The sequence below is a fragment of the Oreochromis aureus genome, linkage group 9 (assembly GCF_013358895.1).
Source record: "Oreochromis aureus strain Israel breed Guangdong linkage group 9, ZZ_aureus, whole genome shotgun sequence".
Classification (NCBI taxonomy): Eukaryota; Metazoa; Chordata; class Actinopteri; order Cichliformes; family Cichlidae; genus Oreochromis; species Oreochromis aureus.
Genome location: NC_052950.1, coordinates 36,266,638 through 36,553,384, shown reverse-complemented (window position 1 = coordinate 36,553,384; position 286,747 = coordinate 36,266,638). Strand labels below are relative to the sequence as shown.

Below are 286,747 nucleotides of genomic sequence, written 5' to 3'. Positions count from 1 at the left end.
CTCCAGGAGTACACGGACACTGTACTCTCCTACATCAGGAACTGTGTTGATAATGTCACCATCAACAAAAGGGTCAGGGTGTTTCCAAACCAAAACCCTGGATGAACAGCGGCGCAATCCCTCCTAAAAAGCCGCAACACTGCCTTCAAGTCAGGGGACAGGGCTGCGTATAGGGGCGGCCAGGGCAGACCTGAGCAGAGGGATCAGGAAAGCTAAGGCTGCCTATAGGAGGAGGATTGAAGATCACTTTGCTGACAACGACCCCAGAAAAAATGTGGCAGGGGATCAATCACATTACCAACTACAGAAGCAATAACCAGGCGACAGCTAGGACTGATGCCTCGCTGGCTGAGGATCTAAATCGTTTCTTCGCCCGCTTTGAGACGACCAGACCCTCAGCTGTCACACCACTTCCACCCGCCTCCAGCACCGGCACACTAACACTTAGGGAACATCAAGTGAGGTGTGTTCTAAGGTCAGTGAATCCCAGGAAGGCGGCAGGTCCTGATGGAATACATGGAAAGGTTCTCAGAGCATGTGCTGACGAACTGACCGGAGTCTTCACTAAAATCTTCAACCTTTCCTTGTCATTAAACACCGTCCCGCCCTGCCTCAAAACCTCCATCATCATCCCCATCGCCAAGAAGACAGCTGTGGACAGCCCAAATGATTACAGGCCTGTTGCACTTACGCCTGTAGTGATGAAGTGCTTTGAGAGACTGATCTGTCAGCACATCAGGGCCAGTCTGCCTCCCACTTTGGACCCCCACCAATTTGCCTACAGGACTAATCGATCCACCGAGGACGCTATCACCATAGCGCTCCACACTGCGCTGAGTCACCTGGAGCACAGAGGAAGCTATGTAAGAATGCTCTTTCTGGACTTCAGCTCAGCATTCAATCATATCATCCCGGAGATCCTGGTCCAGAAACTGTCTCACCTGGGACTCTCCACCCCATCTGCCTCTGGATCAAGGACTTCCTGACAAACAGACCTCAGTCTGTCAGACTCGGCCCCCACCTGTCCAGCACCATCACACTCAGCACCGGGTCTCCACAAGGATGTGTTCTGAGTCCCCTCCTGTTTACGCTCTACACATCCGACTGCTCCCCTACCCATCTCTCAAACACCATCATAAAGTTTGCGGATGACACCACTGTGGTTGGACTCATCTCAAGGGGGGGGATGAGTCAGACTACAGAGATGAGGTCAACAGACTGACTGAGTGGTGTTCAGTTAACAACCTCAACTGAACACCACAAAAACTAAAGAACTCATCTTGGACTTTAGGAAGGGAAGAGCAGACCCGGCCCCACTTTACATTCACGGGAGCTGTGTGGAGAGGGTGCACTCCATGAGGTTTCTGGGCGTGCAGATCTCTGATGATCTCTCCTGGACTGCAAATACCACGGCGGTGGTAAAAAGGCCCAGCAGCGTCTCCACTTTCTGAGAGTGCTCAGGAGGAACAACCTGGAGGAGAGGCTGCTGGTGACATTCTACAGAGCCACCATAGAGAGCATCCTAACGTACGGCATAACAACATGGTATGCAGGGTGCTCAGCTGCAGACAGGAAAGCACTGCAGAGGGTCATCAACACAGCCCAGAAGATCACTGGCTGCTCTCTGCCCAGCCTGGAGGTCATTGCAAACTCTCGGTACCTCAGCAGAGCTGGCAATATCATCAAGGACCATTCTCACCCCAGCAATCAACTGTTTGAACTATTACCGTCAGGCCGACGATACAGGTCACATAAAACCAGGACAAACAGATTCAGGGATAGCTTCTTTCCCAGAGCTATCACCGTAGTAAATAAGCACAAAAACAATTGAACCTGCTTAGCCATACCATACTGTCACTGTCATTATATTATGCTGCTATTCATACTGTCATACTGTCATTATATTAATGCTGCTATCCTGTAAATATCATACTTACTTTTGTTTGAGTACTTATGTTTGTTTTATTGTACCTTTTATATCTTACTATTTTTTATTATATTTATTATTGCATTTTGCACCAAGGGAGTGGCACTCCAATTTCGTTGTACCCTGTACAATGACAATAAAGGCTATTCTATTCTTCTATTCTATATGTAAGCGTGTAAAACCTGCAGATAGTCAGATTAACAGTATTTCGTCTCTATCTGCCATTCTGCAATTTATGTCATGTAAACAATAACGTGACGTGAAAAAAGGCACATCCCTTTGACATTGCGTGACGAACTCTGTGTTCCTCGTCCACACGTAAACGCAAAAAAGGAGTTTTAAAAAAATCTCAGTTTTCGGCGATTCGAAACGCCGTTTACGTGTGGACGAAACAGCTGCGCTTTCAAAAATACCCGTGTAGGTGCGGACGTAGCGTAAAAGAGTTAGTAGTTTATTTCATTGCTACCTGTAATTTATTGCCGTTTACTTGTATTTGCTTAATTGTTTAATAAATGTTTGAGGTGTGAAATAAACTGGAATGGAGCAAAATATGGGTGTGTGGTTGGAGGATGTGCATGTGTGTGTGCGTGCGCACGTGCACGCGCGGGGGTGAGGGGGCGCGAACATTTTTCTTGTAAAACAAGGGGGGCCCAGCAAAAAAAGTTTGGCAACCACTGTGTTACACCGTTGGGCGATTTTTATGTACGACCACAAGCGTCACACACATTGACTGTAGAAAACATGGACGACGCGACTCCGCCTCCTACCACTGTGCAAAAATGAAGCCAAAATATCCCGCTTGTGGAGGCTGCCATCTTGCAAATTTGGAGCCAGAGTCTGCGCAGTAGTGATTTGAGGTGGAGCGACTGTGTAACGCTCGGCCCACACACCCGCTGGACGTGACCGCAAACACGCCCCCCTACACTTTTTACGTAGCCCGGCTGCTCGAGTTTTTTTGCTGGTTTACTGCGACTGACAACTCGTTTAATTAAGGTAAATACAACCATGTCACTGTTATAAAAAAAGATGCACAGCTTATCATCTTATAGTTCTAAAATCACTTTGTTGTTAATTCGTTTGCTAGATTAGCCGCTAGCATACGCACTGTGTTGGAGGCTTGTTGCTAGCTAGTTAGCGATGCTACACACCTGCTACTCTAATAGTCTGTGTTATTGAAGGATTCAGCACTTCTTATGTTTGTTTTTATCCATTTTTAGACAGCAATGAGATCATCTGCACACTCTACAGAAGCCCAGAGTTACTGTTAATATCAAAAATATAATGCTGTCCTTTGAGATTTTAACATAAGACTGTGAGTGTAATGGATCTAAAACTGTTTAAATCTTCAGAGCCCTCTACAGCCTGGTAACATGGAGACTTTAAAAACATCAGCAGAACGTTTCAGTAGTGTAGTCTGATTTGTTCTTTTCATTTAATAATAGAGTCCATATTAAATCAACAGCTACATTCACCCTGGAGAGAAACTAGTGAGGGAGACCACCAGGACCAAGCTGGGTTTCTGGGTCCAGAGGTCTGGAGAAACTTCTTCCCTTTCTTCATCACAGCTGTCCTGTGCCAGAAGTTCTGTTGACCCACTGAGAGAGGCTTCATTTAAGAAACACCAGGAAGACTGAAGCTCATCGCATTGATCAAGCAGGACTCATGATCTTCACCAGCAGCTCCCTCACAGGGAAATCTTCAGCACTCCTCTGTAGGCCCGCCCCAGGAGATGGATACACCCAGCATTTCATGAACACTGTGATGGAGACCTTTGGTTTGTGTAATGTTATAAATACTCGGATACTCCCCAGAGACTCCAGACTTTTACATAAAGATAATATATTCAGTCCTGTAGAAAGTTATATATTTAAAAATATATGATCCTCTCTGGTTACTCTGGGATGAATAACTCTGAATCACTTTATGGTAAATAACACTATCTACAAAAAACTGTGAAAGAATTCCAGATGACAAGTTTGTAGTTCAACATACAAGTGACGACCTTTGACCTTCATCAGGTTTTATTTAATTGTGCCAGAGAAAATCTCATATGCTCTTCATGCAGCTGAGTACATCAAGTGTTTAAAACGGAAGCTGTGCAGGTCTGAGATCAGCAGCTTTGTGAAACACCAAACTGAGGTCCTGTTAATGCTGATATATAGTGACACAGTTACATGAGTGATTAATCCTTTTGTTTTTTTGTCTTTAACTTTATCAATAAAGCTGCAGCTTTCACTACAGCACATGTGGTACTTTAACCTTTGTACTGTTTCCATCAGTTCATTTTGCAGTTAACATGTTGGATGATCTGTCTGCTGTCACTGGGTGGTGCTGAGGTCTGAATCTGAGGGCAGCTCCTGTAATCACAAAGAGAACAGAACCATCACAAACTCAGATATAAATTTTATCCCTCAAAATTGAAATAAAGCTGATTCTTCTGTCCTCACACACTCAGGATCTGAAGTTCTTCTCTTACATTTTTTCAGTATTACAGTACACTACAGTACTTTAATCCATAGTTACCGATTAATGAGGAGTTACTGAAGTACAAGCTTTTAAAAAGATGTTACTGTCTTTACAGATGTGGCAAGAGACTGAAAACATGCTGTTGTTTGCATATATTTGATATTCAGCTCTGCACAGGAGCTGAAGCAGCGTGCAGCCTGTTGCTTTTACAGTATAATACTTGTAATAAAAGTACAGTAACAGTAATTAGTGACTGATTAGCCCGGAATGTTTCTCTTAATTTCTTTAGTAAATTCATTCACCTGCACAGATTAGCTAAACGAACCCTGACAGCCGAGTGCTCATTTTAACTAGCTAGGTCTCAGGACCTAAGGACCGTAGTTACGGATTAGCTTACAAACACGTTTAACTTACCGAAAAAGTGCAGCCGGGCCTCGGGTCCTTCTGTCGGGTAGTCCAGTTTACTGAAGAACACCTCAGGCTGTCAGGTTAAAACACTCGGTCGTGTTTTCGTAGCGTAAACGCTGGCCCTCCTCTCAGAGCCTACGCTCTATCTGCTATTCCCGAACAGAGATACGCAAGTTTCTCCGTGACTGCAGCTGCCAGTCAAAGCTGCTATGATGACGTTTCACCCCAATTTAACATCACCGCGGTAGGAATTAGAATCAAACTTATGGGAAAGGAGACCCCTTGGACATCAATCAGCATGATGAGAACTATTGATAACAAAAGAAAGAATCTTTGGAAAAAAATTATCTAAGGAGAATAAATTTATTTTAGTCTGACCCCAGTCTCATCCGCTAACATGGAGGAGGCGGGGTTTATGACCTATACTGCAGCCAGACACCAGGGGGCGATAGAGACGTTTTGGCTTCATTTTTGGGGAGCTGTGGCGTCGTCCATGTTTTCTACAGTCAATGGTCACACACATGGAAATAGGGGCGATCGTGGCTCAAGAGTTGGGAGTTCGCCTTGTAATTGGAAGGTTGCCGGCTCGAGCCCCGGTTTGGAGAGTCTCGGTCGTTGTGTCCTTGGGCAAGACACTTCACCCGTTGCCTACTGGTGGTGGTCAGAGGGCCCGGTGGCGCCAGTGTCCGGCGGCCTCGTCTCTGTCAGTGCACCCCAGGGTGGCTGTGGCTACAATGTAGCTTGTGTTAAAATCTCCCAGTACTTTTAATCTTTGGGCTGAAGGAAGGACAATACTCGGTGTATAAATGCTCAATCAACAATACTTTATTTCCATATAATTCAACACTTAAGAGCATAAGAACCATCATGATGGGGAGACCTGCATGCAGAGGGTCACAGCAAGTCTCAAAATGGTGACGGGTTACTCAGCCTTTTATAGCCCCTAGTGGCCCCCACCTAGTCATAAAAAGCCTAAACATTCACATGTTTTCTCTCTTACGGCGCCTAAGTTATGACCTCGGCTCCCTGTCTTTCTGCTCTCTGTAAAGGTGGGGGTATGGAATGTGGTCGTCTCTTCTATTATCGGCACAAGGTCTCCTGCACACAACATTCTCTTCATGATTCAGCAGTATGAAATGTCAAGAAACAGTGTAACACATTCAACAGTGTCGAATAATACAGGTCAATCAAATAGATCTAATGATTTTCACACTCTTTTAAGTCAGAAGTATAATGCAAACTAAACTACATACTGATCACACACTCTATATTAAGGGGTATAATATGATCTACAGCAGTATCATAATTCAACTACTTTAATTACATATATAAGGTAACATATGATAACAGAATAATCTCACAATTCCCCCTTTTGATCTCTTAAAAAAGAGATCACTTATAACATACACTCCAGCGTTACAAGGTCCAGTTCTTCTTGGTCCTGAGGCCCTCTGTCCCCCTTTATGGGTGGACCATATGTAGAATGACCTCTGTGTTTACGCAGTTCAACTGCAAGAGAAACTGTGATTACAACAACAAAGTACAGATGACACTCCCATCACTCCCAGTTCTCCCACAGCTTTATTTTGGTGCTCCCGTTTTCCACCCCCATTTTGATGCCACCTTATACCTTTCAAATGTACTCAGACTAGAACCTCTGTCTAAGGAGCTTTTAACCTTTATTTTCACTGCAGCTACCAGTATCTTCCAGTTGGGTGATTCTCATCTTCTTTCTTCGACCTCCGGGGTTAGACCACCCTTTAGTCGTTGTACAGATCAGGGGATTATTCTGCCCCGATTTCAAACAAAGATCTGTGTATTTTGGGGTCACAGCCGTGTCCCCCTTTTTACCAAGATCCTCTCGAACCTCGTTGGTCTGGTGTTCCTAGATCTTCGCCAACCCCTTCATGGTTATTGCTGTGTTTATGGGATCCATCTTCTCAAGGAGCCCAAACGCCATGACACTTGACCCCAGTTGCTGTCTCGGCAGTCCCTGTGTCTGTCTCTGCTGTGAAGGGTCCTCATATCTCCGTGTCCCCGTCTGGTGTCTGTTCCTTTCTCTGCAAAGCAGAAAACCAAAACACCTCTCTCCCTAGCCTTGATAATCTAATGTTGTTATCCATTGTTCTTCCGGTGATGCAAATTTGGTTTAAAATATCATGTTCAGGACTCTCTGACCAAGGAACTTATTCTAATCATAATCTATGTGTGTGTAAAAGAAATCAAAAATTAATGAACCATAAGTCTAACATCTTATAAGCTTAAGTTTTACCATACCTAAATTATCAAACACACAAATAAGGTCATAAAATGTTCATAAAACCATTGTTTGCTTTTCAGACTCAACTCCCCCCTTTTTGACACACTCCCATGTGTCAATCCATCGGAGCTGGAAAATTAAAAGAGAAGGTTAGTGACATCATATCTCAGAACTCGAAATTAGCAACCAAAGGGTTAAATCTGCAGTTCCACACTCTCATGTGAAGCTACCGTCTCCTCCTCCGGTCTCTCTTATCCTCCTGCTCCTGCAAAAACAAAACAAAAGACAGCGAAGCATCCACCCTTCTCTTGCCGGCTGGGTGAATTGTTTGTCAGCATTTACTAATCCTAAAGTTCGTGCAGTCTTTGTCTCAAGTATCAAGTCATTCCATCACAGTCCAGTCACATGCATTCATTCACACACATTCATACCAGATGTTGCTGATAATGGAGTCTCACGCGCGACCTATTCGAGTATCCATCACCAGCAAGATGACGTCATCATTTTAAAAAGAAAACAATTCTTTTTTTTTTGGACTGGATTGACTCGCTGCAATCCTTTTAGACTCAGGACTTCTCACGTGATCAGTGTCCCCTATAAGTGAATTTCTCTCAAGCCAATTACAATCATGGAGAAGCACACTTTGCAACTGTTTACAGTAATAATATTTTATAGCGCTTTAAATTTCAATCTTTCAGGCCTGGTTTAAAGAGCTGATTGTTAAATCATGAACTCACAAAATATCACCACCGGTGGATCACACCTCTCAGATTTTCTTATCTCAGTGCACTGTAACAAAAACGAAAACAGATGTAACCAACAAAATACTAAAAAACAACACAAACTAGGGCCCGTTGCAGACATGTCCAAGCATAAAACTATCCCTCTCTCGCTTAGAGAAAGAACACAAGCCAAAGCTCACTGATAAAATCAAGCTAGCGCTAAGCAAAACCCAAAAATCAACCTAGAAATTCACAGGAACGTTTTGCTTCCTGCCGGGACAATATTGTGTGGGAATGAGAACCTCAGGTGCCGTAACACCTTTTATTCCTCCTTGAATTAAATTTCAATCACAGAAAATGCCGTACTCCCACCTAAAACTTACACTATTAATTCATCATTTTCACTCTGTGCCACTGCTCCTCACCAGGCTGTGTGAAGCACAGCAAAGAATTCAGTCAAGGCCTTGAGCCATAAACAGATATCACGCACAGACATTGTTTTCATAACCAAACTGTTTTAGACCTTATTCCTTAAATCTACATAAATGCCCTCTGGGTGACATAAAACACATTCTAAATAATCAACGATAATCAATGGCTCCTCATAAAATTATGTATTGGGATATTTGTGTGCAGCATTTTGCATATCAGCATAAGCATTTGTTAGCAAAGCATTCTTCATTGCATCAGCGTGTGTGTGTATGCATCACTCTTTATTGCACAAGCGTGTGCATGTGTATGTGTGGATCACTTCTCAGTGAATTGAATCAGCATTTTGATGCGTGTGTGTGTGTGTGTCATTTTTCACTCAATCAACGAGTGCACATCTGTTCATGTGTGTGTTTCTTTTCATCAGTGTATGTAGATGTGTGTGTTTGTGTGTGTTTGTGCTCATCACTTTCCTGTTCTGGTGTCTTGGGTAAACCACGGCCTGAAGCGTGCCCTGGGGTCCTGCCCTCCCCCTTTTCAGTCTGTTTGCGACCATTGCTGCTACTGCTGCTCGAAGTTCTGTCCATCCTGGTTCTGACCCCAATCGGGGCAGTCCTTTCTCCAATGTCCATGCTCACTGCAGGTGAAACCTGCATCTTCCTCTGTGTTTTTGTCCATTCTGAGGTGCCTTTTGACCTCAGTTACTCCTCCTGTCTCTGTCGCGCCCTTTTCGCTGCTGTGTTGGTCCATCACTGTCCTGCACAGTGTGAATGCAGAGTTATCAAGGTCAGCATTCCTTTGCTCGGCCTCACTTTTCATTCGGGCTTGGCGGGCGTCTCGTCACAGCTCTGTCAGCTGACGCAGTCTGAGAATTTTCCCCCGTGTAGTGAAACGGGCCTTAGGTTTAGTGCTCTCCGTCTCTGCTGCATGAGATCGCATTCCTGCAGCACTGTTGACATTTTCAGGTTGTTGTTGTGGGTCCAGCTGTTGCAGCATTTGGTCAGGGTCACGTAGAGGGGAGAGCAGGAGTCCAGGTCAGCCTCGGCTTTCAGGGCCGGCAAAGCAGCCTGTAATTAAACATAAAGAGAAAAAACAAAAACAAAACAAACTAAAAACAAACAGAAGTGTACGAACAGGAAAATGATGTTGTGTTGGCTGTGTTACAAAGAGAGGGGAGAAACACCAGGCCAGGCCCTGTGTCAGCCTTCTCTCCCCCTTTTGGTTTTTTTTTTTTTTTCTTTTCCCCATACTATAATCAACTGATAACCCACCAAGTTGACAGGACAACATGCACATGTTCAAATTTTTAAACTCACAAAAGAGAAATTTTCTTTCCGTCAGCAATCACTTGTGTTGTTGAATCAGCAGAAAACATCTCACAGTTTGACTCTTAACCACTAAATTTGTTGTTTCCTCACTGGTTGGTCATACCAGTCTCTTTAATTTCTTTTTCTTTGAAGCTAAATTGTTGTCCTGCAACCCAGAGGGTTTATTTGTTAGTAATGGATAAACTTCATCATTTAACAACAGATGTATGTTAATTTTTTTGCTGCTTTAACCTTGCTGGAAAGTCTTCACATGTTCATGAGTGTAAGCTGTTTTTTCATTGCATGTGTGTGCATTTGTAAGCAGGTTAATTTTAACGTTTTTTCAAACTGGGCGTTACCTTAAAAGGAGCCTTTCTCTCACATTTCTCTGCTCGTGTGTGTTTTTGTTTCACCTTTTGGTGTAATGCTCCGGACGCCTTCCCAACCTCCACAAGTCCGTTGGCCCCAAAATTCAACCCAGTTTCATGTGCTCTTAAAACCTTCATTTCTCCTCTAATTCTCTCCTCGCTGCTGTCTGTTTCACAGCTGCTGATTCTTGCTGGGTGTGGTTCCCATTACTATAATTTTGCTTCGGCTGCTGTGCTTGTGGGGGCAGTTGGTCCAGGTCCGTAGCTTCCTGTATTAACACACTAAGAGATTTATTTAATATCATTTTCATCACTGTTAAACAGATAAGCAGGCAACACGCCCACCTTGACAGCGCAAACTGCACGTCAGTCTCCCAACACATTCCTCTCTCCGCTTCTCAATAATTCTCCACTACACACCTCTTAGTCTCTCTCTCTCTTTTTTTTTTATTTTTTTATTTTTTTTTAATTTTTTATTACACCACAGAGTAATACACCCAATTATGCCCGTCTATCTCTATGTGGCTCCAAATTCCCTCTTTATTTAATTTCACACTCGTCAGGGGACAGGCACACAACAATTTCAACCACTGAAACGAGGAATTCAACCTTTTTTCTTTGACTACTCTAGAGCTCAACCTTTGATCGCAAAATGTGTCTTGGTCTAGTCCAGAATAAATGTGAACCCGTGATTACACGGCCGTTCCAGTGTTATTCTGTTATCGCTTTGAGGGCCCTCAGCTCTCAGGTGATAAGCCTGGACCTCCAGACGCCGCTGGTCCGTCACGCCGGCGTCCAACGTGCGGTGGGGGGAGCCAACCCCAGGGCAAAATTAATTTCCACAGGTACACTAGGTATCAACCTTTGATCCTAAAATGTGTCTTTACACTAGTGTCCTCCTAATCACACATCAACCGCCACTGTCACTGTGTTCACGCTTCACACACAGAAACACACCCAGAGCGCGCCTCACACACAGAGCAGCACCCAGAGCGCGCTTCACACACACACACGCCCAGAGCGCCTCACCAGCAGTGAGACCCACAGAGAGCGCTTTTCACCAGCGAAAATTTACACAGAAACCTCTAAGCTCAACTGTTAGAACTCTTCCGAAGCACAACCGCACCATATACCAGGTACCCCTTTCACTGCGCTTATGACCGCCACCACGGGGCAAAATCGCATCGTAAAAGTGATGCTCGTCCCCGAGGCTCAAAACCGACACCATAAACCAGCGTCTACTTTACCTTTAATCGGGGTGAAGTAAATATTTTACTTATAATTTTATGGCGCAACCCTCGAGGCTTAACCGACACCATAAACCACCGTCTAACCTCTATTCAATGTGCTGAAACCAGCAACCCCTCACTACTGCACTTACGACCGCATCACCAGAACACGGCCGCATCATAAACCAAAACCTACGAACGTGTTTCCAGACACGCGTTGCTGGCGCTTAACCGACACCGTAAGCCAGTATCTGCTTAACCTTAATTTTATACCAATTTTATGACCGCATCAACGAGGGCTTATATCCGACACCATAAACCAACTTCAAAACCTCTATTCAATGTACTGGACTTATGGCCGCGTCTCCAAAGATTCTAATGTATTATTGCTACAGAAGCCAGTCTTAGGCAAAGTTAAATGTGGAAGGTAAAGTGGGCTGCAACTAGCTCAACGTAGTATATTATTAGTTTCTTGGTAGAAGCAGTTTATCTAACACACTGGAATTCAGCCTCAACTTTTGTTGTTAGTATCTCGTGCCAAAAACCAGACACCGACAAATTTAATGTGAAAATACGTGTAACTCAGCGAACAGATTAATTTGGAAAGCCCAATATGCACATTTGGTATTTATAATACAACAGGCTGTGCTTACCTTTCTGTTTAGGCCGGCCCTCTGTTCGCCTCGCCCCACGATCTCACCACAGGCCAAATCTGCCCCTCCTCAGCACGCCAAAGATCCGGGTCACCAGGCACCAAGTTGTTAAAATCTCCCAGTACTTTTAATCTTTGGGCTGAAGGAAGGACAATACTCGGTGTATAAATGCTCAATCAACAATACTTTATTTCCATATAATTCAACACTTAAGAGCATAAGAACCATCATGATGGGGAGACCTGCCTGCAGAGGGTCACAGCAAGTCTCAAAATGGTGACGGGTTACTCAGCCTTTTATAGCCCCTAATGGCCCCCACCTAGTTGTAAAAGCCTAAACATTCACATGTTTTCTCTCTTACGGCGCCTAAGTTATGACCTCGGCTCCCTGTCTTTCTGCTCTCTGTAAAGGTGGGGGTATGGAATGTGGTCTTTTCTCTTCTATTCTAGACCCAAGGTCTCCTGCACCCAACATTCTCTTCATGATTCAGCAGTATGAAATGTCAAGAAACAGTGTAACACATTCAACAGTGTCGAATAATACAGGTCAATCAAATAGATCTAATGATTTTCACACTCTTTTAAGTCAGAAGTATAATGCAAACTAAAACTACATACTGATCACACACTCTATATTAAGGGGTATAATATGATCTACAGCAGTATCATAATTCAACTACTTTAATTACATATATAAGGTAACATATGATAACAGAATAATCTCACACTTGCCATCACCTGTGTGTGAATGGGTGGATGACTGGATGTGTAAAGCGCTTTGGGGTCCTTAGGGACTAGTAAAGCGCTATATAAATGCAGGCCATTTACCATTTATCATAAAGAATTCTGTCCTGAAATAATGATTTGTGCAATAAAATACACATTTGTAAATTGATTTGCAAAGTAAAGCTTGAAAATAGAACCAGCATTGAACATGGTTGAACAACAGTTCACTTCTATGTCTGTGAAGGTTCTCAGTCATCCAGGTCATCGTAGACTAAAGAGCTTGGAAAGAAAAGCGTCTGTCCTTCTTATCCTCCCTCGCTGGTGTCTGATCTTCTTTTCTGTGCATCTTTGCTGACTTTATAAATGCCCAATTAGGATAACCACATGTTTTAAGTGCTTCCTTTACGTGTGTGTGTTCCTTCTTTTTCCCTTCAGGCTTAGAGGGAACATGTTCTGCCCAGTGGTGTAGGGTCCTGATTACTCCAAGTTTGTGTTCCAGAGGGTGATGGGAGTCAAAGAGGGGGTACTGGTCCGTGTGTGTGGGCTTCCGGTAAACTTCAATGTTGAGGTTGCCATTCTCTTCAATGTGCACGGTGCAGTCCAGGAAAGGCAAACAGTTATCCTTTGTGTCTTCCCTGGTGAACTTGATGTTTTTATCCACGGCGTTAATGTGCGCAGTGAAGGATTCCACTTCTTGTCTTTTGATTTTGACCCAGGTGTCGTCTACATATCTGTGGAAAGAAAGGCTCTTGGCTCTTTTAAAGGGAGAGTACCCATCACCCTCTGGAACATAAACTTGGAGTAATCAGGACCCTACACCACTGGGCAGAACATGTTCCCTCTAAGCCTGAAGGGAAAAAGAAGGAACACACACACGTAAAGGAAGCACTTAAAACATGTGGTTATCCTAATTGGGCATTTATAAAGTCAGCAAAGATGCACAGAAAAGAAGATCAGACACCAGCGAGGGAGGATAAGAAGGACAGACGCAACAACATTGTCATCCCCTATGTAGCCGGTGTATCAGAGAAACTCAGGAGAGTTTTCTCCAAACACGACATCCCAGTGTACTTCAGACCCAGCAACACACTCAGACAGAAACTGGTTCACCCGAAAGACAAAACTCCAAAACACAGACTGAACAATGTGGTGTATGCTGTACAGTGCAGCGAGGAATGCCCAGACCTCTACATCGGGGAAACCAAACAGCCACTTCACAAGCGCATGGCACAACATAGAAGAGCCACCTCCACAGGACAAGACTCAGCAGTCCATCTGCATCTAAAGGACAAAGGTCACTCTTTTGAGGATGCCAACGTTCACTTTTTGGACAGAGAGGACAGATGGTTTGAAAGAGGAGTGAAAGAAGCCATTTACATCCACTGTGAGCGACCATCTTTGAACAGAGGCGGTGGTTTACGACACCAACTGTCTGCCATCTATAATCCAGTTTTGAGATCCCTTCCCAGACGCCTTAATGCCCACTCACATCCTGGGCCATCTGACCTCAGGAAATCACATGATAGGGTGGAGCCAGGTTTCACAATGAGCTCACCTGAAACCCTGGCTGATTGTGACCCACACCCGCTTTCACACCTTGGCTCATGTGATTAGGTAGAGGATCATCAGGGGGTCCTTTGTCCCCCTTTAGGGGGAAAATTCCCACTAGGTTTAAATCTGGGACTCTCCACCACTGATCCTTAGAACTGAAGAAGCTTCTCGGATGAGAGGTGAAACGTCTTCAAGCAACTCAAGAAGTCCAGACGCTTTTCTTTCCAAGCTCCTTAGTCTAGTTCACTTCTATCATACTCACTGCAGTGTATATCCCCCCTGATGCTAAAGAACTTTTTGCAGCCATTAGCAAACATCAGAGTAAACATCCCGAGGCTGCTTTTGTTGTTGCTGGCGACTCCAACCACACTAATTTAAAGACAGTCCTCCTCAGATTCCACCAAAATGTCTCCTGCCACACCAGACGGAGCAAGACTTTAGGCCCGGTGTAGGCAACCTTTCTGATGACGAGTGCCATCTAACATTTCCTCAGAAGTCAGTGTGCCATATGATTGCATTAGCAATAAATTTAATAACGCTCTATATTAACAGTTACACACTATATAAAACCACTTTATAGAATTATATTTGTTCGCAGATGTTGGCAGCTATCAGCGAATAGTTATCAGCTATTTTGAAACAAAATAAGAAGAACTCCATAACAGGAAATGAACTCTACAACAGAAAATGCAAATGCTATTTATGGTCTCCTCACAACAATGATAAGAAAAATAAACTGGGCCAATATGGTATGTTTGTTAAAACAGAGATAAACATGTTAATGTGATCTCTGGTCTCCCACTCAGAGACACAGGTCTCCAAGTGTCCAGCATTCAGACAGCTACCTGAGGACACTCATGTGAGAGAAAATCTGCTCACACAGATATGTAGAGCCAAATACTGTCAATAAGGCCTCTGCAATGTTCTGAAGACAGTTAAACTTGTCAGGTAGTGATGTCCAGCAGGTGAAAATGCAAGCTCCATGAACATGCACAGCTGTGGATTCCAGCTGCTTCGATGTCGCATTAACTGGCATTAACTCAGCCAGTTAATGCGAGACAAATCTAGCTGCTCATTAAAGCTTTCTGGTTTGATCAGAAAAGAAAACACTGGTCCATACACTGAAAGTCCCAAAAACGCATTGTGAATTCTGTCTTGAGTCTACGGATGTATCCGTGTATCTCCGTGGTGCTGATGCTGTGCTGAGTGGACAGATTCTGAAGCATTTGAAGTGTCGAAATGTGGAAAGCTAACAATGTCACTCTCACCAGTAGGCTAAGTTATTTTTAGCCAATTACAAGTTGAATCTGGTAGTTGGGGTTGTTAGCTAAGATACCATCATTAAGAAGCGGCAAAACTAATGTGTCTATGCGAGCTAATTTGCGATGTGCACCGCTGACGCGGCCATTTATTTTTTAATGCACCTTCTCAGATTAATTCACTGCGTGTCGTGCCCAGGGCTGGACTGGGACAAAAAAATCGGCCCGGGTATTTTGACTAGAGACCGGCCCCCCAGGTATTAAAGCCATAAAGCCTTTGAATGAAAACAAACACTGTTGTGACAGTGATGTACGCTGTCTTGTTGGTATATGTATGATTTCTATACATTTTACATCAGATAAAAACTTTGGTTGTAAGCTTCAGATAATTATTTAATAACAGCTAGACATTTTAAATGAGAATAAGATTGTGCCCCCCTTTCCCTGTTAATGCCCTACCTGGCCCCCTGGCAAAACTTTGCTAGACCCGCCCTTGGACAGTTACCAGCTGTCAGCTACTTAGAAAAGGATCCTGGTGTTATTTGTCTCTCAGAAACCGTTCATAACTTCCTTTCAACTCATTCATGTCACCTAAAATAATAATAATAATAATGGATTGCATTTATATAGCGCTTTTCGGGACCCCTCAAAGCGCTTTACAATACCACTATTCATTCACTCTCACATTCATACACTGGTGAAGGCAAGCTACAGTTGTAGCCACAGCTGCCCTGGGGCAGACTGACAGAGGTAAACCTGTTTCTCCATCACCTGTTCAGCTCAGATGATTCATCTCCTGGTTTCATCTTCATGTTTCCCTCTCACCAGATAACCAATAGTGATGTGTCGTTCAGGAACGAACTCGTTCTCGTTTGGCTCTCAGCGAAGGCGGTCGCACTTTTCTCCTCTCCTGCCCTTATCTTCCCTGCTTAGCTTCTTGTGTCCTTGTCTTGTCTGTGTTTTATTGCTTTCCCTGGAACACTCTCTCACAGTCTGTGTCTAAAACCTAAAAGAGAATTATGGATTTGATCAACTGGTCTCTGAACGCTATTGACACCATCTTCTCAACGAGAAGTCTGGGCTCGGGAGAGCCCGAGTGCCCTGGAGGGACTTTCCCTACCGGATACACGATGGACGGGTGGCAGAACTGGAGGGTCATGTGCCTGGCGGGACTGTCGATCGAGGACGCTGAAGATATCTACCTATTCGGAACCATGATAACAGGGTTCTTGCTGATCGGAGCTGGCTTGGCCCTGGCTTATCGGAAAATTGAGAGAGCGGGCCGGCTGTCCAAATCCCCACAAGGCTGCCGCTGGGATTGAAACGATTGGACGAGGTGCGAGTTCTCAGAAAGGGCTCACTGAAAGCAGCAGCATGGTTAAGAGCTTGGAGGCGCTTACGACTGCAGTGAATGCTCAAACTAACACCTCTGAGCGTATGTTGGATTACATCAGGAACGAATCCACCCGAAACAACAACTCAGGGAGGAAGCTGGACTACATCTCGAATCAGTTGGCTGCGGTCGTGAGGTCTCAGGATCTGCTTTGTGAGCAACAGAGTGACAAGATCTCGGGATCGATGGCTAATAACATCTTGGAGAAACTCAAGGCTATAAAAAAGGAGATTGAGAGACCAGTGTCGGAGTGCTAAAAACAGCCTGAAATTCTTATGAGTTGTTTGCAAAGAAAAATCACCATCATTATACGGCTACCCCCTTCGGCGCCAGCTGCGGGCTCAAGGCTGGAGCCGATCAAAAACAATCCCTGATAACGACTATGTTGTGACTGTTCCTTCCCATCCCAAGCAAGGCCACCTGGGTTGGCTGGTAGACTGTTTACTTAGCCTGGCAGGGCGAAGGACACTGTCTCCGCTGAACTATGGACACGCACACACATACACTTACACTGATAAGCAAACACTGATCCCTCTCCCTTCCAAACGCCTTCGATGCTTGTTTCCTGCGGGGAACACGGCGGGCCTATGTGCCGCGCTGGAATGATAGCGCTGTGCAGGGGCGGCTGCTGTGTTCGCTTGGATTACTCCTCACCCCCACCCATCCCGTGGCTTGTCATGTCCTTCATAATGTTGTGCTGTGGACATTCATGTGCTTTTTGTGCAGAGGAGTTTTTTGTTTCCTGTTCTCATGCTGTCCTACCATGGAAGCACAGCATGAGTAGGGGTCTCTTTTTTTCCTCTTGTACTTTCCCATTGTAATGTACATTTCAATGTTTTTCTCTAATGCTACCAATCTCCGACCTGTATCCCCATGTAATGTCTGTGTTTTATGTGTAAGGTCGGGGGGGTCCCATTTCACTGCAGGGCAACCTGCATGTGGCGAATAAAGCTTTGATTGATTGATTGATTGATTGAAATGGCTCTTAGAGCCGAATCTTTGACGTGAACGATGCGAGCCGGCTTCTTATCGCGAGCCGTGGGGTTTTTTTTTTCTTTCTCTCACCCTCTCTCTCGCACTTTTTTCCCGCTTCACTCCGCACGCGAGCCTTGTGCTTTGCGCTGGGAAGAGGGGGGAGGGGCAGTAGTTACACTCGCAGTAGCACAGGAACAGAGCGGGAGGGAGAGAGAGAGAAAGAGAGCCAGGGACAACAACGTCACATTAGAAAGGTATAGTGATCATCCACAACTATTTTCAGTTGCAGATGATAAAGGATTCAGAAAGTTTATTCATGCAGGCCCATATGACAGAGAATGTGCATCTTCTCTTTGTTTTCATATTTTAATTTATATTTAATTGTGTTGTGGTTTGCAGTGTTTTGTGTTGTTTCACTTTAAATTTGTTTAAAATAAAAAAGCTGAAAATTTAAATAGTTAAAAGCTGAAATGTGAATAGTTGGTTTTTGTATTATATGATTTATTTATTACATTTTATGTGGACAAACTACAAAACACGTACGAACTCCAAAATACATAAAAACTCCAAAACACATAAAAACTCAGAAGCACGTACAAACTCCAAAACACGTACAAAACACAACAGAAGTGCTCCAGGATGCTAGGGGCAGTGTTGAGCTTTTGTTACCTAGTGGCTACACAAGCCGGGAAGTACCAACAACTGGATTTGATGTGTGGTAGTAACAGGTAAATGAACATATGCAATATATATATATATATATGAGTGCTTGTGTATAAATACACAAACAACACACATATGCTTTCAATTGTGTAATTTGTGATCTAGGTAGCTGTTTTGGAAGTTCAGTTAACGCTAGAAATGTGTTTTGGAGTTTGTACGTGTCTCTAGGGGCCACCGCATATATTTATATATAAACATATATAAATAAAACCACTTTTTTTTTACATTAGTAATTCCTTTTGTGCATAATTTTATATTATTGTTAATAATAAATTAATTAAAGCAACAAAACAACCTGAAGAGCCGGTTGGGAGCCGAAAGAGCCGGTTCTCTAAAAAGAGACGGAAATCCCATCACTAATAACCAAACCGACATCATGACCAGCAGCTTTTACAGCTGTGGCTCCAGCAAATATCAGCTGATACTAGAAATTAATATTAAATAAATTCTAACAACAGCTGATCAAGCTTAAACGTGCTGCTGTTGTTTAGCGCGACATCCGCTGGTTTCTTCTTTCTGGCGCAAAGTTGGCGCTAAACAAACAAGAGAGAAAAGTCGATCAGCTGATCATTGATCAGTTTCGTGACTGAAGTAGCAAAAGGTGAGGGAGGGGGAGAGAATGAGAGAAGAAGAGGCAGCTGTGCAGCAAAGACACAGAATAACTCCAGCTTTGTGCCTTTTTTCCATTCTAGCTGAAGTACAGGACAGCTCAATACGAAACGCGTAATATTTTCTCTGAATGCGGGATATTTTTGTTTTTTGCGGGACGGTTGGCAACTCTACTAACTAACCTTATGAATAAAATAAAGTTCACTATCAGTAACATGAAAGCACCCACTCAGCTGTATAGAAACTCCATCATGCTAGCTAGTACGAGTTATTGTAGCTGACTGTAAAAAGTCAGCACAACAAAAATAAACTCCACCTAAACTTGGTTTATATCTGACCCAGATAGACTGCAGGTTATAACTTCTTACCTCAAGTTCAGTTCACCTGACACTCGGACCGACAGCTGTCTCGGGTCTCTCCTCTTCCCTCCCCTTTCTCTCATCCACCTGCTGGCCTCCACCACTTGCTAATGTTACTGAATCTGTGGAAGCTCCGCCAAAGCCACCACCATACAACTGAGTTATTTTACACACCGGCTAGCATCTGGCCAATCCACCACCTTTCATTGTTTGTACCGTTGCCAAAAAAAAAAAAAAAAAAAAAAAAAAATCCTCGGCCCATCGAGCAAATGCCAGTCCAGCTATGGTCGGTTAACCCTTCGCGTGCCAGCTGTGGCTTGCCGACCCCTGCTTTAGACCATGTTTATTCCAACCTGGCTGTAGCCTACAAAGCAACACCCCTCCCTCACATTGGACAATCGGACCATCTCTCCCTGTTTCGATGCATTCTCAATCATCCAGGAAAGTAAATCTCCAAAAGTTGATTCTGATCATTTGCATAATGACTGGTTTCAGTCATTATGCAAATGGGGTTTTTTTTTTTGTTGTTTTTTTGTTTGTTTTTTTGCCTGTCCCGTTTGGTTCTTTTGCCATCAGAATTATTGTCTAAAGGCGATGAAAGATGCCCAACGGATTTACTTTACCAAATGGACCATCCCAGCCTTGCCGTAATGGTCCATTTGATTCACCTTTTATTGTTTATTTTATTTTCACTTGCTGAATACGGGACAGACTTGACTGGGGGAAGGAAAGGGGACAAAGAAAGAGGGAAAGAAAAACAGCTGAGAAGAGGGACGGGGAAAAAGGGCAAAAAACAAAAACCAACAGAATAAGCAGACAAATATACATATATCGATCACCTGGATCACCTGTTGAGAAAGAAAAAAGAAAACAAGCAGAAGAAAACGAGAGTAATAGAATAAACAACATCACAATGATATATGGGAATATGACAGTAAATACTAAATATTAAACATTATTGCGCAGCACGTAAGATTGACAGCGCACAGTGTGCTTTGAGGTAGCCAAAAAGGGTGTAGTTTGTGTGTGTGATCACCCATGTGTACACCTGTGAGCATGAGCGTGCTTGTATTTAAAAGGTTCCTTCATGTAATGATCTGCTAGAGGGTGTGGGGGGCCACTGCCCCGTCCTCCAGGGCATGAAGCAGGTATGGAGGAGATCAAAACTCCAGACATCCAGAGGCCCTCAGAAGACAAGAGACCAAGGAAGACCAACAGAGGGGCAGCCGCGCCACTATCCCAGAAAGAGCTGAGGAGAGTCCCAGATGAGGGGTTACTCAGCAGCCGCGGAGCAGAAGCCAGGGGGGGTTGCAGTGACGTGCCCGTGAGCTCCGCCGGCAGCCAGCTGTGCCTGAGTGACCGAGCCCCGGGCCGAGAGGCCGAGGGCACCCCACCCCCGAAGTGGCCTGAGCGAGCCCCAGGCTCCAGGCCCCGATAAGCAGCCATCAAGGAGTGAGCCGGTGTGTACCTGGAGGCCCATCCCCGGACACAAAGAACAACCAACGCACCGATGTCTGAGGGCGTCTGCCACCGGCAGGGGAAGTGGTGGGGGGAGATAGGCCTCCAAACCTTGGAGGGCCTGAGATGTCCCCAGAGAGGTGGCGTCTGATACCCAACCTGACATACAGACACAGACATATAGGAACACACACAGATACAAACATCCATTCCCACCCTCATGCTCTCATATGCAATTACTCAACACTCACCCAACGTGGAGACAGACATAAAGAGACGCTGTACACACAATCACACTCCCCAAGCGTACTCTAAGAACCAGGTCTAGGTACCCTTGCCCCTGGAGGGGGAAACTGCACCCAGACCCAGGTGGTGTTACCCTTTTCCCTGCTGTGGGGAGAAGCAGACCGCCCCGACTCCGCAGCAGCAGGGAGGCCCCACATTCCAGACCCCAGTCGGACGGCCAACTCCTCCTCCTAGCCCCCCCACTCCAGCAGGCCGCAGAGAACGGGGGTGTGAAAAGACTCCAAACCTCCCTCCACCCGCTCATATGTAGTGTTGATGTATGTGTGTTCTAAGGTGCATTTAAAACCCAGGAGGGCATGGAGCTACCTGCCAGAGAGCAGCAGGTAAGCGCATAGCCCCTCCTGCTAGCCCTCAATGTCTACGTGTATTAAAAATTGAGAGGTGGGCAACGATGCCAGGGGTGAGGTGTACACCCTGATGGTAATTTGGATTCCGTTTAGCGTGCCCACCCCCAAGATCCTATATGTATGTGTAATGAGAGTGTGAGTAATGTGAATGTCTAAGTTGTGGGATAAAATTGAGGCAGAGGCAGCCAGAAAGGGACAGGGGGAGGGGGTGCCTCCTCTGCACCCTGGTGACACACCCCTACCCCAAGTGACCCCTCCCTGGGGCCAGCTCCCCTGCTGACCCCAGTAGGCACCCCCATACTCTGCAATCGGCCAGGGAAAGGGGGCCCAGGCCCATCGGGACCGGGGCCCATTGCAGCAGCGCCACCCGGCCCCACAGAGCCCGGGACAGTCCATCCGACCCCACCACAGACAAAACTGCACCCACCCCATCATCCACTCATCTTCCAGACTACACAAGACAATAGACGCCCAGGCTGAGATCTTCCTCCACCTCTCCTGTATCTCCCCCTCCTGCAGAGAGAGTTCCTGAAGAGAGGAAAGCTCCTGCAACATGTGACAACCTCCCCCACCAGTTGAAGAGCCCCCGAGGTGGCTCGATGCACTGGCAGCACCCTGCGCCAGGGGCTGGGCCCCCATACACCCACCCGCCCACAACCCCGGCAACACACCAACCAGGACCCAAGCCCCCGAGGCCCGGCCAGGGCCCCAGCCCAGAGACGGAGCGCCCCCAGAACCTCACGCCCGTCCCGGACCCACCCAGGGGCAGCCAGGCTACCAGGTCAGTCAGCACAGACCCTCCCCTAGCCCCGCTGCACGCAGCCACGAGGAAACCGTCACCTAAGAGCCAGCAGAGCCCCTGATTGGCCATGACCGCTACCCCGGGTTGAGCGCTCCAAGGAAGATGCTCCTGGGGAACCCCCCGACGCCCTTTATTATTATGCAAATGTACTGTTTATAAGATTGGGGAAACCTGCAGTCGGCTGAGACTGAAGAAGTCACTTGGATGAGTGACGAAAAGTTTCTCCCACAAAACGCTACGTCCAGATGAACAGAATCAACTTATGGAGATCTCTCCCTGTTCCTCACACCTCGGTACTCACCACTCATCCAACGTGTGAAACCTGCTGTGAAGACAATTAAAGTGTGGCCAGAGGGGACAGACGCAGTGCTCCAGGACAGATTCAAAAACACAGACTGGAATACGTTCACACACACAGACCTGGACCAGTACGCCTCGTCTGTACTGGATTACATCTCTAAAACTACAGACAGTGTCACCACCCAGAAATGGATCACCATGTACCCCAAACAGAAGCCTTGGATGAAACGGGATGTTCGTCTCCTCCTGAAGGCCCGCAACATCGTTTTCAGGTCAGAAGATGTACACGCCTACAATACAGCCAGAGCTAAGCTAAAGAGGGGTATCAAAAAAGCCAAGCACCATTACAAAAAGAAAGTGGAAGAACACTTCTCCAACTCCAACCCCCAATGCATGTGGCAAGGACTCCAGACCATTACAGACTACAGGTCCATCAAACCCTCCCCTGCATCCTCTGATGTCTCCTTCCTCAACCAGCTCAACAACTTTTATGCTCATTTTGAGCGAGGGAATCCAACAACTGCAACCAAAGCAGATGTGACTCCGGACCACCAACCACTGACTTTCTCCCCCATCGATGTAGGAGCGGTGCTGAGCAGGATTAATGTCAACAAGGCTGCAGCTCCTGATGGCATCCCCAGGTGTGTTCTCAGAGCGTATTCTGGGGAGCTTGCAGGAGTGCTGACAGACATATTCAACCTGTCCTGGGCCCATGCTGTGGTAACTGCCTGTATCAAATCCACCTCCATCGTCCCGATACCCAAAAACTTCAACCCAACGTCAGAATGCTGTTTATAGACTTCAATTCAGCATTCGATACAATCCTCCCCTCACAACTCATCAAGAAACTGACAGACCTAGGCATCAGTTCCCTCATGTGTAAATGGTTACTGGACTTCCTGACCAACCGGCCCAAGCATGTCCGGCTGGATAACCACTGCTCATCTACCATCACAATAGACACCGGTGTACCACAAGGCTGTATGATGAGCCCTTTCCTCTACTCCCTCTTCACCCATGACTGCAGACCTGCCGATGGATCCAACACCATCATTAAGTTTGCAGATGACACCACGGTGATTGGCCTCATCAATGACAACGATGAGACCGCCTACAGGGAGGAGGTGGATCGTCTGGCTGAGTGGTGCGACACAAACAATCTGCTGTTCAACACCGAGAAGACCAAGGAGCTCATTGTGGACTACAGGGGGAATGCTGACCTACATCCATCCATCTACATTAAAGGGATGGCTGTGGAGCGTGTGAGCAGCTTCAAGTTCCTGGGTGTCCACATCTCCGAGGATCTCATCTGAATGACCAAATGCTCCAAGCTGGTCAAGAAGGCTGACCAGCGCCTCTTCTTCCTGAGGACTCTGAGGAAGAACCACCTGTCCTAAGACATCCTGGTGAACTTCTATCGCTACACCATTGAGGGCATCCTGTCCAACTATATAACAGTCTGGTATGGGAAGTGCCCTGCCTCGCACCAGAAGGCATTGCAGAGGGTCGTGAAAACTGCCCAGCGTATTGCTGGAGCACCACTTCCTGCCATACTCTTTTGGCTCTCGGCGAAGGCGGTCGCACTTTTCTCCTCTCCTCTCCCTTATCTTCCCTGCTTAGCCTCTTATGTCCTTGTCTTGTCTCGTGTTTTTTTTTTTATTACTTTTTCCTTGTGTAGCCAGATGGGCTACTTTTTCTCTCTCTCTCGCTCGCTCTACTGCCCTCGCTCTCTCCTGTGCTCGCTCTCTTGGCTGCGCAACTAGGTTAATTGGGAACCCGCCTGCATATTGATTGCAGGGTGGCGTCAGCCTGTATAAAGTTAAGCCGGTGTTTTCCTGGATCATTCCTCCTGTGCGTTTGGCACAAAGCAGCAGTAAATGCTGGCACACTGTGACGGATTGATCAGCAAGCGAGTAGATCATATGAAAGCTACAGGTAGGCTCTCGCTTAATCTCCGATTCCCTCCGAGTACCAGAATTTGTATTAATATAGTTTTGCGGCCCTGTTGTTGCTTGTACCCACGCCTCTGTGATCGGGCTGGAGCGATCCTCTGCCCGAGTGTCGTGCTGGGAACCTTAAACTGCCTCAGTTGCCGATCTCAGCCTGTGGGGAGCCAGACCAGCTTGTGATCGAGGCCTGGACAATTACCACCAGCACGAGCTGTAGTTGACTCGTGGGGCGTAAGCCTTCCAGTGTGGTGTGTGTGTGTGCGTGTGCGTGCGTGTGACTTCTTTTATTAAAGTTGGTTATAGTTTTTTATGATCTGTAGCAAGCCTGACGCTCAGTGTCCTTTTATTCTTTTAACGTATTTCTCTGTGTTTTATTTCAGTGAACAGAGGACGTGCCAGTGGCCCTGGGACCTCAGGTGGTGGTTCGTTTTCACACTTTCTTTTGTACAGCACCGGGTGGGCTGTAGTGATTTTCTTTTTGTGTGATTTTCTTTTGGGTCCACGGCTGCTGGTAAGTCCAAGTTCCACAATTGTTTTATTTTCACTTTAGGACACTGTCAACAATGACGCTACATTTTGCTTTTCTAATATTTTATTTATTTTAACAATGTAATATTGTATTACATTGTTGCTTTTTAAATGCCATTTTTACATTGTTAAGCACTTTGTGCAGCATCGGCTGTTTGAAATGTGCTATATAAATAAATTTGACCTTGACCTTGACCATAAATAAAACTGTATTAATATCGGAGCCAACCTGCCTCAGTGTGCATCCTTGAATCTTTGCGGCCTCTTTTTATTCCTCTCATTTATTTTTCTAAAATATATATTTCCTGGGGACGAAATTCCCTTAGGTGGCGTTGTCATTTTATTACTCTTTCTTTTATAACCCCGCTGACCACTTGGTCACACTTGGAACACTCTCTCACAGTCTGTTCTCTAAAATCTAAAAGAGAATTATGGATTTGATCAACTGGTCCCTGAATGCTATTGACACCCTTTTCTCAACGAGAAGTCTGGGCTCGGGTGAGCCTGAGTGTCCTGGAGGTACTTTCCCTGCCGGATACACGATGGACGGGTGGCAGAATTGGAGGATCGTGTGCCTGGCGGGACTGTCGATCGAAGACGCTGAAGATATCTACCTATTCGGCACATATTTACTTTAATTTCAATTCAGGTTAGAATTTTTTTTGTGTGCGCAACGCTGATTTTCTCTGCGCAGAGACCGTGCCAACAGTGCGCAATTGCGCACGTGCGCAGCTTAGAGGGAACATTGTCCACCATGACAATCTGCAAATTTTATTAAAAGTTTAATAAACTATCATCTTGTCTTTATTTTTAGTTAGCACATACTTTAAACACTTAAAGCTGTAAGCTAATGATAGTTATATAAGAGCAGATGCATGCTGGTGCAATAAGCTGTACGTTTTACATTCAGTGGATGCATGATCTGATTAGTCAACTAATCGCAAAAATAATCGGTGACTAGTCGACTAATCGTTTGTGGCAGCCCTACTCTCCACTGCTGTGTAATCAATTATTGTAAATATAAATGTTATCAGGAAATGATCAAACAGCAGAGGGTTTTCAGGAAACACTGTTAAATGTTCAGTTTCTTTGCCATATGTTAAAACAAGATCTAGAGTGTGATTAAAGTGGTGGGTGGGTTCTTTTACATTTTGAGAGAAGCCAATTGAGTCTAATAACAGATTAAATGCGATGTTGAGGCTGTCATTTTAGCATCTACATGGATGTTAAAATCACCCACAATAATTATTTTATCTGAGCTGAGCACTAAATCAGATAAAAGTCTGAGAAATCAGAGAGAAACTCTGTGTAAGGCCCAGGTGGACGATAGATGATAACAAGTAAGACTGGTTTCTGAGTTTTACAGCTGGGGTGGACGAGGCTAAGCATCAGGCTTTCAAATGAATTAAAAGTCTGTCTTGGTCTTTCGTTAATTAATAGACTGGTGTGAAAAATTGCTGCCACACCGTCCCCTCGGCCTGTGCTTCGGGATTTCTGGTAGTTAGAATGACTCGGGGGTGTTGATTCATTTAAACTAACATAATCATCCTGCTGCAACCAGGTTTCTGTAAGGCAGAGTAAATCGATTTGTTGATCAATTATTAAGTCATGTACTAACAGAGACTTGGAGGAGAGAGACCTAATATTTAATAATCCACATTTCACTGTTTTACTCTTTGGTTCAGATGTGGATACTGTATTGTTCTTTCTTTGTGATTTTTTATGTTTAAGTTGTTTGTTGCTGGTTTTTAGTTTGTTTTTTTGTCTGTTTGGGAGCTGACACAGTCTCAATGGAAATGGGGTTTTGGGGGGGTAGCAGGAGGAGAGAAGCTGCAGAGAGGCGTGTAAGACTGCAACTCTGCTTCCTGGTCCCAACTAGGGTGGGGCTAGGTTTCCTACTGAGCTCACCCAAAACCTTGGCTGATTGTGACCTCTCAGTCAGTCACCTGTTTGTGTTTATGAAAAACAAGGTACTAATACACTGTGATTGCTCCACATTGTTAGTTTACTCTGCCTGTCTGTGGGTTTTTGACCAACTTGGAGTGAACAAAAGCAGAAAAACGCATGCATACATGCATAAAATGGATACTGCCACATAACATGTACAGTGACAGTGAGAAGTAAAATTTATTGTCTTACCACTTATCATATTCTTTAAACTAAAAAAAAACCACTACAATGAGAGCTTTTGTGTTTTCATGTATGTCTTATATGCAAATATATTTCAAGTGTTTTTCAGTTCTTTGTTTCAAATCTGTATGCCAACAAATCATTTGTACTAAATGACTTTTTTTTTAATGAGTGATAGTTCGGACGTTATGTTCCTCACAGAATCCTGGCAGAGGGAGAAGAAATTGGGCCTGTCTCAATATGCGTACTTGTGTTCTCGTGTACTCGTGATCAGTGTTGGTCAAGTTACTTGAAAAAAGTAATAAGTAACTAATTACTGATTACTTCCCCAAAAAAATAATCCCGTAACTTTACTGATTACTTATTTTCAAAAGTAATTAATTACTTAGTTACTTTTTAAAAACACGATTTACAACCTGAATAGGTGATAAAGCGATAGATCTTCAAATTCAAATTCAAATTTTTATTTGTCACATACACAGTCATACACAGTACGATATGCAGTGAAATGCTTACACAACTGCTCGTGACCTAAAGAAAAAAAGAAAAGGCTATGAATAAGATAGGAAATAAATATGAAAATTAAAAAGGGTAAATTTAACTAGGAAAGAATAAAATAAAATATATATGAATTAGAGTTGAAAATAAAGTAACTGTACAACAAAATACACAATACACACAGTATGGAAATATATAAGAATGTATGAAGAAATATAAATATATATACAATAACAGCAGCTGTACAGTATTAAATGGAAATGAAGAAATATAATGTCCAGTGTTGTGCAAACCACATTGTAGGTGTCTTGTGCAGTGCAAATATGCTTAAAGTGATTAAGTGTAAACAAAGTCCAGACTGTCCAGTGTGTGTGTAAGAATAATATGTGTGGGTCTGTTCTATGTGGTGGTGTGATTGTGATTGAGAGACCGTATCGCCTGCGGGAAGAAGCTCCTCCTCAGTCTCTCTATGTTGGTCTTCAGGGAGCGGAATCGCTTTCCTGACCTCAACAGAGAGAACAGTCCGTTGTTGGGATGGCTGAGGTCCTTCACGATCTTCCTGGCCTTGGTCCAGCACCGCCTGCTGTAGATTGAGTGCAAGTCAGGGAGCTCGGAGCGGATGGTGCGCTCAGCTGATCGCACAACCCTCTATAGAGCTTTTCTTTCACTTCTTCTTTCACACAATTCTACTTTTTCTGGATAATCCATCATACAAAATGTAATCAAATGGAAAAGTCTCTTTTTAAAACTTGTTTTATTAGTTTTAATCTTTTAACTTTATGCATCAAGCAAAAATTTAATTATATGCAACATTCTCTGACTGGAAGAAATTTGTTTAACATTTAAACCTATTTTCTGCACATTCCAGCACATAAAATAAAATAATTTTTTTGTGTTTACACTCACTCTTTCAAATAGATGCAAGTAAAACACAGCAGAAAATAAATAAAGTCAAAGAATCAGCGGTCCTGTTGCTCTATTTTCACCTGTAAAGCAGGACTGGGGTAGGCGGAGGTTTACCCTGGTGCAGGTGTGCCGCAGCGGTCAGTTGAAGACTCCGCGAGTTTCTCTGTGAATTTCCCATTACAGTCGTAGCGCACTCGGTGCTTGCTTGGAAGTTTAGGAGGGTTTTTTTCGCTGTAAAAAGAAGTTTTCTTCCCACGCACAACGGACACTAATGTTTTTGTCACTTTTTATGGAATCAAACTTAAAGTAAGGTCAGTACTTCCACGCTTTAAACGCTGCATGCTCATACTCTCTCCCGCACTCGATATATTATCCATTGTTGATCTGCACACAGCTGTTGTCATGAACGTCGCACTCGCTTACGTCACTGTCATGAGACATTCTTGCAAAAAAAACTCACGGTTTTAGTAACGCAGTAAAGCAGCGTTCCTACGGGAAAGTAACGGTAATCTAATTACCGTTTTTGCAATAGTAATCCCTTACTTTACTCGTTACTTGAAAAAAGTAATTGGATTACAGTAACGTGTTACTGCCCATCTCTGCTCGTGATATGTCATCAGTTGGAGACCAAGTATTGTTCCAATTCAAAGTACGCTGTCACTACCCGATCCATACCACGCATGCACAAATCTTACGTCATTTCTTCTCTTTGCCAATATTTTGAGTGACACAGTTAGCGCCCAGTTAGCTCCTAGCATTTCTCAACAGCTCTGCCTCCTTTTCGACTGCCCGGGACATTTAAACAACGGATAATCCGTATACAAACAAATTCATGCTTTTCTCCTCAACAGAGAGCGTCCCCCAATTGAACAACAACGCCGTAAAATAAGAAGAATGGCGCCTAATTACAGACTTTATAATACAGATCTAGTAATATGTCACATGAAGATTCATCACCCAGATTAAGTGTTTACTGACAGTTGACACAGTGATAGCGGAAATCATCATCACTATTCCAATAATCCTCTCCACACAGACAAGCATAAACACACTCGACTACCACTAAATCAAATTTAACACGCCTAGTTCAGTTTACAATAGGGTTCATTCGCTCGGTCAGCAGGTGGCAGTATCCTCGTACACTGGTGAGTAAACTGCCATTAAAAGAAACAGAAGAAGAAGAAAACATCTGCACATGCGCGGTACGAATTGGGTAGACCCAATTTGTATGGTCTGACTTTGCACATGTGCAGTAAGGATCGGGGAGTCCTGATCTGTGGCTATCTTTTTTTTTTCTTTTTTTTCTACATTAAATTGAAATGTTTCATTATTGCAAACATTTTAAGAGATACTTATTATTTGTTAACATCTTAACAGATACTCTGACCCGTAACTATCATAAAATGAGCGGAAGTATGGGCCTTTCGCACATGCGTGGCACCGATCGGGTTTCTGATTGGGTAGTGACAGTGACATGTGCATCAAGCAGAGAATGCAAAAAAGTCCTGGATGTGCTCCGCCTGTTTTATCGAGCATGCATTGGTGGTGACTTGTGTGGACTTGGTACAGCTAAATATCCCAGAATGCATTTCGTCCAAAATTTAAACACGGCAACGGCGGAGGAGCGTGGCAAATTTTTTTTTAAATATTAGTCTTTCTGGGTCACAAAATAAACTTTTAAGTTATTTTCAGGAGAGAATGTAGTTGTGTAAACTTCCAATATCTGCTTGATTTATCAAGATATCACATATTTCCAAAAGTGCTTAAACATTTCCGGAGATGCCTGTTACCAACCAGCTTGATAGCAGACTGCGAGGTCAAGGATCACTAGAGCCCGGCGAGAACAGACTCCCACACATCATTTTCAACCCCCCTCGGCCTTTTGCTACTCAGGTTAAACATGATATACAAGTCTCTTAGATTTTTAAATCTTAATGTTTGGTCTATTTCAGAGTTTTATTTGAGTAAATCGGTTTGGCTGTGATTAAAGTTAAGCTTCATAACATATTAATCACAGTTAAATTAAGAGGGGACGGCAGTAAAAACTCCGAACCTGTGACATCATCAAGTACGCTGTTGTTCCAATTGTACAAATCGCGAGTCCGTACTCCCATGCGTTCTTGGTTAGTCCGGATTTGCCGAGAACGCGAGTACGGACTCACGTACTTGAGAACTGAGAAAGGCCCATTAATCCACCTTAATGAGTTCTGCCCGGTCGGCTGTTATTTCGTCGGGACTCTTCGTTCGGTGGGACAGTTTCTCCTGCAGAGCAATGGACTCTGAGACTTTGCACTCCTTTGAGTCACTACTTCAGATTGGTTCATCAAATATATTTTACTGTGTTTTAATTTACTGCCCTCCCAGCCCTGGTGGTGTTTTCATTCAGATTTTTCCAGACTTTTCATCTTCCTTCATTAAACTGGATAAACTCTTAATGATCAGGGATTTCAACCAGCATGTGGATGATCTTAGCTGTAGCCTGCAACTAATCCAGAGCAAGGGTGCAAGCTGCTGAAAGGCTGAACAGTGGTTTTATAAGAGATGTAGACACAAGGAAAACAGGGTGAGTTAACAATCAAAAGCATAGACACTCACAAGGAACATGAGAACTGATTCCATTACAGGTAGTTAATGGGCTGGGGAAGGACAGACAGCCACAGAGGGCTTAAATGCAGCCCTGTTAATTAGTGCCGATGGGAGAAAAATCGAGAAGGGCTCTGCCATAGGCCGGATCCAGGAGATACACCACAGGCAGATGAAAACACAGCCACTCACCCACATGTTTAGTAAATCTCTCAACCTAAAAGTCTTGCCAAGTCCCATTACACACAGTGCACATATATTTGTACTTCAGAACTCCTTCACGTGTCATTTCACTTTTCATCTGCGCAACATAGATCAAGTTAGCTTCACCTTCTCCAATCACAGAGATTATCAGAGAAAAGGTGATGGAGCTCTATAAAGAATAGTGAAAATATAACATGAAAATGGCACACTAATGCTTCATGAAATCACTTATTTATTCTGGTGATTTGATTATCAAAGTTACATAGAGTGGAAAAATGGGCCAAATTCTATTTATTAATATATGTGCAACACTGCTCGGTGCTGCTGTGCATTTCTAACCAGCTCTGAAACTTTAAACTGCACATACTTATCATCCATCCATTTTCTTCCGCTTATCCGGGGCCAGGTCGCAGGGGCAGCAGCCCAAGCAGTGAAGCTCAGACCTCCCTCTCCCCAGCCACCTCCTCCAGCTTATCCAGGGGAACACCAAGGCAATCCCAGGCCAGCCGAGAGATATAATCTCTCCAGCGTGTCCTGGGTCTGCCCCGGGGCCTCCTCCAGGTGGGACAAGCCTGGAAAACCTCGCCCAGGGCACTCCACCCCTTTCCGGCTGAGGCTCATGGCCTCAAATTCGGAAGTGCTGATTCTCTCTGCGAATCGCTACCTTATCGTGGTGGAGGGGGTTGTGTCTCCCAGGGATCCCAGGAGCTATGTTGTCTGGGGGCTTTTGCCCCCTGGTAGGGTCTCCCATTGCAAATTGGTCCTGGGTGAGGGACCAGACAAAGAGCAATTCAGAAGACCATATGAAAAGACCATCGAGGGAACAGTTCACCCTGCCTGGGATATGGTTACCGGGGACACGCCTTGGAGTCAGGCCCGGGGAGGGTGCCCGAGGGCGAGCGTGTGCTGGCCAGGCCTTAGTCCATGGGGCCCGGCCGGGTACAGCCCGAAAAAGGGACAGGGGCCCATCTTCCTGCAGGCCCACCACCCACAGGAGGCACCGTAGGGGTCGGGTGCAATGTGAGTCAGGGGGTGGCCAGGAGCGGAGGCCCTGGCAGACCGATCCCCGGCTACCAAGACTGACACTTATCAGCTGACTTTAAAAGATATTTCTGTAACTTTATAATACAAGTACTACAACTAAACACTACTGTTTTCTGAGGGGGAATTATGTAAAAAGGAATAGCATTTCAGAGCAATAAAATGCATTAAAATTAAAACACAAAAACTTGATGTACACATCTATACTTGCAGCTTATTAAATTTAAGATTCAGGATTATTTACTGCAGGTCCAGAAATCAGAGCTACCTCATGAGATCCAAGTGTGACATCAGCTGACACTCTTTACAGGAGATTCCATCTGAACTCTGTGGAGCCTGATCTCAAGGTTTTTAAGTCTGACCCTGAAACCAGAAGAGGAACTTTCTGTCTCTGCAGAGTCATTGTGATTCAGTAATAGGAATGATTTCATGATCACGCTTACTCTGATTGCACAGAGCAGATAATGAATAATGAGAATGGGATCGTTTGTGTTTGGAGTATGAACTGATATTCTTGAAGCTCTTGTCACACTGGTCACAGCTGAAGTTCCCTTCAATGTGTGTACGTTCATGAAGGTTACGACTGCTCGATTGTGAGAACCTTTTGTTACAGTGTCTACACTTGTATGGTTTCTCTCCTGTGTGGACTCGTTTATGTCTTTTAAGCTGACCTGCAGAGGTGGAGAAGTATGCACACTGGTTACAGGCGTGCTTTTTAACCCCACTGTGGAAGATTTCATGTTGTTTAAAATCAGATTGAGTGGGGAAGCCTCTTCCACATTCTTTACAGTAGATCATTTTGTCTTCAGTGTGTTTACGCTGATGCATTTTTAGGTTTCGCTGCTGATTGAAAGTTTTTCCACAAAGGTCACAACGAAACGCTTTCCCACCTCCACAGTGATGACAGGGTTGAGAACTGGATCCATCTGTGTCGCTCTGCTTCTAAACAAAGACACAAAGACAGTGTAAGTCAGAGGAACAGCAAGAAGCACTGCTACCCTGGCTGCAAACAGACTCTCACCATACTTTGAGGACAAGTAAATAAAACTTGGAGACTATTAAAAGTCAGCTGATTCTGAGGGGGTCAGGTGGGATACACTGATTGGTTTTAGTTAGATGACCCTCCTGTTGTTCAGTTAGTGAATACAAGTAAAATTGACTGGTTCATATAGAGCACTTTTCTACTCTGAGCACTCAAAGCACCTTATACAACATACCTTACTCACACATTCACACGAATTAGTAGGAAAGGAAATTTCAGGAGATTTTTAAATATATTTCTTTTTTTGCCGTGTATGAAACTTGGAAGTGAGAGTTAAGTGAGCTGGGACTGAGACTCCACTGAGGGTGAGACTAGGGGTGGGCGATATAAATGATATACGATAGAAACGATATAAATTTGGCCAACGATAGAGATTTTGACTATACCGCTCTATCGCGATAGCGCATGTTAATGATGTCATCAAGCTGCACCTGTTTTGGTCGAAAGCATCGCAGCGGCTACAACCCTTATCATCTGCAAATTATGCTGGGCGACAGTCATAGCAAAGAGATGAAGCACTTTTGAAATATGGGGAAAGCCAAAAACTGCTATGCGATTGCATTTGTCCCTAACCACCAGAATCCCTCACGTTAACTGTTATGGAGTGGAAAAAATAGTTGGCGTTCATCCTCCAGCTTCACTGTGCTAATGTTATGCTAACATAGCTGTGTCGCTAGCAATCACGTAGCACAACATTATATACCAGGTAGTCCAACTTCAGTAACCCTACAAACGTCACTGCTGTTTAGTTTTCTGTCTTTATTTATGTTGGAAGTGATAGCAGAGCTGTACTTTTAATTAGTTTCAAAAATCACTGTCAGAACATGGTATGTCATGTTTAGGTGGAAACTAGCGAGCTAACTTCCTGCTAACTTCTAACTGCGTTAAATTTAATAAATTCTGTTTTCATGGATGCATGGATGTTAAACTTAATTGTTACACCTGGTAAAGCAGCAACGCTGATGATTCTATTATAGATGAAAGAATTTAGACTGTTTTTAACTCCCAGTGTTCATTTGACTTAGGGACCTGAAGCGGACGGAGTTTTGCACACAGATTACTCCGCGAAGCTCCTGACTACGGCAGCCGTAATGCTCTGACAATCCATTAAAACATTTTTTAACAGATTTCTGCACGCCAAAATTGGTTCGAGGTCAATAAGCACAACCAGAATTCATACATAAGGCACACTCGATTTTTGAAAAAAATTAAAGGATTTTAAGTGTGCCTTATAGTGTAAAAAATACGTTATACAGAAGAAAAGAATATATCGCGATATATATCGTTACTGCACGTGCTTCAAATTATATCGCGATATGGATTTTAGGCCATATCGCCCAACCCTAGGTGAGACCACACCTAAAACCAGATGTCCATGTGCAAAAAGGAGGAAATATACTGTGGAAATACCACAAATCTCAGAAATAAATTTTTAAAAGTGCCATATTGTAACTATGTTAAGATCTGTTCTTTATTTGGAAATGAATATATTTATTTTACAGGGTTCCTCTACTTCCAGTAGATGCCATTGAGTCCAGTAGAATTACTAACATGCTAACACAATTTAATGAGCCAAACAGTGACACTGAAATTAGAAGATAAAAATATAAATACATACCACACAGTAACTGCACTTGTAGAGTTTCTTTCTGGTGTGGATCTCTTGGTGTATTTTCAGGTAACGTGGAGATTTAAAAGTCTTCTCACACAGGTCACATTTATAAGGTCTCTCCTCAGTGTGGGTAAACATGTGGCTTTGTAACTGTGCATCTGTTGTAAACGGTTTCCAACACTGATCACAGCAGTAAACATCATGTCCAGTGTGAATGCGGAGGTGGATATTTAGGTCCCCTTGGCGACTGAAAGTTTTTCCACAAATGTCACAGCTGTACGCCTTAATTCCAGAGTGGGTAACTAGATGAAGCCGTAAGTGGCTACTGTGAGTAAAAGCTTTACCACACTGATCGCAGCTGTACGCTTTAACTCCACTGTGGATGAGTTGGTGTGTTTTTAAGTGTCGAGCCTGGGTAAAAGATTTTCCACACAGATCACAGCTGTACGCTTTAACTCCACTGTGGATGAGTTGGTGTGTTTTTAAGCTTTGAGTCTGGGTAAAAGATTTTCCACACAGGTCACAGCTGTACGGTTTAACTTCACTGTGGATGAGCTGGTGTCGTTTTAAGCTTCCAGCCTGGGTAAAAAACTCTCCACACAAGTCACAGTTGTACGGTCTAATTCCACTGTGGATGAGTTGGTGTCTTTTCAAGTGTCCAGCCTGGTTAAAAGATTTTCCACACAACTCACAGCTGTATGCTTTGACTCCACTGTGGGTGAGCTGGTGTCGTTTCAAGTGTCCAGCCTGGGTAAAAGATTTTCCACACGACTCACAGCTGTAAGCTTTAACTCCACTGTGGATGAGTTGGTGTGTTTTTAAGCTTCCAGCCCGGGTAAAATCCTCTCCACACTCATCACAGCTGTATTTTTTCTCTCCCTTTCTTCTGTGAGGTTTGTCGGCCTCCTGAGAGCGCTGACTTCTCGCTCCATGTTGGTCCTGCAGTGACAGAGACACAAACAGAGGCAGTGAGTGAAATGCAGTCGTGGAACAAACTGAAACTCCATTAGTGGAATCAAAGATGTCAACAAACACATTGTAGGTGTGTTACCACCACCTTCTGGTGATATTATCACATTACAATGATGAGCTACAATGAGAGTTGTAACGTCCACACAGGTTCAATAACAGTGATATTTTTGCTCACCTTTTGGGTTGAAGTCATTGTTTCCTCTGTAGTGGCTGAGCTGAGTCTAAATGGCTCGTCTCCTCCTGATGATCAGCTGGAACACAAAATATATTTATATGAATTTCATCTTTGACCAAAAGAAGCTGAGATGGAAAGCTCAAATCCACTCAAACTAAATGTCTTCAGTCAGTGTGTCAGCCTCCAGTTAACAATGACGGTGAAAAACTGCACTACTGAACCTCCACTGACTGAGTAACTGTAGTTTGGTGCTTCATTTGAACCTCACAGATTTAATTTAAAGAAAAGGAAGAAAAAACACTACAAAACAAAAGGTGAGCTGATAGTAAGAGGGTCATCATCTCAGACTGCATCAGGATTCTCAGACCATGTCATGGTTCACTTGATCCCTGCAAACAGGCACAAACTGAAACTCTCTAAAGCTTTTGTGAAGACACTGAAGCAGTGGACTGATGAGGCTGTGGAGAATCTGCAGGTGTGTCTGGACTGCACTGACTGGGAGGTTTTCAGGATTGTTACCAACAGTTTGGATTATTATAGAGATGCTGTGACGTCCTGTGACATCAGCGTCTGTGAGGACAGCTGCACAGCATCACACACCAGGGTGAGTTAGAATACTGACCAGCTCCGGTTGACAACTAGGCTAAAGGGGAGACAGTTTCTTTTTTTCACTTTGGCTCTCAGAGGAGACGGACGTATCTTTCACGCTCTCCTCCCCGTTATCTTCCCTGCTCGCTTGCTTCTATGTCCTTGTCTGGTCTTGTCTGAGTCAAACCCTGAGAGAGCGTTTCATTCTCACTCTTGTTCTCTAAAACCTAAAGAAGAACTATGAATTTGATTAACTGGTCCCTTAACGCAATTGACACTCTGTTCTCAACGAGAAGCCTGGGTTCGGGAGAGCCTGAGTGTCCTGAAGGGACATTCCCTGCTGGATACACGATGGACGGGTGGCAGAAGTGGCATGTTGTGTGCCTAGCGGGACTGTCTATCGAGGATATTGAAGACATCTACCTATTTGGAACCATGATAACAGGGTTCTTGCTGATCAGAGCTGGCATGGCCCTGGCTTATCGGAAATTGAAGAAAGCGGTGACTGCTGTTCAAACCCGCACAAGGCTAGCCGCTATGATCGAAAGTGTGGGAAGAGCTGTGAGTGCTTGGGCTGTTCTTACTGAACAAAATATGGGAAAGATCTTGGAGGAGCTCACGGCTCTTAAACAGGAGATACACCTGGAGACCAGTGATGGACATTAAGAACAACTGTAAAATTGATGCAGTCTGTTGGTCCGAAAACAACATAACCATGATTTCTCATGCAGCTACCCCCCACCCCGAAGGCACCAGCTGGACGCTTGAAGGCCGAGGCTAACAACGCTTGGAGGCTGATGCCAAGGAGAACAACAACAATTCTTCCCTCAGATATGATAACGAGAATGAGCTGACTCTCTTGCCTGATTCTTCATTGCCACCTGAGTAGGCTGCGGACTGTTGATCTTCGCCTAATAGGCGGAAGGCCACTTTCTCAGGCTGAACACAGGACACACATCCTGAAATGCACGCACACATGTACACTGATACTGAACAGTTCCTGCTGTGGATTCTACCAACAATGACCTGTTACTCCCCCACCCAACTTTCAACACCTTCACCTTCAACCCCCGTGATTATAAAACATGGCCTGGACATGATCACCACTTCATTAAGTTGCTTGAAGACGTTTCACCTCTTGTGTGAGAAGCTTCTTCGGTTCTAGGTTCAAATGGTGGAGAGTCCTAGATTTTACGGTGTGTTCACACCGAACGCGATAGACGCGACCAAAACGCGCCAGACCCCCCTAGCTTGACGCGTGCAAATTCGCACCTCGACGCATGTCCAACGTGAATTATTGAAGGGGAAATGTGGGAGAAAGTTGTGCCAGACGGTATGTTTGCAAGATGGCAGCTGTCGAGCTAGCGTTTGAAGAGAGAGTCTCCCTTCTCTATTTACTGTGGAGAGCAGAGCAGCGGCGTTAAGGACGTCCTCACCGTACCTGAGCTCATCAGGTCCTCCAGAGGCGTGAGCAGTTTGGGGAGTTTCACCATTTGCTCCAGGAGCTGCGCCTGGATGATGGCCGCTTTCAGCGGTACCACCGTCTTTCCCTCACCCAGTTTTGAGGACCTGCTGTCCCGCATCAGTCCAAGCATCGCCCGTCTAGACACCAACTACAGGCGCTCAATCCCACCTGCAGATCGCCTGTCCATCTGCCTGCGGTTAGTAGAAGTGTTTAATACGGTAGTCCTTTATTGAAACCTGTGCTAATATATGCTAAACTATCCGTTTATACACTGCTAACATGGATTTCCTATTGGTGTTTACTGATAGCAAACTGTGGTATGGAGATGACTGTTATAATATTTCTAGTGATACTCGACTGTTCTCATCAAGTCCTGATTTAGTTCGATTTATGCTGTTATCAGTGTTAGCAATGATAGCATGGCTGTGGTGTCATATCAATGTATGCTCTCTGTGTTTGGTGATATCAAACTGTGGTATGAGGACCACTGTGGGTTAATCTTTGTAGTGATACTCACTCCTTTTTTTTTTTCTTTTTTTTTTAAATTTAGACCTGGTTTAATTCTGGTATAGTTGAATATTTGTATATAATCCCTGCAGCTGTCAGACTCTATAACAGGGGTCACCAGCCTTTTCAAAACTGAGAGCTAGATAACATTGTGAACAGTTTGGTTCATCTTTAGTTATATGATAATAACAATTCTATCTTGATATGTCTTATCACAGGTTAATTTTTCAAAACAGGCCTGGGTCGTGTAGCAGCCAACAACTCCTCCAGCGAGGCTGTCCTGGTGAGGGAGAAGTTCATGGCCAACTTCTCGGCAGAGGGAGCAGCGTCTTGGCAGCCAAAAGAATAGCCTGTTTGAAGACCCAGTGACTTCCCCACAACAGCTCTGAGCCACCCACAAACCTTTAAAGAGCGTTTCTGCCTTTTAAAAAAATTCTTAATAAATGGAGCTCTACTCCAAAATAAACTAACCTCTCTTTATTCTCTTAAATAATTGGTCTTCACTATGTTGCTATATATTAGTATATTTTTTCATTAGTATAATATAAAATAAATTCTACATGTGTCAAGTTGTGTGCCAATATTTGCTGTGTAGTAGAACTGAGACATTAGTCATTACAAAAATTTATTTCAAATAATATTAAAATTCTCAAACAGAAAAACATTAAACATAAATATAAACAAAATAACTATTTACAGAGAGACTGGAATAAAAAGGACCCAGCTTTAAGTGGAAGAGCCTCAGGGAGAAGGAGGAGAAAAATAAGAACATTGTTTCTGCCCTGGAGAGCTGCTGCCTCATCAGAAAACTACTGATTGCTCGGGTCCAATGTCTCCCAATTGAACAGAGCTGTGCTGTTTTCAAAAACTAATTTATAAATTTGAAATTTCACTAATACTCTCATCTGAGGCGGCATGCGCCCCAGAGCAGGAACAAGGCTGAGGAGGAAATGTTCTGTTGGAGACTGGTGTGGCCTCTTCAGGGACTCCAGGATGGCCAGCTCCACCACCGATGGACCGTCCTGGGACCCGTCCCTCGTCCGCCTGGGAGCTGTCCTCTTCTGTGGGCCTGTAAAACACAGCACAAAACAACACAAAGAAATGAGAAGGCTGCTACTAGATTTTGGTCTTCCTGCCCCTCTGTTGGTCTTCCTTGGTCTCTTGTGTTCTGGGGGCCTCTGGATGTCTGGAGTTTTGATCTCCTCCATACCTGCTTCATGCCCTGGAGGACGGGGCAGTGGCCCCCACACCCTCTAGCAGATCATTACATGAAGAACGCTTGTTTTTAAAAGGTTCCATGCTCACAGGTGCACACACGGGTGATCACACACACAAACTACACCCTTTTTGGCTCCTACCTCAAAGCACACTGTGCGCTGTCGATCTCACGTGCTGCACAATAATGTTTAATATTTAGTATTTACTGTCATATTCCCATATATCATTGTGATGTTGTTTATTACTCTCGTTTTCTTCTGCTTGCTTTCTTTTTTCTTTCTCAACAGGTGATCCAGGTGATCGATATATGTATTTTTTGTCTGCTTATTCTGTTGGTTTTTGGTTTTTGCCCTTTTTTCCCGTCCCTCTTCTCAGCTGTTTTTCTTTCCCTCTTTCTTTCTCCCCTTTCTTTCCACCAGTCAAGTCTGTCCCGTATTCAGCAAGTGAAAATAAAATAAACAATAAAAGGTGAATCAAATGGACCATTACGGCAAGGCTGGGATGGTCCATTTGGTAAAGTAAATCCGTTGGGCATCTTTCTTCGCCTTTAGACAATAATTCTGATGGCAAAAGAACCAAACGGGACAGGTTAAAAAAAAAAAAAAAAAAAAAAAAAAGATTTTCATTTTCAACATTGAAAAAAAAAAAAAAAAAAACAGGATACAATCAGATTGGTTGTAGATATTTAGTAAAGGTGATCACAAGGGAATTCAAGCGAGTAAAAAGCTATCAGTGCTTGCTGTATATACCTGTGGGTGCAGCAGGAGGAGCAGAGGGACTGGAGAGCCAGGAGAAGCAACAGGGGATGCTCTGCTGCAGAATCAGTTGGCTCTGTCAAGACAATATTAAATGTTAACAGGTTGAAAACAATAGTCATAGAGAAAGTATATACAATGGTCTCTCATTTATTGCAGCAGGGGTTGTCAGAATAACTAGCCCCTCGCCACGCACTTTATACACTTTTTTCCCCACACACATGAAGATTAGTCACAGTTCTCACAAGTTGATTCTCAAAGTGCAAACCTTCGCAGATTTCAAAACGTAACAGTATTATTATGCCGCATTTTTTCTTGGTCTGCGCGCCACTTTTGTACGCCTTTTTCCCTCGCGGTGCAGGTGTCTATTTCCGAATGAGGGTCATAGTTATGGGTGTTTTTGTGCTGTTTTTTCTATTGGACGTGATGGTTATCAAAACCAAATATGATCAATTTGGCAAGCGCAGGAGACACAACACGGAGGAGATTTGTCAGTCAGGCTGCAGAATGCAATGCGCATTGTTGAAAGCTGTACTGTGCAATAAAAAAATCTGCGAAAAAGCGAGGCATTGACGGATGAACAGCAGGACCACTGTGTCCTGTTTATTAATAAACAAAAAAATATATTCCTATATGACAACATGCATAAGAGCAGAAAGGTATTTGTACATCAGTGGGAAAATAGCGGAACAGGAGGCGGGCTTGCTAGCTTTTGTGCGGCTTCCCCGGGTCAGTCAAAAAATTCAAAAGAGAAATGAATGAACTCACCAGGTTGCCCGATCTCTTCACATATCTTCCTCCAAGCTCGGTCCTTTTATTCCTGTCTCGGTAGGGCTGTGCGATATGACCAAAATCTCATATCCCGATATAAGACATCTATCGTCACGATAACGATATAAATCACAAAAATTTTTACATTTTCTGTAAATTCTGTGAATCTCGGGCAGCTCGACTTGCGTGAAGTGTTTCCAGCGGGGTGTCATGTACCTGGAGTCGAGTGTTTTAACGATGTATGAAATTATACATTTTTAGACAGAAGTTGTAACGGCCGCCGTTTTCTTTGTAAGTATTAATTACACAGCGTGCTGCGGGGAAAAGTCTGTTCTAACGTTTGAGTCTAAGGCTTATTATTTAGCACCTGACGGCTCTTTTTTGCTTCTCAGGCGTAAACACTCTGCATCTTTCACGTGATTCAGTTTCTTTTGAAAACTCTCAACAGGATCTTGAGCTTTATTGTGAAAGGTTTATGTGGAAAATAAACAAGTGGACACACAATGGTTTTACTGTCGTTGTTGCTAACAACAACGCATAAAAACAGGCGCTTGTCCGACCGTAGAGTGGTTATTTTAAATATAAGAGAAAGAGAGAAATATAAGAAATTAATATAGCCACTACAGTGACCATCAAAATGGTGAAAAATATTGCCGTAAACAGTTTATTTTGCGACACCACGAAACAAACGATAGCGTAAAATGAAACTATAGACGTTTTTATATCGTCATCCGATATATATCGTTATATCGAACAGCCCTATGTCTCGGTACAGAAAGCAGCTGGTGTCGTACAGCTCCGGGTGGTTTGCTACAGCGTTGATTGGCCTTTCCTCCATATTGAATGAAGAATGAAGGGATTTGGCTGGACCTGCCCCTTTGAGAGCCACGTCACCAGACTCCTGATTGGTTGTCACGGCGCGAATTGACGCTGGAGTTCAGATTTTTCCAACTCGAGCGGCAGACGCGATACGCGCGACTGCACAAAATGCAACACAAAAACTGACGCGCGTATTTTTATTTGCGCATCAAAGTAGCGCGACTGGCGCGTTTTCATGACGCAAATCTGCTTCTGAATTTTCACGAGATCACGCTTCTCCATTGATTTTACACCTGATGCTCTGGTCGTGTCTATCGCGCTTATTGTGAACACACCGTAAGCCCTGTGGGAGTATCCCCCCGAGAGGGACAATGGACCCCCTAATGATCCTCTACCTAATCTCATGAGCCAAGGTGTGAAAACGGGTGTAAGTTACAATCAGCCAAGGTTTCAGGTGAGCTCATTGGCCCCACCCTATCATGTGATTTCCTGAGGTCAGATGGCCCAGGATGTGAGTGGGTGTTAAGGCATCTGGGAAGGGATCTAAGAACTGGACGATAGATGGCAGACAGTTGGTGTCGTTGACCCTAGAACCTAGAACTGAAGCAGATTCTCGGATGAGAGGTGAAACGTCTTCAAGTAATTTAAAGAAGTCCAGACGCTTTTCTTTCCAAGCTCTTTAGACTACAATGACCTGGATGACTGAGAACCACCACAATATTTTTATTCTCTGTACTTTCAAATATGAACACTGTTTACTTTCATCTCGGTTTCATTAGTTTTTGTTAACATCTTCCTGTGCATCACTTTACAGCAGCCAGACTCATTAAAATGAGCAGTAGCGGTTTTAGATACGGGCGACACGGGCGGTTGCCCGGGGCGGCATCGTGGTGGGGGGCGGCATCACGGGCAAAAAAAATGCTCGTACTCATGCTGCCCCGACATCAGCCAGCGCATAGTGGGAATGGCATAGGCACCGATCGGTTTTCTATCGCCCATTTGCTGGGAGTAAGGCGCCTCCGTTTTGCGGTGCGCCTGCTGCTTGCGGCACAGAGAGGAGAGGGCGGGGCGGCGGGGGATTCTCTGACCGGCTGGAGCAGCATCTAATAACCAACTCACAAAATAAAACAAACCAACAAACATGAAAACAGCAGACATTATGATACAGTTATAATTTGCACCGATGTCTTTTCGAAATTCTGTATGCAAAAAGTGAGCGCGAGAGCTCTCGGTGCGCCTGCTCACTGCTGAAGTCAAAGTAAACAAACGGGCGATCGTGGCTCAAGACTTGGGTGTTCGTCTTGTAATCAGAAGGTTGCCGGTTCGAGCCCCGGCTCGGACAGTCTCGGTCGTTGTGTCCTTGAGCAAGACACTTCACCTACCGCCTACTGGTGTTGGCCAGAGGGGCTGATGGCGCGATATGGCAGCCTCGTCTCTGTCAGTCTGCCCCAGGGCAGCTGTGGCTACAACTGTAGCTTGCCTTCACCGGTGTATGAATGTGAGAGTGAATGAATAGTGGTATTGTAAAGCGCTTTGAGGGGTCCCGAAAAGTGCTATATAAATGCAATCCATTATTATTATAAACTTTATTGTCATCTCCACTACATACAGTCCAGTATATAGAGAGACGAGACGACGAGGCTCCAGTTACAGCAGTGCAAGTAAACGAACAATAAATATAAGAAGAGTAAGAAAATAAATATACACTTTAGGACTCGGGGTAAAGGGATCAATAACAATTTATAATTTACAGTTTGATGATTTAAAGTCTCACACACAACCCGTTGAAAGGGGAGGGGGCCGGCTGCTTCCAAATAGAGCACATTTCATTTATAATGTTGTAAATCCAAACCCATTATGTATTCATGATTTGAATCCTGGGTTGTGTGAAATCTCAGAAATACACCCTAGACAAAGTTAATCTGTGAACTAAGGTGTAGGTCTGTTAGGTTATGTTGTGGTGATCCTCGGGTTGAGGGATGGGTGTTCATACTGGAGTGCAAAATAAAAACCAATGGAAGATGGACAAGAAAAGTTCAAAGCCATCAGGTGCTCAGTTTAGAAAAAAGAGAAAAGAAGAGGAGAAGAAACGAGCAAAAGATACAGGTAAACAGATGTGTCATTGGATAATGGCAGGTCATCCTGAAACAATCAGAATCAGAATACTTTATTAATCCCTAAGGAAATAATGTGGGTTACAGTTGCTCCAAGAAGAAATGGTAAAAATAGTAACAGTAACAGACTAAACTCCAAACAATACATTATGTTACAGATTTTAATATTAATTAGTCATTGTCAACTGTCGATTTGTCCTGTTCTCATTGTATGACGAATTATGATGGCTGTTTGGTAGCCGTTTGCATACTATGCATACTCTCTCTCTCTCTTCATATGTGTGTGTGTACAACAGTTTTATGTTAATGTACAGTCCTTAATATGTTTTGTCTGTGTGTGTGTGTGTGTGGGGGGGGGAGGGAGCCCCAGGGCCCAGGGCGCCAAACAGGCTAGGGCCGCCACTGAAAATGAGACTTTGTAGGAGTTCACTTCCTCTCATGTGTTCATCCACAGCAGCTGGATCAGTGACCCTGATACTGCAGCAGATCGCTCTGATTTCCTGTTATCACTTCAAATAGAAATGAGGCTGTAGAGGTTTGGTGCATGCAGAAAAACAGCTGCAGGGACAATGAAAAGACTTTTCTGCTCCAACTTTCTGACAGCAAACGCTCAACTTCTCCCAGCATGCTGAGCTAATGATTAGTTGGTGTTTTTCTCCAAACACTCTCTCACTCTTCTCTCAACGTGTTGACAATAAACTGTGAACAGACACCGAGGAGAGCAGCAGAAGACCTCATTCAGGAGCTAAACTCAACATGAACTGAACTCACAGTAAAGTTAGCTCGGTGCTTACCTTTAGATGAGCCCACAAACCGAGAGAAACTCCGTGATGAAGCTGGAACTCTTTCCAAACACAGCAAACAGATCAGGGAGCAGAGACCCACGTGGTTCACGCTGATCTCAGCTACGATCCAGGACACAAGGGTGGGCAGATCGATGCACGTATCGATCAGGACGTTGGTAGTGGTATATGATCGATACTTTAATTTGTTTCTCTCCTCTAAGTTCACGACTTTACTCCCGTTTCATGAAAAAGGAGCTCTCTCTGCTCGACTCCTCTCCTGCACACACACTTTGCTCCGCCCCTTCTTCCTGCTCTGCTGTGATTCGTTGCTGTACGGTCACGTGACTCAGCAGCGCAGCGTAACCACGTGGGGTGTTTCCTAACTTGTTTTTCTTTGCCTCGATGAAAACGTCATCGTGGGAAGGAGAATTAAGAACTCAGGAAAAGAGAAGAGCGGTGCTGAGAATTGGAACAGCCTGACGCTCGTCTCTCTGTAACAATGTTACACCCGGGTGGGATTCTTAAGGAGGACTGCAAGAATCACACACATAGAAATAAAGGATTCTCGCTTAAATAATGATTTGTGCAATAAAATATGAATTTCTAAATTATTCCACAAAGAAAAGCTTGAAATTAGAACCAGCATTGAGCCCTGTACATTAATACACAGTGTTAGAGCAATGGCTGCAACCTACAGCCTTTAAACTTATGATTAAAATGCTGACAGTAAACTCATCCGTCCAGATTTCACCAACTTATTTTCTGATACTTTGAGTTAAAAGAACTGAGATAGGATTATTAAAATAAAAGCTGTCAGTTCTCTCATTCCTCATTGTACTTCCCTAATTTATTTTAAATACAAGATTTCTGATATCTCTTAACCCTTAGAGCAGGGGTGGGCAATCTCAGTCCACGAGGGCCGGTGTGCCTGCAGGTTTTAGATCTCACCTTGGGTCAACACACCTGAATCACATGATTAGTTCGTTACCAGGCCTCTGGAGAACTTCAGGACATGTTGAGGAGCTAATTTAGCCATTTAAATCAGCTGTGTTGGTTCGAGGACACATCTAAAACCTGCAGGGACACCGGCCCTCGGGGACTGAGATTGCCCACCCCTGAACTAGACTGAGGGAAATTCCTCCAGCAGCAATTCAGCCAAAGCCGCAGCTTCTTTTCCAGACCACTTCACTCTTCCCTGTAGCAGATGTCTGTGCAAATACTATGAAAATCCCAGTGTTACACAGTTATGAGGACTTCCAAGAAGCCATGGATTATGGCATCCAGAACTCTCCTGGGTTTGGGCTTCCCTAAGGTCCAAGTCCTTTTGCTTTTAAGCCACATTTATGGCTTTAGCAAACATTTGAAGTTTGTGATTTTAAAATCTGAAAGTATTGTTTCTAAATTTCATACTGCAGTTTACATGTGTAGAGAATTTCTGGAAATCACATAATGTTTAATGCATCACAGCAAGTTCAATCAGGATTTGGTATTTCAAAAGCATAATATCATAGTAGGACAATTGAACAAGTTACAAATATTTCACTGTGTTAAGAAATTGCCAAAATAACAAAATAAAACATTTCTTAAGTATTCTAATGTACAGAGACACACTAGTTTAATAACACAGGGGGAAAATCTGATAAATTCAGTTAAAAGGCTTTATTTAATCAAACACTTCTGTGCTTGATTACATTTTTTGGAGGATATGCAAGTTGTTCTTGGAGTTAAAAAAAAAAAGAAAAACCCACATAAATACAGGTCTTGCAGAATGCTTTTGTAAACCTTTGTTTGTAAAACAGATCTCCAAATGAATCAACGTGTTTGTTACAGTACCTAATTAAAAGAAACAAGTTATTTTTTGACAGCTTGGTCTTTTGATTTCTTAAGGTAGAAAACGTACCCACTGTAAAGTTGACGGTAGTGAAACTATTTATATACAAACTATGGTACTTTTTTTTTTTTTTTACCTAAATGCTCATTAAAGTTGGTTTGTGACAATTAGTGTCCGTGGTAATTGTAGCCACATCTAGCAGATGATTTTACATTGACTTCTAAAGTCCAGTCATATTTTTGAGTGTTATATAATTTTCAACTGCAGTAGTCCAGTTGACTGGTCAAGGGAGCTCACTCTGTCTTTACACGTTTGTGAAATGAACCTGGAGATTGTCGTCCCCACATAGACTGTACTGAGCAGGTAGAATGTCATCAAACTGCTGCAGGATTTCTTGAGGCACTTGGAATCCACCATACCTTAGGTCAGTCAGAAAAATGAACAAATTCAGTCACTTCTCCAGTACTATCCTTTAAGGTTACAGCAAAAGCGCAAAGTCAATCTTATAATTAAAACTCAGTTCTTGAACTTGTGATTTTAAAGAATCTTATTTATGCATATATCTGCATTTGTCATTTTTAGTCAAGATGTGATCCAAAGTTAAAATATGATTGTGTAACTTTTCTTTTTGAAAAAATATAAAAATAAAACGTATGTGCATGAAGTCAGAGAACAGAACTAATGGCAAAACACAAGTGGCAGCTTTAATTTCTATTCAGCAAAAAGGTGAAAACAACAAAACACACTATTCAATTGCTAAAGTGTGTGTAATACCTGCTGTGAGTAACAGCTAGGGCAAATTGTTAAACCCTAAATCAGCGGTCCCCAACCTTTTTTGCGCCACGGACCGGTTTATGCCCGACAATATTTTCACGGACCGGCCTTTAAGGTGTCGCGGATAAATACAACAAAATAAAACTAGTACCGGTACCGAAAAAAAGAAGATTTATTCATAACACACGTGAAAAGACCCAGGAAAACCGAGTTAACGATAAAAACGATAACAAAATAACGCTGAAAACCGATAAAAACCCTGAAAACCATACATTTCACACCTGAGCCTCGGTCCGAGGCCCGGGGGTTGGGGGCCTCGATCTGCCCTAAATGACATACTGCTTACTTAACTCAAGTGGTTAGGTCAAGAAAGAAAAGAGTGCACATAAGGGATGGACTGTTCCTGAACTATTTTATAAATGAACAAAAGGTGGAGTAACAGCAAGAGGGACAGGTATCCTGCACATAAAATACACTATACTGAGGAAGAAACAATTTAGTAAAACTGAAATAAAATACATGGACTAAATTAGAGATGGACCGATCTGATATTACGTATCCGTATCAAGGTTATTATCGTTAACGAAAACTAACGAAATAACGAAAACTAGAAGTGAAAAAACATTTTCGTTAACGGAAATAAAAATGAAAACAAAAAAAGGAAAACTAACTAAAACTGTAATGAGTGTTCACAAAACTAACTAAAATTAACTGAATTTATAGCAAAAATGTGTTTAGTTTTCGTTGATGTGTGTGTGTCATACAATAGTCAAGGGTAAAAAAGTTTAGTTTCCAGGTTTTTTTCTTGCTGTGTCTCATTATGCCAGCAGGTGGCAGTACGTTAGTCGAGTCGTCTGTGCTGCTGCTCCGTCCACGCGCAGAATCATGTCAGGAAAAGTCTGGAGAAAGCGCCAGAGTCCAATTTGGGATTACTTTGAATATGACTGTGTTTTGGATAAAGCAAGTGTCTTGTAGTGGAAAGAGACAAATTATGAGGGACATTTCTAAAGGGAAAAAAATCCCACAAACCTTAAAGTGCACTTGAAAAGCTCACACAAGAAGGCTAAGCTAGCTTACCTGGAGAAGGTAAGGGAGCACACTCCACCCTCATCCCCAGAAACAGAAGCTAACCACAGGCAAGGCAGCGTGATGCATCCCGAGACAACAGGACTGGGATATCTACATAACTGTGTGAGTCAGTTGCCTTAACACCCGGTGCTGCAAGAGTTAATAGTCTCATTGGGGCCAAGATATACATTTTATAGTTGCCTGGTATCAATGGTTGTTCATCTGCCTTTATTTATTTATTTAAAGAACCCATAGGTGGGAATGTGAGTTGTCTGTCTCTGCGACAGACAGGCGACCTGTGCAGGGTGCAGGGTATGGTAGCTGGAATAGCAACATACCCAAGGATAAGCAGAAGAGAATGACTGATATGATGAAACTGGGATTTTGTTACACTTTATTGCAAACACAACTAAAACTATAACTGAAACTAATCAAAACTAAACTGAAACTAAGGATTTTCAAAAAAAATAAAAACTAAACTAAACTAGCAAACAATTGGTAAAAACTAATTAAAACTAATATAAAATTGAAAATCTGAAGTCAAAACGAAATAAAAATAAAAACTAATGAAAATTGCAAAACTATTAAAACCCTGATCCGTATCGGTCCGATACTGATGTAAATTACTGGATCGGATATCGGAGAGAAATAAAAAATGTAATCCGATCCATTAAATATCAAAAAAGCACCTCACAAAACTTGCGACACGGCGTAACTGTGCTCATAACCGTAGCACGTCGGAGCAGTGTGTAGCCTCGCTACCAAACCGGCATTTCATCTCCGAGGAAGTTATCCCAGAGAGAAGTAAAGCAAGTGTGTAAGTTCATCTCTAAATGTTTGTAAAGCATTCCCACGTTAAGCTTAACAACCGATATATGGAGCGACTGCCTCTCTCTCTCCTGCTGCTACTTCAATCGGCTTTTCTGTCACGAGTCCGTCTCTCTTCTTTGTTTTTGGCCCACTTTGCACCAGAAAGAGGAAACCAGCGGCTGAACAACAGCAGCACGTTTAACATTGATAAGCTGTTGTTAGAATTTATTTAATATTACTTTCTACACCAGGATCCTTTTCTACGTAGCTGACGGCTGGTAACTGTGCAGGGGCGGATCTAGCAAAGTTTAGCCAGGGGGGCCGATAGGGCATGAACAGGGAAAAGGGGGCACAAAGACATACTTTTCTTTCTTATTCTCATTTAAAATGTCTAGCTTTTAATAAATAATTATCTGAATCTTACACCCAAAGTTTTAATCTGATGTAAAATGTATAGAAGTCCATTACTGTATATAGTAACTGCTAAGTCTAATATACCCTAGTAAGCTATAGTACTTTTTCCTTTGAGAAAGTACAATCTGTGCAGTCTGCAATTCTGTAGAAGAAAGATGTTGAATCTATTTAGTTATTCTTGAAAAATAATTTATTTCTGTGCATTTTTTTTTCATACTGCATCAAATTTTTTTTTGCTCGGAGTTTGCAACCCTATTAGTTAGGTTGCTTAATATTTCTGCTAAATACTCTTTAAAATACCAGAATAGGAAGGATGGAGAAGCTTTAAGTTTATTAGATTGATCAGTGTTGCTGAACTATGAAATATTTTGGGTGCAGTGTATTCTTTTTTCTTCTTTTTTTACATACAGGTATAACCGAATAGCTTTAGTGTTGTATGAACTTATACAAAATGCAGCAAAATACTTAAAAAAAAACTGTTCAATTGATTAAAAAACACACTATATCGGATTCATATCGGTATCGGCAGATATTCAAATTTATGATATCGGTATCGGACATAAAAAAGTGGTATCGTGCCATCTCTAGACTAAATACATACCTATGAGGCAGTTGATACATGGCTTATGGTTTACCAGATGGACAACAAGCTGGTTCCACAGAAGAGGGGCCTGAAAACTGAAGGCTCTGCCTCCCATTCTACTTTTAAATACTCTACGAAAAACAAGTAGGCCTGCAGAGCGAGAGCGAAGTGCTCTAATAGGGTGATATGGTACTACAAGGTCATTAAGATGTCTAGATGAGGTTGTATGTGATTTTAGAACCATTTGACCTCTGTAATTGTTAACAAAGGCTTCTGTACCAAATATTAAATTTTTTTGACTCAAGTGATCAAATACTTATTTGACACAGTAATTCACAAATAAATTGTTCAAAAATCATACAATGTGATTTCCGGATTTTCCTTTTAAGATTCTGTCTCTCACAGTGGAAATGCACCTGAAAATTGTAGACCCCTCTATGATTTCTAAGTAAGAGAACTTGCAAAATCACAGGGTGGTCAAATACTTACCTCACTGTAGCTTTACTGTCTCGGTCAACTTTGCTAGCGAGAGACAGAGAGAGGCATTGAAAGGCTGCTCCAGCAGAACTTTATTGTTTCAGAGGAATACATGAACACAGTGTACAGTCGAGTCTTAATAGCTTACTTACAACTGGGCTCGTCAGGCACTCTTTTTGGCTGCAGTGGTTATTATTATATTTACATGCTTCCAGCTCCCGTTTCTGGTCAGTAGCACCTCGTACTTTCCTTTTTCTCCCTCCCTCGCACTAACACACACACACACACACAGCGGGAGGGGCAGTCCCATACATTCTCCTTGCAGCAAGGGCTACACCGCCCATGAAGCTACAGTCTTAAAGGGCTATGCCTGTAACACTCTGCTCATATTGCCTTCATATTAAATCATTTTCGAATAATAATTTTTAAAAATATTTCTTCACATCCATATGCAGGGCCACAAGTACAGGTGACGTGGGCTGCAAATGGCCCGCGGGCTGCGAGTTTGAGACCCCTGAGGTAGAGGATCATTAGGGGGACCATTGTCCCTCTCGGGGGGACACTCCCACAGGCTTAAATCTGGGACTCTCCACCATTTGACCCGAGAACTGAAGAAGATTCTCGGGATGAGAGGTGAAACGTCTTCAAGCAACTTAAAGAAATCCAGATGCTTTTCTTTCCAAGCTCCTTAGACTATGACGACCTGGATGACTGAGAACCTTCACAGACGTAAGAAGACAATACACTCCACTATACATAATAGAAAACAAAAAATAATTTATTCATCTGAATGCTGGAAGGAAAAAAAGACAGTGGGGGTTAAAGGTTCTCTTTAGCATCTTTATCACGGTCAGTGTTACAGCCTTTTTGCTGACAGAGACATCGCTCATGGCCATCACACTAAACCAAAGAAGAAACAATTAAACAGCATTTAAGAAAACCCCAGAGCACTGGGCCATGACTGGTGTCACTGTCCTGGAGATGATGAACAACAACAGTCATCTGCAAACTTTAACCTCTAATAGTTTTTTGCTGCTTTACCCCAATTTTCTAAAAATGCGTTGTCCTCTGCAGGCCACCACTGTAAATATTAATGTGTTCTTCGGGTGATCAAATAAAGCTCCACCTTGTGGAATAAATTAGTATTACATAGAAATATTGCCCAGCCCCAGTTCAGCTTTAAACTGAATTTCAAAAAGTAAAATAGAAATATAGACCTCAAAACAATGAAAATACATAAGTATAAAAACGCTGAACTTCATAGATAGCTGCTCTATCAGCTGGATATAAAAAAACATTTCTATAACTTTATAATACAGGTACTACTACTTAACACTACTGTTTCCTGATGGGGGTGGGGGTGTATTTAAATGTAACAGGGATAACATTTTAGAGCAATAAAATTCATCAAAATTAAAGCAAAGGAACTGGATGTACATATCTATACTTGCAGCTTCCTAAATGTAACATTCAGGATTATTCACTGCAGTTGAAGAAATCAGAGCTACCTCCTCAGATCCAAGTGTGACATCAGCTGACACTCTTTACAGGAGAGTCCAGCTGAACTCTGTGGAGCCTGATCTCAAGGTTTTTAAGTCTGACCCCGAAACCAGAACAGGATCTTTCTGTCTCTGCAGATTCGTTGTGATCAACTGATTTCAGTCGTACATGATCACGCTGATGTTTGCACAGAGCAGATAGTGAAGTGAATGTTTTTGCACATTGGTAACAGTGAAACTGTTTATTAGTAATGTGGGATCGTTTGTGCTCGGAGTATGAACTGAGATTCTTGAAGCTCTTGTCACACTGGTCACAGCTGAAGTTCCCTTCAATGTGTGTACGTTCATGATTGTTACGACTGCTCGATTGTGAGAATCTTTTGTTACAGTGTCTGCACTTGTATGGTTTCTCTCCTGTGTGGACTCGTTTATGTCTTTTAAGCTGACCTGCAGAGGTGGAGAAGTATGCACACTGGTTACAGGCGTGCTTTTTAACCCCACTGTGGAAGATTTCATGTTGTTTAAAATCAGATTGAGTGGGGAAGCCTCTTCCACATTCTTTACAGTAGATCATTTTGTCTTCAGTGTGTTTACGCTGATGCATTTTTAGGTTTCGTTGCTGATTGAAAGTTTTTCCACAAAGGTCGCAACGAAACGCTTTCCCACCTCCACAGTGATGACAGGGTTGAGAACTGGATCCATCTGTGTCGCTCTGCTTCTAAACAAAGACACAAAGACAGTGTAAGTCAGGGAATTCCTTAAAAATTTGAATCCTGAATAGGGCTGGGCCATATCATACCATTCATGTTCATGTTAGGCAATGATGAGAAATATCGTGATAGAAAATGGTTAAAACGCGCATGCGCAGTGCCTTTGTTTTCATACGCACATGGAGGAAAAAGCATGGTGGCGACAGAATTAGAAGGGCGAAAGCGGATCATTGAATGAAACAAACTAGAACTGTTTTTTAAAAATGGTGCAACTTCATTTCGTCCGTCAGGTACACGCCAAAGTACATTTTTTGGTAGAGCATGCAAGCGGGTTGTCATTATTACCGTTATTACCAAACCGATTTTATGTGGTACACGGCGCTCAAAAATCTGTCAAAAAAAGTGTTAGTATGACTTTGGTAAGCTACGAAGCTGCACTGCTTGATGGATTGTTGGAGCATTACAGCTACCGTGGTCAGGAGCCTCGCGGAGTAATGTTTACTGTGCTTCAACATAATATTACTGCATTGTGTGTGTATAAGCTCTTTTTAAGTTTTGTGGATTTTATACATGGTTATGCTGAGGATATGTCGGCCAATTTCCACTGGAAATGCCTTTTGGTTAAACTGTCAGCAAGGAATTTGCATTTGCACTGTTAAATTTTTACATAACGTTAATGCACATAAAAAAACAGCTGCTTGTTTAAGTAAAAATAATTGATGGGTGGGCCGGGTGGGGGGGGGGGGGTTGCGCTAATAAAGTTGTGGAGTTGTAAAGTATTTTGTCTCGCGTCAATTATATTGTCAGTTATATCGTTATCGCAAATTTTCAAATATATATCGTGATAAATATTTTTGGCCATATTGTCCTTCCCTAATCCTGAACATCGTCTGAAATAAAGAGTTACAATAAATGTCTTTGATGTAGAGGAACTGCAACAAGCACTGGTACCCTGGCTGCAGACAGACTCTCACCATACTTTGATGACATTTAAATAAAACTTACAAACTTTTAAAAGTCACTTGATTCTGAGGGGGTCAGGTGTGATACACTGACTGGTTTTAGTTAGATGACCCTCCTGTTGTTCAGTTAGTGAATACAAGTAAAATGGAATGGTTCTTATAGAGCACTTTTCTACTCTACCTGAGCACTCAAAGTGCTTTATACAACATGCCTCATTCACACATTCACAAGCGGTAGCCATGTGAGAGCTTTGTGACCAGGGACTGAGACTTCACTAAGGGTGAGGCCAAACTAAATTAAGAGGAATATTTTTCAGATTTTTAAATATATATGTATTTTGCAGTGTATGAAATTTTCAAGTGGTTAACAAGAGGGAGCTATGCTAGAGTTAAGTGACCTGGCACCGAGACTCAATCAATGTCTTTGTTGTAGAGCAGGGGTATGAAACCTTTCTGATGAGGAGTGCTATCTAAAATCTAAAACTCAAAGGTCAATGTGCCATATCAACCATTGCATTAACAATGAATTTAAGAATGCTGCATATCAACAGTTACACGCTATATAGAACAACTTTATACAACTGTATTTGCTGACAGATGTTGGTAAAGTGCAGATCAGCTATTTTCAAAAAACACTCCTTATCCATAACAAGAACACCATAACAGCAAAGGAACTATACAACAGAAGATATCTGAGCTTGCGAGAAAAGCCTCCTTAATAAATTCTCTGTCTGTCAATGGGTTTCCATATTTAACAATACAGTGTGCAATACAAAAACTTGCTTCAGTTCCATGATTTTTAGCAGCTGTAAAAACGTGCAAGAGTACTTCCTTGCTTCTCATATTTTGACACAGCACGTGTAATTGATTCAACTTTCTCTGCCTGGCAACCAACACTCTCGAGGCAAAGGGCACATACAGCATGATCTTTCTGTTGCACAAAACCCCAGTCTTCTGTCCAAATTTGCATAAAAGACTGGGAATGATCTTTTTTCGCTCACTTCAAGGCCATATTATACAGGACTGGCTAGCTAGCAACATCCCTCTCACTGGTGTAATTTTTAGTCAATTGGAAAAACTGAAGTGAAACCAGTAGGTGGCCTTGTTTGCTTAGATACTGTCATTAAGAAGTGGCACAACTAATGTCTCTGTGTGAGCGAATTTACGATGTGCATTGGTGGTAGATATCTAGACCAGTAGATATTTATTTTTTAAATACACCTTCTCAGATTAATTCACTGCATGTTGTGCCATCACTCAACTCTTCGCGTGCTAGCTGTGGCATGAGTGTCCAGGGTTGGCAACAAGCACTGGCTGCAAAAAGACTCTCACCATACTTTGAGGACATGTAAATCAAACTTACAGACTATTAAAAGTAAGTTGATGACTTTTTGATGGGCGGAGCAATATAATCATGCACAGACTGATTTGCATGTTTAGAACATGTTAGAACACGTCCAAACATGGACAAACTAATAGACCCTGTGCACGAAAAAATGCTAACTTGCTGTTTTAAGACCGGATGTAGGGTTGTACATTTCCGGTAGCTTTATTTTGCGGTCAATCGCTACTGTGAGGATGGACTCCAAAATCATGTCCAAAACACAAAAACAGAACGATCGCGTTAAGTTACTGTTAAGTCAAATTGTTTAATGTTGTCATTGTGTTTCTGAAATTTGTAAAGTCTTAGTTCAAAATGTAGGATCAAAGACATTCCTTTGTCTCTGACCACCTCTCCAGCCACTCTGGCACTGGGGGAGGTTTTATTAGATACATCCTATCTGAGAGATCTGTTTCTTGCGTTGTAAGCTTCCTGCTTTTATGATCCTTTTGGTGAGCAGGAGGTCTCACTCTCACTCACACACACACACACACACACACACACACACACACACACACACACACACACACACACACACACACACACAGTGCCTTATCTTTTAAAACCATTGGGGTGTTTTACAGTGGGAGGTGCTTGTGTTGTGTTGTGTATTGTAACAGTTTTCAATAAATAGCTACGAGAAGAGCTGCTCTTTGAAGGATTTGGGCTAGAGACAGGTGAGGAGCATTAAGCCCCACAGCCTGGTTCTGACCAAAGTTTCCCTCGTTAGCGAGTAAAAGATCGGTTGAAGATGTTCTGTCTTGTTTTTCGTTCTTCATGAGGAATAAGTCTCTAAAACTAGCGGAGCCTGTGGAAGCACAGACTCAACAATGTTTTTATGTTTTTCTGAACACAGGCTACTGCCTTGCTCTCTATATGTTATGAGTTTGAGTAAATGGATCGCTGCTGCATTTGGGAGCACAATGATGAGGGTGCTGTTAGAACAGCTCTATTATTTATTTCTAGCTACTGCTTCTATTAGCTTCAACCCACATTATTAGCAAACTTTCTCGTGGGAAAATAAATACATAAAATACCTTTGTAAAAAGGATTGAATGAATATATCAATCAACCAATGTGACTACCCAGCCCCATTAGGTACATGGGGCTGTTTTTGTGTTTTATGTTTTATGTTTTTACAAGTTTTTATGTCCTGTTGAGCTTTCAAAATTACAATTAATTTAAACAATGAATCAGAATAAGTGCAACTGTAAATCCTCAAATATGGATACAAAGTTGCAGTAATCATTGTTTTTAGTTTGATGACTTATCATGCTCTTTACTGACCTTTTCAAAATTCCAGTACATGCCATTGAGTCCAGTAGAATTACTAGCATGCTAACACAATTTAATAATCAAAATTGTTCCAGACAGTCAGGCTAAAATGACAAGATAAAAATATAAATACATACCTCACAGTAACTGCACTTGTAGAGTTTCTTTCTGGTGTGGATCTGTTGGTGTATTTTCAGGTAACGTGGAGATTTAAAAGTCTTATCACAAAGGTCACATTTATAAGGTCTCTCCTCAGTGTGGGTAAACATGTGGTGTTGTAACTGTGCATCTGTTGTAAACAGTTTGCCACACTGATCACAGCAGTAAACATCATGTCCAGTGTGAATCCGTTGGTGTCTATTTCGGCTCCATAGCTCGCTGAAAGTTTTTCCACAAATGTCACAGCTGTATGGTTTCACTCCAGAGTGGGTAACTTGATGACGCTGTAAGTATCTACTACGAGCAAAAGCTCTGCCACACTGATCACAGGTGTGCGCTTTAACTCCACTGTGGATAAGTTGGTGTTTTTTTAAGCTCCCACTCAGGGTAAAAGATTTTCCACACAAGTCACAGGTGTACGCTTTAACTCCACTGTGGATAACTTGGTGTGTTTTTAAGTTGAAGGCAGTGTTAAAAGACTTTCCACACAAGTCACAGTTGTATGGTTTAACTCCACTGTGGATGAGTTGGTGTTTTTTTAAGTTAACAGCAGTGTTAAAAGACTTTTCACACAAGTCGCAGTTGTATGGTTTAACTCCACTGTGGATGAGCTGGTGTGTCTTTAAGCTTCCACTCAGGGTAAAAGATTTTCCACACAAGTCACAGCTGTACGCTTTAACTAAACTGTGGCTGAGTTGGTGTCTTTGTAAGCTTCCAGCCTGGGTAAAAGACTTTCCACATAAGTCACAGGTGTACGGTTTAACTCCACTGTGGACAAGTTGGTGTGTTTTTAAGTTACCAGCCTGGGTAAAAGACTTTCCACACAAGTCACAGTTGTATGCTTTAACTCCACTGTGGATGAGCTGGTGTGTTTTCAAGCTTCCACTCACAGTAAACGATTTTCCACACAAGTCACAGGTGTACGCTTTAACTCCACTGTGGCTGAGTCGGTGTCTTTGTAAGCATCCAGCCTGGGTAAAAGATTTTCCACACAAGTCACAGGTGTATGCTTTAACTCCACTGTGGATGAGCTGGTGTGTTTTTAAGTTAAAAGCCTGGGTAAAAGATTTTTCACACAAGTCACACTTGTACGCTTTAACTCCACTGTGGATGACTTTGTGTTTTTTTAAGTCTCCAGCCAAGGTAAAAGATTTTCCACACTCATCACAGGTGTAGGGTTTAACTCCACTGTGGATGAGTTGGTGAGTTTTTAGGTTACCAGCCTGGGCAAAAGATGTACCACACAAGTCGCAGCTGTACGCTTTAACTCCACTGTGGATGACTTTGTGTTTTTTTAAGTTTCCAGCCTGGGTAAAAGGTTTTCCACACAAGTCACAGGTGTAGGGTTTAACTCCACTGTGGATAACTTTGTGTTTTTTTAAGTCTCCAGCCCGGGTAAACGCCTTCCCACACTCATCACAGCTGTATTTTTTCTCTCCCTTTCTTCTGTGAGGTTTGTCGGCCTCCTGAGAGCGCTGACTTCTCGCTCCATGTTGGTCCTGCAGTGACAGAGATACAAACAGAGGCAGTGAGTGAAATGCAGTCGTGGAACAAACTGAAACTCCATTAGTGGAATCAAAGATGTCAACAAACCCATTGTGGGTGTGTTACCACCACCTTCTGGTGATATTATCACATTACAATGATGAGCTACAATGAGAGTTGTAACGTGCACACAGGTTCAATAACAGTGATATTTTTGCTCACCTTTTGGGTTGAAGTCATTGTTTCCTCTGTAGTGGCTGAGCTGAGTCTAAATGGCTCGTCTCCTGCTGATGATCAGCTGGAACACAAAATATATTTATATGTATTTCATCTTTGACCAAAAGAAGCTGAGATGGAAAGCTCAAATCCACTCAAACTAAATGTCTTCAGTCAGTGTGTCAGCCTCCAGTTAACAACAGTGGTGAGAAACTGCACTACTGAACCTCCACTGACTGAGTAACTGTAGTTTGGTGCTTCATTTGAACCTCACAGATTTTATTTTAAAAAAGGAAGAAAAAAGCACTACAAAACAAAAGGTGAGCTGATAGTAAGAGGGTCATCATCTCACACTGCATCAGGATTCTCAGACCATGTCATGGTTCACTTGATCCCTGCAAACAGGCACAAACTGAAACTCTCTAAAGCTTTTGTGAAGACACTGAAGCAGTGGACTGATGAGGCTGTGGAGAATCTGCAGGTGTGTCTGGACTACACCGACTGGGAGGTTTTCAGGATTGTTACCAACAGTTTGGATTATTATAGAGATGCTGTGACGTCCTGTGACATGCCTGACTGCCGTAGCCTTAATGCTCCTTCATAGCTTACCAAAGTCGTACTAACACATTTTGAGAGATTGCTGAGTGCTGTGTACCACATAAAATTGGTTTGCAGTCAGTAAGCACAACCAGAATTCATACATAAGGCACACAGGATTATAAGCGCATTGTCAATTTTTGAGAAAATGAAAGGATATGTAGGCTTATAGTCCATAAAATACGGTATACATGTTTTGTAAGGTGGTTTGTTTTCGGGGCAGGAGAATGGGAGACTTCACGGTCTGGGATACTGTTAGGTTTAAATTGTTTATTGTCATTTATGCTTAGAAATATTTATTCATATATGCTTAGAGTTTTATAACCAATTGCATAGTGATAGAGGTTTGATCCTTAGTAGTCTGCAAAGACTCTGTGTGCCTCCCAGAGCACTCTGGCATACACACACATCTTAAGGTCATGAGAGAGGTTGTACCTTCTCTTACTGATTTATGGTATAGGAGGACACCTACTCTGTATCTGGTTAAGTATAAGAGGCCTTTGTTTAGGTGGACCGCTGCGCTCCTAGCACCAGGTTTGGGGAGTCCTCACAGGGTCACATCTTGAGGGTCTTCATCTTCAGAGTCACGACACAAACAAAAGCGTGATTTGAAACGACAGACGTTTTTATATTGTTAGGCCTAAACCAGCCCTAGAAATACGAGTTTCAGAGTGGCGACAGAGACAGTGTCAAAGTTCAGCTTTAGTGCAGGCAGAAAAACAGCTGCAGGGACAATGAAAAGACTTTTCTGCTCCAACTTTCTGCGAGCAAACGCTCAACTTCTCCCAGCGTGCTGAGCTAATGATTAGTTCAGTGGTTCCCAAACTTTTTTTGCTGGGGCCCCCTCTGTCTTACAAAAAATGTTCGCGCCCCCCCCCCTCCTGCGCGTGCACACGCGCATGCACAAGCACATCCTCCAACCACACACACCCATATTTTTGCTCCATTGCCGTTTATTTCACACCTCCAACATTTATTAAACAATTAAGCAAATACAAATAATCTGCAATAAATTACAAGTAGTAAGAAAATAAACTACTAACTCTTTTGTGCTACGTCCACACCTACACGGGTATTTTTGAAAGTGCAGCTGTTTCGTTCACAGGTAAACGCCGTTTTGAATCACCGAAAACGGAGATTTTTTGAGACTCCTTTTTGCGTTTACGTGTGGACGAGGAACATAGAGCTCATCACGCAACGTCAAAGGTATGTGCTTTTTTTCACGTCACGCTGTGGTAGATAGAGACAAAATATCTATATTATCGATAACGATACTGTTACTGTTAATCTGATTATCTGCAGGTTTTACACGCTTACATACACACACGCAGTTACTGTCCCTTCATTTACAAAGGCAGAGGCGTCACGGTGTAATTATTTTTACATGTAGTTGTTTTTCCTGTGTAATATTCAACATTGCTGTCAATACATTTTTCCAAAAAATGCCTCTGTGCAAAATGGGTTCAAAAACATAAACAGCTGTGTGATACTGTTTGTCCGTGATTTGAACCGAGGGAACAAATCGTGCCAGGATCAGACTGATATTATTTGTATCCCGCTGTAACTTTACTGTATAAAGAGCTAACATGTCCAAAATGTCAGGAGTAGTCATTACAAGAAGTGTTTGTGAACTAAAAATCAAGAATGTGGGATAATGTTTGTCCCTGATTTGAAGAGCCCAGCGCTGCTCCCGACGCAGGGAAAACCAATTATGCAGGGGAGACCTACCTCGGCACTTGTGCAGGTGAAGCCAAAGGGAAGATATGCTTCACCATATTTTCTAGTCTTTGGCTTAGAATGAAGTTGGTTTGGAAACATATTCAGCGATGCTTCATCTCCTGTTTTGCGTTTCTGTGGGCGCCCCGTGCTACACTGTAAAATGTAATATTGTGTTTAATTAAAAATATTAAATAGGCTGAACTCAATTTTTATCAATTTGTTATTAGACCTCGATTTAAATAAGTTACCAGTACTTTTTATGCAAAAACGCTGATAACTTAGAAAAAACTAAGTAAGCTGGAAGTTTTGCTTCTCAGTGCGGAAGGATGAAAGATGTGGTTGAAAATGCCACGTGACTACCGTCCTCCTCCCTCTCGGATCAGTCCGCATGTTCATGGCGCCAGCATTTGTTATGGAATATATTGAGCAAACCTGGAGATATTATTGTTGTCATTGCTGTGGATCTTTACTGACTTGGTGAGTAAATGTTTACTCTTATTCAAACTGATTTTGTGGCTTCTCTTAGTTTAGCATCAGGTTTCTAATCTTGCTAGCTAGTTAGTGTTAGCCTAGCGTTGCTGCTGCCGCTGGGCTCATCTTACTTAAAAATTAACACCACAGCCTTAAAAACCTTATATAAAACTATGTCTGTGAAATTTTCTGTTGATTGTTTGAAATAAAAAAGTGAGATAAGAGCCCAGACAAAATTCTTCGGGAGGTGCAGCCGTTAGGGGTGGGGTGGGGTGTGGGGGGTATTTTCAATCCATAGCCATAACTAACTAACTAACTACAGTTAAGCCCATAATTATTCATACCCCTGGCAAATTTTGACTTAAAGTTACTTTTATTCAACTAGCAAGTTATTTTTTGACTGGAAATGACACAGGCGTCTCACAAAAGACAATAAGATGATGTACAAGAGGCATCATTGTGGAAAAAAAATATTTCTCAGCTTTTATTTACATTTGAGCAAAAAGTATCATGTCCAGAATTATTCATGCCCTTCACAAACTGTCACAGTCTCTGGGAAAATCCAAAGTTCCATACCATTCCAAATAGTCAAAGCTGTTCTAAAGCATCCTAATTACCCTGATTAATTGGAAATAGCTGTTGATCAACTCAACAGGTGAAAAACAGCAGCTCTCTGCAGGTGGTCTGTGGACATTCATGGCTAAGACAAAGGAACTCAGTGAGGACCTGCAGCTGTGCATTGTGGCTGCTCACAAGTGAGGAATGGGCTACAAGGCCATATCCAAATGTTTTCAAGTTCCAGTGGCTACAGTGCAAAGTATTATTAAAAAATACAAGATGTTCCGCACTGTGGAAAATCTCAGAGGACGTTGTCGGAAGCCAAAAGTGAAACCTGTGCTGGCCAGGAGAATAGTGAGAGAGGTGAAAAAGAATCCAAGGATCACCACCAAGGCCATTCTGGTGAATCTGGGCTCTGCTGGTGGCAATGTCTCAAGGCAGACAGTCCAACGGACACTGTTGGGTTCCACGGATGCAGACCAAGGAAAACGCCACTTCTGCAGGCACTTCTAAGGCATGCAAAAGCTCATTTGGCCTTTGCAAATGCTCATCTGGACAAAGAAGAAGGTTTCTGGTCTTCAGTGTTATGGTCAGATGAAACAAAAATTGAATTATTTGGTCACAATGATGTTGCCTTCATTTGGCATAAAAATGGAGAAGCCTTCAACCCAAAGAACACCATCCCCACTGTCAAACATGGTGGTGGGAACCTAATACTTTGGGGGTGTTTTTTAGCAAATGGACCAGGGAACCTAATCACAGTAAACAGCACCATGAAAAAACAGCAATACATGAAGATTCTCAACAACAACATCAGGCAGTCTGCAGAAAAACTTGGCCTTGGGAACCAGTGGACATTTCAGCACGACAATGACCCAAAACATACAGCAAACGTGGTGAAGAAATGGTTAGCAGACAACAACATTAACGTTTTGCAGTGGCCTAGCCAGAGTCCTGACTTGAATCCAATTGAGAATCTGTGGAGGGAGCTAAAGATCAGGGTGATGGCAAGAAGACCCTCCAACCTGAAAGATTTGGAGCTCATTGCTAAAGATGAATGGGCAAAAATGCCTGTGGAGACATGCAAAAAGCTGGTCTGCAATTATAGGAAGCGTTTGATTGCTGTAATAGCCAATAAAGGCTTTTCTATTGATTATTGAGAAGGGTATGAATAATTCTGGACATGATACTTTTTGCTAAAATATAAATAAAACCTGAGAAATATTTTTTTCCACAATGATGCTTCTTGTACATCGTCTTATTATCTTTGGGGAGACACCTGTGTCATTTCTGCTCAAAAAAGAACTTGCTTGTTGAATAAAAGTAACTTTAAGTCAAAATTTGGCAGGGGTATGAAAAATTATGGGCTTAACTGTATATACACATCACGTTTAACCTGAGTAGCCAAAGAGTGCAGGGGGTTGAAAACAAAATACCAGGGGTTGGCTGTGCTCGTGGACTCTATCAAGCCTTGACCTCCCAGTCAGCTATCGCTGGTGGATAACAGAGCTCTCCGAAACCGTGGAAGCACTTCTGCAAATATGTGATATTTTGATAAATTAAGTAGATATTTAAGTAGATATTTGAGCATTACACAGCTACATTCTCGCCTGAAAATATCTTAAAAGGTTATTTTGTGATCCAGAATGGGTAATCTGGGGAAAAGGAGGATTGCATTTGTCAGGCGAGAATGTAGCTGTGTAAAGTTCAAATATCTGCTCGATTTATCAAGACATCACATATTTGCAAAAATGCTCCGACGTTTTCAGAGACGTCCATTTTTTCATGCTTTGTGGCAGTTTTAGAACATCTGTGGCATCTACTAATGTCAAATCTAGCCTTTATTTAACAACATAAGCAAACTCTATGCTACAATGATTGCACAGCCATTAAGGATCAAATCAGTTTCTGAAAAATTTTCTGTTTTTTCTCCCTCTGCTGGCTTCTTACTGTCTTTGAGGCTCGGGACCAGCACTCCTGCTGTTGGACAGAAAGACATCAGTAAGTATTTTGGTTTTCCAATATATTAGCAACTGTCAGTGACATTTATATTAATCAGGCTGAACTTTAATCATACTTTAGATCAGCCTGTTTTACTTATTGTTTTATTTGTGCTTTGGTTTGGGGAAGTTGTTTCTTTACTGATCTTTTCCTGTCTTCTGTTATTAGACTTGAGATATGACTGCACTAATGCTGTTGCTGGTGACCACAGTTAATTCTACAAGACATGCTGTGTAAGTAAACAAACAACAACAGTTTGGTCTGCATTTCTTGAAAGATCACATCCCCCAAAGTTAGTTTAGAGGGTCTACACTGTATATAGTGAAGTCTGCAAGTTTCTAACAGCAAAATTTGTTTTGTGCCCAAAATCATTTTGCACATCATTAGAATGAAAGTTATTGGCCATGTTTGCATAGCCCTTCTTAAAATGATGCTTTCATGACATTATTGTGTGTTGGGTGGTGGTCAGGGCTATGCAGACTGACAACTGGGACATTGAATGTCACCTCTCCGGTGGGGAGGGAGCCTGAGATCGTCTAAATTGGAGTCTGTTTTATACCAAATGCAGAAAAAAATGTTTTAAGAAAGCAATTAAGTTCATGTTCCAAAAAATATGATTGTTTGCTTGCAGGACACCAGGAGAGATGAGTCCTCCGTCACAGATGGTGTGGTCAGTGAAGATGGTCGCCTGCAGGTTCAAGCTCATTGCATCGCCAACCCACATCCACTGCCACTGTACTTAAGGGAAGTTAAAGACTTTCTTCTGCACCTACATTTGGATCACCTCGATCCATGACAGTCATTCAGGCAGTAATGCCTGGACTGGAAACAAGCATCCTTAAAATAATACAACATTCCAGCTCATGTGTTGGAATGCAAAACAAATGTGTCGTTTAAATTAGAGACTGCACTTGTGACAGAACAACAAATATTTTATTTTGATTATATAAGTAATGTAAGTACAAAACAAACTTGTGGTAGGCCTAAACTTATTTTCAGAATAATTACATCTGAGACTTTGTTTCATTGTAAGATTATAACAGTGATGGCAATATAATTGTTTGTTGTTCAGCAGATCAGTGTCCAGTATGTTGGCTGTTATACTTTGTTGTGTTTGAAAATAAAAGTTGGGCTGATTTTAACATCATTACAAAAAGTGTTGTTAATTATTTTTAGTCCTAATCAGGTTACCACAAATTGTTTTTTCATTTAGTTGAACTTGAAATGTTTGTCAGTAGGTAAACAATTAGTATTGTACAGTCAGAAATATCAAGTTATTCTTAATACTGCAGACTTGCAATGTATAAGTTGTCCTAACAGTCATCTTAAGTAAACTTTACTTAGTTTTTTTGAGGCAACGAGTTTCCTCAATTTTTTTGAGTTCTGGGAACTAACAAGGCTGTACAGTGTACTCAAAATGAGTAAGTTGCCCTAACTTGGTCATCTTATGTAAACCTGATCCAATTTTTTTGAGTTCTGGGAACAAATGAGCTTGTACAGAGTACTAAAAATAAATAAGTTGTCCTAACTTAGTCATTTTTAGCTAAGCTTTACTCAATTTTTTTGAGTTCTGGGAACTAATTAGATTTTACAGTGTAGCAGTCTCCAAGCGTTCTGTCCCCCCCCTCCCCCTTGCAATGGCTCTGCGCCCCCCCTAGGGGGCGGGCCCCACACTTTGGGAAGGTCTGGATTAGTTGGTGTTTTTCTCCAAACACTCTCTCGCTCTTCTCTCAACGTGTTGACAATAAACTGTGAACAGACACCGAGGAGAGCAGCAGAAGACCTCATTCAGGAGCTAAACTCAACATGAACTGAACTCACAGTAAAGTTAGCTCGGTGCTTACCTTTAGATGAGCCCACAAACCGAGAGAAACTCCGTGATGAAGCTGGAACAGGAAACAGATCAGGGTTCACGCTGATCTCAGCTACGATCCAGGAGACAAGGGTGGGCAGGTCGATGCAGATATCGATCCAGACGTTGGTAGTGGTTTATCATCGATACTTCAGTTTGTTTCTCTCCTCTAAGTTCACTACTTTACTCCCGTTTCATGAAAAAACAGCTCTCTCTGCTCGACTCCTCTCCTGCACACACACTTTGCTCCGCTCCTTCTTCCTGCTCTGCTGTGATTCGTTGCTGTGTGGTCACGTGATTCAGCTGCACAGCGTAACCACGTGAGGTGTTTCCTAACTTGTTTTCCTTGGCCTCGATGAAAACTATGGGCTCAAAATGTGGTCATAAATATTTTGTACTTGTAAATCAGGATTTGTATGTGTAAAAAGAATTTGTGTGTGTGTGTGTGTGTGTGTAAAAAAGATTTGTGTGTGGACTTAGCCAAAAAAAAAAACACCTGCAAGTACGAATTTTGACCCTATTTTTCTTCCTTTCATCTGATTGGTCAATGTCATGTCAATCACAAATGTAACAATCCAATCAGAGAATAGATGGGTTTGGCTGTCGGAGGGGTGCTTTTTTGAACTGCAGGTCCTTGAAGGGAATAAATGCCCTTTTACATGCCAACCCACTGTTTTCCTTCATCACCTCGAAGGAAAACAGTCTGTGGTCGTCCGAGTTTGGTGATTTTTGCATAATTAGATGAAGGAACTGACCTCCCAGCCCATTGTTCCTTCAGTGGGCTGGTTTCAGTCATTATGCAAATGTACTGTTTATAAGATTGGGGAAACCTGCAGTCAGCCGAGACTGAAGAAGTCACTTGGACGTTTCTCCCACAAAACGCTACGTCCAGATGAACAGAATCAAATTTTTGGAGTGTCCAACAGTGGAGTCACCATAAAAAAAGATTGCTAAAAAAAAAAAAACATAAAAGGTTTTTGGACAAAGTTTGTGTTCTCCATTCTTTGGGGGGTTAACAGGGAGCTATTTAAGGATAGCTCCACACAAACTACTCTCAAATGGTCATTTGAGAGTAGTTTGTGTGGAGGATGATGCATGGCTGTAGCTGTCTGTAGGAATTCACTTTACTTGATTGAGTTTGCACTGGACCTTGCCCCAGGTGGGATGTTCATAATTTAATACACTGATCAAGACGAGGTAGTGCTAAAGATTTATTTTATGTGTCGTTTAAAGTTCATATTGGTCCCCGAAATGACACCAAGGTTCCTCACAATGGGACCTGAATATCATGTAATACCATCCAGAGTGTGACTCTGTGGTGTTAAATTGCATTTGTACTGGTAGCTGTGGCAAGAAGTGTCCACCTCTCTAAAAGGACAAGTAATCACTTATTAAATACTGTTCATATCTGTAATAATAACTACTGAAGCAAATATCAGCTGTGTCTGCACTGAGTTTCTGATCCTACTGATGTACCCTCAAACTGTTTACTACTACTACTACTACTACAGTACAGGAAGTGCAGAATTATTAGGCAAATGAGTATTTTGTCCACATCATCCTCTTCATGCATGTTGTCTTACTCCAAGCTGTACAGGCTCGAAAGCCTACTACCAATTAAGCATATTAGGTGATGTGCATCTCTGTAATGAGAAGGGGTGTGGTCTAATGACATCAACACCCTATATCAGGTGTGCATAATTATTAGGCAACTTCCTTTCCTTTGGCAAAATGGGTCAAAAGAAGGACTTGACAGGCTCAGAAAAGTCAAAAATAGTGAGATATCTTGCAGAGGGATGCAGCAGTCTTAAAATTGCAAAGCTTCTGAAGCGTGATCATCGAACAATCAAGCGTTTCATTCAAAATAGTCAACAGGGTCGCAAGAAGCGTGTGGAAAAACCAAGGCGCAAAATAACTGCCCATGAACTGAGAAAAGTCAAGCGTGCAGCTGCCAAGATGCCACTTGCCACCAGTTTGGCCATATTTCAGAGCTGCAACATCACTGGAGTGCCCAAAAGCACAAGGTGTGCAATACTCAGAGACATGGCCAAGGTAAGAAAGGCTGAAAGACGACCACCACTGAACAAGACACACAAGCTGAAACGTCAAGACTGGGCCAAGAAATATCTCAAGACTGATTTTTCTAAGGTTTTATGGACTGATGAAATGAGAGTGAGTTGGATGGAGTCAAGCTCAACTCCCAGTCCTACTGCCAGTTTCTGGAAGACACCTTCTTCAAGCAGTGGTACAGGAAGAAGTCTGCATCCTTCAAGAAAAACATGATTTTCATGCAGGACAATGCTCCATCACACGCGTCCAAGCACTCCACAGCGTGGCTGGCAAGAAAGGGTATAAAAGAAGAAAAACTAATGACATGGCCTCCTTGTTCACCTGATCTGAACCCCATTGAGAACCTGTGGTCCATCATCAAATGTGAGATTTACAAGGAGGGAAAACAGTACACCTCTCTGAACAGTGTCTGGGAGGCTGTGGTTGCTGCTGCACGCAAATGTTGATGGTGAACAGATCAAAACACTGACAGAATCCATGGATGGCAGGCTTTTGAGTGTCCTTGCAAAGAAAGGTGGCTATATTGGTCGCTGATTTGTTTTTGTTTTGTTTTTGAATGTCAGAAATGTATATTTGTGAATGTGGAGATGTTATATTGGTTTCACTGGTAAAAATAAATAATTGAAATGGGTATATATTTGTTTTTTGTTAAGGTGCCTAATAATTATGCACAGTAATAGTCACCTGCACACACAGATATCCCCCTAAAATAGCTAAAACTAAACACAAACTAAAAACTACTTCCAAAAACATTCAGCTTTGATATTAATGTGTTTTTTGGGTTCATTGAGAACATGGTTGTTGTTCAATAATAAAATTATTCCTCAAAAATACAACTTGCCTAATAATTCTGCACTCCCTGTAGTTTTGTTCTGTGCTGCAGTCTCTGAGTTTGATGGAACCAGATCTCCACCTTCTGCAGGATCTGGCGAGAGTCATCCTAAAGCCTGTAGCAGATGGTCAGAGCAGAACAAGGACTAATAGTCCATAGCTGGAGTACAACCCAGTGGAGTTGGAGTCTGCTGAGCCACAACAGCAACTTGAACAGCTACTGGTATAAAAAGAAACAGATCTCTGTCAGGCTCCTACACCGAAGGCTCAATGTGACAGACTCTCGGCTTTGTTTCTCTGTTAAAATGCTTTTTAAAATTCCTGCTCGAATCAGTGTTGTTAAAGCTGCAGTCAAAGCAAGATGGAAATAATCAAGAAGGAAAGTTAAAATCCACCCAAACTAAATGTCTTAAGTGTGTCAGCCTCCAGTTAACATGTAGATATAGAATCATGTTTTCACAGGAGAACCCAAAGTGCTCATTAGCAACTTATCTTCATTTTGTCTGGCTGCTCATTCAACACAGTGCACAATAACATTATGAAGTATTACTGTTTGCACTGACTGGTCACAGGAGTCTGACAGGAATGCAGTTTAACACAGTTCACCCTCTGATGAGGGGGACCTCACTCAGACACAAGTGGACCCTCGCACAGCTTGAACCTACAACACTAGTGATAAACTGCACTTCTACAGTAACTGCATTTTGGTGCTCCATTTTAACATCATAAGATTTTATGTACAAACTGAAAGAAGCATCTCTGGTCTCCAGTCTCTGATGAGCATCAGTGACAGATACAGACTCTCATCAGGGGGAACCTTATTGCTGGCAGTGAGTGACCTCAGGATTCACAAAAACAGAGCAGTAAAGACTTGAAGGCTCCTTCATCCTTCCGATTGGAAAGTGAGCTTATTTACCAGTTATGTTTGTGTGTTTAAGACCATTGCAGATCATCAAGGTTACACCAAGGAGAATTCAAACTGCATTACACAACATCACCATACATTTCTCATCCTCTGTGTGACCGCAGTCACTGCTGCATGTCTCCTGCAGTACTCCTTCAAATAGAAATGAGGCTGTAGAGGTTTGGTGCATGCAGAAAAACAGCTGCAGGGCCAATGAAAAGACTTTTCTGCTCCAACTTTTTGCGAGCGAACACTCAACATCTTCCAACAAGCTCCAAATCAAGAAATAAAACATTCAAATTTTCCTAAACTGATCAAAATCAGTCATCACTAAAGGACACTTTACAGAGAGCAATTTATCAAACTGAATGGGCAAAGCTGTTGAACTTATATTAAGAGATTTTTGTTTTGTTTTGTTTTGTTTCACAGAGCCCACAGTTTTAGAGTAAAGCGTTAATATGAATCACACAAACATGTGAATTGCTTTGGAAAAATGCTGGAAAAAAACATGTTTAACATTGCATCTGATGTGGCTGCAAGCTATGCTGTTAAGAGTGTTCATTTTTTCTGAATGAGAGGGTGAGGTGTTATCAGAGGAAGTGGTCATAGGCGCTGGTGGATGGCTCAAAGCTGAAACCTTGGCCATGTCCTTGCAATCTTTACTCGTCAACCTGTTTGACTAAAGCCCCACATATTCCTGCTCGTAAGGAGGCACATTTTATTGTTCCATTATCATGCTGATTTGTCTCACTTAGTTAAAGGAGTGAAAAGAAAAAACTAGGACGCGTCCAAGGAGCAGAGCTGGAGATGAAGCTGCGCACACAGCTGGCTGATGTATGAGCACATAGATTTAGCGACAATTAACCCCTCCACCCTGCACGTTCCCATGAACCTTCACGGTTGCACACTCCGATACTTTAGGGCGCACCTGTGCTGCTCACCTATGGATGAGCGCGGGCCTTGGTAAAGCTGGAACTTCTTCTTTCTTCTTTTTCTTTTAATGGCAGTTGGCAGACAACTGAAGGGTGCATTACCGCCACCAACTGTTATGGAGTGTGGACTGAAACATTCATGTCTGTTTCTTTTAACAGGGATTCAGGGGTTAGTGAAGATTTGTGGGATGAAGCAGGACCCAGAAAAAAAATCAAAGGAATCAAGGCAAGGAATCAAAAATCAAGGAAATGGTAAATGGATTGGTAGTTATATAACAACTTTCTACTCAAACAACAACAGCTGCAACTCTCGTTCATTCAGTCCCACACACACTCATACAGCACTTGTATTTATGGTCAATTGTTTTCTAACATTCCCACTCACACGGATGGATCTATCAGGGGCAACTCTGGGTTCAGTGTCTTGCCAAAGGATCCTTCAGCACGAAGACAGGAGTCTGGGATCAATCCACCGACCTTCCAATTTTTAAACAACGCACTCTACCACCTGAGACCACAAGTGTAAAGTAAACAGACCATGTGACAAAGGGAGACTGCACAGATGGCTCGATAGGACTGAGTGAAGACACTTTGGAAACTAGACGAGACCTGGGAATGCAAAACTACAATGAGCTGCTGTCATGTGATTATGTGAAAAGCTATTTGTGTTCTTGAGCAACTGAACAGGTGTACCTAATGAAATGACCTGTGAGTGTATATTAGGTTGCAATATATAATTAGAACATTGTGACTAAATGCCTTGATGTTCTCGTCAGCTGGTAGTAGTTATCTGTAGTTTACGAGAGCTGAGAAGGAAACCAGAGGAGGAAGCAGAAAGATGCCAAAATATAGAGAAAATGCTCAGTGAGGATTAAAGCTGAGCTTCAGCTGTTTATTCAAGATCACTATATCAGTTTTCTCTTTCAGCTTTCAGCTGCTGCTGATGGGAGAACAGCTAAAAGATGCAGCTGAAGGTAAATGAACAATAATTCAACAAACTTCAGTTAAGCTGCAGCACTAATAGTAATAAAGACGTTACTGAGAAATAAAAACGCACAGGCCTGTGTTTCTATAGCGGAGCTTCTGAGACCTTATCACTGCTCTCTTATCCACAAACCAGGGTCTCCTCTGACCCTCACTCTGGTTTTAAAACCAGAGGCGATCATGTTTTTGAAGTCCTCAGGTCAGCTGACTGTTTTAAGTGACAACTGAAAACTCGGTTTTGCAGGTTAGCTTTCCCCTGACTTTTCCCCTTTTATTTTGGACCATGGAAGTGTGCATGTTGGAATGAATGTCTGACCACATGGTTGCTCAAACATGTATACATAACCTTAATGTGTAGCTTTGATTCAACCTGTGAAGCTGTACTATATAAATACATTTATTATTAATAATAATGTTATTCATTTTATTAATGGATAAAGAGGTTTTACTTTAATTAAAAAAGCATTCACATCCTTTAAAAATGAATTTCTGGGCTCGTTTTGAACTTGAAGTCCAAATAAACTGAACAATCTTTATATGGGAACCATTTTACCTCACTTTAGCCTTGCAGGTAGTTTCCTCTAAAGAAGCAACTCAGCTGCACATGAATGTGATAAAGAGAGCGCACAGAGACGAAAGATCTTCACGGGCCACACTAATGTAATGTAATTGGAGCTCTGCAGCCATTAGAGAAGACAGAAATTAAACCAAACTGCATTTCCGTGTTTTACAAAGGCTTCGGATCCAGAATAGGGTAAATGCCACCACATCTCATAACATCTGCCAGATGTGGCCGAGTAATGAAGCAGTGAACAGTTTCACTGTGTGCCTTCATCACACGTGAGCGCTCGTTGTTTACCAGGGCTATTTATTAATGTTACCTCAGAAAACCTTCCACTGTACCCAGATCTTTCTGCTTGTAGGTCTCACTTCTTCCTCTTGATGGCGCCACACACCCATGCTTTACATGCGGTTATGCCAAAGGCATGCTGTGTTTGACCCTTTTCATGTTTCAGCTCAACAAACAAATGTTTGTCCAAGTTTATGAGAAAAATCAGGATTTGAATCCTGACTTTAACTCTGGAGTAAAAACCTGTAGCAGGTTCAACTCTGGTTTTGTTGCCTGATCTCAGTTTTTGATTTGGTTCATTCAAGCATATTTACACTCTCAGGGAAGGCTGGGTGTATCAGTATGGCTCTAATGTGTGTAATGGTACTTATCTAGACTTTTTCTAGTTTTACTGAAAGCACCTCGACTCCAAATCATGTTTTCATACAGCACTTGTTTTTTTTTAAACATGTGGAGCATGTTATCTGCCTCTCACCTGTGATCAGCATGCATGTTTTTCCTGTTCTGTGGGAATACCCAGAGGGAACGCACACACTACAGACCCAGCCCTTTGAGGGCAGGGCTCATACCAGGAACCTTTTGGCTGATAGGTGACCATGGTAACCACTGAAACCTGCCACCCATGTGAACCTCAGTAAAGCCAAATCCAGTCCATGAAAAATAAACACGACCACCATGAAACTTCAGAGCGTTGCCAGACAACGCAGTTTTGTGTGTATGGGAGTGTGCAGGAAATACCTGCCTTGATTGACATCACTGACTGAGGCGTGTCCTGGGAACATCAGCCCACTTACTTAATTACTAATAATTACTATTATTACTATAGTTATTGTTTTTATTTTGTTCTCAATAATCGGTTGTTGATTTGTGACCATAAGCAGGCACGCTGCAGTGTTCCTGAGTCTGAGAGCAAGCTGGGGCAGATCTGTAAGTGTAAGAGGAAAGCTTAGTCCCATTAAGTCCAACATAACGAGTTTAATATTTAAATATTCTTCAATAAAGAAAATGCTTTCTTGCAAAGTTACAAACATATTGTATCTTTTGAAAAGTATCTCACAAATCAGCAGCTGTCTCTGAGAAACAAACATCACAATGTGTAAAAGCTACCATTTTCAAAATAAAAGCTTTAAAACTGGTTGTTGTTTTTTCAGTTGACCTTTCTTAATATTATGCTCTTCTCTGTTTTCCATTTAACTGGACTGCCAGGATGATCCTGCCCCAACTTGTCTCACCAGCGTAGTTCAGGTACTGAATCTAGAACCGGTTCCACACATTTTCCCACAAAAACCGCTGGCATAGCACCATAAAACTTGCTATTCCCAAAGTTTGAATCACAACTCTCAGTGGCTATATGAGGGGGGAATGCAAAAAACTCACTAATACAAAACCTGCCTAGTAAAAAACTCCAGCTTCTGTAAACTTTGGTTCTCAAAATTGTCACATTGTCACAGATGCAGTGGTGGAAATGAGGAAAAACTGGGTTCAAACAGTCGTCTTACGATTTTTAGAAGAGACCTATTGCAGGGTTTGGGAGGGAAATTAACATTTACTGTTGAAAAATCACACGTATCAGAAAAATGAGACGCAAACCAACCACAACGAGACACAGACATCGTAAAAGAAAGACGAAAAATGACTACAGACAAAATGAAGAGCAGTATGGGAAGCAACCAAAAAGAGACAGAAAACAATTATAAAAGGTGCAAAATATCAGATGAGACACCAAAAAGAAAAAAAAAACTGTGCAAAAAGAAGTGCCACGATGACTCAGACAAAGCAGCCACAACGAGACACAAACTGTCTGCAAAGAACAACCACAGAAAGATCAGTCACAAGTTCCAATACTGAAGAAATCTGAACAGGTGGCAAAGAAGAAATGACTGCTCTAAAAATACACAAAAGACAAACTAAACACAAAAATATGGTTTGCTAAATATGAGCAAAGATGCCAGACACAAAACAACAACAGAAATACTGCAACACAACCACAAAGCAAGGCGAAAAGGCAACATGACGATAGCAAGACTGCCACAAACTAAACATAAAGTAACAACGTCCACGAAGACACAAACTGACTGCAGAGAACAGTTGCAAGAAGATGCCAAATGAGAGGCAATAAACATACAACAAGACCAAAAAGAAATGTGGAAAGATCATGAGACAAAAAAACCCCTGAAAAACTGAAAATGAAACACAAAGCAACCGCAAAGAGAAAAAAGATCACAATCACAAAAAGCTCTAAAGAGTCAACCATGAAGAAACTGAAAGGACACTAACAAACAGTTATGTGGGTGACTAAAGGTGGCTCACAATGGCAACGAGCTTCAAAAAGGAAAATGACTTGAAAGACACAACTGCAAAAACACACAGAAGCAGAGACAACAAAGAAATTCCAACAGCCAATTGCCAAAAGTCCAACAAAAAGATTCAAATTGAACACAATCAAAAAGAAATGTTAAAGGACAACGAAGTCCACCAATCCAAGGACAACAAGCAGATGACAAAGCCACAGCAAAAAAGTGGAAAATGGTAAAGAAAAGATACTCAAAATGTCCAATAAATAACTAAAACTGGGAATAAAAAACCCTAAACACAAAGTTGAAGGTGCTGTGCAGAACAAAACTGCAACAAAGAGACACAAAAACACATAAAATTAAAGGAAGAAAACATGAAGAGAACCAAAATGACTCCAGAGTGATGTCGAACAACACAAAGAGACTCTTCTTTACAGGAGGGGAAAGTGGCCCTTTACACATCCCCCCTTTTTGCTACCAATCCAAAACTCAAGCACTGCTCTCATGGACAGTTTAAAATGTGCTTAGTCCAGAATATTTATCTGTGGGTAACAGAATCAGTGCTTTAGACTACAGACAGGAAAAAGGGAGGAAATGCAACAAGAAGACAAAAGAGAAGTTACACTAACAGAAAATGTTTGAGCAATAAACTTGCACATGATGAAGATTTTTATCATGCATAGGAACATAAATTTGGTGCAAACCATTAAAGGACACAGCACGAACAATCAGAAAACCTTGCAGTAGAGTGTTTCACTGCTTGCACAGCAGCTGGTTAGCTGGAACAACAGCTCACTCATCGTTCGGAGGGCGTGTCCTGCACAACTCTCTACCTGACAATCTGTCAGCGGCTGCAGAGCGTAGTGACGGCAGGGCATGTGAAATCACGGCTGAGCTTTTCAGGCATGCGTTTAAGCATTTGACCTGGAGACAGGTTCGGGGGTGGGGGGTCACTGCAGCCTGGGGTTCGAGTGGGTGGAGCTACACAGGCTGAAACATGAAAGATTCCCTGGAACCCGACAGGTCAGAGAACACCAGGAGTGAAAACGCAAGGAGAAGATTTGTGTGGCTGTTGGGAAAAGTCTCCGAGCCAGGCTTCAATATCCGGCAAAGTAAATACAACAACATCCTCAAAAAGTAATTACTGTAAAATTGTGGGTTTTAAAATAGTGTAAAATCTTCCAAAATGAACTAAAACTATCAACAGAATGTGAAGAAGCAGCGTTGGTGTTAAAGTGGAGTAAACCAGGGCGGGGCTGGTATAATACCAATATGTACCAAAAGATGGAGCAGTGGAATCTTTATTTAATCAGTTAAGTCATTAAACAAATGTTTTTATTTGCAACTGTGGCAAAGGTGACACCTCTGAAGGAAGTTGGGGTAAACAGAAACATCATAACACACCTGGGGGTAAAACACTGTCACTAAATTCTGAGAAAAGTAGTTACAAAAATCTCCTTTAAAGTGACCTTCAGCTGGCGGCTGAACGAGGTACCACCAGCAGCCAAGACGGTGCTGGTGGAGTCGGTTCAGACATTTGGGTGAATGATTCAGACGCTGAATGATACCGAGGACACGGTTAGAGAGTCAGCTGTGAGGAAACATGAGAGACAAGAGCTGGGGTTAGCCAGCACTGAGTGAGGAGACAGTCAGTGACGGATGATTCTCTCCAAAATGAAGCAACAAAAATTCATAAATTCTAAAATCTTAAATCCAACTGAGCATTGGGCCAAAGCCAAATTATAGGGAGGAAACTCTGCAGCGAGGTGTCTGTGCAATGACCAGCTAGCTTAGCAGCTGATTTTAGCACTCCAGTCTCTGGTGTGGAGATTTCTGGTGTCATCACTAACACTATTCAGGATCTGTGTGGGAACACAGGCACAGAATAAGATTCAGGACCCTTAGCATCCACATATTCAGTTCCAGATGCACAGTAATCATATAATGTTATAGATTGTGTGTTTTGTGTGTGGTGTGTACTGAATGAGACTCTCTGTGAAGTAAATTGTTCCACTGGGGCCAGTAAAGTTTACTCTGCTCTTTTTGTAGCCCCGGGTGATGGGGGCAGCCACAAAACGGGAATGGAGGCTTCAAAATGGTTGATTATGAGCACCAGGGTGGCTCCATATGCATCTTTTATATACAGTCTGTGGGAGTTATAGACGAGGCAGACAATTCTGCCACTTGAGGTAGCAAAAAGTAAAAAGAAGGCAGACAGTTACCACACAAACATGAAGCATTTCCCTTTGTTTCTTCTACTGTTTTTGATAAATACACCCAGAACTGTTCCTTACTATTTCTTTCTGTATTCATTCCTTCAGTCTTTGTTTTTATGCTGAAAAATAAATAAAAAGTTTTGAAGTTTTAACAATTTTTAATAAAAGTTTTTAAAAATGTTTTTAAAAATACAGATCAAGCAACACAACACAAAGCGTGATTTATGGAGTTTGTTGCACGTGTTGTGCATTTTTCTACAAAATTTTTTATTCAAAAAACAAATACTTTTCAGATGGAATACTTTTCACCCAGATGGTTAGAGAGTCTTCAGGCATCCAGGAAATACCTTGAGAAGCTTCTGTTTGACATCTTCTGAACAATCTGAGGCTTTTCTCTGCTGCTGGTCGGGAGGCACAAACTGGGACCAGCCTAAGCAGAGAGGCCGCTAATGTCCCCACTTAAGTGTCCTTTTGATGTGACATTAGGGCAGAAATGGGTCTTGGAAAAGTCCCATGTGGGCAGTATGTCTGTGAAGGTTCTCAGTCATCCAGGTCATCGTAGTCTAAGGAGCTTGGAAAGAAAAGCGTCTGGACTTCTTTGAGTTGCTTGAAGACGTTTCACCTCTCATCCGAGAAGCTTCTTCAGTGGGCTCTATGAAAGCCGCTCTGGCAGCGGACACACAAAAGGGCTGGGCCCCTCCTGTGTGTGCTGACATTTAACGCTTGAGGGTTTTTCTTGTGTCTGAGCTGATTAGCGCTAAAATAATACAGGATAATAATACAGCTGTGTCAATGTGTCGTTTTTTCACCTTCGCACTGATCCCCGGATCCCCACAAGTTTGAAGACATTTTTGAGACTCAAAATGTGGTTTTAGTGATAGAGTTACAATTGGGTTATGGTTACAGTAGGTTTAGAGTCAATTAGATGTCCCCACAACAAATGAATATCCGACGTGTGTGTGTGTGTGTGTGTGTGTCATTGTGGGCGTCTCTGTGAGTAGCGCAGCCTTCTCTCGTCAGGCCACTCCCGGGAAGCGCACTGCTGCTCCGCCTCGCACACGGACGCACGGACGCTGTCCTCGCGCGCCTCGGCTGCTGTGCGCTCTCCTCTGTCCGCGCGCGTCTTCTCCTCTTTCTACTGTCCGGATCTAGGGGGGGCGGGGGTGTCGAGGTGGATGCATGTAGCAGAGGATTCACGGCGCAGAGCGAGCAGCATGTAGCAGCACCTGGAGCTCCGCGATCATCGCCCGCCTCCCTCCTCCTCCGGCTCCTCTGCCCTGCCGGAGCGCTCGTTGCTCCTCTCGGGCTGAAGCATCGCCTGCACCGGGATCTTTCCGAGGATTTTTTTTTCTGTAGGGGTGGGTGGGGGGTTTGTTTACTGCACGGGAGTGTGAGCGTGTTCCTCCCCGCCGCTCTGCACCTCTCGGTCGATGGTCGTTGGGGAAGCTTCCATCTTGAGTCCCGTGTCTACCGAGAGAACCATGGCGAGCGACTCCCCGGCACGGAGTCTGGACGAGATAGACCTGTCTGCACTACGGGTAAATTTGTCCCTGCGTGTGTGTGAGTGTATGAGCTGTCTCTGCCTGTGCGCGTGCGTGTGAGTTTGCCGAACACCTGTCCCCCCCCCTTTTCTCCTTCTTCTCCTCTCCATCCTCTCCGGTGATGGATGCGTCTCCCTGCGCCTTCCTCTCCTTTCTTGCTTCTGCCGTGCCTGCGCGTGCACATGAGTTACACTGTGCTGTATGCGTGGGGGGGCTGTGATGCTCGTGATTGAGGAAATCACGTCGGATATCAGAGTGTGGGCTCAGGCAGCCTCTTGTTGTTGTTTGTTCCTTTTTCATTTATTCTAAACAATTGGGACGCGATGTAACGATGCTCCGAGCTGTGCGCGTGCACCAACCCTGTACGCACACACACGTGCGCGTGCGCCAGGCAGCAAGTAGAGGCTGCTGTGTCTGTGGTATGTGGGGCAGATGTTAAGCTGCCTGCTCATTGACACTTTCACAGCACACACAGATACAGAGGCTTGTGGTGCACGCGCTCACTTTCCTCACTCGTGCACGCGCGTTCTGCTCTAGCTCTCTCACACTAACACACAAACTCACACACACACACACTCACACACACCGTGAATAATAGCGACGATAACCGCAACAGGAGCGAGTTCCGCCATTTCGTGATGTTGTGGCGACAGCAGCAGCAGCAGCAGCGTGCACTGACTGTGTGCAAGGGGTTATGTCCGTGCACGTGCGCGCGCCCCCGCCAGGATGTGAGATGTGCAGAAGGAGACAGTGCAGGAATGTGAGAGTGTGTGTCTGTGAGAGAGGAAAACTAATGATAGAATCACATTTGTATAAACTTTCTTATTTTTTAATTCAGTGTGTCTGTCTGTGTGTGTGTGTGTGTGTGTGTGTGTGTGTGAGGCACAGCTCCCCTTTCTTTCTTTGCCGCTTATGCAACACAGATGTACCTGCAGAGTAACGATCAAGTCTGGACATGATCGACCGGGTGGGACTGCAAGCCTGTGTGTGTCTTTGTATCTCTAAAAGGCACACACACAGACACACACAGACACACACATCGCTGGGATAAATAAAGGCAGGAGTCGCTGTGTGTTTTCTTGTAAAAATCCTTTGCAGCCTCCATGAGTAGCTGAAATTAGGTCACCCAGGATGCAGCAGATAGAGCTGTGGGGGGGGGGGGACGTTTGCGTGACGCAAAGCCTGTCGCAAGCACACTCACACTAGCACACTTCCTGTTTCTGCAGAGTCCCAAATGATCTCGTGTGATCCCCTCCTCGTATAGTCAAACCTGCTTCCTCCTCCTCCTCCTCCTCCTCCTCCTGGATGCTCAGGCTGGGGTTAAGCTCTTCTGATAGCTCCGGTCAGATGTTGTATTAATAGCTGTTTGAGGCTCACATGGGGACATGACCTTGGCGTCTGTCACATTCCATCATTTTACAGTTGCCTGCCTGAAATGGGGCTGAGTCAGGAGGGTGAGGTGGAGGGTGGCTTTGTAGATTTGTCGGCTGGCAGAAACAGGACAGGTGAGACGGTCGGGACATTTGAATGAAAGGGGATCGTCGTGTCAACCGAAAGGAGACCGGTCAAAATCATAGCTGTGCATCGGCTCCAGGCAGCATCGTGGTGTTCATAAAACAGTGCAGTCGTGGATGTTTCAGAGACCACAGCCCCTGAGATCAGGCAGCAAAGGTCCCAAAAATCATCCTGCAGATGGAAGGAGACACAAAACACACAGCGCTGCTTTTTATCTTCATCATCTCTGTGGGTCTCTGTGGTTGTTTTGTGTTTCGTTGTGATCATTTTGAGTCTCCTCATGGTTATTTTAAATTTCTTGGTGGTTCTTTTTATTCTTTTTGGTATTCTTGAGAAGCTTTGTGGTCGTTTTGTGTCTCTTTTTGTTTGTTTTTGTCTGTTTATGGTCCTTTTGAGTCTCTTCCTGCTTGTTTTGTGTTTCTTTGTTGTACTGAGTGTGTTTGACATTTTGCAGCTGAAGCCCACAGGCTTCCTGACCCCTTGAGTCTTGAGCCCAGTTGACTCATTTAGTAATCCACTCATTCTTTATAAGACAGTCAATGCCATCTCATCTGGTGTCTCAGCAGTATCCGCTTAGCCGCTCAGCTGTTGAGAAGTCCCAAAGTTCAGTGGTTAGGCCCAAAAGTAGACGTGGAACATTGACGCTGTTTAATCCAGTAGTTTGGAAATAACCTGAGATCCCTAGAAATGATCATCAAAATGACTCGATTTATGCAGAAAAGCCTGTAGCTTGAGGCTGAACCGGTTTGTCTTTGTTAGAGGTTTGTTTACAGCTCAGCGTGAGCGTCTATATGTTCCAAAGATGTTTTTCTCAGCCAGTGACTGAGCAGAGTGCTGATGTCTTACAAAGGAATGAGAACAATGACAGCGTTATTCACGTTGTTCTTTTGGGTTTCGACTGTGGTTTTGCTGCACTGTTGAATTTGCAGAAGTGGAGATGATACCTGTGGCAGACAATGGTCTCGGCCCTGCTGCATCGTTTTGCGTTCACAGAGCTGCACCGGCACTCAGCTCGTGTATGCAGTACTCCAGTATAACAGGCTACAGTTTAAAGAAGGGGTTAGCGAAGGAAAACCTCGAATCCTGAGAGGATTAATTAGAGGTAAAAGGAATATTTCTGATGCACAGCTCGTGAGTTTCCTCAAATATGTGCAGGAGGTGTAGCGATGACTCTGTTGTGGAAAATGCTGGTCCCCAGCTGCAGGCTGCTTTTGGATGCAAACTTGTGTTTTACATGTCAGTGTGAAATCTCATTAGCCGCCCCTCAGGTTAAATGCAGACCTTTGTTTCTGTAGCTTTTCCCTTCATTTGCCATCCAAATTTCTTCTTCACGTCAGGTGTTTCTCATACATGTGTGGTCTCACGGTTGGTAAAAGCCGTGCACAGGTGTGTGTGTGTGGATGCACGCTAGGCTCGTTCCTCCAGGATTAGATGTACTTCTGTTTGACCTTGACTGAAAAGGAACACTGCTTTTTAAGCTAATCCCCTTCAGGAGGCTCTGCTGTAACAGTCCCAACGCTCTCCTGTGGCCTACTGTACACCAACACACACAGACACACATGCACGCACACGCAGGTGTGCTAATACCAAACACACACCACTCAGGTATGCTTAAAGATCCACATGTGTGTTTTGGGAGGTTTGCTGAATTTTAATAAACCTGAAGATAAGATTATCTCGTGTGTGTGTGTGTGTGTGTGTGTGTGTGTGTGTGTGTGTGTGTGTGTGTGTGTGTTTATATGTGGGTGGGATTTTACCTGTGTTGGTTGTACCTGTGTGTGTACCATGTGTTAGTAATTGTACATAACATTGCATTATAATAAGAAATAAACAAATTTTTTTACATTTCAAGGGAAGATTTAAAACCAAATATACGTTTTTCTCTGGCCTGGGCTGATTTGACCCGTCTGCACTGATTTGGTGTGAGGTGCCAGTTTTGGAGACGCTCACTTTCTCCTGACTGCAGTGGAAACGGCACCCTGTGGCACCCAAAGAATGTCTTTTTTCAAAATGTCCGCAGGAACTATTTTTTTTTCAGAACTCCACCTGACAGTCGGATCACTGTGCAGAAGGAAGTGGTGAGAGGTTTGTCTTGCCATTGGCTGAACTGTAGTGTTAGTTAGCTGTGTGCTTCTTTATACTGCAGTTCAATAGAAAGGAAATATTTTTGAGTGAACAGCTCAGCTGGGGGTGCTCCCCTTAATGTTTCCATCCCGTCACGATGCTCTTTCAAACTATTAAACTTCTAGAAGCAAGTCCTTCCACTTGGCTGCCATCTTGGTCAGGTATTTTGAAGTTCTTTATCAACGTACGTTTCCCATTAATGTTAAATTTAACCATCAGTGTGGTGTACCGAATGAATTGATTAAGGTGTTCAGTGGCAATGTTAGGTTTCCAGTATTCAGGAAGCAGTAAAAAGTGACTAAGTTAACTGACATTAACAGGAATAGATCTGAATAATGGGTGTTTTTTCCACACGGTCCACCGAAACTATAATCTAACTTTTCCATGGCAAGATGAGAGATCACAAAGTCAGATTCTGGTGAATAAGAGGCATATCTGGCTCTGCTGACTGAATCGAGTCTGTAAGAGTAATGCAGAGGTTATCCACTGAAGGACTAATAACAGTGTGGTGACAGTGGGAGGCTTTTTATAGGGTAATACCACAGGTATGCGTTGTTCAGTCAACCTTTTAATGAGTGCATGCATGAAGGTCAAATTCCACTTTGGATTGCTTCATCCTTCTTCTGTCCTGTTCAGCTGTGAATCACAGTTAAGTTCTCCTGAATAACGTTGTGTTTTTGTTCCTTCTCTTCCCTCTTTAACCTCTACCTCCCACTCTCCTGTCTCTCTTTCACACCCAGGACCCAGCCGGTATCTTTGAGCTGGTCGAACTGGTTGGGAATGGCACCTATGGGCAGGTCTACAAGGTAAGGCAGTGTGCAAAAACAGGCTATCTTTTCCTTGATGTGAAGTCCCCTGTATTGTGTGGAATTAAATCCATGACAAGAGGCAGTGGCAATGGCAGAGCCATTTTTATTCTTCATCAGTCACAGCTCTAAAAAAACCCTTAGTCTCACCTTGTATGGGCCCTTTGTGTTGCCCCTCAAGTCATCTCTAAAACTGAAAAGACTTTTTAGCTCCTTTCTTTTTAAGCAACCCCCGGGGTAAAAGCAGGTTTTCTTCTGATTGGCCAGCTTCTGGAAACCTCCAGAGGGGCAGCACCCAGTGATTTCTGATCTGCTACCCTGCTCATGTTGATTACTCTTAAAAAGGAACTTAAATCTTGAAGGTTTAGATTTGTTTACCCTTAAATCTGAAATTAAATCATCATGTATGCAATAAGGAAACAGATAATTGTTCGCTTTTAATGTAAATACCAATAGCAAGAATCATTTTCCTGATATTAACGATTCTGTGGCTGTTTTGTATTCACAAGTTGACGAGGGCGGAAGGAGGGGTCAGTAAAAATTTGACTTTAAAAGCAGGAAGCTGCTGTTTCCTACCAGTTTGTTTCCTCGTAATGGTCAACCACAAACCTCAGAGTGTTTCACAGAATATAATAAAATGTTTTCATTTGTCAGTGATTTGTTCTGCTGAACGTGGTGTTAGATTAATTACATTGTGTCACGTAACTCTGAGAACCACTGAAGGCAAAAAGCTGCCCTACTTTTTTACCGTTATTGTTGCTCGACTTGTTTGTAAATGTTGTCTTTTTTATTGTGATGTGAGCTTTGAGAGACTCCTCCGTTGTCTCTGAAACAAGCTCTCACAAATGTCATCCCATCTCATTTTTGACTAAAACTGAAGTTACTACTGACTTTCTCTTAAGACGCCCACGCTGGCTGTAAAAGCAGAGAGGCTGTGTGTGTGTGTGCGTGTTTATATGTGTGTGTTGTCTCACTTTGAAAGCAATTAACACACTCAGACATGTCTGCTGATGCACACAGAGCTCCAACAAACTCGTTCCGTCTGCTGGATGTTCTGTATTGATCGTTTCAACGAGGTGACGCCTCCTGTGTGGAAATGATTGATAGAACGAAATTAACCTGTGCTCGTTCTCAAGGCATCCTGGGTAAATTAAGACCTTGTGTAAAGCAGGAGACACCCTGCTTGTTTCAGCAGTGGGAAAGAACAGAGGTTACACTAAAAAAAAAATCCGAGCAAACTTTAATAATGGTTCAAAGATGAAGTTTTATGTTCTTATTACCCTTCATATATTTTAACTGTTGTTGCAGTAACACTCTGGAGAAACCACACAACTTGAACACCAATAGCAGCGAGGAGTGCGATGCATGCCATCCTACTGTTATAACAGCGTCTATTGCACATGTTGCACAGCTATAGCATTCCTATTTGAAAACTATATTGCACTTATAAAAGGTAATGAAGATCAGTCCAAATGTATGCAGGCAGACCGGTCCACAGTGGGGATGGGTGAGGTCTTTTAAAACGTCACAGGCCATGGTTGGGAGCAGTGTTGGTCAAGTTTTAAAAAGTAATTAGTTACTGCTTACTGATTACTTCTCCAAAAAAGTAATCCTGTTCCTTTACTGAGTACTTATTTTCAAAAGTAATTAGTACTTAGTTACAAAAGCAACATGAATACATAATAAAGCAGTAGACCTTTTAGCCTAATTCTATTTTTTCTGCATAATCCATCATATAAAACTGAATCAAATGGAAAGCCTCTTTCTAAAAATGGTTTTATTAGTTTTAATCTTTTAATTTTATGCCCATTGCATTAAGCAAAAATTAATTATATGCAACAGTCTTTCACTTGAAGAAATTGTTTAACATTTAAACCTATTTTCTGCATTTTCCAGCATATAAAATTAATGTTTTGTGTTTACACTCACTCTTTGCAATAGATGCAAGTAAAACACAGCAAAAAATAAATAAAATCAAAGATTTAACGGCACTGAGTCCTGTCACTCTGAAATCTGTTTTCACCTGTTTAGCACGAGTGGGGCGGGTGGAGGTTTGCCCGGTGCCACAGCCGTCAGTTGGGGGGATCTGGGGGTTTCTTTGTGAATGTCACATTACCGTGGCGGCGTGCTCAGATATGAAGTTTAATTTTTCACTGTAGAAGGAAGTTCCCACGCAGAGTGTACAGCGGATGCTAATGTTTTTGTCACTTTTTACAGAGTCAAACTCAAAGTAAGGGCAGTACGCTGCAACGGTCGTACCATTGTGATCTGCACACGTCTGTTACCACGAACGTTGCACCTACTTACGTCATTGTCATGAGACACTCTCACAAACAAACTCACGACGATTTAGTAACGCAATAACGCAGCGTGCTTACAGGAAAGTAGCAGTAATCTAATTACTTTTTTGCAACAGTAATCCCTTACATCAATGGTCCCCAACCTTTTTTGTGCCACGGACCTGTTTATGTCTAACAATGTTTTCACGGACCGGCCCAGGGAAACCAAGTTAATGATAAAAACGATAAAAAAATAATGATAAAAACCCTGAAAACCATTAATTTCACACCCGAGCCTCAATTTTCGCGGCCCGGTACCAAACGACTCTGGGGGTTGGGGACCACTGCCTTACATTACTCGTTACTCGAAAAAAGTAATAGGATTGACAGATGGGATGAGGTGTTTGTGATGTTATGAACGTCAACATTTAACATTTAACATTGAGATGAAGCTCTTGGGTTTTTTGCAGTTCCTCTGAGCATTGCACAGTCTGACCTTTGGGTGAATTTCCTGGAAGGACTGGCAGCTGTCATGAATGTTTTCCACTTGGGAATTATCTTTCTCTCTGCAGAATGATGGACTTCAAATTTTTGGGAGGCTTTGCTTCTCTAAGATCATTGCTGATGTCTTCAACACACACCTGAATTCTTCACAGCAGCAAACTGTCAGAACGTTTGCTTTTATAGAGGTGCTCACATAGGGCTGTTCGCTATAACGATATATATCGGATGACGATATAAAAACGTCTATCGTTTCCTATCATGCTATCGTTTGTTTTGTGGTGTCGCAAAATAAACTGTTTGCAACAATATTTTTTCGTCATTTTGACGGTCACTGTAGTGGCTATATTAATTTCTTAAAGTTCTCTCTTTCTCTTATATTTAAAATATCAACACTACGAACGGACAAGCAACTGTTTTTACACGTTGTCGTTAGCAACAACGACAGTAATCCCAGCATGTGGCCCCGCTGTTCGCTTCTTTATTTTCCACATAAACCTTTCACAATAAAGCCGAAGATCCTGTTGAGATTTTTCAAAATAAACGGAAATGATGACAAACAGGGGACCAGTCCAAACAAATCGAGGACCTTATTCCTAAACGAGGGGCTCCCTCTGTAGCATGGACATGGTTTGGTTATGAAAAAGTCTGACACGGACCAGAAAACTGTACTATGCAAATTATACAGGAAACCGGTCCCCACCACAGACTCAAACACGGCGAACCTCTTTTACCACCTATGCAAGAGTCACATGAAACAGTATGGAGAGAGTGGAGGGTGAGAAGCAAAAAAGAGCCGTCAGGTGCTCAAAATAAACCTTAGACTCAAATGTTAGAACAAGCTTTTCCCAGCAGCACGTTGTGTAATAATTGTCGGGACGATAAATGTCTCATATCGGGATATGAGATTTTGGTCATATCGCACAGCCTTACACTCACACATGCTGATGATCGGTTAATAAGATGCGTTTGATCAGCTATACCGGACTGCTTCTTTCTATTGAAGTAGTGACGGTGTACTTACTTACTTACTTACTTACTTATATGATAGTATTGCATGGTAGTGCACTTTCTTTTTCACATGACTGTTGCTAAACGACTGCAGTCCTGACGTGTCACTTTGTCACTTTGCAAAGTAAGATTTTATTTTTATACCGGAAGCAAATTGCTCAGTAGACTCTCTGGGCTATGCTAGAAATTAATTCAGATTAATTAATGTGACGCGTCTCCATTTCCACTATAATTAGCACTAAATTATTCTCTAAACTTCATAAGAAATTGCAATTATGTGACTGATGCTTTGAAGGAAATTACAGTGAGGCATCAAATGTTAGATATGAGTGAAAACATTTGAAAGGGGAAGTCGAGCGCTGTAATGAAAACACTTAGTTTCTGTCCAGTTTTGTGACATTTATTGAACTAAAGCAGAATCCTTTTTTTCATTCATCCTCCCTGCCAACATTTTCAAGCAGCTTTCAAATCTTTTTTCCACCCTCGGGGCTGCTGACGCCTCCCCTCCCGGCTCCCGGTTTTTAGCAATCTTTCACAGTTACAGGCCGTGAGCGAGCAATGAAGGAGAAATATCTGAATGATGCTGAAAGGCTGCTCGTGGAGGGCGTTGAAGCATGAAAGATACACTTTAAGTTTACATTTCACTACGGACGTTTCGCTGACACCACCGAGACTGTTCAGCAGATTTGGTGCGTTTTTGACCTTTTGATCGCGCTTGTTTGGAGTTTTCAAAGCTCACACTGGAGGGTTTGACCACTGAGGAGGCCGCTTTGGTTTTTACTGGATTTGATTAATCAGTGAATGAGCTCTCACAGAGTGGAGTTTATTCAATCTGTTGTATCGATTAAAGCACAGAGAGGCTCCTCCAGCCTTCAAGCTTTCGCTCTCTCAGAATATCTCCCTCTCATTTTGTCTCACTGTGCAGGCCTCATTGATAATAGAGTCTTTATTCACTCAGCAGGTTAAATAAGGAATCTCACGCAGCCACATAGCTAAGATGCAGGAAACTTGCATGCTTTTCATGCACAGATATGCAACAATGACACACGTTTCTACAGAGGTGCAAAAGTAAAAGACTGGCTCTGGTGCTGGATCCGGTTTATAATATCTCCAGCAAAGCCTTCACACTCATTCATCTCTGTTCTCATCTCCATTAGATTCCTGACAGCTGGAAAGCTTTATTCGGAATCAGCTGCAGAGACGCGGCATAAATGGAAGTGTTTGATTTTAGCTCAGAAAGTGAAGTCGCTGTTCTATAAAAGGAGGTCTGAAGACAGGAGCTGCCTGTCGGAGGTGCTGATGTCACCGGCTTTTGTTTGCCATGTATTTTGGTTTCTTCCTCTGAATGCAGCATTCAGAAACACTTTATACTGCAGTCTGCAATTTACAGGAGATTTAATTGTATGAGGAAAGAACCAATAAAAACACTGGCTGGCTCCTGCTGTGACTTAAATGAAGGCACAGCAGAAGAAAACAAGACTGTAGGGAACAAATGGGCATTTTGGAGGAAATAGAAGATAAATGAAAGCATATGCATACAAGAATAATTGTAACAGGTTAGCCTACGGCGTGGCTTCCTGTGGGTGTTATTGCTACAGTGTCATATTAATGTTGCTCTAGGACTATCAGTTCAACTTTTTTTGACAAGTCGCAGCAATAAATAAAATAAAATATTGGCCAAACATCGTAGAGTTTCTGCAGATGCTGTTTAGATGCGTGCAAACCAAATGCAAACCTAGATCTCTACAGACGCACATTCGTGCTCAAAAACTGCCTCTGTCGCAGGTGAGACCCTTGACTAGCCTGATTGGCAACAGAACTGCTCCCCCTAGAGGTGGCGAGTTTTACTGGACAAAAACAGGATACAGCTTTACTTAACTGTTAATTTATACATTGAATGAGAATAACAGTAAATGGGGGAAATAAGGTTAAATGTTGCTTGAGGTTAGCTTCTAATTCAAATATCATATATTTATTTTTTCTATTCTGGTATTTATTTACATTCAGTTTTGTAAGTTTCAGTTTTCTTTAAGGTGTAACCGTCTTCAAAATGTGGAGCACACAAAGCACTTGTTAAAATAACGGTGACTCTATATATTTTATATATGTCTGTAATCCCTTCTGTAGTGTAGAGGATTAAAGTCCACATAAAGGTTAGATTATGTTGCCTTAAAAAGGATCAAACACGAGATTTTCACTCGAGAGACGGTAGTTTATGTTATATATGAAGTTATTTGTTCATGTTCCATGTACATGTAAGTTTGCAGTAAAAACAATAGGATTAAATGATTAGGTACAAAAATATGATTTATTTGTTCATGTTTCTGCTAGCATAAACTGCTGGCAGAAAGCCTCGAAGGCAAACTTTTTCTGTGTGTGTTGTTTTTCGACGTGTTGCAAAACTATGACATCACATTAGTCAGTTCATGTGATGGCCTGGGGAAACATACCAGCCTGCGTGGTTACCTTCCTCTTTTGTTGTTTCTTCTCTTTCTGCAAAGCAAAACTTGTTCAATGTTGCTCTGGTTTGCTGATGAGTGCCTGCATGCTCGTTGAGTAAATTGGAGTTTCTGCATCTGACACTTCTTTGTAACTTCCTGAAACGGATTCGGAAACTCTTGTGCCCACTTCGCACAGCAGTTGGCCTCATGTGGAGCTGAGAAAGTAGCCACTCTGAACAAATGCAACACTGTCAGTGTCTTCCAGGAGTCTCTGTCTAAAAATGTGCTCTGGTGAGTCACATCTCTGTGTGACAGCAGGATTATCAGCCCGACCTTGAGTCTGGCCGCTCTCTGCAGCTGGACACACTTTGGCCTTCAGACACCTTTTACACAGCGGTTTATTTCGAGCTTATCCAGACGTTAACTGTCTAAGCTGCAAAGCGGCATTTTAGCATGAAAACTGCTGCATGTGTGTTTCAGCAGTCTTCAGTTTGCAACAGAGTTCCAGGTTTTCTGCATTTAGCTGGAAAGAAGAGCTCGTTCTTTGAAGACAGTTCCTGGGAATACTGGCATCTCACTTCCTGGCATCAAACCCCAGAGATTAGTGCAGACACTGGTACATGATTCATGCAGTGAAATAACAGTGTGCAGTACATCACAGGCTGCATTGTACGTGTAAGTGTTACTAATCGTTCCTTTTTTAGAAATGATCAGCAGAGATTAATCAGAAAATGACCTTTGTTATGGTAGATAAGTCATTTCTGTAGGAAACCAGAAGGTGAGTCATGACAGAAAAGCTGATATGTGTTGCCATAAATAATTGGCTTGGATTTGAAAGCAGACCTACAAGAAAAGAATCATAAACGGACAATCTTAGTTTCAGCCGTGTCTCCAGGTTTACAAGCACACATATGTTTGAATTTCTGGGATAGTTCATCTGGAAAAGTGGAAGCAAAAATCAACTTTCCAAAGGATAAATTAAATCCCAGGGTAGCCTCAATCATGCCCTGTTTATCATCTATTTTGCCCTAAATGGAGCTGTAATTTACAAAATAAAGATTGTTGTGTTGTGTTAAATAAAACTTTTTTGGTGATTAAGCCCATAAAGTTTTTAGGTCAGTTTTTGTTGACGTCGTAAAGTGAGAAGTCAGGTCACTTTCTTATAGACGTCCATACAGAAAGATATTCCAATTCTAGTAATATAATGGACATGGATGTAATCTGTAGACTCTCAGCTTTCATTTGAGGGTATCCACATCCACACTGGATGAGGAGTTTAGGAGTTTCAGCCCCTTAACATGTGCCACATGACAAGGTTCAAGCCACTCGTAAGCCTCAACAATAGAAAGGCTAGATTGAACTAAAACATCCAAAAATCCAGCACAAAATGGAAAAAACATTCTTTGGACTGATGAAGGATCAACCTCTACCAGAATGAAGAAAAAGGTATGGAGAAGGCGTGGAACAGCTCATGATCCATAGCATACACATCAGCTGTAAAACACGGCAGAGGCAGTGTGGTGGCTTCGGCGTGCATGTGGCACTGCCAGTGGCACTGGGACACTAGTGTTTACTGACATTTAAAAAAAGAACTTTTGTTAGGAGCCAACAAGAAGAAATAGCCTAAACTGCACGTGTTGCAAAAATGTTGACTAAAATCACGACTCTGACACTTTTCTCCTCCACAGGAGATCTTATTGTGGGGTGCTAGCTCTTCAGGTCTACCGCTATCACTCGTCTTATAGCCACAGTCGTCCTGAGAACCCAAGCTAGTAGCATTAGCATCCAGAGCTGTAACGCTGGCACAGCTGTCAACAATATATGGTGAACTGATCTGTTAGGTTAAACCTTTCTCCCACAGATTGTTTTGCTTCCTCCTGGTTGACTGATCTGATCCGTAGCGTACATCCTGCTAATTTGAAAGGCAACAAGGTAAAATATCAACTGATCCACCCGGGCATCTGTTAGAGAGAATGTAGGCATTACCCTCACTTAAGTTTTGGGGTCTGCAATTATTTTTTTATATAGTCTGATAGCAAAGCTCAGATATGTTTCTGTACTAACCTCTCATTCTTTATTTTTAACACACAAGAGACTATAAGTGCCTAAGGTGAGGAGAGGGAGCTCCCACTGGCACAGAGAAGAAACCGGAGCTGAGATGTGCAAGCAGGGAGCCCGTGGAAAATTAATGTAGTGTTTCAGGGCTGGAAATAGGACGGTAATGACAGCAGTGCAGTTTGTGTGATGAATGTCAACCCGAGTCTGCACTTGACATCCTCTTTGGGTAGGAATGAGCACGGCTAGTCGACCAGACGTTTGAACGTTGCTGCCTTCGTTAGCAGAAATACTCATTTAATTCATATTTCAGCCATGTTTGTAGTCAGCTATGGGCTAACACTGGCTTATTTTGCCACTTATGCAGGATGTGGCTCTGAAGGGTTGTATGGGACAGCTTTGCTCCAGGTGTCACAGCACACCTGGCAAATTTAAGGTGCAGCAGCGGCTCAGTTGTGACAACCAGACTCAGCCTCAGTCAGGGCCAGATGTGGCCCAGGTGTGGGCCAAACATTCATTTGGGTGTCAGATTTAAGTTTAGGCCTTAGAGCTCTACAGACTCTTTGACATTAAAAAAATGGCAATCAAGAGTCACTATTGCTTTAAAGTGTGACACCAAGAAGTGCTGACATCCATACCTGTCGAGTTAGGAATGACATCATTTTCACTTTCGTTGCCACTGACGCGCCGTGGCACCGACACAACAGCAGATCTGAGTTTCTCTGAAACTGAATTGTCTCTGACAGCATGGCAGTATTTCATGCCTTGGGAATGACGATAAGCTAGTCTAGCTGCTGCCAGTATGGAGTTTGAAAACAAAATAACAGCCTGATGTTTGGTGTATTTTGGCCTCCAGTGTTTGCTTTTAAGCTCCTTTAAAACAGAGAATAATGCTTCTTTGAAACTGTGGTTTTCATATTTTCGGTTGTCCTTTCGCAGTCACTCCTAAAATGCCAAACGTGGTGAATTTGTGTATTTCTGCGACAGTAGGACGCAGACAAAAGCCCACGCTGGTTGCACAAGCGTGCCGTTTCCAGAGGACGTGTTGTTACATTAGAGAGCAGAGAGAGAAACGCTTATTTGTGTCTGTCAGTCTGTTTCTGTCGTAATGTGTCGGGGCTTGTGTTCAGGTTAGGAATGCGAGGCTTGTCTGAACGCGGGACCCGAGGTGTGTTTTTACGCCTGAGGCAGCCTCAAAAGGATATTCTGCCCTTTTCTACCTCCAGTCATCCTCCTCCTCTGCCTCCTCCTCACCCGCCACCTCCCTCTGTTCTCCCTCTGCTGCTATCTTTATCTCTCTCTCTCTCTCCCTGTATATGTGTGGATTCAGGTGCTGTTTGAATGCAGCTTCCTCATGCCGCCCGGCCTCTGCCATAATCCCGCTCGCACGCACACACACACGAACACACGCTGGGAGCTCTGTGTCACCTTTGGGAGATTTGGCTGGCCGGCCGTCAGCGTCGGAGGAAGAGAGATAGCAAAACAAAGAGGCTCTCTGAGATGCTATCTCTTCCTCTCATCTCCCCGCCGTTATCTGCCTCGCCTTTTATTGCCCCATCGTGCTGGATCGCTGCCATTTGTCCTGCAGTCACAGCAGCACTTCACACACTTAACCCGAGGTCCAGGCAGCAGGTTTACTGACTTTTTGAATTATAACTTAGCTTCACCTGCACAAAGCTGCTGCCTATTAGTGACTTCGCCCTGTACCCAAGAAGACCTTTAAGAAAAAGAGTGAGACAGGCTGCTACTTTGTCAGACTGTAAAGGTGCTGTTATGTTTAGAATAATTAGTCAGAAAGTTATTGATTGATTTGTATGAGAACTTGATCCAAGGTGGGGCTTGGTTCAGCCTGGGAATGAGTAACTTCTGGAGATCTGGATCTGGATCCAGGAATTTTTGAAAAGATTCTTTTCCATTGTGAAACAGGCCAAGTCATACGTTTCAGCTTTATCTTGATCTTAATGTTCGCATGAAGGAGCAACGCTGTGGTGCAGCGGTTAGCACTGCTACATCACAGCAAGAAGATCCTGTGATCAAATCCACCATCTTTCTGTGTGGGGTCTGCATGTTCTGCCTCCCACGCTCTACAGACATGCAGTTATCGAGGTAGCTGGGAGAGGCTCCAGCCCCCCGTGAACCTGTGTTAGATTAGTGGACGAGATTGGATGGATTCTCCTAAGAAAATATCATAAATTCATGGCTGGTGTGGAGCGTTTCCATGTGCAGTATTTAAATCACAGCCCTGGACAGTTCAGGCTTCAATGAACAAAGCTTATATACAGAAAGAAAGATGATTAAAATCATGAAATATCTCTGATCACCATCATTAGGCACTTCGTGTTTTATTTTATTATATTAGTGCATATTGTTTTATACTTCCTGCCTTCTTTGTGCCACACCTGTCAGTTAATCGCCTGCCTCAGTGTATCATGTACCTCCTGCCTCACTTACACTCGAGCTTTCCAACATTCCTCATATTTTGATCATTTTCTCGTGCTTGGCCTTTCCCTCTTTATTTATTCATTTCTTTTTTTGCCCTTGGATGTTTGTTGCTTGCTGATCATTATTGCAGCAGTTCTCCAGGTTTCTAAAGCATTTTCAAAACTTTTCTTTGAGCATTGGCGGTTTTTCAGTCCACTTTACACTGACCTATGAGTGTGACCTCATTAAAGCATAAAACAGGAACTAACTGAAGCAATAAATCAGTGTTGTGTCTACACAGCTTAGTAAAGAACCTTGTATCACATTGATTGTTCACATTTCTTAGCTGAAACTATGAAAAATGCCAAAGATAAATGACAGACATATAATAGTATTTTTGCACCATCAAGGTGATTCCCAAAGAGCTATTAGTTAAAAACATACCACATCTAAGCATGATGTACAGTGTGTCCTTAAAAATGTGAGAAAACTGGACAAGTGGAGAACAGAGGATGAAGTAGAAGGCCTGAAAATGATCTGCAGTGAATAAACAGTCGCTGGAAGTTATTAAGAAATAGTAAAAAAAAAAAAAAAATCTAGCAAAGATCTGAGACAGAACCTGAGAGATGCATCTGGACATTCAGTGTATGCATCTACTGTTCACTGAGGCCTCATCAGGAGAGAGGTCCAACAGTTACAGTCCACAGCCATCTGTAAACCACAGTGGGGGTCTGTCATGGTCTCAGGCTGGATTTCACCCAATGGTGTAGGAGATCTTCTCCAAAAAAAGTGCGATTAGATACAATACCATCTGGAAACAATGACCCCAAAGAGACAATGCACTGAAAACATACATGACTAGAAAAGCACACTATCAGTCTCCACAGAGCCCATCCTCAACATTCCTGAAGCAGTGATGTTGACAGAGAACAGAACAAAAGACAAACATCCAGAGAAGAACTTTAGTGTCTGAGAATTATTCCTGATGACAACTTAAAGAAATGACAAAAAGCCTCTGTCGAAGGGTGAAGGCGGTCATACCAAATGACTTTCCATGTTTCCATGAATTACTGCATCTTTTTCCCATTCTCCTGCAGAATATAAAGGAATGAGTGGTGGCTCAAGACTTTTGCACAGTACTCTATGTTATTATGCAGCAGTTTTGGTGGTCTAGCCCACTTGCGATCAAATTATTTGTTTGCGGCCCCTGAGCTAAAATGACTTTGACACCCCTGCTGTAAAAGATGTTTCGGTGTAATTAATCAGTTTTATTCTCGCCGTGTAAATAAACAGACAGCAGGAAAGGTGCGTGTGATTTGTGTTTATTCGTCAGGTTTTTCCCGACTGTTAGGCCAGCTCAGAGTTTAGAGCTGTGCACATTTTCTCATGCAGAGGTACGAGAACACGACACGTTGTTTGTTATTGAGACCCATCAGAGTGAGCATGAATCAAGCTTTACAACGACATTAATGGACAGGTTTGCTTTGTGGGTTCCACTTCTACCTGTCTGTCATACAACTGACTGGGAGACAGTGGAGACTAAACCAGTTATCATATTTTAAAGGGAGGCTGGTGTACACTTGAGCTTTTAATGGCAGCCGGTGGGTGAAGGTTGGAGTCGGTTCACAGCACATCTACTAAAATGGCATCTGACTACAAAGGTTCCGATTGGATCGTTAACGACAGATCCAAGGTCAGCTTTCGGTAAAATGTGACTGGCATTGTTAGCACGCTGTGAACCATCAGGCTGGTTTTTAGATCAGTTTAAAGCAAAAACTGTGACATTTTCCTAAAATTATTGATGATTCAAAAGGCTGAATTATCGAACACTTGGCACAGGTGAAAGAAAGCGAGGGAGTCGGCGCGATGAAACAGGAAACAAAAGATGTGAGACGCACAAGAGAGACGGAGAGAGAACAAGAGACTTTCCGTACTCCGAGGTGATTTCAGCCTGTCAGATATATTCAGTGTCTGATGCAACGCTGAGTAACCGAGACGCCGTCTGCGTGAGTGTGTGTGTGTGAGCTTGTCTGTTTCAGCGTGTGTGTCTGAATCTGAGGGACTCACATGTGCAAGTGACCCAGTGTGTGAAATATCATGGCCTCCTAACACACACACATGTACACACACACACACACACACACACACAAACTGCCATCGCTTTGCCTCCTCCAACCCCACATTCATTCATTGCCCTCACTGCCAGGCCTGTTGCTAGGTTACCATTAGGAAATGGTGTGTGTGTGTGTGTGTGTGTGTGTGTGTGTGTGTGTGTGTGTGTGTGTGTGTGTGTGTGTGTGTGTGTGTGTGGTGAGGTGGATGAATTTCCACTTTCTCGCTTTAACAGCTGCTGTGATACCGGCTTCGCTTTGAAGGAGGAGGAGGAGACGTTAGACTCAGTGTTGGATTTTAGTTCAGCTTCACTGTAAATTATTTAAACTCTAAGTCGTCACAGTGCTGAAAAAATGGGAGCTAACAGGCTGCGGCGATGTGCCCTGCAGTGAGCGCCAGGCCTTTGCCTTTGGAAAGACAAACCAGAGATTGAAGCCCTAAGTTGAACAGTTTTCTGAAGACTTTGCACAGCTTTATATTTTAAATGCAGAGTTAAACCCATGGTTATCAATGATGCTCACAGACATCATATCTGCAGCGTCTGGGAGTATAAAGTATCAGTGAGTCCTCGGCAAGGGGCGCTGACCATGAATGAATTATTTTATTAATGGGACAGTTGTTTGCACTTATTAGGTACAGCTAGACTTGACATGATAGCATCCATAATGTAAATCTGTCGTTCCGAAGGTGCTCTGCTGGATTAAGATCTGGTGACTGTGGAGGTCATGTGAGTACAGTGAACTCACTGAGGTGATTTAAACTGTGTGACATGTTGTGTTATGTTGCACAACATGAAGTTGGGGACACTGGTTATGAAGAGATGGACATGGTCAGCAGCAATACTCAGATAGGTTGGTGTTTAAATGACGCTCAGCTGTTACTACACCATTACACCACCCGCAGCCTGAACTGTTGATCCATGGATCCATGCTCTGTGTTGTTTTTCCCAAATTCTGACCCTACCATCGGAATGTTGCAGGAGAAGTCAACACTCATCAGACCAGACAACGTTTTACAATCTTCTGCTGTCCAGGTTTGGTGAACCTGTGAATTGTAGCCTCAGTTTCCTCTTCTTAGCTAACAGGAAGGACACTTGTTGTGGTCTGCTGCTGTGGAACATCAGTTTCAAGGTTCAACATGTTGTGTTGTGCACTTCTGCATACCTTGTTTGTTACAAGGAGCTATTTGAGGTACTGTTATCGTTCCAGCAGTCTATCAGCTATTCTCATCTAATCTATAACATCAATAAGGAAGTTTGTTCCCAGAGAGCTGCTGCTCGATGCTCAGTGTAACGTAAAGTATCGATTCTTACTTCTGATTGGCTCTTTGTAGTTTTCATCTGCCTGACAAGCTGCACGTGGCTGAACTCTAGACCAGTCCAAACTTAAAGGTGAATTAATGAGCATAAAATGAATAAATAGTACAGCATGAATATGTAAAAGCATCCCACTTGAATTCAAAAGCAGAGGAGCTCTCAGGTGTTTGCAAAGCACAGTTTCCTGCGACATGTGAAGTGTACTTTCTGGTGATTCATCTTTCACTTCTGTGACAATTAAATGGTTGCACACGTCTGTGAAGTGTAACAGCGACAATAAACAAGCAAGCGCACCGCTTGCTTGTTTATTGTCGCTGGAGGAAGCTGCAGACAGCCACATCTCTCGTGGGCACATTATCTCTTGTGATCAGAACAGTGTGCTGTCAGACAGGATCACGTAGTAGCACATGTGGCAAAAAGTGTGTGAAAGGAAAAAATGCAATCCACTCCAACCATCATAGTTAGTGTGAAGTCATCGGCTTGACAAACAAAAGAGGGATGCTGTACACTCATGTGGCAGCAGCGTTATCCTTTTAGACTCTAATGATTGTAAATATTTACTAAATAAATATCATATTGTATTTAAAAAAAACTTGAAACTAGCAACTGGGACTGTGAATAGATCAGGAAAGTGTTTACTAAGAGCGTGGAGTTCTCTACAGTCAGACTTTTGTTTTGCCCTCTGCTGGCCATTAGAAGAAATACAGGTGTGCGGCACTTCCGGTGCTTTTCTACTCTAATTAATACATTTTTACTAGAAGCTTCATTCAGCCAATCACATGCATGCATTCATTTTTTTCCGTACCCAACATTTACACACACATCCACATAACAGTGAATGCACTGGGAGCAGCTCAGGGTTCAGTATCTTACCTGAGGACACTTCGACATGCCGATTGGCGTAGCGGGTTAGTAGGAGTCCCAGCCGCCCCATAAAAATGAGGCATAATATGATACTTCATATGGGAATGAGACATCAACATCCCCAAGTCTCAAGCAGCCACAAACACAGCTTGTCAGAAATCGAATGCCGGTTCTCTGTCAGCTGTATATTTTCCTCTCCAATCTCAGTGGGGCTCCTCACAGTCCAGTTAGCATGCATACGGGATCACAGTTTGGGTTTAAATGCACACTTTTTTACATTAAAGACATGTTAAAAATCAAACGTCCTCCATCTACATCTACCGGCTTCTATTTTAGTCATTGAGGAAGGCTGTTAAACTCTATTCGACTGCCCTGCATGTTAAAAATTGATGCTGAAGAAGTTCACATTGGGTTACAATCTAAAGCTGCACTTTATCATCATTCTTCTTTGAAGTTTTATGGTAAAGGTATTTTTTTCCAACTGAATATACTGAGCCTAAGGGCTGTTGCTGTTTTTTCGAACAGTATTTGGAACTTGGATCCATAAAAATCTTCTGAGAATACGTCAACCTTTACTGAGACCATATTTGCAAAAGAAAGTCTGATTGTATATTGTACACTTTCGTTTGTCCACAAATTCTGGACAGATGGACAGTACAAAAACATAAATAGGTCCCCAGAAACCAGCTATGCAGAGGGCTAAGACCTGCTCGTCTGGATTCCCATCAGAAATCCCTCCAAAACAAGGAATTAGAGGAAGTAAACTGGGTTTTCTCTGTTCTAAAGAGATTAATGGACGGGAATGTTGAGTAAATGTGTCCTAGATCCAAATCGGTGACTCATGTCTTTGATCTCCTCTTCATCTCTGTTCTTCAGGGTCGCCATGTCAAAACTGGCCAGCTCGCTGCCATCAAGGTCATGGATGTCACAGGCGTGAGTGACACACACTGTCTTTAATCCGGCCTTTCTGTTATACTGGTACCATGTGTGTTATTGGCATTGTGCTGCATCTGTCTCTGTGTTTGTGTGCTTTAGGATGAGGAGGAGGAGATTAAAGCCGAGATCAACATGCTGAAGAAGTACAGCCACCACAGGAACATAGCAACCTATTATGGAGCCTTCATCAAGAAAAACCCTCCAGGAGTGGACGACCAGCTCTGGGTTAGTCACACAAACAGGTTTTGTTAGCTGAACTTAAATCAGTCTAACTGAAAGCTCCACTGACCCACAACAACAATACGTCCTGTATATAGAGATCAAAGGATGAGATGACTGATAGAGGTTTGCAGTGAAAAGCAGAAGTAAACAGTTGATAATAAACCCTAAAACTGCACGTGTGTTTGTGCAGTTGGTGATGGAGTTCTGCGGGGCCGGCTCGGTGACGGATCTGATCAAAAACACCAAAGGGAACTCCCTCAAGGAGGAGTGGATTGCCTACATCTGCAGAGAGATCCTCAGGGTGAGAACCATAACGCTGTCTCTTATGTTTACATGTTTTCCCACAAAGAGGAGAAACCGCGCTAGTGTGAACCGAAGAAACACCCAGTAGTTTCCCAGAGGAACACCGTCAGAGTTTTTGCAAAAAAGAAACAAACAGACAAAACTGACAAGAAAGGAAATTTGTAAACTTATCTAAAATAAATTAAATCAAACTTATAACATTTATATGAATAAATAAATTGCAGATTTGTAAGGAAAAATGCAGATTAATTAATTATATGTACATCTGATTTTGTGTATCTGCATATTTTGGCCTCAAAGAGCAGAACTGAAATAATAAAGCGATGAAGCTCACAGATTAGTGAGCCTCTCCTCTGCCTCCTGCTGTTCTGCTAAAGAAAACTCGCCGTCTTTTGGATCGTAACACGACCTTTGCCACTTGTTTTCCCTTGTCTCCAGGGTCTGACCCACCTCCACCAGCACAAGGTCATCCACAGAGATATCAAAGGCCAGAACGTGCTGCTGACGGAGAACGCGGAGGTCAAACTCGGTGAGGAAGCAGCAACATTTATTCTAAGTTTCATCCTAATTATGGTGACTTGTGTTACAGTTAAAAGGCTCCTGAGGAGCTGCTATGGATGCGTGCTGTCAAAAACATAAAATGTACAGCTCACCACTGCACCGCAGCGCTATAAACAGTGTTTTGTGTGTAGTGGATTTTGGTGTGAGTGCTCAGCTGGACCGTACAGTGGGACGGAGGAACACGTTTATTGGGACCCCGTACTGGATGGCCCCGGAGGTCATCGCCTGTGATGAGAATCCTGATGCCACGTATGACTTCAAGGTAATTTATTCAAACTAACAGTCGTCTCAGGACTGTGCTGTGAGGAGGACGAAGGACGCGGTGAGCTAACTTTAGGCTTAACTTTGTACTAGGATACATCGTCATGGTAACCTACGCTGCACTAAACCACCACTGATTTTCCTGAAAACAGAAGATCGTTCAGCCCTCGGTTTGTGGATACAGACTAAAAATGTTCAAGCCCGTTTTACCACACTGTGCATAATAATGACAACCTGAGAACATCGTCCATGGGCGCTTATATTAGTGACGTGTGAAGCCATTTCACACACTCATACTGGTTTTGTATTGATCCTATTTTTAGTAATGGATTAGGTTTTAGTTCAAATCGATTCTCTGAGGTTAAACAGCACAGCTGGTGTTGCAAAGACGCCAATTTACCTGATAAACGAAAGGAGACTCGGGTGAAGTCATTAGGACAGGATCATATAAGATAAGTGATGATTTATAGAGCTTGTTTTTCCTGCTAAAAGTGTCTCCTCTGTTGGACACGGGCCCCGAGCAAACAATATGAACCAGTCATTCTCAGCCTCCCCAGCTTTATATTAGCACTGGCTTTAAGCTTGAGCAGGAGTTTTCTTCACAGCGAGTCATTCAGTCCAACTTTTTTTTGTATGGGATGACCTGAGACGCTCTCTTGGCTCATGTTTGGTCCTTTTTCGCTGTCTTCATCCTGCCATAGGACAGCATTTGTTTTCCTATAACAGCTCTCTTCCTCCATCTTCTCTTATGAGTCTATATGTATCCCTTCAAATTGCTCATATTTAGTTTTGCGTCTTGATTTAATTACAAAGTTACAGCAGTGCTGTACAGTTTATGGGTCTGCTGATTACCAGCTCAGCTACGCTTCATAAATCCTGTTTTTGCCTGGATGCTAAACATTAGCGTAACAGCTGATCTGATCACGCTGTTGGAGCTCAGCGGTGCCTCAGTGTTTGTTTGATTTGAACTGAAGGAGCATTTAAATTTGTGCTTAATAAGCTGGGACAGGATGTTGTTGCGATCTCACGAGTACAGATCCGGTTTAACAGTGCACGCGTGATTTTCCACACTAGGCAAACAAACCTAAATAAGTACACTTTAAAACAAAGGAAAAGTTAAAGTTTTTCCTGCTTTTCTTTTTTATTAAATTGCCCTCACGGAGATCCTATAGTTCAATTTCTCGTCCGAGTCAAACTGCTTGTAGCTGTGAACAAACAGCGCGCACTGACCTTTAAAAACAATCCCTCTCACATTATATCTGTTGTTTTTTGAGGTTGTGTAATCTCTGATTATTGCTACCCGAGCGCACCGACAGAAACGAGTATCGTTCCTTCAGAGAGCTGAAATCAGTGGGTCTGCAGCGGTTACTGTAAGAGGAGCGCGCTGTAATGTGGACAGGACCAACCCCTGTGGCGAGCTGGTGGAGGATGTGCGCGTACACCATTAACTCCAACCCTCCGGGGCTTTACGTGACGAGAAAGCCTGAGTCTGTCTTACAACACGATCTGCACCTAAAAACAGAAACATAATAATAATAATATGGTTGAAATGTTAAAGACGGGCATCTCCAGCAGCAGGCGCAGATGGGGAGCTTTTCTGACTGTATTTTTATCGCTTAACAAGTACACCAATCGGCTCGCCGATCTCCTGAAAGTGTTGAGTCGGTAACACGTTGGGAGGATGTGAATGTTTCGTGTTTCTCTCTCTGCAGAGTGATCTGTGGTCGCTCGGTATCACAGCCATAGAGATGGCAGAGGGAGCGCCACGTAAGTGTGATTACACCGTTATCAGCTGACACTCACAGCACAGTTTGTCTGTGAGCTAAACGACTAAATCGATGTCTTTTTCTTTTTTCTCTTTCTGCTTTGCACCTCTTCTTCTTCTTCCTGTCTCCTTCCCCTCCCCCTCTTTCCTTTCCTTTCCTATTCTCTTGTCTTGTCTCTTTTCCGTCCTGCCATTCATCTCCTGTCTTCTTCTCCCATTTCATGTCTCACAATTTCTTGTCCCTTGTCCTTTCCTTTTGTCTTATTTCCTGTTCTTGCTCCACCTTTGCATCATTTCCTTTCCTTCATCGCCTCTCCTTTCCTTTATCCACATTTTGGCACCTTTCCTAATCTCATCTCCTCTCTCCCATTTTTGAATTTCCTTCCCTTTTATTTCTTCTCCTCATATATTTTTTTAATTCCTATCTCCTATCTGCTTTCTTGCTTTCTTTCCTTTCCTCTGCCTCTGCTCTCCTTTCCTTCCTTTTGCCTCCTCAGCTCTGTGTGACATGCATCCAATGAGGGCGCTCTTCCTCATCCCCAGAAATCCTGCCCCGAGACTCAAATCAAAGAAGTGGTGAGTCACTTAAATGCACACACATGCTGTCAGACGTCTACAGAGAAACATGATGTGACGGTGGCCTGTAAGAGGGTTAAGCTGCAGCTCTGCCTGTAATGAAGCTGCTGTTTTAAGGAAGAGAGTTATCAGCGATTAACTCGTGTGTGTGTGCTCGCGGTCAGGTCGAAGAAGTTCCAGTCGTTCATAGAGAGCTGCCTGGTGAAGAGTCACAGCCAGAGGCCGAGCACCGAGCAGCTTCTCAAGCACCCCTTCATCAGAGACCTCCCCAACGAGCGGCAGGTCCGCATCCAGCTGAAGGACCACATCGACCGCACCAAGAAGAGGAGGGGCGAGCGAGGTGAGCAGGCACCCCACCCCCACTGACTCACCTCAGCTCACAGCTGCCTGAAGCCTCAGCTGTCAACAGATGTAAACACTGACCTGAAATCTGTGTTTGTTTTCCCCTCAGATGAGACGGAGTACGAGTACAGTGGGAGTGAGGAAGAGGATGAAGAGAGGGACATAGGAGAGCCCAGGTATGTTTACTAGACAACTCATACCATAGCCTCTGCTTTACCCGCTGATGTTAACGGGCTAATACCATTCAGAAGTAAAGAATCCAAAACTGAAGCACCAAAATCCAGTTCCTCTGGTGGCCACTGGAGTCTGGCGCTGACAGTGAGGCGCTCCTCATAGACTCCCACAGAAATGAACGGTGGCCTGTCTTTGTAGATACCGTCCACCTTCACAACAGCTTTTTTAAAAAACAACTCACATGTTTAGATTTAATTATGGCTTAAAGTAAGAGGTCTGGCTGTCTATTAAACATCCCTTTGGCTAAACCGAGTGACTCAACACTGACACCAGCCTCAAGTGGCCATTACAGGAACTGCAGCTTCTTGGGAGTCTCAGAATTTACCGCTTTATATAACAACCATGGACTAACTTACAGATATTACACCTTTACAGCTCACTTTCTCCACCCTCTCATCCAACTTTGCTCACTTTTATCCCCCAAAAACACAATGGGTCTTCAGAAAGAGAGTTCACAAACAAATGGGTAACATTACAGTGGCTAAGCTTTTATTTTATTTAGCAAAGAACTGCTGTATACTCCCATTATTACTGCTGCTCATCTATAGGTTTGAAGTTTTGTGTGTTTTTAGCGGTGCAGCAGAGAATAAAGAGCCAAACCTCATTTATAAACTGCCAACCTATAAAAACAGCAGATTCACTAAAACTCAAACAAGTCTTAATCCTGTTCCAGCTCCATCATCAATATTCCCGGTGAGTCCACGCTGAGGCGAGACTTCCTGCGTCTGCAGCTGGCCAATAAGGAGCGGTCGGAGCTGATCCGGCGTCAGCAGCTGGAGCAGCAGCAGAACGAGGAGCACAAGCGCCAGCTACTGGCCGAGAGACAAAAACGTATAGAAGAGCAGAAAGAGCAGCGGCGACGGCTAGAGGAGGTAGATTTAAGACCTCAGATAATAATAATAATGACAACGATAGATTGTCACGTTACACACAGGAAGTCGATACAGATGTGACAGCACAAAGACACAAGAGAGATTTGTCCTTCAGCTGTTTGAATCTGTGAGAAACAGAGCAGAATGATCATAAAATCACTTTTCCTGCATGTGAAACGCATCACACCTGTTTGTTAGCACCTCAGCTCATCCAAATGCCAGGAAAACATGCCTGACGTACACACACACACGGACATACACACACTCATGGACATACACACAGCTGAGGTGTTGTTGTGTAAAACTGTTTCCACCTACAGCAACAGCGTCGCGAGCGAGAACTGAGGAAGCAGCAGGAGCGAGAGCAGAGGAGGAGGTATGAAGAGATGGAGCAGCTCCGCCGCGAGGAGGAGAGGAGGCACGCAGAGAGAGAGCAGGTACGGAAACACCTGACTGACAGGTGTCATACGAGGGGGTGTGGCTTCTCAGCACATCTCCTGTCAGTTACTCTGATGAGCGATTGAAACATGGAAACACACATCTGACGGCTCAAATCTGAGAAGACACTACAGAGATGATGTTCTGCAGCACGTGTAAAATGAGAATTTCACATGATGCTGGCCTCCAGACACCAGGGGGCGCTGTAGAAAGACTTTATGGTACTTAATTTGTAACTTAATCATAAATAAATGAGCTTTACGACATCTAGAACAGGGAAAAGGAACATAAACTTCTTACAAAGAATAAGAGACTTAAATGAGCTCTCACTAATCTTAGAAAAATCATTATTAATGTCTTGAAAAATAAACACAAATTAATTACCTCTACTGTTGTAGCAACACATTCATAATAAACCAGATGGTGTTTCCCTGAAAATTTGCTGTTTTCCGACCAAATCATTGATGACTGTGCGCTCCGTCTCTCACTTTGAGCTCAGCTCTGTGTTTTATTGCTTTACACACTCAGCTGGAAGTTAAAGGAGCATTTTTCCTCATTTTACTTCTGCTTCACAGCCTCTCGTGCTGCATTACTCCTGCATTGTTCATTTGAAGGGTTTAAATGAAAGCTGAATTAAAGAAATTTCCAAGTTGCATTATGGGAAATGACGGTTTTTAATGTCTCTAGAGTTTTTCCTACAATGGGGATTAAAAGTCAGCATGACTCAGCTTAAAACTACATGACTGTAAGACTTCATTTTATCTCAAACATTTATGCAAAAATATTTTATTGTGCAAAAAAAGGTTGTGCCAATACTTTAAACACCAACTTTACACCAAATAATCCTCCTTTAATCCGTCTACAACCTTTGATGTAAAAATGGTAAATCATTTAAAACAGTCGTGGTCTACACGGAGCTTCTGTTCTAACTGTGTGACTACAGCTCATGACGTTTTCCACATTTAAAATACTCAGATTATTACGACAAACATCGTACTTTTTTCAAGTTTGTGGCTTCAATGCATTTTAAATTTGGCATTAAAATTGGATTTAATCAAAGAAGGTTGTAATTCGTTTTGTGTTTTTGGAGCTCGACCCAAAATGTAAATTCAGTCATTTCGCTTCAGCCTAAAAATACATTAGTCAAACCTCTAATTTCGGAGGTTTATAATTAATGTCAAACAATTCTGCGATTATAGATTATTCTTTACAAATTTTGTCTCAAAACTTTAAGCAACAGAAAGCAGCCACTTATAATATATATAATCCCTCTGCAGCCTTTAGAGTGGCATCGATCGTCAGGGTTTTATGGAGCCGGTCACTTGTGAAATGTGACAACAGAACATTTTCTAGTCCAAAAGAATCTGTGATTTCACTGAGGGAAAAATGCTAAACGACGAGGCTTTAAGGTTTCACTGGATGATGAGGAGCATATCTGACAGACAGAGTAAACTCTCATTTGAACTTTTAAACCTGCGCTACGTGAAGGTTTTACAGACGGATGAGTGTGTGGGATATGTGCTTGTTGTGGTTCGTGTTATTTTTTAATAAAGTTGCTGATTTTCAGCTGTAGTGTCGCCACACGTCCAGCCTGATACTGTAACACAGGAGACTTATAAATGACTCGTAGTTAACTTCTCAGCAGCGCTTCCTTAACGCTCTCTCAGACAGAGATTTCTTCCTCTTGCACAGCTGATTTCACACTGATCTTTAACACTGCCGTCTTAATAATAAGCATGTTGTCTTTCTGTTCTACTAATTACGGCCTCCTGCTGTTCCTCTCCTTTTTCTCTCCTCGCCTGTTCCTGACTAAATCCCTACTTTCACACCTCTTCAACAAATCTCCTACTTTTGGCTGTCCTCCTCCTCTTTCCTTTTTCCTTTTCTTCTATTTCCTCCTCCGCTGATGTCACTGGTTGCCTGGGCTCCGATTCGCTCCCATTTCTCCTGGTTGCTCTCTGATTGGCTGCCTGTGGTGCTGGCTGGGTCTGCTGATTGGTTAGGAGTATATCCGTAGACAGCTGGAGGAGGAGCAGAGGCAGCTGGAGATCCTGCAGCAGCAGCTCCTGCAGGAGCAGGCCCTACTGCTGGTAACACAACACACAAACACACACAGACTGATGAAGGGCAGAGCCTAACGTCGGGCTCAAAGTACCTGCTTTGATTTTTATCCAGGTTTATCCACATAAAACTCAAATTGCCTTAAACTCTAAGATACATAATCTGAAATATTACAGTGAAAGCTTCAACAATCAGATGACTGTTTTTTGGTGACAGCGGGGAGGAAGAACTCAGAGAGAGTTTGACATCTGCTGTGATCGGTTGGGGAAAGAGGAGAAAGAGAAGTGAAAGAACAGAAGCATGAACTAAAAGCAGATTTGTTAATCCTATTCCAACCCTGGATTCTACAAATGTAGCAAGCTTGGTCATTCAAACCATAGATGGATGTAGCTACCACGATAACTCGTTTGTTATTGAAGTCCGGTTTGAAATCTTGAGCTCAGCATTTTTGCCATGTTGGTGTTCAGAGACCTGATGTGACAGGCTGCGAGCGTCACATCTGACCCTGAAGCAGCATGCTCGCCGGTGACTGACAAGTCAAAGCCAACAAGCACATCGTGGGTCATTCATCTTTGTGAGTCACAATTAGAACTAAAGAGCCAAAATCTGTGTGTGTGGTTTTTTTTTTTTCATGGACATTTATAGAACCACAAGTCTTTTTTGTTTCCAGCCAGAGCAGGCGCCCCCTGCTGGCAGGTAGAAAAAGAAATCAGATTTCAGGCAGTTGCATGTTGGCTTAGACCCAGAGGTTACGTTTGTTTAAAAAAACAATATTTATTATTTGGGCATTTTTTACTGCAGCAGCCATGAAGACTAAACAGGAAAGAGAGAGCAGGGGAAAGCACAGCGGTCACACTCGAACCTGGGCTGCTGCATTTTTTTGGCCTTGTCGTGGTCACCGGTGAGCTAACCTGGAACCCGGGGAAAGCTTCACTGTGTGTTTTCACCACAGTTGTGATCATTTGAATTTGTTTGTGTTAATTGTTAAAATGCTACATGATTCATTCACATAGGAAGGGCTTCAGGTCTCCAGGCCTGGGATTGATGCTCCCGGGTGAATTCAGTGTGCAGGCTAGCTGTCCAGGAGCCTTGGGAGCAGCTTTGTGTTTGCTTGATTTCTAAGCTTCATTATGTTCTGCAATAAGTTTTATGAGGTTTTCCCACTCAGAAGCACCTGGAAATGCCTCGTTTGTCTGATAAGCACTAAGGATGCTACATTATACACCTGGTGAAGAATGCTTCTAGCTCCAAGTTTGCTTCCACTACCACTCACCCAATGCTTTGCAGCCTCCTAATCTAAAGTCAGTTTGATGTGCATTAACAGTTAACAGTGTGGGGCTTTTTCTCTTGCTGAGTGGGCATCATGGTTGCCGTCTTTGTATCCTCTATCCAAGCAACTTCCTCAACTAAACCACAAAGTGTGTTTGCAGCACTTAGAAAATTCCTGAAGCAACTATTTCCTGCTGAGTGCTTTGAGTCAGAAGAACAACTACAGAAAAAAAAATCTCCTGAATTTGTCCGGAGTTCAAACAGCACGTTTCTGTTTCACACACTGACAAATTCGTTGATTTATAATAGCTCTGAATCAAGGGAGAAACAGATGGACTGATTACCTTTCAACCTAAGAAGCAGCTACTAAAACCCAAAGTAAAGTGACACCTCGTACTGAGCAGGGAGCATTCACCCATAAAGGAGTGGGCTGCGTTCCTAAAATTTCCACCTGATGAAATTTGTTCAGTAAAAGTCACCACTGGCCCCAAAATGTAAGATGTCAGGGCACGATTGGTCAGGTTTCCCCAGGTACACGAGAGACTGTAGATGATAATCGTTCGAGGCTATGAGACCCCAGCTTTATTCTCATCTCTCAGAAAGCAGCTGAAATAACACTCTCTGAATATTTTATGTCCCTTTAAACATTTAAATGATTATAATTACAATAACAGCTCATGACTCTATGTCCACACTCTGTCGTTAGAAGTCAGTTTTAAAAGGTCCCAATCGAGACCAAATCACTAAGATTATTGTCTGAGTGATGGGATGTTCAGGTGCAAAGAGCGAGGTCCAGGTCTGCAGGAAGTCACTTCCAGAATCGGCTCTCGTTGGTTCCTAAAAATCAAAGCAGCATGGTTTCCAGGAAGTCTGCCTGCTTATTGTTTACTCAAATAAATAAAGTGTGACGTAAAGGTGAGGCCAGTCAATAATCGATCAATACCAACCAAGCCGAGATGACTCACGCGTCGGGTTTTTCTTTTTTTCATAGAAAAAGTTAACAAACATCAAATCAATCAGCACACACAGCAGTGGGCGTGTCAGTCGATGGCCGCCGGCGCTGGGAAGACTTTATTCAGCTTCACTGTTTGTTATGATGCCGTCTTCCTAAGTCAGTGACATCAGAACAGTCAGGGGCCCCAAACTGATCAGTATGCACACACACACACACACACACACACACACACACACACACACACACACACACACACACACACACACTCGCACACACAAACACTATGTTTTCATATGTTTGTGGGGACATTTAATTGACATAATGCTTTCCCTAAAAATGAATGCTTAATCCCAACCCTGACGCTAAAACCACATTTTGAGTCTGAAACATGTCTTCACACTCGTGGGGACCGGGATTTTGTCCCCAGAAGGGCTGTTGGTCCCCACAAGCATAGTAAACTTTCACGTTTTGGTCCCCACAAAGATATGTAGACACGGTCACACACACACACGCCTAAAAGGTCTGCTGCAGTCTTTCACACATGGCTCAGATAAATGCCAGACCTCTAAAGTGACGATACAGTGTGAGGAGAAATGTCAGCCGATGGCATTCAGCACATCACTTATAACCCTCGACGTAAGAACACACGCTTCTCTAAGATTTGTTTTTTTTATATTTAAGAATTTTTGTCCTTTAAGTCAGTCAATAGAGAAAAAAATGGGGAAAAAAGGAGTGAAGTATAAAGTGCTGGATTCGTTTCAAAAAGCTTGTTTTACATTGATAGTGACTGTAATAGTTCAATATTGTGATGCTTTAAATGAATATTAAAATTGTGCAGCACCTTTCTTGTGATGAAAGTTGAATGTAAAAATGTAAAAACGGACAAGTTTCCATCACTGAAATCGATTTAAAGTCTGCCTTGAACCGAGAGCTGCAGACGGCGTGCAGCTCTGCATGTTCCTGTGGCTGCAGCTCAGCTACACACTGACGTTCCTTTATGCAGAGCCAATGCAATGACCTGTGTCATTTCCAGCATCTTTACCTTCAGTAGCCATTACTTTCATTTCATGTCACAGCCCAGCTCAAAGACTGTGAGAAGAACTTGGGGGGTGGGGGTAAGAAAAAGGTGGAGCTCATACAACTAATTAGCACCTGCAGGGGAAAGCACCGCACAAGCAAAGTAAAACAGAGACACCCAGAGCTCAGGTGGCTGGGAAGTCATTATCATGATACATCAAATTAAACGTGTTTGTAATATCATGAAATAACTCCTCCCCAGTGCAGTGTCACTCCATGCTGCTTAGTTTTGGTGTGTTGTTCATTAAAATATCCAAAAAGCAACTCAAAGGTTCGACAGCGTCTAACAGGTCAGGCCTAACGTGCAGGATGGAAGCAGCAGAGACGGACCTCGCACGTTTATTCTACTCAGAGTGAGGCAGCAGCAGAGTTAGCCAGGATGGCAATTAGATTTTTGAACCATCAAATGTTTTGTAATTGTGTTGCAGTCACTGGAGTGCTTTTGGATCATTTCTCCACCCACAAATGTCTACCCCTAATGGCCAGTGGGAGAGCTACTTCCTTCCAAACTAAAGCTGATAGCTGGAATTAACAAGAGGAAGTCGTGTGATTCTTTCTGCATGTATCTAAAAGTTAAATCAAAGAGCTCCACTTTTTCAGCTCTCCCCCATCCTGATAGTCAGCAGTGTCAGCGGGCTTCGCAGTCTGTGGGTGGGTTTTGCATTTGGTCTAAACACACCACAGGATCAGTGCTCTGGTGTCTACATGCAGATCAAATGCAAGCAGGGGCACCGGTCTCAAGACGTGCAGGATAATTTAAGTAATATAAAGGTTTCTCTTTGCACTCCAGCTGATGTGCACACAGGCCATGTTGAGCTAAGGTCTGAAAAAAAGCATCCAGCAGTTTTGCTCCGGGGCTCGCTGACAAAAAAACACGAGCCTGTTTGTTTGAGGACTTTGTGATCCTTGTTGTTTTTATCTCTGCAGTTCAACCTGTGCTCACCTGACGTCTCTCTGTTCTGTGTGCAGGAGTACAAGAGGAAGCAGATCGAGGAGCAGCGGCAGGCTGAGCGGCTGCAGAGGCAGCTGCAGCAGGAGCGGGCGTACCTGGTGTCGCTGCAGCAGCAGCAGCAGGAGCCGCCGCGACCGCCGCAGGACAAGAAGCAGCTGTACCACTACAAGGATCAGGCGCCCAGCAGCAACGACAAGCCCACCTGGGCCAAAGAGGTAGCCTGCAGGGCCGGAGATGCAGTTTCACACTACAAGCCTTATTTTCATTTCTTTCATTTTAGGGGGGGGGTCCAAAAATCATTTAAGTACACCCAGAACATTTAACCAGCAAGATCATTTATGTTGATGAGTGTGGACCCATTCTGCTCCTTATTTTTATTCATGCTCTGCACTTGAGCAGCTTTGCATTAGTCACAGTTCAAAATAAGCCCTGCAGCTCATCCTCTCTCTGAAAGAAGCTGTTTCAAGGTGGCTTTGCTCTGATTGGCTGCCCCTCGCAAACAGAGGTGGCCATATTAGTGATACCTCGTCCCCTGCTGACATCACACAGAGCCAAAAGTAGAAAAAAAATTCCTGAAACTGATTTTTGTTGTTTTAATGCTTTTGATTGATTAATACAAACAAATTTTTGTATAAAGACAAAAAATTAAGAATACAGCTACATTTAAACAATCTTTTAGCCACATTTTATTAGAAACATTCGATCGCACTAAAAGTTAGACTATTGTTTGTTTGTCCTATGTGACTATTGGAAAAGTGGTTAAGCACCAACACCTTCCAACATGTTTCAAGAAAAGAGCTTTTACCGCTCTGAGGATGTGACGCTGCTGCGGAAACAGCCGCAGGTTCAAAGGCGGCGCTGCTAGCATCCAAATGTGCACACATACACTCAGGTGAAGGTTTGCAGCAAAGACAAAAGGCTGGTTTGTATGTGGGAGCAGGAACAAGACTCTACCCACTGAGCAGCTTGTGATTCCACTCAGACTCACACAAACAGATGTTTCCATTTATAGGAGCACTAACTGAGCTGGAGTCGTGTGAATCAAAGGCCAGCGCGCTCTCAGAGCGTTTGTTCAGGACGCGCTTCAAGTTTTCCACCCTGCAGGTATCATCCGAGCTGATCTGCAGAAGAGTCTGCGATAAACCTCAAAATGACAACTTTCTGATTTTTTTCTTCATTTTCCAGGTGAAACAGCAGAGCGACAACAAACAGGCGGAGAAAGTACCAAAATAAGAGTTTCATTTTAAAAAGGCTTGATGTGTAGTGACGTGCAGCCAAATTGATTTGAGTCATCTGTGTTCGTCACTAACAGAGTGATGAGCTCAGCGTGTTAAAGGTCAAACTGTGAGTGAGATTTTTTTTCTGCCTTTTGGAGTGAAACTCTTTCTTTTGGAGTGTTTCTGTAAAGATGGCTTACATTCCTCCCATCAATGATGACAGATGTCACAGATCTCACTTTTTTAAATTCTCTCTGTGGACACCAAAACCAGCGACTGTCCTCCTGCTGTCCTCATGTGTGTTTTCTCCTCGTTAAACACCCACCTTGCCTTCCAGGTGATGCGTCGCGCTCAGAGCAACTCCCCTCGCATTGCCCCAAAGAACTATCACTCCTTCAAGGAAAAGCAAGACATCAACTTTGAAGAGCTCCTCAAGCTCCCTGGGTACAAACCTCGGTCCCGCCCCCCCTCCTACCCTGTCCACGTCAGCCCCACCAGACATCACATTCACACACCTCGAATCCGCATCACCTGCGTCCCTGAGCCCGCCTACTCTGAGCCTGTGGCGTCCCGGAGGAGCCTCGACAGGAGTCCCGACAGGAACGCTGACTCCCGGGGCCGCAGCCCCAGCCGCTTGGTTAGTTGGAGGAGGAACAGATGCTTCCTCATCTTGCCGTCTGTCCAGCTTCATAATTAACCTCCTGCTGGGATGATTTCCCTTTAATCTCTAATGAGAGCTCCTCTAACCAGGTGAACTGTCTAACTGTAACTCTGGGATGATGTGGACTCCTCCCTTGTTAATTTCACACCTCCTCTCACCACTTGGATCTGTTGGTTAAACTCCTCTTTGATTGGCTACCTCTGCACTTTCAACCACTTTAGCTCAAAATGTTGCGTTTCCACAGAGACCATGCTGTTTGCAGTCACACTCACTTACAGGGCATGCAGTGATGTTACATGTAGATTACTGATGTATTCCTATGGCATATCTACAGCATATGTAGGTGTAGACGAAGGAATGACCTCGGTAACCTAGCCAAAATGTATGGCACGCATACAGCGAACCCACAGAGTAGCTTCTATACATCTATGTTGTAGCATACCTGCAGCTTACCTGTGTACCTGCATATCTATGATGTACCTCGGAGCTGCCCAATGATGGCCTTTACTACACTGTAACATTCTGACATTCAGCACAAACTGGGATTATCTCCAACTTTTTGTGCAGAGATGAGTATTAAATCGCTCTCTAACAAAGAAATATAAAGAAGACGATATAACTGCAGCAGTTCTGCTGCAAAACAAGGAGATTAGTTGATATCAGATGAGCCTAGAGTTTTACTAGTGTATATTTCTTTTAAAAAAAGCGTCTTTATCCTAAAATTTGAACCTGCAAATCTATCTGGAATACTGAAGACATGTATGTCACTGAAACACAAGTAAAACCCATATTTTCCATTAGAGAGCTGCTCCAGCGCTCCTACTACATGGTGGTCTGTGACTCCAGAAGAGACACTTTAAATGTTTTTCATACAAGCTAAAATTTGGATTCCACAAACAGCATCGCTGACATGACATATTTTGTTGTTTTTGGATTCAAATTGTAAAAACACTTGGTCACTGTCACACCTGCCTTCTTACTGTTCTTTCTCACTCTTAACTTTAACCATCGGTTTCCATTTTACAGGCTACTGGCTGTGCTGGTGCTGCAGGGTGATCTCTAACCAGAGCAGCTCTCACTCTGGTGCTTCTCAAACCTATGCTGTGCATGCTGTTATATAATATTTACAGGTCATGTGAGTTTATCTGATGATTTAGAGCAATAAAGAGGATAAAAGCGGGTAAGATTTTAAAGCCACCGGGACTGAGAGCTGCTCTTTTATTGCATGCTGTGGTGTGATTTTATCTCTAACATGTACTAACTTAATCAGATTTCCTCTTCTAGGCTTCATATTAACTTCATGTTAAATTCCAGGTTGTTGAAGTCGTTATTTGTTCTGTAACGTTGGTTTTATTTGCCTTTTACACTCTTACACAGAAGTTATGAGCTCATAAAGTCAGTGTTTCATGTGTGAACTCTGCTGCTTTTGTCCAAACCATAAACTAGGGCCACTTTAAAGCACATGACAGACACACATTTAGGGCAGAGCTCCAGGCCTGCCCCCTGGTGGCCGCTGGTGGACAGATGTAGGACAGCTGCAGCTATATCGGTGTTTCTCCCTGCGGACGCTGAACATGGAAAGCACACTGTGTGCAGATAGGTCTACCCTCATCTCGGCCTCCCAGGATTTCCCTTCGAGCTTCAGAAGAGCAAATGTTTCCATCACAATGTTCCACTTTAAAAACAGATGACCACCGTTTAGAGAGAACCAACCCTGTCGAGGTACACCTCATCAGGGGCCGCAGGTGACGTGTACAGCCAGCTCAAAACCATCAGACGTGATAGTTTGTTAAGCTGACAGTAGAGGAGAGCCTGGGACAAAGAGCAGACTTACAGTGAAAGCAGTGTTTTACACAGAATTGAACTGGTTTTAGAATTTAATGTGAAGCAGTTAAATTTACACAGAAAACAACTTCTTTAAAGAGTCACTTTTATCTGACCTGAAGACAAATAACTTCTTCTTCTGTAGAATAACAAGCTGAAATCATCAGCCACAATAACCAGCAGCTGAATATAAAACTCAGGGAAAGATATCAGATGTGAGCTCGCTCTTTATTTACCTAATGAGGGAGAGAGGCCCTCAGACAGACTTCACTTTACTGCACTGTAAAAATACCACATTTCAGGTAAAATTCATACAGGATTTGTATCTAATTATCTAAATATAGCAAAGAAATTTAAAGTAAACATACTTAGTTAATAGTTAAGTATATAATAAATGTCATAAGTACAGTAAAGGCCAACATACGGATTTTCTAGATGAATCAATTTGTTTGTTTAAAAAATCCAAATACAGTAAGATCCAAATACAAAGGGTCAATTTTCCGTCTACACACTTCAGCTCCAAGTAATAATTACATTTTTAAAACATTTACACAAACATTTCAACAGGTATTTTTCCCCAGAAGCTCAAATAAATCAAGTCAATGGGAGAATTAACGACACCACCGCTGGTTGGAGATCAGACCTCCAGAATAAAAGGAGGGAGATGTTGGTTTAGCCACATGTGAAATACAAGAACAGCCGTTATCTTTTAATGACGCCTGTTTTTATTTCATATCTATCAAACGCTTCATTAATTCCAGTTTTCATTTACAGTTTGACATGAACTAAAACATCTTCCTGTTGGGAGCAGAACAATGTAATATCTATGTAAATATGAATAAGAGTGTGTCACTTACTTTAGAAATAGTCTTCACCAAAGTCCATCTAAACGTTGCTTTTAAGAAGTGAATTATTTCCGTTATTCTGCAACACACTGTATCTGCTGCTAGTGACACTCATGTAGCAGAAATGCACGCAAACAATAAACAATATTCAGCTGTAAACAATAAATCTGCTTCTTTAGCAGGTTAATAACACCAAAGAGATTTATTTCACTATCATGTGTCTAATGTGCATGGCTGGTTCTGCTGTTGCTTTATCTATAGAGCTCCTACAAAGAGATTGTGTTATAATTTTAAAATCTTGTGGTGAAGCCAGCTTCATTTTCTGCATCTTTCGATCATTAAAAGCAGCATGCAGTGAATAGATGTCATGTTTAAACTAATCCATTTAGTTCTGCACAGAATGAGCTGTTTCCTCTGATTTCAGCAGAATCACAGTTTAACCTCCCAAAACAATTATTCGTTTCTACCTGAGGAACAAAACTGGAACAAAATGTCTCAGACTTGGAAACAAGCTACAGGAAAACTTCTGTAAACTCCTAGAAGAAGAAATCAGTCAAATCAGCTTTAAAACCAAAACATGTAAACAGACACACACAGCTTAGAGGACACTTTCATCATGGCTGCACTGCCAGGTGGACACACGTGTGTGTGTGTGTGTGTGTGTGTGTGTGTGTGTGTGTGTGTGTGTGTGTGTGTGTGTGTGGAGGAACATTAGAAGCTGAACGTCTTCTCCTGCATTGCAGCATAAAGTCTCCAACCGGATCTCAGACCCAACCCTGCCACCACGCTCCGAGTCCTTCAGCAGTGGGGGCATCCAGCAGGCCCGGACTCCGCCCATGCACCGCTCCATGGAGCCACAGGTGTGTGATCTGTGTTTGTGTGTTTGTCTGACTGTGATATGTACGTTGGTACGGTGCAGAGTAGTGGATTTCACTGGTTCTCTGTGACTCACCAACTGGCCCGTCTCTGAAACAGGAAGAGAGAATTACATTCAGGACTGTGGATGTTGTGGTTATGAGGTTATGACCTGGTAGCTTCAGTATCGTGTCCACACGATGTCAGTTTAGTTTAGTTTAACTCATTTGAGTGTTTTCTTTTTTCTTTTTGAATCAATCAGTGAGAAGAGCTCTTGCCGTGATCAGCTTATGAGTGTTCAGGCCCCGCGCTCTTATTTTTGAAACCTTGCTGCTTCCCTCACCCAAAAATATCTCTCAGTTATTTGTCACAAAGAAATTTGTAAATAAAATATTTGCAGAGAATGAAGCCTGTGCGCCTCCTGGACACGCACGCACACGCAGATACAAACCCAACACACTTCTGTGGAACCGTCACAGGTGTCCATGAGTGCATTTTAATGGGATGAATTCAAAGATCGGCGTGTGTTGGAGCCAGCGAGGTCGTTCCGTGTCGTCGATGCGTCTGATCATCACGGACAGACGTGGTTTTTGGTTTCATCACAGGTGAAGCAGCTGAAATGAAACTCTGAGCTCTTTTGAACATCAGCAGAGTGGCCTCATTAGTGCAGGAGGGGCTTATGTGAATGGGATTAAGTGTCTGAGAGGAGCTAGAGTGAGAGAAAGATTAATAAGGAGATTGTCGGGTGTGATGGAGCGGTGTCGGCAGGCGGTGACGCAGCATTGTGCTGTCATTTTATAGATGAAGGACAGGAGGAGGATCATAATGAGCAATTATTGCGAGTTTCTCCTTTGTGAGTATTTGAGTTGAAAGTTATGTATCTTTGCAATATCACCAGTCATCCCTACAGCGAGTCTCTCATCCTGTGGTGGAGGTCCAGCTGCACCGTCAGTAGTCTTTTCTGATCTGCAGCACGAGTGAGCTTGGCGTAGTGGCTCTCCACCCTCTGGGGTTCTGGTTGGAGTGACCCTCCAGCTGGCAGAAGGTATCAAGAGCAAAATAAGGGGCCCGGAGGAATGAGAGTGTTTGATCAGAAATAAATACAGTGAAGAAAAAACTGGTGCGTGAAATGTTGTAATAATAAAAGCACCGTGAAATCACTGTTTGATTTCAAATCTTCTGTGATGGAGTACAGATGCAAAATGACAGAAATCCAGTCACTGTGTTAGTCTCATGGCAGGGTTACTTACCAATAACAGTAAGTTTGGTTCTGGGTCTCGGGTTGTCTGAGGAGTTTTCAGCAGTTTATAGATGTCACCCCCTCAAACCGGGTGGAGTCTGTTTATGTTATGGGGACAGTGGATGGTATTAGAACTATGCTAACTATGCTACTAAGATGTAAACATGCCAGACTTTTCCTTGGCATTCTTCAGTCTTTGCCCGAGTGCTCAAGTAAAGCCGGTCTGTGGGGAGTAGTTTAGTAAAACTCTGATAGGAGCTGTGTCTGTAGGTTTGATGCACCTGTTTGTATGACATCATGAAACATGGACAAACTCCTGGGTTTGGGCGTAACTCTGCTGCGCTTCACCAGCAGGAGGCGCTGTTTGTTTGCTGGGTTGTTAGAGAAAATATCTTCTTGTCAGAGTCACTGAACTGAAGAACCAAACACACACACTCACACACACACTCAGTGCACCGCGAGGAGTGTTTCCCCTCCTCCGTGACCTCATCATTACTTCCTCTGCATCACTCCTCCTGCATTGTTTCCTCCTGACTTGGCTCCTGATCACTCTGTCCTGATCCTGCTCTCTCCCCTCCACTTTGCCTGTTTCCTGCCTGCGTGTGTGTGTGTGTGTGTGTGTGTTCAGATGGCCCACCTGGTGCAGGTGAAGAGTCATGGCTTGTCAGGCTCCCAGTCCCTGTACGACCCCCACGGCGTGTCCTCCTCCTCGGCGTTGCCCTCCCCCTCCCGGCCTCCCATGCCCCGGCAGAACTCTGACCCCACCTCTGACACCCCTCCTCCCCCGCCCCTGTCCCGCCTGGCGCCCCCCCTCGACAAGCTGGACCGCAGCTCCTGGCTGCGGCAGGACGACGACATGCCCCCTAAGGTCTCTGCATGCCACCGCCAGTGTGTTTTTATCCATGTGTGCTGAGTTTGCTTTTCTTTAAAGTCTGATTTTACCTTTTTCTCTCTCTCTTTTTCTGAGTTTCTCTTTATTTTTTTTATTTTTTGAGTGTTTTCTGATACTATTTATTATTAGTTAAACGTGATCTATTTAAAAAAAAGAACTTACTCTGGAAGAAATCACAAATTTCTCCCAGAAATTTGTGATTTGTTGCCCTCAGAGTGTTTAAAATGATTGTGTTGTGTATTCAACTTCACATTAATTGTGTTCAGATTAAATGCAAAGCTAGGTTTCAGAGCACTGCTCTTTAGTCTTGTTTTATTTGCTGCAAATACCCTTCATCCCAGTGAAATGAGCATTAGTTAAAGCTGCTCAACGAGGCATAATTCTTTCAAATGTTTTTCTTATATAAACACCCAAATTATGTCAGTAACTGCTCTAAAACTTAAAGACTAAGACAAACATACTTTGTAATGGATAAAGGACAGTCTGTCCCCATCACCCTGATCAAAAATGTAATTTACAGACTAAAACTCTGCTCATTTTTGCATCCTTTTTGAGTTAATTTTGTGAATTAAAGAACACCTTTGCAGCACTCAGTTTTGTACTTAAACTCTCTGATGTTTTAAAACATCAGCTTTTAACCTGTTGCTTCCGGACAGATGTTAAAACCTGCTGCTGTTTTGTGTTTCCAGGTTCCTCAGAGGACGACCTCCATCTCTCCGGCTTTGGTCAGGAAGAACTCTCCTGGAAACGGACCAGGCCTCGGCCCGCGGCCCGGCGCTCACCTCATACGGGCCAGGTACGCGCAGCTCTGATGTCGGCCTGTGGAAATGTGAGTGTGGGTATTTGTTCACAGTCATCACTGAGGCAGCGTTGTGATTGTGTTACTGTAGCAACCCTGACCTGCGGAGGCCTGACATGTACTTGGACACTCCCCTGAAGAGAACGAGCAGCGGCAGCTCCTCCAGCTCCAGCACCCCCAGCTCCCAGGGAGGCTCCAATGAGCGAGGTGAGCCAACGCAGTCACCTGTTTGTCTCTGACCTCACAAAAACCTGACCTGAACCCACGAAACCCAGTCTGGGCCCTCAGGCAGGCCGTTGAAGGTCTCTCTCAGAGTAAAGGTACTTTTTGTAATTACCCTCTGCAACGTTTTACTTAAACTCTCACCACCAGGGGGCAGTGTTTTACCAGGTGTTGAGATGTTTTTAGATATTTTGATGTCTCATTTTTGTTTATATTTCATGCTTATTGAACTTGTTTCCTTAACAAGTTTTAATTTTTTCCATTAGTACACGACATCGCTCAACGCGACTCAAGGTGGTACAACTTGCCTCGCCTCGTTTTCCACTACAGTGGAGTATCACCCAGTGTGCGTGGTCCTGGCTATAGTAACGTGTCCGAGCGTCCTGTCACATAATTATGTGACATGAATGCTACAACAAAGATGGACGTCGAGACAATGATATACCTGCTGCTCGGTCTGAGGCTTTTCGTCACACTCAAGGATCACGGCATTGATTTTTGTGGCCTTTTCAGTCATTGCCAGGTTTCAGAAATGGCCGTTTTGATTTCGTGAGCAAGCAGAGATTGGCCACTGACCAGCCAATCGGTGACTTGCAGTCTGTTGACGTCACATTTTTGCCTTGGATCACTTGGAACCCCGGCAGAGTAGGTACTAAAAAGTACCTGGTAACTGATAGTTTAGGTACTAAAAGGGAATAAAAATATGTTTGTAGTGACCAAATTGATTAAATAAAGGTCACACTGACTCGCTGCACCACCTTGTTGTACAAATTGGTATTGCGTGACAGTCTAACCTCACCTGGTGTTTCCCTATGCACAGACATTTTGGACGCAAAGTCATCGCAGTTGATTTTTTTTACACTCAGTTGATAATTTTAGATTTTGGAAGGCTCACCGAACCCACTGGTGAAATGCTGCCCCCTAGTGGAGATACTTGTAAAGGGTAATTACAAAAAGTGCCTTTAAATTGCTTCTTAGAATTCTTTCTTAGTGTTCTGTCTTCCCTAAGTTTTGCAAGCTCTGCTGTTTTATGAAAAACATCCTCCTGTGTTTGGGTTTTAGGTAATTCAGCCTCTAAGACTGAAGGCCACGACGCCAAAGACGACAGCAGAGAGATAACCCGACCCAGCAGGCCTGCAGTGAGTACACACTGTGTATAACACACACACCCACACAAACACACACACACTCCTGCAGCTCTCCGTTTGTGTGTGTCAGTGCCACAAACCCCCGTAAGATTAAGAATACTGATTAAATAAACATGCGGTGAAAGCCTGACTGACTCTTCTCTCTGAACTAACCTCTTCCTGTCCTCCATCCCTCCTCCATCGTCTGTCAGAGCTATAAGAAAGCTGTAGATGAGGTTAGTGACGTTTCTCCTCCTTCATCGCTGTTTCTCACACGTCACCCTCTCTCTCATCACCTCACCGCACAGCCATCCTCACATACGTTCTGAATTAAACTCCCGATGTTAGCCTGTATGTGCGATTCTTTCAGAATAAAATCATGCTCGGCTTGTGATATTTTTTTTCACTCACATTAACACAGGCTTTATAATGATAATAATGAGAGCTGGAAAAGTTGAAAAGCCGTAAATGCTCCTCGCTGAGAAGCCCTCCAGCAAAGTCTTTGATTTTTAGTTTCTTGCTGTGAATTTTTTTCACTTTTGAATGAATAAAAAACACAGTTTGAAAATCTGTCTCCAAACACTTTGAAGTTTCTTAGAATAAACTTTAATTTTCACCAACTTTCCCCTTGTTCTCATGTATGTATCATCGATTCACGCTGCTTTTTTAAATTCATTATCAGGTTTTCATACCAAATAACTTATATTTGTATTTAAGGTCTTTGTTTTCAAAGAAAGTTCTCAAGAAATATCTTATTTCCCAAAATTCGTTCACTTCCTGAAACTTTAAAAGAAGAAAACGTCTCTCCTCTTTCAAAAGAGATTTAAAGCTTTATCAAAATCATCCAAATTTTTCATATATTTCTAAACTTCTCTTTCTGAAATTACTCTGAATCAGTTTCAAAATATAAGGTCTTAAAAAATTACTGTTTTCCAATAAAAATTTTCTTACTTTTGGAAAATGTGTCTGAAAACATTCCCTTCTGTTTCCTAGCAAAGAGACTCAGTCTGGATTTAATAACTTATTATTAAGAATAATATTTGGAGGAAAATCCAAATATTTTGCGTCGTCTTTTCTCGTGTTTTCCTTTCGTGTCACACAGGAAGTAGAATTCGATGGGTGATCAGTTGCTGTAGGACTCTCGTCTTCCACTCGTCTCACTGTTTTATGAAGAACATGCTTCCTGTTATCATCTCAGCCCTCATGTGTCATTTCCACAACCACCCCCCTCTTTCTTCCTTTTTATCATTTCTCTTCAGGAGGAGTTGGTAAGACCCCCCACCCCCCCATGCCCCACCAAAGCCGCCCCTCACTCGGTCCACTTCCTGCCAACTGCTCACGTGCACGTTTTCCTGCTGTGAATTGAAGATATTTACATGTAGTTGTTTTGCTGAATCTCTGGCTCCTGATTGGTTTGCAGGATCAGGATTGGAGGATGATTCACAGTTCAAATAATCACAACAACACTCAAATCATTCTTGCCGACAGAGTGCAGAGTAAAATACTTTTGGTCTTTTAATCATTTGAATTTAGTTCCTAGTAATTTAAATTAAATGTTTATATTTACCTTATTACATTTCTAATAATATTCAAAGACATCTTATATTTATTATATTTATTATATTTATATTGATAATGTCTGATATTTTAGTTTGTGTTGTCTGTTTTTACATTTTCTTCATTTTAATATTTATTTATATTAATATTTTATATTTATAGTATTTTTTATAATGCTATTTATATTTTATAGTCCTTATTTTTATGTGTAAAATTACTTTAGATTTTTAGATTAACTGTATTTTTTTTCTGTATTTATATGATTACTTTATTACTTCTTTTTTTTAGCAATTTTATTATTTTGTAGTAAAATATTGTGTATTTTATAATCATAATATATATTTAATATACAGATAATAAATATATTATCTGTATATTTATGAGTGTATAATTTTTTTGTATTTTATGGGGTATTTTAAATTTCCAATAATACATTCTCCTGCTTTACACTCCGTACATGGTTTGTGAGGCTCACAGTGAAACTACAGTGCTGCACAGAGTTCTCGTGTGAAGCGGTCTTACAGTAGAAGCTTCAGCTGATTTGTTGCTTTTGGTTATTCATGTGATCCAGAGAGAAACATTTACTGTCGTATTAAACTTCACAACAGGAAAATGATGCAAAGAGCATCTCAGCTGTAAAGACAGGATATCCGCTGCTTTTCAAACCATCGCCAGACATTTCTAATTTGTTTAAATTGGTGCTGCTGTGACGTGTTTGCAGCAGAGGCAGTGCACAGAAGCTGGATGAGGCGTCGGGGTGCATGTACCTGGCTGTTCACTGTAAAATATCACAGAGGCTCAAGTCTGCTGAACTTTGACCTCCCACTTTGAGGCATGGTGCATCCTCCTTTTCTCACTTCACCGTCCTCCTGCTCGCTGCCCTCCTCTCGACGGACTTGCTAACGGCTTGCATGGTGGCACAAAAACACATTTGCTTCCTGCTCTTTGCTTCTGAGCCGCTGCAGCGCCGCAAAGAGGCAGGGGAGCTGCGAGAGACACTGAAGCATTCCAGGATTGCCAAAAATAAGGAATATCAGACATGCATTTTTTTTATTGTGTCTAATGCAAACTTTTATGTTACCAAATGTCTTGGTAATGGGGGGGGGGGGGGGATAATCCAGGATGATGGGAGATGTTTGTGTTAGCATGTTTCACTTTGTTCCACATCAAACTTTGCAGCACAGACTGTCAGACTTTTGTGTAAGAATGAATTTTCCTTAAATGATTGATTTAAGGAAACGTCGCCTCAGGTCAGAAATATTTCAGCTTTGTTTCATCGTTTATTTGATCGTTGTATATTTATATTACTGTGATTTTTTTTTTAACTGTAAAAATGTTTCCTGCCTTGAATTTGTTGTGAATCTTTCTCTCAGACAACTTTTATAGTTGGTCTGGTCTCTGGTGTCGAGCGAGTGAATTCTGAAATATCGTTTAAAATTAATATTGCTTTTGCTGCCAAATTACTTTTCCGTCATCAACGCTCTTACTCGGCTAATTAAACACTTTATTTTCAGTGTGATATTAATCTAAAATTTAATGAAATGCAAATCTGTCTTCACACCTGAGAGTTGTGCTGTGTGATGTTGGAACATCTTAGCAGAGCTTTTTAGATGTGATATTTAAGCTACAAAAGACTTTCATAGATGGACCGAATTTCTTTCATTTACGATGATATTTAAACTATCCAAGAAGCCACACGCCGGATATATAAGAAGATAAACTCTGCATATTAAAGACAAAAATAGGCGCGTTATAAAATGGTCACACTTGTGTTGAAGATACTTTTGGCTCCTCTCTTATTCACAAGGGTCACCAGAGCAGCCAGACCTGTAGTTATTGCATGAGCATTTTGGGCCTGCACACTAATGACTTACAGAGATGAAGAAAATAAATAAGCATTGAGTCACTTTTGAATTTGTCTTCCTGCAGGATCTGACGGCTCTGGCCAAAGAGCTGAGAGAGCTGCGGCAGGGCGAGGAAACCAGCCGCCCGCCGGTCAAAGTGACTGACTACTCGTCGTCCAGTGAGGAGTCCCACAGCAGCGAGGATGAAGAGGGAGAGGGCGGGGCTAACGATGGATCCGTGGCCGTCAGTGATATCCCACGCATCATGTGAGTGATGGTGATAATTCAGGAATAGCTTTGCATCCAAACCAACGAAGAGCACGACCATAGACCATACCAGTTAACCTTTAGGTCTGAGCATGGAGACTGAAAAAAACACCTGTAAGAAATGTTTCTTAATCATTTTTTAATAAAATGGATTTTATAAAGGATCGATGTAGCTCGAGGCACTGAAGATCCAACTGCAGGAAACACAAAGGTTTAATCTTTGGGTGAGGTCAAAGGGAATCAGTGTGTGCCATAAAATAAGGCACAGACAAAAGGAGAAGTCCATAAGGAATTCAAACACGCAGCAAAAAAATGGCACGCTTAAAAAGGACAACAATGGAACAAATGGTTAGAGGCAGGTTGTGATTGGCTAATAGGAAGCAGGTGTGAAACACAACAAAGATGATGCCAATTAGGGCGAGGCATTTAATTACAAAGGAGGGAGCACTAACAGCAGTGTGAGCAGACTAAGAATTTACAAAATAAAACAGGAAATGACAGAAACCCAACAGGAAGTGCCTTCTTATTCTTTCTAATAATGGCCACCAGGGGGCGACTCTCGTGATTGCAAAAAAAGAAAAGCAACATTTTCCAGGTGTGTTTATGGGCTCAGTCACCCATTTCAGGTCATATTGAACAAACCATTAAGTCCATTTTGTAAATTTTGATCATTATGAGGGTTACACAGGAGGATGCACATGGGCTAATGATGCACAGCGCTATTAGTGCAGCTCGGAGGACGGTTTGCTTACACAAACATTTGGCCGATACTTGTTTTGCAGTTAAGAGACGACTTTTGTGTTTTTCCATTGTTTCCTAAGCTCAGCATTGTCAAAGTCTGCAGCTCTGTGCTACACTCATCATTCAGCTGGCAAACCTTCCTTTTCTATGTTTCACTGTGAAACAACAGCTAAGGGTGTTTAGAAGAGGCTTCAAACCCCTCTTGCACAAGATGATATATACAGTATTTATCCAGTATTGAGTGGATTTTTTGTATTTCTTACTTGTTTCTCTACACGCCGTTATCACATATATAACCCAGGAGAAGGATCTGTTCAAATTGTTAAGCTCTTATTTTAAAGTCAGATGCATCTGTTTTAAAAAAAACATTTTAAAAAAGTTGTTAAAAGATGATAAAAATCTGTTTTTCAGGCCCGCTGCGAGTCAGAGCACCAACGAGTCCTTCAGCACGACGGGAGAGCACAACGACACCAACGAGGACACGTATGCAAACAGCTCCCAGGACAGCACCCTGGTGATGCGTGAGGTGAGTCTCCGTGTTAACCTTTGACCTTTGACTGAAGCTGCACTGACTGCACAGAAACCGACACTCATCATCTCTGCACCAGTTTTGTTGCTTTTTTACTGAGTGAGTAGAGGGCAGTGATCATGGTCTGTTTACACAGTTTGCCCTCAAATCTCAGGTTTGATTCAAAATCAGCTTTACAAAACAAACTGATTTAAACAGTTTGTTTAGAATATGCTTTGGGGCTTTTATTGTGAAAGGACAGTTTGAGTGTAGACAGGAAAGGTAGGAGAGTCTAAGGGGAAGATGTACAGCAAATGGCCCGAAGCGAAGCTGAACCTGTGCCTCTGCACTAGGCCCAGTGAGCTGGATTAGCATCAGAAAGCATAATTTACAGGTAAATAACTGACTGATTAACAGATCTATTGCATATCCATTTCTGTTTATTATTCAAATAATCTTTGAACTCTGCTGAAGGTTTTGGAGAAAACAATCTAAGAGACTCATCACAGTGTATGTGTGTGTTAAATGTTGAGCGTGGTAGAAACACAGACCCGATAACGCCTGTGAGGAGGGTATTTTCTCTGTGCCCACCCTGCCCAGTTTAAGAATAACACTGAAACAAACACACCTGCATGGGTCCAGCCTCCCTCCATCACCTGACCTGTCAAACAGCCTCGCTGCACAGTAGTCCGCCCCTCTCTCTCTTTTTCCAGAAACACAGGGAACGGAGGCGAAGCTCAACCGCCAGCAACGGTTTCCCCGGCAAACTGTTCTCTGGCAGCGCCAATCTCCCCGATTTGGTGCAGCAAAGCACCTCCCCCCTGGTCTCCCCAGGGGATGCCTCTGGGGTCCAAGTAGGTGGAGCAGCACCCAGATATCGGCCTTGAAATCCTCTCCACCCTAAACCTCCCCGTATCCTGACAAACCTCAACCCTGCTCGCCCCGACACCTGCCCACTCCTCATCACCAACCAGCTGTCTGCTGCTTCATCAGGGTGGGAAATTACCAGCAGCCACATTTAAGGCTGAAATTATTGAAGCTTATGGACTAAATTAATAAAAGGTGCCGTATGTAGTTTCACAGGATTGGCCACAAAACCGAGCGCTTCTACAAGATCATCTTCTTGTGCACATCTGGAACGATTTCAACACTGCTCATATATTCAGGCCACTCAGTTTTGTCTCCTTGTACTTCCGATGAGCGTCGGATCTCAGTGATCCTTCGCTTCGATCCTTCGTCAGTGACGCTGTACTAAAGGGTCTTTGCCTTAAGGTGACTGTTGTTGTGAATTGGAGCTATAGGAATGAAACTGAATTGATTTCAAAGAAGAGAGAACTCAATGTCAAATCTAACACGGTGAGATGCCCCCAAAAAGTTTTATATGTAAACAGATACAAGTGGCACCTTTAATTTCCTGCCCTGTCCCGTTTGAGTCAACCTACCTTGCTCTACTCGTTTGATCCTTCCTTGTTTGTTCCTCCCTCGCTCAGTTTTCCAGCCTCTGATCCAGGAAGTAACCCCTTTCCTTTTTCTGAACACATGATTCAGGTCTCTGACAAAATAAAGGAAACACTGATGAGGACCGATTTATATTTTGTGACACTTCATAGAAAAATCTTTGTGTTTCCTATATTTTGATCCCAGTTTTTTTATATCGATTTTTAGCTGTACATGGTAAATGTTCCAACACGTGTTGGGTTGTAAAGTCTGTGTTTCTGTGGCTTGCAGTTTGGCATGGGAGGCAGCGGAGGCTCCAAGGCCTCCTTCACGCCATTTGTTGATCCGAGGGTGTACGGGACCTCCCCGACCGATGAAGATGATAAAACCTCAGCCTCAGGTAGGTTTCTGTTCTAATATAAAGCATCAGTCACATGAGCAGGTGGCTTACAGTAAATGCAGCCTCGCAGCAAACTGTTTTTACCCTCTGAAAAGTCAAATATAGTGTTAGTGCTGCTGATGCTTCTAACCCGAAAATCTCAGGTTAAAGTTTATTTAGCCCCCCCTTTAGTAGCTATGCATCTGCAAGCTGCTTTGCAACCCACATCCCGACAGCTTGACTTAATCATGTTTGCATCTGTTGTTATTGATTGCCAGTATTTCCATTCTGGCGGGGTCTTGCTGCTCTCTGGGGATGGTTCCAGAGCCACACCACCACAGATATATACACACCTGCATGGATATATACACATATATATATATATGTGTAGTCTAACTTATAATTATTAAAATAATAGAATCCAATTTATTAGTAGTGTAAAATGAAAAAGTAGTGTAAAATATTGTATTTATGTGTCAGTGATGGGGGCAGCTTCAGATAAGATGATGTGTTTTGTTGTACTTTGTGCTGCAGCGCTGTTTGCTGATGAGTTGCTGAAGCAGGAGCAAGAGCAGGCGAGGCTCAACGAGGCCCGCAAGATCTCCGTGGTCAACGTCAACCCCACTAACATCAGGCCACACAGCGACACGCCCGAGATCCGTAAATACAAGAAACGCTTCAACTCTGAGATCCTCTGTGCGGCTCTCTGGGGTAAAACTGTCATGTCAGCAACAGCCTCGTGATAATTTGAATCCCGTGCAGATACAGAGGCGCTAAAAACGAAGCGTGTGTGTGTTTCGGGCAGGAGTGAACCTGCTGGTGGGGACGGAGAACGGCCTGATGCTGCTGGATCGAAGTGGTCAAGGCAAAGTTTACAACCTGATCAATCGAAGGCGCTTCCAACAGATGGACGTCCTGGAGGGACTCAACGTCCTGGTCACCATCTCAGGTTGGCAGCTGATTTCACCAAATGCCGCATCACAGATCCACAGTTGATGGGTTAAACTCACAAAGACGCAGACACCATTTAATTTATGATTGTTCCATATGGGAAATGAATTATAATTTCATTTGAATTCTGAATTTTCCTCTCAAACTAGGGAAGAAGAACAAGCTGCGGGTTTACTACCTGTCCTGGCTGAGGAACAGGATATTACACAATGACCCTGAAGTGGAGAAGAAACAGGGTTGGATTACAGTCGGGGACCTGGAGGGCTGCGTGCATTACAAAGTCGGTACGTTCAGATCATTTATGGGAGACGTGAGGACATGAACCTGTTCACTAACAAACTAGAAATTAATATCTATTATATCTTATGTTGAATTAAAATCCTTTTTAGCCGAAAGTCCTGAGATTTCTTTTTAAATTAACATTAAAATGTGTCTTTATTTCTGCAGTGAAGTACGAGAGGATTAAATTCTTGGTGATTGCTCTAAAGAACTCAGTCGAGATCTATGCCTGGGCACCTAAACCTTACCACAAGTTTATGGCTTTCAAGGTAATCAAGCTAAGACTTGTGATATTTCGAAAAGTGCATGATACTGATTTCGTTATATTTCTTTATTTTGTTTGTCCTCTGCAGCTACGCCTGATTCACAAAGTTATATCCAGCTGTTTTAATGCATGACTGAACCTCAGTCAATCTTCTTTTTTTCTCTGTCTGCCAGTCTTTCACTGACCTGCAGCATCGCCCCCAGCTGGTGGACTTGACTGTAGAGGAAGGGCAGAGGTTAAAGGTCATCTATGGCTCTAGTGTTGGCTTCCATGTAATTGATGTGGATTCTGGAAATCCCTACGACATCTACATCCCCTCACATGTAAGTGTGTGTGTGTGTGTGTGTGTGTGTGTGCTTGTATTAATAAAGTGTGGGGACCCGCCTTGCTTACTAGGACAGGTCTCCACAAAGTAAATCAGTAATTTCTAAAGTAAAGACTTGGTTTTGGCACAGGGTAAAGTTAGGCTTGGGTTAGGTTTAGGCTGAGGCAGTATATGTGCGTGTGCTGATATTAATACGCAGAGGGTGCTGCTTGTCTTCAGGGACAATTTTTCACAATGTAAATCACTTTGTAAGGCAGGGGTGTCCAACTCCAGGCCTCGAGGGCCGGTGTCCCTGCAGGTTTTAGATCTCACCCTGGGTCAACAAACCTGAATCAAATGATTAGTTCATTACCAGACCTCTGGAGAACTTCAAGACATGTTGAGGAGGTAACTCAGCCATTTAAATCAGCTGTGTTGGATCAAGGACACATGTAAAACCTGCAGGCCCTGGAGTTGCCCACCCCTGGTGTAAAGCTTTCCCACCACAAAAGCAATACTCCTACTATGGATGTACACGGTTTCACAACAGTACGCCCTCTGAAAACAGCTGTGAGCCTCTACTGTGCACGTACAGGGACCTGCCTTCCTTCGGGGAACATGTCCCCATAATAAAATAAAGCCCAATGTAAAAGAATTAGGAGAGAACTTCAATTTCAGAAGTTACAGGGAATTAAATTGGTAATTCCATACAAAATGTTATAAAAGTTTTCTGACTTTACCCCAAAAAGTATTAAAAGTTTATTTTAGGTTACATTAAGGTTAAGTTTGGCTTTTGTTTTTGTTGAAGCTGGTGCGTGGCACTGTGGGGACACGTCCTCATAATTCATTCAAATGTTCCAGTTAGGCCAAGGTTAGACAAGTAGCAGCTATGGTTACAGTAAATCAAAATGAATGAATGAATGTGCTGTAAAAATGACTGCATTTGTGTAATTTAAATGTAACTGTGTTTGACTGCATGTTTAAAATGAGCCAGACTGTGATTTAAGGAGTGAACGTGTGAGGAAATGTGAGAGGATCAATGAGCTAATAGCAGAACAAATGAAATGGTGAATGTGTGACAGTCCCAGAACAGAATTAATGAAGAGAACAAAGGAATGTATGAAGAGGAGAGGCTGTAAGTCACAGATGAGAAGGGAAATGTTGCAGCGAGTGAGTGAATTAGCAGATGAATGAGCGAATGAGCGAGTTTATTAATGAATGAACTGGTGTTTGAATCCAGAGGATGAATGAAAGCGAGGCAGAGGGTGAATCGGTGTCCTCCTTTAACCCCGGTTTGGTTACAGTCAGAGATGGACGGGCGAAGGAGACGGTAACCACAGCAACCGCCTCTCATTGCTTTTGGCAGTCATGAATCACGCTGTGCTCGTGTCTGTTTCCATGGCAATCGCGTGGCTGAGGAGCGGGAGGCTTTATTGTTGCAGCAGTTTCTTCTCTCTCAGGGTGGGGAAGGGGGGATGTTAGAGGGGTCCAGCTCCTAACACCCCTGCCCCCACCCCATTCAACACCCCCCCTCCCGTCTGTCGTCCCGGCAGATTCAGGGTCAGGTGACCCCGCACGCCATCGTGGTTCTGCCCAAGACGGACGGCATGGAGATGCTGCTGTGCTACGAGGACGAGGGCGTCTACGTCAACACCTATGGACGCATCACCAAAGATGTGGTGCTGCAGTGGGGCGAGATGCCCACCTCCGTCGGTACGTCAACCAATCAGCTCGCTTTTCCCTGACCCCACTGACCTCTGACCTCTTATAAGCGGTCTCAGCAGATCATCCTTCACCCTCACTATCTACCACACCCCTTCTCCGCTCAAAGCAACACGCCTGCCTTTTCTTGCCTTTTGCTTTCACCTTTAAACAAGAAGCCCAGACTGTCGTCTCACTCACCTGTTTCATTACCTGCTTAAAGGGATACAGCAGGTTTTGGGCAGTTGGTCAACTTAAAGCAGTAAGCTGATGAGAACAAAACTCTCGCCATCGCCTCCGTTACCTCTTTCTATGTCTTTACCATTTGAGAAAATTTAAGTCAGTTTATTTTAAAATCAGCACAAGATTTAGAAAAAGTAACCGTGCTGGCACAGAGTGACTTCATTGATTTGAACTTTTACAAGAAATAATCATAATTAAACTCTTTGTATTACAAATATACTCTGCATACGCTTTAGTTAACAGATAGTCGGCCCACCCTGAAGCATGCCTGGTTTATCTAGTTATATAAGGTCCAAAATTCACTAAATGAACACCAGGTTTAATTCAGCAAGACATGAAACTAGGATAGAGATTTGGATTAGGGGAGAGTGAGGGCCATTTTCTCAGAGACTTCATTGCATTTTGACTTCTCTTTGCGACCCGAGCAACTGATCAGGACTAAAAGTAAAATATTTAGTTAAATGTAGACAAAATGATTCAGTGGTCACATTCTCACACGTCCAGCATTGACCTTGGGGAATTCCAACAAACTTGACGTGTCTGCAAATCCTTAAAAACAGGCAAGTTTTAGCAACACACACACGTCAGTATCATGGAGAGTTTAGTGTCAGTGTTCTCATCACACGAGGGGTAAGTTGACCAAATGTATGACATCCCAAAACCTCGATGTATCCCTTTAACGTTAAGTGTTGAACATCCAGCGGCTGCATGAGCTGATAACGGCAGATCTTTGCCTTCCTCACTCCCAGCTCACACAAGTCTTTTACTTTCTGCTCGTTCTTCTTTGTGAATTTAGTTTGTGTCGTGTGTCTGCTATGTTAACTTGTGTCCTCTCGTTGTGTCTCATTGTTGACCGTGAAACATTTCAAAAGGCACTTTCTCATCCGCTCTTCCTTTCATCCTTGATTGCTCGAGCTCTGCAGTAACCCGGTCCAGACAAAACGTTTGTGAGATCCAGCAGCAAAGCAACGAGATGAAAGCTCTGCATGAGATCAATGCAAGGGCAGCACATCTAAATTCATCTATTATTTAGAAGTACCGTGAGTCCAACAGAGCGCAGCCGAGCATGAGGGGTGGATCTTGAATCTTACGATCCAAGTCAGTCAAAGCTGGTGTGTGTCTCCGCTCATCCTCACTCTTACAGATTTCTCTGTGCTGAATGACAAAAACACGTGTGTGACTGTGTCTCTGTCCTGGAGCACTGTTGCTTACGTGTCACATTTTCTGTGTGGACATCGTCTCCTGTTAACATGTTTTTGTGTATTTAACTGTCAGACCAGATTTTCTCACAGCCAAGCCCGGCTTCGACCCCTCCCCCACCCCATAAAAACTTGAACACCTGACTTATTTATGAGCACCCAATCGATCCTGATCCTCCGTATATGGGACCCTTTTTTTCTTTTCTCCCACATGAGAATAAAAAGAAGCGCCAAGAAACCAAAGCTGCACTGACCCTGGGTGACCAGGTGGACCGGGCCTGAACACGGCATGAAGGCGTGTTTTAATAACGTCTAATAAAAGAAAAGATATCAAAATATCTGTTAGTGCCACTTTTCCTGAGCTTGTAGTTTAGGGACTTTCCCTCCAGTATTCTGGTGATGCATTAATATAAATGGAATGGAAACTTGTGGCATAATTCCCTGCACTAGCAAAGTGCATGAAAAGGTCTAAAGAGGTCAAAGCTCCAGCAACATTTTTTAAATAACCTTCATCAGCCTGATCAAGAGCTATGCTGCACACAGCATGCAAGTAACATATGTAATAGAGTAGAGAGAAAAAGTGTATACCTAATCAGCTCCATCCTGTATATTTATACACCAGTGGAGCAGCAGTGAGGATGGGCTGGGCATGTGGTCATGTGATTTAAGGCCATTTGGGGCGTGAACAGGAAGAGGATACATTTGAGTGATAATTTAAGTTTTTCCTCACACAGTGTTACACACATCGACTATGAGGGGAAAATAACAAAATAAGTGAACAAATAAATGTAAAAATAAAAATAAACTGGTTAAAAAGTATATATAGGTTTATAATTATGATCTTCTACAATTTCTCACTTTTATCAGAAATTAAGTAACACAATAAAATCTATAAAATCAAACTTCTTCTTATGATTTAGAAAAGAAGCTGAAACATCTGGGGCTTAAATATTTATCTCTTTATCTTTTTTAACCCTTATTCAACCAGCAAGTGAAACTCTTCAGATTAAGGTTCATTTTCTCTGAGAGCGCCCTGGTCTGAGAGAGGCAGCATTAACAGAATAAAGCAGAGAAAACTCACTCACACAGCAGAAATAAGGAGATTTCTAAGTGATCCTGAACTTTGCCGCTGTAGTGCACATCACAAACAAACATTTCCTGCTAAACCTTCTTGAAACTTCACCATCATTTTTGGGGAATGTTCATTTTAAAAGGCCACGGCTGTGCACAGATTGGCAGCTGGGCGAGCTGTCATCATTTACTGGCCTCCACCCTGCAGACTCACGTTTCACAGTGTTCCCTAATCCTGCAACTAGGTTAAACTGGGTTCTGCTCTTACAGTTTTCTGATTGGCTGACTTTGCCCTTAAAAGCTGTAATGATACTGCTGCCGGACAGCCAGGTGCAATGTGGCAGCTCAGATAACTGCTTTAAATCAAAGCGACAAGGTTTGCGAGACAGCCAGCAGGCCTGTGATGCGCCTCTCCGAACGCTGATCGTTCACATCCGTCAGAAACTGCTGCAATAATCTCCCGGAAGTGAGGCGGAGGAGGCCTCGAGGTATGACTGGCCTGGGTGTGAGACTGGTGCTGAGTCTTCTCCTGTCCAATCCCCTTCTGTGTGTGTGTGTGTGTGTGTGTGTGTGTGTGTGTGTGTGTGTGTGTGTGTGTGTGTGTGTGTGTGTGTGTGTGTGTGTGTGCGTGTGTGTGTGTGCACCCTTTCCTCCCCCTGCAGCCTACATCCACTCCAACCAGATCATGGGCTGGGGAGAGAAGGCCATTGAGATCCGGTCCGTGGAGACGGGACACCTCGACGGAGTTTTCATGCACAAGCGAGCTCAGCGACTGAAGTTCCTGACGGAGAGGAACGACAAAGTGAGTCTGTGCACACATAGTGCACACCAGCGAAGGCACCACACCTAAAACACACCTGTATGACGTGCTGCCCTCTCCCTGCAGGTCTTCTTCGCCTCGGTGCGTTCTGGAGGCAGCAGTCAAGTCTTCTTCATGACCCTCAACAGAAGCTCCATGATGAACTGGTAACCCTTCCACCTCTTGGACCCGCAACCCTCGTCTTCTTCACCCTGAACATTGGCCGCTGAGGGATGGAGGGATGACAGGAGGACGGCGTATGTGTGTGTAAATGTGTGTGCGTGCGTGTGTTTGTGGATAATCTGCTGCTGAACGGACAATTGAGCATCAGGAGAAAACTGCAGGAGTGTGCCCACCCCACACACCCCCCTCCAGCTGCAGGGGGCACTACAGGGCCCCCGCGGATGGTGTCACTGCCTGCTGAGCAAAGGTGACTCCTCGTGCTGTCGGCGGACAACGCCTCCTCCTCCCCTGCAGGCCGACGGCTGATGTGGACTTGCCGAGTAGCCTTCGACCTCCCCGTTCGATTGAGTGGGGAGCTGCACAGAGGTTCCAAGTGTAGCACATCAGTGACTTTACATTACAGCGGTGTTCACACTGCGAGCGCAGCGGCAGGTGGTTTGGCGTGCTACAGTGAAAGCTGGTACTGCTTCTTATACTGTGATTAAATTAGGTTAGAAGCGTGAACGTCCACACTAAGCCTGCTGAATCTGAGAGTTTTGTGGATTTGAGCGCCACCAAATAAACGTTGACAATTGTGAGAATTTTTTGTCACCTGCACGCGACGTGGTTTCCGCCTGCCTTTAAGCTTCTGCCGAGACAAACTAGTCCCTCGAAAATACTCAACTTCCTTTGACTCGATGCACATTTGACGCAGTAAGAAGTGGGAGGGTTTGCGCACAGATGGCATTTATTTAAGGTAGTGTTAAAAGAATAGAGATTATGAGAAGGACATATTTATAGCCAAAAGCGAATCATTTAACATTTTTGCAGAATTTTTCAAATGAAAAGTTTCAGGCTTTAGAAGAACTTAAAAAATCCTCAGAGATAAAATCCTCATAGATCAAATAGACGCTCACACTGAGCTTTTTAGTAATAATTTTTATTTTTTTACTAATCCATACCCATTCAGTACACGTTCTATGAACCGAGGAGAGCAAAGTCTGAGTCGAGCCTGAGGTTGCCCTAACGCTGTCCCCCTTGGATGCATGTTATTTCTGTTATCTGAGCAGCTTCTGTCATATTTCAGGCCTGATTCGAGAACAAAACCCCTGGGTGTGCATCACTGTGGCCTCTGCCTATGCAGCTTACTAGAGCTACCCTTGGAAAAACCCAGAACCTTTTCAATGGTGATCAAACCACATGTTTATTGATATTATTGAGGTGTCAGAAGTCATCGTTAAGGATACAGGGGAGGACGTCAGATGTCATCTTTATGGAGGAAAGACTCAAACATGAAGGCTCTCCTCACAGTGGCCAATACATGTTATGAATTTAACACTGGAATCTATCACTGTCTGAGATATCCAAAGCTGCAAAGCCAACGCTATGTATTATATGGGAACTGGAAGAAGCTGAATCGGTGCTTCCAAAAACCAACAAATGTGTGTGTTGAAATTTTAAAACACCCAGGCTTAGTGTGGATAAGCTGCTTGTTGTCGCGGCGATAACGATGGCAGTTTGATGGCGGTTAGATGTTTTGTCTCAGACCGATGTAGCTCCTTGTTCCAGCAGGAAACCACGAGGCCGTGCAGACGGCGTTTCTCGCAGTGTGAACACTGGTGCTGCTGCTGTTCTTCCCCGTTGGAGGCTAAAATAGTTCAGACGAGCAGCGAGTGTTTCGGAGCTGCTGCACAGCCGGCTGCTTTGTCCCGGTTTGTTCCCGGCAGGGGGAGGGAGGTTGTAGATATTGTACCATTGCTGCAACAGCAACACAATAACAAAAATATTCCCGTCATTTTGTCACAGGAAGAACTCAGCTGTAGAGTAGGCGCCACCTTCTGGAAGTTTTTACTCGTCTGCCCACGCTGCTCTGTGTGCACTTGTGTAAATACTCACTTTGATGTTAAGGACAGACAAAGAAAATAATGACAGTCTAGCTTTTTATCCTTTCTTTTCCTTTTTTGGCTCATCCCTTTGTAAATCTGTCTACGCTTTAGGGGGACTCTACTCAAAAGTTTAGTTTGGATTTTTCTCTCCATAGTTCATCTGCCTTTATTTAGTTTTTGCATGATGGCATTCATGTTTTTTACCCGTCGTTACTTGTTATGAGTTGTAAATTTGAGGCAATACGCGGTGGGGCGGGGGACGTCTGACTGTGTACCCTAAATCTCTGAGCTGGAAACAACAGCCGGGCTTTTATCTACTGAACTGCACACTGGAAGATCACATGTTTACCATTAAAGTTTTTATGTTCACGATCATTTCCACAGTGCAGCTGGTAAAGAGCGAGCAGGAGCGTCTTTTTTAAGGCGGGAGTTGAGCCTTTGCTGACTGTACGCGCTTGTGTTTGTAGAAGGAAGCTGCTCCATCCTTTACTTGATCTTCTTTTGCTGTTTTTAAAAGAGATGGCGAAGGGGGCGAACAACGGCGCGTTAAGGCCAGCTGAAGCCTTTTACATGTGCAGGATGTTAGCAGCACCCTGTGAATAAAGGTCAGGAGGCAGGGTCAGCTTGAGAAACCATAGATTAAAAAAAGAGATATATACTGTAAGAATTTTCGTTATGATGATGATATCCTACTGATCATTTTAGAGAAAGACAAAAAAATAATGTTCACTTATTAAAGCATAGTTGTCTTTCTACAGAATAGAGAACATAGCTATAAGAATTTCTAAAAAAAAAAATCAAACAGTACGATGTTTTTATTGTGGTATTATTTGTATTTGTATTTCAATTTTTGTACGTATCAAGACTGTGAACATATGTACGATTGTTAGCCTCTGAGTGTGCGTGAGTGCGTGAGTGCGTGAGTGCGTGTGTGCGCGTGCATGGAGGTGAGCAGGTGTGTGCACAGGTGTGTGACATGCATGTGAGTTTTCACCCCGTCTGAATCACTGGACTCAATCAAAAGACAACCTCGACCTGGTAACACGCATCTGTGGTGTTGGGAATTCTACAATAAATGTCCTCTCCTTGTACAGCAACCACACCTGACCCGCTCTCTTTATTCATGCCTGAGTCACACGGCAGCTTCTGGCCAATAGAAACTGCTCAAATATTTGTGGTCATATTAGGTGTTCTAATGAATCTAGCCTGCTATGTTTGAGTGAGGTAAAGACTGGACGTTAGAGCAGCCAGTACAAGAACTAATAAGAAAAACACTCATTTGTTTTAGTCCCAGTGTTTCTACAGGCTGCAGCACAAATTCACAAACAGTCCTGGAAACATTCCTCAGAGATTTTTGGTCCATATTGACATGAAAGCATCACACAGTTGCTGCAGATTTGTTGGCTCCATATCCATGATGGAAATTCATGCAGTCCAAAGTGTGCCAACAAATGAACCCTCACACCACCAGCAGCCTGAATCCGCTGATACAAGGCAGGATGGAGCTATTATTTCATGTTGTTTAAGCCGAGTTCTGACCCCAACAACCATGCCACATTCAAAGTCACTTAAATTGCCTTTCTTCCCCCCGTCTGAATGTTACAGACCCTGGTTGTAACAACTCGTTAATTAAGTTATTGTTGCCTTCCTCTAAATTCAAAGCAGTCTGGAAAAATTGTCTTTATGTACGAAACATCCATATATGTTGTTACAGAGATAACTGAATGTGGCAAGGCTGTACTTTAGGGTAATACCAATTTGTACCACAAGATGGTGTTGTTATTCAGTGTAACCTTTATTTAACAAGGCAAGTTATAAAGAACACATTTTTATTTCCACACTGACAAAAAAGTAAAGCATCTTGAAGAAATGGAAGTAGAGCTAAAAGGAACGTTTAAAGAACAACAGCATGTCATCTGAAAGCATCGCAACACCTAATTGGGAAAAAAGCTGCCCCCTTGTGGTGAGATTCTGAGTCAACATTCCTGAAGAAGCTGTGGCTACAATGTAGCTTGCCATCACCTGCGTGTGAATGGGTGGATGACTGAATGTAGTGTAAAGCGCTTTGGGGTCCATAGGGACTAAGAAAAGCGCTATACAAATACAGGCCATTTACCATGTAACGTCTTAATGCATGCTCAATCATCCAGGTAAGGAAATCCCAAAACGTTGATTCTGTTGATCTGGACGTAACATTTTCAGCGGGAGAAACGTTCTGCCACTCATCCAAGTGACTACGAAAAAACAAAAATAACGGAGTTATAAACATACCGCAGACAAAGAACTAAAGAGGACATCATCACACACAGCCAGTACCCCTGATGGGATCAGGGGCATTAGTACACATTTCTCGGCTAACTGTGAGGGCACCATTAATGCCGAATGTGTTATATTGGAGCAACATATGGTTAAAGCCAAACTAATGGATGGAGACCTTAAACTTCATAGCATCTACAGAGTAAAAGGATCTTTACATAATATCAGTACTTTAAATTATTATTAAATGTACTAAGGAGTGAGGAGTGTCCTGAGAAGATGGAAGGAGTTTTGCCACTAGGAGGCGTTAAAGAAAATCCACTGATTCTATGTTATACATGAATACGAATGTCATGTATATGATCACCTAATGGCGATTTATTATTGGCAGTAGGTGGTGCTATGACCGTCACTTAATATTGGCTTGTAGATTTCTCAGGGTTGTGGATTTGGCTCAAGCGTGTGAAGACTGGAGCAGCTTGACATTTATGTACATTTGACGCTGCCATGGACACGCCCCTCAGCGAAAATTTTGCAAGGTTTGCAATTTCTCCATAGTTTTAACATGTTCATTTCCATCTGAATAATATCTAGAAGCAGTTTATTAAGGGTTAACAAAACACCTCACCAACATTCTGCATGTCTTCCTCCACTACATCCATGAACCTACTCTGAGGTGAGGTCTTCCTCCTTTCCTCCTCCTGCCTGCTAGTTCCATCTTCATCATCCTTTGTCCATTATAACCCCAGTCCTTCCTCTACACATGTCCAAACCATCACAGCCTTGCTTCTCAATTTGAGCTGTTCCTCTGATGTTTTTAATTAACATCTTCAGCTCTTCCTCATGTTTTTGTTGTCAGTACCACCGTGTCCAATTCATACATCACAGTAGGCATCACTACCATCTTGAAAACCTTCCCTTTCAGTCTTGCTGCTATCCTTCTGTCACAAATAAACATCTGCACCCATTCGACTCTGCCTGCACTCTCTTATTCACTGTCCATTGCTTTGGCTGGTTGACCTCAGGTATTTAAACTCATCTATCTTCACTACCTCTGCTCCTCGCAGCCTCACTGCTACACCGATCTCCCTGTCATTCGTAAATGCCTTTTTTCTTCTGATTTTCATCCCTTTTCTCACCGGTGCATACCTCTGCCTCTCTGCCACGTGCTCCCTGCTGTCACAGCTCACAATGTCATCTGCAAACACCATAGTCCACAGAGCCTCCTGACAGACCTTATCTGTCAGTCTGTCCACCATCACTGCAAAACACGTAGGGACTCAAACCAGGCCTGTCACTTCTACAGCACACCTCCCCACTGTCTCAGTGCCCTGCACCACCCTCAGACATGCATGAAGCTATTCTGCTGATCTGATCGTTACCTTTTTTCTTAACCTATCTTCAGCAACTCCCATATCGTCATGGTATGACTCATCATCTTTATCCCTCTGTAGCTACTAAAGCTCTGTACATCACATTTGTTGTAATAAAAAGACCTCATGCCCAATAATATTAAGTATTAGAAATAAATACCTCATGTTTAACAAAATATTAGCCAACATAAATCTAACCCATACCATTGTGTAGTGATGGGTCCTGCAACACTGACGCACCGGCGCATGTATCAAGCTCACAGAGCGAAGCCTGTGTCGGTGCGTGCGTCGCTTTAAGAAAAAGTCACGTGATCGATACAGCTGCTGTATCGGTCATTGCCAACGCGCCACACTGTCTTTAAAAGGTACCGCGTCCGCATCTGCCAACGGAATGAGTCGCCACCAAAAAACCCCACAAAATTACTCTCGCAAAGACAAAAAAATACAAAATAAATAAAAAATACACATCTCTCCATAACAAAATGGAGCCAGAAAGAAAAAGAAATGTTTCTGCTGTGTGGGATCATTTTGATCTTTTAACTGCAAATAAGGTCACTGTTTGTCTGTCTTTGTTTCAGTGTAATTTATCAGAATAGGAAAAACAGCAATGTGACTTGCAGTGTAAATTATTTATTTCATTTTATGCAGGTTAAATGTCGCATCTGTTCTGTGGAGCTTTCTTACACAAACAAAAGCACCTCCTCAATGTTTAGGCATTACAGAGCCAAACATGAAAATGAGGAGAGAAACACACCGAGAATGAACACTGGTAGGCCTGTATTGACACTGAACACCTTTATCATCATTTTTTAAAATTAATATGTGTTTTATTATTTTGAAATCAAGCATCTAGGAAGACTGTTCTGGACCAGGCAGTCCTGAATTTTATTATAAAGGACTGCCAACCCCTTAGTATTGTGGAGAGTGTCGGAGAGAAACATTCCAAGATCAGAGGATCCTTTAACGTACTGGGGGAATAGGAAGACATCTTATCTGAACCTTTTCCACCCGGCTTTACAGTTTGTGTACCCCAGCTTCATCTGTGCCCTGTGAGCATGTGTTTTCCAAAGCTGGGGAAATGGTGTCAAAAAAACGCAACAGACTGAATGCAAAAACAATGGATAAACTTATTTTTCTGAATAGAAATTTATAATAAACTCTGAGTCAATTACATTTAAATGGGTAATAATACATTCACAATACTTTCATTTTAATTTTCACTTAATGTCATTCACAATGTATTTTAAAGATGTCTACAATATTTGCAATGTAAAAGATATAAAATGATTCCATGGAAAGTACCTTACAGTGTATACAAGTATGACTAGGTCATTGAATCAGTGTCTGTTGTGAGTCTCAAGTAAATTGCCTGCAATGATATTCAAGGTCCAGCAGGTGTCGGTACAGAGCAAAACAGCAACACTGTGTCGACACAGTATCGATACAGTTTGGGGAATGTGCTGAAACGCTTCACAAGGCCTCATCTACCCATCACTACCATTGTGTAAGTACATTACCAGGATTTTTGTATTCTCTTGGCCGTGGTAATCCCCCCGGGTTGCCATGTTTGCCTCAGACTTGGCATCCCTTTCTGCCAAGCTGCTACCGGAACACATAAACGCCCCTCCCCTCCCTTCTTCCTCTACGGATGCTGCAGTCAAGTTGGCCGCGCATGCGCACTTTAGGTCCTCTTTTTCTTGGAAGGTAAGTGTGGCATGGCGCGTGTTGCTGCCTTGGGGGGGGGATAAACGGTGGACTTGAGCGGTTTTTAGGTGACCCATTAACGATTTCAGAGGTATTAAAGTAGTCATGTACTGGTTTGAGATGCCGAGGGAGTAGTTAGTCGGTTTCCCGGTGGATGTAGTCGGTGGCAGGGTAGGGTGTGGGTGTCCATGTTCCGACTAGCGCTAGCATGCTGAATCAAAGGGACATGCGGCCTTCGGCGGCGCGCTCCGTGGAAGCTGCTTGTCATTCTCCGCGCTAACGCTCGTGTCCTCGGTTCGCGGTCAAAATCTGCACTGTTAACCGACGACCCGGCGGGCCGATCAGGAAAAAAAACAGACTGATGGTTTGTACCCGGTCCGCTGTCGATCCGAGATTAATCCGCGCCTTTATTTGGACCGAGCTGAATGGACTGCTAGCTCGGTTAGCCGCCGCTAGCAGCGCTTTAGCTCGGATAACGGGACTTGGTGTTTGTGAAACAGCAGCGCACGTTGGCCAACCGTAAATCTCGCGGCATCGAAATCCTGTCCCGACAGCGTTACAATAAATAGTTATAAACCAAAACATCCAGAATAATACGTGCTAATTTTAGCGTTTGAGGCACTATTCTCTGCTGTCTTTACAGCGCTATAATACATTTGTAAACTCTGAGCCAGCTTAACTTCTGATCATTAAAAGATTAACCTTTCATTTATTTATCTGGCACCGATGTGGCGAAGAGGTGGCTGCGAGTGAATTTTGACTTTGAACTTCATGTGGCCACTGGGCTTGCTAACATTTGCGATAAAACTGCTGCGGCAGATTGAGAAGTGGCGCAGCCGTCCAGCCTCGTGTCGAGCCGGGGTGGCGACGTCCACGTTTCGGCGTAGCTTAGGGTTGTTGTTTTTTTTTCTTTGTTCAAATTGGATTTTTTAAATGTATAATTCGGATCACACTCAAATTAATTTCCCACCAGATCAAGAGGACTGCACCTTTATTCATTTATTTATTTATTTTTTACAATAGAAATCTCGCGATATCTACCTAAAAGTAGCAGAGAGCTCTATGGGGCCCAGGAAAAGGCTGCGGTAGTCTAAATCAAAGCAGGAAAGAAAACTGTTAAAGTGGCTCAAAACTCAGCAGAGCATAGCAGATTTATTAAAGTAGAAACACTTTTTTTTTTACATAATTTGAAAAAATTAAAATGTTTACAGCAAAATCTCCTAATTTGCTTTTTCTTTAGTGTTAATGTTAATATATTAAAAAAGGCTATATTGAATCAGTGTATGCCCAAGGTAGTGTTTCAACTCTTTAAAAATGGGGAAGCACTCGGGGGCTGTGGTTTACATTGGGTCAAAATCAAAGCCACAATCAGGCATGTTGAAATATCATGAAACTCCTTAAACTTTAGCTGAGTTAAAGTAAAATCAATGTTTTTCCAGCAAGCATTAAGCGCTTACAAATTTTGACAATCCCAGAAATTTGCAAAGATCTTTTTTCAGAAATATTTCATTGCAATTTTATTTATATAGTGCCACATGACACCAGTCAGTAGTAAGGTAGTGTAATCTGTGTCAAGGTGAGTTAGTTTAGTGCTTTGCAAACATTTCATTCACAGGACTCTATCTACATCAGGCTGCTGTTCACAACTGTCATGAGATTCATGTTTTCCCTCATTAACTACTGTGAAAACACCAACGCTGACGCTTTAAATCCTCTGTTATGTACAGAACAACTATATTATATTTGACCAGGGTCGGGGATGCCAAAACTGTTGTACTTTAATAAAAATTTGGCAAATGTTTAAAAGTGGAATAGTTACTGGGTCATTTTACAGGTTTTCTTTTCCCCATAACACTTTACATCAAAAGCTTTGAAATCAGGATGCTTTTGGATAGATGTTAGAGGTGTATTGAACATGGTCATCTGTTTCAAGTTTACACTTGACTAGGTCAGGTTACCCTCTGATTTTTGCTAGCTGTCATGTTAATGCCACGCCCTTCTCCACGAGAACCTAACCCTGTGACTGCTTGGTGTGGAAGTCTGTAAATGTAAATTTCTGTGCTTGATTTCGGGGTAAGTGATGTGTAACTGTCTCCACCAGCGCCCCAGACCCATCGCACCATGGCAGATCCCGATCTCGATTTCCAGACTGGCGAGTCTGGCGCCTCCGCCACCTACCCCATGCAGTGCTCTGCTCTGCGTAAGAACGGCTACGTGGTGCTGAAGGGTCGTCCCTGCAAAATTGTGGAGATGTCCACCTCCAAGACCGGCAAGCACGGACATGCTAAGGTAAACTCAGAAGCTGTTAGTCCTCCCCTTTTATTTTAGATCATTTTATACTACAAGGTAAAGAGCATTGGTCAGGACAGAAAAGGGGGACCGTGAACAAGAAACAGGACAAAGCACAGAGTAAAGACCAGACAGAGGCTGAAAGCTTTTAGGCTGAAGAGTGCTGTAAGCTGGAAAGTTTAAAATAAAGTTTTGGAACAGGCCAGAGACCTGAGGCTCGGCCTGGATTTTGAGGCTCTCTGGTTTCAAACCTGTCTGATCCAAACTGCATGAGGTGTTGCTTTACTAAAGCAACACACAGCCTTACACAGCCTTCTTATCTTTACCCACAGAGTGTTCCTGTGTGTACTTTGCCCTCACATGGGACTCAGTCATGATAAAAATGAGGGAAAATGAAGTTTTTCAATTTAGTGTTCCACGACCACAAAATGGGACAAATGTAGTCCTTAGATTTGAGTCCCATTGAAGATGCCTTCTGACCTTTTTATTGGTTAATTTATATTAACTTGATGGTAATCTCTATCTTGGTACTAACAAAATTAAATCCAATAATTATCTGGGGTTTTTCTGACTGAAGCGGCCTTCTGTGCCGCCAGGTTTCGGTTATAGCAAAGACTTCAGGCATTGGTGGGTTTTTCTGATTTCTGACCTTTTAAGTTTGAGTAACTAAAACCCAACTTTGTAAAGCTGGTTAAATACTTAAATCTGCCTGTCAGAAGCTTTAGGGAGAAATCCCAAATTTCAAACAAGTGTTAAGTAATTGAAAATGAATAGACGTTATCTATAAAGCTACAGTGGATATTTGTCTGAATTTCCCAAGATTTTGTGGTTTACCAAGCTCGGATATTTTAATGTGTGAAATTTTTATTTTTCATCACTTGTGTCTTAGATGAATGAAACAAATGAATTGTATGCTAGATTAAACTAAACCTCACTTTTAAAAGTTCAGTTTTTAAATCAGTCTCTGACTCTCCCTTTCAGACACTGACCTAAAATCTGTTTTTGTGCCAAAGTGTTTGCAGGAAAAATCCAGAGTTGACAAATTTGAACGACTTTTTTGTCACGTTTTGTTGAATGTTCCATTTCAGCTTGTAAAGATTCAGAGATTTTAAATCTAATTAAACGTTTACTTCCATCATGATGATGAGACTCTAAAAATCTAAAGACAGATGGCAACACAGTCGATTGTTGCATAGAGCAGTGACACAGTGAAAATGCACAATAAGCATCACTCTGCATGAAATGCACTTTAAAACTAAGCAGATCTGAAACAGAAGCTCTCATTGAGCCAAATAAAGGCTGGTAGTGATCAAGCTGGGTACTTGTAGCCTGCACCTTATTTCATGTCACTTTGAATCAATTCAATGAGGGCAAAAAATCAGGAAAATTTCTGTTCATTCAATTCAAAAAAAAAAAAAAAAAGTTGAATTTTGCAGCTGATTGTAGGAGCAGCAGATTTAATCGCATTTTTTCGTTAAGTGCAAACTTTCAGGACTGATGGAAGGAAGAACGCCTTGGGACCAAACATGACTTTTCATGCAGATTTTGATTTGGTTTAACTTGAGAATTGAGATTTGAGTAAACCAAAATAGCCCCTCATAAAAAAGAATATCCGGTTGAGCTGAAATCACAATGCAGACCATCGGACAGCAGGCTAAGGTTTCTGTGTTTTAGGCATTTATTGAAGTTTTGAGTCCCCGGGCTGGTGTGATGCATGACGATGGCAGGTTGATCAGTTACTGTTGTGCTGCTTTCAGTGGCTCCTGTTTTCTTTGTTTAAACACTTGTGAATTCCTCATCTTCCCTTCAGGTTAACCTGGTTGGCATCGACATCTTCACCAACAAGAAGTATGAAGATATGTGCCCCTCCACCCACAACATGGATGTTCCCTCCATCAAGAGGATAGACTATCAGGTACTTCCTGTCAGCTGACTCTGTTAGAAAGGCTACATGGGGGTTGAGCTCGTGATGACGAGAGGATACGTCATCTGGTGTGTTTGGGTTCCCAGTTGTTGCCTCCCAACAGTGAGTCAGCAGGTGGAAATATTCACAGGGTGTCTGTTTTGTTGTGTGAATCAGTCACTCCAGAAACCTGACGTGAAGTTTGTTTTATAGTCGGAGAAATGTTTGGGATAACAGCAGAACATGTGCTGCTTAACCTCATCGTCCCTGTAGATGTTTTAATGTTAGAATGGAAGGAAACATTTCCACTCATTCATCCCACTCATGCTACACAGCTGCCCGAATAAGCCTGCAAATAATCCAATTACTAACATTCATGTTGGAGAAAATGAGACATTAGCTTTAAGAAATGGGCATATTTACATGAACAGCTTAGATATCTGCTAAAATAAAGCTGTGACCACTTGGGTTTCAAAGGTCGGGTTCATCTGTGAAGCGGTCCAGCTGAGATGAACCCTGAGTAACCTCTGGCTTGCTGTACACAGCTAGTTACACCTCTGTTTCCAGGTCTTTATCATAGTGCAGATTGAATATGAGATAAAGTGTAATTGGTTATGGTCTTGTGTGTTTCTGAGCCAGTAAAAGTTTCTATACTGTCCTTTCTTTGCTCGCTACCTTTAAATTTTTGTAAAGTTCTGGGATAGTCAGCAGTCCAATGCCTAAACATGCTGAGTTTCCAAATGAAGAAATTTCTGTGGAAACGGCACAAAGAGTACGAATAATATTTAATGTACATTAGTACACTTTGCATGGATGCATTTCTCATGCAGAGCAAATGGCTAAACTGTCATGTTAAATCTGTGTGTTACAGATGTGCTACCACAGCTGCTTTAATCTGATAGTGTAGAATTAGCATTTATGTTCCAGGTGACTGACTGCAGATATGTGTACAGGTGTGTTTTCACTTTGGTGTGGCTTGGCCTTAAAGTCTGAGAAGTGCTGAGCCTCAGGTGGAGGTTTTATTCCAGGCTGTATTGGAACGTAGCTGCAGTCTGTTCAAGTAAAGTTCTTTGTGTCAGAAACAAACCTATGAATGTTTGGGTTAAAGTGTTCATCGGCTTCATTCTAAAGTTCTTTGTGTCAGGATGGATGGATGGAAGTGAAAGCAGCGCTCAGTTACTTTTAGTTTTATTTTCACTTTAGTTTTCAGTTAGTGTGTGAAGTGCCTGGCTTTACTTTCTGGTGTCATCTTGGTTAGCTGTAATACTTTTGCATATGACACCAAAACCAAACTGAGCACAGCCTGGTTAGGTGGATAACCTAAATAAAAAAAATAAAGGTTCTCTCTCCTGTACACTTGACATTAATAACACTTGCATAATTAAAAGAAATCTCTAGTTTCACCTTCCTTCATCTGTGGCCTGAGATTCAGACATGGCTATAAATGCACTTCACATCATTTTCTGGCTGAAAACAAACAAACAAAGTAAATAACATTAAACTTGTGTTGAAAGTCATTGCATTAAAATGTTTATTACACTCTGGATAGTTTTCCTTTGTGATACATGTGTAGGAATGACTCTGGTGCTATACAGCTGGAATAGCTTCAGGAACATGAATCTAAACATCATTTGGGAGTCAGAAACTTTAAACTGTGGACAGGCTGGAGAACGTGGATCACATGTTTTTATTCTGACCAGCTTGAGGTCTGTGCAGATTGCTGATGTCTTTTTGTTTTTCCGCAGTTGGTTAACATCAATGAGAACTATATGTCCCTGATGAGCGACAACGGCGACATCAGAGAGGACCTGCGCGTCCCCGACAATGAAGTCGGCAAGGAAATTGAGTCAAAGTTCGAGGCGGGTGAAGAATTCATGGTGAGTTTGGTCTCGGGCAGTTACTTAAATGAATTTTCATATATTTTGTATTTGTCAGCCCCGACCTGAAGCCTCATTTTAGCTGTTAGAGTGACTTGGTACTGAATCTGTCTAAAGCACAATGGAGTTGGCTAATTCCTGGGCTGTGAAACAGTTTGTCATCAGTATTTAAAAAAACAAACTTATTTTTGGGTCATAAATTGATTAAACGGGAGGTTAAGCTTCCATGTAGCTGGAGGCAGGCGGGGCTGGGAGTCCTGACCCGGGAGCAGAGGGTGGAGATGGCGAGGAGGGCGAGAGCTGCACGTGTAATGTTTCAGATGATTGACTTGAACACGTTGTTTGTGTCTCTGTGCGCTCTCTGCAGGTCACCGTGATTGCTGCCATGGGGGAGGAATGTGCTGTCGCTACCAAGGTCTTGGCCAGCAAATAAGGAGTTGATAGACTTTGCTGCCCGGACAACAAGCACCACCCACAACCAGTCTCTTGCATTCTCATTGGTTCTGTCACCAAAGCGTCGGCCTTCACAGACAACCTCAATCATTCTGTTGTGATCTCTCTCTCTCTCATCATTGATCTTTTATTTTTCTCTCTTCCCCCCTGCTCCTCCTCCTCCTCCTCCTCCTTTTGGTTTCTCCTTTCCATTTGCTGTTGGGATTGTTCCACCGCAGCTCGCTGTGTGGTCCTCTGCCTGATCACTAAGGTTTTGTTTGGCAACTTTATATAAAACAACTTCAAAACAAAAACAACCATGATCAGTCGCTCAATTCCTGCTTATTCTGTTTGCCTTCAGACGTGTTGGTTTTGCCACTCACATTCCTGAATGTTGAAATAACAGCGGGATTCAGCTTTTGTATGATTATTTTTTTATATTCTTTAGATTGAATATAGCAGGTTTAAAGCCTTTTAGAGGGAAGGGGATCAGGGGGTCGGGGAGGGGCTGGTTTTGAGTTGTTAAAGCCGAGGGAGGGAGGGAGGGTTGCCCCTGTAGATACTGAATTCTGGTTTAGGTCGCCCCTCTAGCAGCCATACCGCTTTCCAGCATGGCCTTTGAGTGCGACTAGGTCCCTTTTTATTTTTATTTCCCCTCTCCTGATCGGGGGATCGGTGGTGGCCGGCACGTAAAGAGCACTCGAGGTCCACCCCAGCATGTCAAAGCTCTAAAACCAAGATTTCTTTTCTCCCTTTCCCCTCTCCCTTAAAGAGAAAAAGAAAAAGAACAGAAACTTCAGTGATTAACCCTCGTGATGCCAGTCTCTTGTCTGTGTAGAAGTTTGAGGGGGCGTGAGGGTCCCGTGCACTCACACCTCTCGTCCATCGGGGCCGTCCCCCAAATACAAAAAAAGAGGAGTGTTGTGTTTCGTTTTTAAGAGGGCGTGAGTGTGTGGCGGTGTGGGCCTCCGAAATGTGGGAGGCGGTTTGCAGTGAGGTGTGTGTTTCTTTTTTTGAGGGACTCGATCGGGTTGGGGAGGGTGGTAGAGTTGCAAACTTTTTTTGTTCACTCGAGGCCTTTGTCACCTGACTGGAGATGGCAAAATAAAAACGATGAAACAAATGGAGAAAAACTGCAACCGATGTCTGGTTTTCTGTCTCAAGTATTTTATGGTCTCAAAGGTGGATGAGCGGGCTGCTTTTTCATGTATTTCAAAGTCCTTATTTTGTCATTTATATGCTTAAAAATACTAAACACTGCTCACGGCTCATTTCCAGCTCCTTGTTTTTATTTCTGGACCCTGCTAGAGTCGCATTTCATCACTGCTGTCAATCTAAATGATCACTTCCAACAGATTTGAAAATAAGATTGGTGCTCTCAGTGACTCAGTCCTTTACTGGTGCCATTTTACTGTTCTCTGAAACTACAAACTCTCCCTGATGGGTTTAGTTAATGTTGAGCTAAGATGAAGCTCAGTTTGATTTAATCAAAGTAGTTAAAATTAGTTCAGCTGTTCAGAAATGCTTTGGGAACTTTTTCCCTGATGCAGCTCTTTAACTTGGCCTCATTGAGGCACCTTTATTCTATGATAATCCCAGTAATACTTTTTATATAGCACTCCACAAAATCCACCTTACAAATTGCTTCACAAGAGCAGCAGAATAAAACTATAGTGAGAAATGTTGCAGACAAAATCTGAAAAGTCTCATAAGAGTTTTTAAGCTGCGACTTGAAGGAAAGCAGCGCCTCCACTGGCCTGATTTCATCCAGCAGACTGCTCCAGACCCTCGAGGTCCAACTAAAGACGACTTCCTGAGGCGCTTGGGTACGGACTTCTGTATATGGTATTAAGTTGGGGGGGGGCATGAAGGCCTCTGGGAGTAATAAAATATGAAAATTGATTCCTGATTGAGCAGGAGGTGGGTGGGGCTTCTTTTTAAGGCTCATCTGTAAGATTTAATAAATTGATCATATTTACAATAGATCACTTCTGTTCTTACAATAGATCACTCCGGACAAGTGTTGCATTAGAAGAATCCTTTCTCGCTCTCCATCAGCTGATTCATTCAGTCTGAAACATCACAGCTGTCTCCCTGTAGAGATGTTTGGGAAAGATTTGAAGTGAAAACAGTAGCAGGAATGTTTATGGAAGCCTGCAGATCCTCAGCAGTAAATCCCATGACCCTAATGAAGTTGGAGGAAGATATTTTCCTGCAGGGTGTAGTGTACCGCTGCGCTGTATCAGGGAGCAGCAAAGGACCACAAAATGGTCGTTTTCAAACATCCTTGATGTTCTGCTTCACTGCTCCTGTTATAGACCTGAGGAGTGATCGGAAAGAACAGTAGTTTGAAATGCCTGAGTTATCTTTTGTTGTCTGGCTTTTCTTACCCCAAACTCATCAATAAGCTACCCCAGAGTTAATCAGTCCGATGAGCACATCAACATGAAAGAGACTTTGCAGCATCTGATCAGTGCTGACTGAAGATGAAGTTTAGTCACAGCTGCTGCAGATAAAACTCTGTGTGTGTTAAGAGTTTTGGTTAGTAAGACTAACAACTGGTTGTAGGTGATGGTGTCATACTGGTCAATCTCTATTGTGGTGCATAACCTGTTCCAGACCAGGTTAGATCTGCAGCATTAGTTACCATAGTGATGCATCCTGGTACAAAGTGAGCAGGAGAGGTTAACCATTAGTTTACCTCGATGAGCCCAAATCCTGCTTCCTAGCAGTGGCGTCTATGACGAGCTGAATGAATGTTAAAACTCCCGCCTGACGGGATGGAAACACGTTTTTAAAGCTGCGGTTGATACAAACTCAAACATGTTGAACAGTGTGAAGAATTCAGACACAAAATACGAACTTCTTCATTTTATCTTCCCTTCTGGCTGGATTTTAATCAGGCATGCGAGTGAGCAGTGTTACAGCGGTTTAAATTTGTTGCACCTTTAAAAGGAAGTTTCATTTTAGCTCACTTTTTTGTTTCTGACGCCGGCTGTAAACTGAAATCTGTCTCTTGTGCAGAGACTCAGCTGTACTTATGTCACTGACCTCAAATTGCAAACTTCCCTTAATGTCAGGTCTAAGCACAGCTTTCTTCTGATTGGCTGCCACGCCCAACAGGTAGAACAGCAGCAGAAACCACACCATTACCTTTAAGTAATTCTGATCCTGGTGTTCTTTAGTGATGCTGCTTTTGGGTGGAAGGATGTGTAACTGCTGTTTACTAATGCATGAAGTCACAACTCTTACTGAGTTTAACAGAAAACTCCAGGTGGTTTCATTTTCTTACGGCTGAAGAACAAACATTTATTACTGATGAGGGGAAAGCAGCTAGAAATCCACATCAACAATCGAAACCATTAGAAGTTATTAGATCATATCCACACATGCTTTAAAAGATGAAGTCCTGGACGATCACCGTGGGCACAAGAAACACACAAGTGTGAAATAATGGTGAGTCATCACCTAGAGCAAGGTATCTTATCTTAGATCATAAGCTGCACACTGACCTCCTGTGACCAATTAAAAATATGAATCTTTTTTTCCTTTTAGTATAAAGACGATCTGTTCTGAAAGTGTTCACATGTAAGAGTTGGAATGTGTGTCCTTGGTTTTTACTTGCTGCAGTCCATGAATAAACTCCTCAGATCAAAGTAACCGCTTAGACAACCGAGTCATCCATTTTCTGACCCCGTCTGGCTCTGGGTTCCTTTCCACCTCCTCCTGCTCTTCTAGTGGGTCACTGAGGTGTTCCCGAGCCAGCTGAGACACCAGTGTGTCTCTGAGCACAGGTTTTCTGGTTTCAGGATCCATTATTTCAACAGTGTAATTACTATTTTTAAGAAAATATATTTTCCAGTACCTGCTAACCCCACAGCATATTACTTGTTAGATATCAGCATTAAAAATGCTCTAAAATGGTGAAAAAACAGTTGAGAATTTTAGTTATGATTAGCTGAGGTAAGGCCTAGCAGACAGCTGTGGCCTGCTTCAGCTGTCACGCCCCCTGCCATCAAGTCTTTACAGCATCCAGATGGATGAATTATTAAAAGAAAATCAACACCTGTACTGTTTTAATGAATGTTTTAATGAATGTACCCACGCAGACCAAAACAGTGTTTGTAACAGGCTGTTTATTCAAAACCCACCCAGGAAATACAGTCCAGTGAAATAATAAGAAAACTGGAATATAGATTGATTAAAATGTTGCACATTAGCAGTTAACTAAACTACAGGAGCGTGTTAACCTCCTAATTCTTGGTTTTAGGGTTTTAGGGTTGGGTTTGGTGCTATCCACATGTTAAATGAGCAGGTTTCATAAACTAGAAAACATTGCCTTTCACGTGGAAGATTTTCCCTTTGAGTTAAGATCAACTCCTGTAGTCCTAACCGACCCTGGATGGGCTGTTCATGATCTCATGGCTCACACCTGAGGTCATCCAGTGAGGTGTGCTCTGGTAAAACAGGTGCAGCGACATGGATAATGCTCAGAAGGCACCAAAAGGAAAAAGGAAAGTAGTTTTTATGGTTTGGTTTAGGAGGAATATTAGGATTTTGTATTTGACTGATGCTGAATACTCGTGTTGGGTGATGTTACTATAATGTAAGCAGCCTGCAGCACATTGTTTAAGCAGATAATAACCTGCATGAGCGGCTGAGAGCGGGTCTGAACAGAGAAAGCTGAAAGAGACGGACGAATGTCTGCAGCTTCTGCCTGCAAACACACAAACCTGCACAGTGCAAACACTGCACTGCACAAGCAGCAGTCAGAGGGGGACGAGCCCATCAGCTGTAAGTAGGTAAAGTTTATTTATAAAACAGCTTTATAGGTCAGCTGTGGCAAAAAGACGACTCAGATGTAAGAAGACCTGCAGACACGAAGTGGGAGGAGCCAAAAATATAGCCTGACTTTGCAGACATGCACAGGTTATAATGCTAACATTTAAAAAGAGAAATTTAAATTTGATATTAAAATCACTGCAGATCCTTTCATTTGTAGGCCACCGCTGGCCACGTCCCAATCTCTGGAGCTGAAGCTTTAGTTCAGTGTTTACTGAGGAGAAAATGTTCATCAAAGATGATCACATAAGCAAAGAGGCAGTTTGTTTGCTGTGAAGAGCTCCGAGGTCAGCGTATGAATCAAATGATCAGTTTATGAGTAATGCTGAGGACCACCATTGTGTACACCACCTTTCTTTTTCAAATCTGCGTCTGTTTCATGCTCACACAGCTAAACACGGTTCTCCTGGCCACCACATGATGCTTCCTCCATGTGGGGGTCATGACTGTTAGCTCACTTTCAGAGTAGATGGTTCACTTCCCAGCAGGAGAGGATCTAATATTTCTGGTTCTTTCACATTTCCTAAAGACATTTTTACTCACTATCAGACAGTGTTGTGGCTTACATATTTACATATTCCTTCCTCACTTCCAGGAGGAGACACAGATCCCCTGTGGGGTTGTGTCGTGAAGGGCATCCGACACGAAAACCTGACAAAATGAACGTGCGGAGCTACCTGCTGTGGTGGCCCGTCATAAATAAGAGAGCGTCTAAAAGTCTCTTATGCTAGAATGTGACTAAACTGCATCAGGAGAGATGAGCAGGAGCACAGCTGCCCCCCTCATGTGTCCTCTTCATCAGGACAGGAGAACAGTGAGGACCAATGTCCCTTCGCTGGTTTCCTTTGACTGGAAATTACAACCAAAAAGAGGCTCGGTTTGTGTGTGTGTGTGTGTGTGTGTATGTGAGACCACCCCCCGACACACACACACACACACACACACACACACACACACACACACACTTTTGACCACTAGAACTGCTAAAAATATCTCTGGGGTGCAACCGGTTTACATCATTGACCCAGAATGCATTTCACACACAGAGTAATGTGGACCAAGTGTTTGGGATTGCTTTTCATTTGGAGCATATTAAGACAACAAGTGGAGATCCTGATTAACCTTTAAATGACAGAGTGCTGTGTATTTCTGTGTGCCACTATCAAACTTTACGGATGAAACTCTGATTCCCTGGAAAGTGTTCAGTTTTTTTCCAGAAATTGTTTGATTGGTAGAACAAAGATAATAGAAAGTAATGGGAAATTTCTATCTTTTTAATGTTATAGGTTTTGATTTTGAGTAAATGTGTGGAGGGATAGGCTTCAGTTTGATTGTAATGTCACATTTCTAACCAGCACATCATGAACTGTGAGATTTCCTGCAGACATCTTGAAGCTCCTCTATAACACACCTGGATCCTCAGACCGTGGACTGCACACCCACAGTGTGCATGTAAATGATTATAAATCACAAATGATTTTACATCAGAACATTTTAATTGGTGGCATGAGGGTTAAAAAAGCACACATGACTGATAGCTGCACTGTGGGGGAATTTTAAATACTTTATAATGTATCAAAACACCTGATTGCGCCCCGTCCTCTGAAACGCTGCAGCTTCTACTTTAGTGCTGAGCATCTTTTGTTGTGTTGAAGTGGCAGCAGCGGGCACGCCCTGCCTCAGCGCCTCATGTGAAGATGAATCACTCACTTGCCTACATCTGCACAGTGAGCCAGACTTCAAACCACAAAGGCTGAAAAAATGGGACCCATCAAACCAGTTATGGTTTCTCTGACTCATCAGGAGGGAGTTTTTCCCTGTGTGTGTGTGTGTGTGTGTGTGTGTGTGGTGGAAATGTGGCTCAATGAAGAGGGCCGAGTGTGTGAAGAGGCAGTGAATGATTGACCGGACTCAGCAGGTTTATTATCAGGGTGTGTTTGGGCTGCGGTTGACCTTTGGACTTGCATCCTCCCTCACAGATGCTCTGCAGCAACAACAGCTGTCAGAAAGTGTGAAACTGTTTGTTTTCAGGGTAAACTCGGGTGAGACTTGAATGTAACTGTTGCTGTTTCAGCTTACAAACGTAAACCAAACGCAGTTTAAAGGGTTTCCACTCCAGCTGGAGCTCTGCTGTGTCAACAGTCAGGCACACGGGTCGTTAAATCGACCCGTGTGCCTGATGCATGTGCTTTACAGCTCATTCACCATGTTTAATAGGGCGTTCCAAGCGCCACGCGTGACGTCACAGCTGCGTAACCTCCGCTGCGCCCTTTCTCGTCCGAGCTCTCAACATGGCGCCGGTAAGTCCTGGCAGTTCCTCCGGTTTTTGCTTAATTTGATCTGAATGTCTTCGCCTTTTTGTTTCTCTGGTACTCAGGTCACTTCCTATAAAAGCGTTCATCGTTCATGACGTGTAGCTCTAACTATAAACCTTTATTTACATCTAGAAAACTAACAAATTAGCCGTGTTAGCATTAGCTCGTAGCACCCGGTTACACGTGTCTCATTCATTAATCTGATTGCAGACCAGACTTCGCAGGGGAAAACGTGTATTTGCCTTTCTAACAGTTTTAATACTTGGAAGTGTACCAGGTTTGGTTTTGTGGCAAGTGTCTGAGTATTTTCGGATCCACTGGTGAATTCGGCATAACTTAAAATCATGTTCCCTGGTCTAATGTCACAAAATAAGAAACATTGTATACCATATTAACTAGTTTTTCTTGAGCTTTGGTGTTATTACTTTTGTTTGGGACCACTAATCATGGCACTATAAAAGAAGCGAAATCTCATGAATTACAACATAATAATGAAACAATAAAATAATAATAAACCTGACCTTCAAGAGATTTGGCTGCAAACATCCAAAGGAAAAATACTTGTTTTAATTTGAAGTATGTACTATTAAGAATATATTACAGCCATTGTACACGAGAAGTGGTAAATGTCAGTCTCATACCTGCAAAGCTCGTTTCTACAGCACCACAAGACTGAATCTTGGCAGAGATCAAATGTCCAAGTTTTTTTTTCAGGACTTGAGTCCATATCATAGAGCTGTAATACCAGATATTTAAAGCAAGATGTTTGTTTTGAGAAAATGAATGACACTGGGGACTTGAAGACATGTCAGACTACACGCAAACAGAGCCTGAGACTTACGTGTCTTTTAAAATGAGTGAACTCAAACTTTTTAATCACTCTGTATTCAAACATCAACCAAACGTATCAGAAAACTTCTCAGACACTGAAACTAAACATTAACACTTGAGCGTTTATGTTTGACCGAGCTGCTCTCTGACTCTGGCTTATTTTCAGCATTTAGCTTTAGGTCTCCTCGTCTACTTTTATTCACAGATTTTTCCTTTAACCATCCGGTACCCAGAGATTTATCTAATGTCATTTAAAGAAACAGACTTTGCATAACTCTCAAGACCCGACATCACTTCACCGCTCTGTTACCTTAGAAACCAGCTATAGCAATAAACCTTGCTATGTTAGGTTACGCGTGTGCTAGTAAAGTTAACATGTAAAATATTGCACTCAGGTCTCTAACTTCTCTCACAGATCAAAATGAAGAGGCCAGCTGGAGGTAAGAAGTCCAAGAAGGGGGCTGCATGGAAGTTCACCCTGGACCTGACCCACCCCGTGGAGGATGGGATCCTGGACTCTGCAAACTTTGTAAGTCTTCCTGCAGTCTTTGCTACTTTAGCAGAAATCCAGTTCAAATCGTGTCCCCCAAAAACGACAAATCAATTTATTAAAGGGTTAATTTGGTGGTTTTTGCAAGCAGCTGATCCGATCTGTGGACTAGGGCGCCCTTCCCTAGCTCCAGATTTACTAGGGTTCTCTTCCCTAGTGCATTACTATGCTCTGTCCAATAGGAGACCTTCCTCAAAGAGAAGATCAAGGTGAACGGGAAGACAGGGAATCTGGGTGACATCGTCCAGGTCGGCCGCATGAAGAACAAGATCAACGTGACGTCTGAGAAGCAGTTCTCCAAAAGGTAAAACGAGAAGTGTCACAAGAAGCAGAAAAACCGGAGAATCTCCCTGAAAATTGTTCTGATGGTCAATGTTCTTCTGCAGGTATCTGAAGTACCTGACAAAGAAGTACCTGAAGAAGAACAACCTCCGCGACTGGCTGAGGGTGGTGGCCTCTGACAAGGAGACGTACGAGCTGCGATACTTCCAGATCAGCCAGGATGACGAGGAGTCTGAGGCAGACGAGTAAACAGCTGCAGCCACATCTGTGTGTGTGTCAGTGGGAGAATAAATGTGGAAAAGAAATCTCGTCTGTGTTGTGTTTTTGTCTGACAAAGTAAATCCTGCAGGGCGTCCTGCTTAATGCCTGTGTATGAATTCATGTTTATCAGTTTTATGGAGTGAGTAGATTTTATGAAACATTCACAAAATGTTTGAGAAATTTTGAAATTGTTGAGTAAGAAACAGAAAACATGTCACTATACATTATGTAATGTGACCTCTATTTACAGCTGTCAAAGGAGGAGTAAAGATGTAAAAATATGAATAAAATAACATTCAAAGGATATCAGAATACAGAAACAAGAGAATAAAATTATCAGACATTTCCAGTATTTACTAAGTGAACAGAACCAGTTTAGTCTTATTTTAGTTAACTACTGTTAAAGTGACAAACTAGTTATCTGTAATCTCTCAGGTGTAGCTACTTGTACCTTATGCATCAGCAGAGTAGACATACACACGGCAGTGCTGTACTGTTCATGTTCTCATAGTTTCAGGGTTCTGAAAGCGCAGCCTGCATGTAGGTACAGGAAATGATGCACTACTGTGTTTGTTTCATCCAGAGGTGCTGTTCTCACCACCGTAGCAGACTTGGCTTCCCTAACAATGATAAATACAGGTGACGTCAGATGTAGCAGGCACTTCTGCAAGGATTTTAAACCATCATCCTGTGAATGAATATATAAATCCTAAAATTGTCAAAATTTGGAAAGCTGTATCACAGAGAAAGTTAGAAAGGCGAGGCTCAGCTGGTTTGGACGTGTAGAGGAGGGATCATGAAAATGTTGGACAAAGGATGCTGAGGATGGAGCTGCAATGCAGGAGGAAAAGATGAAAACCACAGAGGAGGCTCATAGATGCAGTCGAGAGTGTTGGTGTGTTGTGAGGATGCCAGCAATAGGTAAAGATCGGGGCAGATGATCCACTCTGCACACCTAAAGGGAGCAGCTGGAAAAACAAGATTGTTCTATAGGAGTTGGCCAAGCAACCACCAGGTGGTGCACTGGCATGTTTAGTTTATGAGCAGCATCAGTGTGATATAAAGGGATACAGCTTAATGATATTGTGTCTGTGTAGGTTCTTAGTGATCCAGGTCATGGTAGTCTAACCAGCTGGGGGAAAAAAAACAACTTATAGACTCACTTGTCTTTCCCAGCTTCTTAGCTTAATGATATTACTTGACTACAAAAAAAGTGTCGCACAAATTCTCAAAATGACTTCAGGCCCAGAGTTACCACAGAGACACAAACGCCTGCAAAATGAGATGTAAAACGTGACACAAAAAGAACTGAAGTTGCACCAAAAGATGTAAAACTGCTTTAAAAAATGATGCCCTATATTACCCAAAGTATTCACTCAGCTGAAATTCAGTTGCTGAAATCAGGTGTGAAAAATCAAGCATCAGGCATGCAGATTGTTTCCACAAACATTTGTGGGTCGCTCTCAGGAGCGCGGTACCATGATGGGATGCTACCTATGCAACAAGTCCAAGTCTTAAAGATTCCTCACTACTAGTTATCCCACAGTCAACTGTTAGTGGTATTATAGTAAAGTGGAAATGATTGGAAATGACAGCAACTCAGCCATGAACCAGTGGGCCATGTAAAAATCACAGAGCGGGTTCGGTGGATGCCGAGGCACATGGTAAACAGAGGTCACTAACTTTCTGCAGTGGAAACGTGTTCTCGTAGATGATGGATCACACTGCTCTTTCTGGCAATCTGATGGGTGAGTCTGGGTTTGGTGGGTGTCAGGAGAATATGGTACTTGTCTGACTTCACTGTGCTAAGTGTAAAGTTTGGTGCAGGGGATATTTAGAGTGAGGTTATATTCATGAGATGGGCTCAACTCCTTAGTTCCAGTGAAAGGAACTCTTGCCCAAAATGGTTCCCAAGACATTTTAGACAATTTCATGCTGCCAGCTCTGGGGATGCCCCTTCACTATTCACACATGAATGTTCATCAGTGAACAAAGAAAGGTCTACAAAGACAAAGATGAGCGACTTTAGTGTGGAAGAACTTGACTGGCCTGCACAGACTCCTGACCTTCCTGACAGAACACCTTTGGGATGAATTAGACCAGGGGTCGGCAACCCGCGGCTCCGGAGCCGCATGCGGCTGTTTTGTCCTTATACTGCGGCTCCGCGTGGTTTGGGAAAATAAATTAGAAGTATTTAGCTGAAGTGTATTTTATTTATGTTAGTGCTTTTTTTAACTTGTAGTTCTAAATTGGAAGATTATTGTGATTTTGAAATATAAAAATACAATTATATTTTATTATTTCATCGCTCACAATAAGAGTCACACTCGCGGAAGCCGGTGTACCCGCTGAAACGCCGTACATTTATCGAGACTTTCAACCCCAGACAGGCCAATTATGGATCTTCGGATCCACATTATATCGGCAGCTGTTCTCCACCGTGAACTATGTTAAAAACAAACACGCTCCCGCCTCACAGATGACAGCTTACAGTCCTGCGTAAAGATGAAAGCCCCGATTTGAAGACGCTGTGAGCCGAGGTTCAGGACCAGAAGTCTCATTGTAAACATATCACGGCAGACCCGACGATGTTTGCATGGACGCGCTTTTCAGCATCTCTTTATTGACCACTTTTCACACACGGTTGATGTACGCATACAGCCCGCTGTAGCTTTTCAGCTCACAGCCCGACAACACAACAGCAGAGAGAGCACAGGCTTTAAGGCGGCGAGGCGTGATTGCGGGTGCCGCTCAGGTGCGTCCGATTCCCATGCAGCAGCACTGCAGACCACGCCCCGCCACACACATTAACCAGGTAAAATACATATTTAGGCAGAATTTTGCAAATATCTATTTTTTTAGCGGCATAGTGCTTTTTTTTCCAATTACTTTTTAACTGGAAAAAAAACTGTTGTGAGGGTGGCGGCTCACAATGGTTTTGTTTGCTACATGGATCATTTTAGTTCAGCTGGGTGTCTTTCCTTTTGTTATATTTCTTTAAGAGTTCAAAATGCGTTAATTACATAAATAAAATGTAATTTTCTCTGTAGCACTTCATAGATTTCATAAGCAACACACCTTAGTTGCTCTGTGGATTCTTTTAAAAAGCAGTTAAAAACCTTTCTGTTCAAACAAGCCTTTTGTTGATCTATGTATTTTATATTATTTACATTATTTACATTTGATCTTTTACATGGTGTATAATGTCTATTGATTGTATTGTTTATTTGAATATTTGTGTACAGTGCTTTGTGACTGCCTGTCTGTGAAAAGCACTTAATAAATAAACTTTACTTACTTACTTTAGTTGTTCACACAAAGCACAAAAAACAATATATACAGTGTTATCTTCATTTTAGATGTCAAAAAGTATTTGCGGCTCCCAGTGTTTTCTTTTGTGTGGAAACCGGGTCCAAGTGGCTCTTTGGGTGTTAAAGGTTGCAGACCCCTGTTCTAGAGGAACTGCAGTTTTAGAACAAATGGAAGCAAAACAACAGCAGAAGCAGAAAGGAGCAACAAAGATCAGTAAAAATGACTCAAAAATGGCTCCAGGATGATGAAAAAATTACAATAGAAAGATGTTTAGAGTCTTTTTCAATACGGATATCTTCTCATAAAGACTCCTTGTCTCAGTGCAACAAGGGCAAAAACACCAATTACACTGAAACAAGGCCTCATGGGAGCTGTAGTTGTCCTAATCAGGCACTTTTGTTTTCTTTCACCTTGAGCAGCAGTGAATAAATTGGCACTCTAGCTTCAGGGTGACATGCCAAGAGAGTCCATCCCCTCGGGTCAGCTCTGTGCTGTGGATAACTGCTTTGTTCCCGTAAACAGAAAAGGATGTTTTATTTTGCTCCTGCTTTCTCTGGCAGTGTGTCTGGATTCACTCCCATCTGATCATCTGTTGCATATAAAGCGTGCACCCTCAGGAATCCACCTCATCTGCTCTGCAGTCAGCGGCTGGTGTCATCTCGCATCTTTATATGATGTGTGTTTATTACAGAAACAGTTCTCTGGAAAAACAGTTTACAGTAAACTTGAATCCTCATAGAAACTAGTAATTGACACTGGCAGATAACTCAAATATTTGCCTCAAAATAGTACGGCGAGCAGCAGAAAAATGAAAACGCTGAAAAATGTTGGTTCACCGGTTGGCAGATCGTCAGGAAATCCTGAAATTGAGAAGGTGTGAACATCTCTGAGCTCAGGCGTGTTTCCCACAGACTGTCCTGTGCAGACAGTGGTGGAGTGTCCTCTTTCGGCTGCTTTATACCATCATGCAACTGTGTATGCAGGTAACGCTGTAATCTGACTCTGCAGATCAAATGATGAACAACAGCACATATACACCGCTACACAGAGTGTAGCCTAATGGTTTTATTTCAGAGGGCCAGCTGGGTGCTGCTCCTGATTGGGGGGGGAGGGCGCTCCCTGACTGCTTCTTTGGTTCCTTCCCTCAGTGCCATGTTCTCAAAGTGAAATTTTAGTTTAAGGAGTCCTGGTATGTTTAAGCCTGGTGTTAGTGTACTGCAGCACTTATCAGAGCAGAGACTTCTGATGGGCCTTGGTGATGCAGTGTGGGGATGTAGCTCCGTGGTAGAGCGCATTCTTTGCATGTATGAGGTCCTGGGTTCAATTTCCAGGTTTTATGCAAACAAGATTCTGAGCTAGAGCTCAGATCTTTGGATGGATAGTGGAGTGTTTCATATCCTAAAGGTCTGTCTACACTGTGCTTTTGTGATGTGTTATGAAATGTTGTGAGTGTTAGCAAATTGTGGTTGAGTGCTGACAGACACTTTCAAAGATATCCAGACTATACAAATAACCACACAGTCAAAATGTCCATCACATAAATACCAACAACATGCATATGACAATTACAAAGAGACTCAAGATGTCAGAAAGACAAAAACAAAAAACCACCAAATGTCCCTTTTGGGATTTACCTACCTGGATGGTTGAGCATGCATCAAGACGTCCACTTAAAGATTCCAAATCACCACAAAAGCTTCAAAATAACCACTGACATCCTCAAAAGAGTGACCTCTATCCTGTAGATGTAGAAATTATGTCTTTGGTGGCCTCGGTTGGTGACATGATATGTTGAGGCAATTTTTCAGAGGTGAGGTTGTTCTTAGTGAAAAGTTCAATGGAGAACCTGATTAAGTCCTTGAAAAGAGTGGTTTCACCCAAAACCTCTGATGATGACCCCCGCCTTTTTCACACCTTGGCTCATGTGATAAGGCACATGATTAATAGTGGGTCAACGACCTCCTTAAGGGACAACCCTCACTAAGGTTTAAATACCCAGGACTCTTCACCATTTTGTTTTAGAACTGAAAAAGCCTCTTAGAAAGTGAAACATCTTTACAAAACTTCATGAAGTCCAGTGGCTTTGTTTTCCCCCAAGCTCCTTAGAGTACCATGATCTGGATGACTGACCTATAACCCTGCACTGATACCATCATCTAGCAACAGTTAGGATGCATGCATAGAAGGGGATGTAGCTCAGTGGTAGAGCGCATGCTTTGCATGTATGAGGTCCTGGGTTCAATCCCCAGCATCTCCAGTTTTTATACCATCAAGGTTCTGGACTTGATCAAAGATATTCATACTAAAGAAGTAATCCTGAGTTTAAAATGTCACTCACATAAAATAAGAACAGGAGACATATAACCAGGTTTTAAAGCACCATACTACTGAACAAGTAGTATGGTGCTTTAAAACAAGTCCTGATTTTATCATTTAGGATGCATGTTATCATAGATAAACTATAGTTTAAACCTAGTACTGATATGACTAAGGTGTTGCGTTTAGGCTGCCGTCTCTCCCGGAGGCGTGGGTTCAAATCCCACTTCTGACAGTATGTTTTGTCCAAGTAAATGTTCAGAGGAACATGTTATTGAAACCACTAAATTCTTACATAATTTCCTTACTGATTAATAAAGTATTCTGATTCTGAAAAGCCTACTGGACAGCACCCAACAAGGGGATGTAGCTCAGTGGTAGAGCGCATGCTTCGCATGTATGAGGTCCTGGGTTCAATCCCCAGCATCTCCAAGTTTTACACCATCAAGCTTCTAGACTTGATCAAAGTTCAGAGATGATCATACTAAACAAATAACCCTGAGGTCAAAAACCTAAAAAAAACACAGCACCTCAAAAACCTACTAGACCAAAAACTTCTGATGGTCTATAAAAATGTAGAAAAAAGATGAAGTAACTCAGTGGTTCAGTATGATGTCCTTGATTCAATCTCCAGCATCTCTGGTTGTTAGGGCATTCAGCTTGTGAGCTATGTAGTTGTACCTTCCTACTCAATGAGTCATAAGTCTTTGGGATTTTGAGGAATCTTCAGTGAAATGTGGCCACTGTGAAAAAATTATGGTTGTGTGCAAATACATGGGATGGTTTTTGATTATGAAACTACTAGGATAACACATTAGTGGTAAGTAGCTCAATGGTAGAGTGCAGGAGCATCTCCAGATTATATAGCATCCAGCCACTAAACATGATAGAAAAGTCCCAGAGATCTTTGGATGGTTGGTGGTTAGGAAACTAACTACAAGACACTGAATTATTACGGCAATTAAAACAAAGACATCAATGTCAACATAATGCGAAAGAGACCTAAAAGGCTTGCATACACACAGGGGGATGTAGCTCACCAGCAGAGCACAGGCTTTGCATGTATGAGGTGCTGCATTCAGTGCAAAGCTTCTCCAAGTTCTATTACACCAAGCTACTAGAGGTCCTGGTAAAGAAGTCTTAAAATGACCAAAATACACACAATACAACTGCTGATAAGAATGACCTGCGGTAGCGCTCCTTCCTACACTGCGGGTGTAGAAGTCCACTGCTGAACGAACTGCTCAGTGCTCGTACAGTCTCATGCAGGGGGTGGGAGGTGTTGTCCATGATGGATGTTAGCTAAGATAACATCCTTTCCTCCCACACCTGCTCGATGGACAGAGCTGGCCTGCTGACCAGTTTGTTGAGTTCCCCCCTGTCCCTCTCTGCCATTCCACCACTTCAGCAGAGCACAGCATAAAAGATAGCAGACGCCATCACAGTGTGGTAGAAGGTCTTTAGGAGTGTCCTGTTCACCCCAAAGGATCTCAGCCGCCGTAGCAGGTGAAGACAACTTATACCCTTTTTGAAGAGTGCATTTGTGTCGTGGACCAGTGCAGTTTGTTATTGAGGTGAACACACAGGTAGTTGTACTCCTCCACCGTTTCAATGTCCAAACCCTGGATGTTCACTGGTGTAATAGGGGGTGGCTTCTTGCTGAAGTCAATCACCAGCTCCTTCGTTTTGCTGGCATTGATGCGAAGATGTTTCTGTTCACACCAGCTGACAAAGTTATTGATGACCCCCCTGTATTCCAATCACTGCAACCACCTACCAGAACTGTTTGCAGGATTCACCCTGATCTTTTGATTTTTCAGCAGACATTTGAAAGCAGTTTTCTAAAGATGCTGTGGGAATTCTGGTCAATGCAGAGTAGTTCTGAAACCACTTGTGTCAAAACTGTAAGCCCTGTCACAATAAGAACATCATCACACGAATGGTAGAAAGAACACCAAAACTCAGAAAGATAATTATGTTTGTTAAAGATGCTAGGAAAGATGGACCGTGAGATGGAGGCACATCACCTGCTGTAGCAACTCCTGAAGGAGGCTTTCAGGAAACTATTAGGATAAGTAAGAAAAAAATCTCCACAAGACTCAAGGATCATCAACACAGCATGATGTGGATGTGGTCACACACTTAATATAACTACAAGACACTTTTGACAACAAAGACACTCAAAAGCAAAACAAAACACAGAGACATAAGTGTTCAATAAAAAGAGACCCAAACATCAGATGCGCATTAAATTACCACAAAAGCCTAACAGACCAGAGCGTCTGATGGGCCATAGAAATGTCAGAAACAGATGAATTTATCTAGCAGCAGCAAGGGGATGTAGCTCAGTGGTAGAGCGCATGCTTTGCATGTATGAGGTCCTGGGTTCAATCCCCAGCATCTCCAGGTTTTCAGGCTATTAAGCTTCTGGACTTATTGCTGCATGTCAGGTTCTGGACTCGCTATTTTTTTAGTTATTTCATTATACTAAACAAATAATGACAAATAATGAAATAACCACAGGAGACCTCCAAAAGTTGATTCTGTTTATCTGGATATAATATATTAAGGTCAGTCTACACCACAGGTGTCAAACTCCAGGCCCTCGAGTACCAGACACCTTGATCCAACACAGCTGATTTAAATGGTTAAATGACCTCCTCTACATGTCATGAAGTTCTCCCAGGCCTGGTAATCAACTAATCATGTGATTCAGGTGTGTTGACCCAGGGTGAGATCTAAAACCTGCAGGACACCGGCCCTCGAGGCCTGAAGTTCCGTAAGCGTTTTCGGACGTTTCAATGTGGATGCACAACTCTGTGAAAATGACTGAAAACGCTAGTGTGGACGCGTTTTCAAATCTATCTGGGCTAGCGTGGACGTAGCCTTAGTCAGCCATCTCGCTCCGTTGGGAAGCAGACGCTTTTTCTTTCTAAGCTCCTTAGACTTCATGAAGTTGCTTTTTTTTTCTCCCTAACTCCTTAGAGTACAATAACCTGGATGACTGACCTATAAACTACATCAACATGTATACCCAGCAGACCATTCCCCAGCATCTCCAGGTTTTATACCATCTAGCTTTTGTATCTTCTTAATCAAAGTTCAGAAATATCCATACTAAACAAATAATCATGAGGTCAAAAACTTACAAAAGCAAAACACAGAAACTTAAATGGTCACAGGAGACTCAAGGATTACAGTAGCACCTTAAATTACCACAACAACCTACCAGACTGAAAAATTCTGATGGGTCATAACAAGGTCATAATTTCATGTAGCTCAGTGGTAGAGTTTGATGTCCTTGGTTCAATCCTCAGTGTCTCCAGTTGTCGTGGCATCAAGCAGGTAATGACTAAAGACACTTTAGGGTCACAAATTAAAAAGTGACTCAACATGTCAAAAACAAACATCTAATAACTGCAAGAGGATCCTTGAAAGAGCGACTTCTACACCTTCAGCCTCTGGCACCTCTGGCTGATGTCACTCCTCCAGTGAGTTCTGTATCTACCCCAGCTGGCTCCTTCTGATGTGGGAGTGTCAGCTCTACTCAAAGTCCCTCTCAATTTCTAAGCTCTGCATAGAGCTACATCAGGGAGGGGAGCTCGCTGGTGAGGCATGTGGTGGCTGGGCCCTGAGCTTAAAGACCCAGTGAGGCATGACCCAGTGGGAAAACATGGTTCCACTTTCCTGTGGGTCCACTATCAGCACAGTGTGGCATTGTGATTTCGTACTGTGTGAGGTGGGGACAGAAAATGGGGAGATATGGGCTCATGAACCCTTCCTCTTTAGACTGGGTAATTTGTGAAGTAATAGTTTATGAATAAACAGCCTCTGGTTGCAAATGAGAACTAAAGTCATGAGTTAGGAAAGATTTATCAGGGGATGTAGCTCAATGGTAGAGCGCATGCTTTGTATGTATGAGGTCCTCGGTTCAATCCCCAGTATCTCCAGCTTTTTATACCATCGAGCTAGAGCTCAAATCTTCAGGCCGATAGTGGAGAGTTTCATATCCTTAAGGCAGGGGTCCCCAATCCCAGTCCACGAAGGCCGGTGTCCCTGCAGGTTTTAGATGTGCACTTGATCCATCACAGCTGATTTAAATGGATAAATGACCTTCTCAACATGTCTTAAAGTTCTCCAGAGGCCTGGTAATGAACTAATCATGTGATTCAGGTGTGTTGACGCAGGGTGAGATCTAAAACCTGCAAGGACACCGGCCCTCGTGGACTAGGATTGGGGACCCCTGCCTTAAGATCAGTCTACACCAGAGGTAGGGAACTCCAGGCCTCGAGAGCCAGTGTCCTGAAGGTTTTAGATGTGTCCTTGATCCAACACAGCTGATTTAAATGACTAAATTAGCTCCTCAACATGTCTTGAAGTTCTCCAGAGGCCTGGTAATGAACTAATCATTTGATTCAGGTGTGGTGACCCAGGGTGAGATCTAAAACCTGCAGGACACCGGCCCTCGTGGACTAACGTTCCCTACCCCTGGTCTACACTGTGCTCTCATGAGGTGTTTCTTGAAATGTGGTCACTGTTAGCCAGTTGTGGTCATGTGCTGAGAGTCAACTTCGAATATATAGAACATTTGTAAAGCGGCGATCAGTTTGCTCCTGCAGGTTTTGAAAACAGATGCTTTTCTGCACACACACACACATACACCTGTTGAGTTCCCAGCCCTGCACACTAACAGAAACAAACATCAGCTCAGCTCAAACACACTCTCACAGCAGCTCTGTCATCCCTTCTTTAAATGACCGATGGCAGCTCCATGCACACGCCCATGCTCAGCCTCAGATGTTGAATATTTTATCAAAGTGGTCACATGGTTTCTGCTCTAAATGATTAAACGAGGCTATCTCCTCTCGTCACATATCCACCAGCTCTGCATTGGATGGGGGAATCTGCCTCAGGAGGGAAACTGAACAGCAAGTGAGTGTGTTACCTGTGTGCTCTAGTGTGCATGCTCAGGCTGCATGATTTGTGTTTTTATCAGCTTGCAAGCCTCAGACTGTCTGCTCTCTTTGCTCTTTTAAACCTAGTCTGACTTTGTGGGGTTGATTTTAGATAAGGTGTTGACTGAACTTGCATGTTTGAGTATGAAGCTCTAAAGCAGATGAGAGCTTTCAACGTATACGTGTAGAAGTTCGTCTGTGGATGATTACGTTTTAGACTCCATAGTCAAGCCTTTCCATCATGAAAGAGGATCCTCCTTGGACATCATTAAAGTTTCAGAGAGGGAGTCTCGCTCTAGTGAGTTAGGAGAACTGCTGATGGTGTCCCAGCTTCATTAGCATGAAAGGATTATCAAACAGACCAGCAAGACCAGAGGCTTCAAAGTTTGAAATGGCTGTGAACATTTCTTTTGGAAAGCTTGAATACAGAAATGGTTAGACACAAAGTGACTACTATGATACTTAAAATAAGCGATTTAAAATAACTGCTAAGAGATACAAAACAACATCAAATACCACGTGAGGAACTTCCTAACCATAAAGAGACTGAAAATGAAAACAAATAGTCTTTTGGATTAACACATACAGATGTGAAATAGAAACATACAGACTCAAAATGGCCACAAAGAAACTCAAATCGCTATAAAGAGACCCAAAGGCCAACAAAGAGACTCAAGTGACCACAAAAAGACTCCAAGCAATCACAAAAAGAAACAAATAACCAGAAATGCACTCAGAATCACTGCACAGAGACTTAAAGAACCACAACGACATTCAAACAACTCTGTTGTCTGAACTACTTTCATCTACTCCCTTGTCCTAACAGGTCACCGTAGCAGTTAGCTCTGCATCTTTTTTTTTGGCAGAGTTTATGAGCAGATACCCTTCCTGATGTAACCCTACAGGGGGTAGAATCAAACAAGCACTCTTTCGCTTCCTCAAATGACCACAAAAAAACATAAGAAATGACTGCAAAGACTCAAAGAACCAAGAAAGATCGAAACTGCTGTCAACAGATTTAAGTGATCGTAAAGAGACTCAAAGAAAACTGAAATAAACACAATTAAGAGACCAAATCATGTTATATATCAAACCCTTCACTGTAATTCATGAACTGCTGCAGTCTGTTCCTCTTCTTTTCACAGAGTTTCTGCGCCCTCTTTAGACTTCTGTTTCATGGGACAAACCTGTTTAGGAGGAGGCTCATGGTGATGTGAAAGTATGAGACAGTGACAGCAGGAAGGTGGAAGGAGTGCACAACTCACCGATATTAACAGATAATAACCAGGGTTAGTGATGGCGGCGTGGCTGGGTCGGGTGTCATTGGGTGATGCCTGGTACAACATGTACTCTCGCTTGCTGAGGACCAAACCTGTGGGCTCCATGGCCCACAGCTCAGATGACCTCACCGAGCTTGCAGAGGGCTCGGCGGTTGGGCTGGCCAAAGTCCTCACTACTGTTGACCTGGTCTCCCTCGGTGTGGGAAGCTGTGTCGGCACAGGGATGTATGTCGTTGCGGGGCTGGTTGCTAAAGCAATGGCTGGGCCTGGGGTCATTCTGTCCTTCATAATTGCAGCGGTGGCGTCCATACTGTCAGGTAAGCAGAAGTTTTTAAGAATTCGAACCAACCCCCCCAAAAAGATTTAGAACAATCTGGCCACATTTTCTATATGTGTGTCTTTTTCTTGAAGGTGTGTGCTACGCAGAGTTTGGTGTGCGGGTCCCCAAAACGACCGGATCGGCGTACACCTACAGCTATGTGACTGTTGGAGAATTCGTGGCATTCTTCATTGGCTGGAACCTGATCCTGGAGTACCTGATCGGCACAGCGGCAGGGGCTTCAGCTCTCAGCAATATGTTCGACTCGCTGGCCAATCACAGCATCAGTGACTTCATGATAACACACCTGGGCACAGTCAGAGGCCTTGGTCAGTGCCTCCAAATCTACTTTTGTGATTTGTTTACCATTAGCAGTTTATTTACTTATCTGTTAGAGAGGATAAACACTAATGTCAGAGATATAACCAGATTTAGCTCTAAGCTCATTTATGTTATGATGAATAATAAAAATAATAGTTAATACCTGATGCTTAAACTCTTTGTCTTTCTGTCTCAGGTAAAGGCGAGGACACGTATCTTGATGTTCTGGCCTTGGTCATTGCCCTGGTGGTCACTGCTGTGATCGCTCTTGGAGTGCGTAACACTGTGGGCTTCAACAACGTCCTGAATGTGGTCAACCTGGTGGTCTGGGTCTTCATGATTATCGCCGGACTCTTCTTTATCTCTAGCAGCAACTGGGAGGGTGGCAAGTTCCTGCCATATGGCTGGTCGGGGGTGAGAAAATGTTTTGCTAAAGGGGATCTATCAACTAATTTCCAGCTTCCAATCACAAGGTTAAAAAATTTTAAACCACTACTTAAAAAGCTGTCACTTCCTCCAGCTGTCCTGGGAGGATCACAGTAGGGACCAGTTCTATTTACATTATATATGCTTCTCTTAGGCAGTATTATTAGAAGGCATGGCATTCCCTTTTATTGCTATGCAGATGACAATCAGCTTTTTCTATCCATGAAGTAAGATGACACCCACCAATTACCAAAGCTGTAACTATTAGCACATATAGCTAACAACTGACAAAACATCAAACATCAAAACAAACAAACGAGGAGTTTGAGACTTCTACATTTTGATCAGTTGTAAAGGAGACGTGCACTGGGGATTTTCTGCACTGAGGTTGATTTTTGATCCCCCAAACCCACAGACACTATCACACTAACAGTCAGAAGCCTGAACTTTTTACTGATTGGAATGTTTTTTGAATGCACTGACTTCATTATTTAAAAAAAATATTCATGTTTAATATGAGAATCTAGCATTAGAACAGCATACTTTTTATGTTACAGAGAACAAACAAAAGCAGAATAGGTTCACTTTTTTAAGATGTGAACTGTGAGATCTTTTAGTAACACGTTTTTTCTGTTCAGGTGATGCAAGGTGCAGCAACCTGTTTTTATGCCTTCATTGGCTTCGACATCATTGCAACGACAGGAGAGGAGGCCAAAAACCCCAACACCTCCATCCCTTACGCCATCACTGTCTCGCTGGTCACCTGCCTCACTGCCTATGTGTCGGTCTGTACAGAGTTGAGCATGTTTTTTTGTTTTTTTTTAACTCAGCCAAATTAATTTCCTCATCAGATTATTTCTTCTGCCTTTTTAGTCCTGATATGTTTAAGCCTGATGTCAGTTGTGATAACGCTGTACAGTGTAATACAGCACATATGTGCTCAGCTTCTGATGGGTCCTGATGATGATGTTCATGTGGGGGGATGTAGCTCAGTGGTAGAGCATGTGCTTCGCATGTATGAGGTCCTGGGTTCAATCCCCAGCATCTCCAGGTTTTATCTCTATCTCCAGGCCATCAAACTTCTGGACTTGACTACAGGAGACATGTGTCAAAGTTTTATGGCACCAAAGGTGCGAGAAGTCCTGAATCTTTGGTGCTTCATCATCAAGAAACTGTTAGGCTACCTAAGATACAAATAAATACCAAATACTGAGGCTAAAAATGACCACAGAGGCCCCTTACCAACAAGGGCATGTAGCGCAGTGGTAGAGTGTATGCTTTGCATGTATGAGGTCCTGGGTTCAATCCCCAGCATCTCCAGGCATTATGCCATCAAGCTTTTGAGCTCTCTTGCACATGCATAGGGAAGTTTTTCATTTCCTTAAAGTCAGTCTATTTTTATCTCTATTTCGAGGCCATCAAACTTCTGGACTTAACTGCAGGATGAACAGAATCAGCCTTTTGGGATTTACCTACCTGGATGGTTGAGCATGCATCAAGACGTCCACTTAAAGATTCCAAATCACCACAAAAGCTTCAAAATAACCACTGACATCCTCAAAAGAGTGACCTCTATCCTGTAAATGTAGAAATTATGTCTTTGGTGGCCTCGGTTGGTGACATGATATGTTGAGGCAATTTTTCAGAGGTGAGGTTGTTCTTAGTGAAAAGTTCAATGGAGAACCTGATTAAGTCCTTGAAAAGAGTGGTTTCACCCAAAACCTCTGATGATGACCCCCGCCTTTTTCACACCTTGGCTCATGTGATAAGGCACATGATTAATAGTGGGTCAACGACCTCCTTAAGGGACAACCCTCACTAAGGTTTAAATACCCAGGACTCTTCACCATTTTGTTTTAGAACTGAAAAAGCCTCTTAAAAAGTGAAACATCTTTACAAAACTTCATGAAGTCCAGTGGCTTTGTTTTCCCCCAAGCTCCTTAGAGTACCATGATCTGGATGACTGACCTATAACCCTGCACTGATACCATCATCTAGCAACAGTTAGGATGCATGCATAGAAGGGGATGTAGCTCAGTGGTAGAGCGCATGCTTTGCATGTATGAGGTCCTGGGTTCAATCCCCAGCATCTCCAGTTTTTATACCATCAAGGTTCTGGACTTGATCAAAGATATTCATACTAAAGAAGTAATCCTGAGTTTAAAATGTCACTCACATAAAATAAGAACAGGAGACATATAACCAGGTTTTAAAGCACCATACTACTGAACAAGTAGTATGGTGCTAGAAAACAAGTCCTGATGAGGTCCTGGGGTCAATCCCCAACACCTCCAGGTTTTATAAAGTTCTAAATGTGTAGTGGTTAGGAACTCAAAAACTCTTTACACATACACTGTATGGTTTTGGGTTTCGCTTTGTATGAAGCATGGTTTAACGCAGTCGGTTAAACCATGCTTCATGGTAACAGCCACATCTCCTGATTTAACACTTAACAGTATCAACCAGTTGGAAGACATACTGTAAGAATATCTGCAATACATGTGAGCTCTGTATTTATTTTCTATTTTACAGGTGAGTGTGATCCTGACTCTCATGGTTCCCTATAACCTTATTGATGGCTCGGCTCCTCTCATGGAGATGTTTGCTGTGCACGGCTTCATGTGGGGGAAGTACACTGTGGCTGTGGGCTCTATAGCTGGACTCACTGTCTCTCTGCTGGGCTCCCTGTTCCCGATGCCCAGGGTCATCTATGCAATGGCACGGGACGGACTGCTGTTCAGGTGAGGAGGTACATGAAAACTCACAAAGTCAGCTCAAGGAGTTTTAATAATAAATTTTTTTGTGTCTGTGTTTTAAGGTTTCTGTCTCATGTGACTGCACTCACACACACTCCCACGGTGGCATGTGTGGTGTCGGGAAGCCTGGCGGCCGTCCTCGCTCTGCTGGTGAGCCTCAGGGATCTGATTGAGATGATGTCCATTGGCACCCTGCTGGCTTACACTCTGGTCAGCGTGTGCGTGCTGCTACTGCGCTATCAGCCTGACGAACAGACCGACACACATCAGTTTGACTCTGAAGTTCAGGACATGGACAGCCTGAAGCACGAAGATGCCAAAGACGATCAGATCTTGACCGAGAATGACGGGTCATCTTCTTACCACACCGGCAGGACGGAGGGGGAGGGAGATGACTCTGATTTTCATACAGGTCACGCCTCACTGCTGAAAAGGCTTCTTGGAGGTCATTACTACACCCTGCGGCTGCGTTTGGGAATGCCCGATGCGTCAGTTCGACCAACCCCAGCCACAGGCCGCATAGTGACCCGATGCACTCTCTCCCTCTTCTTCATGTCCTTCCTCCTCTGGTCTACCATAATATTTGGGGTTGAGCAGGGCACAGGTGCTGGGGCAGTGATTTCTGGACTGATGGCAACAATGATGGCAGCGTCATTAGGGAAGCTTTTGATTATGATCATACAGCAACCAGAGAGCACCAGGAGCCTGCCCTACATGGCACCATGTGTTCCCTTTGTCCCTGCAGCAGCCATATTGGTTAACAGTTACCTCATGCTTAAACTGTCTCCACTCACCTGGGCAAGGTTCACCATCTGGTGCCTCATAGGTGAGCTGAAACAATCTTGATAATGGAGTATTGCAGATTTGAAATGGAGCATTAATCAGTAATTCAATGACAATTAGTTTATTTAAATATCGAGTTATATATTAAAAGGAGAAAACACCAGTTCTGCAATTGGCTGCTTGGTCAGATAGTTGATAAAGCTGTCATTTTGTTATCTGGTTGTTTGGTTGGCTGGTTAGTTGCATGACCTGTTGACTGATAGGTAAGTTGTTTGGTTGGCTGCTTGACTACTTGCTTGGTTTATTAGTTGCTTGGTTGGCTAGCTTTTTGATTTGCTGGTTGGGTATTTTGGTTGCTCTGATGCTTGGTACAAACTTTTTTAAGATGCAATAAGCCCAACAAAGAAGAGAGAAAATACTTTACATATGAGGTGTGTATCCAGGATTTTGTAAGAGCTCCATTTTTGCGACAAATATTTGCTTCACATGGAATTCATAAAGGTTGACAGTCCTACACAAACTCATCTCTGTACCTACTGACCCACCCTCTACTGCATATCCATCCTCAGGTCTGTTGATCTACATTTGTTATGGAGTGTGGCACAGCACGCTGGAGCTGAATGCTCGGGAGCAGCAGGCACATGCCAGCTCCTACCAGCGCTATGACGACCACTTGGATGACACCTTCTCCCCCGGTGACGACCTTTACCCTCAGGAGCAGGACGAGAGACCGTATCAGGGGTGGTCTGCACCCGAGGAGAGAGGATACCACTACCAGCAGGGAAATCAACACGAGATCCAATACGGGGACCAAGAGAGCGGAGAGCAGGAGCAGAGCCAGTATGAAGATCATGGGGACCAGTATAGATACCAGTCTGGAGCAGGAGGCCAGTGTATGGAGACAGGCAGTAGGTCCAAGGGAAGGACCAATTATGGGTTTAATGATGAAGAGGAGAACTGAGTAATATGAAAGAGTGAATAAAACTTACGTATGAGGCAATATTTTAATATTTGTGGAAGCTTTTGTGAAAACTGGGATCAGATATCAGCAGAGGAAGGAGGGCCCTGAGAGAAGCCAACAGCAGATGCAGAAGTTTCAAAACAGTCTAACCTGTTTGGGTCCAAAGCAACTGGACTTCTTTACTCCAGCTTCTGCAACCTTTTGGACGAGAAGTGAAATGTGTTTGAGAACTTAAAAGAAGTCCAGCTGCCTTTGAAGATCTACCTGTATGAGCACGAATGTACACAAACACCCACCTGCCTCTGACAACCTGACAGTGACAGTAACCGTTAATGAAAATCCACACAAGTTGGACTTGTGTGAATTAGAAGTGTGTGAGAAGAAGTGTTGTTACAAAACAAACATGCCTTAATCTGACTTTATTCTTTTTCTATTCTTTAGTGCTCAGCAGAGGTTCAAAAGAATCCAGACTGCATAGGAGCGTATCTGTTGTTTAAATCAAGACAAACTGAGCATGCTTGAGGGAGATGCTTATCTTTTTAAAGTTGATTTCCTGTTATTTTGAACAGGCACAAGCACCGATACTATTTAAAGCATTTTTTGGATTTTTATTAGCACTATTCATGTGCTGCATGTCTTCAGGCTAACTTTTTAGACACCATATCCCAACCATACGCAAACATGTTAATGACTAACCTCGTGTGATGGATGGATCATCTTAGATGTTCTCTTAACTGAAGTTTGGTCCTTTTTTAGCATCTTCTTCGAGCTGTATGAAGGCATTTTCTCTGCCAGTCAGGCCAACACGAACTTTTACTGAGAACAGTTTAACCATTATTGTCCATCTTCCCAGTGCTGATGTGTTTATATTAACCTAACCATAGCTTTGTAGATAGCCACCAGGTAGTACATCATCATATCTCAATTAGTCCAAAAGAATTTGGACTAATTACCATACAGCATTTGCTTTGAACAATGCTCATAATAAATGTTTATACTTTTTGTGCCTAAAGGTCACTCGGGCCACTTGCACGTGGTTCTTTGCAGACTCAGCATCACTGCTTGCTTTCCTTTTGCACATTCAGGTCTTCGTTGTCTTCTTTTCTGCTTCCCATAGCCGTTCACATAAGTCTCATATCTACACGCTGTTCAGAGACAGTGAACAGCACACACTGGTTTAGCTTTTCCTCTGGTTTTGTTTGAGTTCTTTGTTCATGCTCTTTAATTGTTTTGGGTTAATGGTGTTATTCAGTGTCTGTTGTGGAAAGTGCAGAAATAAAGTGAATTTAAAGCAGCAGTTTGTCTAATCGGGGTTTTATTGCGGCTTCTCTCACAGATAGAAGACACTGAAATGTTATCATTCCAAATCTAAAGGAGCTATGTCAGCTGTCAATGGGAACTGCGGTAATTATTGTGTTCCTAGCATCAGCCAAAGGCTAGGATAAATAGAGGTGAGTGGATCAATCCAAATATCAATAGTGTTAAGTGATCATTGAAATGTGTTCAGAATTTGCAAATTAACAGTGAGTCATACAAACCTCTCTGCCCCACATAAGCTGCCTTTATAGGTTAAAAGTACCAGCATTGGTATTGTTTTCAGCAGTACAGGATCTTTATTTACTTGGAATTGGATCAATACCAAACCTTACAGTATCACACAGCACTACTAATGAGACAATGCCTGTCGTGCTCTGATGTACGTACTGTATCTTACAAGACAGCCAAGAGAGCCAAGTGTAGTTTGCGATTAATCAGTGCTAGCTTTGCCTCATTTTAGCCAGAAGAGGCTAAAATCTAATGATCTGATACCTACTGTAGAAGAAGACAAATGAAAAATCGTATATGAAATGGATTCATATCAAATGGAAAACATACAGAAATAATATTCAGTAAAAGATGAATTTTAGAAAGCATGAATCTTAATTTAAATGTTTATGGTGTTTTCAGCGAACATAAGACTGATTTTAAAGCCTTTTTTCTAAACACAGACAAGAATTTAACAATGTTGGTATGCAGATGATTTATTTTGATTATGCTGTTAACATAAAAGTAAAACGAAATGATAAAAAAAAGTGACAGCCGACTGTGGGGGATTAAATATGAGCTGCAATTTAAAAGTGTCATAAACATTAAAGCGACCATGAAAACAACAGTTTGATGTTTATAATGTGAAAACAAAGAGCTGCTGAAAATGATTAACTTGTCGTGCACACAGGTGGTCACAGCCGGTCAAACAGGGGGACTTTCCTTCCTGACTGGGTAGCTGAAGATGTGAAATATGTATTTATATATATACAGGAAATGAAATTACAAACAGCTGCAAGCTTTCTGCAAGGCTTCACCTCGGCTCATGGGAGTCCCTGAACTGCACGTCCGAACCATGTTCGTGTGTTTGATTCTACTAACAGACCAATCACAGTCATGACCTCGGGGACTGGTCATGTGATTGGTTTAGGAACACAGTATATTTGAGTTTTTTGAGTTTTTTCCTGTAGTGCCAGAGTTTGAAGTTGAGATTGTTTTGTGTAAATTGGATTTCTGTTTTCCTGTTTTGACTTCGTGATTGTTCTTTCCTTCATTATGTTACTTTGTATCATTCAGTGTGAGGTTTCTTGTCTCTGTTTTTTTATTTCCTTTTTTACTTTGTGCCTTGGTTTGAGTTTTACTTTCCCACCTTTTGAATATGTCTTGATTGCTTTAACCTTTGTCTTGTTTACCAGCTTTTCTCAGTCTCCAGCGCAGTGTGGGTCTGCCCTTCCCCTGAGTCTTTGTCTTATATTGTTGTGTTTTGATGCTTGCATGCTACTTGTTTTGCTCGTCTTCCTGGCTTTCTATCCCGTTCTTGTTTTTTCATTCAGTACAATAAAACTTTGTCTTTTATTTGTTGCTATTCTGAGTTTTGATCCTTTAGTCTCTCTAAAGACTTCTTAGACATCACTAAGACTTTTATCTCTAAAAGAATAACAAAATGCTAAATTTGAGGCTTCAATACGTGGAGTCCAGGACGGTGGAGGACTGGAGTAAGTTTGATGCAATTACTGATTTTGAAACGGATATTGTTTGGAACATACACAGATTCTCCAGACTTCCCTAGTTTGAGGCCAAAAGATCTCCTGAATGTAAGCTTATTATTAATCCCTCCATTTCCTGCCAACATTCATTTTCATTGTGGGTTTTAGTCTTGAAACAGTGAACAGATGCTGTAATGTCTCATCGATGGCAAATATGGCTTTAAACTCAAAGAGAAACTTGGTTAAAGACAGAGCGCCTGGTTCCTTTACACCCGGGCGCTCTTGGCGTGGTTGGCGGGGGGGTCCAGGAGCGTGGCCGTCCCCCTGTTCCCAGAGTAGTAGAAGCTGTTGTCCCTACTCGGGGTCCCGGGGTCGATGCCCTGGCAGCACAAGATGATGATGCCACCTACGAGGCAGAGGGCGGAGCCGACCCAGCCGGAGTACAGAGAGAAGCCGAATGACATCAGATCTTCCTCTTTATTAGCGCCGATGGGGAACCAGACGGTAGATATGATGCTGCACACAGCTGGGTTTCAGACATTTTTAAACACAAAAGGTGAAAAACAGGGAAAAGAAGAGGTTACATTTTTGTGCTTGGTGCCTCCATCTGCTGGCTGTCATCCCTGAGTTTGTGGACAGGAACTACCTGTCTTATCTCACAGGAAGCAAAACAGCCTGACAGATCCTGACCCATCCTCCTCCTTCCTGCAACAGCTGGGAAAGACTCGGGAAAGACCAGAGTACAGTACATCCAACAACGGTTCTCTGAAATGGTAAATGGACTGATTCTTATATAGTGCTTTTCTACTCTCCCGGAGTACTCAAAGCACTCTATACAACATGCCACATTCACCCAGTCACACAAGCACTGACTCTAAACTGAGTGCTGTCCAACCAAATTCATACTCCGACAGATGCATCGGACAGCAACTTGGGGTTAGTGTCTTGCCCAAGGATACTTGCCATGCAGACTGGAGGAGCCAAGGATTGAAGCTCCAACCTTCTGATCAGTATGTGACCAGCTCTACCTCCTGAGCTACAGCCACACCAAGTCTAATAAAGTAAGAGAAAGTCTCTTAAAACCAGAAACTGTCCTCAGAAATCAAATCTGTCCACTGAAACTGTCCCAAAAAAGTTATCTGAACACACAAATACATCCCTCTAAAATTAAAACTAAAACTAAAAAATATGTAACACATGTCCTCAACAAACTGCACAGTCAGTACTGTGTACTCACAGTGTCCTGACCTCTACATGACCTCTTATCCGAAATCAAAAACATAACAAATCAAATCTGCAGTCTGTCAAATCAAACTCACTCACTCATTAAGATTTATCAATGGCACTGCTATTAAGGCAACATTTCATTAATAAGAGCTGGTTGAATTCTTTGAATACCAAAGAAAGCACCTTCATTGGGTCCTTTACTACCTCCTTATACTGGATTTTGGTTCTCATATATCCAGCTTTTATAAAACAAAATGGTCATAACACATGAAACAAAGTGTCTAAGATTTGCATTTTTCAGTCATCAGCCACTCCTTTAAGTAACCTCAGTGCAATCAGATTCTCTGACAGTGTTTTCCCTGAATCTCCTCCACACGTTCCTTCATGATGTCAAGGAAAAGATGTTTTAGACTACTAAACTGCAAACACTGAAAGTCAGTGTAAGTGAAATTTCTCTTTATTTCACTGACAATAGCTAAAACATTAAACTCAACTAGGGCTTTTGGTAAGTATTAGTAAAGTAGTGGTTATAATCAAAGTGATATAAACACAACTCTGTGTGTGTGTGTGTGTGTGTGTGTGTGTGTGTGTGTGTGCGGCCTCCTCACCCATGAAGATGAAGAGGACGCCTCCCACTCGGGCGCGGCGCTTCTTGACAGCTGAGGTGTCGTTCTGCAGCCGCACACAGGCCATGGACATGAGGATCAGGAGCATGGCGGGGAGACCCAGCAAACACGCGCAGATCATCAGAGCACGAGCTGTCTGGACGTAGGCTGAGAGGGAGGGAGAGAGAGAGCATCTGTTTGGTTTAAAGTTGTCAGCACAGCTCACCTCTGGCACTCAACAAGGCGCTGCTCACAGTTAGGAATGTGCACACGTGTTGCATGCACTGAAGACAAGAAAAAGATGCAAGAAAAAGCCTCTTTAGCAAGATTACTTTATTCAGTAAGTAATGTCTAATCTTGCTCTGAGTTACAGTCAAACACAGTCTGACTTCACTCTTCATGTCTTCACTGAACACACAGAGAATAAATCCAAAGTAATAAAACATTGGTGTTAATGACTTCTCCAAAAGCTCATGAGAGACAAACCCCACTAGGTTTTAAATACCTGGGACTCTCAGGCTTCTGGTTTAGAACTGAAGAGGCTACTTGCATGAGAGGCGACACTTAAAGAAGCCCAGTCATTTTTCTTTCAAGCTGTTAAGATCTACACAGAAATCTCAACAACTGTGCAAAAGACCACCAGAGGGAAGCTCAACCTTTGGAAGGCTTGTCTGTGTTAGCTGGGCCTGTTAAAAACTGGAACCACCTGTCAGAGATGACTGGTATCAATTTTCTTTGTTAATTCAGGCTAAATGATGACTCGCCCAAAGTGCACATCTGGATAAAAATCAGTCAGCGGGGACAAGGAGGAGAAATGGTGTGTGGCCACCACCTGCTAAACCATTCCCTGTCTGGGTTTGTTGTCTCTCCAGCGCACCTGCTGCCACTTTACTTTAGCACTAAGCAGGTGAAATGGATTCCCAGTGCTTTATGCCTCCTAACAACATAGATTAAAATCCCCGAAGTTTAACTGACTTCGTGTTATATTCTGACGGTCGAGTGTCGTCCTTTGTTTTTGAGTAGTGAATAAAAGGCTGATAAATTCCTTTAATTATGTTATGAACTGTTTGGTAAATGTGCAGAAGCACTCCAGTTGTTTTTTTAATCAGCACAGGTTTGTTTGGTAGTAAACAAATTAAAAGCTCAAAAAGTGGAAAAATAGGCTTTTACATTGTTGTTTATAGTTTGATATAAAACACGTGTGAAATTGATAGTCAGTATTTATAATACTGACTATGAGAATAGAACTATAGGGGAGACCGGGGATAGTTGTAACTAGAGATGGCACGATACCACTTTTTTATGTCCGATACCGATACCGATATCATAAATTTGGATATCTGCCGATACCGATATGAATCCGATATAGTGTGTTTTTAATCAATAAAACTGTTTTTTATATCTTGCTGCATTTTGTATAAGTTCATACTCAAGTTTAAATAAACAATAACACTAAAGCTATTCTGTTATACCTGTATGTAAAAAATACACTGCACCCAAAATATTTTATAGTTCAGCAACACTGATCAATCTAATAAACTTAAACCTACTCCAGCCTCCCTATTCTGGTATTTTAAAGAGTACTTAGCAGAAATATTAAGCAACCTAACTAATAGGGTTGCAAACTCCCAACAAAAAAAATAGGGAACCACCCCCACCCTCCACGTCATGATGCTTAATCGATGTAATCAACTTTAATTTGATGCAGGGTGAAAAAAAATGCACAGAATTAAATTATTTTCAAGAATAATTAAATAGATTCAACATCTTTCTTCAACAGAATTGCAGACTGCACAGATGGTATCTTCCCAAAGGAAAAAGTACTATAGCTTACTAGGGTATATTAGACTTAACAGTTACTATATACAGTAATGGACTTCTATACATTTTACATCAGATTAAAACTTTAGGTGTAAGATTCAGATAATTATTTATTAAAAGCTAGACATTTTAAATGAGAATAAGAAAGAAAAGTATGTCTTTGTGCCCCTTTTCCCTGTTAATGCCCTATCGGCCCCTGGCTAAACTTTGCTAGATCCGCCCCTGCACAGTTACCAGCAGTCAGCTACGTGAAAAGGATCCTGGTGTAGAAAGTAATATTAAATAAATTCTAACAACAGCTTATCAAGGTTAAAGGTGCTGCTGTTGTTCCGCCGCTGGTTTCCTCTTTCTGGTGCAAAGTGGGCCAAAAACAAAGAAGAGAGACGGACTCACGACAGAAAAGCCGATCAGCTGATCGTTAAGCAGTTTCACGATTGAAGTAGCTGCAGGAAGGTGAGGGAGAGAGAGAGAGAGGCAGTCGCTCCATATATCGGTTGTTAAGCTTAACATGGGAACGCTTTACAAACACTCAGAGATGAACTTACACACTTGCTTTACTTCTCTCTGGGATAACTTCCTCGGAGATGAAATGCTGGTTTGGTAGCAAGGCTCTATCACGTGAGCACACTGCTCCGGCGTGCTACGGTTATGAGCCGAGTTACACCGTGTCGCAAGTTTTGTGAGGTGTTTTTTTTATTTAATGTATCGGATTACATTTTTAATTTCTCACCGATATCCGATCCAGTAATTTACGTCAGTATCGGACCGATACCGATACGTAATATCGGATCGGTCCATCTCTAGTTGTAACGTGGGTCAGTTGTAACACTTCCAATTTCTCCAATCAGGGCTAAGTTTCAAATGATGTGATTCATCCTGTGCATGCCCAAATCAGTTCTTCTATCACTGGTCGCCTTTGTATATGCGGTTAATGCCATTGGCAACACAATTCCTCCACTGTTTGTGTTCCCACACATACATTATGCAGACCACTGTGTCAGAGATGGACCAGTAGGAAGTATTGGTAGTGGAAATAAATCAGGATGGGTGCAAGAAACAGATTTCCTCATCTTTCTGAAGCACTTTGCAAACCACACCAAGGTAAGCCATGATAAAAAAAAGTAATGGAATTGCGATGCTGGTGCACAACTACATTTTTTCAGCTTCATTGCTATGTTCAAAATTGGTGCAAGAGTTGTAGGTTACAATGCCCACTGAGCCAATGAGGCCAAACTCAAGGAAGACAAACCAAAATTAATGAAATATTCAGTTGCAGAAAATTCCATAATTTGTCTTTTTTGGGGGGTTGAAATATGTTCAAAAGCTAGATTTCTGCATTCTGTCACACACACAGCTACATAAATGGCTCTAAGTGCATTCATGTGTTGAATAAAAAAGATTACATGTTAATGTTTTGTTAGTACCCTTATTTCATTGTGTTACATTTCACCCCAGGATATGTTACAACTAACCCAGACTATGGGGTTAATTGTAACATTTCACTCTTTGTGTTTGAGACCATACCATGCAATGGGTAATTGTGCTGCAGAGAAATTAGCTGCACTATTTAATAGCAGAGACATGTAAATACTTTGCATTACATTTTGAATCCACTACCTTAAAAGAGCTCCAATTTACAGACAGAAATGTCAAAAATGTTACAACTATCCCCGGTCTCCCCTACTGCTATAAACAGAGGACTGAGAAAACATTATTGAAATATGATGAAAAATGTTATATACCATAAAGCTGTTTAATTTAAAGAGTTTAAATAACCAGTTATATTTGTTTCTTTAAATAAAGCTTATAAGTTACCATAGTTTCCACAAAGTGTTTGTTCTACACCTTCTTCCCATCCTTCCTTTCACAATAAAAGTTATTGAGTACGAGCATAAATTGTGTGATTGCTGCATATTAAAGTGGTCTATAGAGGTGTGTCAAAGCACTTTATGATCGATTATAGCTTCAAAATAAAATATATATATATAAAATTAAATTCATATTAAAATGATATTTGACTAGATTAGACTTCTTTTTCTCTAGTCCAAAAAATCGTGTTTTGCTTTAAAACATCTTCACAATTTAAAAGGAAATTCTGTCTTTCCTCATTAAATAAACTCTGCTGTAGTAAAATAAAGTAAGTATGTACCTAAATTTTCTGATGCACAAACAAAAACAATATAGTTTTTCACAAACGCTGTGAAAAACTATATTTGTTAAATTATTTTATTCTGTATTCTTTATTTGTATTCTGATGAAATAGACTGTTAGATAAACTTATTGAATAAACTTTAAAAAGAAAAAAAAGAAAGAAAAAAAAAGCCTTAGTTACCAATATATTTTGTAAATAATTGGTAAACAACAATTCCGGTTTAAATACATATGTCGATAACGTAATATTTTAATGTTAATAACGCCAAATAACTGTTCCACTAATATTAAATAAATATAAATAAATATAAAGCGTACAGAGAGTCTTGAACTAAAATTGTTTTGCTGACATGCAGCCATCACTAACAGAACTTTATTTACTCTGCTCACTCTCTCTTATCGCTGTCCCTCCCGCAGACCCACGTAGCAAACGTGAGCTAAACACACTTGAAAGATCTCGTCACGCACATTATATCATGTATTAGAGCATTTATTGGCGCATCTCACCGGGCAGTGTGAGGATCTGGGTGAGGCCCACGCAGTGGTAAAGGGACGGGGAGATGACGCACTCTGCCCACAGGCCCCGGGAGCTCAGCTCGTCCATGCGGACGCAGGTGGTCTTGGTGTAGTCGCAGGTCCGGACCCAGTCGTTGGTGGCCGTGGCCACGATCACCCCCACCCAGCCCACTCCGCTGGCCGCGGTGCCAAGGAGTTGCCTGCGCATCTGTGACATGGTGAGCCTCCGTGCGTTTTTACGCGCCCCAAAAAATAAAGATAAAAATAAAGGAATTCACCCTGTTTTTAACTTCAGCTTCTTGAGAGCTTTCCTCTTTTCCTAACGTCTGCAGGAGTTTAAAAAGCCAGACTTGGTTTTAGCGAGAGTTTAAAAATTAAAAATGTTATAGGCCAAAGACTCAAAAAGAATTTAAAAGCAGATAAATGCTGTGTTATTCTCTAATAAGCAACAAAAAACAAAAAAACACCGGAAAACAAAAAAAAACTGGAATAAAGCAAAAACTGATATATATTCAGAAATAACTGCAGATAATTTTTCTCTGATTTGGAGCTTTGAACAACGTTTAAAAACCTTAAAAGTCTAAATATAAAAGCAGTCCTGTTCCGTCAGTGCGCCTGAAGCTGATCCACGAGAAGAATGCCCAGAATAAGATTTATCACAGGGTGTGGTGAAAATGGTTCCCCTCTCCAAAGCCAATGGGAGCACATGTGAGATCCTAACCTAAACCAGATATGAGGAGAAAGGCAGGCTCAGACAGAAAAACAAGCAACACCTAAAGCCTTCCCGATAAGCTCTGAGACCTGAAATCAAATCAGTTTAGCTCATAAAGTCCAGATTTCTCGTCATGTGTCACTCACCTGCACCTCTGTTGCCCTCTGCTGGTGGTCCCGCCATCCCATCAGCAGCACTTCTGCCAAAATCTGCTCAGGTCCAATTAGTTTGGGACATCCTACCAGAAATGTTCAGTGAATAAGACTGCCTTAAAGTATATGGAAGTTCTCGGGTGCTTTATTAAAAAATAAAAATATTAATATATTAATATTAATATTTAAAAATACAATTAAAACTAAATAAAAAAGTTGTCATTATTCCCACCAGTTGATTAGAAATAAGAATTCACAACTAAATATTAGAAAAAAACTTATTTTATTATTATTTTAAACCAAGATTTGATGAAGGTGATTTTTAGCCTGGTTTTGCATTTCCTGTATGACAGGATCTTCAGGTCCCGTCATACCGAAGTTTAAAACCCTAAACATTTGATTTAAAACGATTTCTGTGTTTCTGCCTTTTGTTCTGTTCTCAGCCAACACGATGCCACGCTCCTTCAGTAATGCTGAGGTCTGGACTCTGGGGAGGCCAATCCATGACTGATGGTGTTCCACTGTGTGTTTTTCTGTCCATGTATACTTTTATTTTTCAAGTGGACCAATATAATATGCCACTTGATTGATCTATATTAGTATTGGTTATTTATTGATTGTATATTATTTTAAGTTATTACAAATTGGACAGACAATTAGAAAGAAAGAAAGAAAGAAAGAAAGAAAGAAAGAAAGAAAGAAAAAGAAAGAAAGAAAGAAAGAAAGAAAGAAAGAAAGAAAGAAAGAAAGAAAGAAAGAAAGAAAGGGGAAGGGAGGACAAAATCTTTTGGATCACCTGTTGTTGTGAAATCTGTTTATGTTGTCCTAGGCTACCATGGGGGCAGCCACTAGAGGTCGCTAGAATACTGTGTGTGTATATGTTTTCAAAAATTGATGTAGCCACGTACACTGTTGCTACAATTCAATAAAAGCGGTTTGTGCTTGAGAACCCTGCGTCTTATAGCCTCCGATTATGACATGGTGTCAGAATTGAGGACTTCACACCGAGTTACACGAAGAAATGGCTAAATTTGGACCTCCGGAGCAGTCCGACTTTACACAGCCGGCAGAGTGGTCGATATGGCGGCAGAGATTCTCCCGTGTTCGAGTGGCGTCCAAGCTAGCTATGGAGAGCGGCGAAGTGCAGGTGAAATCGCTTCTTTACTCCATCGTGAGAGATGCAGAACCAATATATGGCTCATTTGTGTTTCCTGCTACTACGGAGGCCAGGCCAAGTCCGCAGTTTGAGTATGATCTGGTTATACAAAAGTTCGATGAGCACTTTGTCCCAAGGAGAAACGTTATCCACGACCGCGCCTGTTTTCACAAACGGAGCCAGAGGGCCGAGGCTTTCTTGCGGAGCCTGTACGAGCAGCACTGCGAGTTCGGCGGCAGTAAAGACGAGCAGATCCGGGACCGTATCGTCATTGGATTAATTGACAAAGATGTTTCACAAAAACTCCAGCTCGAGGCGGACTTAACTCTGGATAGAGCCAACTGTGTACAGCCCTGGTGGAAAAGTCAAGTGCATGGGTAAATTCCTTGCTACTACAGTGTACAAAGGCCAAAAGTACCAGTACTGGATTACAGTTATAAAAGGGCAATACGCAAGTAACCTACTGGGGAAGACAGTGGCGAAGCGCATGGGACTAGTCGCTAGAGTTAACAAAATCAGTAGTGACTTAACAGAGGATGTGTTCGGAGAAATTGCCCTGCTGAACTGTGAACCTGTAAAAATCGAGCTGACCGCAGATGCAGTGCCGTACAGTGTAACCACCCCACGCCGGGTGCCTTTTCCTCTCCTCCCCAAAGTGGAAAAGGAAATAAAGCGCATGCTCAAAAACAACAGTCATTGAGGAGTCAGGCTCAGATGCCGCCTGGGACATTGAGCTACTTGTAAATGGCAGTCCAGTTGATTTCAAAATTGATACAGGCACAGACACCACTGTTATGACAGAAACGACCTTTAATAAGCTACAGCAGAGACCCAAACTTATCCAGTGTAAGCCCAGAGTGTGTGTGGACTTATGTCTGAATAAGGGAGTAAAGCGCCAACGGTACATCTTGCCCACATTGGATGACATAACTCCCAAGTTAGCAGGGGCTAAAGTTTTCTCCACTTTGGATGCCTCCAGTGGGTTCTGGCAAATACCACTGGATCCCAGCTGCCACAAACTAACCACGTTCATAACTCCCATGGGCAGGTTTTGCTTCAGACGCCTGCCATTTGGCATAATTTCAGCACCCGAGATCTTCCAGCGGCTCATGAGCACCTTGCTCAAAGGCCTAGATGGGACTGTCGTCGTGATGGACGACATATTGGTTTTCGGGGCTAACAAAGAGGAGCATGACCCCTGCTTAGCCTTAATGAGTTACCGCTCTACACCAATTGCAGCAACCAGTGCAAGCCCAGCTCAACTTATGACAGGACGTCAAATCCGCACCACCGTACCAGTACTCGAAAAGACATTGCTGCCCAGTCCAGTCAATAGGGACACGGTGTGCCAAAAGGATGCTGCAGCTAAGGACTCTTACAGATTCTTCTTCAACCGCAGACATTCAGCTCGTCCACTTCCTGAGTTTCTCCCAGGCCAGGATGTTGTAGTGAAGCTTGACGGGGAAAAGGGGTGGACGACTCCAGCCAAGGTCATCAGTAAGTCTAAGGAGCCGAGATCCTACTTGGTGGAGATGGCGAATGGGAACGTGACTCGCCGCAACAGACGACACCTTCAGCCTGTCCCAGGCACCGCTGATCCTGCACCAGAGCACCGTTCCAGCTACACCGACTACTCCAACTAAAGGGGCGGCTGCTTCCCAAGAACCACCAGTAAGGCAGGCATTGCCAGTCCCTGTCCCGGGGTCTCCTCTCCACCCTAACACACCTGTGAGAGTGACTTCCAGGGGGCGGGAGATCAAAGTACCTCTCAGATTCAGAGACTGAGGACTATCTCCTTTCTGTGTTCTAAGGGCAGAATAATCCCTTATCAGGACTGAGGGTAGTCTACCCCTGTGATGTCCTGTGTTCTGTCAACACTGTTTTATGTTTAAAGTACTTTTGTTAAAGGGGGAGATGTTGTGAAATCTGTTTATGTTGTCCTAGTAAGGCTACCATGGGGGCAGCCACTAGAGGTCGCTAGAATACTGTGTGTGTGTATATGTTTTCAAAAATTGATGTAGCCACGTACACTGCTGCTACAATTCAATAAAAGCGGTTCGTGCTTGAGAACCCTGCGTCTTATTGCCTCTGATCATGACACCTGTTAAAAGAAGAAAAAAGAAAACAAACAACAAGAGAACAACACATTACAGAGATCAAAGCAACAACCTAGATATGTGTAAGTAACAGTAACTACTAAATACTGAATGCTATTGAGCAGCACACAAGACTGACAGCGCACGATATGCTTAAGGTAGCAGCCAAGGAAGATAGAGTTTGTGTCTGTGAGCACCCGTGTGCACACCTGTGTGCGTGAACACGCTTGAGTTCGAAAGGTTTCTCCATGTAACGATCTGCTAGAGGGTGTGGGGAGCCATAGCCCCGCCCCCCAGAGCATGAAGCGCTAAAAATGCTTCCTGACAGTTGTCTCGTCTCTCAGGCTTTCAGATATTGTTCATCTGCTGAGGATAGTTTTCAGGACTGCCACGTCTTCATTTGTCACGTTTCTTCACATTTTAAGGACACACTGCACACCAAGCTGAGTATCTCTCACGTTAACCCCAGAGCCCCGTTTCTATACCTGCAGCAGCCAGTTTGTAGGTACCGGGGTAAACTGCACTACGGGGGACATGGATTTAGATCCCATAACCTCTCAGTCGTTCAGGGCAACTTGTTCCTTTCCACACCCCGACAAAGTGAGTCTGATAACCACTACACTGTGAAACTGTGCCAACTTTAACTTTAGCATTTTTTGTAGATTCAACAAAAAAAAAATTGAAACAAATTTTGCCTTCACGACAGGCTGCTAGTAACAAAGTATCTCTCAGAGCCCCGTTTCTATACCTTGTGATTTACTAGTGACCAAATGTTCTTTGCCAAGTTGCCTTTTCTGTGCAGGAACAACACAGGTTCACGCTGTGATAGGAGGCTTTTTCTGTTAGAACGATTCAGGTCAGTGGTTCATCAGGTTTATTAAACAAAGAAATGACCGTATGACAGCTGGGATAGGCTCCAGCGCCCTGAAAAGGACAGGCGGAAATGAATGAATGGATGGATGTAGAAAAGCATTTTACTCAACCATGAAACCGCGACGAGGCAGCCCAATGTTTGTTCCTCACAGTGGAACATCTGCTCCACGTGTCTGCGATCACGAAGATTTTCTGGAGTGTTTATGTATGTGTATTTTTGTTAGAAAGACCGCTTTCACTGGGCTAGTAAAAGGTATTTTACTTGGGAATTAATTTAAAACAACAAGATAAATAAATCATTTGATGATTAATTATTCATTTATTAAATAATTTCAAGCAGGATACCATAAAAATGTGACGATTAAAGACACCAGCCTCTACCCTGATAGTGACTTTTTTTAATACACAGACATGTCTTTGTCCAGAATATAGTGATATAAAACATTAAACTTTCATTAATCACTTACAAAGTCTACGCATTGTTTTTTTTCCTTTTACACACACGGGTTATGTTTAGCTACTGGATAGATTTGTTGTTGACGTCACGTTCTAAAAAAACTAAATAGACAAATTTTATATATTAAATGTTCAAAATCCTTCATCAAATAGCTTCAAATGTACACTCTCCAGCGGCATGTAAAATATACACAAAGTTACAAAACCCCCCCTGGTCTCCTGCTACAGTCAGAGGGCCCAAAACTGGTGAAATTTCTCATGGACTCTGGTGTCGTCATGCTCCTGCACTCCTATCCAGTTCCCATCTGCTAAGGCCACGCCTAGATTTATAATCTCATAAATTATAAATTCCCACAAATCTCTTTTTGTGACTTTGTTCTGTCATCCTTGGTGTCAGCTTTTGACTTCCGCCGATTTCTCTCTTTTCCTCGCGTCTTTATTGCCTTTTTTCCCTCTTCCATTTTAAACCCACGCTTTCTCTTTTTCTCAATTTGTTTCTCTTTGTCTTTGTCTCTCATTGGTTTTTCAGTGCATTGATGTGAGCGCAGATCTTCAGAGCAGGTCCCAGTTTTATGTTCATGCTGGTCATCAGATGGTCCTCGGTGAGCAGCAGCAGAGCCTGGCCGTCGATCTCCTGCACCCGGAAAGCCTCCGCTACGTCACTGCAGCCTGAAACAGCAACGGAGAGTTTAAAAACACTGACCGAGTGTCTAGACTGAGGAAATGATTCTGTTCAGTCACACAGAAAGTAGTCATGGCCCTGACTTTAGTAATGTATAACAATCTAAACTCTTGAATTTTAATAAAAACACCTCCAAACTCCTGCAAAGTTTAGTCTGTGGGGATTGACTCTGTTTTGGAGCCTCATGTGGACATTAGAGGAACTGCAGTTTTCCCCTTTCACTGTTGCTGCTATCCTTCTGTCACAAGTCACTCCTGACGCTCACCTCCACCCACTCCACCCTGCTCGGTCCATTGCTTTGGATGTGCTTTTGATCATTGTCATGCTTTTCAGATGGTTCTGCTCCTTACATGCGATCACAGTCGTCCAAGACCCTCTGTCTCACACACAGTGGTTTCTCTCCTTCTGCCTCTGATTCGTGTCCCTTTGATTTTCCAGGTGTAACATCATCATTCCAATCCCCTTCTTCTCATAATGTATCCAAAGTATCTTGCTTGTGTCTCTGCTGTTTTTATATTAAGATCTTTTGAAGTTTTCATTCATCAGTATTTTGGTGTATAATATTCTTATCACCCTCTTGATGAACCACAGCCCTGCTGCACTGATGTGGTCTACAGCTTCCTTGTTTATTGTCCATGCTTCACTTCTATACGTGAGGATAGCTGTAACGACGACATCTAGGACTAAGATTAGGTATTACATGTTACTGATGGTATTTTACTGTGTTCATAATTCTATCAATAGTATTTTAGGTCTGCCACTTCTTCTTCTGTCCTCCACTTGTCCAGTATCCTCAAATTTTTTAAAGACACACTGCACACTGTGCTGAGATATCCTAATTTTGGCTAATATCACTTTGTTTGTGCAAAATTGCTATTTTATGCATTCAAACATGTCAACTTTGGGATTATTTTGTAGATTTAGCTAAAGAAGTGGGAACACATGATGTGTTTTTACGACTTTTTGTGGCTGCTAATAAAAAGAACGCATAAAGACAGCATTTCAAATTAGATTTTGGTGGCTTTCCTGTGAACAAATCTTTTAAAGGTTCATAAACTCGACAATTAAATGATTGGTAGGTGGTTTTTAGGCCACATGATGAAATAATATGTGATACAGGTTCTGATAAGAACCTTCAGCAGCCTACCTGAGTTCTACCTGAGTCCCTGTTTGGTTCCTCAAATCCTGATGGTGTAGGAGGAGTTTGTGGAAAAACAACCCAACAAAGAAAGATTTGGTGTGTTACAGTAACATGTTTCACACTGTTTATCCAGGATCATTGGCCAACAATTAGTTTATCCACTTTATTTCTAACAGAAACTAATCTGGAGAATGTTTAGACCAGAAAAGATCTCCATAACTCTACGATCCACATCTGATCTTCTCTTAGAAATAAAGTGACAGTGATGAATATTAAAGCCACCTAACAATTAAACTAGTAACGGCCTAAAAACCTGACAGTGTTTACTCCAGAATCATTTCTGTGTCTCATGTGAAATACTCAGTTTAGCTGTGAAACAGAGGTTCAGTGTTTTGTTTCTCTCCCAGATGTTTCACAGCAGTCTGCTGAGTCTGACGGTGTGTGGTTGAAAGTATGCTTCACATTACTTCACTCAGCAGTTAATTTCAGCATTTTGCGAAACCTTTAATGGGACTTGGGGGAAACGAAGAAGCTGTGAGCGCGCCTCCATCGCCTGCTGACAATTAAGACATCAAGTGTGGCGTAAATCAAACCGACAGTTTGGAGTTAAAGGTCCCGGGAGAAGCTCTACGTGTGGGGCATCTGCTCATGTTTACCTGGCAGCGTGTGGATGAAGGCGGTGACTTCCTCCACGCTCCACTGCGAGGGAGCTGGCTTAAACGTGGTGGTAGGCGTGGAAGTGGTCACGGCCGGCGCCGACGCCCTCCTCGCTCTCCGTGCCGCCCGACGCTCCATCCTAGCCGTCATGGCGACAGCGGGGTCTTCCTCTCCTCCGTCATCGTCTTCCCCCTCCCTGCCTCCACCTCCCACCATATCGTCTTCATCTTCGTCCTCTTCTGCCGCCGCTGCTTTTTCTTTTCCATCTTTCTCACGCTGACCGGCGCTCCACAGATCACGAGGCTGAAAGGAAACAAGCCAGCTCATCAAAAACTTGTGTAACAAATGTAAAAGTCAGGAAATGTCCTGCCTAATATCAACAGTTCAGGAGGCTGCTGGGGTGATAGTGTGGGGCCCTTTAGCACCAACACAGCATCATTTAAACCCCATACTCCACCTTAATCATCTCAAACTGGTTACTTGTATATGACTCCCTGTACTCAAATGGCCTCCACAGTCACCAGCTCTCACTCCAATAGAGAACCCGTGGGATGTGGTGGAATGATAAATATGTAGAAACTGTGTGATGCTATCATGTTGACATGGACGAACAACTCAGAGGACTTTGTTGAATCTGTGATGAGGAGTTATAAGAAAGTTCTCGATTCAAGCGGAGTTCCATCTCAGTACAAGGAAGGTGTAACTGAATAAAGTGCCTGCTGGCGACATATAACTTAAAAATGACTCCATTCATAAAAGATAAAAGTGTTTGTTTTCTGTCTGTTGGTGGAGTTTCCTGATTTCAGAAGTGGTAAACTGTGAGGAATCAATTAAACCAGCGGTCCCCAACCCCCCGGCCTGGTGCCGATCCGTGAGTCGTTTGGTACCAGGCCGCGAGAGTTGAGGCTCAGGTGTGAAATGTATTGTTTTCAGGGTTTTTATCAGCTTTCAGCGTTATTTTGTTATCGTTTTTATCGTTAACTCAGTTTTCCTGGGTCTTTTCACGTGTGTTATGAATAAATCTTCTTTTTTTCGGTACCGGTACTGGTTTTATTTTGTTGTATTTATCCGCGACACCTTATTGCCGGTCCGTGAAAATATTGTCCAGCATAAACCGGTCCGTGGTGCAAAAAAGGTTGGGGACCACTGAATTAAACTGTATTGACTCGTCTCACTGGACTCTTGGCCCTCTGCTGCCCTCTAAAGGCCATCGGCTGTCACTGAACCACAGATGAACCACAGATGGCTTCAAATGGCTCATTTCATAAGACCAAATCTAAAATCCACTGCACATGACTAACTGAGCTAATGTAGTTTTACACTACTACGTATTTTTAATTCATGTGTTTGTTTGTTTCAGTTTAGTTTCAGTGTTTTGTAGTTTTTCTGATTAAGAGCATTTATCAGGGACAAAATTTAAGAAGTTCACAAAAGATATTAAACTACAAACACAGAGTGGTGTTTTTGTAGGAACTTAACCCATCAAATAAACATCACAAAGATCAATAAAAGCATAAAAATGTGTTTAATATTTGGAAAATCAGCCTCCTGTAATACTAGCCTGTGTATGTGTACATTCACAAAAGTACATTCAGCTCGTGCAGGACTTCAGGAGCTCTAACTTCACTTGCGTTGGAGTATTTTCAGAGTGTGGCTCTTTAAAATATCTCAACACTTCTCTGTTTGCTGTTTTTAAGCTGTTCATGAGTTCAGCGTCCCTACCAGCCGCAGCAGGAGGGGTTTCCCAGGGACTGACTCCGCCCGGTTGAGGGCAGGACGAGGCTTCTCCGACCGGCTTCCTGCGCTGAGAGCCCGCAGACGCTTCGTCAGACGAACGTTAAACCTGAGGAGGGAGGAGGAAGGGGAGAAGCACAGAGACACGTGGTGGTGATGTTTCCTCGTTCTGCTGCTTTCATTCACACTCGTATCTGCATCTGACACCTGCGCGCCTCCACGCAGGCCACACACACCACATCCTGTCACGCTGCTGCTGCGACAGCAGCACCCCTACGCTGTCTAAAGGTCCCGTGACATCACAGCTGCCCTCTTTAGTGCTTAAGCCAATGAAGCGAGGTCTTACCCGCGTGCACAGGAAGTGGAGCAGAACCGTTTGGAGCGCATGAAGTTGTGTGCGTGGCCCCTCTTCCCACAGAACTGGCAGTGCAGCACCGTTCGGTCTCTGTGGCCCGACCCTGTGAGAGGGACACAGACACAGTCGAATGAGAGAAGGCGAAGCTGAGAAAGAGTCGTCACAGAGTGACGGTTTCCACTGCTTGTTTAGAAGATAAACAGCTCCCACATTTACCACATCAGCAGCAGAGTGACAGACGTGAGCAGAGCAGGATTTGGGGATGTGTGGGGTAAACTTCGGGTTTACCGCCGAGTTTTCAGGGTATTAAAAGTGGTTAACTTCTTAGACCCTGTAGACCTCTCACACACACTTTCACTGCACAGTCCCAGGGCTGCTCTCAGCTTGTATTTAGTGTTTAGCCTGTTATCTTTCACATCTTCATGTGTTAAATCAGCCCCTGTGCTGCAGGTGAATGGTTAGACTGTTAAAACCACTTTCATGTGACAGCTTAGCTTGCTTGCTGATGTTTAAGATAACAGAAGCCAAATACGGTGTGTTGAACTTGCTTTCTAGTTTAGACCCGCAGGTCCAGAACATGACGGGACAGGTTTACAGTGGTGGGCAGAGGCTGTGCCACAATGCAGAAACTCCGGTTTAACTCCATGTTTTGACAGTGGTTTACTTCTTAGACCCCGCGGACCAATCGCTGCGTTCAAGACAAGAAATGGAAGATCTCTCACCGTTTTTAGTGAACATGTAAAGACTTTGTCCTTGTTTGGTGTGCAGCCATGAGAAACCCTGTTTAAATATTTTCTTTAAGCCTAGTTTATTTTCATTTAACATTAAACTTACTAATCTTATATAAAAACTGCAAGAACTCTGCTCTGAGTTATGTTTTTATTCTTGATTTATTCAGTCAGTTTTAAGTTCTGCTCTCAGATGATTTAAAGTCTCACAGCTGCAGGTGAAAGAATACGACTGAAAGGTTTGTAATGCCAAAGGAGGACTTTCATTAAGAAGCAAATTCATTTAAAGTAAAGCAGCGTTTGTCAGATCTTTGATGTTAGAGGACGTTACTTTGAATTTGATTCAACATAACTAAGACCAAAGTTATTTATGCTGAGATGGCAAATAAACCTTTTCTGGTGTCTCTGTATTAGAAAATGTTAGAAACTACAACAAACACACCTGTGAAGCTTCAGCACTTCACATCCCATAAGTCACTGTGCTTATGAAATTAGCACCTTTGTATTGATTTATACTCAGTGCACTCTTCTTTGGAAACAAGTGCAGTTAAGTCAAACTGGGTGACAAACTGCAAACCTCTGAGGTGAGTGTTTGACACGCAGAAGGTTTACATGGTAACTGTTAGCAGAGAAACATGAAAAATGTCCCTCAAAATGAAGAACAACTTCTCAGAACAACAACTAAAAGTTCTCACTCTGTTGTTTCACTGTTTCTCCAGGCATAACCGCCAAGTAGAAAGTAGAAACAAGGACTCATATATATGTATTAACTTGTATTAATGTGACCCTTAGCTGATTAAAGACATCTGAACTGTTTGCTTTAGTTAGTATTTTAATTGTTAATTAAGCTCAAAGGGCATATAAATGATTTGTTAAAAGTGGTTCTGCAAAAACACTGGCTGTAACTCTAGTTCTCTGAATAATTTCCTCTGAGGGCAAATTTAGTCCAACCTTTAGTCTCTTAGGCCTCATTAGCAGGTATCTCTGCAGGTTATGCATACAGCTTGATATCGTCAGCGAAATATGTTCCCTGTTCACACTGAATCATTACAAATCATATTAAATGTTTATTTTTCAGCTCGCTGGTTTCCTGACAGCCCACAGTGCCCAGCATTACATGTGGACTCTGTGAGGATGATATTAGTGATACTACGCAGTCCCTTTGCTATTGTTTTCCATACTGCGTTCCCCCTCGGTGTCATCATGATAACAGCTGTAGGGACACATCATGCAAAGCAGCCTCTCCTGCCACAGCTGGACAAAACATTCCTATTTCTTAGAACTTCGAACGGTTTGATTTGCATGTTTTTGTTCCATCTATTCCACCCGAGGGAGTTTTGTGTGATTTTAATCAAGTACAGTTGTCATTTCACTTCACAGTTATAGCTGCTGTGAGAGTGGTGACCCTAAGCTTGTCTCACTGAGCATCATACAGACATTGACTGTAGATATCACCACGGGCCTGCTGATGCTCTTTTGAGTGAGAAAACTTAACACCACACTGCAGACCTGTCTGAAAGATGTGGAAAAAAGTTTGATGCCTTTAAACCTAGAGATGATTTGTGTGCAACTTCCCCATGTTTTGGTTGTTTTAACTTTTAACCCACTGAAACTCTCCTGGGAGTAAACCTTGTCGCTCTTTTCTGAACCGAGTGGTTTCTGTCATACTTCAGGAACCCAGAACAAAATAACTGGTTTTACATCAGAATAAAGTCAGGGTGGTCTCTGCCTTTGCAGCTACTCTTGCAAAGTTTTAAATTTAAGATTTCTCTCATTATTTAAAAAAAACAAAGCTCAAACCATGAATAATGTTTGTGCTGAATGGCAAAATAATTCTCTTACAAATGGCTCCTTGTGTTTCTACTGGAATCTCAGACAGTCCTTGAATGCACCATAAATGAGAAATTGTCACCTGCTTCTGTTTTTGTACATTTGAGCTTTCTTGGATGAATCTTTGTTGCTGATTTGGTGACAGTACTGCATGATGTGGGTGCCGCTGGTCTATTCTGCAGCTCTTATCAACAAGAATTTCATGCATTGAGAAGTTTAAAAGTTAAACTGCTTCTTACTGCTCCCAGTATCGTCCGTGTCTCCTCCCTCCTCTTCTTCTGAATCTGTGGAGTGTTCAGTTTGTTTGATCGTTTCCGTTACAGGCAGCGCCGCTTTCCCATTGGTCCCATTCACTTCCTGCGGTTTGGGCACCTGCTCTGGAACCAGCAGGGATGAGCGGTTCACCTGGACGACAGAAATAAGGTGAGTATAAATGCATTGCGAGAGCCTGTGGCTGAAAAGGTGATAGCAGTGAGGAGGGAATCCATTTACATCCACCCATAATTTATTCTACTTTTATACATGAGAAAAGTTCTGAGTTTTTTTCCCCACTTTAGTAACAAAATTGTAATATTTGCTGTAAAACACAGATTAAACTGTCAGCTAAACCACAACTTATTTCAGAAATGCTTAAATAAACCTGAGGAGATTAAACAGCCACTTATTTCAGATTAAAAGCATCAATAACTAAAATTCTAACTGTAGCCTCATTTCTGCCTTTGTGATGTAAAACAAACGTCTCCTTACAGGAAACGGTTGGAGCCCCTCCTGGATGACAAATCCCTCCACCAGGTGGGTGAGAACCTGCCGTCCCTCAGGCCACGGCCTTGGCTCCCAGGGGCTGCTCAGTGATTGGCTGAAGCTCTCTGACTCGTCCTCCAATTGGCCAAGAGGCTCTGCCTCAGTTTCCGTGGGGGGCTGCGGCTCACCGTCTGCTTTGTCCACCTTCACTGGCTCATGCTGTGATAGGCTGAGGTCAGTCGGGAGGGCGGTCTGTGCCGGGAGGAGAGGAGGAGGGTTTTCTGCCGAAGGGGTGATGATGGGTGAGGAGGGGGGAGACTGGGAGGAGAGGCTGGACAACGCTGTGAGGAGCAGAGAAAGAAAAAACGGTTGATTGAAAATTCCAATGAACATGTTTTGAAAATGGAGTATTCATTCTGTTAAGTTACAGTTGAAAACAAACCAGAACACTAACGTTCAGCAGTGAGCAGCAGGTACCAGCGAGTCCTTATTGCACCACTATTACTGCATCAATTATTCCTGGCAGATGTCCCGTAAAGACAGTTTGCTCAACAGTTTAATTACTTTGTATTTGGCATGAAGCATCAGAAACTGTAGCTGGCTGCTTTCCAGTGTGTTGTGACTGTGCTGCACACTGTGCTCCGACCATGTGTGGCTTCTCCAACACAAGTGGAGTAATAACAACTAATCATTTGTGTGGGAGCAGAAGCTCGGACAGATGAAGTTGTTGTTGGTGTGGAAAATTAAATTTGATCAGCTTTTAAATGCTCCTTCAACCTGACAGCCTTAATGTAAAGCCTCATGCAAACACACAGATATAAGCATTAAGTGTTGCTGAGTATGAGCTGTTGAAGGTACCTGACTGATTGTCGGACTGGGTTGACATGTTCTCACAGAAGTCCTCCTGGCTAACGGGTTGAAGGTCTTTCTGAGGCTCTGGCAGTCTCTGACTCTGGGCAGAGGCTTCAGGGACTGGAGCCGGCTCTGGTACCGGGACTGGTGCTGGAGTTTGGACTGGAACTGGACTTGAAATGAGACCCGTGATGGGTTTCAAGTCCACAGTGGAGTCTTTAACAGAATCAGGTGTCGGGATAGGGTCTGTGTTGTGGTACTGATGGGGAAGCTGTGCAGTCTGGTTCTCAGACTGGTCCATTGGAGTCTCTCCTTCCTCTTCCTCCTCCATCTTCTTGTCCTTGCCTTCCTCTCTCCTCTCTCTGTCACTTTGGCCTTCCTCTGTCACTTCCATTTGATCTTCCTCTGGGCTAACTTCCTGCACCTCCTGACTGATTTGCTCCTCACTGGGCTCCTCCTCCTTCACTTTCTCTCTTTGGTCATCTTTCTCCACCCTCAGGTCTTTAGCGACGCTTTCCTCATCTTTGACTTCCTGTCTCACAGCCGTAGCTCTCTTTCTCTGCTCCTCAGCCTCCTTTACCTCCACCTTCTGGGTCAGATTTTGCGGCTGGGGCTCAGCTTGACTCTGCGGAGAGGCTGGACTCAGAAGGGATGGAGGTGAGGGCAGAGGAGAGGTGGTTTTTGGCAACGAGGGGTTTAAAGGAGGAGGAAGGACGTCTTCGGTGCTCAAAGTCCTCTTTGATTGGGCGGAAACCTCAGGCGACTCTGCAGCTGGAGGCGGCGGCTGCACCGAAGCATGCGTGTACGTTCCCGGCTGTGGCTGGCGACCCGAAGAGAGGGCGATGATCTGAAGCTGCTTCGCTGCAGACAACGAGCGCTCAAAATGCGGCGCAGCTGACAGAGCGTTGGAGACAGATACCGGGCTGTGAGTTAACGGACAGCTCTTCAGTCCAGCCAGCGGCCTGCTGATGGGAGACGCCTGGCTGGAGGGAGCAGCAGCGATTGGTTGGAGGGCAGAGGTCTGTCGAGGTGATACCGCTCTGTGACCGTTAGGAGAGTGAAGTCTGGGTCTCAGAGGGACGGCTCGAACCGGAGAATAGAGAGCTGTGGGAGACGAGCATGAAGAGGAAACCATTAAACAATGAGGGATGGATATGACTAATAAATCATCTGATAAATGAGAGACTGCAATTCTTCCACTGGCCATTCGTGCATGTTATGATTGTTTAATTCTCATGTGCTTCACTGCAATCTGCTGATGCACAGGAGGCTCAGAGGATTCAGGGTGTTGGCTGAAAAGCTCTTCGACTTTCTCACATCTAAGATTTAAACATTTCCTTTCAGTGGCTCCACAAACGCTCAAATATTTAGATTATCAAAGGCAAATTTTATTATGTTTTTTGTTTTCTAATTTTCATCTCTCAAGGCTGGAAAATATATCAAGACCCATGATTCAATTTACTTTGTTCTGCAGCACAGTGCAGTTTTCTTCCACTGATTTATGAGTTCAGTTGCAGACAATGACGGCAAACATGCTGAAAATGGACTTGTTCCAGTGTTCTGTGAGGGTAAACTGAAGCTCTCTGATGTCTCCGGGTAATAGAGCGGAATTATTTGGTTCATAAGTCACTGAAATGAAACTGTACACAGGACCACACCAGTGCAGCTGAAGAAAGGTCTGAACAGCTAAATGCAATAAGTTTGTCCTTTCCTTTTTTTACGAGCCTGAAAGAAGTAAAATCATTCAGGAAGCAGAAAGTAATCCAAATTTAAATAGTAAATAAAGAAAAATATCTATTTAAAAATGTAATTCTTTAAAAACTGAAGGCAAAAAATGATTGAAAGTAGAGAAGGCTAATTTTGATACAAAAAAAATATTTTTGGTTTACTCGCTGCTTGTAGAAAAAAATTAAATGACGCAATTTCTCACTAAATGTCAGTGGGATTGTTGCTAACACCAGACTGTGGCTTGCTGCCAAAACAGCTGGAGAGAGTTGTCAGAAGGCTTTAAACTGCAGGCTTTTATTTTGAAAGTTTCACCGTGTTGATAACATTCAATATGTAATTTGAGGCTTTTATTTTGTGTTTTTATCCTTTCTTCACCTCGAACCGGTTGCAGCAGATGGTTGCCCGTTCCTGAGACTGTTTTTTTTCCTGTTAAAAGGGAGTTTTTCCTTCCCACTATCCCCAAGTGCTTGCTCACAGAGATTTGACTCATTGCTCAGGCTTCTCTGTATTATTGTAGGGTCTCTACTTTACAATATAAAGGGCCTTGCAGCAACTGTTGTAATTTTTAAAGCATACTGGTCTTCCACTTAGAAACTGATGGCTTTTATTTTGAAAATCTGACACACACCTCCCTCCAGTCCCCCTGGTTAGTCACTGTCAGGGTGAGAGCTGGATCCTACCAATAAACTTTATTTTTAAAAACAGTAGGACAGAATCAAATATAAATAAAAGCTCTGGTAACAAGCCCCATTCAGGTAAGCTGCAAACACAGCATCAGCTGACTGAAAGTGTAGAATTATAATCATTTAATGATAATTATTAATCACTAGATTTAAGACCCTCACATGGAGGAGCATGCTCATCCAGCCTCATCACACCCTTCAGGGACCTACTTGGAGGAGGCACGGCGAGGTGGCGGCTGGGCGTGGTTGGGCACTCCGTTGCCGTGGTGCTGGACTGAGGTCGCGGCTTGAGAATTGGGAAGAGGGGGGCTTGAGGTCGAGTGAGGGGAGGCGGGGCCGTGGCGCTGGGCTTGAGGCGTAGGGAAGGAGGGATTGCGAGAGTCCCGGGGGGAGGAGGCCTCAAGGTGAGACTCTGGAGCTGGAAGGGACACAAAGATGTTCAGTTAGATCCCACGAAGGTGTTGGCTAGCCAATCACAGCTTAGCAACTGTTACCAGGGAGAGCGGGTATGTTAGAGGCAGCAGAAAAAAAAGCTCTCTCTAAAGTAGATTTAGTCTTAATCGTCTGACATTTTCTGATTGTTTGTAAGATAAAAATAAGAAATACAATAACAATACCAACAAAAACACATTTTCTCTTGTTAAACTCTGGATGTGGGTCTCAGGACCAACTCTGGAGAGAGCGTCCACTGATCCTGATCCCAGTCCTTCAAAGACTTTTGGTTTCTATGTCACAGCCGTCTGTTACAGTCAACGTATGAAAGAAATGTATTTCACCCACAAGGAATTATGGGTAGTAGTTGAGCCTGGTTATCTTTCATATACTAGAACTTGTTGAGCTGGCACGTATATCACACGGTGACATAACCCTTGAAAGTTTTCCCATAAAGCATTTTGTAGTTTTCTGCAGTGAATGATCAGAAACCAGATCAAACATCCAGGATACGAGCGCCGTGATACGCATGTTCACAGCTGCTCAAAGAAACCAGACTCTGCTTTTAGATTGCGACACTGGGACTGGGTGTAAAATGGACTGGAAGGCAGTTTTTACCACAGCTTGAATGTGTTTTTCACGTGTGCGTCTCCTGTACTTATGTAGTTATGGAGACTCAAACATGCTAAAAATGCAAAATTTTGCACTGCTTCATTAAATGACTGAGAGTTACTGAAAGAAAGCAGCTCTTTCTGAGGAGGTCAGGTGGGAAGATTTCACAAATTTGGTTCTATATGGCGTGACCCTCCTGGCTCTTTAAGACCCCTCCTTCCTACAAGGGAGCTTTCTTGTGATTGGCCAACCTCTGGAGGATTACGGAGGGGCAGCACCTCGCGCTTGCTCGCTGTGCGTGCTGTGCTTTGTGTGTATCAGACGACTGTGTAAAGAAGTCAGCTTTTTGCGTTTACCGTCTAAGGTCAGTTCGAAAAGATGCATTCACGTGCATGTGAAGACATTTGCTCGGCTGCTCACCTGAGCCGAGGCGGGGTTAGAGGAAGGAGGAGAAGTGGAAGAAGAGGAGGAGGAAGAGGAGGAGCACGGCTGGGGCGGCCGCATAGCAGATGTAAGAATCAGCTGCAGGAGAAAAAGGAGGAAACAAGTGAAGGAGGAGATGAACAGAGGAGAGCAGGACTCAAGCACAGATGTTTGTGTGCGACACAACTGAAGCATCTTCTTGCCCTTTGCTTCCTTTTAATGACCTAATAAAACACCTGTAAACATAAAGGATGGTTACTTTTTAAAACGGATCAGCATCAGATTTTAACCCTCAAACGAGGAAACTGTGAATTTGCTGGGGACTATTTTCTACGGTGGATTAATACAACCGCAAGACATATCCTTCAGATTAAATGTTTCTCAGTGTTAAACAGATTTAGACATTTTTACAACATATTATAGTCTTTTAAATCGAAGTGGCAGATATAGAGAGGTGGAAATGACTTGTGAGATTAACCATGGTTTAATATTTCACTGTTAAAAGAACTTTTATGAACAGATAAATAACCTTTAGTCTCAAACAGGTTTCTGTGCAAATAATCAGACTCTATAGAAACATTTCTGCCATGATGTCAATAATGCCGATTTGATCTTTTTCACAGATTTATAGTTTTGAGCTCATCACTTCATCACATCACAATCAAGCTGCTTTGCTCTTTCTATACTTGAATACTTGTAATATTTGGGGATCGTTCTTTACTGAGAAACAGAGTTTACTTTGTTTCTGTCATAACTGCAGCTGAGGGGTATAGTATGAAGGGTTTCAACATAGCCAGACGTTTTGTTGTACAGCGCCTGCTCAGAGATAACTGGTATTTCGATGTTGATCATCAACTGTCTGTTAAGTCAGGCTCAGTTTGACTCTTCTTTAGCTGAGCACCACCGTCTGCCATCAGAGACATGATCAGAGGAGGTGACAGAGGTCTACAAAGATTCAGTATGTGAAACACTGATGATGCAAATAAGACAGAAAATCATTAAAGCTGTGAATTCATGAGTTCATGTCTTTATCTTATTGTTCGCTTCTTTCTACCATGGCGGCTGCACGGCACAGCTCTGAAACCTTGACCCTGTTTTCACTCTTGTTCTTAGTAACTGCAGTTGCAGCTGTGTGAGAGTTAGAGCTCGGCTCAAGGATGAAAACAGATATATTTGTGTATTTCTGACATGCAAATGTCAGTGACAATGAAACACAAATATATGTATTGCTTAACTTAGTGGTAGGAGTCAGGTACTAGCTACATGCATGCAACTATCCAGTCAGCCAATCACAGGGCAGCAACTCGACGCATTTCGGCATGTAGACACGGTCGAGACGACATGATGAAGTTAAAGCTAAGCTTGTGGAAAAAAAGGTGATTTAAGTGACTCTGAATGTGACGAGGTTGTTGGTGCCAGACGGGATGGTCGGAATATTTCAGGATCTGCTGGGATTTTCCAACATAACCAAAAAAGAAAAAATCCAGTGAGCAGCAGCCCTCTGGGTGAAATGTGCCTCGCTGATGTCAGACATCGGAGGAGAATGGCTTCAAGAGATCAGTAACTCAAATAACCACTGTGTGGGGAGGTGTGGTCTGCGATGCTGCTGCAGGTGAGATGGACGCACCTGCGCCACATCTGCAATCACACCAGTGTAAAAGGCTGTGCTGTTGTCATTAGTGGTTGTTGGTGGTGATGTGTACGGCTGGCAGCGGGAGAGCTGCAGCTGTTGAATGTACTGTTACAGCAACTTTGTGATTATTGTAAGGATAAAGTATGCTGCAAAGCATGAAGGTGCTGCAGCAGAAGACCGCACCGAGTGTCCTTTCTGTCAGCTAAGAAGAGAAAACTGAGGCTACAGTTCACACAGGCTCACCAAGCCTGGACAACAGAAGACTGGAAACATGTTTCCTGGTCTGATGAGTCTCGACTTCTGCAACATTAAGACTGTAGTGTCAGAATTTGGCTTAAACAACATGAAGCTTCGTATCAGCTGTTCATACTGCTGGTGGGCCTCTTAGGCTGTGGTGTTTAAATGATGCTATCTGTTGTTGCTGAACGTGTCCATCCCCTCATCGCCACAGTGTATCCATCTTCCAAAGGTTACTTTCAGCAGGATAACGGAGTTCAACATCGTACTAGCAAAGTGTACCTAATGAAGTGGCCTCTGAGTGTATAATGTGTACTCCCTACTGTAAATCAAAGATTTAGGGAAAATGTGCTGCTAACTAACAAGAACACATAATCTCAAACAGGTTACATGTTCATCATCAGTTACCATGGTGATTGAGCCAGGTAAAGCACCTCTGTAACACTTAAAAGTCTGACTTTAAGCTCAACACAGCTCCCTTAACCTGCTGAAGTTGCTTCATAGTCAACCCCTCTGTGTTTTCAGACAGTTTCAAATCACAAGGTTTTTGGTGCAGAACAGTGCATTTAATATCATTTACACTGTGTCTGTGTTTGTTTAGTAAACCTTTTAAATGAAACACATCTAAAAACGTGTGTTTTCAGATTTGCTTGTAGCATTAAAGTCACTCTAACCCTCAAACTGGCTCATTTTAATACTCGTCATCCTTTCTGCAGCTGCACGCTCTGTCCTGTTCACTGTCAGCAGCCGAACAGAATGCATGTGGAAATATATGAAAGTGTGTGTGTGTGTGTGTGTGTCTGCGCGTGTGCGTTTACCATCTGAGCTCTAAGCAACACTTGGTCTTGGCCCGACCCTTTGAGACCTTTCCCAAGGAGCAATGTCTGCTGGGATACCTTGGGATGCCTGACAGGGGAGGGGTTCTGATTGGCTCGCACAAGACCAGGTGTGCCCACAGGAGTCTGTGATACCTGGAACAAAGGGAAGCAATTAGGGCAGTGATATTTCCTCGAATAGCAAAGCAGTCACGAGTGTGTGTTTGCGTGTGTGTGTGCATGTGTGTGTGTAGAGGGTGAAAACCAAAAAAGTAAACAATGAAAATGTTGAATTTTTAATGCTTCTTTTCAACAAAAACCCACTAAATTCATACTTTAACAATGAACGGCTTCATCCACAAGCAGATTATTCACTTTCTTGGTCGACATCTTCATTAGCACAACAAACTCTCTCCACCAGTCAGCTCACATCTGTTTATAGTTCTTTTAATCTCATAGCTTCAGGTTTAATTTTAAAGACTTGAAATACTGGTTTGTAAAATTTGTTGTTAGTAACACTTTGGCACTTTTTTGGGCGATGGAGTGGATTTTAAATCAGAATTTCAGACTTTCAGCTTTAATTAAAGGGGTTTAATAAAAGTATTCCCTCAAATGTTTAGGAACTATTTTAATACACAGTCGCCCATTTTCAGAGGCTCAAAATTCATTAGACAACTGTTTAATGTGTTTTCATGGCCACCAAATGCAAGTATTGAATTTGCATTTGTTTGCTTTTTCAGAGGATTTCTCAACACGAGGTCCAAATAAATGTCAGTGCAAGACAAACAGGCCATCACTCGACTGAGAAGTCCAAATAAACCAAATAAACCCATCAGACAGAAACAAAAAAATCAACAATCTGGTGCATTCTTAAAAAGCAGGAAAGCATTGCCCAGCTCAGCAACACTACAAGACCTTAAAGACCACAGATTCCTCTGAGAGAGGATCATCATCACAGGTTTTACACCAACAGGGTGCAAACCACTGGTTACACTCAAGAACAGGAGCCAGATTAGACTTTACCAGAGAAAGCGCACGGCTGGCAGTGGAAGCAGGTCACGAGTGTTTACTGATGATGCGAGTGCTGATAGAAGCAGCGGGATGAGCCGTGAAGTGTACAGGGCTGTAATCTCTGCTCAGATTCAGACAAACGCTGCAGGACTGATCGGACAGAGCATCAGAGTGCAGACGGACAATGAGCCGAAACACAAAAGCGACCCAGTGCAGAGAAACGTGATACTCTTCAATGGCCACATCGGGCACCTGATCTCAACCCAGCACAGCAGCTTTTCAGTTACTAAAGGAAGGAAGACACAAACTTACTTCTGTTGAGCCCTTTGAATTAAAGCGGAAAGTCTGAACTTCAATCACAATCAGTCGATTGTTTCATTTAAAATCTGCAGCGGTGGCCATCAGGTATCAGTAACTGTCCTTTTCTGTTGCTGACATCCAGCTAATAAAAAGTTCTGAGAACAGCTTCATTGAAGCCGGGCTTGAAGTTCATGATTTCGTGCTCATCTCAAGCTCATGTTTTTAAAAGCTCTAACATGAGGAACCGCAGACTGTGCAGCTTTTTGTATCGAATGCAGCAACGCCTGCGTACAGAGTGTGAACGCAAGCGTCTCTGTGGCTCGCTCGCAGTTCAGCCTGTTTACTCACTGAATTAACAGAGAGTGAGACCCGAGTGTAAGGATGTCAAACACACTCAGATGAAAGCAAACAAAGAGGAAACTGTAACCCCAAACAGTCAAACACTGACCCAGATGGAGCCTGACAGGTGAAAGGTCCGAGGCTTCATCTAACGAGCTGTCTGTCATTCTTATATTTAGATTATTCACACTCCATCTTTCTTGTTAAATCAGATCCGTTTGTTCAGGTCCTGAGAGGTCAGCTGTCACTTTCAACAGTTATTTCAACATTTCCCGTTTAATGAAACTCAGCTTAAAAGATTCTCACACACCTCGTGTTACAGAAATATGAATAAAATACAGATTCAGTCATTTAAGCCGGCTGACTGTCATGTGCTGCATGTGAGGCGGGCTGCTTTGAGTGACATCACCTCTGCTGAGTCTAAACAAGCATTTTTATTTACTGTAGCTTGCTGCGTCGTACAGAAGTTGCACCTGCTACAGTTTATGGATGAAGCTTGCTAACAAAGCTAGCACTAGCACTAGCTATCAACTTAGCCCTCCACCCTTACATCCAAAAATCATCACTTCTGGATCCTAAAAAAATCTGTGGCTGCTTCAAAATGTGCAGACTGATGCTTCATATCAGGCATAACTGTCACCAGTCTGCCACAGTTGGAGTAAGAAAAGCAAAAACCGCTCAGTTTCTCAGCTGATTTGCTTCAGAGAAGCACCTGTGCACAAAATCCACAGAGGAAAAACTGTGATTTTAATCTTCGCTGTGCGTTCTGTAAAAATGGCGGTATAAGTAAACATCATTAGTGCAGGGATGAGTTTAAGGTGTTTTATTAGGGTGACCAACCGTCCTCTTTTTTTGCACTTGTAAAAGCCTATATGACATTTTTTATTTCACAATTCATTTACCGCACAGAGAAGGGATCGTTTAAATAAGTTCAAGTTCAAGCTAAAAAACATTTGATCCTAATGTTATCAGCCTGTTGAATGACTGCTGTCAGTCTCATGAATACAGCCAGTATGTGGCCTCCTCCTTATGCAACCCGTAGACTGTGCATAAAAGATGGCATCCATAGGTTTTCTTTTGGAAGCCTCAAAGTTAACGTTCTAGCCACTGTCATGGTGGGATTCTTGGACGTGGCCATTTGTGCATGAGAGGGTGGAGACCTGCGTCCTTATACTGAATGGGTGCAATGTATGAACACAGATATGGTTTAATGAGCAAAATTACAATAAGACAAACTGGACAAACTCCAGGGCACAAATGTGTCTCCAAGTGTTTCTGGAGGTCAGTGTGTGACCTTTACCTGTCTGCCAGGTGGACTGGCTGGTGTGTGAAACGGTGTGATTGGCGTTGAGGTTGCGGAGAGGACCCTAGTGCTCCCGTTGGTCAGGCTGGTGGAGATCTTGGTAGACATGGTGGTGCTGTTGTGCGTTGCAGAAGAAGTTGGAGAGGATGAGAGGAGTGGTGAAGGAGCAGTCGCTACAACAGGAGAGGAGGAGGACGAAGGGGGAGGAAGAAGGGAGGAGGAAGGGGAGGTTTGCATGGAGGGAGAAATTTTGGAAGAATGGTTGTGGCGGGAGTACGTGCGGAGGGTGGGGGCAGGGGTGGAGGTAAGTTTAGGGGGAGTCGGGACGAGGACGTGAGGAGACGGAGCGCCGGCCGTTGCTGCTGCCGCCTTTGGTCCATGGTTTGTGGTGATGGAGGGAGCGGGAGTGAGAGGCGGGGGAGGGGAGGAGGTGGTGGGTGTCAGCGAGGGTGTGGGGGAGTCCAGGAGCATGGGGTTGGGGGTGAGCCGAGGAGGGGTGGGGGTCGTAGGGGTGGTGGAGGATTCGGTGGCGGTCGGAGGGCTCGCTCCATTGGTGGCCTCGCCGTGATCTGATTGGCTCTGCCGAACCAGCTCCCTGTCCATCCTTCAACACTGAAGCACGCTGAGGCGCACAGACAGACACACAGACAGAGGGACAGAGTTAATTTGCATATTTTGCATTTCAAGTTCCAGAGAAAACAAACTAACTGGAACATTTCTTCTCAGAATTAACACAAAACATGGAAGTGAGTCCTAACGTTCATCATGAGGATTGATTATCACCGGGGGAAGCCTCGGCGCCCCCACAGACGAGCTGGAGGTGGTGGGCGGCCAATCTAACGGTTAAGAACAAACTGAGCCCAAAACCAACAATCTGCACAAACACAACCTCATGTTCTGTACAAAGCTAGCAGCGAGACACTCCCAGAGTGATGCTAAAGCAGAGTCAAATCTTGATTTTCAAGTAACAAAAGCAGACATGAACAGACTTGTGCATTTCTACCCACATTTGTACCAGCACAACGTCTTAATGCACACTCAGTCATCCAGGTAAGGAAATCCCAAGAAGTTGGGACTTTTTGGGATCAGGTAGAGAAGAAAGAAGAAGAAGGAGAAAAAATGAGGCAAATGAAAACTTGTATCCAGAAACATGAATTAAGCTTTTTAATGTTGTGCAGGAATCCCAAAAAGTTGGGACTTTTTGGGATTTATTACGCTACTAATTACAGCTTTATGCAGCAGCGTCACCGTTGCACCTGCTGCATAACAAAATAACAGAACTAAATTGATGTGCTCACATATCTGTGTTAATCAGGAGGACACAAGGACGATCTTTCTTCAGTAACCTGTTTAAATACAAGAATAAAGCTGATAGACTCAAGGACTCTACTTTTGGACAGGTCAAATTTGTTTGTGTCCTTGAGCACAACCTTTAATGTGTTTTGCATCTGCAGCACGTAGCTTGCAGATCTTTGGAAACACAGGGTGTATTTTACCCCAAGCCGTGAGCTTTGTCTGACTCTGAGTGTTTTTATTGCTTAAACCTAACCAGGTGGTTTTAATGATAACACTTTGTAAGATTTTGCATCAACTTTTAAATCCTGATATTGAAAGGACCATTGGGTTAAAGAGCTTCTCTGCCTCTCAGGCAGAAGCAAACTCTGTTTTTGTTACGTTGACAGTGACATTTGTAAATTTAATTACAAATTAAATTATAGGTCACAAAAGCAAAGTTTTTGCAAATGGATATTAATGACTTTCCTTCTGCCTCTCAGGCAAAAGGAATCAGGAACAAGAACACTTCCTACTCAGGAACAAGAGACATGTCTGTGTTTTAAATCAAAAACAAACATTTAACATCAAAACAGTCGTGTAGGACTTGAACTTTAGTCAGATCCAGATTTAGTCCACCAACTGTTCCACCCTCAAAATGCAGTTTTTCCTCCTTTAAGACCAGAATATGTCAATGCAAATCAATACAAATGAGGTAGTGAAGGTAGATGAGTTCAAATACCTGAAGTCAACCATCCAAAGCAGGAAGAGAGGTTAAGAAGAGAGTGCAGCCAGGGTGGAGTGGGTGGAGACGAGTGTCAGGGGTGATTTGTGAAAGCAGCAAGAGTGAAAAGGAAGGTTTACAAGACGGTAGTGAGACCTGCTGTGATGTGTGGTTTGGAGACAGGAGGCTGAGGATGGACAAATCAGAGGGACAGCTCAAAGTTAGAGGCTGAGACGGTTTGGACGCGTGCAGAGAAGCGAGACTGGACATGCTGAACAAAAGGGTTGAAGATGGAGCTGCCAGGCAGGAGAAAAAGAGGAAGAGGAGGGGACTGGGGATGGGATCAGGTACTGAAGAAAGATCATCCTTGTGTCCTCCTGATTAACACAGATATGTGAGCACATCAATTTAGTCCTGTTATTTTGTTAAGCAGCAGGTACAACGGTGACGCTGCTGCATAAAGCTGTAATTAGTAGCGTAATAAATTACTTTTAAAGCAGTATAAATTTACCAATCAGGCATGTCAAGGTGAAGTGAATAACACTGATTATCTCTTCATCATCATACATCAGGGAGCATTTTGTCCTCAAAGTTGATGTGTGAAGGAAAAATGGACAAGTGTGAAGATTTGACAAAAGGCCAAACTGTGACGCCGACATCTCTGAAGGTCCTGTGGTGTGCTCCTGGTCTGCAGGGTCAGTATCTGTCAAAAAGTGGTCCAAGGAAGGAACAGCAGTGAACCAGCGACAGAGTCAAGAGCGCCAAGGCTCACTGATGCACGAGGGGAGTTTCATGCAGGATCACAGAGCATCACAGGGTTGATGCAGACCAGTCAGGGCGCCCATGCTGACCTCTGTCCGCCACCAAAGCCACCAAAAATGGACACGTGAGCATCAGGACAGGACCACGAAGAAAAAGAAGGAGGTTTTCTGATCTGATGAACTGTGTTTCTTTTACATCACGTAGATGACCGGATGAGTGTGTTGCTTATCTGGGGAACACCTGCCCCCAGGATGCACTGTGGGAAGGAGGCAAGCGAGCAGAGGCAGTGTAATGCTTTAGGCAACGTTCTGCCCAAACACTGACACGTACCATCCTCCAAAGCATTGATGCAGAACATGTACAACCTTTCATGGAAATGGCATTCCCTGATGGCTGTGGCCTCTTTCAGCAGGAAAATGACCCCGGCCACAAAGAAAAATGGTTCAGGGATGGTGTGAGGAGCACAGCAGCGAGTTTCTAAGGACCCACCTCAGAAGGTTTAGAGGATGCAGATACCGCAGCACACATTCAGAAGTCTAGAGGAGTCCATGCCTTTATGGGTCAGGCTTGTTTTGGCAGCAAAAGGGGGACCAACACAATGTTGGGACGTTATGCCTGATCTCTGTGTGCTAAGTAATGCATTACTTTGTTACAAAGTTAAGAGACTTTGAGCTTTGAAAGTAACACTGAAACAAACTGGGGAAGTAAAAACACAGAAAACAACTGCAGAACTGAGAAAATTATTAAAATAAGTCTTTAAAAAGTACTTTGAGTAAATAAAGCCCACGTTAAAGCATTAAATATACACAAGCACTCAAAACTGTCTTTGAAAATCTAGGCTGCACATTTTCTGAGTATACATAATATAAAATTTGCTAAACAAAGGTTGTATAAAGTCCAATTAACTCTTTTATTCTGCTTTGATATATTAAGTTCACGTGACTTTGTTCATGCTGACACTATCTCATTTTTTTAGGCCAGTTTGCACATTTTTTTAAGTGAAGGCGAATTTGATTAAACCTTTTTGCGTGGAGTTAAAGTTGGCCCCTGAGGACCTGCTCATGCCTCGCTCTTTAAAGCTGCACACTCGGGCTGTGTGAAACACGACACCCTTACTGTCAACTTCATCCGTGTGTTTTGGATTTGAGCCACTGCAGCAGTTAATCTGAACCGCCGCTGCAAAACGAAAACAGAAAAGTGTCTCCTGATCTCCATACCGCAATCTGTGGAGGAGTAATTATTGGATTATCTGACCACAGGCTGCATCAGTGTCCTTAAAACACCGTTAACTGATTCATTTCTGTCACTTTTAAGCCAAAAATTCCAAATATCCTCTGGCTCTAACAACTCAAGTATGAAAGTGTTCTTCTTTTCTTTCTTATTTTTGACTTTTCTGACATTACATAGAAAAAAACGACCTGAGCAAACAGTCTGCATGTTAATCAGCAATGAAGGTAACCATGCAGCTCATGTATCTGCAACTGATGCATCAGACTCAGGATCCGTGAAGTTTTCACACCCAAAAAGAAAACAGGAACAAGAAAAACAACGACCTTTTCACCAAGAAGATAAACAAAGTCAGTTTATCCTGTCAACGCTCAAACGCCCCTACACGTCTTCAGAATAAGCAGACAAAAATGACCCGGTTTGTTTCTTTAAATCCGGCCTTATCCTTCCATCATAAATAAATAGCAGAGAGAAACGTCCTCCCACTAGCCGAGCCCTGAGTCCTCCACATGTCAGCTCAGTGAGCGAAACTTTATATTTATTCAGAGGCATGCAAATGTTACAAAACGGGATTTTGCATATATTGAAATGATTTAAATGTAATTTTAGATGATGACCTTGCCCAGTTTGGTTAAAGCTTCTGGCACTCATCCAAGGTTGAAATGCTCCTGTACAGAGTAGTTACGGGGCATAGGTGGGACACGTAACCCCTCCAGAGTTATTTAGAGCACAATTATCTCCTCCCAATGACAACATGAAAGAAGCAGAGGGAGGTGTATAACCACAAAGGAGCCGCGAGGGAAAAGGAGGAGGAGGAGGAGGACGTCTGATATCACAACATTTACTCTGGTGATTTCAGTGACTTTGGTCTGAGTGTTTCAGAAGCTGCTCATCTGCTGGGATTTACCCGCACAGCCATCTGTAAGGTTTACAGAGGAAAAGAGAAAAATCATGTGAACAGAAATCTGTTGGGTGAAAATGGCTTGTTTATGTCAAGAGAATGAAAACAGTAACTCAAATCACAACCAAGGTATGCAGAAGAGCACGTTTGAACGCACAGCATGCTGAACCTTCAGCAGCAGAAGACCACACCTGTCAGGCAAGAAGAAGAAATATGGACCAAAATCTTTGAGGGGTGTTTCCAGCAACTTGCTGAATCTGGGTCACAAAGAACTGAGTCAGTTCAAATGGTTTGAGCAAAGTGTACCTAATGAAATGGCATATAGGTGTATATATGTCTGAGAGCTGTTACACTCCAGGGATATATATAGATTAAAATAAAAGAATTCGATGTGAATACGTGACACATTTCAGCTTCAAGTGAGGAGCAGCTGTATATTTAGACGGGTTTCCCATCATGAATTTGTCATTTGTCTACTCCCGCAACTTTTCACAGTTTTTACAGGAACTGGCACGTTGGTGTGGCAAGGAGAATGGGAAGTAGAGTGGAAATATATTTGGCAGTTTAGTTTTTGAACATTATAAGCTTTGACTTCTTGCAATTTTCCTCTTTTACACACTAAGATGTCTTGCAGTGAGCCATGGCTAACAGAGCTATTGTAGAAAGATTTAGTGCAGCTGAGAGATTGAGGCAGACATTTTATGCCCACAATGTCATGAAATAGACTCATTTTTGTATAAAAATGATTCCTAGCCATAATCAGTTTTACATTAGAAGATTTCAGAACCTCTGCCACAGATAAAGGAGACAGCACAGAATTGATAAACACCCAAAGAGCCTTTGAAAAAGGTCATAAATGACCTCACCAGGTGGTGAAACAGGTTACTTACTAAAACAAAACCAAAGCATTGACTCAGCAGGGATTATTTTAAATGAGAGGAGTAGTTAATTTTTTAGCAGAATGTTGCATTGTTAGCTGGTGCCGGAGTTTTGAGTGTTGCTTTACATAAAAACGTTTCTGCTGTAAACTTCCCCAGAAAATGACTGAAACTCAAAGGTTCCTGAGGGAGGATCCACCTGGCTTCATTTGTAGTCACATGACAGTTATTTGTAGTAAAAAAAAAGGTGCTTTGAGTGCTCAGTTAAAGTAGATAAGTGCTAAAGAAAGCCACACATGTCATATCTTACCTAAATATGTACTTTTACCCACAGCACGTTTCAAAATCCCAGAGCCACGTTTCCCAACCTTGATGTCTGTCACAGACCTTTAAAGCCAATCTTTCACATTTCCTATAAATGTCCTATAAAGTGGGCCACATATATGTTAAAGAGCAGAGCAGATGTTATAATCACAGTTTAGTTATGACTTTGTTAGTTTTTTTACTCAGTTCAATTGAAATGTGCAGAAAAAACTTTTTTTTAAATTAGTCTTTTCATGTCTTTGTTTTTGTTTGCTGGTGGGAAATTTTTTCCTTAAATAAAACACTCGAGTGTGCAGTAACACTGCAACATTTACATTGTTGTTGTTGAATGCCCCCTCGGTTTCTAGTAGGGCTGCTCGATTATGGCAAAAATGATAATCATGATTATTTTCACTGTAATTGAGATCTCGATTATTTGACGATATTTATTTAACAATAACAATTATTCAACAATATTGAATAATGGCTTTAAAGATTGTCAAAAAATAATATAAAATAGTTTGCAAATACTGATTACAGTGCAAATGTTTGCAATATACAAAATAAATGAAAAATGTAAACATCTATGTTTAGTGAACTTCAAAATACTGCATAATATTTATGCATACAAATAACCAAACCTCAAGGCAAGCTGTGTAGCCACACAATGCACAATTGCATCAAACTGACACTGAGGTATGTCGATTTGTAGTGTCGGTCTGTGGTGCAGCTACGACACCGTAGCAAAGTTTACACATGTCTACTTGATCCACGTCTGACTGCGTGAACCCGTAATGTTTCCACACCACTGAAGTTGTTTTATCTCTCTTTTCAACCAACGGCATTCTTTCTTTAGCAGCCGTTATCCTCTCCTCTCCTCTCTAAATAACTTCTACTCAGCTTTCCGAGCTAAGTAGAAGTTAGCTCGGAAAGCTAACTTCTAGCTTTCCGAGAAGCTAGAAGCTTTATTGTTGTGATGCGTGTTCGAAACGCAGAGAGGTGCGCTCAATTTGCCACACGGAGCAGCGCGAGAGTAAAGCACGAGGGAGGTGCTAATAATCGGCTCAGTCATTCTTAATGATCGTTGAAAACCCAGATCGTAATCGAGATTAAAATTCGATTAATTGAGCAGCCCTAGTTTCTAGTGGGTAACTTTTCATGCAACAAGAGTGCAAACACTCTGCAAGTTTTTCTTACTTCCTTTACTGTCCGAAGTGTGGCCTGAAAAACCACAGAGGTCCCGGTGTGGTTCCAGGAGGTCCCCCAGCAAAAAATAGCTTTCTATTAGTGTAACAAGAATTATAGTTTTTATATTCATATTAAAATTATTATTAAATTTGACCTCTTGTGCTATTTTCCAGCTCTCTGGCTGGGGGCCTTTATTGTACCCGTGATGTTATTTCTAATGTTCAGCGCAATAACTGTTAATAGTGCACAATTTAATCTTAAACCCAGCTTTAACCCAGTTTTACTTGTTTTATATAATTTCACACATTAAAGACTGTTCCCCAGTCTCCAGCAGCCACGTTTTTGTTTTTTTGGGGGGGGGCTCAGTTTTGAATTTTGTGACACTGAACTGTTTTTTCTCTGTAAGCCAGAGAACCACAGACACAGAGGGCTACAAGACATAGGGGTGAATATGGAAGTAAACTGTGAGCTGGCAGTTGAGCAGAACGCAAACACCTCATTAGATGACAAGAACTGAAACTTGATTAATATAAAGATAAGATTCTGCCAGAAAAACAAAATTAGAAAATAAATAATTTCACAACTAAAAGGTGACGATTGCAACTCTTTATTTTTATACTTGGACTCTGCAGCACACAGCTGTGGTCAGATGTTTACAGTAATGAATTTCATGGTCCTTTTAGGTGTTTGATGATTCTTTGAACTGTTTGGTGGAATAGCATACATCTCTAAGGACTTTAAAAAAACAAGAATTGGGTGCATAAGTTTGAATTTACTTTAGATTTTCTCTCATCCAAGGTTTTAAATATATAATTAAATGTCTATTAGCAAGTTTTACTTTAACCAGGTGCTTTTGGTAAGCATCAGCAAGCTTCTGGCATAATTCCTGCTGCTCAAAATGACCATGACATTAACGTCCATAATGAGTGTATTTCAATTTCAGAATAATCCTTCTTTGTCTCATTGTGGCCTTGGTGCAGTCCCTCAGTCACCCCCTGTCTGAAATAAGTAATTTTAGAAAAAACAAAACATTTTAGATCCTCCTTAAAGGGTTAAGGCTTTCTTCTGATTGGCTGTCCATTGTCAGCACAGGGTAGGAGGGGCTGCTCTGTCTGAGATGACTATATTAGAAATATCCTGTCTCTATTACATCATAAATATCTAGGAGTAGAAAAAAAATGGTAAAAACAGAGTGCTTAGAGTAGCCTGAAGCCCGAGCCTTTGGCTCACAGCGAATGCTTGAACATACATTGACCTGGCCGTATTCAATCTGCACATCCACCTCTGAAACAGTAGACATGTGAGAGGAAATAATGAGGAGGTTAGGTCCCCTATAAGGGATTTGAATACTCCTTTAACCGCAGCAGCAGATGAGTTCAAACACTCTGGTAGACACAGAGTCCAGCAGCAGTTTTTTCTCTTCCTGCATTTAGCTGATGATTAAAATTCAGTCATTTTAAAAGCATCCTCCCTTCACTTTCATAGTATTATTCACTTAAAGTTGCACACGATTGTATTTCTATTGATCACAGCTAGCTATAAAAAAGCCAAGTTCCACCCTTACTACTTCCTGACTGACTGATGGTTGTGAAGACGCCCACAAATTTATACTAAAAAGATTCCCAGTGAATATGGAAACATCTCTAATTCAAAGCAATTCAAAGACTCTGGAATATGAGGTCAGCTACTGGAAGCAGTTATAAAATGAACTTATAAGAACGATATAAATCAACACATGCAGGAACAATAACATTTACTGGCAATAACAATGCAAAAGTGTCACATGGCTTTGTGCTTTCGTTTTGTTGTCCAAATGTGGCAACCACAGGGGCCCCAGTGTGGTTCCATGAGGTCCCCTTTTTCCTTCTAGCGCAATAAATCATGTGAAAACTGATCATGCTTAATGAAAATCTAACCTTTATTGATTTATTTACCATCCCTTTTCACAAAAAAATAATAAATTATAGTCTGATTTGTATAACTAGCAAGCTCAACCTAACAGAGGAATAAAAACATCACTTTTACCAACAACTTTGTGCCACCTTTGCTTAAAAAAATGACGAGCAAAGTATCTACATAACTCGATAACTAACAGGTTTGTCTACATGGTTTTTATTTTTTTTATTTTGTTTTGCTGTTCAAAGTGTGGCCTGGGGAATTACAGGGGTCTCAGTATTTTCCAGGAGGTCACCCTGCAAATCATTTTTCATCTAGGATCACTCTCTGTATTCAGCGTAGTAATCCCACAACACTTCTACTAAACTACTGAGTTTCTGTCAGATTTGTAAATAATTTCCTGTTGAGGTTTTAATTTTATCGATTCATCAATGAGTTATGATGGACACTTTACATGGTTTGCCATGTTATTAAGTTGTTATCCAAAAAGGTGGCATGAAGAACCACATGGGCCCCAGTGCAGGTCCAGGAGGTTCCCCTGTAAGATATTTATTTTCTAGGATCACTATAATTCTTTTAGTAATGGAAGAATAGCATCTGTATTCAATATAAACACAATATTATTATGGAATAATTGAATATCTTAATTGAAAATCTATTTTTTGTTGTCTGACCAACAGTACAGAACTCAAAGACTCAGATTAATATCAAAAAAATCAACTAAACCATCATCTTCAGCTGAAACCAACAAATTTCAGTCACATGTGTTTAAAGAATGATTTAAATGAATGATTTGACTAAGCTAAACTGACCACTTGTCCAGCTCTCTAATTAACACAATGTAGATTAAAAACACAAGATTAAAAACACTTGTCTTTTGTATTGTACTTTGCTGTCCAAAACGTGGCCTGCTGCTAACCACAGGAACCCCAGGATAAGTCCAGGAGGTCTCCCTGCAAAATATCTTTCCTCTTAGATCACAATCTGCACTCTTGTGCACTCTATCATTTGGAAAAGGGAAAGATACTGTAAGATATGTAGATCGTTTCTTCAGTTTATTACTTTGTCTATCGTTGCGGTCTGCTTCAGTCTGCTTCAGTCTAAAAATGATGACAAAGAGCCTCAAAAATCCATCAAGAGTTCTCAGAACTTAGTTTAAAGTCTTTAAACGCCATGTTTTGTTATATTAATCATCCAGAGCTCAGTTTAGCAGCAGAACGATTGAATAAAACATAAAAGCAGCTTCTTTAATGAACTCGAACAAACATATTTCTGCTTAAAAATGACATGAATAACTCTGATATTACCCTGAAAACCGATTAGTCTCCATTTAGAATCAACACGTATAGGTTTTATCTGTATACAGTAGACACATGAGGAGCCTCTGCTACACGGGGATTGCCTCATTGTTTGAAGTTCACACATGTGGAGATCAGGGCGCAATAAGGGCCAAGATCTCCTGGGAAGTAGGTTTTCTGGTTAAAATGGGAGTTGAGCGTGCGGCCAGAAGTAAGCTAAATTCACGCAAACCACCACGCAGGCAGGTGCTCGTCCACGCACAGCGGGCAGATGCTGACATCTGGCCCGCAGCCTGTTAACTGAACGAGTCCGCCTCAGACGATGGTGGTGATAGCAATGAGTCACAGTGCACAGTGACAGTTAGGCCAGAGATCATACATGTGACTATAAAAAAAGAAAAAAGAAAGATGGAGACAGGCCTTCACAGGGGAGAAATCTCACGATAATAACATTTTGGAGAATTGTCATGTCCACGTTGCGCGTAAAGCGCTTCGCTCGCCTACCTGCTGAAATGCTCGACGTCCTGCAGGTTATTCCCGCTGCCGTCCATCCGAAAGTGGGCGCATGTTTGGAAAGTCCGTTGCTGTGTTATCTGATGAGCGGCTCTGGGCTTTTTCAGCAGGGTCGACAGGCTCAAATGGGCGTGTGTGAAGCTTCACTTCCTCGTCTGACAGCGCAGGGGCTGCTGAGAAGTGCGCGTCACCCTTCCCCAGACAATAATTTCCCCGACCTCACCTCTATGATTATCCGCCTTCTGCGCCCACCGAGAGCCAAAAACGCAAAGTTGCAGTGCAAGACGGGCCCGTTTATGATGTGCAGGGGCTTGTGTGTGTCTGTGTGTGTGTCGCACTTTGTTTAGGATTTCATCACATCCTGGGCTTTTCCCCGCCGTAGATCCGGCCTTCGCAGTGGTTATGGAGTCCGTCGTCCTCCGCTGTGCCACCACCGTCTCACCTCCCGGGTCTGCGGTGGGAATCCGCCCGGCTCGGGGGCACCGTGTAGCGGCTGCGAGGGGCCTGGTTAGTCCGTTGCTGGAGAAATGCAATGGAAGTTCAGTCGTTGCAGGGCGACAGATGCGAGACAGCACCACTCAGAGCTCAGGAGGACCGCAAAGACGCTGATATACAGCCATGCATGCATGCACGCTGTAACACTGCGTTTACAGCCGTGCAACAGCACTGTGTTACTGTGAGAGCAACACTGGGAGCAAAGACGCGATCAGAGCCGTCATTGAGGGCCACGAGGTGCTGAAAATGCTGTGAATTCAACATTTCGCATTAGAAAAACTGCAGAACAGGTAGAGACGCATAAACTCTCTCTTACATATGCTCACGCAGTCTGAGCGTTGTTGCTGATTTAATCCAGAGCGCCGTTAATGCTGGCAACTGGGTCAGTACTGGATCATTCTACATCAAATCACCCAAACTTGAAAAAGGTTCTCATCTGACCACCTCAGGATCCGCTGATATTTTCCTCTTTACGTTGCCTTCAGTATTTTTTATGAAGCCATGCCAATACAAAATACTGAAGGTACAGTCGTAATATTTTAACTTCATATTATTGATATTTTCAGAGTTCATAGATTTTTGCTGAAATTTGGCAATTTTGAACTATTTTTCCCAGCCAGGAGATCCATACTGTGGTGTTCAGGATGTTTCAGTCTAAAGTTTAGTGTAAAGTGTAAAAGCTGATCCTGTGACCCTCTGTGACCATTCAAGGATTTCAGAACCTGAGCTTGTTTGATCCATGTGATATGTCCAAAACTCGTATAAGGAACAGGCCTGTTTCACAGTCATAAGCTAACTCGCAAAATGTGACTACAGTCAAGCCAACATTGTGTTTTGCCAACTTTGTTGCCTCAGTTGTTGTGTCTTTATATTACTGTCCTCTGGGTGTCACAAGCAGGAGCTTTGTCAGTATGAAAGTTCACTTTATCAAAAAAGTTTTGGCCCTGACATTAAATGAGTGAGTGCGAGTTAGCTGATGTCACAACAACTTCCTGTTTTAGCAATGTTACTTCAAAAGAAACTCATACAGCCCTAAAATGTCCTCGCATGCAGGAAAATTCATAGAAGCAATTTCTTTAAATTGCTTCTATGAATTTTCCTCTTGAGAGAAACCGAATCTCACTGAATCATCAAATGCTTCACTGAGAGCCGTTCAGCTGCTGTTGTTAAGGCTTCAGCACGATGGAGCGCCAGGATCACCGCCTCCTTCAGAGTGAGGTTGAGTCATCGTTCCAGAAGTGAGCAGGCATGAGTGCGTCTGCAGCCACAGTGAGGCATCAAGGGACAACAGAGAAGCCTCAAACTTCAAGGACACACCGGAAATCTGCAGGAAGTTCAAGGGGCAGCAGAGGGTTGGTGCACAGTTGTTTTCTCTGATGAAGCCAACTTCTGACTGTTTGGGAAATCTGAAAAAATCATTTGTCTGTGGAAAATCCCAAGATTTGTGAGGCATGTTTACAGGTCTGTAGATGGGAGAAAAGCAGCTACTGCAGGTAAGTGGGGAAAACAGAATGGTTGCTTTGATATCTGTGTTTGTTTCCATTATTGGTGTCCAGACGATGATGGGGGTACCTGCAAGAGACCCGGCAGAGTGGAGTGGGCAAGCATAAGGGCTAAACTCTGGTGACTGGAACATCATGGATGTGAAACAGGCAAGCTTTTCTGGCAAGTTATCTGGTTACGAAGCTCTGCAGAGGACACAAGAAGCAAAAGTTACTTTGCAACACTCAGAGGAAACCGATGACAGGGGACGGGAAGTAATCACCTGGAGAGACAACACCAGGGTTGGTTCCTGAACATGAAACATGCAGCCTCTCAACCGGAAACAACCTGCAGGTGTGAAGGGGCGAGCAGCTCCCCCTCCGAGGGCAGAGCCAAAAATCTCACCGCACAGAGCCACCTGGAGAAAGACGATTCAGCCAGCCTGCCTCAAACATGGAGCAGAAGTGAAAAGTGGCTCAAAGATCATTAGATCAGCATTTTGGATCCATGGTCAGAAAACCTAATCGTGGTAAATGATCAGTTCTTAAAGGCATGTAGACAAGAAGAAGTCCACAAACAGTGAAGACCTTGGAGCACTGATCACTGTTTGGAGGTTTTTCTCCTTCTCTGCGTTCTCTCTCTCCTCTCAGGTGCAGTTGTGTGCCGGCGGTCCTCGCTGGGGCCGCCAGCTGGAGGAGTCTGTTTCCCAGGCTTTGCTAATCACACATGCCTTTCATTTTCTCACCAGTGAGCACTATTTAAAGATTGTGTTTGGCATTCAATCTCTGTCAGACTGTTGTCACTACAGTAGTGCTAATCGGCGCCCTCATGCTTAGAACAAGTTTTGTGTCATGCCCTGCTTAACCTTTCGCTCTTATCTGCCTCCAGTAATTTTTCTAATGACGTTCCTCTGCTGTTGTGGACATTCCTCAGTCCAAACCTGCTCTCACTTCAATTTGTTATCATAAATTGTTATCACAATAGCTACCAGCTATCCAAGGAATTCTCACCTGCAGTGTACCTGCCTGCCCGCTCTCCACAGCTCCTTCTCCCAGTCTCCTCTGGACTCCTCTGGCCAGTCAGAACATCCTCCACAGCCTCTAGATGAAAATAATACCAGCTCCACTTCCTCTTGAAGCTAAGATTGATTCTGGACCACCTCTGGCTGAAACCTTCCTGTAATCAGAGAGTTACTTGCACAATCTCCTGCTGCTGTTTCCAGTGTCGGTAACTTCTAAAAACTTGTTAAATAAACCTTTTAGAACTGTTGTTAGTTTCTTTCACTGCACTCATTTGGTCATTATGGCATTTAGGACTTCCAGAAGCTGATATCCTGCATGTCATAGAGAACGGCAGAAGTTACAAAGAAGAAGTGTGAACACTGTAAACACTGACTCTCTGCACAGAGTTCATTTGCCAAAGTGAACTGTTCTTTACTAAAGAATATGAGCTTTGTGTCTGAAACACTGAAAAACCTTTGGCCTTGATATGATCAAAATATACATAATACAAGTTCTGATGATATTCTATGATATTCTTAATTAGCTGTAACAAGGAAGAAGAAAGTATAACTGTAATAATTTACACAGCCTGCCATCCCCCTTGATGTTTTTTAAATGTGTCAAATTCAAAGTCAAGATTAAGACTTCCTGTTCACAGGATGCACCTTTGACCTTTGACTTTTTGTCAAGTTCACACAAACATCAGATTCAGAACTTCAGTTTGGCTTTATTTGAATATATGTTTGCAAGTTAAACCAAATACCTTTCAGCCATTTGACCATCAGCTAACTTCTTCTTCTTGTACAATAAATTAGTCATGTTCATGGACTCCAACTTCCTCAGAATTAGCACGAAGCTCTGTGAAACATGACGAACTGTGTGATTCACTCAGAAAAAGACGAAGCTTTCCTGTTTACCATGTTTTGTGCACATTTATTCAAACAAATCAACCTTTTAATGACGCAGGAATCCATCCCACATCAGGCCGAGGAGAAGATTTATGACAGCAGCTGGAATCTGTGCAGAGTGCAAAACAAACAGCTCCACAGCTGAAGAATAACTGCACCCGCCATTCACACACACACACAACCGTACACCACTATAGATGACCCTGCAGTGGCCGGCGGATGAGATCGTGAGTTGGACCGGTCGTAAATGAACTCAGCACATTTACTGAAGTACAGTTTAAAGTCCTTGTACTCCGCTACACTGTGGATACAGCTATTGCACTTTCTCCTTCATGCCATTTATTTTAAAGCTTTAGTTGCTTCTTATCTGCTAATATATGCTCACTCATTATGTGCACCTTTCTGCTACCAGGGTTGGACACTGTTTTCATTAGGAGCAGCCATGAGGAGATGGTACACTGTGGTTATAAACAGATGGACACAGTCAGCAGCAACACTCAGGTGGGCTTTGGTTTAAACGACGCTCAGCTAAGGGGGCCAAAGTGAGTTTCAGCGGCTCACCCACGACATGCTCTTCTTTAGCCACAGACATTAGAGAGTTACTGACAGACACTCTGCATAAAACACACAGGAGGACAAAAACTGTTCACAGTGCTAAAAATCGCTCTCACTCTCTTTCTAACCTGTTCCCAGATTAACCATAAATAATTATGATCATGTTTCTGAGTCTGCATCGTGACGACTTTATGAAAACTTCTGTTGGATTATGACTTCCTATAAACACGTCTTACACCACTTTGTTTATTCAACACACAAACCACGTTCTTCATGTAACGCATCAGTGTGTGGACGGAGGGATCCACGGTAATCCTGATCAAATATTTAGGCGTCTGCATTTATTCAGCCGGGAAAAAACTTCCCAGTTACACTGCGTGTCCTGTAAGCTCCCAGTATGTGTGGTCATGTGACCTGTGAGCGTCGCGTGTCAGTAATCGGATGATTGACCTGACAGCAAATACTCTTCTGCGTCACTGACTTTAATCCGCACCTGCGTCGAGTGAAAGCAGAAAGGGAGTAAAACCGGAAATCCATCCAGATTTCAAAATAAAATGAGAAACTGTAACTTTATGTTTGACATTTGTTTCTTGATGACATTTTTTATGCTGGAGGAGAAAAAAAGGCAAAAATAAAACAGATGCAGCAGTTTGCAAAACCCTGTTTAAGTAACCTATAATAAAATACAACAGTATCCCGCTGACATGTTACAAATGTAGACACAGCTGTTTCTTTAAACTGCACATCAAGAATGTTTTCTTAAATACATTTTCGACATTTATTTGAGAAGCTCAACTTTGTAAATTGCCCTGTATGTTTATTAATTTTATGTGAATTGGTTGCTTATTCGGTGTCTTCTACATGGAGCCTTTTATTTTTTCTTTAGAGCAGCAGATTTTGTAGAATATATCTGATAAATCTGATCAAGAACCGCTCAAAGTCCTGAATAAATAATGGTCTGATTTGAAAACACCAAATTTTACCTTCTGTAATTAACAACAGCCCTGTGCTATCTTCAGTTTTACTAGTTTATTTTCAGTCACTTTCTGTTATTTATGCCATGAAATAAATAAAATATATATTGTATATGTAAAAGAGATTTTATTATTGAGACTTCTTTTCTCTCCAAGACATTTTTTCCCATAAGGAGCGTTTTTGCGGCGCTTTTATTTTGAAATAATGAAGTAGAAATTTTCCTGCAGTCTGTCAGCCTTGACTCAGGAGTTGCTAAGGCATGAGCGCCATAGCAACCGGCTCAACAGTGAAGGAAACGTGGAGATTTTAATGTTCATGTTGTTTAAACACACGTGGAAGAAGAAAATGATGATGATGAAGGGTCCCTTCCAACCATCGAGACCGGATACAGAAACATCCAAATGAGGTAAAAATGCCAGGAACTAAAGTCTTCAAGCCTAAACCAGTCGATACAACGAGGAAAATCCAGGAGAGACCCAAAGCAGCCAAAGAGTCGCAGAGTGGGCTCCGAGTTCCCGCTGTGCGTAAAAGCCGAGCCTCTAGCTGTCCGAGAAACCCGCAGCCTGAGCGGTGCCAGAGACCGGCCGGCGGGGCGCAGGGGTCACCCTCCAAACCAGGGAGCGAGAGGAGAACCAGGTCCACCTCCACTGCCCCCAAACCTCCACAGAACTGCTCCAAAGCGAACCGGGACTGCAGGAGGGCCAATCATGCCGCCGTGGAGCCCAAATATCAAAGAGAGCAGAGGGCAGTCCGAGCTGAGGCCAAGTACGCAACAAGCCACAGGTGAGATACGTCAGAGGGACCTCGTGGACACCCAGGGGACCACGTGAATCCAGCTGTAACATACCTCACAAACAGCAGTGAAGGGAGAATGGATATGAGAAACACCTTTATTATTGTTGTTACTGTCATACCCATCACAGCATCTAAGTTAAACACAACAAACACAGATGGAAGTAGCTCAATAAAATTAAATAGACTACAATGAAGACAAATAAAACACAATTTAAAATATCCTACTGACTGTAGTAAAAAAATGTTTTTATGCACAAAATAATGTTAAATCCCTCCACAGAGTGGCTGCTGCAGATTTAGACGTAGACTGTATAGAAAAGATGTAAGCAGCCACCCATCTCCAAACCATTATGTTTGGAGTGAAGTTAAAGGCTAAATAAGAAGCAGCTGGTTGTGCGCGTTGAAAGTGACGCTATCAGAAGTCTGTGACATCACTAATGCTCACAGAAAAGCAGCATCAGAAACTATAAAAATCAAAAAAATGGAACTATAGTATTTGATATTTTAGCGTCTCCTATTAAAAACATTAAGAAAATTATTTACCATGCAGGAAGGGACAGGAAGTTGGGAAGCCTGAGTTTTTTTTCTTCTATTATATTTGAAGCTCTTGGACTTTTGCCGAGCTTTTGAGAAACGAGCATATTTGTAATAGAAATGCGTAAACACTGATATCAGCCAAATATATCCAAGCAAAATACTTATCATTCATTAAAACTCCTCTGATGGTCTGAACCAAACACAAAAGCAGATTATTTGTAAGATAATTGTGTTTATTTATGCTTTAAAAGACAACAGCAGCACCAACACAGTCCACAGATCCAGTTCAGTGAATTGCATCAGTGACAAAAATCACCTGCACAGTTTAAATAAAGAAGGAAATTATCCGTCGAGGCTTCTTTCTGCTGTAACGCTGGACGTGGCAGTCAGCCTGTGAGAGCCAGCCTTCAGTGGAGATTATCTTGTCACACTGAGCGATGTTGTAAATTTAATAAAAATATGTCAGGATCGCTCCATCCTCCATATGAGGTCATAAAATCCGGCTGTAGCGCAGCTGTGCCAAACGTATTATATTTAACTGCTTTACACTGAGACTCTGAAGGCAGGAAGTATATTTTTTTCTGTTACCTCGCATCTTTGGTGGGCGGGACTAAGATGGGGTAAAAACTAAGACTTGAGGAGGTGGGACTGGGAATTATGTCATATGAGTGCATTCATGTGTATTGTTTTGTATTTAATGCCCATTTGTTCTGTTTTATGACTGTTGCATGTTAGATTCTGTAGTATGTCGTCTTATAGCCTGTAGAGATATCTGCTGTCTTTGGAAAAACATTTGGATGTTTGCAGAACTTTTGTTTTACAGTTCTACTTTTTCTTTTCTCTCATTCTTTTTTTAAATTCTGAGATAGTAGAAATAATTTAGTATGAATCTGGAAGTTTTTATTTATTGAATCAGGACAATTAATCTCCCCTCAGATTTAAAACAGCTGCTTGTATACGCTGAATTTCTCTCTCCGAGGCTGCGTGCAGGTCAGTGTTTGGAGGGGAAGACGTTCACATGTAGTCCTGCAGTATCCAGTTTCACGTAGCCATCTGGTGCAGCAGGTTAATCCCTGAACTGCTGCATGTCAGAGTCGCAGCAGCACACAGTGTGGCCGGGTGTCACATTTGGGGTTTAGATTTGAAGCACAAATAAAACTCGAGTTGTTCAAATATGCTATTTTTACACCTGGCAGGCTCCAGGAAACGTTCCCAACATCTCCACAGGAGTTCGTTTCTTTTCTTTCTGGATTAAAAAAATTCACACATTTGTTTTGGTCTTTTTCTCCCATCAGCTTAAATATAACAGCTTCTAAATTCAAAGTAACACCTCATAGGGTCTTCCTCCCACTGTTTTCCAGCTGCGTACCACATCTGTGCATCTTTGATTGTAACACCTCCTGCAGCCTCCTCTTGCTCCTCGTTTCTTTTTCCTTTAGAGGCAATTTAGGAATTAAAAAGTCCATCAAGACAGCGTACAGAGAGAGCAGGACACAGATGGGAAGGAAATTAGCTTCCTCAGGTCATGCTTGGAGAAATTGGAGGAGTTTAGTCATTCCAAAGGGGCTCGGATTAGAGCTGCAGCTGATGTTTTATGGATTATTTTTATTATTTAATCCTTTATTTAAACAGGCTCTCTCATTGGGATCATTTCAGTCCGGTGTTTGGGTTTTGTATTTCCTCGTTTAGTTTTAGTTTCAGCTCTAGTTCTGCTCTTGTTTCACTTTGGCTTGTGTTTTGTTCCCGCCTCTCTTGTGTTTCCGTGTCTGTTTGTCTCTTTGTGTTGAATTACTCATGTTTTTTCCTGTTGTTGTTGCTCTTCCTGTTTTAATTTGGCGGGTAATGTCCTCTGCCTCTACAGGTTAGTTTAACTTCCCACACAGTCGTTCTGTTAGTCGTTCCCGGGTGTGTTTCCACCTGTTACTCATCCCCTCATTATCCCGTGTTTGTAGAAACCGTCTCAGTGTCCTCTTGTTGAGTCGTCCCTTGTGGTTGTGTGTTTCCTCGCCCTCAGGTCCTAGAGTCTGTCAGATCAAAGGCACGTTTTACCTTCACTCCTGCTTTCCTGAGTCCTGAATTTGGGTCCATATCCTGCCTGTAACACATTCGTACAGTTGAAGAGCAGAAGGAGATAAAATACACAGGCACATGATAAAAATGTGTGCACAAATACATAAATACACCTTAAAATGTTTCAATGAAACGATAAAATTTTAAATGTTTAAATGTAATCAAAGATCAGAGAATACTCACAAATAAAAATCATGCTGTGCTGCTTATTTCTGTTCACTAACGAAGACCATCCGGCTTTCTCCCTCCTTCAGTGAGGAGGGAGGAAAGAATAGTAGGTGGATGAAGAAGCGGATCATTATACACCCTCACGTGTGTTTTCCTTTCCCCTCCACCCTCTTCTCCCTCACTCTCAGGTGCACCTGGTGGAGTAACGGATGATGGTCCTGCCCCTGCTTAAAGGAGGCTGGGCTGTAGCATCTTCAGATTCCTGCTCCCCCTCAGTGGGACTTTATTTTTCTTTCCTTTCAGGATGAAGGTCCTGGTGGTTTGTTTTGTTTTCAGGGCTTCATTTCTTTGTTTAGTTCTCTCACTTTACCACCTTGAGCAGGTGCATCTGCGCGGCTGGCTCAGTCTCCTCCACACTTTAGTTTTTTTCTGCTTAAATGAAAAAAATCTGAATCTCGGGTGTGGCATCCTGTCGAAATGTTTCGGTGGCTGAGAGAACTCGAGCCTTTATGCTCGGCCTGGTTGTGGCTGCGACTACATAAACAACCTGACCACAATCCAGCGCAGCCAGAACTGTGGCGTGAACCCTCCCATCTATCAGAAGAGAAGCAGGATTTGTTTCTGTAGTTTTATCAGAGTTTATGTTTGATAAGTGTGTCTGCAGCCAGTGGTTTATAAAATGTTATTACTTGATCAGCAGATTTGAGATTCAGTTTTTCTCTTCTTTCCACTTTTTCTTCTCATATTCTGTGTTTGTGTTTAAAAGGTTGTGGAGAGTGAAATAAAGAGCGTAAACCACAGTTTGTGTTTCCTGTTTCAGTAACAAAGCTTTCACCGTCATCCCCCCGAACCCCAAGAAGAGAAGAGAGATCCAGAAAAGTGAGTCGTATTTCATCAGCGTTGTCTCAAAGCTGTTTAAATCATCGTTTTCACTGTTGATAATTGTTTTGTGATGTCTGATTGGCTAAGCAGAGGCGGAGGCGGAGCTTGCCGCTTTAGAGGAGCTGCGTCTGAGCCGAGCGATGGCGTACGTTTCCATTAACCCCAGCAGTGTCGGTGAGGAGGCGGAACCTGCGGATCTAATTGTTATATTTAAAGTTGTTTTTTTCGCTGACTGTTTGTTTGTGCGCTAACAGGTGGCTGCATGAGTCTGGAGGAAGTACGCTCGAAGCAGCAGCAGGAAATGATGCTGGCAAAGAAGAAGCAGAAACCGGTCTGACGGCTGATTTTCTTATTTGTTTGTCGTGTTGAGCACCTGGCCCATCCCACGTGGGATTCAAAGGCACCGCCATCTCACAAAACAGGAAACCTCCTGAAAAGCAGAGAAGAAAAACAAACCAAAACCTTCACGTTAAATTACCTGGCGATCCGCTTCAATTCTTATAAAAGCTTTGAAGTGGATTTGCAAAGTAGTCAAAGCTCACGTTTAACTGGAAACAATAGAAATAAAACACATTAAACACAGAAAGGCTCGGCTTCCCAGTTTACTTATAGAAACCAAGAACTGGGACTAAGCCTGCGATCAGAGAGCGAACTGCTGTGCTGGGATAACATGACACTGAGACGTCTGTAAGATGTGACCTTAAAGATCTTTAAATTTAGGGTTAGCAACAATGATCTGGTAAGCTGCTGCAACGTTTGACATGTTGAGCATTCAAAGATGCTCCTCTGCAGACCTGCAGCCAGTGATTATCTGAGTTACTATCATGGCATTTTCACCCAGAGAACTGCTGCTTGTTGAATAGTTTCTTTGTTGGACCATCATTCCCAGTAAACCTCAGAGATGCTTGTATGGGCAGATGAGCAGTTTCTGAAATACTGAAATCACCTTTCTTCCTCGTTCTGATGCTCAGTTTGAATTTAAATCCACTCATGTGATTGGCAACAAGCAGTTGAGTAGAAATAAACACTGAGCTGCCACCTAATGAAGTAGTGAGTGTAGTTAATTATCATCTGCGGTTCATAATATCATTAAAATACTTTGACGATTCTCTGTTGTGCCCGGGCTCTCAGCCATCACTGCATTAAAAACAGCTGATTCTGTGGTGGAGATCGCTGAAAAAAACACTTCTGAAAACCGTCGTCAGTGAACGCAGCTCTTTGCTGCTTCCACCAGTGAAAGTTAAAACTCTGCCTGAGCTCATTTCAACTCTGAGATTCTCTGAGTACAATCACAGCAAACAGCAGCGGACTGAAGATTTCCGAGAGAAAATGCTTTTCTCTGTTACTTTTTCCTCGATGTCGTTTCAGATGAAGAAGCCGGTGTTGGAGGAAGCGTCCGTCCTGACGAGCTGAGCGTCTCCTCCCGCCTCGACTCCTCGCTGCAGCTGAAACACAGAAATCACATGTTTAAGGAGCAAACTTTGAATAAGTATTTTTAGTGAAATATTTACAGATGAAAAAACAAATATCAGAGCTCACATATGTCATCGTTGTTGTCATATAGTGGTTTGATTATGGTTGTTTAGGTGTTTCAAAGTTCTGTGAGTAGCTTTGTGGTCGAATGAAAACTTACTTTTTATCCAAGTTTAAATAGAAAATAACTTTATTAACAGGTCGATGACTCAAACATCTTCCTCCGAGGTTTCAGCCATCACGTCAGTAACATGGAGCTCAGGGAATCTTATATGTGCAGCTCAAACTATGCAACCATCTCTGGCCTGAATGTGATAAATATAAACAGTTTTGTGCTAACACACAGGTGGTTCACTGCTCACAGGTACTCCAGTCTTTCACCTGTTGAATGTGTTTGGTTAGATTCATTTTTCTATGTAGGATTCTGTTGTATTTTCTTTACCTTTGTTTTTATTTTATTTGTAGTTTTCATTAAATCTGCAGCTGTGTCCAACAGACTGAGTCCGTGTGTTCAAGCTGCAAACACCGGAAATAAAAATGTTTGCTGCAACAAACAGACTTCACGTAACACTTCTTAATTATGAAAGTGGTTTCACTTCTGACCGACTGTGAGGTGTGGCCTGTGAACACATCACGCCACTCTCCATTCTTACATAATTCAAAGACAGCAGAGCAGGACTGACATAAACGGGCTGTGGCCACCCGCAGCAGAGAGGAGAGGCAGTCATAAGTTGTGACGCAATAACAATAAAAATGTTCACTTAATATTTACAATAAATGTTAAAGCAGTTGGTTTCTGTCTGAGGCATCACAGCTCAGTGTGGAAAGCAGCGCTCGTGCTCTTTGACATTTGGAAAAACTCATCTTCAAGATGAAGATCGCAAAGTTTTCCGGTGTTATTCCACGACTCTGAAACTGCCTTCAATGACGTTTCAGAGGTAAGACCGGGAATGCCTCACCTACGAGGTGTTTGAGGCATGTCCGGATTTCTGATTTCCACCCACAGGAGGGGTCGTAGGGGTTTGGTGCTTTGTGGATCAGGCAGCGGTCTGGGCTGGAGCCCCTGGTTGCTGAATCTGGCCAGTGATTATTTCTATTTAGAATATTTTAAATCTTTTATAAACTAACAGTTACAGTTACCTGCAGCCCAGCTGCACTAGAAATCTCCAACATCCGGCTGCTATGGAAACATGAAAAGCTCAAATTGTCAGGTGGTAGTTGATACAAGCTTGGAGAAGACACACACAACACCACCTGGAGGTGAGAGGGAGATTGTTTCTGTAGGTTTTGTAAAACCTTATACATCTGTGTATGCACACATGTAAAGAATCAGTGACACCTGAAGCTTTAATTTACCTCTTGGATCTCAGGATTTACTGATAAAGTGAAGCAGGAGCATCAGCGGAGATCGTCGGGGAGGATTCACCTTCCCTTTGACTTTGATGAGGATGCTTCCTTGCTCGAATCCAAGCTTGTGTTTCCTCCCATGCCAGCAGAGGTCGTGTTCTGCCTGTTTCAGAGGCTGTGGCGGTGCACAGGGTGGGTAGACGGTGATGATTGACCATCACACTGCACAAAGAGGAAAGGTGACTGGAGAGCATTCAGATTCCTGTAGCAAAACACCTTCATGTAGAACGATCACAGCACAGTGAGAAGCACAGACACAGTGAACCTGAGGACTGTGGTTATTTTTGTAATGTTTCATTAGAATGAGTCAAATGCAAGTCAAAGGAGCCATTTGAATTCTTTGCATAACCTTCACATACACACATTAAAGGGCAGGAAGCTAAATGTCAGCATCCTGCTTCTGTATCACGCATGCATAATTGAAATGTGTCATATGGCAACTAAAACCCACCTTTGCGCATGCGTGACAGCTGTAGGGAAGCAGCTGTGAGGCCATGATTGTAGTCCTTATAGGGAGGCCACTTTGTGGAGCAGGTGGAGCATTCAGGGGATCCAGGGAAGCTCAGACATTTCAGTGTTAGAATGTTTTTGTTTATTTGTGTTTGTTTTTCCAGTATTAAAAAATTCGAATTTCTGGTTATTTTAATGACAAAATATAAGGAATGTAATTAAAGTAAAAACTATTATATAAAGACAAGACAAAGAATATTAACTTTAAATCAATAAAATCTTTGAAAATTTGATTTTTGGATAAAAACACCAGTGTTTCAAACTGTTTTTTATCAGATTTGAATGATAAGCCTACACATGCATGTTTGAAATCATTTAAATTAAAGTCATTTAGGGTTTGGATCTTTGTTATATTTGAGCCACATGCTAAACAAGCGCATTTCCAAAAACTGCAAATAAAGTATCGTACATGTAGCACTCGCAGTTCTGCTGTCTTTACCCTGTTTTCTGCTGTAGAGCACAGATTAATGTTTAATTTGAAAAAAGACTCAATGTTAAGCTTAACCAGGCTGACAGCAGCCTGGTGGATAGCTTTATTTTCATTCTTTGTTTGTTCTTTTGCATGTTACAGAGCCCGCACAAAATCACTGATCACACAACAGGAAAATGCCTTATACCAGATTTAGCTCCTAGCTGATCTCCATCTGCAGTCTCTTTGGCAGGTATGCACCATATTGACTAAACTATAAAATACAAAAACACAGCCAAGATACAAGCTGTGGGAACAGTAATATAAATCAAACATGCATGCAAAAAAGGTTTTAAAAACCCCAAAACATACTGTAAAATCACATGTGACCGGTGTGTTCCTGCGTTGTTAGAATTAGAATTCAACTTTATTGTCATTGCACATGTTACCAGTACCAGGCAACGAAATGCAGTTTGCATCCATCCAGAAAGTGCTTTGGCAATAATATAGATATATTACCAAATATGGATCTATTATAGGTATGTTACAATGTACACGGTGTGAAGGTATGTCATGTTGTGTCTGACAATGAAAGGTAAAAGAAACAAAGACCTCAAAGTCATTAACTTGCCTGCTCCAGCTCCTACAGCCAAATACAAACAGTAGGGAAGAGGGTTAGCTCAACCCACCACAGCTTCCAAGCTAGCAAGAATTATCTATTCATGCTAGCACTGACTCTGCCTATAACACATATGTGGCACACACGTACTACACATTTACAGCATCTAGCAAAGACAGGCACAGTGATGACAATAATTGAACTAAAAACATAATCAGAAACATCAGGGTGGCTAAATATACTGTATATGTGTGTTGTACAGTGTTGGAAAAGAAAGGACACCAACTTCTCCCACAGGGGAATCGTAGGAAAGGGGAGAGGCCAAAGGGCTACACTGTATTTATAGGATTGCACCAAAGAAGAGGAAGAAAATGATGAGGAGGGTCTCTAACTGATAATGATCATAACTACAGGCTTAGCTGTACTGAAGTTCAGCACAAACTAAAATCAGTTGTTTCTTTACATTAAACACAGTTATTTACAATAAGTACCATTAATAGACTGTAAACACAAAGTCTCAGCACAAGTTTTGGTTCTCAAAACATGGAAATTGGGTTTTTCATTAAATTTAAACAATGCATATTCAGTTATGTAATTTTGTGTAATTTTTGTGTAGTTTTATGAATGAATTAAATTAATAAATTAACAAGAGTATTAAATAAAATCAATAAAGGGTCTTTCATAAACGATTTGTAATCTCTGATATTGTTGAAAAAGACCTGACCTGCGATTGACCTCTGTTCTGTGTTTTTATTGTTATGGGTTTTACAAAGTAAGCTAAAGATATCTCCATTAGCGCCTGAAATACACCGACCTGGTGAATAGTTTAGGTTTTATTCTTTGTTTGTTCTTTTGCAAATCTGAGTCTCATAATTATAGCTTGAGTTTATTCTTAGTAAGTAAGTTAATATTATTTACATAATAAATTTAAATTAATGTACTTTATATTAAATAGAGAGAGAAAAACAGAATGTTTCTCAGGTTCTGTCTACACATGGTAGTGCTGGGATATGCTGCAAATTTTGGTATTGATATGATACCAAATAAATACAGGGCCAGTATTGCTGATACCAATACTGATTTATTTAACACAAATGAACACAATTCAGTGCGCTACATGCTGACCTTAAAGGACAGAAACAAAGTATGGATCCAATACCAGTACCAGTATGGTATTGATACTATCAATATCTGGATCGATCCCCCCACCTGTAACACATAGTCACACTACTTGCATTAAAAAACACACAACAACAAACTGTCCATGAGCGACAGTTTCAGAGATCAGCAGGTGGTAAATGTTTGACAAAACAGGTGTTCAGCCTGTAACAGGCATGTTTTCCCCACATGTTTGGGGAATGTTAGAGTTAGAACAGAGTGTTCTCAACCTCAGCACCTATTTGTTTGTCAAATTTAAAATTGGTTAAAAGTAGTTAGCAGCGTTGCCTTGCAGCAAGAGGGTCCTGGGTCTGAGTTCACCAGGCTTACTGACAGGAAGGATGAATGTTAAAAGCAAAAACAACAACCACAACAACAACAACAAAACAGTCCCCCAACATAGATCCTTGTGGAACTCCAGATGTTGTAACTGCAGATACAGAGAAGTATTTCACGATTTAACTAGTATTGCATACAAAACCACTGATACACATCTATCCAAATAATCAGGGGGTAAATCATAAGCATTTCAACTTTACTGTCAATATTTGGATTTTATTTAGACTGTATTATCAGTATTTCATCTGGAATAGTATTTTCAGTTCATTTTGGAATATTCTGGACTTGTTTCTCCGAATGGAAAACTTGAAAGAAAGAAAAAACTTCCAATATTATTTTCACAATGTTATTTATGAAGTATTTTTTCAGTTACAGAAAAAAATGCCAGGCAGAGTTAAGTCAAAAATGTAAGTCATTATTTTAAAAGTTCAACTTTGAGGCAGTTGGTTTAAATTTTGACTCACCTCTGTCTGTTATGTTTTTTTTCAGTGGCAGAAACAAACGTCCGTATTTTGTAGCCCTCCTATTCTTTAATAATAAAGAGTGCATGCGTGTGTCGGCGGTGCTGTGCGTATTTCCGAGGGAGCCTGAAGGCAACTGCAGTCAGTGGCCGCGGCGCTGTGAGCTGATCTTTGTGCGAACGAAGCAGCGCAGCAGTCGTAGTTAGCCACCGACAGCAAACACACTCAGAGACGGCAGCGGGACACCGATTTTTGGCCTGAAAAACAACTCATCCGGCGATTACAAAGTGACTGGGACTGCTTTAAAATGGTAAGGTGACATTTTAGAGCTGGGCCGGGGAAGATTTTTTTTTCTCTCAGCTTGCTAAGCGGAGAGCCAGCACGCTAATGCTAGGCGGTTAGCGAACTGTTTTCCTGACTCATTATTGAGAAGCTCGAGGAGCTAGGCTGCCATTTTACACCAGGCTGTTAGTCTGTCCTGGCCTCTGCCTTTGACTGTAAGAAGACAGCCTTTATGTTGAATACAGTCCCAGTACCACACATGTGTGTAAGCGATTGATAAATGTGGGTCACATAGAGGCTGTGCTTTGATTTGAAGCTGGTCCATCCAGCGTTCGGGCAGCAGACGGAGCTACCAGGCTAATCGAGCCTCAGAGGCTAATGGGAGCTAGCAGTATTGCGTAGCAGCGCCTGACTCCATTCCGGGGAATAATCACAGCGAATATTTTCCAAATTAACAGATACTGGGGATCATTATATTCCAAATATGTCCAAGTATCCGTCGGGGGTAGGCTTTTTTCGAGCACAGCCCTGTGAACCGTGTGGTGCGGTGCGGTCTGGTCATTCGAACAGGACACACTCCTGGAACAACTGGTGAAGCGGAGCAGCGATACGGTCGCTCATTTCCTAAGATATTAGGAGAAGCTCGAAGTCAGAGGTACTGCTGACACTGAGCTGCCAGAGGGAAGCAGCTGTTGGAAAACGTCTGTTTTCATACTAATCGAGATTCCTGGATATACGTCCTTGCAGTTCTCCTTAATTTAAATAGTGCACTTATTTTAGACCCTGATCATTAAAACGAGATATTAAGAGTCAATGACTATTGCACCGGATTCTAACTCTTTAGTTTAGTTCACTTATTATTTCTTCCCTTTTATGGAGTCCTAGTATTTGTCAGTATACAGGACAATATAGAGCAAAAGTCTTGAGTTGAGTTACACCTCACTCCTTTGTGTTTTTCTGGAGTAATGGGAAATATGTGCAGCGATTTATTCAAAATTAAAATATAAATAAAGCAAAATCCGAGTTTTTACAAGTCTAAGGAGTTTGAGCCATGTTATCTGAGCACTCTTTAAAAAGTCCTCCAGGCTTCAGACATTCAAAGCTTTTCTTTGGATGTTTGTCTTTTGTTCTGGTACGTCAACATGATCCCACAGTGCTTCAGTGCTGTGGGGCTCTGTGGAGGTGAATCCATAACTGATAGTCGTCAATTGTCTGTTTTTTCTATTCATATATGTCTTTGCTACACGAACAGTGTGTGTGGGCTCATTGCTCTCATGAGTAACCATGGTATTGTATGGTGACTCATAATCTAAACATCTGTTTATAATTCTGACCATTGATACACCACTGGATGAAGCATGATAGGGCCCCCGGTGGCTGTAGACACTCACTGGTGTGCTGCTCTCCTCACCTCAGTACATATTGACAAACAGGAATTTTATATTTGGATTGATACATTTTTTTCTTTCTTTGAGGGCTCACTGTACAACATGTCAAGAAATGCCAAGACTTTGGCTAATAGTGAAAGAAATGTCTTCTGCATTTTTTAATAAATATATTCAGCTAAACAAATCAGAAAAAGTGATACTTTTTTTCCCTCTGAAACTGGCCTAAAACAGAGTGAAAAAGCAGCTAAAGTCCAAAGAAAAACTTTGACAGACCTTCAGAAAGCTGGAGAAATATTCCAGCAGAAAGTTTTGCTCCTCAGGGAGAAAAACATAAAGAAGTGAGGGCATTGCTGTATAAATATTTGTTTAAATGAAGCGCTGTAGGGCACTTTCCCCCCCCACAATGGCATGAAGTGTTTAAATATGTGTTTTTAGGTGTCGAAATAGACTCAAATTATGGTAAAGTCCAAGTTTTAAACTTTGTTGCATAAATCTGCATCTTCGGCAGTATGTAATTGTGAAATAATCAGCTCAAAATTGTGTAATCAGAGTCACCTTATTACCTGTGCTTTCTCCTTCTTTGAGTTTGTCCTTATATTGATTTTAAGGCTGATTCTCCCACAGTGTTTTAAAATGCTGCAGTTCAGAGGAGTTTTAAAGAGAGAAGTTTCTCCCCTGGGTTTAACGCCTGCTAGTTTTCTATATCAGGGCTTTTATTTTGAAGAATAGTGTTAATTATTGGATTTTCATGTACACTTTTGTCCTCATAAGTGAGGCGTCACCTATTTGTTATTAAAAAAGAAAACTGATTATAAGGCCAACAGGTGACAAAAGGCTTTTATTATAGTGGGCCAAAGACATTAAAGGTATTCACCATCATCTGTTTTACCGTCTTCAGAGTCTAAACACACAAAGATGCCAAAGAGCAGTTATATTTACACTTTTGTTGAACCTGTTACTGTCCTGCTGTTTTTACTGACCCTTTTGCTCAAATGTAAAAGCTTAAAGCTGAAATGGGTGTCTGATGGTTCACGTCGTCTTGTTTCTACACTTTTGTTCAGCACGTGCAGGTTCAACAGAACTTGATGGCCTGAGTTTAAAAAGTACGTCGAGCACACTGATTGGCCGGCTCCTTGCAGTTGAGTTCACCTGTGAATCAAACCTTTGCTTGATTTGCTTTTCATGCTGGTATCAACCGGTTTTACCATTAAATGAAGTGTTTGAGGTACTGAAATGAGGAAACGTTTATTAGAGTCGTGAAAAATACAGCGAAAAGGCGAAGAGTTTGTTTCACATTTGTGACTGAATGTAGATCTGCATGAACTGTAAACCGGGATTTCAGAAGGGTTAAGTTAACGCAGACGTACATTAAAGAACAAGGTTTGACTTGAAACTGATCACAATCTAAACCTTTACAGCAGGTGTTACCTGATCAGCAAGCTTGAACATGAAGAAAAGTGTTTTTCTTCCTCAGCTGTTCCCATCCACTGCTGTTTGTTTTACAGTGACAAAGCTGTGGGATTAGAAAGGAAGATGAAATGAAATCTGCCTGTAAACAGACAGACGTCTTGTTTGGCTTCCATCTGTAAATTTGGCAGATTCTTGTAAACCTTGCTGGAGTTTTACCCCAAAAACACACCAGGTGTGTCTTTGGTGCCATGACTGATGCTGTTTTGTTCCAGCTTTGTAATCATATTCCAAGTGTTTCAGAAGAACTTGGTCTGCTTGGGGTCTTTTATTTTGAAAATTGAGTTCATTCTCTCTCTGCTGATTCTGCATCTGACTTCCTGTCCTTTTCATCAGCTCCGTGGAGCTCGACACAGATTCCTTAAAAAATAATAAACTGGGCTCTATTTTAAGCAACGTGAAGCCTCGGCTCTCTATTTCTAGCAGCATACAAGGGCGAGTGTAAAAGGTGCACAAGGTGCTAAACTACATTTATCTTAAAGCTTTAGTAGCTAATTAGTTATTATTGTTATTTATATTAGTCATAAAAATCTACTAATAAGTTGTTTTGTAGATGGAGCCAGCTAGGAGTATATGTAGTAATGGAAAAATGGTCCAGTAAAACTCTTAACATGTTCTGGAAATATGGAAAATGTAATGCTGGACACTGATGAATAACTTAACAAGTGCTGAATATTGATGCTGACCTTGACCTGCAGACCTGCTGTTACAGGCTGTGCTGAGAGTGAACACAGAGGAAGAACTGAGGGGTAGTATAGAAGGTCTATTGTAGGTCTTGGGTTTGTGTAGTAACCACGATAAAATAACTGCAGACCCATCCTTCCTCACTTACGTGGTTATTTGGTGGATTTGCCACAGGGCAAAACACAACAAAGAAAATGCTCGGTCATATTTTGAGCTCGGTCAGCCTCTTTATAGCTTGAAATAACACCAAAATACAGCCTGCGCGCTCTCCTCCTGACACGTTTATTGATGTTGTGGAGCTGTTTGTGGCACTCAGATATCCCTCATTCTGAGGCTTGCAGAGTTATGTTGCTTTTCCGTGTATAACGTGATGGGAAATATGCATGTAAAGTGATTTTTATTTTTTTTTTATTATTATTATTTTCTGGTTGCCCTCTGCTCCTCATGGTGGGCTCTTTCACAACAGCTCGCTGCCTCATGCTGAGTTCAGATGTCTCATCCTTTCTCTGCTCAGCATGGACGCCTGAAATCTGCCTGTTAAAGCAGTGTAAAGATGACTTGTGATCTCTGTGGGACATGATGCGCTTTGTAAACAGGACGGTGTCATTAGGAATACTTGGAAACAGCTAATAAAGAGATTTAGAGATTTAAAGGTGGGAAAGGGAAAACGTGTACTTATTTCTGTTGCTTGGTTAAATTTACTGAACATATACTGTATGTGATGTTCACATTAATATCAGTGTTAGAAATTTACACCTTATAGTTTTACTTGAATTGAATATACGTACAGATATGAGTGTACCAGCCTGATATCAGTGTTTTTCCACACATTTCAAAGGATATTAATATAAAGTTTCATGAGCTCAAACTGAGAGGAGCTGACATAAGTGAACTGAGCATAGATTTAATAAAGGCCATAATCAATCTGATTAGGTTGGTGTCAGCGTAGAAGCTGATCCAGGGTGTGCATCAGTGCATAGAGCGCAAAGGAACAAATGTTTCCATTATTGGCTGATGTGCTGATTACTTCCTAAATTAGTCTGATTCATAATGTCTGTAAAATGTCCTTGATGATGATAATAACCAGAAGAGATGGAAATTCTTTTTGTCTATAATAAACCTCACACTGCATCATTGACAGGAATCAGTGATGGTTTCTGTCCAGGTCTGCGACACAGTTCAGTCAGTGCCACCAAACTATATATAGACCTGTACAGGGTTTTTCTAACCCAGGTGGCCTCTGGGAGCTGAAGTTTTACCTCGTTTAACAAGCGCTTTATTAAACTTGCTTATGCTTACATGCTTATGTAAATTAAACCAAGGAATTTTCTTTGGGTGGTCCTCACTTAAAAAAAAAAATATATCGACACAAATAAATCTGCTGTAATTATAAAAAAAAAGTTGAATTTTCTTCTTCTCACCACAGCAGTGGATCATTTACTGTAAACATCTGTGATGAATTCATTTTAGGAAACATTTTATGATTTAAAAGTACAGCTGTACATAGTAATGTGTACTCTTGGTCACACGAGTTAAGATGATCCTGTTGTATCATCTGGGACTCTGAGGGTTCGTCTGCTTGATGTTTGAGATCCTTGGATGTGACGCTGCTGATTGTAAAGTTGTTTTGTTTGTGTGCTCATCAGAAGCCGATTTATGTCACAGTGGTTCAGATTCGGCTGATTTTTAATGTTTGCTTCTGTTGGTAAAGCTCACATGTGAGCTCTAGGTGGTGTGTGAAGCACGCTGGCAGGTGTTGGTGTGTTTCCTGGTAAATGTAGGGTAATAGGTTGTGGAGTCTGTCCCAGACACACTGATACTGGGCTAATCTGATTTACTGAGCACTGCTTGTTCCTCGCTCTCTTTCTTCCTGCTTCCTTCCCGTTCAGCAAGCCTCTCTCACGCTCGACTCGAGCTCAGAAACCAGAAAAATGCAGGTGAGCTGTGAACCTCGGGAGTAGGTTTACCTGTGGGCCACACTGTGGTTACAGGTAATTATCAGGTAGAGAGGTTGATATGAAAGCTCACAGAGGCTTTGAAGTTATTCTGCAGCAGCCGACCGCAGGGTAAGAACATACAGCAAATTTTTCTGGGCTTGACCTGACAGAGGTGTGTCATAAACCTGCCAACTCTCCGGTACAAAGTCTGTGAGACGCTGTTCACACTGACGTGTAAATAGAACTGAAGCCATAAGTGCTGTGGAGCGAGTGACTTTCTGCTTTAGTATTTGGTTTATTCATTGGCTCTAATTGTGCTGCTGATTTAAAGCATTTATCTGTTTGCAGTCGTCCCTGATAAGAAGTAACTGTAATCTTGACTTTGGGAGAAGCTTTTTGGGGGTGTGTCAGTTAAAATGACCTACACTACAATACACTTATTTTGGAAAGGCTGGTTTTAATGAACAGGATTGAAATAGGATTTCAAAGCCAAAGTGTCAAACTCTAAAAGTAAGTTATAGAAACGGTGGAGATGAAAACAAACTGGGAATAACCCAGACAGCTGTTTTCACACGTCTGCACATCTGGCTCATTAAGCTCCATTTTGGAATGAATAACTTTGTTGAACAGATTTTTCTGTCTCCTGGTTTAAAACTTTGAGTGACATGTTGTTCTTGACTTACCTGGTTACCTGGAGGTGCTGAAGCCCCGCCCACAATGAAAATCAGGACAGAAGATGAAATGAAGTGAAACAAGTCTGACTGTTTAAAAGTGGCAGACATGGCTCTCTTTGAAGTCTCTGCTCTTTTCTTCATCGTTCTGTCTTTACTGTTCCTGAATGAGCTCCGCCCAGTCCCCAGCACACTGTTGGCATTACCCAGAATGCTGTTCAGCAGGGCCATTTTAGAAATGCGTAGTTTGTGTTAGTAATGGTTGTCATGATGCCATCTGACGACCATTCTGGTGCACGGGCGCTCGCTGCAGTCTCCTAATGATGCGTGTTTCTTCTCAGGGAGAAAGTTAATTTATGTACAATAATTAACTTCTTATTGTACATAAAGCATATGATTAGAGCGCTTAAGTGAGAAGAATGTAGTTAATACAGCACCTTTGTCAGTGTGGTTGTTAGCGCGGCCAGTAGCACAGTGTACTTAAACCGTTTGGGAAGCCACAGGTGGTGCTTTGGCTTTCTCCTTGCACTTACTTATCTTAAAGTCCAAAGAAGAAGAGTGGTGTTTTGTTGCTCCTCATGATGAAGCTTCTTCATAAACTGACATCAATAAGACTCCTGCGGGTCTTGTTGATGTCTGTGGTTCAGACTTATTTGGGTCAGCTGTCCGCGGACACGAGTCATGACCTCTGAGCTCCGCTGCCTTCCTGCTGCACACAGAGGCGTTGTTGATAACCGTGGGCTGGGATTCCCATTTCACAACAAGCTCTCTGCAAGCTTCCGTTTCCTGTTACTCACCATCACACGGCTGTGGGGCTGATTATAGGTCAGGCACTGGATACCTGCTGCTGTGGGAATCTGAAAGCTGATCACAGCGCTGCCGTGAAGGGCACCTTTCTCGCCGCTGCAAGAACAGGAAGCGGCAGAGACTGAGCGCTCTTACACTCTTACCTGCTTTGGTCCAATGAGTATTCACAGGTATTGTCTGCCCCAGTTGCCACGGCAACAGCTCAGGTAGGGGCTGCCTTTTGCGAGTTTAAGTGAGGATCTGCTGAAGAGGAGCAGAAAGGCTACAAAGCTTGACTCAGTATGAAACTGTTAATAAGTTCAGGGAGGAAAACAAACACGCGAGGCTGCTGTGAAGTGGACATCACTCATTTCTATTTTTAGTGTTATACTAGAGCAGCTTTTTATGATTCACAGATCAAAATAACTCCTTGAGGATGTCCCCTGTCTGAAACAAGCTGAGCTGGAGCTGATTGCTGTGTTTAGGATCTTCCTCAGTGGCGTCAGCGCTCGTCTTCATCACACTACAGTGTCTCAAGTGAGAATTACAGAAATCTGTCTCTCCACTGGATGGGCGGGTGGCGAGGACAGGTTTGTGAACGAGGTGATTTAGGAGCATGAATTTCAGTGAACGCGACCTCAAGGTCAAAAGGTCTGAGGACAAGTTTTCTGAAAATCTTGTGAATACAATAACTTGAGAACGAGGCGAAGTAGGGCTTTGGAATTCATTTGTTAAGCCCGCAGCAGTGAAGAAGGTGCTGTAGCCCAGGTGGCACGAAAGCGAGTTTTACTGTGATTCTAGTCAGAAAGAAGCCAACACCAGTCGGTTATTTCTTCCTGAACACTGCGTATTATACCTGAGTTAGTTGCCTGTTAGACGCTCACATAAGGTCTCAATTAAAGACCCATTTCCAGTGTTTCACTTTCTACGGCTTCAGAAGCAGAGCTGTAGTTGAAACTACCTGCAATCGCCCAGACTGGTCGTTGGAAGGAAGTAAACAGATGATTTTGTGTGTGTCACGTCCTGAATATCAGGCCCTGATAGCCGTGAGTGGTCATGCCTGCTCCTGCTAAATATAGCAGCGCTTGCCTACACGAAGCAGCAGTTTGTGCCCGTCCACCCTCCTCTTCCTCCTCCAGTCACACAGCAGCAGCTTCAGTCTGTTTTCTCCTTCATGTCTGTTCTCAAATAGTCAGAATTATGAACACGGGCTAGCAGAGAGCCGTGTCTTTTTATGATTACCCATTCTCTTTTAAACATAACATTAAATGTTAATAACTCACAAGGTTCGTGCCGAGCAGCTTTTCTTTATTTCACTTTTGTGGTTTCCCTGCAGAGCTTCAAAAATCCATCGAGGTTATTTGTGATTTTAAGGACAGCAATCTGTCATTTATTCCTAACCTTTTATTCCTGGATGGTCAACTAATGTTCATGAAAGTTCATAAAACACGTTTGTTTACTTTAGTTGGTGTAATTATATCAGCTAATAGAGCTGTTTATAATAAAATAATACCAATAATAGGTTTATTAGCCTCATGTGACTTCAAAGTTCATGAACTTGATGTTTGAGGACAGATTGTATTCTTTAAATTGGGACTTCAACATTGGAGAGAAATGTGCTGGTTTAGTCTTTGTGCTCTCAGCTGAAGGCCTGTAACTAAGAACAGCCTTATCTACTCTGCCTTCTGTCCCAAGATATCTTCTTTATAAGTTAAGTTCGGTTTTCAGTCCTCACTACACCGTCTCTGTTAGACCACGTCCTTACAAGTGATGACTCAATCTTAGCTGCAAGGGCTGCAGTTGGTGAGAGACTCTGTTTCCTGACAGGACGATGGCAGCCAACACAGAACATAAGCTAATAAGCTTTTTGAGCATACATACTGCTACCTGTGCATATTTCCTAACCATACAGATTCTTCAGGTTGTTATTGTAAATCAAAACAAAGAGCCAGTAAGTCGAGTGAAAAAAATCGTGTAAACTTTTTTAGGCTTAATTGTTGTGCTAAAACCAGCCAAAGGTGTGGTGTGTGACCGGATTGGAGTTCAGACCTCTGGCTGCTTTGTCCCGAGTGTCTCGGTCTCTCTGCGTCTCTGTGGCTTCAGAGATGTTGACGCTGCTCCTGCTCATGTCCTGTCAGCAGGGATGAAATTACAGCTGGAGGTCTCTCTGTTGTCCCTAATGGTCCGGCCTCTCGGTGCTGCCGATGTTTACCCTCCTCGTCGTGCGATAGTCGTGACTCAGTCTTTCCCACAGGATGGGATTTTAAACTCTTTCCTGAATCTAGGAACCACATGGCTTCACGTTCCAAAGTTGAGCTGGAAAGAAATTCACTACCTCGCACGAAGCATGATCAAACCCCAACAACACCTTTTTTCTACTCGTATAATAAAGACAAGACTTTACAAGGTTTTTTCCCCCTCATAAATGTGCCAGTCTGAATTTTTATCTGATGTATTTGCCAGTGTGTTTTTTTTTTTTTTTTTTTTTTTTTCCAATTATAAATTGCCTGTTGGCTTCCCAAACTTTGAAAATATAACCTGAGGAGTTATTCAGTAGTACACCAATAGTTTGAAAACTCCCAAACAGACCTGTTTAATTGTTTTTAGCCTTTCAAGACAACAATTCAGTGTTTTCTGATTAATTTTGAATCTCCAAGAGTGCGTTCCCATGCTTCCAAAGTAAACACAGATTATAAATGCAGGTTATTGTGTTTATGTGCGTTTCTCCTAGCAACCAAAAAACCCCTTATTGACTGGAGGTGGAGTTCTTGTACAGTGAGGCTGTGGTAAGGGAAACTAGCCAAGCGCTGAAGTGGGCTAATCTCATTAGCTGACTGACGCCAGGGTCCGGTCAGCATTGTGTCTGCCGGCTCACATCCAGGTGTCAACAAGGTAAATCCAGGTAACCTACCTGGCTAATCACCTGCAGGGCCTGCTGCAGTGATTTTTCAGTGCCGTATGTTTGAAGTGAATCCTTAAAAACAGAAGTTTGGGTGAAGCTTTTATTTTTAAGTCAAAGATTGTTAATCAGGTGGCTTTTTGTGTCTCTTTGTTTTCTTTGCAGGTCATCTGGTGAAGAGTGCCGAAGTTTTTAGGAGGAGTGGCAGACAGCGCCACCCAGGCGTGCAGAGTGGGACCCCTTCCCGTCTCACACAACCGACGACCAGCTTCCTGAGGCCGCCGCCATCATCCCCAGATGGACTTCAAACTCTGAGAGCAGAGTGAGGCAGTCGGGACCGAAATCAAGCGAAGGAGAGGAGGCGCAGGGGGAGGAGCACACGCTCACTGGAGCAGGAAAGGGAGGGCATTGGTAGGGAGCGGAGAGGACGCTGGGCTCCACCACGATGTCGTCAAATAGGACCCAGAACCCACACGGACTGAAACAGATAGGCCTGGACCAGATATGGGACGACCTGCGGGCTGGCATCCAGCAGGTGTACACGCGGCAAAGTATGGCCAAGTCACGCTACATGGAACTCTACACGTATCCTGTGTGACTGCGAGTGCTGCTGAGTGTGTGTGCGATCATACAAACCAGCTTTATTAAGTGTGATAAACCAGTGTGTTACTGAGCAAAAGGCAGGAGGGGCATTTAGGAGCAGGCACAATCAGTAAGCATCGGAGTAGCAGTCTGACACTGGCGTAACGGGATCTATCTAGAGGCAGTAAAGCTCTGGAGATTTCCGTAGGTGTGGAAGGATTATTCATGGTTGGCTTCAGCTGCTCCGGATTGGCTCTGGCTTGCTCAGGATCTTAGGTCCTCTTTTGGCAGGACACGGCAGTGGGCTGTCAGCTTGTAGTCGCTCGAGTGCTGCGTTTGCTGCCGCGCTGGGCTGTGTTCGCTGCAGGCGTCCTGCGGTGGAGGCTCGACAGCAGTTTTTGGTCAGAAACGCCTCCTAGTCGGTCTCTGACTCCCCTCCAATCCCCACCATCCACTCATCTGTCTTTAAAATACGTATTTATTTGTTTTACTTACAGGAAATCCCCTGTAAAAAGCCACAGGTCCAGTAACTGTGATGTTTAAGAATAATTGTGTTAAATAATCAGGTTTCTGTCTCCTGTATTATTGTGGGATCTTTACCTTACACTATAAAGCGCCTTGAGGCAGCTATTGTTGTGATTTGGCACTATAAAAACTAAATGCAGTTGAAAAATTGAATTACATTATTAACCAAAGTTATCCTGATTAGGATTTTTGCTACATTCAAGCAGCCATAACTTCTGTTTTATTGCCTCTAATGATTAATCCCTGTGGCTGCCTTAAAAAGAACTGCAATATCCCTTTAGTGCTAAAAGTTAACAACCTAACAGCAAATATTTCCGTGTGTGTTTGTTTCAGATGGTTAATCTCACGAGCGTGTTACTTCCTTTTCTCTGAAGCCCAAACCTTTTTTCTAGTCGTTTGTTCCATTAATGAGTTTCACACACGGAGCAAACAGGAAGCAAACCTTTGATTCAGAGACGTGTTTTTGTGGTTTAAGAAATTGTGTTTGAAAGAATTTCACTTTCTGATGAAGACATTTGACTCCATTAACTCTTTATTAGACGCTCGGTTATCCACACTTACAACAAACTGTAAGACTAAATAGAAAATAAGATGATTGAACTCCAGATGAGATAAAGATTTGGTTTATTTTTTCCAAACGTTTAAAAATTTCTGTCATAGCAGCCAAGAAACTAACCATAAATAAGGCAGACACTGTACGAGTGCCTCCACAGCTGAGATAGGTGGCGTATATTCATAAGCCTGCAGCGATTTCATTTTCAGAGCCACTTGGCCTAAAAGGAAGAACATGGAGATTTCTTAATCTCCTGCCATAAATAGCTGAACTATCAACGTCTTCAGTGTTAATCTCATGGCATCGCTGCTTTAACTGTCTCTGCTTTAGCTCTTCTGACATTCTCACACAGGTTTTGGTTTCTAAAGGCAAACAAACACTGAGAGTTAAGAGTCCCAATGGTCAGATGTTGATGTTAGCGTACGTTATGATGCGCCGCATTCTGAGTGACAGACTGAAACCTATGACAGCCATGTTTGGAGGTTTGGTGAAGCTCATACAAACACATCAGCACAGGGAACATGTAGGATGAAGTTCACTTTGTTCTCAGTAGAAGTTCATGTTAAGGGTCCCTGGTGGGTGGAGCCAAACAGACCTTCAGGGAACAGATTATCTGAGACTGACAACACAAGGTTAGTCTTTAATATGCTGCTGCAGGGTTTTGATTACTGACTGACCCTGAGCTTAATGTCCACACTGTAATCTTACCTCCACAGATTCTTTTCTCTAACCTTTGAGTATATTTTAAAAATTGGTTTCAAACGGCTTTATAATGTTTATCTATGTAAAAGGAAAGGTCTTTTTAACCTATTTAACTCCATAAAATGCATCTGCAGGGGACGTGATGTGAGCATAAAGTCTGAAGAGCTGATTATCCCCTCGTGCACCTTTCCTGCTAAAGGTTGCACATTTCCCTGAAGTATGAAATAAAATCCACTCGGCCGTGAAAGCTCAAAGCTGCGGTCGTGTCCCTGCAGACGGCCCAGGTTTAAACTGGGCTCTGTGGAAATGTGCTGTGATTTCATGCATAAAAGGGAGAACGACAGCGGAGGACATTCCTCACATACTTGCTCATGATGTTACAAGCAGCCAGATGTGAGGAATGCAGCGGTTACCCTGATGTGACGTGTGCGCCTTAACCCTTCGATCAGACATGTATATAACTATTGTACCAGCGTCCACCAGTCCAGCCAGGGCCGGGGCTCCGTGCCTCCAGCAAAGCCCTCCAAAAAGTCCACCACTCCAGGCGGGGCTCAGTTTGTAGGCCTGGAGCTCTACAAGCGGCTCAAGGAGTTCCTGAAGAACTACCTGACCAGCCTACTCAAGGTGAGTCCACGGTTACCAGTCACAGCCTCACCTAGCGCACCACGGACACCTTTCAACTCCTCCTCCCTTTGCTTTCCGTGTTATTGTCCGCAGGATGGCGAGGATCTGATGGACGAGTGCGTGTTGAAGTTTTACACCCAGCAGTGGGAGGACTACCGTTTCTCCAGTAAGGTCCTCAACGGGATCTGCGCCTACCTCAACCGTCACTGGGTCAGACGAGAGTGTGACGAGGGACGCAAGGGCATCTACGAGATATACTCGGTAAGTCTGACAGTTCCTTAATGTCCACAGATTTTCTGTTTGAATGCACAGAGTTAAAAACTTGGGCTGAATGTAGTTCCAGCAGGTACTTTAGGTCCAGGAAGAAGGCCTTAAGAAGCCAATTTAAATATGTCACCTGTCCCCAAGCAGCAGTTACAGAAAAGCTTTACTTGACCAGGTCACAGTACAAACAGATTCATAGCAAGCAAACTGTTTTATTAAACTTGTGGTTCTCTTTCACTCTGCCTTCTCTCAGCTGGCACTCGTGACCTGGAGGGAGTGTTTATTCCGACCCCTCAACAAACAGGTGTGCATGGTTTTCCTTCTTAAAGAAACAGCGCAGTGATTAAAATGCTGAATTCTGCATGTTTACTGAACCGAACCTCTCTCCCTGTAAGGTAACAAACGCCGTTCTGAAGCTGATAGAGAGAGAGAGGAACGGTGAGACCATCAACACCCGGCTCATCAGTGGTGTTGTCCAGTCTTATGGTAGGTCCTCGAGTACAACAGAGGAGTAACCAGACACAAGCAGGTTATGAGTATCAGCAATGATCAGAAACAGAGAGCTGTGGATGATTTTCAGGCTAATGTGAAATTCTACTTTGTTTGGTGGGAACTCTGAACAGAGGCTGTGAGACTCACGTCATGTGTTGGGTTTAACAGGAGAGGCAGCGAAAACCTGTTGGTGATCAGAGCAGCAGACTGTCTGCAGTGTTTTAACCTGTCTCACTTCCATATAAATAAATGAAATCTACTACCCATGCACCACCTGTGAAGGTGCTGGAGTGTGCACACGTGCTCACAGGAGCTGAAAATCTGACTAATTAAACCCAGCTGGAGATTTTTCTGACTGATTTTTGTGCAGCTGTTGAATGATTTGAAGGATTTTAGAGTTCGTAACCTAACATCTATTCTGCAAAGGTCACACTTACATTATGTTTAAGATTTAACATGAAGAAATGTGAAAATACCTCCTAACAGCTGAGCGATGCTAAACACAGCAACACAGGATTGAATGAAGCTGGTCACTGTGACTGACACGTGATCCGACCTCTGAGTCAGAATCTGGTCAGAGTTCAGCAGATATTCAATGATTATTTTAAATGAAAGGATCGTTTCAGACTAAATTACATTTGTAGACACTTCTGTTTTGGATGTATTAACAGGGATGTGGATGTTTTCATGTTGACCGGCTTTCATTAATCCCACCTCTGTCCTGCTGCAGTCGAGCTGGGCCTGAACGAAGAGGACGCCTTCGCCAAAGGCCCCACGCTGTCCGTGTACAAAGAATACTTTGAGTGTCAGTTCCTCACTGACACAGAACGTTTCTACACACGTGAGAGCACAGAGTTCCTGCAGCAGAACCCCGTCACAGAGTACATGAAGAAGGTAGGCGCTGTGCTGTCCAGCTGCAAACAGCTGTGGGTGAATGAGCAGAGACATGTGGAGCTTTTAACGCTGAGCCGTGACCAGAGTCTGTCTGCTTTCCTGATTTCTCTTTTCCGTGTGCGTTTCCTCAGGCGGAGGCCCGCCTCCTGGAGGAGCAGCGGCGTGTGCAGGTTTACCTCCATGAATCCACCCAGGATGAACTGGCCCGGAAGTGTGAGCAAGTCCTCATCGAGAAGCATCTGGAGATCTTCCACACCGAGTTTCAGAACCTCCTGGACGCTGACAAGAACGAAGGTAGCCGTGTCGTTTGTTTCCATGTAGTTTGGGCTTTTTGGGGTCATCAGTTTACCTGCTGGATGGAAGAGGCGGCACCGTGACGTCCGCTGACAGTGAAATATTTTTACAGCTCTGAACCCCAATGCACGCTTAAAAGGAACTTTAACAGTTTGGACTCTGGTGTGTGTGTGGGTGGGTGTGTGGGTGGGTGGGTGGGGGTGTGTGTGGGTGGGTGGGTGTGTGTGTGTGTGTGTGTGTGTGTGGGTGGGGGTGTGTGTGTGTGTGTGCGCTGCATTCCACACACACTCCCACCAATCCAACCTTTCCTGGATAACTCAAAGCTTTTATCTCCAGTAACGATGGTCTGGTGTTTCACACATGCAGCTCTTCCTCTCTGTGTTTCAGACCTGGGCAGGATGTACAACCTGGTGTCGCGGATCACAGACGGTCTGGGTGAGCTGAAGAAACTTCTAGAGACCCACATCCACAACCAGGGCCTGGCTGCCATCGAGAAGTGCGGCGAGGCAGCGCTCAACGTACGCAGGACTTTCTTTTCTTTTTTTCACCTCAGTGTTTCTCACTAGTTTACTTTAACGAGTCGCCTGAAGGAGAGAAGGCTCTGAAGCTTTGTTTGTTTGTCAGTTAACAGTGAGATGATAAACGTGTGGCCTGTTAGTCAAACAGACACGGAGGCGAAATGAGTTTGTTTTTAAAACAGATTGATGGAGAGAATGTGGACACGTATAACTGAGCTCCATATCAGATGTACTAACAGAAGAATCACACTGTTATTGTTTTTGTTGAAAATGGTTCACAGACGACTGAAAAGTGGAGCAAATGAGTGAATATAAATGAGCTCTGACCTGTGTGTGTGTGTGTGTGTGTGTGTGTGTGTGTGTGTGTGTGTGTGTGTGTGTGTGTGTGTGTGTGTGTGTGTGTGTGTGTGTGTGTGTGTGTGTGTGTGTGTGTGTGTGTGTGTGTGTGTGTGTGTGTGTGTGTGTGTGTGTGTGTGTGTGTGTGTGTGTGTTCCAGGACCCCAAAGTGTACGTGCAGACCACCCTGGACGTCCATAAGAAGTACAACGCTTTGGTCATGTCTGCCTTCAACAACGACGCCGGCTTCGTGGCCGCACTCGACAAGGTCAGTAACCATGAGATGATAATAGTAATAATAATGATAATAATAATAATCCTCCACTGGATTCCTACAGGCAGGTGAAAGTTTCGACTCATGGTTTTGTCTTTTGCAGGCGTGCGGTCGGTTCATCAACAACAACGCCGTCACCAGGATGGCTCAGTCGTCCAGCAAGTCTCCTGAGCTGCTGGCCAGATACTGCGACTCTTTACTGAAGAAGAGGTGGGTGATGTGCACAATACATGTGAGCTCAGCATGTTGCTGTCGTTTCTCTGGACTCCTCCTTCTGAGGCTTCTGCTGTTCTTTTAAATAAAGCCAAGCGTGCTCTCGTCAGCTCTTACTTTCTTCTTCCTCTGAATCTGTGATCTGTTTCTAACTGAGTCGACACTTTCAGTCCTAGAAGTAAAACGATGGACAAACAAATGATGAAAAGCTCTGTGACAAACAGAAGTGCACCATGAGGGGTTTGTTTGGGCAGCTGTTGTTTCCTGATCAGTGGATGCTGTTCCACTGTGGGAATCTCCCCGGCAGGACTGCGCTCTCTCTGTGGGTTCAGTAACTCTGAGTGGCGTCTGGATCCTGACTGCTCTGTTAACCCTTTAAAACCGGTCGGAGTGGGCACCTCTGTTTTGCGTAACTATTTTTAAATCCGGGTAGCTCTGCAACCACGTAAGCTAGAGCAATAATTTTTTTTGCATATGAAACCGGAGGAGTTGTACTTACATCTTATGCCATCAGCTTGTCCTAGGTCACAGTTTCCTTCCACATATAGCTTTGCAAAAACTGCATAAAAAGCACTTGCAGCAACAAAAACATAATATTCCAGAAACACGTTTTGCCGATCCGATCAGTTGTTCGCAAAACACTTCCTACGCTGGAATAGACGTCAGCGCGAACTTTCGCATGTCCGCCATTACCTGCCAGAAACCGGAAGTGACGTCATTTTCGCGGAAATGTAGTTTTTTTTTTACCATCAGGGCCTCATGAGCCTATACTGGTGTTTTTAAAAGTTATCTTTGACTTTATGACTTTCTGTGTCGTTTCTGGGATGCTTAGGACTCATATTGCACTGCTGGAAATAGTTTATTTTGATGCATATGCTGCTTTTTTGCAAATTTGCATTATAATATTTATTTTCGTTTTTCCTGTAGTATATAAAAATTGGTGTATTTTAAAAATAAAACTATGAAGACACTCAAAATAAATTTCCTGTGGTGAGAAACTAGTTTGGGCAACTTCTTTGTATTTACAGTTTTGAGGGATGAGCCTCTTAAATTTCTCTAACTAGAAATATATGTTAAAAAAAAACACAATTTTTTTTGTAGTTTGTTGCACTTTTTTGCAATTTATGTAATTACTATGCACTTAATGCATACATATTATTAAAATGTGGGCTATAATGGTTGTATTGATGTATATCAACTTGAAATGCTCCCAAAATTGGCACTACAGCATGTAAAAATATAATATAAGCTCTGGTGGACTTGGTTCTATGGCAGGTCTGAAAGGGTTAAACTCAGGACAAAAACAAAAAGACACTTTTCAAAGCGAGTGAGGTGGACGAAGCTGCTTAAGAGCAGCAGAAAGATGCTTGGAGTGTGAGAGTGATGGAGCAGAGACGGTGTTTACATCCTTCATCCACACAGAGGGATGATTTAGCTTTACTTCAGAGGCTGAACAAGATGATAGCATCTGCCTGGCTCTTCTGTAATTTAACCTCCACATGAGATTTAAAAAAACAAAAAAACATTTTGTTTATTTTTGTTTCCTTTTCAGCTCCAAAAACCCAGAGGAGGCTGAACTGGAGGACACTCTGAACCAAGTGGTGAGATGCTCTGACCTGCAGTTCTCTGTAAGGTTACGTCTCTTAGTTTTGCAGTGAAACCAAACAATCCACGGTGTTTCCTCTCTTAGATGGTTGTGTTCAAGTACATCGAGGACAAAGACGTTTTCCAGAAGTTTTACGCCAAGATGCTGGCCAAACGTCTGGTCCACCAGAACAGCGCCAGCGACGACGCCGAGGCCAGCATGATCTCCAAACTCAAGGTCCGAATCACACCTGTGTGCACTCGTTACACACTCCAGGCAGCGTGTGTGTGTCGACTGCTGGGTTGTTTTGACGACTTCTTCTCCTCTTGCAGCAAGCGTGCGGCTTCGAGTACACGTCCAAACTGCAGCGAATGTTCCAGGACATCGGAGTCAGCAAGGACCTGAACGAGCAGTTCAAGAAGCACCTGACCAACTCTGAGCCGCTGGACTGTAAGCACGCGCACACACACACACACACACGCACGCACGCGCGCGCACACGTACACACGCACACACGCGCACACACACACACACGCGTGCACACACACGTACAGGGAGTGCAGAATTATTAGGCAAGTTGTATTTTTGAGGAATAATTTTATTATTGAACAACAACCATGTTCTCAGTGAACCCAAAAAACTCATTAATATCAAAGCTGAATGTTTTTGGAAGTAGTTTTAGTTTGTTTTTAGTTTTAGCTATTTTAGGGGATATCTGTGTGTGCAGGTGACTATTACTGTGCATAATTATTAGGCAACAACAAAAACAAATATATACCCATTTCAATTATTTATTTTTACCAGTGAAACCAATATAACATCTCCACATTCACAAATATACATTTCTGACATTCAAAACAAAACAAAACAAATCAGCGACCAATATAGCCACCTTTCTTTGCAAGGACACTCAAAAGCCTGCCATCCATGGATTCTGTCAGTGTTTTGATCTGTTCACCATCAACATTGCGTGCAGCAGCAACCACAGCCTCCCAGACACTGTTCAGAGAGGTGTACTGTTTTCCCTCCTTGTAAATCTCACATTTGATGATGGACCACAGGTTCTCAATGGGGTTCAGATCAGGTGAACAAGGAGGCCATGTCATTAGTTTTTCTTCTTTTAAACCCTTTCTTGCCAGCCACGCTGTGGAGTACTTGGACGCGTGTGATGGAGCATTGTCCTGCATGAAAATCATGTTTTCTTGAAGGATGCAGACTTCTTCCTGTACCACTGCTTGAAGAAGGTGTCTTCCAGAAACTGGCAGTAGGACTGGGAGTTGAGCTTGACTCCATCCTCAACCCGAAAAGGCCCCACAAGCTCATCTTTGATGATACCAGCCCAAACCAGTACTCCACCTCCACCTTGCTGGCGTCTGAGTCGGACTGGAGCTCTCTGCCCTTTACCAATCCAGCCACGGGCCCATCCATCTGGCCCATCAAGACTCACTCTCATTTCATCAGTCCATAAAACCTTAGAAAAATCAGTCTTGAGATATTTCTTGGCCCAGTCTTGACGTTTCAGCTTGTGTGTCTTGTTCAGTGGTGGTCGTCTTTCAGCCTTTCTTACCTTGGCCATGTCTCTGAGTATTGCACACCTTGTGCTTTTGGGCACTCCAGTGATGTTGCAGCTCTGAAATATGGCCAAACTGGTGCCAAGTGGCATCTTGGCAGCTGCACGCTTGACTTTTCTCAGTTCATGGGCAGTTATTTTGCGCCTTGGTTTTTCCACACGCTTCTTGCGACCCTGTTGACTATTTTGAATGAAACGCTTGATTGTTCGATGATCACGCTTCAGAAGCTTTGCAATTTTAAGACTGCCGCATCCCTCTGCAAGATATCTCACTATTTTTGACTTTTCTGAGCCTGTCAAGTCCTTCTTTTGACCCATTTTGCCAAAGGAAACGAAGTTGCCTAATAATTATGCACACCTGATATAGGGTGTTGATGTCATTAGACCACACCCCTTCTCATTACAGAGATGCACATCACCTAATATGCTTAATTGGTAGTAGGCTTTCGAGCCTATACAGCTTGGAGTAAGACAACATGCATGAAGAGGATGATGTGGACAAAATACTCATTTGCCTAATAATTCTGCACTCCCTGTACACACACACACACACACACAGCTGTCTAAAATCAAATAGAAATTCAAAATAAAGTCTCACATGTGTATAAAGATGGACGTAGTTTCTGGTCTCCAGCAGTGTCCTTGTGTTTGTGTCACAGTGGACTTCAGCATCCAGGTTCTGAGCTCCGGCTCTTGGCCTTTCCAGCAGTCCTGCACCTTCGCTCTGCCCTCAGAGGTAATCCAGCTCGCTTTGAAATTAGAAAAATGAATTTTATTCCGTTTCACTCGGGTTCTTGCTGATTTCAGAGATAAAACTCTGACTTGTGAAGATCAAAGTCGTGATTTTTATAAAGAAACCTCTCCTCCCTCCAGGCATGTGTGCTTCCACCTTTTCAAGGTAAGATTGGAAAAGGATTCCCACATTTCATCTCAGAGGATCAATAAGTCATAAAAACATGATCAAGCAGTGCTGCTGGTAATGAAAACGAGCTGCTAGTTTGTTGACTACTTTAATGATGTGACATGAAGGAGAAGTTGGAGGTGTTTTCATAATGTTTCTTATGAGTTATTGATCCCAGGAGTTCAAAGACATGAATGTCTTTTCCAACCAAACCTTGAAAAGCGAAGCGATATCTCAACTTAAAAAAAGGTTTTCCCCTCATAAATGTTTCAGTGTCTGGTAACTTTAACACGTCGTAGGTTTTGTGATCCGGCAGCATCTGAAACTTTTATTTTTGAAGCTCTAGTTTAGTGTTTCTTTAACTAAATCTCTCCTCTAAAAACAGAAGGACACAGTTTGATGTTCTCATTAAACATTTAAAGCTCAGTGTGGATGTTTGAGTGATCAGTCATCAAAGACGATGCTGAGGTGAGATTACAGCAGAGATGTGCAGACAGACGACTGCAGAAGTTAGAAAGTTGGGAAAAATAAATAAAACAAGTTTCAAAGTGGGTCACAGCTTTGTGCCCTGATTTATGAGCGCGCGTCGGTGTCGAATGGTGTTAATAACAAGATCCCTTAAAGGGCCACAGACCTCAGCTTGAGTACCGTGGCTCTGACCCTCTCCCTCTCCTCCTGCACAGCTGGAGCGGAGCTATCAGCGCTTCACGGCGTTCTACGCCAGCAGGCACAGCGGCAGGAAGCTCACCTGGCTGTATCACCTGTCCAAAGGAGAGCTGGTCACAAACTGCTTCAAGAACAGGTACGCATGCAGTCTGTGGGCGCACAGGTAGGGGGCGCTGTGACGCCACAGCCTCCCAGCCAGCTCTGGTTATTAGGTGAACTTATTTATTTCCCCCGAGGATAAAATCTGAATCAAAACTGTGAAGTTTCATAAATCAGCCATGAAAGTTACATAAAAATATATTTGAGATTCTTGCGCAGTGACTTTGTTTGCAGTAAATGTATTTTTCTATCTTACCAAGTTTATATTTCCGGAGTAAATGAAACACCACTTTAGGGACTATTTTCAGAGGCGGATTAATACACACGTGGGACTCTAGTGAGTATTTGGTGTTTTAAGATATTTGTGACAGAGGAGCAGAATCTGAGGCCGGTGCTGAAGTCTTGTTTTGTGGTGACTCTCAGGCTGGTTGCAGACCTGCAGAGCTCTGAGCGCACCGTCGTGAGGTATGTGTGGCGGCCGCGAGGAGCCGAGCCCACGCCGCTTCTTACTGTTGCTGTGCTTGCTGACAGGTACACGCTGCAGGCCTCCACCTTCCAGATGGCCATCCTGCTGCAGTACAACACAGAGGACAGCTACACGGTGCAGCAGCTCACTGACAGCACACAGATCAAAACTGTAAGCGCACAAACATCAGCGCCTTCATTCGCTCTGCTCTGCGACCGAGGAGCAGGCGTCTCTGACCCGCTCTCTGCTCTGTTTTCAGGACATTTTGGTTCAAGTTCTTCAGATTCTGTTAAAATCGAAGCTGCTGGTGAGTCACACTTCCTGTCAGAGGAGGTGAAACCCTCACGTGTGGCTGGTCTTTAGTTTCCATAGAAACGCTTTAGTAATGGCAGACCTGATCCTGAATCCAAACTTTGTGTCCGTCAGGTTTTGGAGGACGAGAATGCCAACGTGGACGAGGTGGAGTTCAAGTCCGACACCGTCATCAAACTCTTCCTTGGATATAAGAAGTGAGACACGGTCCACCTTAAATCCTCCTTAAATCAATAAACCTGTGATGTAGGAGTTTAAGGAGGATGCTGAAGCTTGTTGCTCTTGTTTGCTGCGCAGTAAGAAGCTGAGGGTGAACATCAACGTGCCAATGAAGACGGAGCAGAAACAGGAGCAGGAGACGACTCACAAGAACATCGAGGAGGATCGAAAGCTCCTCATCCAGGTGCAGCTCCCACTCCACTCCATTCCACCCTCGGCATCACGTTTAAAACGTGCTGAAAAGACCAGAGAGCAAAAAAAAACACTGAGCTTTTCCTCCGTCTCCAGCGGAGCTGTATGAGGGTATGAAGGGACATAAAGTGGTACAATGCAGCTTCTGCTGCCCTAAAAGTCAAACCAGAAATATAAGCGCATGAACACACAGACAGAAACACACAACAAGAATCTACCGAACCAGAATCTCAGAGTTCAACAAGAGCAAACCAGGAAACGTTTGTTTGAATGTGTGACAGAAGCACAGAAACAAAGCCGGCCTCTAATCCAAACAAATAATTTTGCTAAAGATTTTGATTCTTATCTGCATTAAAGTAACGGTGTGTATAATCCAGCTACAGTGGCTGATGTTTTAAATATTGAGCTTATCTGAAACTGTAGAACAGTGAATGTTAAAATATTTTCTGATCTAAATCAGATTCAAACACAAACGCCACAAGACGGTCGACCCTGTGAAGGCGGGAAAACTGGAGGCGTGTACCGCTTCTCTGCCTCCTGTAGTCACTCTGTAAATTAAAAAAAATGGGTTAAAGGGCGTCTTTAGGGATCTGCTGCCAAAACCTAAAAATATTTCACATGTTGTAAACATATGTAAAAGGCGCGGTCACTGGGCATGAATCAGAGTTTGACTCTCTGAGGCTCCATGCACACTTGAGGAAGGGTGGTGGTGTGATGGAGCCAGCTGTCAGATTTGCCTTCCTGCTCTTACACGGTGCTCCTGTGTCCCCTTCAGGCTGCCATAGTGAGGATCATGAAGATGAGGAAGGTCCTGAAGCACCAGCAGCTCCTGGCTGAAGTCCTGAACCAGCTGTCATCCCGGTTCAAACCCCGAGTCCCCGTCATCAAGGTACACACGTGTGTGTGTGTGTGTGTGTGTGTGCGCGCGTGCGTGTGTGGGGCTCTGAGTGTGACGAGTGTTTTGTCTCCCCCCCTGTGGACAGAAATGCATCGACATCCTGATCGAGAAGGAGTACCTGGAGCGAGTGGACGGCGAGAAGGACACGTACAGCTACCTGGCCTGAGCGCCACCCGCCCTCCCCCTCCCACCTGCCCGCCTGTCGCCGCCGGCTCTCCTTAGTTTAATTTTAATTTGTTATCTTTTTTGTTTGTTTTTTTTATTTTTTATTTTATGTCTGAGTAATAAAGTGTGGATCCCTCTGAGCGTGACTACCCTGATGATGACCGCCACCAAACCCGAGGAGGGGGAGGGGCAGCTCGCTCCTCTCGCCTCAGAGATGAAGGAACGAAAACACCCCTCCTCTCGAAACCGGGAAACCCCTTCTACACGCTCGCCCATCCCCGCCTCATCCGTGCAACTCGAATGCTCACTTCCTTGTTGTCATACTGTAAAAAAAACAACCACAGACTGAGAGGAATAAACAAGTCCCGCCCCCCTAATCACCACCCCCATCCCCTTTACATAAGCGTGATGAAATAGCCTACAGCCAATCAGAGGAGAGCCGCATCCAAAGGTTTCTGCATGCTACTGCCTACCTGCGCCACAGCGACCACGAAAAAGATTCGCGTAAGCATAAAGAGCGGTGTTGCCCGGGCCGCTGCCGCCGCACGCCCACCGAATCTACACCGGTCCTGTAACTTAAAGTCCGCCACTGCATTGGAGGAGGAGGAGCCGCTGAGGTCGCGTCAGAGTGAGGTCGGTGGGTTCGAGCAGGAGTCTCTGTACCGAACGGTGGACATTTGTATAGTGTGGTTCATTTTCTAAATGTGTGATGAATAAAAACAAGGAAAGATTTCTCTAATGCCCGCCTCCCCCGACACTCTGTTCACGCTGCCGCCTCATGTTTAAAGGGCCGGTACACCCTGAAATCACACTCAAATGGTTCTGCTCTGTGGGTCAGAGGTCAGGTCCTCAGTCACTGCACAGCTATAGGCTCGGGTTAATGGTGGACGGACAGGTGAGGGTCACCTGATGATCACCTGGTTTTATTTTATTTAAATGTGTGTTCGATGTCTCTGATGTCCTCTTCAACTCCCAATGTTTGAGCAGAAGCTCGCTGACCTCAGAGGGCGCCTCGCTGTTTTATGGTTAACGTGTCGCTCAGTTTAGCTCCGCTGCTGCCACATTCAAGCAGGTCGGAGCTGCAGCCCACCAGCTGCTGGAATATTTTCTTTACTTTGAGAGACATGGTTCAGTAATGTTTGAGTTTACTCACTGCTGCTTTATAACAACTGAAAAATGTAACGAGCACTTTGACCACAGGGAGGCAGCGATTCTCCACTCGGGTTTGGAGTCGTCTGATCGAGCTTTGAGCTGTCCATGTTTCATCTCAGTGCATCATTTCTGTTTCAAACAGTTTGTTCAAGTCAGCACATCTTTCAGTTTGAGTTTCAGTGCAGTCAGATATATTTAATATTTTGATTTAAAAACCTTAATGTCTGTTTTAAATAATAAATTCATAATAAAATACTCTGGCATGATGTAATTATTTAAATTCTTTAAATAAATATTTTTAAAGCTGTTGGATAAAACTGGTTTTAATTGTGACACTTTGGGACTTTTCATCACTCCGAGGATCTGCAGGCTGAGTGACACACGGGTCTGCAGAGACACGGCTACGCTCATGTTGTGCGTCTCATGTTGGCTGCTGCAGGCTTCAGTTTGAACACTGTGCTGCCAAACAGGTGTTTGATTAAAAACCTGTTTGACCTGAAAGTGGTGGCAGAAGTCGTCTGGAAGGACTCCTGTGTGATTTCTTAGGAGTGTTGATTTCTATTTAAAACAGAAATGATGCACTCGCACATAAAAATGACCCGTCTGCACTGGAATAAGTCGCATGACTCATATGCATTTTGCACAGGTGACTACCAACCCCATAGATTGGATTCAGTACAGAGTCGCTGCTCCACCCTGTGGTTCAAAGCGGTATTACTCGAGTAAAGGTATTAAATATGGGCGATCGTGGCTCAAGAGTTGGGAGTTCGCCTTGTAATCGGAAGGTTGCAGGTTCGAGCCCCGGCTCGGACAGTCTCGAGCCCCGGCTCGGACAGTCTCGGTCGTTGTGTCCTCGGGCAAGACACTTCACCCGTTGCCTACTGGTGGTGGTCAGAGGGCCCGGTGGCGCCAGTGTCCGGCAGCCTCGCCTCTGTCAGTGCGCCCCAGGGTGGCTGTGGCTACAATGTAGCTTGCCATCACCAGTGTGTGAATGTGTGTGTGAATGGGTGAATGACTGGATATGTAAAGCGCTTTGGGGTCCTTAGGGGCTAGAAAAGCGCTATATAAATACAGGCCATTTACCATTTAAATAACCATATTTGGATGGAGAGGTTGGAGTCTGGATGAACGGAGCGTCCACAAGCTGAGCACAACACTCAGACACAGGTTAATAAAATATTTGCACGTCACTGAAGTCGAAGCACACACTTCCTGGAGTCACCCTCCAAACTTGAAGCTTCAAACAGGTGAGTTATTAAATAAAAGTTCATATAAAGGTGGAAATGTTCTGTGGAGGCTTATGGAGCCTCATGTGGCCGTCGGAGGAACTGCAGCTCTGAAAGTTTTACCTGGACTGTACCTGTGACGAAGGGCTCATGCTGAGCGGATGTAGACAGCAGAAAGAAAATAGTCCCTGCATGAAAGAAAGCACGTAAGTTTTTTTGGAATTAGAGGTTCATGATTTCTTTGAGCACCACAAAGTGTTTTTATCAAAAATGAGGCTGATGTCTCGAACACTGGGCAACCTGCACGATGTGAGGTGAAACCTGAGACCTCAGAGCTGAAGCAGACTTTTACTTTGGGTGGTGGTGGTGACTGAGGAGGAAACGCATGAAGCAGAGGAAGTTCCTGCTTCAGGCAGATTAGAGCTGAGATTCACTACAAAAAGAGGCAAGTCTGATTATCTGTAAAACTGAAACGTTCTCACTGGAGTTTCCACATCTCATCTCAGGAACCTGACAACCTTTATTCCACACACAGAGTTCCTGCAGCTCTTTGAATTTATTAAATGCTAACAATCAGTTTATCAGGGACAACAGATAATATGGTTTGTAAATTATTTTAACAACTGGAGACCACGTTACCTATTAAGACATGGGTGGGTAACTCCAGGCCTCAGGGGTCAACGCCCTCCAGGTTTTAGATCTCACCCTGGGTCAACACACCTGAATCAAATGATTAGTTCATTACCAGGCCTCTGGAGAACTTCAAGACATGTTGAGGAGGTAATTCAGCCATTTAAATCAGCTGTGTTGGATCAAGGACACATCTAAAACCTGCAGGGCACCGGCCCGCGAGGCCTGGAGTTCCCCCACCCCTGCATTAGGGGTGTGAAATGTCACTGAGTGGATTTGAGTCATAATGTACCTCATTAAGAGCCCGGCTACGTGAGTGAGTGCAAGTGTGTGCTGAATGAATTCAACAGGAAGTCACATGTTTAAAACCCTGAAACAGACCAATCAGAGGCTGGAACAACAAGTTAGCTCCAGCATTGTTTCCTTCTGTCTTCACTCAAACATGAGCCACAGAACAGAATATTTAAAGGTCATTATCAGACCCATAAGCTGACCCCGGGTTCAGTCATCTGACAGCCAACATGTTCACATGAACAGGATCCGACCAATCACAGTGATACTTAAAGATGACGAGCTTTTGTACCTTTATTGTTGGGATTATTTCAGTATTTCCAACAGCAATAAAAGGGAGAAACAAACAAGTTTTCCTGTGTCTGACTGGGTTTTAAACATGTGAAGGGTCAAAGCTGGCCCACCACAGAGAGAGAGGGAACAAATGTTTGGACTTTACTGTGTTTAACTGCCTGGTTTACTCCAATAATATCAAAATAAACTATGAACGCGTGCCATGTTTATTATCTCAGGCTGTTCATCAGTGCTTTTATAGGTTTAATGTTCAGCTATGTTTCTTTACACTAAAGAGTGATAATAGAATGCTGAAACGTCACATAACCTAAAAACAAACAAACAAAAAAACCTGACACTGGGAACAGTTTATAATATTTTAATCTGCAACACTTTGAACAACAAAAATCCCTGTAAACATTACAAAAATCAGCACCTGTGTGATCAGAGGAGAGACGTGGTCCTGCTGACAGGAAGAAGAAAAGAAAATACACCTGCAGCTTTCAGTTCGGGGAGGGCCGAGGAGCACTGCTGCCCAATCTCCTCCGTGTTCAGAGACGCTCCTCAGCCCTCCAGTCACAGCAGCCTTTACACATCTGTTCATTGATTAGAAAGCAGCTGCTACAAACATCTGGATCAGCAGTAAAAGTAAAAAACACAAAAGGTTCCTGCACAGATCGACGTGGGAACCTGCGAGTGAAGCACCAGGTTTCAGAGGCCCTGAAGTCTCCCGACGACTACAGACGACACTTCGGTCTCTGTGACGTTTGTAATAAATTACAGGTGCAGAAAAGGAAGGTGGAGGAGGAGGGAGGCTGGTATTGCTACGAGTTGGTCAGACTTTGGGGTCTTTCCGAGCACCAGAATTCCCACAAGAGAAGATTCACATTGTGGAGGAAGAGGAGGAGGAATGACCAGGGAGAGTGCAGAGGAAGGAGAGTTTTTCAGCTTTCAGTCATTTTTTTATAAGTTGTAAATATGAATTTGATCTTTTGCTACAGGTCAACAAACCTGCCCGACAGAATCAAACCGAGATGAATTAAACCAGAGGTCTCAGACTGTGGCTGAACTCAGCTTCAACTCGAAACAACAAAAACACTGACGGCTCGTTAGCGCTGTGATGAAATCTTTAAGTTAAAGGTGGTATACATAAGATAGAAAACTGTCTCTGACTGACGTAAAAGGCTTCAAAGGAGGCAGAGAGGATGCTGGGAAAACTTTGATTAAATGTGCGTAAGTCAAATAGAAAAAACAAAAAGACCCGTTTCCTGATTAGATGAATCTCAGCACGCTGCTGAGGATGCTGGGAAACCCGACCAGGCGGACAGACGTGAGCAGTTTGGTCGAGTCAAAAAGCACTCGGACGTTAAACTGAGTCTCCGCCTAGATTTGAAAGGCTGGCCCGGCGGCTGCGGTCGAGTGTCCGGCTGAAGGAAAGCGTGCTGGCTTAGTTTTCACGTAAGCACCTGAAGCAGAGGCGGCGTCACAAAGCAGAGTCACGTCCAGCTCGAGGTCGACGCCGAACCGCGTGTTCCATGTCGCGATGTGTCGGAGTCACACTGCCAGAGGAATCGGAGACTTTGATAGAAAACGAGGCCGGGGATTAGTTTGGAGCAAATTCAGCACAAGAAAAACCACAAGAGCGACTCTACGACACGCTGCAGGACATCTGTAGGGATGGATCACATCACGAGAGCCTAAACTATCAGTTTCACCTGAATCTTCATCAGTTCATCGGCCTCCTGATGAAGATCTCACCCACGGCCTTTTCATTACTTACACTAAAGTAACTAACACACAAACCACTGAACTACAAAGAAATCCTGTTTTTCTCTACAGATCAAACATTAAATATCAGAACTGCCCGTTTTTGTTTTTCTGTACAGTCGTTTCTGAAGGCAGCGCGTAGACGTTGGTTTTAATGTGGAGACGTCAGCTTTACAGAAAGGCGTCCCATCACTTTTATCACCGACTGGTTTAGTAAACATGCACATAAACGTCTGAATCTGAACAAAGTGGGACAATCTGGACTTTAAATGAGTTCGAGTCCCTCGGTCTACAGCGTGGCGACGCACCAGTGATCCGTGTTTGTTTCGGCTCGTTAGTTTTGTTCCCTTTGACAAAATGAATGTGTTAGCACCAGATCGACCCCTGATGGAGAGCCCGGCTGTGACACAGTCAGTACACCGTCCACAGTGGTCGCTTTGCACGCCACCGCAGCACCACAAAGCCACACCAATCTATGCTTGCCACAGTGCAGGAAGTCGCCGAGGTGTTGTCCTGGACGACAGGTGTCGCTACACCAGCAGCAGGTTAAGGACACGAATAAACAGTTGTCAGTTTTTAATCATCATATTGAAAATACATCAGTACTGTGAGGGACAGGCTGAGGATTTGAGAGCACGACTGGGAGGTTTTGTCAGAGTAGCGACACCTGCTGTTCAGGAGAATACTGCAGTGGGTGTGTCCAGCAGTGTGGCAGGTATTTTGAGCCCCGACTCAAACCTGCGCTTAAGACAGATACCTGCTAATTAATGCCAAGAGCACCAATATCTTCAGTTCAGCCACAGAAAGATGTTTTAACTGCATTAGAAAAGCTCCAAAACACACAAACATGATCCAGAGGTCCAGGTGAGAAACTTCAAATACACGCTCACCTGCTAAATAAGCCAAACCCCCAAATTTTAACCCTAAAGAAAATCCAAACAGGCGAGTTAAACAAAAGGACCGACTCACTTTTGGAGCCTCGAGTGGAGATCACAGCAGGACTGACTCATCTCTCCTGGAGGGTGACATCTGATCTGAGCATTTCCCAACATCAGACCAGTGAAACCAGTGAGAATGAGTTACATGCCCCACTCCACACTCACCTGTGTTAAACGCTAACTGCTAATCTGAGCCTCTGAGCTCCGTTTGTGCTGTTAGCAGTAACTGTTAGCCAGCAGTTATCTGTCTGTACACCTGCAGCCTGATAACAGACCCAGCAGTCAGCTTGACTAAAGCCATGTCCATCTTTAACGTACAGCTTCTTTTATTCTTAAAATATTCCTGTTGTTTATTGACTTTGTTTTTTACAGTCAGAGCTGGTTTCAGTGTGACGCTGCTTCGTGAACGACCTCCAGATTTACAGACAGACAGTGAAGCGGCACTGAGGAGTGAGCGACAGGTTCAGCACACACACATGCACACACACGAGGAGTACAAACAGTCTGGTCGGCGGTGTGAAAGTGGCTGGTGGAGGATTTTGGTCCCTGAAGCTTGAACTGACAACTTTTAAAAACACAGTCGGGCTTTTTTCTCCTCTCGCTGCAGAACATTTTTACTCAAAGATAAGACAGATAAGAGATATTTATATATTTTTTGTCGGTGCGCTTTCAGCAGAGGGAAGATTTATGAATCCAAAGAGGAAGATTTGTCGACAAATCAAAGGATAAGATAGAAAACATGAAAAGTTTCTCAAAAACAACAACAACAACGACAAAAATCAGCTTCAAATATCCCCGGGTTGTTTTTCCTGAAGCTTTTGTGGCGTTGTGACAAATCGTCTGAGTTTCCTGAAAGTGAGGGTGTGGTTTTTTTGTTTGTTTGTTTGTGTGTGTAAGGCCTTTGTGTCGCTGAAAAACACAGGAAGTCCCGGTCAGGCGATCTCCATCTCCCGCTCGATCCCGACGTACTTCAGAGCGTCGGCCTGGCTGTACCTGAGGAACAGGAAACAAACCTTTAAAATGTTTTCCTTGTTCTTACAAACTGATGCTAATAAGACACAAAAGCAGAAAAACTGTTTTTTTTTTAACTGGTGTGACTGGTTTTCATAATCTTAGTATGCACACACGTTTTCAAAAAAAGCCAGGCCAAGAAAAGTTTTAGGACTCGAGTTGAAGCAGCTAAACTTCTCATCTAAAAGCTGACGGTACTCGTGGTTATTCAACATCCTGACCTCTTGGAGGCGATCCAGAGTCATCACGTGACCCTTAATGACTTTGACTTAAGAGTTTAAGACTGGCCTGACCTGGATGACGGAGAACCTTCTTTGCACACAGACCAAAAGCTACGTCTGTATGAGAATCCACACTAAAGAAATCCTCCAATAAAAAGTTTCTTTAGTCTGAAAAAGTCTGAAAGACATTTAAAGTACAACACGAAGCACGAGCTCCGAGTGTGAGACACTGACTGTAGGTGATGTATGTAAATGAAGGCGTGTTTAAAGTACTGTGAAACATTAACCCGAGCTGTTCTGCAGCTGGGACCTCCATGTGGCCCTGATCTGTTTTACCACAAACACAGTAAAACTGTACTTTAATGCAGAGTTTCTCTAAAAAAGCGATGATCACATGATCATCACAGCCTCGTCTCCACCGTCACTCAGATAAAACCTCAGGAGTCTTTCTCAGTCAGTGATTTGACTTTTTCTTGCATTTCATGTTCGTCACTGACCTGTAGTCGAAGAAGAGCTCCTCTCCGGTCTGGATGGCTCTCTTGGCAAAGATCCCGATCCTGTGATCGCCGTTCACCATCATCACTGCAGAGAGCAGAAGCAGAGTTACCACAGAGAGGCAGAAACCAGCAGGAAGCTCACGCGACCTGATCTTCGTACCTTTTGCATAGCAGTTTGGGTTCACCGAGTGGTTGGCGAAGCGAATCTTGTTGCCTTTCCTCGTGGCATCAACAACAAAGTCTGGAAGGAAGAGAGCATTTCTGACTTTAATCTTCAAAAATAAAAGTTTAAGAATTCATTTATTCAGCAGATCAGACGTGTTTACTGCGTGTTTGAGCTGAATGTAGTAAAATAAAGAAAAAAAACCCTCAGGAATAACATCAGATATATTTATCCGTGCTGTGCTTTACCGTTGTTCAGGTTGAACAGGAAGCTGCACATGTATTTGTCGTAGACTTTCCCTCTGCGGTCGGCTTCGTCCTGAGAGATGATCTGCAACAGAAAGTGTTGGACATTTAACCAGGACTGAACATGCGCAGCTGTGAGGACATTTAATCAGCTGTGACTCCAGCATGTGCATGGTCCTTTGGGAGATGGCTCCACACAACGGTGAGCGCGACTGTGCTTTAGTAAATGAAGTCACCCAAAAATACATTACAACGTTAAAAAATAAATAAGACAAAACAGGACACCGTTTTCCTCTGGAGACACCAAACTTTCCTTTATGCAGGTAAATCATAAAGCAATGATGTAAATGGCCTCTGGGAGCCCTCCTGCAGTACCGCCACAGCCCACCAGAGGCCACACTGAGAATCACAGCATCACATCAAAGATTCTTCACCCTCAGAACTTTTAACCAGTTCTAAAAAAAAGCAGGTTAAACGACCACCATCAATCAGCCGTACCTCTCCACAGTACTCTGAAATGAACTCGTTCTTCTGCACCGGCTCTTTGATGAAGATGCCCCAGCCGGCCACGTCTGACGGAGCGAGCAGGAGGTGCTGAGGGACGGGAACAGACCAGACGGCGCTTTTAGAGCGTTAGATTTCAGAATAAAATTTTTTGGTTTTGGTGAACAATGATTTAAAGCTGCATGTGTTACCTTCTTGGCACCTCTCTGGATGGAGCAGTTCTTGCAGGACACGTTCTTGCTGTCCCAGTGGTCGGCGGCGCCACAGGTCAGGCAGAGGTCGGGGTCGCACTCCCTCACTGCCAGGTAGCAGGGGCACTGCTTGGTGTTACACTGAGCTTTGCAGCGGCAGCCCGGGAAGCGGTTCTGACCTGTAATCAGGAAAAACAAACCAGTGAAAACACATTCAAAGAAGATTGGTTACTTAGTTTCTCAAAATAAAAGTTCTTACACTCTGAGCTGCACTGGCAGAACTTCTCACAGAAGTTTTGAGCGGTGACGCAGGGACACGAGGAGTCACAGGGCTGCCGGGGGTGGTCACATGGCTGGTAGTTATACACGTGATTGGATGAGCCATCTGTAAGAGGTCAGATGTGGCGTTTAAGAACAGAGCGAGTTATTTGATTTTTCTGAACAGCATCAATGCCCAAGCTTTGCTTCCAGTCTGTTGATGCAAAATCCTTCCATCTTCCTTTGGTTTAAACCTTTTCTGTCCAACCTTTCACCAACAAACTCCAGCTGTCTGATTTTCTTTGTGCCACCTCTTTATTTGGGAACACCATAAAACAAAAACAAATATTTCTTATAATCATTTAATGAATAATTTCTCCTTTTAAAGGGACCAAACATGACAAAAAGTAGCAATTAGGAAAATGTTTATGCTTCTGCACAGGTAACATGGCGCCCCCTGCTGACAATTATAAAGAATGCAGGACTAAAGTACTTCCTGTTTGACTTGATCTCAGGACTCGGGCACAGACGTGTCAGCAGATATAATGTGTCTTTATATCTGCTTGTAAACTTTTGTGCTGCTGTGACCTCTGACCTTTCTTCAGCTGGATCTTGCGGCAGTGAGTAGCCCACAGTCTGTGCTTCCTCTTCTTCTTCCTCGGTGGCGTGTCCTCGTCTTCAGCGGGAGCGCGAGCAATGATGGCCGACTCCTTGACCCTGAACTCGTAAACCTGCAGGACCCGGTAAAGATGGCGTGTTAGACCGAGCGTCATCGTGAAGCCAGGGTCAGTTAAGACGAACTGAAACAGACGGCGGTGAGTGTGATGACCCGGCGGATCACCTGTCTGCAGGTCTTGGTGCCTATAAGCCGCGCGATGGCGCAGTAGTTGTCGTAGTATGTCCCGATGAGGACCCTGAAGAGAGACGCTTCAGCCCCGCTCCACTCCACCGCTTCAGCCTCACTGGACAGCTTCATCTTCACTGGAGTCTGACACCGCGAGTTTCCCTCTGCACACACATCAAATCAACACTGAGGACGTTTCCAACGCAGCAGAACATAAACTTGCATTTTGCCTCAAGGAACCAGGACTAAAGTGAGGATCTTGACAGGTGTAAGTCATAAACGAGGGTCCTACTTTCAGGGAAGGGTCTAACAGACAGCAGTGGTAAAGGTTTGTGTCATAAAACAAGGAGCGTGATGGTCTCATGGCTGAAACTGAGCTCGCTTAAATTTCCTCAGAAGGACAAACATTTCCGAGGAATCTAAGATAAACAGCCGAGGAGTGCAACCTAATTCTGAACAACCTAAAGGAGGAAGTTTGACTGCCAAGAGAAATAAGTTGGAATCTTTAGATAACACCATAAATGAAAACAAGGCTTCTTATTACAAACAATGATGTCACAGTGACTCCTGGTCAAATCAGCCTAAATTTAAATAACTTCAAATGTCTCAGTGCACAAATATGAATGAAGTACAAGCGTCACATGACCACGTGTGCCATTCTGCCTTTACTGTATGAAGATTTACTGCTGCTGCCTGTTGCTTTGCTTGCAAACTAGTTTGTGCAGTGACGACAGGAAGGAAGGAAAAGAGTGAGAGCCTCATAACGTTGTATAAACTCCAGGCCGTTATTGTCGTTACATCTGCTGTTCACATTGAGTGTTTGTGACTTTATCTGCAGCAGCTTTGAAGTGCAAACAATCATCTGTGATCTGTGCTGTCAAACAAACGTCCCACAACAAGGGGGCTGCATGCAGAGGGGAAGACCCAGCTGGTAACAAGAGCATCGCTCCAGCGTTCAGCCTCTCATCAGTGAACCGCAGGCACGGTGCAGGTTACTGCACGGATGAAGAGATGCTCGACTCAAAGAGCTCCACAGGAGCACGAGGATCTCTTCTACAGTCTGGTCTAATCACAGTCTTAAAGTCTTGATGAAGAAGCAATGTTACAGTCTTTGTTTAAAAGGGGCTCAGAAACAGAGATCACTCCAGCTGGTGGTTTTTATTTATCCAAAGTCCTAAATTAGTATCAAATGAATGTGCCTGCTGTTTGGGAATCGGCCTCCTCAGAGGAAATAACTTTAACTTCCCAGGAAAAAGAATTCCTGAGAGATCAAGTTTGAGGTTCTCTGGATGGAGTCTGCTGTCTCTGTGTGCTCGAGTGTTAGAGGTTAAATTCTGCTGTCAATTCTTTCAAAGGTCTAAATAAGGACAATAAGGGACATGAACAGAAGTCTTAATGTCCCATCAGAGCTGTAATTATGACGGCGAGGGAGGAGATGTGATGTCAGGTTATTAATAACTTCATGAAAATAAACAGAACTGCTGATGCAGCAGATTCATTGACTCTAATCTCTGAGGTCATCGCTGCTCTGAACCCAGGCAGAAACGTTCCTGTTAGGTTTGATGGACAAACAGAGACTCTGCAGACGGACGTCTGTAACCCTGTTATCATAAAACTTCTACATCTGTAATAACCGCCGGTCTGCACCTGAGCTGCTGGTGGTCTCGTCCTTCTTGTCCTCGTCGTCTTTGTCGTTGTCTCGCTCGTCCTCTTTGCTGCCCTCGCGGTCGCTGTCCGTGTCTTTGGTTTCAGAGGACACCGTGGGGGTGCTGGGCCGGCTGTTACTGTTGCTGTTGGGCAGCCGACCGCGGCGCCGGCCCCCGTTACGCTTGGAGGGCGTCTTTGCCCTCTCGGTTCCCACGCCTGTGGCGTACTCCCTCATCACGCCGTCCTGAGGAAGCAACAGGAACAGTGTTAATATATTTTATAACTTTGTAGATTCTGTTTCAGCTAAAAAGAAAAGCGGTGACTCGCCTGCACCAGGTCCATGTAGCAGTCAACGCCACACGGGGTTTTGTCCACCAGGTTCTCCAAGTTCTTCCGCTTGTACGTGTTCGGAGTTGCATGGAAAGCTAAAAGAGACACGAGACAGATGAGTGCTTCTAGGAGCCGCTTACAGCCTCTTAAAACTGTGCCGGAGCCTCATCTTTCAAACAATCAAAGACTCTGACCTTTAAAGATTTTATATGATGCGATCACTGCCAACAAAAACAAACTCAGGTTTGTGCCAATATCAAAAAAAGCTGCTTGTGTTTCAGCGTCGATCACATGACGTGTCGAACAGTGTTTATAACATCAGCACAGAGTCGAGCAGAGTCTGATGCTTTTTAGGATGTGATGTTTTATTATTTACTTTACTAACACGATCAAACTAAAGGAATCATTACCACATGTTATTTTAGTACTGTCAGATTTTTAATGTGAAGCTTCGGGGAAGCTCGGGGACATTTTTATACCTAAGATTCTTAAAACAGGACTAAACTTAAAACTAAATGTCTAAAGGAATATTTTATATAACTATGGGAAAAAGACTTTCAACCTCTTACATTAGGTCTGTGAACAGTTACTATAGGTTTGGTAATTTTTCTATTAATTTGATAGCAAATAATATCCATCATCATATTATTTTTATTACTCCTAATAAAAATAATGATAATAATAAAACCGATACTGAAACCATCAAAAAATATGTGACAAGTAAACACTTCAAACTATGAAAACAGCACAGACTAAAATCAAGTTTAAATAAATAAAATAAGAAATGTCGACCTCACTGCACAGTTTAGAGGCGTCGTGTCGGCTGGCTGGACTATGAGTTATGTAAAGTTTTTATTTCATTAAAACTCCAAAGATAATGTTTGATAACTTTTGGGGAACAGAGTGAACTTCTTGGTTTTCAGATGGGAACATATCAGAGAAAGTTTGAGGAGTACTGATGGAAGGTGACCTGCAGATGTGATAAATAACGCCTAACGTCACTCTGCCGGCTGATGTGACCACTTCAGTGAGTACATCACACAGTGACAGTTAAACAGATCTCTGAGGTAGCAGTCCAGCTTGTATAACCAGGAACTGTTGTGAAGTGTATTTATTGTGTACTAACGGTGGAGGAAGCAGTCGTATTTGAAGCATCGTCTGCAGAACAGAGTGTGGAAGGAGTGCAGGCTCTGCTCGCGCTGCACGGAGCGAGCGTTCGGACCGTCGATGTTCGGCGTGCATTCGGGCGGCAGAGCGCCGGGCAGCTGCTGCTCAGTCAGCTCCTTGTACCTGAGAATACAAACACGCACACGAGGGAGATCAAATTTACTTCAAGTCAGATGAACGCAGTGAGACAAACACGCACGCGTCACTGATTTATCAGGTTAAAACATCCTCATCAGTTTGTTACTGCAAAGCTGCTCTGAGCTGTAACACTGTCTCACAACAGAGACCTGAACGTAAACAGGAAACACCTGGTGTTGTGTAACAATGGATTTAAGAGCGTCACACCCACAAGAACTAAAGTCTGTGAGGTTAAAGATATAAATCCATAAAAAAACAACAGCAGATTTAAACTGTCCACCAGTCTCCTCCTATAACATTTAACATGAACAGATCTTGATATTAAGTTTATTACAGTACTCCACAGCTCTGCAGAGACCCTGATGAATGCAGTACAACACACACACACTTTGTGAGATTTGCTGTCACAACAACAGAGGAGCTGTGAGTCAAACTGCATCCACTAAATATTCTGGTTTAGTACCAAGTGGGTCAAAACAACAGAAACTGACTCCAGTCTGTGCACCAATGTTACAGTTAACACATGCATGAGGTTCACGTGTTTCTCTTTATGAAGTCTGAAAAATGATTTTATATTTATGAACTGATCCAAATTAACGTAATAATGGTTTTGCATATGAAACCGGAGGAGTTGTACTTACAACTTATGCCATCAGCTTGTCCTAGGTCACAGTTCCCTTCCACATATAGCTTTGCAAAAATTGCGTAAAAAGCATTTGCATCAACAAAAACATAATATTCCAGAAACACGCTTTGCTGATCTGATCAGCTGTTAACAGCACTTCCCACATTGGAAAAGACATCAGCACAAACTATCTGATGTCTGTCATAAACCTGCCAAAACCGGAAGTGACATCATATTTTGTGGGAAACGTAGTTTTTCCCCTTCAGGCCTATACTGGTGATTTTCTGTATAGTTTCTGGGATGCTTAGAATGCAAATTACATTTCTGGAAATAGTTTATTTTGATGCACATGCTGCGTTTTTTTTTTTTTTTTGCAAATTTGCCTTATTACATTAAATTTCCCTTTTCCTGCAGTATATAAAAATTGGTGCATCTCAAAAATAAAACTATGAAGACACTCAAAATACATTTCCTGTGGTTGGAAACTATTTTGTACAACTTTTTTGCATTTGCATTGCAACATTTTCTCTAACAAGAAATATGTGTTAAAAAAAAAAAAAGTAAAAATGATTTTCAATTTTTTGTAGTTTATTGCACTTTTTGGCTATTTTTGTAGTTGCTGTGGACTTAGTGCAACCATATTATTAAAATTTCATTATAATGGTTGTACTGAGGTATAGCAAGTTGAAATACTCCCACAAATGACACTACAGCATGTAAAAATATAATATAAGCTCTGGTGGACTTGGTTCTGTGGTAGGTCTTGAAGTATTAAATTGAAATTAAGTCAAATCTGCAGTTTAGTATTGTACAAATACTTTAAAGTACATATAAGACTAACAGCTGCTCTTATATTTTGTATATATTTTATATTTTGTAATCAACACTTTAAACACTTAAGAACAGGTTAATCTTTTTATAATTAAAAAGTCTGTTTGCTCAGGCATGAACAGTAAATAAACAACAATCAAGTAAACAAACAGAAAATATGGAACAGACCATCAGCTAAACAGTTATTTTAAATACTGGATCATCCTGATTAACATCAGTATTGCTGATTTAAAATCTTGAGAAAAAAACCGAAGCAGATCATTATTGTCTGTGTGTGTATTTACAGAATGAATCAAAGTGGTCCTGAAAGGCTTCCATGACATAAACAGTCTAAAATCAGACCTGTCCTGATGTTGTGTCGCCCTTAATGATGCACGCCATCATCAGTTTGTCTCAACATTAGCACTCATCTCTGTGTGTGTGTCCTCTTTAGCTCACACATGAGACAGCCGTGGCTGTAGGAAGCACACATCTGACGTTCTGGCAAAATTAACAACCACACTACGACAACATCACGCCTGAGTCCATCTGAGCAATGACTGGATTCATCTTCTCCAGTGACACAACATGCAGCACTCAAACTAACTGGACTTTGAGTTCCAAACACCAGTGAGATCACCTGCTGTGATACTTCCTTTAAGATCATCGCCTCGTCCCATTTGACCAAAGCGCCAAAACAGGACTTCCTGAAATCTCTCGAGAGGAGACCAACTTGAAATCAGGTACTTTTTATGTTTATGGATAAATTCTTTGACCTTCTTTCATTACACATATTAGAATGAGTTCTTCTGTTATCGTCACAGCACTGACTCACTTGCACACAAACAAACCCACTGACTTTTCTTTGAGCTCCTCGGGGGAGCCCTTGTCGGGGAACATGGAGGAGATGGCCTCAAAAATCTTGTCAGAGGGAAACTTCTTGCTGGTGTCATTGTTGGTTCGGCCTGGAGACAACACACACACACGCTTTCCATCAGGACACAAAACTGTCAGTGTGAGCTGGACCAGAGTGTAGCTTCCCCCTGAATGCCACCCCCTTACTGCAGATCAAACATGTCTTCATTCACCTTCATTGGTTATTACACGTTTCTAACTGCAGTACATCTCCAACATCTCAGGACTTACTCTCATTGTTAACAAGCCCGTCCTTGCGGGGGTCCTCTGGGTGCTCTTTGCCATCACACATGTCCATCTTGTCCACTTTAAAGTCCTGCTCTTCCTCCTCGTCATCATCCTCGTTGTCACTGTACTGTGCCAGAGCGTTGACCAACTCCACGAAGATCTCGTCGTTGATGAAGCCACACTCTGCAAAACACAACACACAGGATAAATAGTTTTACAGAGCAGCAGAGGAGCCGTTTCTCTTTCTACTGAGACGACACTGTAGAACAAACAAACATACAACGCAAGTATTCATCCCACTGTTTTCCTGATGAGACACCGTACTGACCAACCACATGAGCATGTTCACATTCCTGGTTTTACAGTTTTTCTCAGATGTTGAGGGAGGACAGTAAACAGCTGTGCTGCATCAGCTCTCACATTACAAACTGCTGTGCAGAGTTTTGATAAAACTTTTAATCTCTGCTAGTTTTTTTTATCCCAAATACTCAGAAATCTCACTTTCAGAAACTTTAGAGCACGCCCACACACAGGAGCCTGAGTTTGACTAGAAGCCATGCAAGCACCGAGCAGCACAGGACTTTCAGCTGCGTTGCTATAACGATCTGTCACATTAAGTGATACTCAATCATAATGGAAAACAACCAAAACTGATTACAGTATGTAATTGTGGAAAAAGTTAATTACGCAAACTAGACTTCCTGAATTCAGTTTTGCTTAACAGAAAACTCTGAGCAGCACATTTGTTTCGAGTCTGAATCCAAACTAAAATGTTGATTCCAAAACATGCAAAAAAACTTTGTTCCTCAGAGCAGTGGCACAAAATGTTATGGATAAAATAGTTATTTTCTGCACCAATTCTTGGTAGCAACTCATTTCCATAGGGAAATGAGTTGCTACGAAAAGGAAGAAAGGAAAAAAAATCCATCGTCTGTGCACGCAGTTTAACAAACCACAGCTAACACATGGTACAGATGACCAACTACCTGAAGAAATGAAAAGTATTGCCAGAAAAATCCATCGTATGTTTCCAGCAGGTCGAGCTCTCAGGAAGAAGGTGGCTAATGCTAACAAGGCTCCAGAAGCCAAACATCCATCCTGACAGACACTTTGCATACTTCAACGAAATGACCGATATGTTTATGGAAGCAGCGTATATGCTAACAGAGAGGAGACACGCCTACATTTCAAATTGTTTTTCCTGTTGCCATGCTAGGTCTAGATCCTGCAAATGAGCAGTCAAAAAATGCAATCACAACACAAAATAAAGAATAGTTAGAGGCTACTGTGTTCATGTACGACTTGAAATGATTGTCTTGTTCTTTGTTTGCACAAAAAGTTTGACAAAACAGTCATTTTTAAACCATTTTTCTGCTCTTTACATTAAGATCCACAAACAAAGCGCTTTGATCCATCAGCTTATTGGTCACATTTCAGTAACTGTTTTTGCTGCCTTCAGACTGAAGGTGAAGTTTCATTAATTACTATTTTGGCTCTCAAACCATTTGCTCCTATCCCCACTGACCCTCACCTCTGTCTCCATGGACTTTGCCATCATAGTTCTTGATGAGCTCTTCAATGAAAGTCCCGTCCTGGTCGAGGATCTCGTCTCCCATGTAGGGAATGTTATGGAGCACCGTCTCATCCTCCACCTGCAGGAGGAAACCCAGAACAAACGTCACACACAGCTTTAGTTAAAACTGTCTCAATCACCTGTGACTGTAGTATACTGTACTGATACCCAATCTCAGCTGTTTACAAAATGCAGCTTTTAAAGCTTTGTACGCACCATGAAGTTTTGCTGTAGCGGCGACCAGGAGTACATGACCGGGACCGAGGCCACGGCGTTCAGAGTCTTCAGGGGGATGACCTGTCGAGGGAACTCAGAGAAGCCGCTCTCCACGGTGCACTGCAGAGGAACCGTGCGTTACAGTCAGGACACCTCCCTCAGAGCCTTCAGAGTATTTTTATTTTTGATATCAGTATCAACCGCTCACCTCTCGAGTCCCTCGTAAGGAGCTGACCGACGTCATGATGTGAACGGGCTGGATTCGCCGGGTTTTCCACTCCTGGTTCAAAATGTCAGTTCGCTCCATGATTTTCTGACGGTTGCTGTTGAACATGCTCTGCGAGAGTTAAAGGAAATTTATATCAATGCACAGAACAAAACACAGAGCCTTATTTGTCAGCTTCACTCTCCCTCAGTGTTACCACACGCAGAGATCGTACCTGTGCAGGTGAGCCAGGTGACCATTTTAGCAAATAAACAGCACGTGCCGAAGCCTTTATATGGACCTTTAGTTATGTAAACTTTCATTTGGATCAGCTTTAATTTTAATTTCTGACAGAAAGAAGTTGCAGGAGCGCTGCCATAACCCCACTAACCCACAACTAACGAGACCTAAATCTGTGAGAAACTGCTGCTGTGAAAACAACTTGAAGTACTGAAAACATTACGTAGTGAGACAAAAGCACCGTCATCCATCAGACTCCTGATAACCATCTCTTCTCCATTTTAACAGCATTTATAGGACAACTCTCAGAGACCCAATCACAAAGTTTACAGCCCCGGCTGGTCTAATCAGTCAAAGCAATCACCGGCCCAAACACCGTGGGACACTTCTTGTTTCCACTTTCATGATTAAAAACTTTGGGTATATAAATAAATCTGTTCTTTAACCCAAAACGGCAAAACAACCTCAGCTAGTGCTCTTAAAAAAAAAAAAAAAAAAAAGTATAGTCAAACAGACCCTAACCCAACTTCTCTTAATAGCTGCAGCATGAACGCTGCTGTGCGTGTGTGTCTGTGTGTGAGTGCGTAAACAAACCTTGACCTCGTCGGCCCGTCTGAAGCGTTTCAGCTGCCGAAGCCTCATGTACTCAGACTTTACCCTCCTCTTCCAGCAGGCGGGGCCTTTCTCCGAACGCTTCCCAGTCAGCACCATGATTCACCTGCAGCCAGACAGGAAGATATTAGGGATCCTGAACACGACACCTTCATGTTTCACATTTTCACACTTTTCTTGACTGGACTGTAGGGCCAAAACACTTTATCTATATAATTTAGTAATTTAGGAATAAAATGTTCCTCTTGGCACAACCCAAACTTGGATCTGGTGCCCCCAGACACGCAAACCAATCATACATTTGTTAAGATAATAAACTTCACCTCAAGTCCAACAATCAGAGCCAACCTCTGCCTGATTTTCCTTTCTTTCAACAGCTGATGTAAAAATGATAGGCTGCAAATCAAACGTCTGAAACCTCTCTGCCAACATTCAGATCCCTTCTGTTCAATCTCACGTCACCATTCAACCCTGGAGAGATTCAAGCACAGGTGGATTACTTCCTCGCACCTCCTCTGCCAAGTCCTCGTTCTCATCCTTTCTTTTAATGACTGTGTGTGAATGACAGCAGTCGTCTGTCGATCCATCTGCTGCCCGGCAGTCAGTCAGTAACTGAGTCTCTGACTCAAACCTCACACTTTAGATTAGACGTGGCAGACGGCCGTCATGGAGATGTGGATGACTGAACTGGCCTGGCACATTTCACCGGCCTTCACAGCACAGAAAATAAAAACAGAGATAAACTAAAGCCCTTTTGGACAAGTTAAATGTGCTGGGCTGTTCATACAGTAAACTCACTGCTGTGTCCTATTAGTATTTAAAACGTGGACAGATTATTAGGCACCGTCTCAGTAATGCATATAACCAGTGACTCCCTAAAACAGGTAATTATAACCTTATTTAAGGGTTGGATTTGCGCACAAAATGGAGAAAGACTGTCACTGAGTCAATTTAATCCAGTACGGATTAGAGTTGGACGATTGGACGAATATATCGACTATTGACGATAGGCTCAGCCTCAGTGGGCACCAGATCCAAGTTTTTACAAGGGCCATTTATTTATTTATTTGCCCATGAGTAAGTTTGCTAATAATGATGAAGCTAGTACAAGCAGTCAACAGGAAAACAATAAATAAATAAATAATAGCGCCGTTTTAACAGCACCCTCTTTCATCTGCGAGCAAATCCCCCCCTAATCAGAGTGAACCCAAATACTTGTTGATGGAGCTGCAGAAGCTGGTGATAGCCGCATACTCAGCCGGATGGTGGACACGTACATGCTCGTGCAAGTTAGTCGTGCTTGAGTACTTTGCTCACACTATACGTCTGCAGCACACCGCTTTGGTTACATCCTTAGGTTTACCTCTTTCATCTGTTTAAAGCCAAAGAAATCCCAAAATGGCGACTTTATATTTTTTGCGCTGTCAGTGCTAACACGCTGTCATCATGACTAACGCGCTTAACAATTAACCCATCTGGATCCCAGACTGAGTCAAAATCCCTGAAATGTCCCCATCAACACATTTCGGCAGTTTGTCCCAATTTTGTTCGTTCTGCGCTCCAGATGGGTTGAGAGTGTTAAAAATTGTAATTGTGATGACCGCGTTCAAGCCGCGTTGTATTCTGTGTTGTAAACGCACAAATCAGTTCCTGCATGATTACACCCATCAAAAAGTGTACGCATGCGCGAATATATCGCTCATCAGTGATTGTTGGACTGACGATTGGAAAATTTTTACATATCGCCCAACCCTAGTACGGATATACCGGGATTGGTGAACTGTGCTTGGTTTTCCTGTACAGATGTGAGGGAAGAAAAAAAATCACCAACAATGCTATAAAACTATTTTCTAATCAGCCAGCAAATATCTGAGAATTTAGGAGAGTAGCTGCTGGACTTTCTGGAGAGGAATGTTTTCCTATTCCTGTCAAAGGATTCTAGCTGCTCAACAGGTCTGGATGGTCTTGGTTGTGTTGTTTGGTTCATTATCCTCCAAACGTTGAGCATGAATTATGGTGAGAAAGGTCTGGACTGCAGGCAGGCCACTTCAGCACCGGGCTCAGCGTTCATATTTCTAGTTTCATAGGCACGAGTGGACCCCCACATCATCATGGAAGCAGACTTTGAACTGATGGCAAACTGAATGCTTCCTCTCCCTTTTTGTTCCAGAGAATGTGAACTCTGTGTTTTACAAAAATAATTTCAAATTTCATATTACCTGACCTCAGAACAGAAAAAGTAACTGCCCCCACTTTTAAGTCATGAACAAACTGGGAATAATCACATTTTTTGGAAAGTCCCAATCACTTTCACTAGCCACACCCAAACCTGAATACTCCCAGACCTGTTGAGTCAAGAAATCACTTAAACAGAACCTGTTTGTCAAAGTAAAGTAGGCTAAAGATCTCCAAAAGCAACACATCACGCTACAGTCTAGAGACACAGCTGCAAAACAAAGTCACTGACATCTACCAGTCTGGAAAGGAATACAAATTTCTAATTCTTTGGGACTCATGAAAACAGTAAGAGCCATTATCCACAAATGGAGAAAACTTGGAACAGCAGTGAACTTTCCCAGGAGTGCATGGCCTACCACAATTACTCCAAATTACTTGGCAGCTCATCCAGGTTGTCACAGGAAAAAAAACAAAAACAAAACAGAACAACATCTAAAGAACTGCAGGCCTCACTTGTCTCTGGTGAGCTCAGAATTCATGAAAATATTCTGTGGACCGATGAGACAAAAGCAGAACTTTGATTCCTGTTACATCTGTCATCAAACTAACGGCACATCATCAAAAGAACATCTTATCAATATTCAAACAAGGTGGCAGTATTAATGATGGTCTGGGGCTGCTTTAGGACCTGGACAACTTGCCATAATTAATGGTATCATAAATTCTGCTCTCTATCAGAAAATCCTGGAGGAGAAGGGCACTTAGTTTATGCAGCAGAACAATGATCCAACACACCAGCAAGTCCACCTCTGGGCGTTCTCTGCTGTGGCCCGTTGCTTTGGAGCAATCTTCCTCTTCACATTAGACAGGCTACATCACTGCTGGTTTTTAAGTCCAGATTGAAGACCTATTTTTATTCTCTGGCTTTTAACTCTGTGGGTGACTGACATTTTTATTAATTTTATTGTCTTGCCAAGTTTCTATATTATTATTATTTATTGTTGTATTGTTCAGCACTTTGGTCTACCGGGTGTGTTTTTAAAGTGCTATACAAATTAACGATGATGATGATGAATGGTTCAAAAAACCCAAAATGCATGTTTTGGAGAGGCCTAGTCAAAGTCCTGACTTAAATAAATCACTGCAAACATTTGACCTTCAAGAGTTGCAGATCAAGTTTTTAGGTTTAGTGGGCAATTACTTTTTTTCCACAAGGGACCAGCTTGGTTTGTATAGATTTATTTCTCTTAATAAATTAAATCATTATCATTATTATTATTCATTTACAAAATGCATTTTCTATTTACTCAGGTTATCTTTTGTCTAACAATAAAAATGTATTGACAATCTGAAATAAGTAACTATGACAAATGGAAAAAAATGAGAAATTGTGAAGGGGGGAGTTAATTTATCACAGTACTGTATATCATTCTTTTATGTACAGTCTGTGGATGAACAGCAGCCACTGTCACCTACAAATAAACAGCACAATAACCCCACCATCCTACCAAGCTAACAAGCTTGTCTCCCCTCACAAACCCAGCAGCACAGGTCGGGCTCTACCCAAAACCTGCCACATGACTCTCAAGATGACTTCTGACTAACAGGTGAAACTCGAGCTTCCTGTCATGTGTCAGCAGCACAAACTTCTATTCTTCTGATCTAGGCGATGTTATGAGTTTTATAGTGAGGGAAGTGGTTGAATATCGCCCCCGCAAGGCTTCTAGGCTAACAAGAGGGAAGCTTTTTTACTTTTATCAATGTGACAATCTCCTAACTTAAGGTGACACTCACTTTTAACACCACCTTCAGCCCCAGTTTCACAATAAAACCCTCAAAAGCTTGAACAAAAAAAGAAAGAAAATTAAATGAGAGGTACTAAAAATTATACATCAAAAAACTGTACCAGCCTTTTTCTGTGAGCTAGCTTCGAGCTAACGATAGCTTGCGGATGTCGTGCCAAGTTTGGCTCCCCTCAAAATGTGCTTCCCCTTAGCTCAGAAACAGGCTCACAAAGGTCCCAAAACACGAGTGGACGGTGGATCCATCGGAATCATTACCCTCCTCCGAGTGATTTAAAAAAAAAAAAAAGACGACGGCTTCTTTATAAGCTAGTCAATATTTACGGGGATACAAGAATTGGCACGGTACCCCGGCGAGCTAGCTAACAGTTGGCGAGTTAACAAAGATTGAGGCGCCCAAGAGCACAAAGAGCAGCCCACAACAAAAGCCCCGTGAACACAGCCACGGACACTGACAGCTTCTCTCACCTCCACCCGAGCCTCTGGCCTCATCCAACGGAGCGATCCGGATCGATGCGACAAACACGGGCAAAGTCGTCCTTTGTGCTGCAGATTAGCTCGCTCCGTATTACGGCTAGCTGTAACGTTAGCTCGGTGGCTAGCTAGCAGTTTAACTCAGGAGGAGGGAGCGACCGAGTTCGCGCGACACCCGGCTTCACGCACCCAGAGCCGGCAAATAAAATAACTCAAACCGGCTCCTTCGCTCCAAGGCTGGTTAGGACACAGAAGCTGTGCGTCTATGAGGGACAGTCGCACCGTTTGGTGTCAGCCTGCTTGTAAAAAGTTATTTGGATTTTAATGTTTCCGCCTAGGCAACAGCGACTCTGTTCAAACTGCTCCTCCGCCTCACCGCCCACTACGGCTGCGGCGGATTCAAGAGGCGCCAAACGTCTAGGCCAATCACAGAACCCGATGTTAGTGTTTCCTCAGTGAGTCCTACGCGATAGGTCGAATGATATAAAAGTGTAGCCAATGAAATTTGGAGCTGAGCTGGGGGCCCTGTAGCGGGGACATGTGGACAGCTTCTCTTTGTTCTCTCCTGTCAACGGAATAAAAACCAAAATATGCAAATACACAATTTGACAGTTAAGTTAATAATATTTATGCATCACATTTGAAATCAAAGCGGTGTCTCTGACGTATAACAGCTGTCACAGCCGTGGGGCTAAACTAAAACACTTATATAAAAAAGGTTTTCGACGGATTTAAGGGCAGAGGAGAGGCGACAGACAGCGCGTCGTCTCGTGCAGAACAGCTCAGGCTTCAGCAGGTGTGTGAGCGTCTCAGTGTGTCCAGAACAAGGAAACATGAAAACATGAAGGCTGAACGGGTTTATTGAATGAATGAGAGACTACAGTGCCACAACCAGCAAGGGCAAGGGTCTCTAAGTTTATTAAGCCACGCCCCTCCAAGCAGCGATTGGATGACGCTTCGAAAATGTCCGCATGATGCATTCACTGCCAGCGGAAACAGAAAACACAGCAGACAGATTAAAAGCATCATTACAAAACAATTATGTATCATTCCAAATCTTTAAGAGTAGTACAAAAAATGTATATAAAATTTATAAGAATGTTTTAATGCATTGATTTTTAAATACGTTATACATTACTTTTAATAATAATAGGGAGGGAGATGAGGAAAGCAGACTGGAATACTAATAGGTTAGGTGACCTGGTAAACAGAGTGGATGAAGAGTGCAAAGGTCGTCCAGATGACATACCTGATGGAAATGTGTAGGAGAGAGGGTGGTGGACTTTTTTTTTAACTAGATGGTTTAACACAATCCTGGAGAGAATGAGAGAATACCTGAGGTATGGAGAAAAAATGTACTTGTATTGTTTTTTAAGAAGAAGGTTGATGTGCAGAGCTGTAGCAACCACAGAGGGATAATGTTGTTGAGCCATACCATGAAGAAATGGAACGTTGATGATGCTAGAATAAGAAGACAGGTGGTGATCAATGAGCAGCAGCATGACTTCCTGCTGAGAAAGAGCACTACAGATGTGATGTTTGCTTTGAGAGTGATGGAGAAGTATAGAGAAGGAAGGGAGGAAGAGAGGAAATGTGATGGTGCGTGCTGAAGTCAGGAGTGGCAGAGAAGTATATGAATGTGGTGCAGAACATGTACGAGGGCAACAAAACAATGGTGAGCTGTGTGGTATAGTGACATGGGCAGCTTTAAATACCTGGGGTCAACCATCCAAAGCAACAGACAATGCACAAGAGAGGTGAAGAAGAGATGCAGGCAGAGTGGAGTGGGTGGAGAAGAATGTCAGGGGTGATTTGTGACAGAAGAAGAGCATCAAGAGTGAAAGGGAAGGTTTATAAGATGACAGCGAGACCTGTGATGATGTGGGGGAAGATGGCAGTGACTAAAAGAAAGGAGGCCGAGCTGAGGATGTTATTAATTTCATTTAGACTGAGCAGGATTAGAAATAAGACCATGAGAGGGACAATAATGCATCAGCTATTTGTATTTGTTTTGCACTGTTTCTGAAAAAAGTTGGGAAGAAAATCCCTAAAAAGTGGGAAATGGAGCATGCTGCTTTATAACTGGTAAGGTGCTCCAGTGTTCTCTTTACTGACAGGACAGTTTGTTCTAATGTTCATCTGTGTGGGATCTCACAACAGCTCCCTCTGGTGGTCACTGTGGTGCAGATCCATCTGCCAGGCCTTTGTTTAAATTCAGTTAACTTATCTATAAAAATAAGACTCTAGATTCTCAAAGGTCCAAAGATTTTTTTGTTTTACTTTCAATCAGTGGAGAAAGACTTTTGTGATTTTCCTGAAAACTGATTATGCTGCTACTGATAGTGTTGTTACTGTTAGTGAGCAGGTAGTGAAAGAATCTGAGTGTATAAACATCCTATAAAAAGATATTACATTTATTTATTGGTTAGCACAGAGGTTCCCAAAGTGGGGGGAGCAGAGCCATTGCGGGGTGGAGTGGGGTTGCTGTATGAAAAAAAATGAAAAGAAAAAAGAACTCTTGGACACTGCTAGCATAATGGACAGGTTTTTGACGGGGCTCCCACACAATCGCAAAGCAGGAGATGACGCATCGCCAAATATGTTTCCAAACAAACTTCCTTGCAAGCCAAAGACTAGAAAATATGAAGAAGCATGTCTTCCCTCTGGCTTCACCTGCATAAGTGCCAAGGAAGGTCTCCTCGACAGAATTAGTTTCCCCTGCGTCGAGAGCAGCGCTGGGCTCTCCAAATCACCGACAAACAGTATCCCACATTCTTGATTTTTAGTTCAAAAACACTTCTTGTAATGACTAACTACTCCTGACACTTTGGACATGTTAGCTCTTTATACAGTTAGCAGAACATATTTATGTTATTAAACATATTTAATAATAACATATTATTTATTTGTGTGAGAACATATTTACATACAAAGATGTGAAGCTAAACAAATAAAGATGTTTCAAAAATAAAAGTGGAACTGACTAAAACAAGGACACAAAATATACACATAAACAGAGCCATAAGAAAAGATTAGCAAGGAGATTTTATTAAAATGAAAATAATAACAAGAATAAGAGCAAACATAAGAGACAAACCCTTCATTTTGCATGTTTCCTTTTTACGCTTACATAAGTTCTTTCTTTCCAGATTAGGACTTTTTTTTTGTTTAAATCAATAAAGTTTTAATGACAGAATGCAATAGATTAAACAGATGCAGCTACAACAAAGACTCATTTGCCTGTGGAGTCAGGTCTTCATACATCAAGTGTCCAGCAGATGGTGATACAAATTCAGTTTACAGTGGCTGACTGTGTAGCTGATCCTGCACCTGAACACGTGTTTGGTTCCAGACTCGAATGTAAAAAAAAACTTAAAGAGAGTCAACGACACATAACTGAGCTTTCATGTCTTCAAAGGCCTCTGAGTTAAAGAAGGCAGTGAAAAAGGTATGAAATAAAATATTAACATGTACATATTTAAATTAATTTTGCATTTTTGTGCTGCAACAGTAATAGCTTTAACAACACTACTGTGCAAATGTTTCAAGCTGCCCTGCACTTCTTTACATTTTGCTGGGATAATGGGAAATATGTGTGACTTTTTATTGAAACATAGTGAGACAAACATGGGCATACAAATGAAAAAAAAAAACACAGACTTTTTAAAATGAGTTTGATAGTCTAAACTTGGTATGACCACCTTTATTCTTCAGCACAGTCTGAACTCTCTGAGGCAGCCTTCTTGTTTCTCCAAATTTCTTGAAGGACTTTCAAAGCTCCGCTGTGGACTTAAGCGTTCTTTTGTTTGGTTCTCTGTCATGTTAGTTTATCTCACACTGCTTCAGTCATGTTGAGGTCCAGGCTCTGGGGAGTCCAATCCACCACTGATAGTGTTTCACTGTGTGTTTTTCTATCCAGGTATGTTTGTTTGGGATCAGCAGATGATGGATCAGCTGAAGGGCCAGATGCAGCTCTCAGGTTCTCTGTCATGTCATTGGTGGATTTTGTTTTTTTTATTTCTTACGGACACAAATTTTAGATGTTCGTCTGCTGTAAACAGATTTTAGACCCACACTTCTTCTTTTGTCCTTCCACTTGTCCAATTTCCTCATTTTTACAGGACACCCAGACCATGCACATACATATATTTTCTGTCCATTAGACTGATTGAAAATGTCTGTGTGGATGGAGTTTCCTGAGGAGCTTACTTTGATTGATTTCAGCATTAAGCTGATTCTGTTTGTTAAAATGAGAACGTTAAGAACTGCAATTAAATTATTTGACAAAAATCCAAAGAACAAAAAAGAAAATTAAAATGAAAAACAAACATGTTCTGTATAACTCTAGTTCATGTTCTTATATATTTATATCTTTACACACAGAATCATTCATTACACTGTAAAGATGAAGTAATAACTGATGCTGTTCTTGGATCATCCTGATCACTGTTTCTCAGAAACGGCACACCTGCAGATAAACAGTCGTCCAACTTCATTCCCGCGTGCTGTGGATCATCTCCTGGTGTGACCTGAGCTGGACTCTTTCCAGTCATGGCAGCTCGCAGGAGAACAAGGTTCACTTTGATCATTTTTTGTAGATAATGAAAACAAACACACTGAACCAGTAGCTGGTGTTTTGCACCTCTGGTATTCTTGCCAATCCCTTTCTGTGCCCTGCTCACGTATTGAGCCAATATTTTATATAGTGAGAGAGAAAGAGAAGTATGCAAATGGCTAACAAACAGCCATGATAATTCATCATACACTGAGAATAGCAGACAAATCAACAATACAGCTCTTCCAATTAATATTATGCTGAACACAGTCCAAAAGATTAAATAAGCCACATGAGTGTCTACTGTCTGTCTACTGTTTACCATCACAGCCAAGTGGCTAACAAATGTAAACAGAAGTTTTCCCAATGCCTACTAATGAATGTTAACTTGTTTTCAGGACACATAATACCTGACACTATCCAAAGACACATCTGCTTACCTGTATCATTTGCTTGTTTCTCCTCTTCTTTTCTCTTTTTTTTCTAAACTGAGGACCTGATGGCTTTGACCTTTTCTTGTCATCTTCCATCAGTAATTTTGCGCTCCAGTATCAAC

The 286,747-nt window shown here is 42.8% G+C and overlaps 9 protein-coding genes, 2 long non-coding RNA genes and 6 other non-coding genes across 27 annotated transcripts; 12 read left to right on the top strand and 5 right to left on the bottom strand.

Moving 5' to 3' along the window:
- Positions 1 to 52,021: 52,021 nt before the first annotated feature.
- On the bottom strand, positions 52,022 to 57,219 carry LOC116329346. Its single transcript, XR_005614165.1, has 2 exons — positions 57,160 to 57,219; positions 52,022 to 53,412 (listed from the first exon to the last, which is right to left on the bottom strand). It is a non-coding gene; the product is annotated as an uncharacterized LOC116329346 (long non-coding RNA).
- Positions 57,220 to 58,655: 1,436 nt separating this feature from the next.
- On the bottom strand, positions 58,656 to 66,438 carry LOC120442035. Its single transcript, XR_005614480.1, has 3 exons — positions 66,073 to 66,438; positions 58,889 to 58,964; positions 58,656 to 58,680 (listed from the first exon to the last, which is right to left on the bottom strand). It is a non-coding gene; the product is annotated as an uncharacterized LOC120442035 (long non-coding RNA).
- A 10,992-nt stretch (positions 66,439 to 77,430) lies between these two features.
- Positions 77,431 to 137,347, top strand: tnikb (TRAF2 and NCK interacting kinase b). 6 transcript variants are annotated; one of them, XM_031751356.2, is made up of 32 exons: positions 77,432 to 78,699; positions 83,082 to 83,147; positions 99,023 to 99,079; positions 99,182 to 99,307; positions 99,495 to 99,605; positions 100,046 to 100,136; positions 100,300 to 100,430; positions 102,142 to 102,196; positions 102,692 to 102,770; positions 102,935 to 103,110; positions 103,222 to 103,288; positions 104,020 to 104,218; positions 104,539 to 104,655; positions 106,660 to 106,746; positions 110,988 to 111,185; positions 112,525 to 112,824; positions 116,261 to 116,377; positions 118,241 to 118,480; positions 119,194 to 119,300; positions 119,395 to 119,510; positions 120,588 to 120,664; positions 124,139 to 124,320; positions 125,473 to 125,587; positions 127,298 to 127,406; positions 127,920 to 128,096; positions 128,191 to 128,334; positions 128,486 to 128,620; positions 128,784 to 128,884; positions 129,054 to 129,203; positions 130,738 to 130,897; positions 134,061 to 134,200; positions 134,285 to 137,347. In XM_031751356.2, exons 1-32 carry the CDS (start codon positions 78,592 to 78,594, stop codon positions 134,366 to 134,368), a joined length of 4,122 nt encoding a protein of 1,373 aa, XP_031607216.1. In that variant the 5' UTR covers positions 77,432 to 78,591; the 3' UTR covers positions 134,369 to 137,347. The 6 variants fall into 6 exon arrangements, with proteins under 6 accessions (XP_039473062.1, XP_031607216.1, XP_039473061.1 ...); XM_039617127.1 differs by lacking the exon at positions 106,660 to 106,746 and having other exon boundaries at positions 77,433 to 78,699; XM_039617128.1 differs by lacking the exons at positions 106,660 to 106,746; positions 130,738 to 130,897 and having other exon boundaries at positions 77,431 to 78,699.
- A 4,124-nt stretch (positions 137,348 to 141,471) lies between these two features.
- On the top strand, positions 141,472 to 149,350 carry eif5a (eukaryotic translation initiation factor 5A). Of its 2 annotated transcripts, none has more exons than XM_039617455.1 (5): positions 141,472 to 141,578; positions 143,680 to 143,867; positions 145,678 to 145,782; positions 147,516 to 147,647; positions 148,015 to 149,350. In XM_039617455.1, exons 2-5 carry the CDS (start codon positions 143,700 to 143,702, stop codon positions 148,078 to 148,080), a joined length of 471 nt encoding a protein of 156 aa, XP_039473389.1. In that variant the 5' UTR covers positions 141,472 to 141,578; positions 143,680 to 143,699; the 3' UTR covers positions 148,081 to 149,350. The 2 variants fall into 2 exon arrangements, with proteins under 2 accessions (XP_039473389.1, XP_031607212.1); XM_031751352.2 differs by lacking the exon at positions 141,472 to 141,578 and adding an exon at positions 141,649 to 141,669.
- A 5,789-nt stretch (positions 149,351 to 155,139) lies between these two features.
- rpl22l1 (ribosomal protein L22-like 1) lies at positions 155,140 to 157,204 on the top strand. Its single transcript, XM_031751353.2, has 4 exons — positions 155,140 to 155,221; positions 156,483 to 156,596; positions 156,800 to 156,921; positions 157,004 to 157,204. The coding sequence occupies exons 1-4, from the start codon at positions 155,213 to 155,215 to the stop codon at positions 157,146 to 157,148; spliced, it is 390 nt and encodes a 129-aa protein (XP_031607213.1). The 5' UTR covers positions 155,140 to 155,212; the 3' UTR covers positions 157,149 to 157,204.
- A 5,453-nt stretch (positions 157,205 to 162,657) lies between these two features.
- trnaa-ugc lies at positions 162,658 to 162,729 on the top strand. Its single transcript has one exon. It is a non-coding gene; the product is annotated as a tRNA-Ala (tRNA).
- A 419-nt stretch (positions 162,730 to 163,148) lies between these two features.
- On the top strand, positions 163,149 to 163,220 carry trnaa-cgc. Its single transcript has one exon. It is a non-coding gene; the product is annotated as a tRNA-Ala (tRNA).
- A 1,902-nt stretch (positions 163,221 to 165,122) lies between these two features.
- On the top strand, positions 165,123 to 165,194 carry trnaa-ugc. Its single transcript has one exon. It is a non-coding gene; the product is annotated as a tRNA-Ala (tRNA).
- Positions 165,195 to 166,666: 1,472 nt separating this feature from the next.
- On the top strand, positions 166,667 to 166,738 carry trnat-ugu. Its single transcript has one exon. It is a non-coding gene; the product is annotated as a tRNA-Thr (tRNA).
- Positions 166,739 to 167,560: 822 nt separating this feature from the next.
- On the top strand, positions 167,561 to 175,874 carry LOC116329344 (probable cationic amino acid transporter). Its single transcript, XM_031751348.2, has 8 exons — positions 167,561 to 167,720; positions 168,889 to 169,340; positions 169,435 to 169,671; positions 169,860 to 170,077; positions 170,728 to 170,874; positions 172,622 to 172,830; positions 172,908 to 173,671; positions 174,198 to 175,874. Exons 2-8 carry the CDS (start codon positions 169,040 to 169,042, stop codon positions 174,587 to 174,589), a joined length of 2,268 nt encoding a protein of 755 aa, XP_031607208.2. The 5' UTR covers positions 167,561 to 167,720; positions 168,889 to 169,039; the 3' UTR covers positions 174,590 to 175,874.
- Positions 171,068 to 171,139, top strand: trnaa-cgc. The gene has a single exon. It is a non-coding gene; the product is annotated as a tRNA-Ala (tRNA).
- On the top strand, positions 172,113 to 172,184 carry trnaa-ugc. Its single transcript has one exon. It is a non-coding gene; the product is annotated as a tRNA-Ala (tRNA).
- Positions 175,875 to 176,326: 452 nt separating the features above from the next.
- On the bottom strand, positions 176,327 to 184,820 carry cldn11b (claudin 11b). Of its 2 annotated transcripts, XM_039617169.1 has the most exons (4): positions 184,779 to 184,820; positions 183,912 to 184,641; positions 179,436 to 179,600; positions 176,327 to 178,126 (listed from the first exon to the last, which is right to left on the bottom strand). In XM_039617169.1, exons 2-4 carry the CDS (start codon positions 184,135 to 184,137, stop codon positions 177,867 to 177,869), a joined length of 651 nt encoding a protein of 216 aa, XP_039473103.1. In that variant the 5' UTR covers positions 184,138 to 184,641; positions 184,779 to 184,820; the 3' UTR covers positions 176,327 to 177,866. The 2 variants fall into 2 exon arrangements, with proteins under 2 accessions (XP_039473103.1, XP_031607225.1); XM_031751365.2 differs by lacking the exon at positions 184,779 to 184,820 and having other exon boundaries at positions 183,912 to 184,650.
- Positions 184,821 to 189,208: 4,388 nt separating this feature from the next.
- si:ch211-230g15.5 (polyhomeotic-like protein 3) lies at positions 189,209 to 219,106 on the bottom strand. The gene is made up of 11 exons (XM_031751359.2): positions 218,555 to 219,106; positions 207,599 to 208,223; positions 204,652 to 204,804; positions 200,707 to 200,914; positions 198,092 to 199,189; positions 197,240 to 197,574; positions 196,732 to 196,897; positions 193,926 to 194,037; positions 193,568 to 193,688; positions 191,845 to 192,148; positions 189,209 to 190,034 (listed from the first exon to the last, which is right to left on the bottom strand). Exons 2-11 carry the CDS (start codon positions 208,202 to 208,204, stop codon positions 189,880 to 189,882), a joined length of 3,258 nt encoding a protein of 1,085 aa, XP_031607219.1. The 5' UTR covers positions 208,205 to 208,223; positions 218,555 to 219,106; the 3' UTR covers positions 189,209 to 189,879.
- A 1,067-nt stretch (positions 219,107 to 220,173) lies between these two features.
- On the top strand, positions 220,174 to 230,462 carry zgc:194621 (uncharacterized protein LOC795037 homolog). 3 transcript variants are annotated; one of them, XM_039617207.1, is made up of 7 exons: positions 220,174 to 220,519; positions 220,615 to 222,676; positions 222,862 to 222,950; positions 228,370 to 228,428; positions 228,522 to 228,605; positions 228,686 to 228,762; positions 229,800 to 230,462. In XM_039617207.1, exons 2-7 carry the CDS (start codon positions 222,647 to 222,649, stop codon positions 229,842 to 229,844), a joined length of 384 nt encoding a protein of 127 aa, XP_039473141.1. In that variant the 5' UTR covers positions 220,174 to 220,519; positions 220,615 to 222,646; the 3' UTR covers positions 229,845 to 230,462. The 3 variants fall into 3 exon arrangements, with proteins under 3 accessions (XP_039473141.1, XP_039473140.1, XP_031607224.1); XM_039617206.1 differs by having other exon boundaries at positions 220,174 to 221,767; positions 222,508 to 222,676; XM_031751364.2 differs by lacking the exons at positions 220,174 to 220,519; positions 220,615 to 222,676; positions 222,862 to 222,950 and adding an exon at positions 224,091 to 224,762.
- A 4,475-nt stretch (positions 230,463 to 234,937) lies between these two features.
- On the top strand, positions 234,938 to 259,672 carry LOC116329343 (cullin-1). Its single transcript, XM_031751347.2, has 22 exons — positions 234,938 to 235,117; positions 245,087 to 245,506; positions 247,733 to 247,907; positions 248,001 to 248,168; positions 248,425 to 248,475; positions 248,567 to 248,657; positions 249,394 to 249,557; positions 249,689 to 249,851; positions 250,239 to 250,369; positions 250,866 to 250,973; positions 251,083 to 251,189; positions 252,745 to 252,793; positions 252,883 to 253,014; positions 253,110 to 253,227; positions 255,007 to 255,083; positions 255,932 to 256,050; positions 256,545 to 256,650; positions 256,739 to 256,786; positions 256,906 to 256,988; positions 257,089 to 257,194; positions 257,978 to 258,091; positions 258,186 to 259,672. Exons 2-22 carry the CDS (start codon positions 245,367 to 245,369, stop codon positions 258,264 to 258,266), a joined length of 2,331 nt encoding a protein of 776 aa, XP_031607207.2. The 5' UTR covers positions 234,938 to 235,117; positions 245,087 to 245,366; the 3' UTR covers positions 258,267 to 259,672.
- A 2,528-nt stretch (positions 259,673 to 262,200) lies between these two features.
- ezh2 (enhancer of zeste 2 polycomb repressive complex 2 subunit) lies at positions 262,201 to 282,038 on the bottom strand. Of its 2 annotated transcripts, none has more exons than XM_031751351.2 (19): positions 281,631 to 282,038; positions 277,165 to 277,288; positions 276,334 to 276,462; positions 276,126 to 276,245; positions 275,868 to 275,988; positions 274,340 to 274,519; positions 274,053 to 274,158; positions 271,580 to 271,743; positions 270,451 to 270,548; positions 270,124 to 270,367; positions 268,474 to 268,640; positions 268,228 to 268,363; positions 267,634 to 267,759; positions 267,375 to 267,553; positions 267,178 to 267,273; positions 266,683 to 266,764; positions 266,432 to 266,512; positions 266,272 to 266,356; positions 262,201 to 265,535 (listed from the first exon to the last, which is right to left on the bottom strand). In XM_031751351.2, exons 2-19 carry the CDS (start codon positions 277,279 to 277,281, stop codon positions 265,475 to 265,477), a joined length of 2,292 nt encoding a protein of 763 aa, XP_031607211.1. In that variant the 5' UTR covers positions 277,282 to 277,288; positions 281,631 to 282,038; the 3' UTR covers positions 262,201 to 265,474. The 2 variants fall into 2 exon arrangements, with proteins under 2 accessions (XP_031607211.1, XP_039473353.1); XM_039617419.1 differs by lacking the exon at positions 281,631 to 282,038 and adding an exon at positions 281,271 to 281,494.
- Between the last annotated feature and the right edge of the window lie 4,709 nt (positions 282,039 to 286,747).

What these genes read in the sequence shown, in the direction of transcription:
- tnikb (XM_031751356.2), top strand. Translation starts at nt 78,592, where the DNA reads ATGGTCGTTGGGGAAGCTTCCATCTTGAGTCCCGTGTCTACCGAGAGA. An exon ending in GAGTGGACGACCAGCTCTGG is followed by an intron (nt 99,308 to 99,494) that starts GTTAGTCACACA and finishes GTGTTTGTGCAG; the next exon opens with TTGGTGATGGAGTTCTGCGG. An exon ending in ACGACGACATGCCCCCTAAG is followed by an intron (nt 118,481 to 119,193) that starts GTCTCTGCATGC and finishes TTGTGTTTCCAG; the next exon opens with GTTCCTCAGAGGACGACCTC.
- eif5a (XM_039617455.1), top strand. Translation starts at nt 143,700, where the DNA reads ATGGCAGATCCCGATCTCGATTTCCAGACTGGCGAGTCTGGCGCCTCC. An exon ending in GCAAGCACGGACATGCTAAG is followed by an intron (nt 143,868 to 145,677) that starts GTAAACTCAGAA and finishes TCTTCCCTTCAG; the next exon opens with GTTAACCTGGTTGGCATCGA. An exon ending in TCAAGAGGATAGACTATCAG is followed by an intron (nt 145,783 to 147,515) that starts GTACTTCCTGTC and finishes GTTTTTCCGCAG; the next exon opens with TTGGTTAACATCAATGAGAA.
- rpl22l1 (XM_031751353.2), top strand. An exon ending in TCCTGGACTCTGCAAACTTT is followed by an intron (nt 156,597 to 156,799) that starts GTAAGTCTTCCT and finishes TCTGTCCAATAG; the next exon opens with GAGACCTTCCTCAAAGAGAA. An exon ending in GAGAAGCAGTTCTCCAAAAG is followed by an intron (nt 156,922 to 157,003) that starts GTAAAACGAGAA and finishes GTTCTTCTGCAG; the next exon opens with GTATCTGAAGTACCTGACAA.
- LOC116329344 (XM_031751348.2), top strand. Translation starts at nt 169,040, where the DNA reads ATGGCGGCGTGGCTGGGTCGGGTGTCATTGGGTGATGCCTGGTACAAC. An exon ending in GGTGGCGTCCATACTGTCAG is followed by an intron (nt 169,341 to 169,434) that starts GTAAGCAGAAGT and finishes TTTTTCTTGAAG; the next exon opens with GTGTGTGCTACGCAGAGTTT. An exon ending in GGGCACAGTCAGAGGCCTTG is followed by an intron (nt 169,672 to 169,859) that starts GTCAGTGCCTCC and finishes TTTCTGTCTCAG; the next exon opens with GTAAAGGCGAGGACACGTAT.
- cldn11b (XM_039617169.1), bottom strand. Translation starts at nt 184,137, where the DNA reads ATGTCACAGATGCGCAGGCAACTCCTTGGCACCGCGGCCAGCGGAGTG. An exon ending in CCAGATCCTCACACTGCCCG is followed by an intron (nt 179,601 to 183,911) that starts GTGAGATGCGCC and finishes CCTCCCTCTCAG; the next exon opens with CCTACGTCCAGACAGCTCGT. An exon ending in CGTCCTCTTCATCTTCATGG is followed by an intron (nt 178,127 to 179,435) that starts GTGAGGAGGCCG and finishes TCTGAAACCCAG; the next exon opens with CTGTGTGCAGCATCATATCT.
- si:ch211-230g15.5 (XM_031751359.2), bottom strand. Translation starts at nt 208,204, where the DNA reads ATGGACAGGGAGCTGGTTCGGCAGAGCCAATCAGATCACGGCGAGGCC. An exon ending in TCCACTTCCTGTGCACGCGG is followed by an intron (nt 193,689 to 193,925) that starts GTAAGACCTCGC and finishes CTCCCTCCTCAG; the next exon opens with GTTTAACGTTCGTCTGACGA. An exon ending in CTTCATCCACACGCTGCCAG is followed by an intron (nt 190,035 to 191,844) that starts GTAAACATGAGC and finishes TTGCTGTTTCAG; the next exon opens with GCTGCAGTGACGTAGCGGAG.
- zgc:194621 (XM_031751364.2), top strand. Translation starts at nt 224,392, where the DNA reads ATGCCAGGAACTAAAGTCTTCAAGCCTAAACCAGTCGATACAACGAGG. An exon ending in CATTAACCCCAGCAGTGTCG is followed by an intron (nt 228,606 to 228,685) that starts GTGAGGAGGCGG and finishes GTGCGCTAACAG; the next exon opens with GTGGCTGCATGAGTCTGGAG. An exon ending in CAAAGAAGAAGCAGAAACCG is followed by an intron (nt 228,763 to 229,799) that starts GTCTGACGGCTG and finishes ATGTCGTTTCAG; the next exon opens with ATGAAGAAGCCGGTGTTGGA.
- LOC116329343 (XM_031751347.2), top strand. Translation starts at nt 245,367, where the DNA reads ATGTCGTCAAATAGGACCCAGAACCCACACGGACTGAAACAGATAGGC. An exon ending in TCCGACCCCTCAACAAACAG is followed by an intron (nt 248,476 to 248,566) that starts GTGTGCATGGTT and finishes TCTCCCTGTAAG; the next exon opens with GTAACAAACGCCGTTCTGAA. An exon ending in ATCGAAAGCTCCTCATCCAG is followed by an intron (nt 257,195 to 257,977) that starts GTGCAGCTCCCA and finishes TGTCCCCTTCAG; the next exon opens with GCTGCCATAGTGAGGATCAT.
- ezh2 (XM_031751351.2), bottom strand. Translation starts at nt 277,281, where the DNA reads ATGGTGCTGACTGGGAAGCGTTCGGAGAAAGGCCCCGCCTGCTGGAAG. An exon ending in CCCGAGGAGCTCAAAGAAAA is followed by an intron (nt 271,744 to 274,052) that starts GTCAGTGGGTTT and finishes TTGTATTCTCAG; the next exon opens with GTACAAGGAGCTGACTGAGC. An exon ending in GCTACATGGACCTGGTGCAG is followed by an intron (nt 270,368 to 270,450) that starts GCGAGTCACCGC and finishes TTGCTTCCTCAG; the next exon opens with GACGGCGTGATGAGGGAGTA.